The sequence below is a fragment of the Tympanuchus pallidicinctus genome, unplaced genomic scaffold (genome assembly GCF_026119805.1).
Source record: "Tympanuchus pallidicinctus isolate F22 unplaced genomic scaffold, pur_lepc_1.0 scaffold2, whole genome shotgun sequence".
Lineage (NCBI taxonomy): Eukaryota > Metazoa > Chordata > Aves > Galliformes > Phasianidae > Tympanuchus > Tympanuchus pallidicinctus.
Genome location: NW_026294721.1, coordinates 29524263 through 29781512, shown reverse-complemented (window position 1 = coordinate 29781512; position 257250 = coordinate 29524263). Strand labels below are relative to the sequence as shown.

Sequence of the window (257250 nt, the reverse complement as noted above, 5' to 3'; positions counted from 1 at the left end):
CAAATAAATTATGCAAAAACTTGTGTATCCATCTCTACGTATGTGGGACACCTGTATGCACAGGGGTTCACTCTGGCAGTAGCACTGGGAAGTTATCTGTTCATTAAATTTTGCTGACAGTCTCTGGTTTAGGTTTACAGGCCATATGAATGAAGTACTCCATGGTAAGTTTAAGCTAGCTTCTTTTTTATAAGAAAAGCTATATGTCCAGTACTAATAAACAGGTACATTCCTTGTCCATTTCTGCCAGAGAGTTTCCCTGGGCTTCAGAAAGGGTAAAAGATTTCATACAGCATTTGAAAAGGGCTGAATCAAGTAAGAGGATGTATTATATTTGTATGGATGCGAATATCTTAGGCTTAAGTTCTATATACAATAGGACCATGAGCAAACAACAGTGATTAATAAGATCTTGCAGGAATCATGGCCAAATTAAAGTATTTTAGTAATTTACCTCAGTTTTTAATCTGATTTTAGGTATTTCAGAGGAGTAATATTAAGACCAGCAGGAAACAATCCCTTTTCTGTTTGTTGATTTTGATATCATTTGGATGGCACATCACAAGGCAAGCTGTTTTCCATCTAGCCTATCATGCAGTGGACTGACCATGAGATGTCTCTAGAGAAATCTTCCTTCTAATATTCAGTTGTTTGAAATTCACTGCCTCTCCGAAACTTAAGAATTTGTTATATACTTCCTGCACATTTAATATGACAGCTATGGAAGTAATTATTTTCTAGATACATTATTAGATACTCTCTGGACCCAGGTAAAGAGGCTGATGCCAAATATAGGCATTCGTCTACGCATTTAGAAGGAGAGAACACTTTCCACCAGCTCAGCATTCACATTTTTCAGTTATAACAAACCCTGCTCACTCTTTGTCCAGGTGAATTAGCTTCTGCCTTCCATAAAAATAAAATTTCCTTTTTTTAATTGTACATCTCTGCACTTGTTTTCTCTCTAGTATAAATTTCAAGTCTGAACATTCTGTCTCCCTTCTGATTTGAACAACAACAAGGCAAAGGCAGTACAAATGTCCTGTTTGCATTCAATCAACACTTTCTTTGCTGCTTTTTATTTCTTTCAATAAAGAAGCATTTCCAACCTCCCTCAAATGTTCTTCTGAAAAAGTAACCTCAATTTCTTTACCCAGTTCTCTCCCAGAAGACTCAAGTCTGCTTCAGAAATTACTGGTAATAACCTAGGCAACTGCTAGCTTATCTCGTTAGCATCTATCACCAGACAAATAAAAAACAACCACTGCAAAGCTTTATTCATCAGCCTGTGTATCTGCAAACTTCATACACCTGTGGAGTTGATCAGATCTTAGTATTGGTATCATAAGGATCTGAAACACTTTCAGCAAATTCCAAGAGAGAAAAGAAATCCCTCTCACTGATTTCATGGGAGACACTTGGAGACTCTTACCATTTCTTCTGTGCATTAAAAGCTCAGACGGATGAAGCTTTGGAACAGGGATCTCCTCATTATGTGTACTTTAGCAGAAATAAATGGCATGTCTTCTACTTAAAGAGCTAAGTAGACATCTATAAGCACATGCATACATATAATTCTGGCATATAAAATATGTGATAAACAACATGTCAGATGAACAGAAAGTAAGTCTGAAGTGTTTCAGGCTACAAGTATTCCTGTCCTCTAGATCAGTGGCAATTATCTTTGCATTTAGCAAGGATTTTGTAGGCTTTACTCCAGATATCTCAGTTGTTTTAACATCTTATTTACATGTCAAAGGAAATGACTTTTAAAACACTTGGACATGTTTCTGGACAAGTATCACGGTTCTGTAAGGACAGACAGTGGATATGCAGTGTGAAGAGACTATCTCATTTCAGTGACCAGCTCTGCATTGCTCCCCAGCCAAGTTCCTAGGAAGGCAAATCTGTTCTTCCCTGGTATGCAGTCCAGTGGCACTCAAAACAGGTGTGTATCAGTAGGTTCATGGCCTTTTCCCCTCTCCCCTTTAGACTTTTGATTAAGCATCCAAGCATTATTCGCTTTTGATAAGCCACATGTCATAATAAGATATTTTAGGAAAGAAGTTCTATGTTATTTTCTGTCCAAGATCCAAGTCAAGGTATTCACAGATCTAATGAGAGGGAGAGGTTAGGAGCAGCAAGCCTGCACAATGCTTGCCTCCTAAGGCAAGATGCAGCACGTGCTGATGGCAGTGTCAGCCAACCATGGCAAGAAGCTAACGTAGCGTTTCCTTGTGAAATGTCAAAATGACTTTTAATTGTCAGTCCAAAATGTCAAACATAAGTTCTGAAAATAATTATATTTTCAGTTCAGGTAGCTGTGCTTTCGTATTCCTATCACAAGCAGTGTGGGATTTGTTTGCACTTAGATTTCACGCGAGATTTTGCGGGTTCTGGTTTGATAGTGGATGCTGCTCCTGGCAACCGTGACAGCACAGTTACGAAAGATTCTACTTTTAATTTGTAAACCTACCTTACATGTTACATTTTTCTTTGGAGCATATTTGAAACACGATTTTGTAGCTATGTTTCCCAATTCAAAGCTAGTAAGTTAATGTAGAAAAAGAAAATATGCTGAGAAGTCATCATTATTACCCCCCTTCCCTCTCTCCCTCCCCCTCCCCTCCCCCCCCCCCCCCCAAAAAAAAAAAAAAGAATTTGCTATTTCAGTGTATACAACATTAAAATATTAATCAACCTTTAACTTTAAGAGACCTTGTAACCTGGAAGAGTGTGTCACAGAGTAAAGAGGCAAATATCAGGACTTTGTCCTTGAAAGCTCCTTACTTTGCAGAACAGTTTATCATCTGAATACAAAGAAATAATACAAAAACAAAAGTACTCAACTGATAAGCATTGCCTTTAACAGCAGGGGATTTTCCCTCACACTTTCATGTAGAAAGCAATCAATCCCAGCTTGCTTTGCTTTGTGGGGCAAGCCTGAGTCCTTTGGATGGGGCCAGCCTTCTCTGCCACATCCCTTTGCTCTTCAATATGCCCAATTTCAGCTGCTTGGTTCTGACAGAAACTGGATTGAATCCAAATACGTGTGTGCAAGCATTTCCTGAGCAGCCAATTCTGTTTATTGACCAGCAAAGGACAATCTTCAGTGGCAAAACTAAAGCTACTAGAAGGATACCATAGGTATTCTTTTGCAGTATCTATTTATAAATACATTTGTATCACTGCAAAGCAGTTATGAAATTAATAATATATTATCATGTGCTGGGGATTGTTTAATGAAAGGAGGATGATAAGAAGAATTATCGCCCACTGATTGTTTCTTGTTTAAGCTTGGGAGAAGGGTGTCTGATCCTTCACTTTTACATCCTGTTCCTTCACTTAAACGTATAGGCCTAGGTCTTTAGGTCTGTATCATGTTAAGTGTATATATATATATAGCTTGTGAGGTGGCCATCACACTGGGACAGCTTTGAAGTCTACACCTCTTCCTGTTTATAAATAGAGTTCTGAAAGTTAAATGTGACATTGAAGCAGATGGTACCTTCCAAAGGAAGCCATTAAATAGCGTTAATTTTACTGTACCAATTATTGTACAGGCAAATAGAAAATGCATATACATTTACATGGATGAAGATGTAAATCAGGTCTATTTCTCACACCTAAGTGCCTAATGTAGCAAAATCTGTGTACCATAACATAATGTGGCCCTGCACCTACCCTTTGAGCCTCACAGTGAGATGCCCAGGTGCACCTGTGCTGCTGTTGTGGCACAGACAGACCTGGAAGAAAGCTGTTGCCCTGGCCATGAAAGGGCTGGGGAAATATTTTTAACGGGGTACACCAAAGCTCATTCTTAAGTGCAGGAGCCTCTTGGTAGCTGTGAATGGGACACGCAGATAGAAACACGGTATAGGATGGGCTCCCAGCATCACAGACTGTAAAAGGGACAGTCTTTTGAGCCAAGCACCAGCAGGCAGAAATCAACCCACTGAGGGCTGTGGATGGTACTTGATCTCCTTTGAGCAGCTGTAAGCCAAGCTGACTGCTGTGAAGTGTATTCTTAATTAAACAAGGCAGAGAGCAAGAGACAGGTATTTCTAGATTGGCCAGTCTGGATCCTAGGAAGCCACAGATCTGCTTCACTCATGAAGAGACTGGGTAAAATAATGTACCCTAATAAAAGTTTAACACCACATACTGGAACAATCTTGGGCCACTAAATTCCCTTTCTTTTCCTAGGAGAGTCTGTGCTATGATTATTTTATTCTCACCCTGAGTTTGATATATTCCATATTCTCTCTTAGGAAATAACATTTTATTTATGCTTCCCTTTCCGATATATTCAAAAAAATCTGAGTTTATGCACTCAGTTATGTTGAGAATAGTTTCTGGCACCTTTCAAGTTGCAAGAACAACTTGTTCAGTGCTCTCTGCACTGTCCTCAGACATGGGCCACACAGGGATGTTGTGGTACCATCGTCCGTCATGGGTCTGGCTGACAGCCCCAAGCTCGCCCCCGAATTAAACTCTGCTCTACATTTGCTAATGCATTTTGATCAAAGGAATGAATTTTGTTTGGAGCAAGACATGCATTAATCACGTATTTTGTGGTATCCAAGATCCTTGTGGATGTTAATTAAATGCTTGTGAATGTTAGCCTCCCCATAGTTATGGTGGCATAATTACATTCCTGTCTTTCACAGCACAGCTTATTTATGGAGCCCTCATTTAAAAAGTAGCAGTCATCTAATCAGAAAACGTAAAGAATCCCATGAGATTTGAGTGACTAGCTATGATAACAAATAAAAATGCATAGCAAAGGGAGAGATTCAGAAACCCAGTTTATAGTTGGAATATCTGGATAAGCATTACAACTACCAAAGAAAATCAGGACACTGAGAATAGGTCATGAATAACTGTTAAACCAGAATAGAGTCTAGTTAATTATTTGAAAAGAACTGCTTGACCTGTGCAAAGAGTAATTGTTACAGAAATTCTGTAAACTGAAAGGTATTGTGGAGCTACAGTAAATGAAGGATGTGTAAAGATAGAAGCACTTCTACTGGAGGGTGAATGGTCACACAGAGACATGCCAATCAAGAAAATCCTGCATGTAAGAGGTCCTGGTCTAAACATCACGGAAAACCTTCAGCAGAAAACATGGCTCTAGGAAGCTCCACTGCAAGCATTAAGTAATATCATTTGCTTTGAGATGTATAATTTTCAGGGCCAGACTGAGTATGAGGGCGCGTACAAAAAAGCACCAAAAAGGAGCTATTTCCAGTTGTGTTGGGACTGTAAACATAAATGACTTGATGCCCTTCAATTTGCCTTAACAATCGTCATCTAGATCACTAGAAATTGGTACTCTCCATAATAGGAATGTGATCAGGTCAGTCTAGGAGTGTGATCGAGTCAGTCAACAAAGAGCTTGCCATGTGCTTTCAGCTTGGATTTTAAATGCTTTATCAGAATTTCCATTCCCTGGATCACTGCATGTGCTTTGCTTTCCTCTACTGATGTGTGCTCTGCCAACAGAGCATTGCTTTGGACAGCCTATTTCTGGTGTTAAACTGGGAAAAGTCTTCAGTTGTTCTTTTAATTATTAAAGACTTTCTAACTTCAAAATTTTGCCACACTATCTAAAAATATTACTGATCACTGATCTACAGTGCTGCAGGTGTGCAGGCTGCATTTGAGCAACATGATGGAGTAGAACATTCCTTGTAGCGTGCTGAACCAGAGATCATGTTGACTGCAGTCCAAGGCAACACCAGATCAATCCCTCTATCACTTTTGGTAAAACTGGATTAGAACTACTCTTCTAATTACCACAGAAATTCACATAGGCAAGTAATAATGCAGAACTAAATTCCAGCTGCCAGAAGGAATTCCCTCATAAGGAATCTGAACGTTGACAATAACTATTTATCATGATAGAAATCTAGGGGGAAAAAAGTCTAAAATATAATTGTCAATCTGGAAAAAATGATCAAACAAATGACTTGGTGTTCCACATCATAGCAACACAGGGAACATTAAAGTCTTCACTCACATTGCCACAGTGTCCTGAGTTCCTCATTACATACAGAGAGAAATTCAAGTCTCCTCTGAAATTCTGGAGAAAAAAACAAACATTGCCAATGCCATACAGTGTGACCTTCACCTCTGAGCACTCAGAGAAGTTACAACTGTGTTTACAATCAGAATCTCTAAAATATAGAAAGGATTGCACTGTGCTTAATCCCTTGCCTCTGGCCTCAATTCATCTATAGTGTAGAATTACTGACCATGGCATTGATTTTCTTCTATACTTTCTACTAGTGTGTCTTCAGATTCTCAGGCATGACACCAAATGGGATTCCACTCTGTTCTGTTCTATCATTACACTGTTGAAAGCAGTGAAATGTAAGCACGAGCTTGAAGACATTCCATGGTGAAATAAATGCAGTAAATTACTTTGAATACAGTGTGTTTAAGTTAGGCAGAAAAGCATTATAGTCACATCCATTTAACATCTAATGGCCACACAAAACTAATGTAACTAGGCAGATTTAGCATGCGTGGGGATTGTGTTAAACCTTGAAGTCTGGGAGTATTTTTACCTATTAAAGCTCTCCAGAACCGCTTCTGGAGCTCTGAGGACGGTCAACCATGTTTCATATTTAAGCATGCATACTTACCAAAAATCAGATTTCCAGGAAGTAAATACTTAACACATCTTCTGTCCGGCCTGCCTTTTAGTTCATACCATATATTTTCATGGTCAATCAGCATTTAATTTGCTGTGACTCAATCAAGGAGCATGGCACCAAAGCCCTATAGGTGAAAACAAGCTTCTCCTCATTTTTTCTGCCATTGCTATTCCACAAAATAACTGTTGCCAAAAACTACCAAGTGATTCAGTTCATTCTGAATGGGTTCTTTAAGCTGCAAATGAAGCTGTCCTTAGATGTGGGGAAGAAAATTTCACCCACTGCAGTAACGTAGTTGTAGCGCCAGAAAACGTATCCATCACCAGGGTTCACTCAAACTCAAAGACCCTCCTGGACACCCAGGACAAGGAAATGACTTCAGTTTATAGCATAAACTCAAAAAGCCACAGAAGTCTTAAGCTTAAGGCCACTTTAGGTGGTCTTTTGTAATCTGCCTGCTATTAAACATAGCTTTTACTCTATGGGAAGATTTGGTCTAGAACTGCACGTGTCCACTAGTAGCCCAAGGCAAGAACGACTTTGCAGAACACACTATCTTCTCATAACTGTCAGTGCTTAGGTAAGACGAGAACCTGTGAAGTGGACTAAACATGAATCCCATCGGCTGTCAAAAGTCAAGAAAATGCTGAGAAAACAAATAATTTTACAGTTATGAACCATTTATGTTAAGGAAAATCACTAAGTTCAGAAAAAAAAGAGACAAAAACAGCTACAGTCGGTTATAGTGTAAATCCCTCTAGCTCCACTATCTACTCCTTGTAACAGGCCAGTAGCACTCACCTAGTGAAGAAATGCAAGAATTATGAAATTAGCAATTCCTAGAAATACTCTGCCATCTTCCTAGTCAGCTGTTCAAGAAGTTCCTGAGCTGAAGACTGCATCTGAAATAATTCCAGCTAGCCCCTGACTGACCTGTCCCTCATAGGAATGTCTAATTCTTTCTTTGCACTCTCAGTCCTTTGCCTTCACAATACCCTGTTAATGACAGACATCAACGTGCTGCGCACCAGTTGCACAACTATCCCTTCTTGTTTGTTTTGAGATTTCTTGATAGTGTGCGCACAGAGCAAGCCTCACACTGTAAGAAGTGGTGAGTAATCTCTGCCTACCTGCTTTCTTGTTTCACAGCTCTAGAGACCTGTGTCATACCTCTGTTAGTCACCTTCTTTTCATAAGAAAGACAACCATGCTACAACTATTAATGAGATTGGGACTTTCCTTATTTATTTCTTTTATGAGATCAATGTATTTCAAACTGAAGGAAAATTTCTAACAGAATAAAAATAATATAGTTATTATTAAAAACAAAGACAAAAAAACCCCCACATTATTATCCCATCCTCCCCTGCTCCATGCAAGGCGATGCATCTATGCTACTTTCCCAAATCAATCATAACTTGCATAACACTGATTAAATAATCCTTTTTCTTTAGATATGAGAACAATAGCAGTATGTGTCTCTTTTCATCAGGACTTAGAAAAACTGAAGAAGATTGTGCACAGTTCACGACTCAAGTAGTTATGCACAGTCTCATTTTACAGCACAGTAAGAATTACAGAAATGTCTGCAGCCAAGAAATTCCTCATGCAAAGCATCTAAGTGCACCAGTCTGTCTGATGGGCTGCAGGCATCAAAGAGCAAGCAGTCACATTGCATTTGGGAGAGAGGAGACTGCTAATTTTAACACTTAAATTATATAACAAAAGGAACAAATTCTCTGTACTATTTCCATATAGTTTTCTATATTTACTTCAAGAGAGACAGTAAAATACTGCTTCAAAGAGCTTTGCAACCCAGAGTTCCCTGACTTCTAGTAGAACCAGTAAGATCCATGCAGCAAAATTGCCATTACACCATGGGAAGTTGTCCAGCAACAATTTTTTTAACTTTTGTCTTTAGCCCGTTATAATCTCTCAGAAGAGAACTTGATAGCTTTGTCATCTTTTCTTAATAGCTTTCTGCTAATTCATGCATTGACTCCTATTGTCTTGGCATTCCCCTCCTTCCTAATTTGATGCTACTTTGTACTAAAAAGGTCAGCCTTTTACACAGATGGACTAAAATCTCCCCTCCTGCTGTTGGAATCAGGGTATTCCCTGGCCAGCAGGTGTGATGGATGGCCTGCTGACGTGCTACAAGATTCAGGCTCATGCCATCCTGCCAGTCTTTTGCACTCTGAACACGTGAATAGCTATTTTCCTTGTTTTCTGGAAGATGGATGAGTATTAGAAACAATCACATCACAGCAGTGTCATATCAGGTCTCCTGCTTTTTCCTTTCCTGACTTATAAACAGCATTAAACACTTGGGGACAAATTTGTGAGCCATTTCAATCTCAAAGGATATGAATTTTACAATCAGCTGAGAAAAAAAGGTAAGAAAATACACAATTAGGTGCTTTCTCAACAAATGTTTTCATAGTAAAATAACATCTGACTTATTTGAACCTTCTTTCGAATGTAATTACAGTATATTGCACTGATTATATTTATGTACCTCACCAGTATTCCAGAGCATACTGGAATTCCTCTGCTAACATTTCAAACCCTTCAAGAACTCGATCTGAACATCTTGGTGAAAAAATAATTCATAAATCAACCTGATGAGAGCTGCACTTAGGTCCTGCTAATTAAGCCTGCATTTTTTGGTTAGGTATAGTCAAAGCATGACTACTAAAAATATTTTATTTGGGTTTCAAATACTATATGTGCAGATGCTTGGTTATGGATAGGAAGAGCTCAAGAGAGTGCTTAAGGGATCAGAACCCTGCTGCATTTTTTTGCAGTGACTTTGGCATCTGAATATCTGAGTCCATGCCACAGAAAAGAAGCACAAGCTAGAAGTCTGAATGTGACGAGAGACGCTGAAAATTTTATCCCTAGATTTAAGCTAATTGATCGCTTTATTCTGGCAGGGCTTCCTGCTCAGTCAATACAGCACATCGTCAGGCTGGGCTCAGAAAGACCTGGGCATGGTATTGATCCATATGCAGCTGCTCTTCTGAGCTGTTGCAACCACAGGTGTAACAAAGAGAATGCCTGTTCAGTCAGTTCTCTGTTGAATCTAGTCCTGTGTCAGAGTAAATCATGCTAAACTTTTAAATAGCCAGTGTAGTTAATTATGAGGGAAATAATCGTGTCAGGGAAATCAAAATGAAATCCTTTTGATTCTGCTATTGCTAGTTACAGTTATTGTAAGAACTGGAGTGGAAAATGCAGTGCCTGCGCTGCCAGGGGCAAGTGGCTTTCCTAAGGGTTTTGACACTTAGTAGCTCAACAAATGCCTTAAGTTCTTCAGGACACACGAGGCTCTATGGAAATAAAATAGCAGCCATGTAATTGGCAAGCATGGTACAGGCTTCTGCTGAGCACACTAGAAACGTGCTGTGCCCTGAGAGCACTACAACATGCAGCTGTATGACCTGAGAGCACAGGAATTAGTGTACACATTTCATGTGCTTTTACAGGTAATTTACAATTGTGTTCTCATGTATACACATAGAATCATGGAATCATAAAATGGCCTGGACTGAAAAGGACCACAATGATCATCTCGTTTCAACCCCCCTGCTATGTGTGCAGGGTCACCAACCACCAGACCAGGCTGCCCAGAGCCACATCCAGCCTGGCCTTGAATGCCTCCAGGGATGGGGCATCCATAACCTCCTTGGGCAACCTGTTCCATTGTGTCACCACCCTCTGTGTGAAAAGCTTCCTCCTAATATCTAACCTAAACCTCCTGTCTCAGTTTAAAACCATTCCCCCTTGTCCTATCACTATCCACCTCGTAAACAGCCATTGCCCCTCCTATTAATTAATATTAATTGAAGTTAAACTGTTTCACTATGTCTGAACTCTTCCATGCACAGAAGAAATACATCAGAGCCATTTATACTTAAAACGTATTTTTGCAGTGACTGTTACAGAAAGACGCAACAACGTGCAGTATGGCCAGTAAAGCAAAAACATTGTGTGGCTCTTCTTGGGAGATGACAACATAAACAGGCAATACGCAGTAGCAGCATAACTGAGGCAATTTATAGATACACGCTGTATCATACAGGTATGTAGTGATGAAACAGTGATGAAACAATTTCACAGTTCCATTTTTTCTATTTTCAAAGGAAAGATTCCCTCTCTCTTTTTGAGAGCATATTCGTTGGATTAGTATGTATCCATCCAGTTCTTTGAAATTCACAAGAATTAAACAACTGCATTAGATCAGACAGCAATTTCTTCTGGCTAGTGTCTTCTGTTTTTACACCTATTTTTTCCTAGAGAATAGAAATTCTGAAATTCACAAATCTGTGGGAAAGAAAGAATGTTCATTCCACATCCCAGGGCTACTGTGTCCCTAGTTGTATGATTCCATATTTTATTTTATTCTAACATATATCCACAGAGCTGCTCCTCTGATAACCTGTAATTTCACTGAGTCCAGTACTGCTAAATAGGAACATTCAAAACATGAGAAAAGGTGCCCAACATCACAAGGTTAGCTTAAAAAGATGAGTTCTTCAAGCACTTTGGGTTTGTTTGTTTGTTTTTTTATATTCCCTCTTGAACTTACAAACTTTGGGATTTATATTCTTAAGATTTCTCTGCCAATGTTTTATTTTTCTAAATGAAAACATAGACTTCCAGCTAATTATAGAGGGACAGGAATCCAGAGGACTTGCGACAGAAACGTAGGTATGGGGTTTTTTAAAAGACACAATTATAATGATTGGATCATTTCTAAGAGCTGCAAAGCAGGAGGGAAAGAAAAAAAAAAAACACGTCAAAATATGCAATAGGGCATAAAAACTGATGGTGAGAAATGTATGAGATGTCTCTTTGAATATTCTGAGTTGCTGATTCATGTCAGTAATGACAGAGTCATTGATGGAATTTCCAGATTTTTGGCACTGCAGGCAGTGAGAAGTGTTTTCATAAGATTTTGTCATGTTTTCTTCTTGATATTCTTCTTGTTATTCAAGGGAGCGAGTCCAGCCTCTTTTCTATGTAAGCTGGATAAATTATCCACTTGTTTTTTTTTTGTGAATCTCTGTGAGAGGCAGCTGCACTCAGCTACTGGGAGATATTTTCATTTCATACAGGCAAAATGGCACATTAGTTCAGGCAGCGTTGGGTGATCCTCGCTAAGAAAAGTCCCACATGACAAATAAGAATGAAAGCATGAACTTTTTAAAAAGACATGACACCATTCTTCATGTTGTAGAAATAGTTCTCTCGTGGGTTTTTTTTTTTTTTTTTTAGTGTTTGTTTAGTCCTAGATTATTTTTGTGTTAGGAAACTACAGAGGGCTATGTGAAATCTACTGCATTCATGGTGTCTGGTCTAAAAACATTTATCTAAAAATATTACAAGATTATGGGTTACAGTAGGCAAGTTTCAGAGCTACCTAAAGTTAAGTAAACATTTTGCATTTATTTTCTAAAATAACTTAAAAAAACAAACTATACTAATTTGAAGCTATTGCCAATTAAAATCAACCTTTGTCTACATCTGAGACTGCCTGGGCTGTAATTGAGAGAGTGTATACTTTGAATGATGCTGTAACTTGATTACATTCAATTCTATGTTATATTTAGACCTAGACATTGGGCTTCTGCTGGCTCCTTGAGTGGGTACGACACAAGTACCAGGAACAGCATCAGTGGCAGAGCCACAGCCAAAGAGGGCAGCCCTACCCTCCAGAGCCTGTCTTGGGCTGACTTTGAGTTCCTTCAGCAAGCAGTGCTGGTGGGACTTATTCACAAAAGCAGCCAGTCAACTCATTTGCAAAAACCAACAGCTGACTCTAAAAAAATGATGACATTTTCCTGCTATTTGAAGCTGCATAAACACAACACGTATACAATGAAGGTATTTCAGGACTTTGCTTCCCAAGCTTATCTTCCTTCCTGTCACTGGCTGCATATTTGTTTAATAGGGCCTCAGTGCAAATCCAGAAGAATTTCCGTACTGGCAAGAGAGGCCAACAAGCGCTCCATGAACAGAGCAGGGCATGAACACCGGCCCTCCAGGACAGCCCAAACCCAAAGCACACCGATCACCCCAAGCTGCCTGCAGCAGCAGATGTAGCTACTTCGGTCCTTCCCCGCGTTCCTCTTTGCACAGCCATGTCTATAGAGCTCACTGCATGGAACTCCTCCTAAATGCATGCTCAGGCAATTTTTAAAAAGTAAAATTTGAAAAGCCTCTGTTTGCAGTAAGAGCTCCCAAGCGATAGGCAGTAGTTCAGCGATGCTCATTCAGACACAATCAGCACATGCATGCAAGCAAACAGAATGCCAACACCTGTTTTTTGCTATGAATGGGGAAAGGGGCAATAAGATTTATTCTTAACTTTCTGAAAGGACCTAATATCATCAGAATGGCAAATCAGACACACTTGAAGGGTACTTGCTTCACCTGCTTCTTCTGTCTTTCATGTCATTCTTTCTTTCATGTGCTGCAGCCAGCCACCTCCACTGACATTCTGTGGAATATTTCACTTCAAAGACCATCTTTGCAATATTCAAGAGAAAACTGATTATTAAAATCTATTTCTTGGTAAGAATGTCATCATAAGGAAACCAGAAACTTATGGGGTGACCAAGAACTGAAAGGATTAAAGGAAATTTTGAAGTCCATAAAACCATAAGAAAAACAATCTACTCAGGAGCTTTGAGGTTATTTACAGTGATGCTTTCCCAGACTTGCCAATTTCTCTGATAAAGGCTGAGGGATGATTTCTGTATCTTCTTTTCCAAATAGCTTTATTCTAACAATTCTCTTGCCAGTTCACCCTACTCCTTTCTGTCAGAAACAGAAACTTCTGAACTGCTTATACAGCCACAACCTCTCTGAGTAACGATCTATATGTCTTTCTGTTTTTAATTTATTCTCACTTTATTCCTATTTGAATTAATTTCAGCTCCTGAATACTATTCCCTAGGAGACTGACCCTACCTTCTGACATTCATCCCAGCCTTATTCCCTAAACTTAGCATTACCTGTGTTCTTTTTGGAGACGTGATGTTCTCTTACATCTCCATAGGGTTTTCTGACTCCTTTTCTCAGGCCATCAATTCACTCCAGTTTAAGTGCAGGGGAGTACTGCACTTCCTATTTGCACTTTAAGTGCATCAGATTATTTTCATGGTTTCTTCTCAAATAACACAAGTTAGCATTTTCCAATTATTACTAAAACAAGCATGCTTTTACAGAAAGTGATAGAAGTTAAAAATGGACAACGGAATGCATTTAAAACTACAAGCATGCACACACAGATGCACATATATTTCTATCCCTCATCACACACACATGGTACATACACCACAAATTGAGTATTTTGTGGTATTATCCTCAACAGTTTTGTTTGTTACAACGTAGGTGGTATAAATGAGTTTCTACGGCAAAAGGTCTGGAGGGATAAGGGTGAATCAACTAACAAACAAAAATAAACCAGCCAACAGAACCAAAAAATCTACTTCATTCCATTTTTGTTTAGCTTCCCACTGTTTCTTTTCAAGGCACAGGCTCTACTTCAGCTTCATGTGCATTTCCAAAACTACAAACCCAAAAACATCAGCATAATATGAAATGCCCTACTACATGAGCTGCTCCAGGATACAAGCATCCCAACTCCAAGGCTGATTATTGCAGAGTAGCAGCATGCAACAGGGATCCAATATCCTCATTTCTAAATGAGTGAGGCTTATCTGCTAACAGCTGTTGACTTCACATTAGCATTACTGCGAGCCTGTGCATATGAGACACATGGCTAGGAATCTGTTTGACTTACAGTCTCCATATGTCCAGATGGGGCTGCAGGGCAGCCCCAGCCAACCCCACAACGCACCCAATGGCACTGGGCTGGAGGTTGGTGATTGGCCCACCTAACATGGCTAGGCAGGCTTCTTCACTATCTGCTTTCAAGCTCAATCTACTGCACTATAGAACCATTACAGAACAGGCTAAGTAGGAAGAGACCTTAAAGATCGTCTATTTCCAACCCCCAGTTCCAACCTCATTAGGGGAATGCTCCATTTGCTCTCACAATGCATCAAAGCTTCACCAGATCCTTGCTGTCTCATACCTATTTCTTGTCAAACTTCTTTAGGGGAGAAAATAAAGATGAACTGTTAGTCCTTAAAACAACTCTTATTTTAAAACATGCCAGAACCAGGCCCTTCAGCATTTGTCATTTCCATTTGCAAAAGCCTGTGTGACCCTGCCTCACTTCACATTCAGAGAACACAGCACTAAGTAACGTCCATTCTAGCACTGAGAGCTTTCAGTGCCCATGCAAGAGTGATGTCTTCCGGACAGAAACACAAAGCTTCACACAAAGAATTTGTCTGCGGCTTTTAATGTTGTATCCATTTTTGCCAAAGCATTTCATAAAGACTATAAGAATACACATAGCATTGGTATATACAGGACAATCTAGCTTACTAATTAAGCAAAATATTACACTAAAAAAGTGCCCCTGCAAGCATCTGTATTTCAGTATGTATGTCACAGGTAAGACATCATGATTTCAGTGTCTTTTCTGAACAAAGGTCAAAACATCAATGCAGGAGGATAGTAAATGTCCATAGTACAAAAGCACTTTTCCTTTAGACTTTCAGTTTGCACTTTCTCCTCAGGAAGAAACTTAACTTTCTGCACTGTTAGGTAGAATGACCATACTAGCACTCATAAACCTTTTATTATGTCCTAGAAATAGTTAATGACTGATAAAACTATTTTTTGCAGCTTTTAAGTTCATTATTTCTTTATCAAGCCATTTGCTGATAGAAAACTCTAAAATTGAGTCCAATTTAGTAAGGCTGCATCTGAATACGTACTTGAATCCAAATGTACTCCTTGTTTGCGTTAGTGCCATCAATCCATTTTCTAAGAACGTTTGATACTTGAAGATTCAAGAATAGTTCCTCGTGGTCAGAAATGTTGGTGCAAAAAGCTAACACGAATGGGAAGAAGGCCTCCTCTCTCAGCCCCTTTGCCCTCTGTAAGCCTAAGGGAGGGTGCGGCAGGGTACCTGCAAACGATTTAATGGGCCGGTGTGTAGAACATCAACAGCTTTGCCTTATAGTAGTCTTTGAATGCCTTGGCCGTTGTTGTCCTCATTCTGACACTGAGGCACTGAATATTCGAGTCTTCCTTGCTGAAAGCTTTTTGAATTTTTCATGTGTGATGCTATAGCTGTCTTTTTAACAAAAAGAAACCTTTTGATAAATGGCATTAAAGCCCAAAAGAAAGCAGCAGCAAGCACAGGCTTCATTCAAGCACAGGAAGCATCTGGTGCCAGCTTGTGCTGAGAGCTGCCAGGAGGTTGATTGCTGTACCTGGCAGTGAAGGTCCCGTGCCTGACCTTGCCAGGCAGAAAGCTAAGGGGCAAGGGCATTTCCATCAGGATGGGGCTGAAACCCCACTGTAAAATGACAGTCCAACCACACAAAGCCATCCAGGTTTGAGTGCTTTAATTTCAGAGGCAAATTAGAGCCCCGCTGGAGCCCATCTGAACTTCCAAAAAGTTGGAAGGCATTTCAGTACGGTGCTCATTTTCTTTCCAATAGAGATCTAGCTATTCATCTTCTCTATTACCTTACCAACTGTGAAGACTTCCACTCAAAAAAGAAATGATGGAGGATCACGTTACCCCTTATGGCTGCCTGGTACAACTGAATCTGCTGGACACTGCAGGCATTAGAAAGGTCATACTTACTGGAAAGCAAGCTGTAATTAACTATTTTATGTAAGTATTTAGTTTGGAGAGGGATGATTTAAATGCTTCAGGCCTTTTTCTTCCATGCACAATGTACAATTTTCAAGCCATTTTCAATGCATTATCTGTTTTTCTGTATTTCTTGTTCCCTCATATTTCACTCAACAAAAGTTTGACACTTGCCTCAGCTGAATTGAGAACATTGTGAAAATCCAACCAAGCTGCCTTTGGATTTAAAGATTGATTAGTTTTTTAGCTTGGCAAATCAGATCCAATTCTTTCCCTGGCCTAGCCAGAAATCATTCCCAGTGAAGAAAAGAGAGCAAAATGTGGTCATTCTGGTAAGTCTGCCACAATGCTCAGTAGGGTAGGATCTTGCCAACAAACAAGATAGCAAAGATGCTGCAAAGGAAACTTTCCAGAGGCTACTTGAGTTAATTTTACACCACTTCAACCTTTTGCTGGGGACACAGAATATAACAGAATCCTAGCGTGAGAGAATAAGTTACATTCCTTAAAAAGGCCAAATAACTCAGTACAAAATTATCCCTGGGTTTTTACTTGCTCTGTTGTTGACCAAATTCTCCACAGATGCTTCTGTCTGTCTGTATATATATCTTGGTATAAATGACCTTTGCAAAAGGCTCAGATCATGTACATGTGTACATGAATCATCTGAGAGACATGTCATTCTGTACCACTAGGGCCGTGTGGGGCTGCATTGTACACTTACATCACTTGTATTGAATATCATGCTTAATGGAGTGTTGTGCAAGGCTCAGGCACATGCAACAAAACATTCATTTGTGTCACCATGTCAGGTTACACAAGCTCTTCTTTTCAGGCAGAACTAATCCCATATAATATATATTTATAACAAGTTGCACAGATCCCACCAACTACGCAGAAAAAGTTGTATATACAGTCATGAGCAGGAATTTCATAATATCACAGCATGTACTGCCATCTGTTAAGATTTACCCGTGGTTTCTACTGACAGTCAACCTTTATTTTCAGAAATACAACTTTCTAGGCAGAAATTGCTGTTTCTAAGGTCAGGGCTGAGTAAATTTGAACTTGCTGAAATTAAAATTCCTCTGCTAAAGAAATAAAAGCTCAATCAGATGCTGGAAAAAAAAAAAAAAAAAAAAAAAACAGCAATGAAAAAGGCTTTAAGAGTAACAAAACTAGGTTACTTTTATTTAAAGAATAAATCATTCTGTTTATACGAGGAGATGCATGTCAGGTTTTCATTTCTCCAGCAATCTTGTCTCTGCTTGCAAATCAGTAACAACTGCAATTACTGAAACTCCCGTGTCCAAAATCTGCCAATCTTCTCATCTCCAAACAGAATTTCTCATTGGTGGTCCAATTCTGAACCAGACTACAATGCAAAAAAAAAAAAAAAAAAAAAGACCCGCACATTCACTTAAAGTTGAGGAGAATTTAGATTCTTGAAAAGTTAAAAAAAAGTGATGCACACCACAGAAAATAATATATTAGCAGGAAATATATATACAAGAAAATAATTTAAAAAGGGATATCATTTTTCTTCATGATATATAAATAATATTACTCCCCTTCACTCCTTACATTACTTATAAGGCACACTGTCTAGAGTCCTGGAATCAAGACAGAGAAAACAAACCTAAAACCCCAAGACAAACGTATCCAGTTTAGCTCATTAAAACAACCACTGGCTTCTAAGTAAGGATCTATTTCATTTATTTCAGAAGTTTGCTTTCTTCTGGAATTCAGCTCCATGTCCCCTCTTTGAAGCCATCTTCTCCTATTGAAAGGAATGTTTTTCTTCAGTAAATGATCTATGAGAAGAAGTGAACTAAGTATTTCCCCAAACAAAAATATTTTTTTTTCTTAAATCAGGGATCCATATATATGTTTCAGAGAGTCACTTCACCTTCATTAAAAGTCAAAACTACAATAGGATGAAGAGCAATATTAATTTAGCTGTTAGAGATTAACTTCTAATGCTACCAAAATACTTTTTGAAGGAAGATTAATTGAATTGTTTCTTATGATCCTCAGAGTAGTTGTATCTGGAAGAACTGGTCTGGCTATAGAGGTGAATCTAACAAGGAAGACAAATTAATCTAGTTACTAAGGGGTAAAATAGAAGAAAACATTGGAAAATGTTTTGATGTTCTCTCTACTATAGTATCCTTTTCTTGTCAAGGACCAAGGGGCATGGTAAACAACACTAGCCACATGCTTCCTGTTAAAATTTTGGTTAAAATTTATGATAATAACGTATCAACAGTTTATGGGCTGGTTTGGCCCGGTTCCGTGACCAGAAGGGTGGAGGGATCTGCAGATCCGCGCCTCCGGAAAGGGAAACAGGGGACCCCAAAATAATTGAAAACAGCGGCACCGATCTGAGGAGAAACAAACTAACTTACTAAATATATTATCGGAATGCAAGATGGCACACTATAATACAATATAATTAAAATTGAATCTAATAAATCAAATATAATGAGAGAAAGAATGTCCGATAGGTGGAAAGGCCTCACCACAGCGCTGAGGTGAGATGCGCAGTCCAGTTGAGCAGCAGGGAGACGGGAGCAGCGCCCACGACCAAGAGCAGACAAAGAAGAGCATCAGGTGACCTTGCCAGGAGTTAAACCTCCTCTCCCTGACCGCAAAGTCCCCTAGAGAATGTAGTTTTCCTTCTCTTCTGGGCAGGTACCCAGGACTTGAGCATTAACAGTTAAACTCCCAGTGCCCCACATGATGTAATTTGAGTGTGGAATACCAAAAACCAAAAATCACAAAACCATGACATAACGTGATGTGAATTTTTAGAAAAAAACAGATGTGAAACTCCTGGAAGTTTCCTATCATTTGCTTTTGTGAAAGGATTTAGGCTGCTTTCTCTAAGCCTCCTATTTTCCATGCCCAGCGTTGGTCAAACAAACCAGAGAAAAAATCATTTAAGCTGCTTGCATAGCATAGACAGACACTTTAGAAGTAATCAGGAACAATTTGCAAACAATTTGCCTCTCTAAACGGTTCTTTCACTTTTAAGAAGTTAACAACTACCAAGTACAGATCAATTAGCGTTTCCAATTATATCTGCTTTTCAAAGGTCTTAAAAACCACAAAACTTTATTTTCTAAAAAGGAATCATAGGTTAGGGTATCTGCAATCTAAGATAAAATATTAAAATAAGAGCGAAAAATATCCAATTTTGTTTTCCACAGGAAACAGTACTTCCAAGAACAATGACAGCCTCTGAAATAGAAATTCCTTCACAATTTTTTGCCTTATAAATGAGGTAAAACAGTACCAGAGCTGTCGCTGTAATCATTTCAGGGACTAAAAAGTGGAACACTTTGTTTACTGCACCACACTGAGCACATTCAGCATTTCTTGGAGAAATGATGATTTGTGGTGCTTAAACTCTCGTATCAGACACTCTTGCAAAGGAAGGAAAGGTTCAAAGAGCAGCTGCTCAAAGAACAGCTGAAGGAATCTGATAAATACCTTTTGCGCATATAGTGTGGCTCAGAGTTGTGTCTGATTGCATGGATTCAGCATTTGGTACTAAGAGCCTTTGCCGAATATCTCTGCTACAACTGTTCTTTGACCACAAGGAAACAAATCAAATTAGGAAAGGCTTCTGATACTGACTTGGAAAATGTGTTTGTAAACTGGATTGGCTAAAGAAATTTCTGCATGGGAAATCCCAGCTGAGGAGAGGAATGGCTCTTCTGTATAAATGTTGTCTTATATACACTGATGAAAACAGTACCACAGACTCTAATGTGGGAAAATGAATTATTCAGGCTTTGGATCCTCCAGCAGAGGCCAGGTTGAGAAGGATGATAACTCACAAAGTAATGAGAGGATTCCCAGGGTGAGTATATGCCCACTGAGAAGCTGGTTAAAATAATTATATATTTCAAATGTATTTTCAGAAGTTCGCTTCCTCCTTTTTGTTGTTAGAATATTTAATGTTGAATCTATTAAATTTTGTCTATCTGCACCTACAACGTTTATGCAGGCTTCTTGGTTAAAAAGGATAGAAAATAAGCCCCAGAGTGGATGCCCCAGAATTATCTTGCCTTTTCTTTTTTTTCCTAGTGGCCATCAAACCAGAGTAAGAATCAGGAATACTGAAGAGTTATCCCAACTGCTTTACTGATGGAAACATTGCTCGTCTCTGAAAGACTGTTAGATTTTTTGTGTGGTTTTTTTTTTTTTTTTTTTTTACTCTAGACACCATGCAGCAAAGGGAGATTAAATAGGAGCCATTAAGCTGTGTACCAGTTCTACATTATGCTAGCTTGATGCAACAATTCTAAAAAGAATACTCTGCACTGCATGCATATATACTCAAACATACATACTGCACTGTTTCATTTTATGACTGTCTTTGCATAAGGTCTATCTGAAGTAGAATATGAAAATGAAGATCACAAGGACTTTCTTCCATGGAATATGCAGGCAGAAGTACGCAAAACAAGGAAGAAGTAGCTTCCTGCAGCTGGAGTAGGAGAGAAGGCTGCAGCACTGTGGTTTTTATATAAAAGTCCAGAGAGTCACTGACTTAAGAAACAACTGTATCATCTCAACTAACAGAACCATTTTCAGGGGAAGCTCTACCAGATTCGCAATTCAAAGAATATCTCCAACTTTGAGGTACTTACATGAGGAAGATGTCACTACTCTGCTCATATGTAATCTGGGATGGATGTGGGCTGGTTTGTACTAGGGCCTTCTTTTACCAAGAGTCACTTTTTCCAACAGAAGTTGGAATAGCTGCTAGTAGAATCCTTGATGGCTATCAAGGTGATATAACCAGGCTTCAGAAATTTGAAAACTCTTAATTCTTCTGTCAGGCTATGGAAACACACTCTGCAAAGCATGACTGGGAAATATTTTCCTTAAAGAGAAGCAACCAGAATTTTCAAGTACATTTCACTAACCATCTCAGCTGGATTTCCCCATCCCTTGCAGTAAAACTCTCCAGTACTACACCCTGCAGCTCCCCACGTCACACTGTGATCTGGAATGGTCTGCATCTGTGCCTCACCCTGTCACCCCAGCCTCCTGTCCCCAGACTGGTGCAGAGACAAGAAAGGAAGCCAGAGAAAGAACTAGAAAGCAAGAGATACGAGCAGCAGCTGAAGGGAGAAGGCTGAAGAGACACCTCATCATTCCTTACAACTGTCTGAAAGGAGGTCTCAGTGAGAGCATCAGTCTCTTTTCTAAGCTGACAAGTTACATAACAAGAGGAAACAGCCTCAAATCGCACCAGGAAAGGTTTAGATTATTCGAGGAAGGCTTTCTTCAAACATTGAAACAAGATGCCTGGAGAAGTGGTAGAGCTCCCACCCCTGCAGCTAAGAGCCACTTGGATGTGATAGTAAAAGACAAAGCTTAGTGACTGGACTCTGCAGATCAAGTTAATAGTTGGATTTGGTGATCCTGAAGATCTTTTCCAACCTAAGTGATTCTATGAATACAGACAGCACAGAACAGTAGCTCTTACTTCCTACCAGTATGATTCCTGGGGTTTCAGCACTGCACTGGAAACCTTCCACATTCCATAGCAAGTACACCCATTCCACCAGTACTGAACACTCCAACACTGTTGATAGTACTATTACCCCCTTCATGTGCAACACGATGCAGTCAGTAATTCAGCCATTCTCTCTTGTTTAACTGAACTCATTTACCTTTCCTCATTTATGTATTTATTGCTATTTTCTATCTGAATTTCACAACAGAATGCAGAATCAAACTAGCCATAACTGATGCATGAACCTTGTATGCCTTTCAAAATGGCCGACAAAACTCAGTCCATAACAATTCCAAATTGCAGAAGCTACTATTAAGCAATGTGCTAAATGTCTATAGCATGTACAGATGTTAGCAACATCTGAAATTACATGCAAGATTGCAAGATAATTTCTGTTGAACAAAGTAGGTTTGTGATATATTGCCCCTCTAAGCCTACTTGTAAGGAAAGTAAGGGCATCTGAGTAAATTGCACTTATATCTAACCTTTTCTCTACTGCAAGAGAAGTTAAACTTGGATGTTAATATCTCTCAAATGTCAACATGGTCTCTTAAAACAGAAGTAAATTTGAGGTTACATAGATTAGGTTTAGCTTGCAAATCTGTTATTCATTCTTACAACTAGTCGTAGGGTGACATAGTTTTGTTTCCTGATGATGCTTGATCTCTTATTAACATATGCAGCAACTTTATGAGTTGTTGCTTGAAGCTAAAACGTTGCCTTGGTAACAAAAATTGAAGTACAGATGCCCTGTAGATCAGAAAAAAATAAAATTCTTAATAGTGCAGCATCCTGCAGATTTACATTTTGCTCTTACATGTTAACACATACAGTTCAAAGCAAAGAATAATAACCACTGACCTCTCCATCCAGGCATTCATTTTTAACATCTATGTGTCAAAAAGATTCAAACTGCTAGCAGAAACCTTGACATGAAAAACAGAATATGAAGTAAACATGAAAGATGAGATCAAATACAACCAAAAAAAAAAATAGGAGCAACACCCATAATGGTGCTATTTCTCTATTTCAAAGAAGACTAAAACAAACAGCTTCTATACCCATGGCAAAGAATACTTTGTTAGTGACCTCTGCTTTGAACACTACTCAGTTCTGTACCACATGCCTATATGGTGATGCACAGCCATATCCTTGATTTTCGTTGTTGTCTTGATTAATGCACAGTATTCAAAGGCTGTATTTACCATTACTATAAAGCACAAAGCAAAGCAACCAGAGACAATCATGAGGCATAACCAACGCCTGCAGTATGTATCAGCCTGTTCTCCATATAGCCACTTTATTGCTAACTGAAAATAAAACAAGAAAGTAAGCTACTGTGGTCAAGGCTTATTCTACCCTATGATATCTGGGGAGCTCATGTGGGTAGATAGAGAAATACTGGCACTGCTTAACACCAAGTACAGAATTCTTTCAGCATCTGATATTTACACTGCCAAGATCTCTCCCGAGACTGTCTTTGCCATCAGTGGATAGAGGTAATCCTCCACAAGATGAACCTGAGATCTTATTAAAAAATAAAAATGCAGAAAGAATTCTTCATAAGTTGGTTTCACAAAGAGAGGATATACTTAGTAACCTCCAGGAATATCTTGACTTTGATCCTGGATGTAGAAATCTTTTCGAAGTTTTATTCTGAGAGCTAATGAGGTCACTATTCAGCTGGAGAGACTGCAGTGTCTCTGGGATGTTTTTTGCCTTCACTTTTATTAGCACACAAGGTATAACGCAAAGCAGCCCTTGGCATCAGTATGAAATCCAAATCAGCACATGCCTTCTTGTATTTTTATATATTTATTTTTATTTTTATTTATACATATAATATATATATAATATATATAATATATATATTTTAATTTTTATATATTATATATATAAATTAAAAATATGTATAATATATATTATATATATATTATATATATATTATATTTTTTTAATAGTATTTTTATATACTTCTTGCATTTTTGCATGCTACCTCTGCATATTTCCTTGCACCATGTCACAGAGAACCATGCTGTTGTGCATGAGAGCATTTCCTACTGTGTGGCCTTTATACATGACATTGGATGCATTACTGAACTGCACACAATAAAATCGATGCCTTTACACATACGCTACCAAAGCCATCCTGTTTGCACCAGTTATACTTCAACTCTTATTTTCTTTTTATCTCAGTGAATTATATAGTTGTCCTCATGTGAGTGTAGAAGAGTATATTCATTTCTGCTGTTCATCTTTGCATCTTGGCCAAATACGCAGGGACTCAAATACACAAATTTACACCATGACAACATGATGCAAAACCCTAAAAAGCATTCACTCAGTATGTAAGAAAGATTTTCATTTAATCTACATTTGGAGGGGAGGAAAGGAGAGGCAGAGTGTGCCTCTTCCATAAACTAAATTAAATTGCTACTCATTGACTCAAGTTACCTCGGGTACAACTCATCCTAACGCTACATTATTAAATTTGGGGAATGCAGCTACAGTGAAGTTGGGGGCAAAATGAACAGTGTTCAGATGTTATGCTGCAGATACACATTTCAGGTGCTCTCTTTGATGAATGACACATAATGGAAACAGTGCATAGCTTGCTCCAAGTAAGCATCTAAAAACCATTTCTGCTGCCTAATTACAGTAGCTCAAAGACATTCAAACTAGGAAGATCATCAACATTTTAAGCATACATTGCACCACAACTTCTGCTTATTTCCTGACATTCCTGCAAAACCTAATGCTCTTGGAAAAGTGATGGCTCAGGGAGTTATTAATGAGAGAGAGACCCTTCACTTCTTGATTACTGGTCTGAATTCTGTTTAATCTGGAAGCAGCAAAGAACTGTCAGTGGCTGGTGGTGTTTACAAGTTAACAAGAACTAGCCTTCATTTAGACTGCAGCAGGAGCATCTCAGTTTAAAAACATTTTCTTACCTTATTTGCCCCTATATTCACAACAGTTTCTGAAATGCTTTGGTCAGCAGTACATCAAAAACTACAGACTCCACTAAGAGACAACAAAAAACAGTGGTGATTCACATTCATCCTGGCTTGCTGAGTTGACCTTGTAGCTCACTGGGTAGATAAATGATTTACAATAGATCTACTTTCACCAGGTCAGATTAGAAACACTTTTCAGAGATACCACTGCATGCAGAGAATAAACATTCTCCTTTATGAATTTGAAGAAGAACAACTTACAGAATTTGCTTCAAGGACTGTTTTGGTTGTTTCTGGAAAACATGATGGCATTTCCTCCTTGTTACCTCACTTTCTTGTAACAAAGATTTTTCTCAGCTCTCTTCTAAAATGAGTTTTTGATAAAACAGATTACACAATCTCTGTTCTTACAACTCACGTCCTATGGTCTCATCCTAACAGAAAGCTAGGATGTGGCTATGTGGGATATACCAATTATATACACCTCTAGACCCCCAAAAATATATGGCAAGTGATTTTATTAGTCTTTTTCTGTTAACTAGAAAGCATAGAAGAAAGTCTAAGTTGAGACTACGATGAACATCCTATTGACTTAAATAAGGATAGCACATTAATTTAGTAACAGTGCAGCTTAGCTTCTCACTTCTTCTGAAAGTTCTTTTGGTTTGTCTCAGATCTACAATGAGGCCACAGTTTGCACCACCCACAGCTCTGCAGTCCCCTGATCAAAATATTTTGCTTCTGTTTTCTGACATTATCTTACTGTAGTTAAGTCTAGCAGCTGCCTGCTCAGAGAGACAGAATGGGAATAAGTGTGATAGAATGTAAAACATTGCTAAATCTATATGAGAACTTCAGTGATATTTACTGCTTCTCACTTTTTCTTAATTACAGGATCAGTTGAGATGATCATTCCTCACCTAATTTTCCTGGCCCTCCATTTGCCTTATGCAACTGGTTACAAAAATCAACTCAGTAGCTCTCCATGGTTCAATATCAAAACTAATTCCAAAGGGATCTTTTCAGAGATTAGTATTAATGAGCACAGTTCTAATTTATTTGGTTTGGGATGGAGATTGTATTGAACAAACTCAAGATGCTATAAGCTGGGAATGGATACATGCTTTAAGGAGAAGATTAAAGTGCACCCCAGTGAATAAATAGAAGGATCAGACAATCGGTAGGACCAGACAAGGGTGGTAACTCACATCCCAACAGAGGGTGGAGATAGCTGCTTGGTTATACCACTGCCTTGGGTACAGTTCATGAGAAAAAAATAGAAAGTCAGGTGTGTTTATAAGCTTGCTAGTGTTTAAAAATGGTATTTAATTAGCTAGCTGCTATTGTTATGTCTGTATAAGTGTAACGTATGTCTAGACAGGACATAACTCCTACAATAGATCATAATCATATATATATAGTTTAATAGCATGCTGCTTGGCATAAATTTGGTCCATACCAATTAGTCTTCTACCAAAAAAATATCACAGTATAGAGCAGCAGCAACACAGGATCCATTTCCTATAAGTAAGAAGAATGCACTATATCAAGAGACTTCAGTCACACACTTATGAGCTCTCACATGCCTCTGTCAAAGCAAAGACCCTGGCACTAAAATGTTTAGTGGTGTAAAGAAATACAAGGTCATATGTTTACATTGTGGTCTGCAACAGGAAAACAGCACATGAAATAAATCTTCTGTCTTTTTAGAATAAAGTTGATGTTGTGTATTAGAAGGAGGGGTTTATACAGAAATAACATCCAGTAAGTTAACTTGTGTTATTTCAGACTAATTAGAAAATAGGCTCGCTGAACATGTCGTGAGAACTGTAGAAACCAGCTCTACAGAGACTAAATAGTGCATGAAGCAGTGCGGATGTTCACCCAGCCAAGAAACATTATTCCAAACATAGATGTCTTTTCATATTTAATAATTTCTTATAAGTAATTATTTGTAGCTTCAACAGTAATGGAAGAGCCATCACCATTGGATCAAACAGTACATTTCTAAAGTCTCAACCAAAAAGACCAAACAACGGGGATATGCATGTCATCCTCAATCATCACTAGGCAGATGTGAAGTAGCACAGTGAAAAAGGTATGCATGCTCTGATTTAACTACAAGATGGCCAGAATTTGGCACTGTGTTCTCCTTAAGTGAGGAACAAAACTTCCACCTTCCTGCCTCATGTCCATAAAGCCAAGCTGCTAGCTGCTGTTTTTCCTGTCCAAGTTGGTTACCCTCAGGACTTTCTCCAGCCTGAGCTGTTTAGCCTGATCTCTGAAGAAGAAAATATGCCATTTGTTTCGGAATTACAATTTTTTGTGAGAGAGATTCTGAATTTAAGACAGGCATTATATCAGGGACAGAACTACTGTTCTGCACAGTATGTCTAGAGCACTCAATGGGCAGGTTTTTAACGTTTTTTTTTTTTTTTATGCTAGTATATTAAAAAGGTTGTATTTTTCCTGTCAAAATTAGCTGTGCTTTCAAAAGCGCAAACACTCCTTGATTGGACAGTAGGCATACTTATAAGAAACTCCAAATTGTTTCCTTCGCCCACTCCTCTTTTTAGATCATCTTTCTCACGGAACAGCTTCCCTCCTCCTCACTCACCTCCTCCTCCAAAAAAATTCTGACATCTGTTCCTCTACCTCTCTAGCAGCCACTCTCCCTCCATCATTTGCCTTTTATTTTATGGTGCCCACTTGTGCTCTTCAACTCCATGATCCTTGGGATATGACCTGCCAGGTGCTTTGCACTTTTAACCCCTTGTAAAGCATCTTAAACGTTATGGACATTTACAGCACAATAGAAATGATAATGCAGTTAGACTGGAAAGGCAATTCCCTAGTTAACACCTCCCACATGTGGTGATTAAGTACTAGGCTCACAAGCATACAGCAAACCCGGCAAAGATACATTTCTAGAAAGAGACTGCAAATTCCTAATTCCAGATGGTCTGCAGTTGGTGAATAATTACATGGATTGTTTAGTGCTTCACTAATCAATCATGACAGCAACAAGGAGAAAAAGCATGTCTGTGTAAAGGAAAATGTCCTTTGGAGAAACACTAAGTTATCATTTCATGCATTTGATCTGCTCAAACACCATCTTCCCCCCCCCCCCCCCCTTCTTTTTCTGGTCTGATGTTGTAGTTAGTTGCTTAAAAATAAATCCAAGAAGAAGAAAAAAAGTTGTTTGTTTTTCCAGAAAATACACAAGGAGAAGCTGAACAGCAACAGCATGTCTGCAAAGCTGCACTATATTTCAGAGAATACAAAAACTGTAAGTGGGCAGAGAATTAATCTCCAGCATTGGGTCCTGGAGACAATGAAGCCTCTCCAATATCTTCTGTCATATAAGTACAAAACCTTAAAAAAAAAAAAAAGCTTAAAATGTACAAAACAAAGGCTAGAAAAAGAATCACAATCTCCAAATCTTTTCCTTGAGCACGAAAGCACAGCTTTTATTAAAGAAAAATAACTAATCTAAACAATACCATCAGCAATTCATATGGGGCCAGCTTTTCCTAAGTATATAAAAGAAGGTCCAATACTACCTTGATTCCAGCACTGACTAGGTCAACTTGATCTCTCTGTGCTTCAAAAGAAAGGAAATGACATAAGACAGATGTTCAAGACAGAAAAGGTTGCTGGAGATACTGCAGTGACCAGAAGTAAGACAGGTGTTTTGGAGGATTATTTTTGAACAACAATAACAATTATCCTATAGAATCGGTCGTTCTCCATGCAGACATCTTTGTGGTTACTTGCACATATGTAAAATACTTTACAAGTCAATATTCACAAATGGTCCATCAGATAGCCTATGTTTTCTTCTACGCTAATGCCTTGCAGAGAAGTATTCCATGGCAGCAGACTCAAAATGTAATGGACGTGATAAACTGCACGGACGTTGTTCGAAGTTCGGACATTAGAAAAGCAATGTGCTATATTTCAATTTGCCTAGATTTTCCATCAAATAAGCTAAACTTATTTTTCTGTTACTGTAGGTATGACTCAGAAAAAATACAAGTGGGCAATATGGAAGACTATGAAGTCAGTGAGGTAAAAAAAAAAAATACAAAATAATTGGATTTCAGAAATCTAAAAAAAACCCCAGATCTTTCCACAGCAAAGCTAACTACTGTTTGTCTCCCAGTGCTACTTAATCACCCAGCACAGAACAAAACTGATCTTTGAGAGGCCAGTTGCTGAAGGATGGATACTGCACGCTGTTGACATTAATAACTCCTCTTAGTATCAACCTAGGTAATTTGCAATTAGATCTATATAAATGATGCAATGACCTTGCTGGTGGCAGTGCTTCTGCTGATGCTGTGGAAGATACATGTGGAACAGAGGCTAAGCTTAAGTACTGATCCATGTACTTTGGGAGGAAAATTAGGTGAAGAATAAGCTTTCATTTTCCTTTCTTTATTATCTTAGACTTAAAATGTGTTTAAAAAAAAAAAAACAACAACAACAAATTTAGATCACTAAACTGATTGCAAGTTTGGTCTTTTGGAACAATGAGTTGTTTTCCTATATCCATTGGCTTAAAAACACTACACAGTCTGTATTACCAAATGCCTTCCTTGTAGGAGAATCATCTGTAAAAAGCTGCTTCTAAAGGTATCATTTACAGAAGGCAACTGAGAAGCTCACAAAAAAATGCAGGGGAACTTAAGCCTAGGTAAACCTGACAGAACAGCAAAACAACAAAAAAAATGGATCTTGCTGGAAACTGAATTTTTAGCCCTCTTTAGAGACTGCAGTGTACAGCATCTGTACACCCTATCTTTCTATACCATCTAGTTGCTCTCAGCTGGTGCAAAGTACAGCTATTTCTTCCTTCCTAAACCTCTCAGTCTCTTTTCTTTGTCTTAAGCACCAACATAACCTAAGTCACTCATACTGATTTTGTACAAGAGACTGCTCTTAATTTTTAATATTTCCAACAAGCATTTCTATGCTTTTATACCCTCAGTATGCCGGAAGTCTAGTTCTCACATCACAGCATTCTCTGTGATCAGGCTTTGTTTCCCACAGTTCGTTTCAAGAAGCCTGGATATAAAACAATTAATCATTTCACCTGCTGAGTCTCCATATACTTCTAAATATTTCTATGTTTCCTTATGCTTCTCTCCACTGGAAAATGCAGCTGAATTCTGCCTCCGCTTCCTTTAGAACAACCCTGAGGCTGGATGCGATGGTTTCCATATAGCTGAATTTCAATCTTGCTGCTGCAGTTGATCTCTAGTTAATGTTCATTTGCATCTTATCTCTAGTTACTGAATCAGTGTACAGGCATTTCATTCCCACCCACATTAAGGTCGTTTTCACTGTTTCCACCATTTGCTGTCTGTTATCTATGACTACAGCTCTCCTTGTTCTCTCCCCAGCCCATCTCTGCCCAAGTGTGTGGGTAGGAACCTTCCATTCTTCATTAGTCTGCAAATTCTAGAGCCTCTATTTCAGCAGATTCTCTATACATACTGAAAAATTCTGGGCAGGCCATGTTACTGAATCACATGTAGTTTAATGAAGGAAACAACAATTCGTGGTTGCTTGTGCTGTTCACAGGTGTTTGGAGCCCAATACTGACTTACCAGGATATGTTCATCAGTAGCTTGCACTTGGCAGTTTTATTCCAATAGTCTATTTGGGCTCACTGTCTGTCATCCTACACCATACATTTCTGCACAGACATCCCAGATTTGTCTGCTTCTGGTCAAGCAGCAATGGACTACCAAATATCTTTCTTTTGAAGTTCTAAAACCCAACAATTATATTCTGACTCAGAGTGATCTTTACTTGCTGCATGTTAATCCTTCAGGATCGCTTGGATTTTAGCCAAGAAGTCCTGCATATCTGCATGAATATCTAGGACATTCAATTTTGATCTTAAATTAAGAAGGAATGATCATGAAAGAAACAAAGTTCAACCAAATGTCTCTTTCATTCAGTAAGCCAAGATGAGTAGTCAGTTCCCATTACTTCTTTTGGAGAGCTTATGCATCTGACAGCCAAAATTTCGCAGTTGCAAGGTCCCCAGTTGTATGGGTGATAACTTTGCCTCATTTTTAAGGAATATCTCTTCAAACTGCTGATAGAACTCACCAACTGCATCTTTGTCATCTGCTAACGTAGGAGTGTTAATCTGTTTGATCGACATATTGACTGGATTTACTTGAAAAAGAACTGTAATGATTTTATCACTGATTGGATTACATCCAAGTGTATACTTTGATCTCCCCTTGGATATGAGGAACACAATGCAAGCTTCTTTTAATTTTTCAGATCTTAAGCACTCAGAGTAGCTGTTCATCATCCCAAAATGACACCTATTATTCCACTACAACACTGTGTCTATATTTATCTACTTCAAGATTTTTCCAACTTTTGTCACAATAAAGAGATTTTTTCATGCATTTCACATTCCTATACTAATGCTTGGTTTGCAAAGAATTGGTGGTATGATCACTGGGGGTGTTTGGGTCCTGAGGGCTTGGTAGAGCCACAAAAGCTCCACATGATCAGAACGTTTTCTGAGATATGTAGTATCTTGCATTTCATCCCTTTACCTTATCGAGCACCCTCTCCAGTCATCATCTACATAAAGTACCGATCCCACCAGTAACGAGCTTCGCATCTACCAAAAGCTTGGAGACTTAGTGGCTATTTAAACAATGAAAAAGCAATGAAAAATGAACAAAACAGGAAAAAAAAGGGTTGGGAACTGATATAGTGGGTCACAGAGCTGGAGAAACTACACAGTATTTAAAAACCAAAGGGAGAATTTGAGTTTTGAACAAGTTACTCAAGGGAATAGCAAATGCTGCTTACCTGTAAGGAGTTGCAAAAGAACTGTGAGATCTCCCAAGTGTGCAAGCCTTACTGAGGCACCTGTGGTCAATCTTCTCTTGCATCTCAAATTTTTAGATTTTAGAAAGAAGTTTTCAACACATATAACAAATTCATTCAACCATTACTTATAAAATGTAGCTAAGAGAAACTATTATTCCCCTCAACTATTTTTGTAGTTTCTTTTGAGCTTAAACTTCCTCTATTATAACTTGTGCCTGTTACTTTCTTATCTTCCATGGGCATGGGACTAGTTTCCTTTTGCACCAAGTTATTCAGCATTTGAAGAGCATGAGTAAATTTCTTCTCAAGTCTAAGCAGTATGCACAGTTTAGGTGCATAAAGTCATGCTTCAGAAATTACTTAACTGGCTGGTATACACTGCACATATTCCTTTGCCAGAGGGAGCATTCAGACCTATGTAGCCATTGTTAATAAAAGACATTGTGCTTCCAGGAACAGCACTGTTGCAATTGCCAATTTCCACCAACAGTCTTTTCAGCAGTCTTTTCATTAACACTTCCAATCAGAACACAATGTTTTTCTATTTAAAAGTCAGCCAACTCAGCTGTTAACCACCAATATGCAACAAGGACACATGGCCGAGTGCCAGAAGAACTATTTAAATGCGAGATTATGGTTATAAGATTTACCTAAGCAACAAAACTGGAGAAAAAAAAATATCCAGAGATTTCTGAGTACTGGTTGGTGGAAGCCCTTCAGAAATCTGCATAACTAAAGTATTTTAAGAAACACCAGGAGCCTGTGGGAGTAGCAAGTCCACAACAAAGCTTCTCTATATTCAAGTGGGCTGCAGAGTAAGAAAACTGAAACATGGCTACTGCTTTCTAACTACTGACAAAGGAGATTTATTCTAATAAATTTTCCACTGAACAATATCAAAGCTCTTACTCAGACTTCCATTTATTTGTTTCCAAATTTCAAAAAGATCTCTACAGAAGGAATAAGAACTGTCACGTACAAGATGTACCTCCACACATAGAACATGCCTTGTGCCAAGACATTACAAAGCATTAACAGGGGTATAGCCTAATGTAAAGCAGTAAATAGAGGCACTGATAAACTGCAGGCTGTCTTTAACTCGGTGAAGTTGTGCTCCTCCATGCTTTTCATGATCGAGGATCCTTCCTTCCCCTCTCAACCTCTGGAGACAGCCAACTGTTCTTTCAAGAAGTTAATTCTGAATAATAAAAAATGAGTTCAAGTAGAAGTGATGGGAGGAGCACAAGAGGGAAATGATTCATTACAACTTAAGTAGAAGAATAAGCCATTCATAATGCACAAGGTCAACTGTTGTTCTGTGTCACTGTGCTAATGAATCAGCACTTGTTTATAGATGGGGAGTGGCACCTTACACAGGGGGGAACAGAGACTATTTGCAGCGAGGATTATGCAAATAATTTTTGTCAAACCTTCTACCACCAATACACCTGGCAGAAGAAAGGGCTGTATTCATACTGAAACCCTGTGAGATCGCCCAATTCTCAAGCGTCTGAGAGATTTAAATATTTTTCTTTCTGCCAGATCTGTGGCCACCTGATCTGAAGCAGAATCTGACAGCACCGACACTGATATGTTATGAATTGCCAGAAGTATGAACAAGGGAGCACAGCTTTTGTGCTTATCTGTAGCTGGAGTGCTCATTAGTTGTTTAGAAGATATGAAAATGGAAAGGCTTTGCTCAGTGACCAGGAATAAGTTTACTGGCAATACAACTAGTTTATGCTTCAGTTTTCTATCTGGAAGTCTTCAGAAAAAGCTTACCTCAGCTATGAGCCATCTATTGCAATAACTCTTATTTTGGGTATTTGGGCATTTTCAGTGTATTAAAGCATCACCAGAAGAATATTAACAAAGAAATACTCTTTGCTTGAATTCCTGAGACTCTCCTGATTTGATTACACTATTTTGAGGGGAAATTTTCTGAAGATTGTTGTGGGGTTTTTTTGGCTGCTTCGTAGATAAGGAAATCTAAAGGTCATATAAACCCCATAATTTGATTAAAACAAGTGCTGAATCCCAGTTAAATCCTAGGTGACCAAAGGAAAAAAAAAAAAAAGAAAGAAATCAATAAAGTGCAGGAATATTTTTCCAATAAGAATTCCTTTTCCTCCTCAACATTTCTCAAGTTTGTGCTTCTCCCTGCTATTTATTCATCTGATACAAGAATTCCTCTGGCCAAGTTCAAAGGTCTGAATGCCATTTATGAGCTGAGCACAATCTTGAGGATCACTCACAGAATAACACAGAATCACAGAATCACCTGGGTTGGAAGGGACCTCAAGGATCATGTAGTTCCAACCCCCCTGCCTAGCAGGGCCACCAAACGTACACATTCAGATCAGGTTGCCCAGGACCCCGTCCAACCTGGCCTTGAACACGTCCAAGGACGGGGCATCCACAACCTCCCTGGGCAGCCCGTTCCAGGGCCTAACCACTCTCCTTGTGAAGAACTTCCCCCTAACATCCAACCTAAATCTTCCCTCCCTCAACTTGGATCCATACAGGATGTAACCTGTACTGGATGAGCTGGCTGCAGTGCTGAATCCTAATCAAGGGCCAGATTTTGTCATCTTTCCTCAAGTGAGTACTCAACAGAGTTGGAACTATATAGGCAAAGGTGGGAGGATTTCAACTTCTGCTTCAGGAATCCAACTGCAATCACTGACAATATATTTGGGAACCTCTTGTCTAAAATAATAAAACAACATTCTCGTGTTCTCGAAGCATTCAAAGATGTGAAAAATGGATGATTTAAAAACACATTATTGCATTTCGGAATGAAAAGACATCCTTTACAAACTTGATCCAAACTTCCCATCTCCCTACATGAGATACAAAAATGACACATTGGAAAGATCAATAATTACACGTGTACAGGAGAATCACAATCAATGCCAGTGCAAAATGCCCCTTTTTCCCCCCACGCTGCCACAGCCGCTCACTACACAGATGCTTATCCAAACCTTAACTGGAGCACCATAAAGCAAAACTGACAATAATAGGAGAAATAATTCCATCAGGAATTTCCAATGTACGCCTCCTTAGTTTCTGTTTAAATACCACGTGATGGATGGGGAACATGAGCAGAGTGCAACTTGTATTTTTTAATGGTGGTTCTGCAATTTGCTTGCTTCATGAATTTACATGCTTCATGAAGCATGGGCACTGCAAGTATTGCACTCCCTCAAATGCAGAAATAATCTGAGATTCAGCTATACATTCCTTCAGACCTCTACCAGTTTCCTGGGATTTTTCTACCTCTGAAAATGACTGTACAGATTCTCACAGCTTTGTGGATACTGAATAACACAGGTGGCACTTTAATACTTCAGCTTTCCGTGCCAGGTCTATGAGCAAAGGGCAAATAAATATCCTGAGAGGAAAAGAGTAGCAACAGCACGGAGACAAATACTTCGTTTGATACATCACAGAGCCAAGCATTTCTGGAAGTCTGGCACTGACTATTCATCTGTACCTGAAGAAAATATCACAGCTCTCTTGACCTACTATTTACACAAGGGAGCAAGCTTGTGTTATTGCCCAGCCTTCCCATACAAGCTAGAAGCCCTAGATTCGCTTCATTATAAATTCATTTAAATCTCTGAGAAATGAGAACAGAGTCAATTCCAAGGCTACTGGTGATCAAGTACAAGAAAAAGCATGGAGGATACCATGTCCAATTAAACACGTGAAAGAGCCAGTCAACGAAACAAAAGACTTAAGATGATAATAACTCAGCCAAGAGCCAGTCCCAGAGAGAAATTTAGAGGGAATGCCAAATGCAGATATGGACAATGGTACATTGTCTGTGGTACATTGCATATATTCTGTATGCATTTAATAGACATCTTCAGCCTATAGGCTCAAGCAGTCAGAAAAGCATGTAAAAAAAATTAGGGCTTTGGCACAAACGTGGAATGACCATCCCAGCATATATCAGACCACAGACTGCTAAGTAGCAATTATAGACATTAACTTCTCCTGGCCATTCTTGCAGAGCACCATGGATGGATCTAACACCTACTTCAGGCAATCGTGTTCCACTTCTCCTTCACATATGCAGTGTAAGGCAGTTATTAGGGCATGTATGCAAGTTTCATAAAGGACTGTGCCAGAGTTCACTGAACAAAACTCTACCATTAAGTGCCCTAGAGTAACACACATCAGAAAGTCACTGAACTGCAAGATAATAATGCTTACTAGGCCAGTGAAGCATAAATGCACGCAGTGTTAAAATTAGTTTCCTTTAAATGGGACAAATAAACATGCAGTTCTTATAAAGAACTCACCTACAGATTTGGTGAAAAAAATGTGTTCAAATGTAACTTGATTGAAAGGGATTATCTTGAATTTCAGTGTATTACAGAGAAATGCTATTAAAAGAGCTGAGTTCCTCATTTTTTTCCCCTCACTAGGGATTTTAATCAGTTCCTTCATGTGATATTAGCTGCATTTAACGTGAAAGGAGATGGATTCACTCATGCATACATGATTAACTCTGCTAAAACATCAACAATGGAGGAGAAAATCTACCATCTAAATTGTAACTGGACTACACAGCTAACAAGGGCTATTCTTACATATTCAGAGCCATAATGTACCAATATTTGTATTAAGACTACAATTAACAAGAACGAATAAGATGACACTCTTCATGCATGAGAAAGGAAAATATACAACAATAACCATTATTAGACTAAAGTCTGCTATGTAAATATTGTTTGTCTATTCCATCTATAGTCTATTCTAAGCAAATCAGGTTGCATTTAAGCAACTTGAAATGTATAATATCACAGCCCTGCACATTCCACAAATGAACACAATTTTACAATATGTTCTTACTCCTTAGTACAGAATTATATTCTGGAAATAGATTCCTGTCTTGAAAAAGACTTTGACTTGCATTGGCACAAGGAAGAACAAGATGTTGGCTTAATGTGATCTATTAGAGATTCAGACAATACCTCTGATTTCTCCAGTTTATGGATTAGAGCATACAGCACCTGGGGCTAGCAAACTCAATCCTACCATGCCTTTCCAGCCCTGCCTTGATTGCATGGTGCAAAAAATGTTTTCTAAAGGAAGCACAGCAGAGAACATTTCTCATGGAGGTCCAGTATTTCCTGTGTACTTCTGTCCTAACTGAAAAGAGGCTGAGAAATCATCATCTTCAGAGTGCTAAGATATCTAAGAACTTGTCACCACTCATTCTAATAGAGTCTAGGAGAGGAAAAGCCACAAGCCAAAGAGCCAGTTTTATCTGCTACTGCTAAGTCTAAAAAACAAAACAAGAAAACACATTTCACAAAATAAGTAACAGATAGTGCTGTGACACCCAATTTGACACTCAATCACTAGGCTGAGGTTTAAGGATCTATGTTAAAATACCTTTTGCCACATCAGTTGCTTTAGGATATCCATTCTCCCTAGCCTCTAGCTGTTATTCTGCAAGGGCACAGAGCCCCATAGAGTTCACAACATAACTGTATTTCACCTAGATATATAAAGTGACAACGGATGCCTTCATTTAAATGTGTGCACATACAAAACTTACTTAAATTTTGAAGTATTTGAAATGGTTTCCAGTGGTGGCAAACTGGATTTGTTACAATTCACATCAAATGAGGTGTTCCACACAGGGACTCTTCATTTTTTCAGCAATTAACAGGCAGCTGAACCAGAATGTTTTCCATAATAATTATTTTTTCCTCTGTCTTCAGCATAGCTCATTAGCATGAGTAGGTTGTTAGAGAGGCCAAACATCTGCACTGCAGGTAGCCCAGAAAGCCATCATATCTTCTGCAGAAACCACCCCAATATACACAAATCCTGTTTCACTCCATTGGTGAGTTTTGTCCTTTGTCTTGTAATGACTAGAGGCAGTTTGAGACAACCTGGCTGCAGTCAACTTACTTATTAAAAATTAACAGGGAGATTTGAGATTCCATTGTCTGCCAATACACGGGAAACCAGAACCCCAAGTCAGCATGCTTGGCAACCTGCTTGGCAGTAAATAACCAGTTTTCCGCATGTGATGTGAGTTACTAAATTCTAATAGTGTTACCGGTGCAACAGCACAGTCATACAACTAGACAATCTAGCTAAGGAATTTGAATTGTGTTTGAGAAAACTAGCTTAATAGACCGAAGAGGATTTTACTTGCTATTACCAACACTGTGTATTCAAAGTCACAGCCTCTGAAGAAGTGCTCCTCACCCAACTCATCAAGCAACACAACATACCTGTAACTGATGTACAATAGCCTGCCCTCTCTCAATTTACAATGATAGAGTGTGAAGTTTCTTTCATTATAGTTCAACACCTTATCTAGAAATACACTCGGTCTTGAAAGTCAAGGAATCCTGCCTGGGCTGCTGTATGATCAATAAGTATACAGATATTGATCATCCAGTACTTTACAACAAGTACACAGAGAAGTTAGGCTGGTAAGATTATCACATTGGAAAAGATAATTAGAGAGAAATGGAAAGTGCTCACCAGTGTTGTAGGCTCACAAGAAACCCCACAAGGAGCCATCTCCAGAGATCCTTCCTCAGAGGCAGTCAGCCCTTAAATGGGTCTAGAAGAGGTGCAGCCAGGCTCCACCCCTTCTGGTCACACAGGGGAATTGCCTTCACCTGTGCTCCTGCAGCTGACTCAGTGCTCACATCAGGTGATCCATCACAGATTCAGGCCATAATTCAACAGTTCCAATACATGCCATCTCAGTAGCAGCAATGCAATTAGAAGCAGGAAATTTATCTCTTATTTCAATAATCCTCAGTTCTCTATTTAATTAACAGATACTCAATATCTCAGCGTACAATCACATTTGCCCCAAATACTTAACTCAAATATAAACATTTTAGGATTTCTATCTCTTACACTGTAACACAGTGCTACAGGTAAGACAGTTTTCCTTAATTCAAGCAAATCACTAAGGCTGACTGAGAGTGCTACAGGAAAAAACAGTGCATTAGAGCTTTTATTTCCCTCTGACCACAGAGCTCAGTGGGCAATACACTAGGCCCATCTGAGCATTAATGATGGAATTAAATGGAAAATTTGTCCTTCCCAGATCACATACTGGCTCAAGCAGCCTGCTTGCACAAGCCTGAGCTGAGTTGCCATCATTACCCTCATGAGGATTTTGAAAATTACTTCCAGAATCCACACAGCTGCTACCATCAACAGGATTGCCACTGACGAGCACAAGGTAGGTTTCCTACCAGTGATATCATTTGGATACCTACAGCTAAATTCACAAGCAAGAGATCAAGCCAAAATTTCTCTCTGTATTGTTTCTTCCTCTGGAGGAGAAATGCAAATAAACAAATCATAGTCAACTTGCCAAGTTTTTGCACCTCAAGGAAATAGCCTTTTCTTCAAAGGCCATATGTGCTGATATGCCTATGTTCATCACATCCTCACACTTACTTTTGAACATAGACACACAGTCTAATGCTAATTGTCTATGCATTCAGGACAGATAAGCTATGAGGGACTTTTTCAACAGAAAAGCCCTGTGTAAAGTTAGGGAGGAAGTGGGAGCAATAGAAGGAATGACAGATGAAAATGGAAATGGCCTCAGTAAGAAACCTTTTGCAGTCTGACAGCCACTGGCTTATAGGCCTGCTTTTTACTGTTGGTCTCAGCATCTCTGGAGACACTCTCATTTGAGAAACACTAACCTTCTTCTAGCCTTAGCCAGCCTCAATTTCTTTAAATTGCAAAGATTGAAACAGGTCGAGTTCAAGCCTGCAAGAAACTATCACAACTTGGACAGTTTCTCCAATTTCCACGTTTATGCATCTGTAAGGCTGTTTGGCCTGACTGATTCTTTAGCAAGATCATGGTTCTGCCTTGCATCTAACTTCATGAACTTAACTGCAGCTTTTATGAGTCTAATTTTTATCTGCAGAATAAAATTGGGGTATTTATTTAAAATGCCCTCTTGCTCATTAATATTGCATAAGCAGTACTATGTTTATTTACAACTGCTATTGTTACTAGGCTCCTGAAAGCCACAGGGCATTAAAAAGAAAAAATCTTCCTAATACTGCTGGTTTTGGGTAATCTCTGTCAGCAAACAGCCTGACTTCAGAGCAGGATGCATTTATAAACTCATAGAAGTAAATAGGGCCTTTCATTAACTTCCTTGCGAATTCTTGTCCCGGTTTTGCCAACTGTAGTTACTGTTTGGCTTAAGCATATGTGATTTTCTCTTTCAGGCTTAATAACAATGCTTTGTAATCATAAGCACTTGCATTATTATTTTCTGCCCTCCCTGATGTGATGTTTTGGAAATGACTTAGCAAAAAACCACCGCCGCCACCACCAACCAAGAAAAACCACCCAGCACCACCAAAATCTCAGGCCCAAACCAGACATCATCAACAAGAGGCATGCAAGCTGAAAAAATGTGATTTACATACTGGAGCTACCTGCTACTTGTTTTAACTATAAATCATTATGCAGAAAAACCATCAGTTATGCAACATGATATGAAACCCATTTTTCCTTATCTATAAAGCAGGCATGAACGACCAGAATATGACGAATTTGTTAATTAAAGTAGTGGCAGAATTCCAGTAGGACCACTTTATAAAGTTTATTATAATAGCAGTTCTTTTTGGCCTAATAATGAATGGCAAATTACCCTATCTTATTACCAGTTTTGTAGAAAAGATTCTTTTTAATAATACAACATGAAAGAGTTCTCCCTAGCTCAACTTAGTCTTTATTTCTTTTTCTGTTTTCGTAAAGTACTAACAAAGATATTTAAAGCTACATATTTAGAACTATTCCTTTCTGATCCTTCACAGAATAAAACTGTGCACTGTATGCTAGTGTATCTAAAATGATGCAAAAGTACGTAGTAGGATTCTGCAGTGCATGGAAGGGGTCCTGTGAAGGCCCTCCTGGGCTGCATGGTACCAGCTGTCTCTATATGTTTTGTTCAGTGCCTTCGGCTAGTCAGGAATTGCCCAACTGCACTAAGAACAAAGTACATTTACCATGAGTGGAACAAATTAATATCACAAAACTCATAGTGCCAAAGACAGCTGGAAGACAACGATAACAGGGCCTCATTGGGCTGCCATTTTAATTAACTTCATGAATCTGAAAATTTAACTACTAATTCTGACCAAAAAACTACCCAAAATGAATAACCATGACAAATGGAATTACTCTCACATAATTTGGACCCCTCTTGATGTTTCTGTGCCCTGTTTAAACAAGGGATGCTAAACGGGCCTGGGAAGGCATCCTTTTCACAGAAAAGTTTTCTTTTCTCGCTAGTTCATGCTGCTGCATCTTGTCTAAGCTGTGAGCAGTCTTACAAGTTCACACATCAGCCTGAGGAATTGTCAGAATTTTGGTTTTATTTCTTCATAAGAAAATATTTTATGCCACTTCAGAAATTCTATTTTGCCCTTACCTCCTCTTTGTCTTCTGGAGAAAAGTCTCTATGCCCTGTGGGATTATTCCCTCCATAATTTATTTAGCCTCCAGACTGAGCATGCTCCATAGAGCACACCTTGCAGGCAAACACCTTTAGTACTGTGTGTAAAAACTGCACAAAAGCATCATTTCACCTTGCTTTGATTTTCTTCTGATTCAAGGCTTCTCTTAGTGTTTACTTAATCCTTTCAAGCACTCTTGCTAAATTACTTGTGCTAATCAAGTGATCTAATTGCTGACAGAGAACTAAGTGGTCTTCAGGCTAGCTTACCAATGCTGATCTTGCACATGTAGTACGACTTCTACCAGGAAACCAGGACATCTGCTGACAGGTTGTAATTCTCCCTGCAGGATCTGCTCTCCTGTGACCTCCTGAGTTTTTTCTTGGCTTTATTCATTTATTTTCTAAAGAAAGAAACCAGACCCTTCATAACTTCTGCTTGTTAAGCCTGGCTCATGCATTCTCTATTGCTTTGGCCAGAATCATGTGGTTGCAGATTTATATAAAGTGAAAAGGTTGTGATTCTAGTAAGAAATCCACACAACCCATCATACATGATTTACAGGTTCTTGGAATAAAAATTTGGAATAAAAATTTGTTGAATGGTTATATTCTTTCAATCACTGCTTATCATCTAAAAACCACTTTTTTCAGCTGATGCAGAAATGCCTTCACATCAGTGCAGTGGGGTAAAATACCCGATAACGATTATTAATTTCTGTATGAAATGTATTGCCAGGCCATTATGATGAGTCCTACATGACACTTCTGCTCAAAGTTTTAGGCTGTTATTGGCATTATAGCAAGTCCATTGCTTAAAACAACACACTCCTTGGACACTTCATTCAAAAAATTAAACCACATACTGTGTACACATAAATCTCATAATCAGAGAGCTTTTACGTTACATTTCTTTAAGACTGCCTGGATAGTTACTGTCCCTGTTGCCATGTCTAGGTTTAGCAGGAAGTTAGCAATGTCTCTGTCAGGATAGAAGGAAAGGGTAGACATCACAGGAAGCCAAAGGATAAAAGGGTTTATATCCCTAAAGAGATTAGTCATCCAAGGTGCCTATAAACAGAATTTAGGAGCGTGTGGCCAAAACCACAGGCCAGAAACCTAGCTGTCTGTCAACAAACTGCAGAGCCTTTGACCTTTAAGAGTTGTTAGTGCCAAAAGCTCTCCTTTAAGAATATGCCAAAGCCTATCCTCATGGAACGGTACACACCTCTTCAGACTTCTCTCCCACCTTTGTCTCACCACAAGTCAGAAATTTAGTGACTCCCACATTTTTTGATGTAAGTGCTAATGAAAGTTTCTAGAACATTTGTCAGATGCCCCATATCCTGTAAGTATTCTGACCACTGTGCCACTGACTCCTTCTGGCCTTTGTGCTGTTGACTGCTTTCTTGATAGAGCCACATCTCCAAAATACAGAAAGAATACAGAACAAATGCAATCCTGGAGCAAATACAGGCCCAGTCTCTGGTCAGAGGACCAATTCTGCAGCTTTCAATTAAATATCTATGGGATAATACAGAATTTTGGGCAGGGGGGCTAGAGACTACTTGTTCCTTTCTCTGTAATAAACAGTGTTTTACCTAATAACTGACACCTTTCTCTTCCTGTCATGGTGTTCATTCAGGGAAGGATGAAACTCTGGATAGAGCAGAGAGCGAGCAAACAAGCAGCAAAGCACTCCGACAGCAATTATTTTTGGTAAATGATGCACACCTGGAGTATATACACATCAATTCAGTCACCACAGAAATAGCCTCAACCAAAAGCTGCTCAACTAAGCATCTTCCTAGGCCAATCCAGAGACTATGCAGTAATCACAGGTGTTTTTCCATATGCCACCTACAGCTACGTGATGCTGCTCAACTACACCAACTTGGAAAATACTTCTGGACGAGTACAGCATGACATTTATATCTCTTTCTCATCTCTGCTTTTATATTCCCAAAAAGCCCATATTCCTGACTGATCACAGAAGTAGAGACAGAAAAATCATCTTCTGCGATGTATCATAAAACACGATACCTAATGTTCTAATAAAAATATATTAAAATCTACTTTTTCTTGCTCTTCTGTTAATAAAGTCTGCACACAATAAATGTATTTATCTATTTCAGCTCCAGTACAGTTGCTAGACTCATGCAGTAATATGACTCTTCTAGTTCCTCAGTACATAACATGGACTTTTCAAAAGATCAAAGTAATTAAAAAAGAAATTAGTACAAGAAACTAGCTTCCAAACCACCTCACTTCTCCTGCTGTTCCTGATGCTCTTGATGCAGCTTCCCCCACTATCATCTTTCTACATCTCTATTCACAGAGAATGGCCACATACACAAAAGGTTTGTATAAGGTTTAGATAAGAGGAGAGGTTTCCTTCTACATAAACTGTATACAGGTTTTTTAATCTCCACTGACAATTACATTTATATTAGATTATCAAAGGGTAATCATGCCCACTCTACCTGGGTTCTGATTTAAATTTGATTTCTGTTGCAAGAGAAGTAAAATAAGTTACTGCACCTAGCTAGCTGAAACTGATAGCACTCATGTTCATAAACAGTGTAAGTTAGAGAAAATCCTTTGCCGTGATCCCTTCTTATTGTCAGCATGTGGGAGAGAAGTTACAGTCCACTACTGACGCTCACTTCTGATTCGATTAATATTTGTGGACCATATTCAGATTCTAACAGCTTATTGCAGCAAATCAGCTCATTTTCCCATGAGATGAGATTTTGTGGACCTAGGAGCTACAGACCGAAATACAGGCTGTCTGTAACTCAACAGTTTTCCAGAGTCCATATGCTGTTTCTTCAAACCTTTTGAAAAGTAAAGAAAATACATCAGATTTCACTTTTACCCAAAGACTTTTGGAAGTCTGAGTGTCCATTGCTATGAAAATGCAAATCTTATTAAGGAAGTAGAGGACGGTTCCAGTGGGTATAGGAAAATGCTGATGGATGCCAATAATGATCTTTTGCCATAAAAAGCTGTTGCCACTTTTATTTCAAGGAAAGGAGAGCATTAAAAGTTTTTCCTTTATTTTTTGTCATGGCTGGACACACTGGAGAATTATTGGCTTCTTAAAGGCATCTTTTTAATTATTGTCAGGAAACTGACCAGGGACCATTTAGTGTGCTCAGAAACAAACATCTCTCAGCCAGCATACTTCAGGACCTTTATCAATATTCATATCTCTTCCTCATAAACCAAATAATTACTTCCCATTTTAAAATATGAATCAAATTTCTAAAACAGTATAATTCTATTTCTGTCTGTTTAAATCTCCCTTCTTGATTCACAGTAGAGATTAGAATCAAAGCAGAATTCTCATGAAATATATCAATATACATTACAGAAACAGTACAATATGTACATACTCAAGTACTATCTAATATATATTCTAATCAGGTACTTTTCTTGAGATTTCTTTTCAAGAATGCTTCAGAAAACCTCAGGATTTCTCAGTATGGCTTATAATCAGTTCTCACACCAGTCTGATTAACCTCTATCAGGATTCTGGCATCTTTTCACCAACGAGCTCAGAGAAATATCAACTTCACCACAGGAAAACATGCCTCCAGAACACTCGTGTCATATAATGTAACAAATTAAGGGCTGTATACCCTAAACTAGATAACCACAAAAGGAAGAAATTGTCTCTGAATTTCTGTCTGTTTTTCTCCTAGATGGCACATCTAATGTCTCCTTCAATCTTACCTCCTGTCTAAGGTGTACAATGGCCAAACCAACGGGATTATGTGCACAGTCAGTAGAATTTGCTTCCCAAGAAGTGTGCACCATTCCTTGTGCAGCCAAGGACAATTTCTCTACTGTCTGTGAGGTCAGGTTATCTCAAATCCAGAGGTGTAGCAAAATGCCCTCATCTGCCAAATGTATTAATTTGAAAGGGATGCAGAGCAGAAGAAATCTTTCTACCTTAGCGCATCTAAGCCCCGAGTCCCTGATCATCATAAATGATGATCCTGTTGCTGAGTTGTACTTAATCTCCCTGCTTGTCCCCAGCTATCTCTCAGCATGCAGAGGACACACAGGGCTCATTTTCTCCCTCACAAAGGATGATGAGGTGGTGGGTGGCTCCGACTGCTCTCTTTTCAACTGTCTCAGAACAAAGGATGGTATTGCAGCTCATATCAGCTATACACTTGCCAACAACAAGAAAATAAATGGCAAATGGTTAGACCTCCTGTCCTATTTGGCATCTCCTGCTCACAGTCTTTCTGTTAATACAGCCTACTTCTGAAGACATTATAACCTGACTTTGCAAAACACAGTAGCTCTAGAGTATACCGTGAATAACATGGCTCTTGACCTGAAACTGGGATACTACAGAAAGAACATATGGTCAGAACTTCTTCTGCCATCCAGTCCCTTCAGACTTGTCTCCATAGCTTGGTCTTGAGTAGTATTATTCTGGTGAGAGCCTAGTAAACACATCTTTTCTGTGGAAAGGTCTGTTCTGATATGCACTTGGCCAGCTCAGGCCACAGAGAGGTGATTTGATATGTTTTATGTTCTGAATATAAATAAATTATGAGTATCATTTACCTCAAATGAAGAAGATGGCTTTTACTGATTTGAGTTGGCTGTGGATTTGCTTAAAAATTAACAGAAGAAATAGCTTGTAGTTCACATTCAGTCTTTGAACCATGCGGTTAAGACTTACATTGATAAAAATAATAAAATATTGACAAATGTATTGTAAAAACAAGAGCATTTAAGATGCCTCTTAATAAACAAAACCCAATATTCTTATAAGATAAAGAAGCAACACAGCCACACTTGGCTTTGTGAAGTGTGTCTTATCAGTACAACAAACTGAACAACTGACAGGTCACTGTGGTTCCCACTCACACCTCACCTCAAGAAAGAGGAAAAACATTTGTTTGGGGTCCACAAAGCTGCAGTGCAGCAGCAGAAACAAAAGCTCAGGCCTGCTAAGAAGGCTAAATGACAAGAAGCATTGAATATTCCAGTTTTGCAAGACTAAATAGTAAATAGGACATAAATAATAGTAGCTTCTGGAAAGATGGAAACATGAAATGGAGATGAGATGATTCTTTCCTTTTCAGCCCTGATATCAATGCATGATGATAAATAGAACTTGCCCTATCTTGTAGGCTTTGAGAGAAAGAAATAATGCTTTGATTGCAGGTTAATAACTAAGATGCCAAAATATTTTTAAATTACATGGTGGTAGTCTTCACTTTGATGACTGTTAGAATATCACAACAAATTTTGTTTTATCCATTTATATTTATGTATATTTATTAAATTATATGTTGATGTTTATATTAATTTATATCGTCAACGATAAGCCACATAAATAAAAAGCAAAATGTAAGTAGTAGTCTTCCAATTGAACTCCTGCTTCCTATCTCCTTCGTACTGAAAATATTTCTGTGCTTGCCAGCGGCAGCGGACCACCAGAGGGAGCCTGCACGGCTTCAAAAATTGCAGAAGGACTGTAAGATTGACAGAGGAAAAAAATGACTGCCATTTACACAGAAACTAAAGAGGAAAAGTCTTTATCAGATTGCACAGAAACATTTCACAGAGAAACCAGGATTAATGTAACATTAGCTTGATGTTTCAGTAGAGAAAAGATAGGAAGATAATCAAAGAGAAAGACATCATTGGACAATGTAAAAATAAGAGAAAGTGGATGTAAATAACCAGCTACTTAAGTTTCATATAAAACAAGAGTAAAAGAGAAAAACAAAAATTTATAACTTCAATTCCATCATTTTCCCATTTCTGTTTTTTCTGTGGGGTCTAATCTGCCTAGAGCACATCATTTCATTAAAGGAATTCTCTCTTTTTTGCAAAACAATGGATGATATTATTAAAATTAATAAAAAATAAAGCAACAGATCTTCTGAACTTGTACTTCTTCAATTATCTGATAGTACTTCAACAGATGTCTTTATGTATGACAAATAATATACTGCTGATGATTCTAAAAATAAGAGATCTAAACGTGCTTTGAAAGCAAATTTGCAGCTTTCACCAGCCAGTCATTGCATTTGCTTCTCTAAAGTCCACCACTGTGCTTTCTGATACCCTGTATTCGTGGTCATGTTATTCTAAATGCAAATAGCGATTCCTTTTTAAACAAGGCCATAAAATGCCAAGGTGATGCTTAATGAAGTGGTAGGATCTATGGAACACTCCTTCAGAAGAAACTAGATGTTTCCTCTGTTGATTTTATTGAGAAAAAAAAAAAAAATCAACATAACATCTCCTTAATAATATCAATGTTGTTGTGATGCCTAAGCATTTTCCTACAAAACCTGGAAATTAAACAGAAAGTGGGAAAAAGGCACAAGAGACGTGGAAGGGAAGAGGATGTATGGAAAGGGAGGGAAACAGCAGAAGAGTTGAGGAGCTGAATCCATGTACTCTAGATACCAGAAACTAAGTGCAGTGGGGAAAAAGGAAACAAATTGGCCAAAGTGTATGCGAGACATCTGCACCCTGAATTCAACGACTGTACAGCTCCTGCCAGTGAAATAATTATTTGCTTCTGACACCTCATTAGGGAGGCCTGCTGGCTTCTCAGGTTACATCAGTGCCAATACGGTTATGCCTTCTGACTGCAGTAGATGCAATACGAACATGCAGCTACAGACTGCTTCCCTCCTTGCCGGAAAGGGCAATTAAGCTCAGAGGCCAATTGCCAGGCTGATTCCTGCTCAATCCAATAACCATCCTACGTGCAACAGGAATCAAAAGATGTTTATCTGGAATTCAACATTTAGTAGAGATGGAGGTACTGAGACATCCTAAAGTCACCTTGCTTCACTTACACCTTTCACTGCAGCTACTGCTAGGCTACCATAAAATTGTCCTTGCTTGCACTATTTTGCTAAGTGCTCACATCCTTTATATAACTTTCCCAATGTCATTCTATACTATAAACCTCCCATGTAATTGGAAAAATTGCCACAGGTTATAAGAAATTGGAGGTTTTAGTTTCTCATTTCTACACTTTTGAAGAAATAGCCATTATGAATGGGCTAGTTTGCCAGTTGGGAGTTTCAATGTGTTAGGATACTACAATTTCAAGCATCTCTCTTCCTCTTCTCACCACCTACAAAAACATAGATTGGCAAAAGGAGCAGTACAGAGAGCTAAGAAACTTCTATTTAAAAAGAAAAAATACTCTGTATTTCCTTATCCTACCTACAGGATATCCACAGTGGAGAAACTGGAGCAGCCTCTGTTTAATTGTTTCTGCAACTCAGCCAATTTACTGTATTACTGGAAAATCTCATAGTATTTGATGTTTTTTCATATGGTTCAGGTACTGCAGTCAGCATATTGCATGAAAATTTTGGTTTTCATCTTTAAAGAAACTGAACTTTCCAGATAATGTAGTTGTTACTTATGTCTAAGAACGTTGAAGATTAGAAAGTATCCAGAAAAAAAATCAAAGAGTTTATACACCTTACATCTTGTATGATTCTTTGGGGCTACATGTTGCTGTGGTTTTCTCTCTGCATATTTGGTTTCCTGATGATTTTCAGGTTTCATCATCAGGCGGTGATGCAAGGCTGACATAGACAGCTCTGATGGTCTCTTGGACCAAGTTTCATCCAAGGCAGTGCTAGCTTTGGAGTTTCAGACAGGTGACATTATATGAATTAGACTTTCTCCTTCTAACTCTTCTGATGTTTTTTTCAAGTAGGCCAAATGGAGGAAAAGCAATCAAAAACCTTACAGAATGCCAAAGAATGCAGGCAGGGATTTGGCACTGAGCATTTCAGTTGCTACATCCGAAGATCTTACATCATTCAGATGAAACAAAAGACTTGATTCACAGGAATGTGTGGTACTTTCAGCTCTTTCCTAATCCCAGTAATAAGAATGCTCAGAAAGCAGCGATGATGAAAGGAGGTATTTTAAAGGTAAGTCACCTGAGTATGAGCCTATGCATTTGCAATCTGATATTGTGGATGCTTTGCAGTGAGGAGTTTGTATCTCTTCATCTAGATCCTTCATTTTACCTTTACTACACATTACAGGATCTTTCGTACTCTGCGCCATGCTAAACAAGATTCCAAAATGTTGCCTCATAGTATCCCACCTATCATACCATTCAGATGAGGCTCTGTAGCCACCAACCTTAAATAGCAACATTTTTCAAATAGGAAAGAAAAAGAAATTAATTGAAAAACTTATTAATTTGGAGCTTCAATTTAATATTCTTTGGCATCTGCACCGTCTGAATAATCAGATTATCTCCTGAGGCCCACAGAAGTTTCACTTTACCAATTGTATTGGTAGCTCAGGACTCAGCTTGGAGTTTCTAAAGCCACAAATGAGGTAAAACCTTTGCACCACTTGGAACCTAAATGGTTCAGTGAGTTGCTATGTTTTAATATCAAACTGCATTTGCATGTATTTTTGGTGTTTACATAAGAATGTCCAAGTGAGGTGCAACACTTTCTTGACAGGAGCATCTGCTGGGTTCCAGCAGCATACTAACAGAGGGAACAGGCCTGCTGTATTTAAAATATACAGGAGTTTTTTCCCCTATAGTTTAATTGGCATTGAAATTGAATATGGTCTACACTGAATAAGGGCATAACTCAGCAAAGGAGTGCGTGCTTCGTAAAGGTATCACTTTCCAAATATAAAGTGTCAGCTTTGGTTGTGGGAAGGAGTGCTATGTCTATTCACTTAAGAATGTGGGCAATATTTATAGCGTTCCTGCATTTTCATTTTTAGATCTCTACTTAAACTTAAGCGTCTACCATATACGTAATTCTAACTGCTTAACCCAAACCCATTTTCCTCCAATTTGTGGAGAACAAACAGGAAAGAGACAATCAGTACACGTAACAAAATCCTTTATGCAGTACCACACTTACACATACATTTATGTATTTCTACATTTACCAGGACTAAATAAATGCACAGATCTCTTTAGAAGAGGCCAGTTAAACAAATCAACCAAGCCAAATAAAAAAATACTGTAATTATTTCTAACCTGGAGTGCCTTGATTGTAGTTAAAGGCAGGGGAAGAAAACAGTTTGTTACAAGGCTCTACAACACGTTCAAGTTTTTACCTAAATACTCAAGACCTGGATATGAAATATGTAGTACGTGGCGTGACATGGATTTAATTGGCATGAAGTTTACCAAGTTACAAATGAGCAGCACTGCAATTAAAGCATAACAAATAACTGCCGTGACACCCACTAACCAGCAAGTATTACTCATTCTACACAATTGTTTCAGAAATGTTTTAAGGGGGTTTATATTACATATATATGGATATATAGGTATATATGTATAAAAACTTCAAATGCATGTATGTAAATATATTTTATATATATATATTTTTTTACATTCAATTTTACATCCTTCCACATCAAAGGCTAGCTACAAGGACTAAAACACTAATACAATATTCACATATCCAATATGAGGAGAATCTTTCTGCTGCTTTCAATGGACTTGGTTAACTCCATTGGCTTTGAAAGGAGAAAAAAAAACGAACAATAATCATCATCATCCTACAAAATTCCAGAAAGAATAGCTTTCTGGAACACAGTACATCACTGCTTTGGGGTTTACTACTGCTTGTCTCTTTGAAGCTAAGCCTTTCATTTCTTTCTGTTATCATCAAGTTCTAGGAAATAGATGTTTTGCCATAGCTTTTACTCAGGCTATACTTTTACAGTAAGTATTCTTAACTCTTAAAGCAGCTCTACAACAATCAGATACAAAAAATATGAATAAACAGCTTGTGTGTGCTGTAATTTTAATTCTGATGACAAAAAAAAAAATTTGCTCTATTCTTCAGATTTCAAACAGGCACTGTATGCAGTTTCTGCATGTTATGCTTCATCTTCCATATTGCATGCAATGTAATGGGCAAAAAGGCCCAGATGAGTGCTTGTTTTCTGCACCATGGAAGTCACTGTGTCACTCACTGCCTTCAATTTGCAGCTTTTATCACATTACTCATACAGTGTTCAGCAATCCCTGTGAGCCACAATGCTGGAGTTCCACATCTGAGCCACTTTCACACAACCCACGCACCACTCAGCATCCTGCTGCCATAATAGTCATTTCCAAAAGCCAGCTTTGAAACAGTATATGCAAAAGGCAAGCCCCAAAGGACTGCAGCGGACTAACAAAAACCAAGACAATTTATTCCAAGGTGCAGGAATATGATGGAAGAGTCACTACTGCATGAATCCTTTAATTTCACACCTACAGGCTTGTAGCGCACTAAAGTATGCGAGTGAGAAACATGTATCCACTGCACTTATATGCAAGAGTACTTACCTACCTCTCTGTAAACTGGTAAAGGAGAAGAGTTACTTTCTATTCTGCCCTGAAGCACAGAAGCAGGAAAGGAAGGGACTGTAAACTTTGAATGCAACTGTTTCTGCATTCAAGCCAGAGCATTGTCCCTGATTGTTCAAAATAAAGGTGAAGGATACCTGCTACCATCTATACCTGAGATCTCATCCTAAGCTCAATATCACAGTAAATCTCACTGCCAAAGTTATTATTTAAGTACAGGAACTTCAGACATATTTCCAAAAGTCTTCAGACTAGCAAAAAAAAAAAAATTTTTTTTTTTTTTTTAAACTTTAATGCCATTGTGCTCAGCTGGACAATACATGAAAAGTACTTCATGAAAGTCACTTCCTGTGACCAGTGACTCAGTGGAGTATCTCTGACTCACCGTGCCCCAAGCGTTGTGCAAAGGGTAAAAGGAGAACAGCATGTGGTGATGTGGGCTTTCCAGAGCACAGAAATAGAAAAAGAGTTGGTGTTTTTCTTTCCTCTGCAATACCACATGCTTTTTTTTACCTTGGCATACGCAGCCCATGACATGCCCTCTTTCCTAAGCAGTTCATACACTCATGCCTGCAGTCAACCCATCACTCTGGGCTAGTAGGCCATGACAAAGCAGTTCACATGAGAAGTAGGTAGCAGGAAAGGAAACAGAGACCCAAGGGATGGAGACAGCTATCACAGTGAGACAGGCCCTGGAAATATCTTTTTTTTTTTTTTTTTTTTTACCTAGTTGCCAACAGCTGCAAAGTAGCCAATTCTGCAGACACACTGCAGGTCAAAATTAAAGGGCCACTAGTGTAACACGACAGAAGGATTACATCACCTTGTGCTGGCTGCATGGGCAAACACCCTCCAGTCATCAGTAGGAACCCGAGCAGCACCTAGTGCATTTCTCTACAGTAAACAAGGACAGTCAAGCTATAAATCCCAGCAGACCCCCCCACCACAACCTGACAGAGTATTCCCTCCCTTCCCCCCCACTCTTCCATTTATACTTACTCCACAAGGAGATGCAAAGTATTATTCAGCAGAAAACTCATTTAAATATTAACTTTGGGCACATGGACTCCAATTCACATCCAAGATGCTTGCATATAATGAGGAGCTCAAGAAGGAAGCTACTTCCAGGGAAGAGAAAGGGAAGTTACTTGCTTTGTATCATCAGTGCATGGTACCTACTTCACTGTCTCATCTTTAAAAGAAAATAAATGGATTGAACACTCACTTCCTGAGGCCAGGTTTCCCAGGTGAAATCCTTAAGGACATCAAGGCACACTGTGCACATAGAGTCACTGCATTAGAAGAGAATGACTTTTCCTAACACATATTTTTCCCTTTTTTTTTTTTTTTTTTTTTGATTGATTTTTGGAAACCTTCATCCCTAATTTCAGCTGTCACAGACATTGCAGAAAGATTTTTTTTTCCCCCTCAACTTCATAAGTTGAGTGAAAGACTCCTTTGTTATAATATTAAATTCAGATCATTCCAGAGTATCTGAAGTCCCTTACAGAAAATGTTTTTAAAAATGTAAACTTTTCATACACAAGAAATTATGATTAAACCTGCCAGCAGTCACTCCATCTTCTCTCCTCCATTTTTATTTTCATTTATTAGGTGCACACTTCAGAGCATTAAGTCTTGCTGCAATGTTTCTCCTGGAGTCCTCAGAAGTTTTGCTTAAGAAAGCTGTGGTAATATCTGGGGTGTGAAACAGACACCTCCCACCTGTGCAGATTTTGAAGGAATGCCCACTTCTTAAAGAACTTCTTCTCTTTTTTTCCAGTGTAAAAGCTATAGGATATGTGAAGCTCTGTTTTGGGGTTGTTTTTTTTTGTTTGTTGTTTTATTTATTTTATTTATTTATTTTTTTGCAGCTTGCATTTATCTCAATTCGCATTAAGTTTCATTTGCACAAGATTCAAACCTCTCCTGCATAATGGTTCTAGCATGAACAATGCTGCCAGCAAAAAAAAACTGCAAAATCATACAGTGCTGTAGGAGCTATCACTGATTCATACAACATAAACATACAACCATCTGTAGATCTTCATGTAGAACAGGTTTTTTTTTAAATGTTTTTAAGTGTTAAGCAGCATTGGGCAAACATATTGTGGTAACTGCTAAGTTCATGGTTGTAGACAAGTGCTGGATATTTGTACTGAATTTTGCCTCACACAGTGGATGTGAGACTGTATTGACTATTTGTAGCACACAATCTTCAGGTTACAAGCAACCCCACGAACGACAGACATACACTCAGCACATTTTTTAACACTATTCTATAATTGCTAGCCAATATCTCAGCCACCTAGGATAGATATTTCCCATTTTAACATGAAAGGAATTGCCACTGACTGTGGCTTGCTAGGATTCTGTGCCTTGTTATTTATTTCTGATTTAACTTCAGAAGCTCAGCTAGTAAGAATCAACCAATTTTGATTGTCTTCATCATTTACCCTCTAAACTTAGAAGTAAAAAATGAATGCAACAGGCAACTACAGCACCTAACAAACAACATTAAAATCTATCATAAACAGAGAGTGGCAGGAGGGGGAGGGGGGAGAGAGAGAGAGAGAGAGAGAGCAAATACTCCCCTAGAGCACACCGCTATGTGGGAAATTACATAACCTGGACAAAGCATGATAGAAGCATTTCTTCCTTAAAACAAAAAAAAAAAAAAAAGAAAAAGAAAATATATCATCAGCTTCATCTTTATTCACACCTCCTCCTCATAAAGCAAAAATCCTTCTGTCCACTGTAGCAGAACATTCTGGACATTTAACATGCTACCCATAACTGACAAAAAAAAAAAAAAGCTGCATTTTATTGCATTCTGCCTGGGTTACGTAGCCTGCAACACTATAGCGTGTTCCACAGTGGCCTAGATATCAGGGTGTAACTGGGGTGTAGATGAAGATCTTCAGCTTTTAATTAATAATGCGTAGTGCAGCATCTGAAAGGCTATCTATAATTTATGTGTCTCAAAAGCAGTCATTCCTTCATCATATATTCAGACAGAAAATCTCTTGCTTTTTTTCTCCAATAGAAAGTATATTAAGATGTTATTGTATACCCTGCAAAATGGAGCAGTGCTACCCAGATCTTCACAGTTCCCACAAATGCCTGCTTCCACTGTGTTCTATCTGCTATAGGAGGCTGAACATGCAAGAGCATTACTCACTAAGCACCATTCTCTAGCTCTCCCTTCTGACAGGCATTTAAAAATGAGCACATCATTTCTTGGGTATGTGCTAATTTACCCATAATGTGAGGGGGAAAAAAAAAAATGAGAAAAACGATTTAACAATAAGGATTTTTCCAAACCATACTTAAATGAAACCAGATGTGTTAATACAACATAAGATTCTTGTGACATACAGAAAGAAAAAAAGCAATTTTTCAAATTCAGCTTTATGCAAAGCAATCATTTAAAGTGTTTAATATTAACAGAACAACATGATGAGAGTGACTATTTTCAAAGCATCGCCTACATATTGGTGCTTGAAAAAGTAAGAAATAAAAACACATACTGCGTATGCTGAACAAGCAACTCTTAGTTGCATTCAGTTGCTTTCTTCTCTAGCAAGCCACAAAGCCTAGAACAGTAACACCAGGCTACACGGACAACAGAAACCTCAGGCTCCATCACACCACAAAGTGTAAAGCAATGCAGACGAGATGTCAGTGGGATGAAACAAGTCTCCTCACCTGCCCCAGGTGCTGGGAGGTAATTTTAGGGAGTCCCAGCCACCTGCCACAGCCTAAACACACTCACACCTGAGCAGAAGGAAATAAGTCACCTCTTGCACTGTCCTGCAGCCCTACCACACCTGATATGGAACTAAACCTGGCATGTTGTTTCACACATGCACCTCTCCCATGACCTGTACACCTAGGAAAAAAAAAAAAATCACTGTCTTTTAAGTATTGAGGTAACCCAGCTACAAGAGATACAGGAAATATTTTCACACCACAGATAAGCAAGGAGACTGTGAGCCATCTAATATATGTAATGCATCCAGATATACATGATACAATGATTTGTATGCAGTGAGACAGTGAAGTAGATGACACTTCAATTAATTGCTTCATAATCACTTGTGTCTTGCATTAATAAAAATTTAGACTACTCCAGAGCATGATGTAGCAGGTGGTTACCTGAACTCTGAATTACAGCAATCCAAATCTACCTCTGGGTTTTAGAATACTATTCCTTAACCTTGCAAGCCATCCACTCCAGTGAGTGAACAGTTTCCAATTATTTTTTTCTCAGCTACTAAATTTTGTTTCTGTTTCATACATTTGCACCACTAGGTATTTTAAATAAGCTCATACATTTTCTTCATGGAATCCAATGCAGCTGTCTGCAAGATGGTCAATGCTAGAAAGTTGCCCTTCTTTGAAATGAAACAAGTGAAAAAGACACCAGGTGGAGGAACAAAAAGCAGTTTTGTCACATTTACCAGCCATCCTAACAAAAGCTCTGCAAATGCCATAGGCTGAGGCAAATATGAAAAAGGAACATCTTTGCAAGTAGTTACCTGCAGGCAAAATGCAATATGCACCTAAAGGGCTTCAGCAGCAAGAACTGCTAGATTTTCTCACCAGTTGGAAAGTAAAATATTGTCAAAGTATAGTCTAACTTTAGCAAAAAACTCTTAGGTCATGTGGTCTATTTCTTCTGTAGTTACAGGACTGAGTTATTCACTGTTGAAGTGTTTTGTACAGCCAAATTAAAATCACAATTCCAATTAAAAAGTTAATAAGATCACTCCAGCAAGACATTCTTAATAATTTGTTTGCCACCTGCCAAGTTGTCTTTGAAAACTGCACCATGAACTAAGCGCTTAAACTTCACGCTACCAGAAAATACTCCCTAACAGACACATTATTGGTTTCTTCTCACTGCTTGAGTTGCATTATATATGAAAAGTAGTCCTCTTACTTGGAGAATAACGATCACAAACTGTAGCAGAATAATTCTAGAGTCGAAGGTATGCTCATTACTAAATTAACAGGAAAAGGCTGTAATTCAACACTATTTTAACAACCCATTACAGTACAATAATTATGCTCTGAATAATTACGAACTGTACTCAACATCAAATCCCAGAACAGCATCAGGTTAGATGCATGGCTACTGAGAAGGAAATGATATCACAGCCTCCCCAGCGCATTCAAGCAACGAGAAGTGAGTGCTGCCTGTTGATTGCAAACTGTGCACCGCCTTCATGCTAGTTTCATTACATCTCTGGATATCCCTTGTTGCAACATTAAGGTAAACAGCTTCACTAGTTCTAAACCTCCATTCGTTGCTACAGCCCTACAAAGTTGTCTTAAACACACCTTTCCCCGTTTCCAACACACGTCTACTACCTTTCAAGAATGCAAGTCAAGTATCCCCTTCTTTTATCTTTCCAACCATTTTTAATAACCATTTTGTAAAAAGGATCTAACACTACTTCTGTGTATTTCACAAACTTACTACTACTTACTGGCAGATATTTTGATAGTTTGAAAATGACATTCTATAGGATACAAAGAAAGAAGAAGAAAGAGCATTACATTACAAAGTATGTCCATACACACCAGCCAATGTAGGCAGACCAAAAACAGTATGTATGTTTTCAGTGACGATTGGAACGCAGGTAACCAAGCACAGTATTGTGCTATTGGTGGGCCTTGAACAAATGCTTACTGTCTCCAGCCATCACTTTATTTGTGGGTTGCACATGGGGCATACAAACCAGCAGTTCATTATAATCAGGATTTTCTTAAAATCCATGAGCCACTCCTTTGTCTATTTAGTGAGATTTGAGTTGAAATCAATCTTTTTTTTTTTTTAGAATATCCTGTTGGCTGCTGTACCAAATGACTGATTAGCAGTGTAGTTCTTTAGACAGATTTTCAAATAAAGACATAAAACAACCGTGATTGCAGACAAAAAATTCATATTTACCATCAAGTACCAAAAGACAGAAAAACGACATCATGCATTACCTTCATGAGCACGTAAAAGTAGCCTGCTGGATAGCATTACATTGTGGTATCAACTTTCTTACATTATAAACTGTATTTGCACTCATTACTAATCATAATGTGATTAATCCAGTTTGTTACAAATGAAGAGTTGATTGTTATGCAACTCAGATTTTTAAAACAAAGTTTGATGCAACTTGCACACACATTCTAACACCTAAATCACCATAATAAAAATCATATTTCATAGACAGTAAAAAGGACCACTTCAAAAGTTTTTGGCTTTGCTTTCAGTTGAGAAGAGAAAGTTTCCTGAAAGTTTTATCTATATAGGTGTTATAATGACCTGTAAGTTACTTCAAAATTATACAAAATTCTGCTGAGACAATCAAGAAAGCTATGAGAGAAAACAGACTTCCTAAATACAACAAGGAGATTAAAGATCATTACTAATCATACTTATGATACATGGTAGTGCTTTTATGTTTCAGACCACCTACTTTATATTCACTTGTATTTCATCTCTGTCTGTAACCATTTAATCAGAATGGTACTAGCAGAATAAGCTATTCAATTTGTCTCATATGACTTGCTTTTTTCCTTAACTGTTAGTAAACAGCATTTTGTTTTAGACTCACATATTTTCTTTTAGATCTACTTTAATATTTCAGCAGGTGTGAACTTCAGTAACAAAATGATGTTCCCTAACACTATTTTGCTGTTCTCATACAAACTTTCTTAGTTCTTTGATATCTCTTCCAAACACTTAACCATCATTACAAATAAGTCATGCAACTAGTAACTCCTTTTTCTACTAAAACTTTATTTCCTGTAGTAGTATTTAGCACTGAAAATTAGTATTTGTGTGCATAGGTGGATACGCTAACATGACTACAGGAGGAATCAAGAACACTCCACGTGTACATGTACTCCTGCAAAGATATGAAATAAAACCCACGTTATCTGAAACATTATACTCCCAGCTGCTTACGTGAGCAATTTGAGAGAAATACTATCTGTATTGTAGTATACCATAATGATACTATCAGTAGAATTCACAGTGAAAACTACAAGTAAAATGAAGTGTTAACAATGAAGTGTGAATAAATCTTTCTAAAGCACTTCCAACTGTAACAGATAATATATGACAGAAAAGTCATTCAAGCCTTAACGGACTTGTAGGAAACAAACAAGAAATATATGCAGTAAGCTCTTCTGGCAATACACTGAACATTATACTCCACCAAGAAGCCACTACCCCAACAATAGCTGCATAGTCACAAAGAGAAAAAAAAACCAAAACAGTATTAGCAAGAAATTAGCATTAAGATTAATGAGTAACTGAAACTAAAAACATTACAGAAATATAATTGCCCCAAAAATCAGTTCCAACTCCAGTATGCTTTGAGGTAAGCTAATGCTTGATGTAAATTTAACAAAACCAAAATCCAACATCTGTATTAAGGACATACCTGACACAACCTGAGCACAATAATGACATTATTCCAGGGGCATGTTTTCAATATTTTAGCATAGGTGAATTGCTATCCCCCCAAAAATAACTCTGCTTACCCTTAGAAAACCTCAAAGCAGGCAACAATCTCCAACAAGACATTTGTGCCTCTACTGCCAACCTTTAAACCAGATCTGGGGAGGGGTGGATCCTAGCTCCACACCTGTTCACTCAGGCACATTGCATGCACCTGAGCTCCTCTGGATTGGCCCTGCCTTCCCACCAGGTGCTAAATCACTGTTTCAAGCTGTGACTAAACATTTCTGTTACACCCATATTGTTGCAAATGTTGGTACGTGTAGTGTGTGTTCACAGTGCTCCACAATGCCTGCTTGCGGAGCAGGGCCTCATTCTTTGGGACTTGATTAAAAGCATATCCTATAGTTAATAGAATCCTGCCAGTTGTCTTGTCAAAAATCTGAGTAAAGCAAGTCCTCCTGTTTAGGACTTACTTTCCTCTCAATTTACAAACAGTGGTACTATCACAATTCTCTCAGCCTTACATCCAGAAAAAACTGGTTTTGTTTTAATTCAATGTCAGAATCCCAAGTTACATTTCAGTTATTTTTATATTAAATTATATTCACACTTAATAATCTTTATTTTCTTTTATGAAGGTTTCTTTCCACAGTGATCATTACCACAGCTCACATTGCAAAAATATTCCAACCACATCCAATCACATCAACTAACACATCTTTTAGGAGCATCAAGCATTAATGCTTTGGCAAAACAATCATATAAAATAGTCCCAAATGTTTTATCTTTCACATATCACTTCCTTTGTTGTAAGATATTTCCTTCCTGTTCATCCTGGTCCTGCCTCAAGACTACCAACACTCTAGTGCTGGGTCCCACGTCCAAACGTACAGTCCTGGAATGCAGCATCTCTTAGACACTAGCATGTCTTAAGTACATGAAACCTAAGGAGAAAAAATGACCAGAAAATAACAATGGGAGTTTTCCCAGGCTCATCTTACAACACATCTAGACTGACAAGACTGATATCTGGGTTTTCTTCATGCATGTTTATATACTGGTTTCCTCTGTGTGGCAGGCCAGGTCAGGGCAGAGAGCCCACTCATTAGCAAAAACCAAATCAACAACAACAACAAAAAAACACAGCTCAACCAAATAAAATCAAATTCCTACCTGAGTGATGGCAGAAAATGGCATAGCTCATGGTGGTTCAGTTTGGCAGATACTTCTGGTGGATTCTCACAGCAGCACACAAAATCTTTGAAGTAGTTCTTTCACCTAAGTCCAACCTTCTGTAGATCTGTGGTTCATGGTTGATTGCAAACCACAAAGGCTTTGCTATGCTGAGGCATCTATAAAGACTGCCTATGGATGTGAATGTTCCTTTCACTTACATTGCTTGAATTCATTCTGCTGCCTTTCCTTCAGTTCAGGTGATGCAGAGCATTTATCTTCTATATTTTGACCACCCACATTCCTGAATCCAATATTGAGCAACTTCACCTTTGAAGATCCTGCAAACCTTTGCCAAACATCACTGAAATCAGCCATGGGACATTACAGTTCTGGTGGGCCTGGGGAACGCAGGGAGGTTCAGGTGGGTGAGAAACACATATCCACATGTGAAGCGCAGTCAGAGCTTTTGCTTTCTTTGGAAAATGACTATTTCCTTCCAGATGGTACCATCATCTATCTGATAATCCCACTGTACAGGGAACTGCATCTCCGGAGGTGGGCTCAGCCTTTGTTTTGGACTTGAAAGGTGCCATGCTCATCAATGGCTCCTGACTGAGAATAAGGGCAAGCTCTCACACGGGCTGCTTTGTCTCACTTTTTACAGTTTTCATCTTCAAATCCCAAAAAGTTAACACAGGCACAGTTGAAAGGAGATGATAACCATGCTGTGCCAAAGCACCTTCCTGAAGAAGGGACTTCTCCATCCTCGGGGCACTTCCCATGTAGGCTGTGAGGGCTCCTCGGAACAGCAGAACCCCGCACTAAAGCCCCTAGGACACGGGAGGGTTCGGTTCCCGCCTCTTTTCTCCTCGAGCCTAACCAACTTTGAAGGCCGGGGACTCTCCGTGCTTGCCTGAGGGAGAGAGGCTCCACGAGGGAGTAACCATTCGCGGTCCCACTGGTTCCGGCCCGCAGCGCTTCCCCTCACCAAGGGCGGTGTAGGGGCCGGGGCGGTGGAGCACCGCGGCCGGGAGGAGCCGGGGGCGGCCCCACGCTTCCGGGCCGATAGCGGCGACCGCGGCACAGGGGCAGTGCACTGAGGAGAGCAATATAGCCGGCGAGGGAAAGAGGGAGCGGAGAGCACGGCGCGGTGCGATGCGGCCCACAGGTCAGTGCGGGGATGGAGGGGCACGAGGCCGCCCCGCTGCGGCCACCATCTTGTGGCTGGGGGCGAAGGAGTACGTGGGCAAGGAGGAGAGAACTGCTGTTCGGCAAGCGGTGGTGGGTAGGCATAGCGGGAAAGGGCTTGGGTTTGTTTTGCTAAGGAGGGTTTAGCTTCACTGGCTGTGCAAACGTATACGTGAGGGTGCAGGTAGTTGTGTAGTGAGGCGTCTGGCGGGGGATGTGGCTCACCGGAGCGTACGTGGTGCCTTCGTGGTGCGGTCCCAGTGTTGCGCTGGAGAGGGGGAGGTCGGCACTGTTGTTTCTTTTGTTTTTGTTTTTATAAAGCTGTGTGTGTGTTTGGTACATTCTCTGTTAATATGGCTTGTCCCAGCCAATTTTTCCTTTCTTTTTCCTTTGGATATTTCAAGTGACTGTTTTTAGTTTTCCCCAACAAGTTATGCCAACGTTTTTTCTGAGGAAGCTGCCCTTAGCACCTCAACGCAGTTTTAGGTCACTTTTCCTTAAAAAATGCCCTTCGGTTGCAAGTGCTGTGTGTTGTGCCCAGTTTTGCCTTGAATTATTCAATTTCTTTGAAGAGTTGGAAGTCTAGTACCAAGAAATTAGGAAATGATAGACTGATCATCATATGAGCCGTCCTATTCTGTCCTACATGCACAGCTGTTCTGAGTAGAGTTTTAATTGCCTAACAGCATGATGTGTTAATAGTTCAAGTTTGATTGTCCTCTTTCAGTCTCAGCATGGTAGCCGGGCTTATTGTACAGTACAGAAAATCCCTATAAACCTTACACCAAAATATTCATTTCTTTATTTACATTTGCAATGGTTTGTCGCGTTATCTGCGTGCCTCAAAACTGCTAAGACATATTTTGTCACTCCCTTGGTAGATGACAATGTGTTATCTTTCTGTTTACAGATAGAAAAAAATTATGTAGAAAGTAAATGATTGATGAATGTCACATGGGATGTAATGGCAGGCCTGAAACAGAATCAGGAGCTTCTGGCTCCAGGTTCCTCTGTTCATTCTTCCCAGTTGTGTTTCTCCATTCACAGAAGTACTGTGTGTTCTCAGCTCCCATTTTCTTCAGAAGGTTCTGCATTGCTTAAATCAAAACAGTGACTGCAAAGCAGGGCTCTCAAAGGGAAAATGAAAGATAAGTAGCCAGATGCCAGAGGTTTGGCTCATTTGATTTGCTTGCATTGGGGAATTCTGCTTTTTTTTTATTTTTTATTTTTATTTTTTTTTCCAGCTCTTCTACTAGTCAGGATGATATTTCATCCTAATTTTACAAGTGCTGCTCTGAAAGTAATGCCTCCTGTTTTATTATGTCAGCCCTCAATGTCATAGGCAGATGTCGGTGGTATGGCAGTAGTGGTTTGAACCTCCCACCAGTATCTCATTACATTGTGTTGTCTGACACAGTAGCGTGTATGAAGCAAAGGTGTGGAACTGAATTCTTCCATGTTGAAAAAGTTGCATCCATTGACAAATGACATCCACTTGCCAAATGTTTATGGAGACCAATCAGTGCATGTGAGCATAGGGAGGCAGTGCATGGTGCGTTTCAGCAGTGGATCACCTCCACTAGTACAGATTTTTCTGAGCACAGCACGCAGACTCCTACTCATAGAAGGCAAAAGTGCATAGCTAATAGTGGCGATTATGTTGGAAAATAATGTTTTGTAGCTGAGAATTTGCTCTATCAAGTAGTGTTAGTGTGCTATTTGTATTGCTTGTGGTTTGCACAGGAAAAAATAGGAGGTAATACTTTTGGATTAACAGATACGAATGAGAAATTAAGCAATAGAGATATGAAAGCTTGACTGCAGTAGCTCAAGAACTTAGTTTACTGTTTTGTGTCACCATTTTAAAGGAGTGCTTCAAATGTTGTGGCAGTTTTTTTGTTGAGTGTATAATCAAAGGATATTAGGCTGTTATGATCACAAAATAAACAAGAGAGTTAAGCAAAGTAGACTACGATAACAAAAGAGAATAAATGGAAGGCTTACCCATGTGCTGGGCTCACCTACAAAATACCAGCAGAGGTGATCTCCAGACAAGATCCTTCCTCCCTGGCAGCCAGCTCTTAAATAGGTCTAGGAGGGGTGCAGCCAGGCTCCAGCCCTTCCGGCAGCACAGCTGAATTGCCTTCACCTGTGCTCCTGTGCCTGATTCATTACTCGCCTCAGGTGATCAATCAGAGGTTCAGGCCGTGACTCAGCACGGCCCCATACAGTCGAGGTACGTAATATTTTGTTTCATTTCATAATATCAAAGTAACCTATTAGAATGTTAAATATCAAGTGAAATAATCTAGTGATGTTAGCATTGGAAGCTATGCAACTTTGCTTACTATGGAGATGAAAGTGCAAGGAAGAAAGGGAAAGTGACTTACCTAGCTGTTTTGTATTAAGACAGTGGCAGATAAATTAATTGAGGACTGCCTTGATTGATACTCAGAGCTTCTTGTAAAATGAATATACTTATTATAATGTCTTTGGACATTGATAAGAGGATTTTCTATCTGGACTCCATTTGCACTGCCGCAACCTTTTCTTAAGGAAAAAAAGTAGCGTCCATAAGCAAAAATGCACATATGATAGCATTTCTAAATATGCCTGTACTGTTCCAGTATATAACTGTGTATGACCCAGGGACATAGTCTAAATTTTGCTTGTATTGAATAAAGGCAGTCAGATACTAGATATTCACATGAAATAATGCTGAGCAAATCCATCAGAGCACCATAGAAATACGGCAAGTTTCCCAGCTGCTTGCAGCTTGTTCCTCATGTTGGCATTGGCAGGGAAACAAATGGCTGTGGGCTCAGCCAGCAGCAGGCACGGTGGCCTTCTATACTTCTATCATTTATCTCTGTTATTTTTTTTGTGTGCTGATCTACACAATCCTCATCTTCCACCTACAGCCTCTACATGTCAAGTTCTCCCTTGCAGCTTTACCACAGCGCCAAACTTTTCTTACAGCAGTGAAAAGAGATCAGTTATGTCATGATGGACTGACCATGAGCCCTGGGTACAAGTTGCTTTGGGTGGATTGCCTGAGGTCTAGCCAAGCTCGAATCTGAAAATTGTTTTGAGTGAAAGGTAGGGGAGACAGTCTTGCTAGTGTTCAGAAGGAAACTCTAGTCAAGATGAACTTCTTGAAGCAAATACCATTGAACATGCTGTACCTAGTAGAGATAAAACACTGGTAATGCCTGATCCTTGATGACATCTGTCTGCACTTGTAGTGAGAGGTACTGACAGGATAACTTGCTAATGGCCGTGCTACATTTGAGTTATAGCTCGTCCCCACACTTGTGAAGATGAATGTCACCACTGAGCTCTGTTTTGCACTTTTTCTATATTCAGTGTGCATTTCTGTGCCTCCAGCTGTTTCTAAGACAGTATTTACACAACAGGAATTCTGCAAGGGAATCTAGCCAGTGAAAATAAATATTTGAATTTTGTTTTTCTCAAGGACTAGAAATTGCTTCAATTTTTGGTAGCTTTAAAATATTTTAAACACAAACATACAGCAATATTTCAATGTTATTACTGATAAATGCAATGTTAAAGTCAAGAGACAAAAAAAAAAAAAAAAAAAAAAAAGCAAGCAAAATAAAATATGTGATAAATTGTAGAATGTCCCTGGTTGTGTGTTGGCATTTTAGGTAGTCCTCTGCATATAGTAAGCATGATGTGCATATATTTGTGTTTGTACCTAAAAGTATCCTGTTAGGAGAACAGGGATTTTCAAAACTGCTATTGCATCTGTTTAATTTCTAGGGTCAGCTCATCTAAGTCTATGAGGTTGAAATGCAGTATATTTATCGAATTCCTCATTTTGTACTTATGTACCTACTGGGATGCCTACTTCCAGCAAGTTGCTGAATCTTGCAGATTTTTGTAGCTGAAAAAAATAATTGCTCTATATTGTCTTAATAGATGCCCATATTTCTTAGTTCCTTCAGTTTATAAGAAAATATTTGCTTCCTCTGAAGTCCATTGCTCCATTGCTTGTCTTTCCGCTGTCGTGAAACATGCTGCAGCAGTTTCCTGGTTTTGTACGTGAGTTTGCAGTAAGGAATCTGGGAGTAATGAGGAGATGCTTTCTTATGTCTGAGGCTCTTCATCTTATTCTGTTATCTAGCAAAACTTCTTAAAACTCACACTATTCAGCTAAGAGACTTCTGTGGCTATCTTGTCATTCTGCTGAAGTGTTGTATGGGAGCTGCTGAGTCACGGCCTGAACCTCTGATTGATCACCTGAGGCGAGTAATGAATCAGGCACAGGAGCACAGGTGAAGGCAATTCAGCTGTGCTGCCGGAAGGGCTGGAGCCTGGCTGCACCTCTCCTAGACCTATTTAAGAGCTGGCTGCCAGTGGGGAAGGATCTCTTCTGAAGATCTACTCCAATGGGGCTTCCTGCGAGCCCAGGATAGAGTGAGTGTCCTTTTCTGCTCTAGTATAATAATTACATAAGCCAAGCTCTTGAATATACTATATCATCTGTATATTCATTGACTGTGCGAGTGTACTGTAGCTTCTGTCCAGTTCACATCCTCAGCGGTTTTGATTTGTCTGCTCTCTAGTGCGTTCTAGTCTTTGTATGAGAATACCTATACAGTTCAGAGGGAGGAGATTCAGGAGGTTGTGATCAGCAGTGCAGAATCTCATTTTGAGGTCGGGCTCTGTGATCTCTAGGGGTTTCTGATAACCCTTCTGATTCTGTGATCAATTTGTTCCTTGATGTATACTCTGCTGCTCTGTACCTCAGCTTTCTCTGTGTGGGGATGTGTATGTGTTCAGTCTGCTGAACAAAGCAAGCTATTTTCCTATCAAAATGTAATGGAGTAGTGGTATTTTCACTCGATGTTGACCATTATGCTTTCTTCTAAACAATGAAAATGCTGAATGTTACTTCATTCATTTTTGTCCACAGTACAGGTACAATGATAACTAAGAAAAATTACCAACTCTTATTTTTTTTCTTTTACTGTATTCAGTGAAATGTTGTTTTGTTTTTTACATCTCAGACTAGAGATCTGATTGAAATAGAGTTATTTATTTTCTAATGGAAAAAAAGAATTCTGGAAGCCTTTAAAAAAAATATTGAAAAATGAGTTGAATGGTGTTTACAACTTAAACTTTTAAGAAATTGAACAGCATATTTGTTAAAGTTTTTCATATAGTGCACCCATCTATTTATTCATAACTTTCATTTATTCACGAAACATTTACAATTTAAATAGCTGAAGTGAAAAAATACTGTGCCTGGAGTGAATTGAACAAGAATAATTTAAAGCCATTTGAGAATGGAAAATAAAAGTTCCCATCTTAAGTAATGCAAGTGCCTGGGTGGAGTGGGTAGGAAGGGAAGGTCAAATGCAGTACAGGTTTGAAGCAGTTTCATGCTAAATGATAGCACACAGGAAAAGAAAACAAGCAGTACCTGAAGTAGGCATTTCCTTGGATTTTAGGATTTATAATTCAGAAATCAGCATAGTCAGTCTCTCTTCGTTAAGTAACAATTCGCACGAGGGACAAAAATCTACTTTTAATTAGCTAGTTTGTTGTTCATATTGTTTATCTTCTGATATTGATTAGCTTCTTGAAAATATGAAACATAATGGAGAAACTGGTAAACATGCAGTATTCAGTATAAAATCCTTTGTGTAAGTAATTTTTTTCTAAGGTTTTGTTCCTATGTTTCTTTTAAAGTGTTTGCAGTGGCAAACTAAGATCAAATCAGCTATGACGACTAAGCATGTGACAGTAGCTAAGAGCATATGCTTGAGTGCAGGTATGAAAAATCCACAGCTGGTGACAAATGTAAATAACAACATAGAAGCAGGCTTACACCCACCTAAAACATCCTTTAGAAGCTCAGTTTTGCCGAGCTTCTAAAAAGCAGCTGGTTTCTAACGTGTTTACAATTTTGGAGCTGACTTCAAAAATAGTAATGGCAACAATGCAGGAAAAAAGTTGCCTCTGAAAAATAACTGATTGTCATTATTTTTAAAATATTTGGATTTGTTGAAGGAAACTGAAGTAAATGAAATGACTTTGGTTTAAGCTTGTGTTTACATCCAAGCAGGTCAAGCGGGCCTTGGAGAAAACCAAATAAACCACGCAAAGGCTTTATGGGTCCCTTCAGGACATCACTTTTAGCAACTTAATCATATTTTTAATGGTTAAAGATAATTTCCATTTCAAATTTATATGACTTAGTTAAATAGCAATTTTAAAAATTAGGTATATTTGAACAAAAATGTTATAAAGATTGAATCAAGTAATAGAAAAGTCTTGCTTGGAAAGGATGTTAAATATTATCTAAAAAATTGTAAAAATGCATAAAACTCAATAATGCCCCATTCTTCTACCTTCTCACAAGATGTCTGCTAATGGAGCATTTCACTGAATCTCAGTTCCTTATGTAAGTTTCTTCCCCATAGGAACGTAAGGCCAATTCCGCAGCCAGTGTGTGTCAGGGTAGTTCTATTTCAGAAATGAAGCCTTAATCGAAGTCTTTTTTGCCAGTGATTCTTAATCAAAACTTCTTAAGGTTTTCATACTTGTATTCTATTTTATAACTCTGTAATCTCATCAGAAAAACTCCCAGATTTGTTTGTGTCCCTTATCGGTTCTGTTCCCTATTCAAGATTAACCATTTTAGAGGATGACAAATCTAATTTGGACTTGAATGCACGAAACAGAGACTGTAATAATTAAATTGGAGGAAGAATATTTTCTGTGAAGATTTAAGGCAGAATATACATTGATCTGTTTGGAAAGAGAAGTGTTTTCTGCTTATGGGGTACGTTCAGGACAGTTTCATTTTAATTTTCTTACAGCACTCTTGCCAAATTATTGTCATTTGATTTTCTGCAAGAGCTTAGAAATAGTGCTCTTTCACTGGCAAACCCTCAGTGTATATATTTCAACACTGAAGAAGTTTATAGAATTCATTAAAATGGCAATCCATATTCCTGCGTTGTATTTTGCAAGTAGATCATGTGTGCTGTAAATCTTGTACTCCTGCATGCTGTCGCATCCATACTATTCATTATGGATGACATGTATGATATTATCCATAAATTTTTACACAGTCTCTTCTTTAAATGATGCCTTGACATCCTAAAAAAGCAGAACTGTACTCTGTGACAGCGGTCTCATTGAATTTAACATTTCAGAGACTTAAATGGAAAGTTAGTCTTTTCATCCCTAGAAATAGCATTGAATGTGAAGCATATTTAAGATATTATGAAACAGAATTCTACTGTTTTATCTCTCATCACAATTACATCACATATGAAGATTGTAAAATTGAAGTGGTCAAAATGTACGTATTTTCCCCAAAGCAACACTGTTTTGTTTAGTGATAAGCGCAGTGTTTTAACAAACTTATGGCAAAGAAATGTTTGCCTGAAATAATCCAGAACTGGGTAAATGATAGTTACGTAGTTACTAAGGTCTAAGTCCTCGTTGAAGATGAGGTAGGACTGTTTAGATAAATGTCCAAACTTTATTTTTTTAAAAGGCAACTCCTGAATGCATAATTCTATTCTTAGGGTAATTTTGAAGTCTTGTTCACTGAATTTTAATGTCACAATAAGCACTTCATTTTGTTCCACTTTGTTTTAGTCCTAACTAGTCAATTCAGATACTACAGGACTGTGGCCTCTGCAGTCCATAAAATAACTTTTGTGAAACTGCCTGTGTTCCAGAGCCTTACTTGAGTCGCTTGCCATGGCAGAAGAGTGCAAGAGTTAGAACTCAGATGCATGCTCTGCAACCAAATGTTGCTACTATTTAGCCTCACATAACCAACTAGCAAGGACTCTTTGTCCTCTGTTTCACAGATAGAATAATGCTATTTCCACAGTTAAATAGTGCTCCCAACAGAACAGGAGACCAGCAGTGGACATGAAGCAACTGAGAGCCACGCAGCATATATTGAGAGTAGGCTTATTTTGGACTAGCTCTAGCCTTGTCCTCTGGCTGTAGCAGGTGGAACACATTGGGTGTGATCCTGAAGCACCTGTTCTGCTTTAGTTTAATCTGAAAGTTTTGGTGTTCCAGGGACAGCTGGTGAGTTGAAGCAAAGCATGGTACATGGGGATAATGAGATGGTGTGTTCTGAAGGTATGCTTTTATCTTAACTAATTATTAATGTAAAGTTGCTCTAAGGCATAGTTGTTGATTGGCAGTCACTGTAATTGGCAGTCATCCCTTTTATCTTAACTTTAGCAGTTTGGGTTTATCATGTGCTTTGTTTTCTTTGTCAGTAGATGTATTTAGGCAACTGCAAGGCAAAGCAGGCTGTGGATATAATCAGAATGGTACATGTTGCTACAGTGTGTATAAGTAGCTGTATAGTAGACATGTGAAGGGCTGCTGCTTTTGTCAGCTATGAATTTTTTTTTTGTTCTTATATTTGTGTAGTTACAGAAGTATTCTGCAATAAATGGAAAATGGTGGATGGTCAGTATATACTTCAGAGGAGGAAATGTAAGACTATGTTATTTCACATCTGTATCAAATGTGATTAGGTGTAATAAACAAGTGGCATGGGTTGGCTTGTTAAACTCTAGAATATTCAGGAATCTTAAATGTATGTACAAAGAACATGCTAGTAGGCTGTTTTCTTTTTAAGATTTTTGTTCAAAATATTGAAGAGAAATGTAAAAATTTGGTTATAGATTTTGTGAAACAAAGAGGGGCTCGATTGTGTAAAAAGTAGGATGCTTGGTAACTGTTTAGTCTGGTCCTATCTCCTTCAGTGACTACATTTGAACAGTGCAGATTCTCTGACTGTAATGGGATAGGGTTTAATTTGGCTTCAGTAATGGTTCAAGAAGGATTTGTTTTCATTTTCTGTACCTTTCTGATAAGGTATGGAAGGTAGTTTGCTTCCAGTGCTAAAGCTACCAGGGACATTTATTGCTTCTGGTTAACATAACTATAATTATCCTGTTACTATAAAACAATAAGAATGTATGTCAATGACAACGGAGCAGAGTTTATGGGTATGATTTTTAAAATCAATTTGCAAGAAATACAGAACTTGAAAGTGATTTATTCCCAGAAAGTGGCCGATTTGGTCAGAGATAGTTGTAGAGAGGTTAAACATTTTTTTAATGGCTATCCACTAGAGGGGGACTCATTGTTGATACCCGGAGCACTTCTTAATTGGTTCCTATTTCAGGATCAGTAATAAGTTAAGAATTCATGTTCTGTAAGCCAAGAACATAATTGCATATGTTGTGCTAAGGAGATAAGTTTGCTGGAAAAATGTCTTTTTTCAGTATTTGGCCATTGCAGTTGTTTTTGCAGTGTTGTTGATGAAATGTGTAAAGTCAGACTCGCACTCGTACAGCTAGCTTAATTTCTTTCTGTCTAATGAGCAGAAAAAAACCAGTTTGTTTGATAGCTACATCTAGAGTTCTTGTCTGAAGGCAGTAGAGGGGAAGCTGAGGTAGGTTATGGAGAAATCTTTCTTTTGAGGTTGTTGCTGAACATATTAGAAATTGTTCAATTTAGCTTGGTTTCTAACTCACCATTTGGTGAGTTTTGCTCATTTTATGAAGCCATAAGTTTATGTATCTATTTTCTATCTCATTTACTTCTTTATTTCCCTAATGAACTCCTTTTGTTGCTATGAATACTGTTCAAAAGGCTGGTACAAAAATATAAAGGTGTTTGTCCAGAGCTGATTGTAGATTATATAGAGATTGTGTTGTGGATATTTTTTGTTTGTTTATTTGGTGACCATCACTTTTGTCAGAAAAGGACAAAAGAAAAGAACTGGAACTAGAGGGGGTGGTTTATTACAGCCTGGTAGCTTGAAGACATATGGTTAATAGAGACCATTTCTTACTGTCTTTCTAATTTCTGGATGAACTCTTAAGTGAGATGCATAAAAAAAAAAGTAATAAGTCTGAAAAACAGACAAAAATTAAGCTGCTTGATTTTTGGGGTCATAGGAATCCTCATGGGATTCTCTGCTGTCTTTGGGTAAAGGAAAGGTAGTCTTAAAAACCTGAACCAATTTGGCTTTGACTGCTCTAAGAGAGTTCTAGCAGACAGGCTTCCTATGGCAATGATAATCTGCATTTTAGGAGCTGGTGGGATGTCATCTGTGGTTAATTCAATGCTTGTGGTACATTGCAAATGTAAGGAGCACATCAATCTGCTGACAATGTTGCTGCCTGCAAGGTCAAACTTTCTGTTATGTTGAAGTAGTTGTTATGTGCACAATTCTCTGGGGATCCTTTCTCTTGTGATAGGACTAAAGGTACTGGATTTCATACAGCTGTTTCTTTTTAAGCTAATATCTGCAGAGCTTTCCACTCTCAATTTCTTACTTGGAAGAAATTTAAAAAATAGGAATTTGAGAGAAAGTGAAGTGACAGTGGAATCCAGTGTGGCAGAGAAAAAAAAAAACAACACAACAGTAGGCGGAGGAAAAAGCAGAGACATTGAATTCAAATGAGGAGAGTTTAGATGTGACCATAAATCCATAAAACAGTGGAGGAAGTCAAAATAGGCACATCTAGAGAGATCCTGGTAGATGATGGAAGGAACACTGGCAATGATAAAGAATTAAATAATAGGACGGTTCTTGATTGTGGTCATGGTTTGTAGTAGTAATAACATCAGTTGATACAAACTTGGTGCAGCTTGTACAGATTTTCTTGTAGCCTTTAGAAGTTGTTTCTGGGAGAGAAAAAAAAGTAATGTATTGCTGCATAGTTATATTTCTGGCTTCAGTATTTGTTACTGTCTCCAGCCATTCTGAGTTATTTAATTACGTTCTGCTAAAATGTACTAATGGTGTAACTTGCTCTCCAGGAAGTGGCTCTAAGTGCAGTTTTGCCTCAGTTGGGTAACAGAAGGTATTCAGCTGTGAATGAATAAGGCTCTAGCAGACGATAATGCAGCGCTAATACATACTCAGTATTTCATATTCAAAGCACGGATCACATAGAGAGGCCTAAAACAGAAGATGAGGCCAAATCACTCTTCTGAGCACAGTGAGGTCTGCAGAGGGATCCAGAAACAGCTCTTGGGCGTAACGTCAGCCTTGTCAGGTTTGATGGTCAGGCACATCTCTAGTTGAGGTCTAGGTCAGGTCTGTGCTGTGGAACAGACATCAGGACATTATGTGGCTCTGTCTTCCCCTTTGTCATTGCAGGGAAGGTCAGTAGAGTTCTTTGTAGGAAAAGACTGAGTCAAAGTTAATCCCATCTAATTCATAGGAAAATTGCTGTGTTGAACTCCTGACTTCACTGAACTTAAAAAATAAAAAAATAAAAAAGGTGAAGACAAGAGGACTAATTTTATACAGATAGAGCAAGTATTTGTTCTCGCCAACAACTTAGCAATTAGCAGTGGAAGGTGCATAAACGATGAAAATGTTCTTATTACATTCTAGTTAGTAGCCATTTGAGAATACAAGTACAGCCACTCTGCTGGCTGATACAGTGACAGCAGGAATGTCCCATCCTTTAAGCTAATTGCCTTAATTGAAACAGGTGTGCCACAATGCTGCAGCAATTTAGCTACTTCATGATCTCACTCTGAAGTTTACAAGCAGGCTTTTATAATTTTCATTTCCATTAGTGGAAAGTCTCTGAGAAACAGCATGACTTACTTGAAAATGTTTTCCATTATCTGCAAGTATTTCTAAAGTGCTCTGTGCTGTCCTTCCCACGATGAATCCATTTTGGCTTGCTTCAGTGGATTTGCCTTGCAGAATTCCAGCAACCAAGAGGTAGAGATACATTTTTTAGATGCATTTACTGGATGTGTGTCAGGTGAGCTGACTGGGAAAATCAGAGCATTCAGGATGGGTGAGGGGCCCAGTATGCCAAGGCTGCTGATCAGGGCTGAATTAAATGTTCTTATTCTGCTTCCAAATGTTGAATTTCAGGATTTGCTTAGATTGGAAAGTTTTTGTCCCTTATTTTCTTGCTATACGTCATTTTAAGTGATCAGGGCAAACAGTATGAAGAGATGAATGGCTACATCTTTCTGACGAGGTTATGTAGGGACCAAGAGACTGAAAGCTTTTTGTTTATAGCGCGAAGCTGGAGGTACTTGGTGTGTGTGCTCCTCCTTCTCTCTACAACCCAAGTGGAAATGCCTTCCTAAAAAGAAATATTTTGCAAATCACCATGCAAAGATGGAAGTCTGAGCCACTTCTGCTTCTCATGCTGCATTTTTGTCACTGTGTCATGACCACTTACCTATATTTAGCAGTTCTATGTGTTCTAACAATTTTTGGTTGATGAACAATAGTTTATTACATGCTGACAAATTATGCTCTTCTTTCCCAAACATGTTTAAGGCTGCCATTTCTAACAAATGAACAAACCCTACACTATCCTCCCTTCCCCAGCTGAGGGCATCTGCTAGAGGAAGAGATAAAGGGGTGAATATTTTGGGGGGGAGGGGAAGGGGGAAGGAAGGGTTGAGTGTGAGAAGCTGCTTGTGTGGTTATGAATGGTTATGAATTCCTTGGCTGAACAACAGGGAATGACTTTGCTTTGCTCCAGTACTCTAACTGGAAAGCACTGTAGATGACCTGATAAATACAGTGATGCCTCTTTTGGTTAAAACTTGAGTACATGATAGTGATTGTGTGATACTTTCTCTTACCAAAATATCCTTAGGCAATGGAACTGCAGACCCAGGTTTTCAAACCCTGGCTGAATTGAAATCAGCCTCATTTATGTCAGACAAAAGAAGTTAATTGTGTTTTCTGGAAATAAATATTGTTGCTTTTCTGAATGTAGGAATGTTATTATCAAACATAAAAGTACCGAAGTACTTCATGCTCAGTTCTAAGCAAACACTTTACAATATGACAAAACTTTACATTCATTAACTGAGGTGTTTAGTAGTAGCCACTGCCTGCAAAGTTCCGTTTCCTCTCCTTTGCCTTTCTGGTGCGCTTTGCGAACTTCTGGAGACTTCCTTTCACTTTCAAATATGCTTGCTTTTTTTCCCCCTTTCATTATATATCCTTTAATTGTCATAAAGAAGGTGTTCTTCTGCCTTGTGCATGCACCAGTAATTGATTCCCGCTTGGGTTACAATAGACTGCAGAGATGCTCTCATCTCTTCCAGTTCTCATTAGATTGAGCAGGTCTTTTCAAAGAAGGCTTCAGGTAGCATGTTTTGTGAGATGGGCATTTTTATCATCTGCACATCAGTAACTAGCAAATAGTTTTGCTTGTCAGAGGAACCTTTCCGTGCTGTGGCTGACTGCATAAATTCTCTTACTGTTTGTCAGCATTCAAGTGATAATACACTTTATTTCTACCTTTGAGTCAGTTTCCAAGTAGGAGTAGTTGAAGCATGGCTTAATTTTGTCAGGATATGATAGTTTCCATTACATTAACTTCCCAGGGAACAAAATTCATCTCAACTTGCATTATATTCCAAGTGCAGTGACTTCAAAGAAATATTCATTGAGAGGTGAAAATAATGAAGGAGAAAAAGCTCAATTTGAAAAGAAATGTTACTATGTATTCAGTTCTGGGTAGTGTTGCCTTAAAGGTAACTTTCAGCTCCCCTTGTTTCACATGAAAAACAGTGTTTTGAAGATGGAGCTTGGGGGGAGCTGTGGTGTTCAACTGAGTGGTGATCAGGCATTTACACCGGAGTGAGATTTCTAAAGGTGAAGCACTAACAGGAGCATGGAAGGCATATGAAGTAGATTTTAGAAGATTTTGTAACCATTCTTAGGGTAAACTTTGGAAACATTTAAAGTCATGCAAGAATTTTAAAATACTGTTTTTGTGTTGTTTTTTTTTTTTTTTTAACTTTTAATACAGTTTCGAGCAAGTAATATGTTGCATTTAATGTCAAAGCTACTTTTGAAGGATACTTTAACAGATCAATGGCTAGAAAAATATTTGTGCATGTAATTGAGAACATTTGATTTACCACAGGTAACTTAATAGCACTAGTTACCATCTTCAAACCAATAGGTGCTGTGCCAAATGGCAGTGTGAAATAAGCCAATTTCCTCAGCATTGTGACTCTTCCCTCTCTACGGGGGTAGAAAAGACAAATGAAATATGGCAGGTGTATTAAAGTTTTGAGATATCGTAGAGCCTTTCTTCCGTCGTGTCGTATTTGATCCTTTTCACTTCATTTTATACAAATAAAGCATTATTTCTCATTTCTCAGTTAAAAAATCAATATTGTTCAGAAGTACAACTGAGCCTTCAATAAATATCTCAGAAGTTCTTTTTCATTCACACTTAAGGAAGATCAGAGGTATGGGCGTGATTGCAGATACACGGTACAGGGAAAAAAATCACTTCATCTGCTTTTCTCATTTCAGGGCAACTTGATTACTTTTGTCTTTAGAATTTCTTGAATGTTGAAGCCTTTCCATTTGCACCGGGGTGAACTTTATACCCTGTGTATACTTCTTTATGATTATAATTTGGTGGCAACTCTTTAGAAATACTTCTGCCTGAAGAGTTGCATTTCTGTGCACAGCACGTGAGGAGCTCTTCAGCTGTGCCTGAATGGTTGGATCCAGTTGTTCTTTCCTGCTCTGGGACCCAGGAGTGCCTTCTTGGTGCCTCCAGTCTGCAAAGGAGCAGGTGCAGTTGTGCTCCATTCCTCCCAACTACTGTCAGCATGGAGAGGATGCAACCTATTGGCCAGGGGGTGCTGTGGCTGATACCAGCACATCCCACTTGTGCGTGATGAGGGCACAAGATTCTGTGAGGCAAGAAAAAAGGGTTTTTACACTTCAACTTAAATATGCTTTCAGAACCAAACTTTTTATCCCTCCCTGCAGTTCCATTTGGATTTGACCTTACCCAAATTCATTATAATAGAAAAAACACAACTGAGCGTGAACTGAAAATGAGATCTTTCAATTTAGACTGAATGTGAACTTTCTGGACATAGCAGAGATTATCTCAAGTGAGATTAATATTTTATTCTTCCTGTGTACTGTGTTAAGGAACTCCTACTCTGTATATCGCTTTTAGTTCCTCAGAAAGCATTCTGAAAAGCCAAGAGAGTTCACAGAAGCACAGAAAGAGTGGTGGGAGTTCTAAAAGCCTCTTTTAAGGGGAAGTGTAATAAACCTGGTTTGACCTGTAGCCGAAGCAAGGCTGAGTCACTTCATGAGGGACTGAAGACCTTAGGGAGAGATCTTGGAGAGTCATTCAAAATTGCAAGGGAAAAAAAAAAAACAAAAAAACAAAAAAAACAAAAAAAACAAAAAAACAAAAAAAAAAAACAAAAAAACCCACAAATGTTCTGTGGCTGGACGATGAAACTAAGCAAGCTTAAATGCAGTGTAAGTAATGAGTTCTTATATCTTTGTGGGTTAACCATCCTCTTTAAATAAAAAATAATAAAGAATATTTTTTAAATGACTACTACAGTGCTCTTAGAAGTTAAGGACTGAAAATAGAAGTTGATTGGTGATTTTACTTCACGTAGTTATCAAACAGTCAGATCTTACTCAGGGAACTTGAGCTGTGTGTATCGTTTCTTCTTTTGAAACTGAGCAACAAGCTTCATGGCTTTTTGGCTTTACTTTTGTTGTGAGAATTGAAGAAAACCAAATGAGATTCTGAAAAGAAATACCATTGTAGCTAAGTGCTGTGAAACCATTAGATTTCTTATCCTTGTGTTATAGCAACCACATCATTTTTCTCTGGCTTCGATGAGGAGTATGCTACTATTTTTTTTTTTTTTTTAATTATTATTTCTACAGCTACATTTTAGCATTTAAGCAGAAATTGGAACTTTTACTATGGAAAATGTAATTGTCTCCTTTTCGAAAATATTTAGACACACTGCTCTAGTGCATTAATTAGGTTCAGCCATCTGTCAGCCACTACTGTACTGAGACAACCTTTTATAATTTCCTGTGATTATAAAACTTCTTGAGAGGACAAGTATTCACAAGTCTTTAAAAGAGGGCAGCTATACTGCAAGGAGTTGATAGACATATAATGAATACTAGACACTAAGCTATGGCATTCTTGTTCTACAAGTTTGTCTGCCTTCAGCTGGGCTGACTTTGAAGTCTCTCCTAACAGTGACCAAAGTTGTGAAGGAATTTCTTCTAAAAAGAAGGAAAGTCCAATAATTAACAGACTAATCCTGGACTCTGTGTTCAGTTTCTGATTTTTATGCTGTGAACTTCTGTAGGATTCTTTGCAGGTATTGTTTTAATCACCTGAGATACATCTATACTGTGCTTCCATCATCATGTCCCAGTATCCACATATGTCATGCATGCAAAAAACCTTTTAGCTCTGTGTATGTCCGCCATTTCTGTATCTCTTGATACTGACCAAGAAAAAACCTGGATACTCACCTGCAGTGGAGCTCTGGTGCATTGCAAGCAGTAGAAAGTCAGATTACCTGGCCTATCAGGGACCTTGGAGACAATGAAGCTCAATGGAGTTAGAATGCAGCAGCTGTATCTGTTCTTCAGTCTCTTATGGTTGTTCTGTGGATCTTTGATTGTAACCTATACCAGGGGTATTAAAATGTCCTGCATCTTACAGTGCATTGCATTGATTAGCAAGTCACAGCTACTATGGTTTCACAGAGTAGCAGAGTGGCTGAGGTTGCAAGGGACCTTTGGAGATCATTTGCTCAAACAACTAGAGCGGATTGCTCAGGACTGTACAGATGACTTTTGTAGATTTCTGAGGAGAGAGAGAGAGTGAGAGACTCCATGACCCTACTGGGCAAGCTGTGCCAGTGCTTACTGTCCTCAAAATAAAATTGCTTCCTGATATTCAGATGAAACTTTCTGTTTGTTTGAGGCTGTTGTCTCTATTTCTTACCATTACCCTAGCAACATCACAGAAGAGTGTTAGTCTTGTTAGCGTCTTGTTTCATAAAGAGAAAGCACATATCAACTGTAGTTTGGTTTTTTTTGTTTGGTTTTGTTTTGTGATTGTTTTTTTTTTCTTGAATAAGTACAATAAAGAAAGGTCACTATCAACTGTCCTAATACCATGCTGCCAAAATATCTTAAACGTACCAGTCCTGTTTCTAGTGAAGTCAGATCATGTGCAGTGATCAAATTTGCTTTCATTACTGCTGCAGTTAAAAGCTAATTGCTGCATTTTCAGTGGTATTGCCTATTTATCAAAAAGTTGAGCTGGATATGTCATGCACTCGCTTTCAACACCGATTTCAGTGTGTTGTTTTTTTTTCAGTACTATTTGCTTCTATTCTGATTTGCTAGTATTTCAGAGGGTAATCTTTCTGCCTTGTTTTAGAAATATGCAGATGGTTGTAATTTCAGGCTGATGACCTGTTTTGTTTCTTTATCACAAATATTTGGGGACGGGCAGGTGAAAACTAATGTCCTGGCATCCAATATTTATAATGGATTTGAAATTATTTTTCTTTTCTAGAGCGTACAAAGGATATTCTTGTGATATATGAACAAGAAGCAGAAGAGTGGGCTCTGTATTTGAAATCTCTTTTTGGACACATAGTGAATGAAGAAGGAATCTTACTCTACAATCTAGGGACTTTGTCTTTCAAGCATCTGGAGTTATTCTCTTTACGTTGTTACAAATGTAAACTCCTGATACTATCATATGGACTCCTTAAATGCCTGAACCAGGAGAGCTGCTGTTTTCTGGCACACGTTCTTCAACCTCCAGATAATGTGGTGATTCTGCTTTGTGGGGTGGAGAATTCAGAGATGCTTTATGAGCTACTAACCTTAAGTGGAAGGAGCAGAGAGATCTTCGCTGATCAGGAACCTGAGGACTACCTCTCCATTGTTACTGGAATTATTCAAACAGGTAATTTAAAAATGTAAACTTAATATGATTAAGAGTTTTTTAGCTGTATTAATATCATTTGGAAGAGATGAAAGCAATCATTTGAATTTCCTGTAGAAATTGTTTACTTCAGCGTGGCCCAGCAGTTTTGTCTTTTTGCATTTGTCATTGCTGACATTGACTTCTTATTGACATTTAAAGTACTGTCATAATCTTGATCCAGTTTGTTTCACAAGGAGGCAGGTTTGGAAGGTCCAAAAGCTGCCACTGGCACTTGTGAACCTACTGTCATGATTTATGTCTCTAGTGGCAAGAATGGGGGGGCTGGCATTACATTTGTCTCTTTGTTTCTTGAGTCTACAAATCTCAGAAATGGTGCAAAGCTATGTGCTTGTTTCATCTTTGTCGAAAAGCTTTAACATGATGATGGTGTGTGTTTATCTAAAGATCTATACATATGTAAACTTGTCAACAAAAAATAATTACTCGCTAAGACTCCCATTTCATGGATGGCATAATATTCAGTGTGACACACAGGCTGTAAGAGTGGAAGCACACTTTTACTTTTACCAAGTGAAGTAAAAAAAGTCTGTACTGGAAGGACTGGAATTGTGGAGTCTGTATGTGTTTGCATGTTCATGGGAGCAAGTTAGTGCTTGAAACAGTCCTTGTGAAAACAAGCGAAAGTTACCTTGGAAATCCTGGTATGGCAGTTCTGTATTGCTGGATTCAGATTACTGCCTGGGAATCTGTCTCCTGGGCATGGTGTCAGGATGCTACGAGCTTACTGGCTCTTAGTAGCATGAATTCAATATACATGAGAGTGACCTTTGGCATTTAGGATTTCAGCTTCTTCAAGTAACTGCATGTGCTTTTAGATACTCCAGTCATTCCCACTTACCCTGGTTTTGATCACAGTGCAAGCCAGTCTTTGGACATGTGCCTTGGAAACTTCTGAATCACAAAAACACCAAGGTTGGAAAAGACCTACAAGATCATTCAGTCCAACCATCCACCTATCTCACTAAACCGTATCCCTCAACATCAAATCCAAACATTCCTTGAACATCCCCAGACTCAGTGACTCCACCACCTCCCTGGGCAGCCCATTCCAGTGCCTGACCACTCTTTCAGAAAAGTAGTATTTCCTAATGTCCAGCCTAAGTCTCCCCTGGCACAGCTTGAAGCCATTCCCTCTAGTCCTATCCCTTCAACCTCCCTTCAGGTAGGTTGAGGTAAAATTAAACTAGCAAGTGCACTTGAGGAGCCCAATGGTTGCATTTCATCTGCTGACAGGTGTGTGCCTTACAGGTTCAGACTAGAATTAGCTGGAAATAAGTCTTTTTGAAATGTGTGCAATATGAAAGTATTTCCAAGCATTTCTCTATGCTAGACCATCTCCTTTTGGTCTCACCTCAATTCCAGCAGTGGCTCTCTTGACATGGTAGCTGTACTGGTGTGATCTCTAGCAGAAAGCTATTGTGAAGCTGCACTGCTTACCTCTGTAGACCCACTGTCAAAATTTCTAAGGATGCCTTTTTCAGTCCTGTTCTGGACGGTCTGTGGCTCAGTGCACTGAAAAGGTTTGTTGGTATAAAGAAGGCTTTTTGTCATTACTGGATCATCATCCAGTTGCTTAATAAACTGACTTCACTGTTCCTTTGATTAATAATTGGGATGCCCACAAAAATGACAATATAGAAGGAAACAGAAAACAGAACTCTAAGAAAAAAATGTGGAGATGTTTCTTTAATTCCTATTTTAAATCATGAGGCGTCTTTGTATGAATCTTCTTCTGCTTTTAAATAGAAACTTGAAGGGAAGCTTTGAGTCCAAGTTTTCCATCAACTTGGTGATCAATGTTGCAATAAAATAAATTGAAGAAAAAAAATCAAAAAATTTCACTTGAAATTTTCTTCTGGAATTGTCCGGACTGCAGTTCTCAGTCAGCTGTTGACAGCTATCTTGATAATGCTGACTTCAGAGGGGAAGGCACCCCAGAAAGAGACATTATTGCAGTTTCTAAAGTTCAGCATGTCAGTCTTTTCAAAGCAAGAAACATATGATGGCAACTGCAAATGAAGCAGTGTTAGTGCCATGTAAAAAGTATGTGAACTTTCAGAGGCAGGATTTGACTTTTGATGAATTGTAAAAAACATATCCTGTGACTGCTTCTCTCTAATAAGAAAGTATGTAGTGCTAAGTTGTATACATGGAGCAAAACAGAAGTGGCAGTATCAATAGAGAAATTATAAATCAAGGCACTATTTTTTTTCTGGAACCCTGCAATAGCATTTTACCTAAGATCTTCAGTGGAGTTTGGCTTGTGGAAAGCTGCAGTGTGTTTCTAGTGTACATGTATGCAAAAGTAGAGACTAGCTGAAAAAAGATGGAATTCAGAGTTGTTTCAGAATTAAAGTTGAGCAGATTAGAAGTATGATGCTTAAACCGGAAATTTAGAGCAGCAAAGGTGGAAAGAGCAGTGAGTGGTTGATAAGACATTAAAAAATATATATATATATATTCAATAAAACAAAGATAGATGAGGAATCAGAAAGCACTAACAATCTGTAGGAACTGATTGACTGAAGTAAATTGTGCAAGGCCTTGAGGGGGAAAAGGTCAGAGAATATACTGGAAAATGGGAAAACAATATGGTCACTGAGATCCTTTGGGGGAAATATGAGCTACAAGCAGGTATGAAAAGAGTTTATTTGCTAGTATCTGTGAATGCTGGAAAAGATCCAGTTATGGAATGCTAATCACCATGATATGAATTTGTGAGGGCTCATTCCTTGTAGGCTGTAGCTGAACAAGTTCTCTTGCCACACACAGATATTACACATGTATTTCTGGTTTTGTATTTAAAAAAAAAAAGTTAACATTTTTATTACTAGGCAGCTGTATTTTGAGCAATTCCTTTGTGGTTCCTTAAGAAATCTTCTGCTCTTCAAATAATCATTATTTGCAACTTGTACTGAAGTTGGAGAAGTGAAGCAATCTTACTAGAATCTGAGTTAGTCTTGTAACTATATAGCTTAAAAATACAAATGTCTTATTGTTGAATTAAATTCATAATTTTACCTGCAGAGTAAGACTGGACTTGAATTTAAATACTTGTTAGTTGATACATTCAGACAAAGGATGTTACCTTTCTGTTAAACAACTTTTTCTTTATTGCAGTTTGCCTTTAAGGTTTGTGTCCTGGTGCTTATTAACTGAATGATTAGAGGTGGACAAACTGAGCACAGAAATGTTATTAATATGCAGCAGTTGTCCACTCATCAGGTTTAGCAGCAGACAGTTTTTGGCCCTTCTTTCATCCCTTCTCAGAGGTGTTCTTAAAGCTAATATAAGCTTACTGTTACCTGTATCCTTAACCATTATAAACTGGAGGAAGCCCAGCACTTCATGACAAAATAGATGGCATCTCTTTAAGAAATAAAGAGTTATCAGCATACTTTTGCTCTGCTGCTCTTTCTTACAGTGTGATCAGAAATCCTGTTTTAGTAAAATGTGTGGGTTCTGACATTGAGGTGTAGGATTAAAGGATAGTATCTTAAAGGATAAAGACTTCAGACTTGCTTTCATATTCATAACCCTAACAAAAGAAAAATAAGCGAGAGTTAGAAACAAAATGTGGTTTTCAGATGTCTGAAATACTGTTCTTTATCACGTTTGTAAGGAAAAAGTGTGTTGTTTAGTCTACCTTATGGGTCAGTAAATTTGATCTGTTTTATACCAAATATGTGAGTAAATTGAAAAGTAACTTATCCCATAGTGAGTTGGTCTTGCTGACTAATCACACTTTTTCTTTAATACCAAACGTGTCTGGTGAGAGTCTTTCTGCTGACAGCAACTGTGGTAACATAACATGAGGAGACACATGGTCTCTTTATATATGCAAGTCCTATGTAATTTTCAGGTAAAAAATAGCATCATCAAGTTATGCTATTTGATAAATGAGCTGCTGCAGTCAAAGTAGTTTCTGCTACCAGATTGATTTAAGAGATGCTGTAGCGTGGGGCGCCTTGTCATGTGTCAGTAAGTGTTTGGATACTATTAGTTATACTACGTATCTTATACTTTGAATCGGTTGAAGGCTGAGGATATCAGCTGCTCTGTGTCTCTCTCCCCTCCACCTCTTCCTATGTGGCTGTTACAAGACTATTAGTTTCATTACATTTCAGCCAAATTCTTACTTGAATTTTGATGTTTGTAAAGGATTATTCTTCATCAAGAGAACAGCTTCAAACATGGTCAGAAGGGTGAAGTTTGGCTGTTCACTTGTAGTTCCCTGAGGCTGGTGTTTGCAAATTCTTAAAGCCTGAAATCTGAGGTTTTGACCTGCCTGCTAGTTGTGTTTCCCTGAACCGTGTCTTAATTTGAGAAAGCTCCCCTTTATCTGTGTTCTTTTATATCAGTGTAATTCAAAATGTAGCTGTATGCCACTTCCAGATCCAAGGTTATTGTGCTCTTCGGACCAGGCCAAATGTATGAGGCTTGGAGTTTAGAAATAATAGGGCCAGCAAGCAGCTGAAATTGCAGTGCCATCTTAAGAGACAAACAAGTTTTAGAAGTCTGCTCCCAACATTGGAGGCCTCTATCAATCCTTGTATCTTCAGTGTTAACTTGGGTCAGCAGCTCATCTCTGTCATTTTTGTTGTAGCTTCGCATCTTGGATTTTGGGCAGCACTTGGTGCTGTATAATCCATCAATGAAAAAGAAATGAGATATGTGTGCTGAACCACAGAGAAAAGGAACAAAAGTCCCATGTTCTTATAGTAGTAGAACTCCAGTAAATCTGAAGTGGATAGATGGGCCCTTTAATAAAACATTTGTCTTTAATATCTGAGAACTGTTGGTGCATGCAGAGAGGCAGACTTCAGACTTTGATTTGGCTTTCCCAGGAGAGGACACAGGATGAAAGCATGTGGAATGTAGAAACTGGGAATAACAGGCTTGGGCTCCATCAGCAGTTCTGTTCAGTACCTAAACGACCTCAGGCAAGTAGTTATTATTTCCAAATTAATTGGTGTGCCTAATAGCTTAGACACTTGTGGAAAATCTTACTGTGTGCCAGCAGAGCAGCCATATTCTTTGTGTGCTGCTGCAGCAAATGAGTACCATAGGTCTGATTGCACTAAAAAGAAACACACGCACAAAAAAAAAAGAGAGGCTTAGTCCTAAAAAGCCTTTAATCTAAATGTATGCATCCAAACTGAAAATCCTGATTACTGAGTTTGTCAGACCTTTTTTTGCTAAGCCACAGACCAACTGGGAGCTAGTCACAGTCCTATGTTGCATCTGAATATACACTAAAATCGTATGAAAGTTAAATATACAAACACCTTCAATTTCATACAAATTAGGAAAAGATGACTGGGAAATCCATAGTAAATTGGCTTTTTGCTATTTTAGTAGATTATTTATTTATTTATTTATTTATTTTACAGCAGGTTTTTTTTTTTTAGTTTGTTTGTACTTCACTTGCAGTTTGGGTACACCAAAGACAATTTCTGTGTTGTTTAGATGCTTTTATAAAAAGCCTCCATCAGGCTACAGCTATATTGGGATGATAAATTATGTACAAAACCATACCTGATTAATACAAAAAAGATGGGTATGTATCTTTGCAATCAAATAAATCTTTGCCTATGTGAACATAATGAAGAAGAAAGCAATCCAGGGATTACTCTGCTGTGGAATAGAAATAGACATGAATGTATATTGCAGCACCATAAACTGCTAACATGACACAAACACATTTGCAAGAAAAAAATTTCACTATAAATAAAGTAGCAACCTTTTAAGAGTCACAGGCAAAATAGGCCAACTCACGTAAAGCTGCTGGTTTTGACAGGACAACCCAAACATGGAAGCAGAAACTGGAACTGAGAATGATTTTGAGAAAAACAAAGGTAACTGTCAAAGTATTTGTAAAAGAGAGATGATTTAGCAAAGAGAGAAATGTTATTTAACATTCATTCAATAATGAATACATTTACCTTGGTCTGGAATTTATACAGAAGAGAAAACAAACAAAGGAAATAAAGTCATGTGCTTATATGTTTGGGTGTGTTTAATCATTTTCTGAGATTTTAGAAAGGCCTCTCTCACAATCAGTAAACGAAATCTTTTCAGCAGAGGAGAAAAGGGAATTTGCTTTGAAATTGCATCTTAGAAAGGATTTCTAGTAAAGATGAATAAATCTCAAGTTCACACAGCGTAAAACAGGCTCACTGAATGATGCCCAGCATGATGGATATTTGCTGCTGCCATGTTTCTCACAGCCTTTCTCGGATTGTCCGTAGAGCATTTAGAAATGGCTTTGAATTCCTTCTCTGCTCAGTTCTCTGCTGAGGTCTAGCAGTGTTTAGAAACAGCCGTAGTTTAAGAAGATTAATTATTGTCTATAATAAATTTAGGGTGAATTGCAGGGAAATATGCAGTGCCTAAGTAATTTTTCTCTTAGAGGATGACTTGTTTGGGGTGTTCTTTTGTTGTTAGGGTGTAGTTGTTTTGTTTTGTTTTTCTTTAAGTCTTACCTTTCAGTTCTCATTTTTGCTGAGTGCTCGCGTGTGAATTCAAGCTTTGAAACTGAAAGGAAACCAATTTTAAATGAATCTCTTTTCAATTAACCCTCGTAGAATACCATGGGACCGTCTCTGCCCATAACTAACTTTGTGCTGGGGTGTGATCCCAGAGGATGACTTGTTTACTTGCTGAATCTAGCTCCCTTCCAAAATCTTCAGTTTAATCTTTTGACACTGTAGCTCCCTGTCTTTTTTTCATCTGGCCACATATCCTTAATCACCTTTTCATTCTTTCTCATCTGCCAGACCTGACTTGCTCTTATTTCTCCTCTTCTTGTTTGTTGTGTGAGCACCTCGCTCAAGGCAGTTTCATTTTTTCAGCTGGCACTGCTTTAGCAAGAATTTAGAAAGAACTGTAATTCATAAAGCTAGCAGGTGTTCTGCTTTTGTAAAACAAACAAAATTCTAGCTGTAAAAATAATTCCACAGGTAACTCTTAGAAAATATGTAAGTCTTTTATGTTTGTTTTCTGCTATTTTTAATATCCCAGATCTGTCACATGCACAGTTAATTTGAAACACATAGCAAGTAATCAGAGACAGAAACAACGTACAGTCCTTGTATAGACTGCAATAGGGAAAGCTAAGGACTGTATTTGTAAAGTTAGAATTTTTTGGGGGAGGAGTAAGATGTGATGTGGATGTTATTTAGAAGCCTTGGTGAGGCATTAGTTGTTGAATTGCACAAGAGAATAGAAGGGCTTCATGAAAATTTCAGTGCATGAGAAGGAATGCAATTTCAAAGTAGTTGAATGAATTTAGTTTGAAATGTGGAGTTGAAAGCAAAAATGCTTTCCAAAAGATTTTGTGTAAAATATACCAAACTGATGTATTGAAGTTAAGCAAGTGAAGTAGAATCGAAAACATCAGTACTGTCCCCAGTTAAATAACTTGTAATAAATTTAGTAGTATAATATTCTTTTATTATATTTGTCACATTTACTTAAATATGAACTTCAAATTAAGAGCAATCCTTTCAGTGAGGTGATCAATGGTAGGTGTTTGTCAAAAGCAATCCTGCAAAACAGCCTGAAGAGGATGGAGCACTGTCTTATGTATCAGATGCTAATTCCCCCCAGCACTGTCCTGAATAGAAGAGTATCATAGATTTTCTCATTTCTAGTTTCTATCTCACAGTGCTGCCTAAACATCGCCAGTTATTGTTAATAATTTCTTATACTTCGATCTTACATGAAAGGGTCCAATATTAGTCATCCATTATTTCAGTCATTGCTGCTACATTTTAAGAACCTTGCAGATAAGTCACTAATATAAAAAGTTAAAAGAACACATTTACCAAGCTTCACCTATCCTTTAGTATAGCTTTGCTCTTAGATATCTTGGGATTGTAATGATTTTCCTTTTATGTTTCTTTTAAGATGATCTTCACATGCAGTTGTAACTTTTTGTGCAACTGTTGTTATTTTTTTTAAAGCCTTCGCAATTGATGAAGCTCCCCAGCCATCACTTTCTGGTTAAATTCAAAGAGTATTCCCAGTGAAGATGTCCAAAATTCAGGTGTTCAAAAGGCCTGTATATTGAACACCACCTTCTTCCCACAATAAACAAAAAAGATGTCTTTGTGTATGCTCCATCTGTATTAATAGACTCTTTTTACTGTGATTTTAAACTCTTACAAATGACATTGTTTCATTTAATGTTACTAACCCATGCCTTGTTTGATTCCTAGTTTATTGGTTTTGGTCAGCATCCACAAGTAGCATTTTACTTGGCTGTTCTGTGTTTCTCAGCATTTTGGGATAGATGCAACCACTGGATGAAATCTGAATACTGGAAATCATAGTTCTAGAATTTGGTCATTATACAGTAGTTGATGATATAGATCCCCTTTATTCTTAGGCTGCTGCACACCATTTTTGTTGATACATATATAATGTAGGCCTGATATTTTCTCAAAGATTGATTGCTTATTATTATTTTTTTTTTAGCTAATAAATTGCTAACCACTTTCACAGTCATCAGGAGAATCCCTCATTCTATTAAATATCAAAGTTTGTGATACTAAAAAAAAAAATCCACGATGTTTCTTAATGATTTCGGCGAACTCTAGAGTAATGCAGTCCCAATTTTGACTGGACTGGAGTTGTGGTAGTGTAGTTAAATGTCACTATACATAAAAAAAATATAAAGAACAATTACTGTGGGAGGAAAATGTTATCCTAATTTGAATCAAATTGTTAGCGCTAGTGTTGACATCACTGGATGAATTATTGAGGATGTTTTAAGGTAGAATTAAATGCTGTCATTGTTGATCAGTGGAGTGTAGGCTGTAGAAATGCAGTTATCATAAACTTAACATAGATCAGAAGGTGTCCACGCAATCCTTGAAGAATGATAAATGACAGAAGACTGGCATCTTCAAATCCACTGCCTACCAGGTTTATTATTTGGTTCTTTCATTTTATCTGTCTGATAATGGAACGCTTCTTGTTTTGCAATATTCCTTTGCATGAAGTGGCAGCAAAGTTTTCAGAAGCATGCATCTCATATGAGTTGTCGTCTGAAGCAATTTCTACATGCTTTGGTATAACATTTGAGTGAACACAGAATATTTCTGGAGTACGTGTTAAGGGTGTGCAGGATCCTAGATACACAAAGCAAAAAACCGTCTTCCCTTCTGAGAGAGCAGCTCTTTCTTTTCTGGAAAGGCAGTGCTGAATAAAGTCTGATCTTGATAATCAGGTAAATTAACATACTCCAAAGTATTTGGAGCCAGATTAAACTGCACCAAACTGTGTAGATTCAGGATCAAAATAGTCTTTGCTCAGTTTAGTTTATTTCACTTTCAAAATAAGCAAAGGGAATTAGAAGTGCTTTAGTTCTGCAAATGTCTGCACATGGGCTCAGTGTACTTTTACCAATCTGAATTCAGTACTTTTCTGTACAGAGTGTATAATTCTGTACTTCTACACTGAATTCATAGCTTGTATACAGAATTAGTTTATCTTAAAAGCATCATGATTGCAGGCTGGGGTAATTTTCATATCTGGTGATGAACACTGAACCACTCACCATAGGTGTTCACAGAACCTTTAGCTTTCTCACCAAAACATGGACAGATGATTCGTTTTTCTTCTGCAATCTCTAACAACCAAAACATATATCTAAAAACATTCTACAGAAGACACTGCTTACCAAAGTTTCTGTGCTACATTCCACAGCATAACTTTCTTTAACTGTTGCATTTCTTATAGATGAAATTTATTAAAATTTATGTTTTTAGAAGCAAAGCAACACAGGTAAAGAGAGGGACCATTCTGTATCAGAGAAACTGATGTATTTGGGAAAATAAATACAAGTGAGAAGAGGGGAAGCTAACAGTAAGTTGCCAGAACTCATGCTGAATGCTAAGAGATTTGTGCTGCTTGAGTGTGCCATGTGCTTTGTGTACCTCAGTGACATGGGCTCTTTTGGAAAGAAGTCAAAATGGCTTTGCTTTAACAGAGCCAAATTGCAACTGTTCTGTATTCTGCCCATTGCTAATTTATGTTAATATTCTACATCCATTTAAGAGGAAAAGATGTGCCCAAAAAGATGTGTCCTTGAATGTAATTGACTGTGAGCATTCTGTAATTTAGAATAGTACAAGCTACTGTTGATATCTCTCAGGATGTTCTCTAACCAGCCAGTCAGTATTTTTTAACTCTGGACTGTTTGGGATGTTATCATGAATCTAGCTGGGTGACTGCAGTATGCTGGGTAATCCTAAGTGATTAAGAACTGCTGCAAGTCCTTTGAGATGGGTGGCAAAAGTGTTCTGTATGGACTAACAGAGTGTCTGGAAAGGGGTAGTAATGATGCAGCTGAGCAATAGGAAGTGTGAAGAGTAGCTTTTCTAAAATATATGCTTAGTTAGAGCTCTGCAGATGCAGCTGCCAATTCTTTTATATTTCCTCATTAAAACTCTGTGATTTGGTAAGGACTTGCTGTGGTTCTTGGGCATTTCCTGGTATAAGAAATATCTATAAGAATTTGGTCATAAACTGCCTGTATGGTTGGAGTAGCATGCCCAAACCCAGTCTATCCTGCACAAAAATATGTATGCCTTCAGATCTATCTTTTTGTTCATAAAGATAAAGACAATGGAGTCTTTGTGTCAAGGAAATGTCTGCCTGCTGTCATAGTTAGATGGACACATGCATTGCTGTTTTCATATAACCTTTCCTGGAGAAAGATGGGTTGAAATTTAAAGAGTGTAGCATGACCCTCCTGAAATACAGGCAAAGCAGATAAGGTAAAGATCTCAGTTTATCCCAGTGTATGCTACCAGCAAGAGTTTTACTCTACTGAAACAACAAAACTAATTGATCAACCTCATTGGTGACAGTAACCAGACTAAAGACCATGTCTGCTTTGTCTTTATAATGTGAAGCATATAAGTAGAAGCTATTCACATAAAGATTACAGCATAAGAATACAGAAACAAATCCTTTCTCTAAGGGGAACCTTCCCTTATTTAACTTAAAGGAAATTTGGCCAGGCTTTGATGTGGTGCCATTAATGTGGCTCCAATGCTCTGTGAGTTCTTGGATACAATGTAAACTGCATCATTGCCATGTTTCATTCATGTGGAATGGTTAACAATATCCTCATTTCACCTTGTTTATTTCAGATTGCCAGGCTACCTGTGGTGTTAACTTATCAGATGCCGGAGGAGCATCAGAAAAAGCAGACCTTGGTTTTGAAACAGAGGTACTTACTGAGACATTAGAAACTAACCAGGACTCAGTATTGGTGATTCCAGCAAGAATATCGTGTGAGGTAAGGTATTTGAATGCTGAAGTCTATGGGATGAAGGTCAATGTTCTTCTTTTTCTCATTTGTACTGTGTCAGTTTTGAAAACAAACCTCAGATAAATGTCCAAAATGAGAGTGCTTTGAGAATGCAGTCAGATTTTTTTGTTTTGTCTCACATCCATACTGGACCACCAGGTTTGCAAACTCAAATAGTTTTTAGCCTCAGAGAGATTTTATTTCTATAAGACTTGTTTGGTAGTTTGGGTAGAGGTGTAATTGCCACAAGGACCTTGTAGTTGAAGAGGGGAGCATGTGACTGATGACTTTTGGAGGGATACAGAGTGTCTCTTTAGAGGAATACATAGTGAATACATACATAGGTACTGATACCACGTGAGTTACACAATGAGCGGTTCTGTGAGCAAACACTTTGCCTAATTCTAAACTGAAATAAGAAATATTTTTATATACATATCTAATAGGCAGAAATGTTCCTGTATGTTCTTTTCTTTTATCAAGGTTGCTGTGGGAGTATATGTGGGAATGTAAAAAAAATGTACTTTATCCAGCACTGCATTCGTTTATGTAAGTGAATGGCCATGGTCAGGTGGAGATTGCAGTGTACTTGAAATGTCACATATTTTGATTATTGTCTTTCAGAAGGCAGTTCTGTATGTCAGCTCTCTGGGACAGGTTATAGCTGAATATCAGTAACGACTTGTTTTGCTCTTTTTTTTTTTTTTTCCTCTGCTTCAGTCTTGTTAGGACTATGTAATTTGCAGCATTAAAACTGATTTTATGCATCTTCTTTCTATGCATCAAATGTGATTTACAGACATTATTTCATTGATGAAATCAGTTAAGTTATAGGAGAGTAGCATTCCCCCTGCTTCAGGAGGCAGTAGAAAACTACTGGCTCAGGTTGCTTCCATCTTACTTCCCTGTCAGCTTGCTTGAAGAATTTAAGTGAGTTGTAAGTATTTTAGGTTCTCAGCTGAATGTCATTTTTCTAGGCTGTACAGTAGGATTGTCATAGAAAAAGTAAGATACTTGCATCTGCATTTAAAATACAGTTTAAGAATGTTGTTAGGTAAGCTGAATTTAAAACACGAGATTAATGTTGTCATTTATTGTATATAAAATATTAAAGGATAACACTAAGATGGCAGAATATTTTTGGTATTATGATATTTTTGCATGAAGGTACTGGTTTAAAAAAAAAACAAAAAACTTCCAACTTAAGTTTCAATTTGCATTTTACAATTTCAGTATAATTTTGTGAGGACTAATGGAAACACATTTTAATTTTCTAGAACCCTGGTGAAATATTCATTTTGTTGAAAGATGAAATAGATGATGAAACCTTAGAAATTGAATTCATAGCAGATAATCAACGAATTAGGACACAGCCAGCCTCTTGGAATAAGAAGGTCAAGTACATGAAAGCATTAGGTAAGAAAAAAAAATCTTTACTTTTAAGTACTCAAATTTTTTACTTCCTTCATTTTTTATAAGTAGTTTCACTTCCCACTGCTTTGTAGGTGTTTCCTGTACATGCGTTTTGCATACAGAACGTTTATTAATAATGCAGGGAGGCAAAGTCTTGTGATTTATGGGAAACTCGGTTCTATTAGATTGTTTTTGTGTAGTTAAATGACAGGTGGCAGTCCTAAAATGTCGTTGATTAGTCAGAGATTAAAATTCTCCAAAAACACTGCCATAAAATGGAAAGCTAATATTCTTTTCTTATTACTCTATTACTGAAATGTTTCATTTTATATCTAATTCAGTAACTTTGGTTATAGTCACTCTATAATTCTTACTGGCATAGGAGTTATTTGTTCTTTGTTCCTTTTTCATATTCGTGTCATTTCTCTGTGTCAGTTGGATCTGCAGATTTCTAACAATTCTTTTCGACTGTTCCATCTGTAATTTTAGTTGCCATTCTTCCCTGTTTTGCCAGGGAAATGATAAGCAAAGGGGAAAAAAAAGAACAACTTTTATCCCAGGAGATAGACAGTGCCAATGGAAGGCTCACACCTATACACTCATCCATTTGATGAGAGTTATGAATTAAAACATTTATGACCTGAGTAATCACAGTGTAGCTTGCCAACCTATTGCATGCTGTGAATTCCTGGACGAATTTGCGTAATATATTATAACCATTGCAGTACAGTGTTAGACAGGAAGAAAAAAATTATAAAGGCTTCAGGCTTCTTGGCACTGCTTTTGAGTAACTCTGTGGCCTGATTTTTCACTTAGACACCATGCATGCGCCCTGGGAATTCTTTAGTACTGTGACAGTGAAAAGTCTGTTTTCGGAGATCTGAATGGGAATTACATCACCAACAGTAAATTTTCATTAGTAACTGGATTTCAGAGAAGAAAAGCTCAAATCCTCATTCATAAGTCTTACAGAATTCTTCTGTAAGAACATTATTGATCATGGTAAGGCTTCAATAGTGGCTGAAGTACTAAAATATGGACAGTGAATGAAATATTATGAAAAGCATGGCAGAGAGCTGCAGCCCACACTTTATTTCACTTCTTATATGTTTTTAACACTTTTCTATGTAGTCTTTGCTGTAAAATCTGGAAATATTTTGGAATAACTTCTTATACTGAGGGTCTAGCTAACCTAATGTTAAAAGAAAAACATTTTAAAAAAAAAAGTTTAGGCACTTTCCATTTAAGTGATTTAAGTTAACATTCTATTCATTCAGTTTCTTTGGCTTTATTACTCTTCTCTGTTTGCAGGGTTGTCTTTTTTAGTGGGCAGAGTTAGAATTCTAAGAGAACTGTGCTAGTGCTGGTATGGTACAGCAGGATGCCTTGCACAATGAATTCTAATGAATTATAAAATGTATTAATAAAGAGACCTCATGCTGCATAGACAGAGCAAGTCATACTTAAGTAACACACTGTACAAATGTCTTTCTATTGCTTCTTTCTTCGGCTTCTTTCTTTTGCTTTTGCCAGGTAAATAACTGGAATGGAAGTAATCAGTAATACTGCAACTTTTTGCAGTTTACTACCAGTTCAATTTTGAGAACCTTGCCTGCAATTAGAAAAATGTTTCAAAAGATGAATTGCAATTTGTAATTAATGAGCTTTTCATTATTTTGTAGACATAAGGAAGGAGATTATAGGTCATCAGTTCAACAAAGGGAAGATGGAAATTGGAAGTGTACCATTTTCATCTACTTTCTAACATGAAGCAATACAATAAGTCTATCTCACACAGATCTGCAGATATGTTTTTCTTTTGCCAGCTTTTTAATGTTAGATTGAAAGACAACAAAAATAAAACTGCTCACGCTAAATCATCAGTGAAATGCAAATCTATACATTTTCTGTGATATTTTCTTCTGCTCTTTTATTCATTCTCTTAGATTTCTGGTCTGGGATTGTAAAATATTTTCAGCTACTGTTCTGATTTGTGTTTTATAAGATCTTCCTGCTGGCCCTGTATATATAAATGTCTACTGTGAGGGTGTCATTAAGACCACTGCACAGATTGAATATTATACTGCAGCAGAAGAGATTGAGCGCATCTTTCAGAAAGTAGCTGACCCTATAGCTTTTATTTGTCAGGTAAGTTGACCTTTGCATTAACTTAATGAAAAAAGTAGAATGTAAGTGCCATTATGAACTAAGAAAACATACACCATGATGTAAAGACTTTTAATTGCATAGTAATTAATAATGATTCAGTAATAGCTTCAGGGTTAGAGGGGCCTGTCTCTGAGATGTCTAGCTCTAAACAAAGCAGGCAAGAGAAAACAAACTTTCCTGTTTTGTTTTTCTTTAGAATAATACAAACATCTTTGGTACTGTATGTTCCCAATGAACAACATCCTGCATTACAGAGGATGAGAAGAGTAATGTAGCAATGTCTCTCTCCCTTCAGTGTTCTTTTGAGAATGTTCTTAAACCAGTAGAAACAAGTAATCTTAAGACATATTGCATTTGGACTGTTATTATTCATTCACTAGTAAATGGGATTTTTCTGGCATAGCTTGCACAGATAGCATCAAGTTGCTATTCATGTAGAGTTCATGTACAGCTGCTGAATTATCATTCATGTGGTTTGCTGGTTGTTGTGCAGATTCTTCACATATGTTTAGAAGAATTCAGGTTTTGAGCTGGATTTTAGATCAGCACAGCAGACTGCAGTGCTCTGCAGCATCCTTTGCCAATAGCACATAAAAAATAATAAGAAAACACTTATTTAAAAAGGGCAGAACCAGACGTATCATTTGTTGCATAGTGTGTAGCCAGAGCAGACTTGTGATGTCTGTATTTAATTGCAAAGCCAAAATAAAAAGAATAGTCCCTGTTTCCAATGCAGACAGTCTCATTTTCCTGTGACAAATCTACCTTATATGCCACCTAAAGCATTATACACATTAAAAAAAAAAAAAGGATTAATAAAAAATGATGTATTGCATAATCTGTATTCTTTTCAGGATGAGTGTTGATTGTTTCTAAATACAATTCTCTTGGCTCTAAGCAAACAGGCCGTTGCACAGGAGGATAGTGTAACTCTAAATACAAGGACATTCTTATGATCTTTATAATATCAATCCTTGATGGGACATTGAAGTAAGCTTCTAACAAGTTTATTTAAAATTTTATGTATAAGAAGCGTGTCCTAATGATTAAAAAATATAACTAGCGTGGAAACTTAGCAGGTGTGCTGTAGGTATCTATTTCTAGTGGAGATTAATTTGTCTTGTTCAGGAATCTGGCCCTTCATTTAACTGCATGCCTAATATTTAGTAAGACATATGCAATTCAAATTCTATACAAATGCAAACATAATTATGTGCAGAGCTATAGCATCAGAAAATACAACTGTAGTGTAATCACTATCAGGTGTGTTTAAAAATCTGCATGCCTTTACTCATCTGAATAATAAGAAAGGATTTAAATGAGGAGGCATTGTATACCTCAGTCTTAATTTAATTATATTGGCAACTGGAAAACCAGGTAAAATTTTCATACACAAGTGGGTTTTTACATCCCAGACAGTATGATGGCTGCTTTGCAGGAAAGTACTCTAATGGTAATTCTTCTGTGAGTTTGCTGGAAGATTTGTCATTGTATTTAATGGTACCCACCGGGCCATGCAGTGAGGTATATTAACTGGCTGGGTAGCTGAACTATTTCCACAGACTTTTTAAATACTTTAAGCCTCCACGTAAACCTGATTTAATGGCACTAAGATACATTGTAAAGATGCAATTTACAGAACATGATTTAACTTAATCTTAAAAAATGTGTTCACACAAGGAAAAACAAAACCTTGGTACTAATTAGAATTCTCATCAAGTAGCAGGAGTAGTAGTAACTTTTATTTAACTAGAATAATTAAAACCTTTGAGACTATCAGCTTATTTGCAAAAGTATCCGGGGGAATCAGTGGTTTATCTATGCAAAGTAACAATCAAACACAATAGAAAACAAAATTAAAATAAAATAGAAAAGCTTACAGCAATTGTTGATCAAAGCAGTATCATTCTGTGGTTCAAATGAAAGTTTGATTTTCACAAATGCTTGTAATCCTTATTAAAATTCTGCGATACAAGGAAATTGCTACAGTAGCGCATACCAAAGATACAATGGTTTGGTAAAATGCTTTCATTGTATTGCTGACATCTGCAGCAGTTTTGAGGTGATATCAACTCTCAGACTGTTGTTCTCTTCTCCACTTTGGCCATCAGTAAAACCCACGTAAGTAAACTGAATAGGCTTACAGTTATCTGTTCCTTTCACCGATGGTCAGATCAATTCATATGCCTCAGTGGGAGACCAGGAAGATACAGTAATGCTGTTCCTCTTAGTTGTTCTTTATCTTTAGGTAGGAATTAAAGATTAGTAGTAGTTATAGTTAAGAGAAAATGTTCTATGATTTTGCAAGTCATTTTTTGGGTGACATTCTTTGCTTTATCTGATAGATTGTTATTTTCTGTGTTCCTTATTCGTAAGAACCTATAAAAGTACTTAACTTTGGCAAGACATTTTAAGCAGCCAAACAAATGTTGACAGTGTATGAAAATAGTAAAAATGAATCGTTTCTTTCAAAAAGTTTTGGAAGAAAGCAAACTGAAAATTTATATTAATGTATGAGGAGTTGAGATTGTTATAACTGAATCATAATTCTGAACACACTTGTATCAGAACACATGGGGCTAGATATAGGCAGAAGGCCTCTTGCTTTTTTGTTCTCTCACGTTGACATTAGTTCTCCCAAGGAATTTATGTTCTTATAGTAACCTGTGGAACAGACTGTTCTTAAGTTTTTATAATTCATAAATACACTTTTTTTTTTTTTTTTTTTTTTTAAAACTTGCAACTCTTCATTGGAACATTCTGCTGGATTTGCATGTTGTATTGATTTTTCTCTCAGACTTTCTACCAAGTGCAAGTGTTGATTAAATTATTAGTGTTGGGAGTTTCTTGGTACGTTCGTTAGGCTTTCAATAAAGGGAAATTCAGGTCGTATCCTTATTACTGAATGTGATAGGTTCCTTTTAGCTTGAGTGACTTAGAATATCCAGAGAGATTCAGAAGATCTTTGAGAAACACTGGCTGGATAATAATACAATTATGAGGGCCTATGATTTAAAAAAACAAACAAACAAACAAAAAAACCCCACAGCTCAAAAACTTCTTGATTTTTTTTTTCTGCTAGTCATCAAATAAGATTCCAGTTACAATGTTTATTGATAAAAAGAAAAATGAAAATAAACTGCCTCCTTTTCTATGAAAACTTAAGAGAATTAGCTGTATGACTCATGTGGAGATATTACATATGTACCTTTACCTGATCCCCTAAGATACTTCCTTCCAAACTGTTTTAGTGTTGCTATCTTCTAAGCCACATCAGTAGCTGTTATTTTAAAATGTTTATTTCCTTTCCTCTAAATATGAAATCTCTCCATGTTCCATCTCTGGCTGAAGATGTAAGAAGTGACCTGCCTAATTTGAACCCTAACCCTTGCTCTCTGGTAGGAGAAATATATTGAAGTGCACATAAAGCAGTATCCGATACATAAGAACTACTGAAGTAGCTCATCTTTATGTAAATGTAACCTTGTCAGTACTGCTAAAGCCAGTGAAAAATATGTTAATTTACTGTCTGTAAGCTATTTCAGTGGCACACATTTTCAGGACTTTGTTAGCAGTTATTACAGGATGTAGGTCATCTCATTCATAAAAGTAGCAAAATCTATGCTTGCTCTTTTCCTTTTTTAAGAAAGTTTTTGATGTGATGCCCCAGGTGTGATGGACAGCACTCAGGGCTGCTCTGTTCTTCACAGTATATCCTATTGCTCTGAGAAGGGGGCAGGGGACTGAAGATAACATCTGCACCTGGGGAAGAGGTACTAGATAAGGACTGACTGCTGGTGAGAGCCCTGGGGCATGCAGGAGGACTAACATTGAAGGGGAGGCTTCTCTAGGCTTTAAGGCTTTGCCTTAGAGAGCATGGGAAGAACTGTCTAGAAACTTACTGGCTTAAATCTGAGTGGCTCCTGGAAAGAAGAATGTTCCCAAGGGTACACAGTCAGAAAAACAGCACTTCTTTTCTGCCATAATTTAAATCTATTTTCAGATTAAAATTTGGGCTTTCTCAAATTTCTGTCTGGCTTGATGCTAACCCTTGCAGTATGCTTAACTTAACATGCTGTCCCACTCCTGATGGCTTTTCAGCATGGATTTGTGTAGTGTTGTTGGAATTTCTCAGGAAGACTGAGGTCTTTAGACCTGTAGAGAATTGTAGAGGGCATATCAAAATACATAAATGCAGCTGTGGAGCAGAAATGAGTAAGACCTTTAAACTAAATTCCTTCCTGGTAGAGGTAGGTGATGACACTTTCGATCATGGACCTTTCTCCTTTTAGCTGGGTAGGGCAGACTGGTCCTATTGCTAGTTCTGTGTCACTGTTACTTCTGCTAAGTTACTGTTACTTCACATAACTAATGAGACTGCTTTCCCAGGTGTGATATGCAAGGTATTAGCATACATATTTTTTTTGTAACAGTTAAACTAGATTTTCCTATCATGTCTTTTTTGGAGCATAGAAGAGCAAATCTAGTCATTATGATTCAATTTACAAGATAGCTTTTTAAATCATGTGCTTGAGCCTTTAGATTTCAGATCCCTGGAGGTAGAGAAAAAAATTGAGAGAAAACTTGAAGCAAATTGCACTATGATAACCATGCATAAGAAGGATGTGCCTGCCTTTAAATTCCTAGGAATGGATAGCCTGGTCATTGTAAGGCAGGATTGTTAAAGCATTAGAAATATATTTCTTATCCAATTTAGGCCCTTTTTGGAGGTCAAACATACTGGTTTCAGAATCTTGTAGAAATTGAGCTCACTAGATCTGGGTAAGCCAAGTAACCATTTATGACCTTGAAAGTTTTGCTATGAGTTTCTGAAATTGTATGCTCTTCTCATTTCAAGAACTTGCTCCATCTCATGTAAATTTGATTATCAAAGTTCAGAGTCAGTGCTGTATGTTTCCAAGGTACTCCTCCCGCGGATTTCTGCCTGAATAAAAAGGGGAAGGAGAGGTTCCTTATCTGATCATATTTAAAGCAGTGAACCTTGGAAAGGATAACCTTGAGTGCTTTCTGAAAGGAGATGACTTTTGATATGCAAGACAGTCTGAAACATGCTCTGTTTGAAACTGCTCCTCAGGCATTTCAGGAAAGGTAGTTGTTGTTGATCGATTTATTTTGTTCTTTTTTATTTGGAACAGGAAAATTAAAACTAATATTACAGATCTAGCTCATCTTGAAGCCAGCCTATATATTTATTCACTGAATGCTGGATTTTCTGCTATCCAGTTGCTTTAGTGAGTACCAGTGATTTTGAGCCTCCTTTGTTGTGACAAAGCCTTTTCCTATACACTCATTTCATCTCTTTCCTATATTATCACTTGTTGTAAAATCTCAGAATGGTTTGAGTTGGAAGATATTTAATTCCAACTCTCTGCCTTAGGCAGGGACATGATCCACTTGATCAGGTTGCCTGAAGCCCTATCCAACCTGACTTTAAACACTTCCAGGATTACCTTTGTCCTAATCTGGTTTGAAAGCTATTAAAATAGTACCAGTGTTGATACTATGTCTAAAATATCTTCTTGGGATAAGAGAGAGTAGTGTGGTTTCCTGAGTTATAGTATTATTGTTCTTCATAATTTTTAAATATGATGAGACTATTTATGTTAATAGGCTTTTTGGGGGGAGGATGTAGATATTTAGTAGACATTTATGAGGTTTGCAATTCCCTCTGTAAACGGAATGCTCAGGTTAGGTCTTTATTCTAGAATATGCTTTTGGGAATTTCTCTTCTAGGAGGTGTTGTTTGTGTTTTTTTTTTTCTTGTACAATTATTATTATTTTTTTTTTTTAGCAAGTCTGTATGGTAACAATTATAGAAAATATGCAGTGTTACAGTACAGAAAGTGTGAATATAGAAATAAATAGATCACAAGTAACTATATGCAATGTTTTTTATATATCAAAATTAACACTTTATAGGAAAAATGAACAATCATATTTTATTGATCTTAACTCCATTTCCTGCACAAACTCGTCACTAAATTCTGGGTCATTCATGTAGAACTCAGGCTATTATCCATATTATCCTTCCAATGTACTCAACGTTTTCTGATCACGTAGAAATTTTTCTTATTTACTCTTAACAACATTAGGAATTAAACTGCATGTTCCATCAGTAGACATCTTTTCCCTTTTCCTCAAATTGTCAGCCATTGAATTTCTTTTTAAGTTTATATATACTAAGCATGTCTGCTGATACCTCTGCTAGCAATCCAGAGTTTTCTTGTCCAGAAACACTTCAGATATATGAAGCAAAACATTGTAATGCAGGGTTACTGAGCAGTGTAAGCCAATTCCTTCGGAGTGCCTCTCTGCTGTTCCTGAGCTTCTTTTGATGCCCAGTGCAGCTTAAACTGTGCTAGCTCTCTAAGGCTTAATTCTTCCAGTTTGAATCCCTGTAATCACACTTCTCATCACACCAGGAAAAGTAGCATTTAATTATGACTACCTTGAGAGTAATTAGGAATGGATCTTGGCCTTTTGTCTAGACAGAATTAGGCAATCAAAAAATGTTCTCATAGCAGTCAGGATTTTGCTTGTCTAAAGACAAAGTGCTTAGTTGGAAGATCATCTAACTGATTGCTTGCTATCAGTTTCTTAATCTGTCAGCAATGTTAGGCCATGGCTGATGGAACTGATGCTGTTTGCTACCTGGCAAAGCACGCAATCTTAGTGTAGCAATTTCCAGTAACGGAGTGCTACTGTATTCCTTAAACCCATCCTGAATTACTGCTATAATGACACCTTGGATTAATTGGTAACTGGCATCTTTCAGAACAGCTCCTGGGTTATTGGACCATGTTGTCATACAAATCTTCCTGTCTCTACCCTTCACAGAATCACAGAATTGTAGGGATTAGAAGGGACTTCTAGAGATCATGTAGTCCAACCCCCCTGCAAAGAAGGCTCCCTAGACCAGGCTGAACAGGTGGCTGTCTGGGTGAGTCTTGAACATCTCCAGAGAAGGAGACTCCACAACCACTCTGGGCAGCCTGTTCCAGTGCTCCGTCACCCTCACTGTGAAGAAGTTCTTATGCGCAGTGGTGCAGAACTTCCTATGCTTCAGCTTATGGTCATTTCCCCTTGTCCTATCTCCACACACTGCTGCAAAGAGTCTGGACTCATCATTTTGCCTCCCACACCATAGATATTTATAGACATTGATCAGATCTCCTCTCTATCTTCTTTTCTCAATGCTGAACAGACCCAGGTTGCTCAGCCTTTCCTTTGAATAATCTGATTCACAAGCAACCTGAGGATAAAGTTAGAATTGCATGTGCAACGAATGCAGCTTTTATTTATTTGTCTTTTAAACAGACTTCTAAGTTTTCATCTATGGAGAAGCTGGATAATGTTCTGACTTTGTTACTGGAAAACAAGATAGTTAGTTGTGAATTCAGCGCATACCAAGGTGAAGAGCAGCACCATCAACAACCTCGTGAGTCCCTTCCTTTTCACATTGATTTTTGTTACTGCTGCAATGGTTATTACTTATAAATGTTAATAAGGCAATCTTTAAATATTTAAGACTGGTGGTGAAGTGCGAAAATCCACAAAAAAGACAACATAACCAAGGCAGAAATGGGAAAAAAAAAGAATTTTGTAAACCCTTACTTCTTGAGTCAGTACTTATGTAATTAGGCTTGTCTGGTTGTTTGATCAGCTTTGAATTAAATTCACATTAACAGCTTTTCAGATTAGTAAACTTATACTCACAGAGAAAATAGGCAACAAGAGACATGATGAGGTGGCTATACATTGTGTATGTATTTTTCTTCTTAATTTCTCTTTTGCAGTACTCAAACTTGGCACTCTTATTTCAAACTAACAGAGAAAATCAATTTTTTTTATTATTATTATTATTTGAAGAGAATAGGTTGCTTTTGAACTTAAAAGACCGTTAGGAGTCGTCACTGATTTTAGTAACTGCGTAGCTTTAGTAACTTATTGGTTACCAGTACTTTATTCTGGCCAAAAGCTAATTATATTGTTGAAGTATATGTATAGTGAATTAAAGTTGGATTTGTCGCTGAAGTAAATGCATTGTACGTACAATTCAGTAGTGTACCAACAGGAACTGCTACTTGTTGGAGGGCTTGGTTGAATTAATTAACCTCTTATTAAGGATTCAAATTCTATTAGAGTAAACCAAGAAGGTGATTTATTTAGTTTGTGTTTTGAAAAGCATCATTATGATGTTATTTTTTTTTAAGAAACTGCAAGTTTCCTTTCTGAAATAGTTAAGAAGTATTAGAGTTGTTGACTGACTTGTGTTTTGTGTAACCAGACTATGAGTTTGAGAGGAAAAAATAAACTCAGTGTATTGAATGTAGAGCGTAATAATTTTCATAACCAAATATAACAAATTTTTGTGGTAATCTCTGCTGTGACCACTGTTGTGCTTTCTCTCATTTTTAAGTTTTTTCTGATGATGAATGTCACCCCTCTGTAGTAGATAAACATGATTTTTCTCCTTTTGCATTCTAAAAATGAGCTTAAATGTCAATCTGAACTGGAAGAAGCAAACAATTAGGGTGTGAAATGAAGTATTTACCCTTGCTGCAATTCTGTGCATAACTGCAGGACAAAGGTATATAGGACGTATTACAGCATAATTCTAAATGTGAGATGTTCATTCTGTTGGGAATAAAAAAAGTTTCTGCTTCTTTGAGAACTCTTTAGATCTAGGAATACTTATGAATATTGAAAAATAATATTTATCAACCTGTAATCCTTTGCCTAAAAGTCAATGCATTTCAAGAACAAGCTTGTGAGCTTGGCTAGATTCTGACCAGTGATCTGTGAAAGACTGAACAAGGTAAAAATGGGGAGTCATACTGTTCTTGGGTTTTTTTGTTTGTTTGTTTTTTTTTTTTTTTACAAACCAGTATTTCAGATGATTGTCACTGGTATATTTTTCCATGGATAAAATCAGTTTCAGTTACTTGTTTTAGATGAAACATCCTATTATAATAGTTGCTGTAGTTATCAAAAAGTAAACCAGGTACCAGCAAAATATTGTTGGAACTGCTCTATCTGTAAAAGCTTGTCAGAGATAGAATGCGCATTTCAGATTTATACTGTTCCCTTTTTAGTTTTTTTGTTTTTTCTTATTACTAGCATTCCTTTATTTAAGATAAAGACTTTTTTTTTCAGTTCATCAAGGAGAAGAATGTTTAAATAAGTGATATTTGAAGGCATGATCTCTGAAGGAGAATATTGGAACCTGGTCAGCTGAGAAAGCTGATAGATTGAGCAGAAGCCTGTGGAAAAACATTGTGGTTAACATTACAATATTAGCCAAAAAGAGATCTAAGATCATGTCTGGCTTTTTTGTGATGGTAATGAGATGCCTTCTCCTCCATCTTTTATGGAAGCATGTAACTAAAGCTGGAGATACTGTCCTGAAAGTTGTATAATCTGTACAAATCTGCTTTCAGTATACCTCATGTGTGTATTATTCCTCTGTAGTCTGGTAAAAGACTCCAGTCAGAACACGGTAACTAATCCAAACTGGTATTTCAGAACTCTTTTTGAGTTGGGTAAGTTCTAAATCTAATCTTCAATTTTCAGACTTATGAATTCTTGATGTGTTCATTTCTGAGGTCAAAGAAAAAACAGCTTACCTGAGGAAAACCTATCTTTTTTTCCTCTCTCAGTGAACTGTTATCTGTTAACGTCACTCTAGTTAAACTCATATGTTAAGGCCTCTTTAAAATTGTGATTTACTTATTTTATGGAAAATACTGCTTTTTGTCACCTAACGCTACAGGCAACATACATTTTATCCTGATTTTTCTGATTCTTTCTTTCAAGCTGAATGACCAGTCTCAAAAGAATGAATTTAGGTTTCTAGCTGATAATGAAACAAGATGAAAAGACAGGCAGGTGAGAGGAAACAAAGTGCTCTGAGTGTTTCCTTGATCTAATTGACATTGACACTATAGAAATCATTTTAAATGTGTATTTAAATTGCTAGTAGAAGTAACTTCCTGTATCAGTAACTTCAGAAATAAAAGTATGTCTTAAAAGTCTGCAGAAGTATAACTGTAGGCTGTTCTGTTTGCTTACTGCAATGTTACGAAAATTCCCACAGGCTAAGACAGTGCTACAATAAAGTAATATTAGATTTTGTGCTCTGTTTTATAGCTGAGGTGTTCCAGAATGCTCTATAGAGAAGAGGAGAGAAGGGATTATGACAGAACAAAACTGCAACCCCCATTTAACCTTGTGTGTGCCAGCTAAAGCATTTAAGAGCAAGCACTTATGAAAGCAAAACTTTCAGTTAGGTGGGGAAGTTACCTTAATGAACTTTAAAAAAAAAAAAAAAAAAAAAAAAAGAAAAAAAGCCACGTGGTCACTGTCTCTGTTCCTGCTGATGGAATCATTAAGGTTGGAAAAGATCACTAAGATCTTCTTGTTCAGCTGTTGGTGCATCACCACCATCATCAGCTTTTGAGTTCTCAGTGTAGCTGCCTGCCGATCACAGCTTTTCTTCATTAATATTCTTCTGTAAAATAAGCTAAAAGCGGTGAACTTCTGTTTATCCCCAGTGACTACTTCTTTTGTTCTGTTGTGTATTTTTTTTAACTTAAATATATTGGTTGTTCAATTTCACAACTGATAGACGTTCCAGTAATTTTCCCAAATTCACTGTGACAAAGTTGCAAGCTCATGAATGCTTTCCTGCCTTAAGCATGTGTGCATTTAATGAATTCTGGTATTGCTACTATGCATAATGCACCATTTCAGTTACAAGAGTTAAACCCAACAAGATAGAAATTTCTATGCAGTACAACATCTGATTTGTCATAGAAGCACATTTAAGCTCTGAATTGGCAATTTAGAAAACAATTATTATTTTAAAAATGAATTAGATCATTCAGTGTGTTGTTCTTAATTGTTTGTTTTTATAATGGTAGCTGTAGTTGTCAGTGACTTTGCTATAATTTGTGAAAAAGAGATCCCTTCTTCACCTTTATCTGGTGACTTAGGAGGCATTTAAAAGCCATTTTTGACACTTTTCAAAATAAGAGCAAAAAGAAAGACCAGTAGGTTTCAATAATTTCTTTTGAGGTCATTAACTTTACTATTTTTAAGTTAAATGTGTTGTTAAGGGAGGAATTTCTGAGAGATCATGTCCAAAAATATCTCTGACCCACAGCAAGAATGTCAAAGGCATTAACTTATACAGAATGACTACTGGTACTGCAGCTGCACGCAGAAATGGGTGTTAAAGTATTATGGAGGTGAGTGAAGGGAACAGCAGACTGGGCTACCATATGTATAACATTTATCAGCAAAGCAACCATATTCAGATGGTCTCAAATACTCAACAGTTCGAAGGCATCTATCGCTTAGACTTGGAAAACTTTGGCCCATGCCAAACTTTGGCATCCTTCTTAAAATGCCGGAGACTGCTAGGTGAGCTGCTTAAAATGGCTCAGCACAGCAGAGTGTTAAAAACTGTTTTAAATGGGTAAACTCATTAACATCATGTGGTGGTTGTCACAATAACTTGTGACAAGTCAGGGGCTTCTTAATCCCAGCTGGTGATCTATTTATCTTAAATAAATAAAATAAAAAATAAAAATCACTCTAGTCTTCAAAAAGGGCAAGGAGGACCCAGGGAACTATAAGCCAGCCAGCTCTATACATGAAAATGTGCTGTATAATGTAAAATGTGATGTATAATGTGAAATGCGCTGTATAATCTGCATGTCTCATAAGGACTGGGATATAAGGGAAAACTCGAGAAAAATAACTGAAAGAGAAACTAAATAAATTATTTGTATCAGTGTTTGCTCTAAAAGAAATTGTGTAGATTTCGGAATTATAGTGCTGACTGAGAGACAAGAAGAAAGGGGCTGCAGTTAAAAGAATCATAAATCAATAGCAAAAATCGGCAGGACTAGAAATTAGCAGGACTAACTTGTATTCAGTCAGTGTTCTGAGGGAACTGAAGAATGAAATAGCAGGATTTCTAACAGCAGCATGCAGTTTTTCAGTTTTGATGTACTAAAAGTGTAAATGTGCTGCCAAAACCTAGTTTCGCTAGGAACTTGACTAGGCAATTAATATAAACTGTAATAAAATAGAAATTCTGTGGCACTTGAATTGCATAATTTTTCATGTTTATAATATTGATAATTAAAATTTCCTGCTATTCTTTTTGATTCTGCAAACATGTTCAATTTGGTCATTGGTTGAGTATGGCTGAATAATTGTCCAAAAACCCAGAGGCAGATGACATGAAAAAAACTTAACCTAATAATGCCAATTATTCAGAGTAGTAAGGATTAGGACTGCTTGGGGAGTAGTGAGGAAAGGCCTTGTGAGATTTAATAACTGTGCCGTAAGATGACAGGTGGTATTCAGCATAGGTAAAAACAAAGTGATGCAAGAATCCTATGTTGTCATAGAAAATGAGAGGCTATGAGCAAGCTAGTAGCACTCAGGAGAGAGACATGCAATTCCATGATAAAGTCAACTGGTTGCTAGGTAGCAGATCAAAAAGCAAATGAAATTAGGAATTATTAGAAAGGGAATAGAGAACAAAATATGATTATGACAGTGCCTAAATTCATAGTTCACCCATAAGTTGAGTATCATGTGCATTTCTTCTCCTGTCATCTCGAAATAGTTATATTAAAGCTGGAAAAGGTTCAGAAAAGAGTAGTGAGGGTGATGAAATTGATTCTCTGTAGGGCACAGCTAAGTACACTGGATCTCTTCAAGAAAGAAGTTCAGGGAATAAGTCATGGAAAGTGGAGAGAGGACAGAGAGAAGGAGTATAAAATGAATTAGGGACTAGCAATAGAATCTAGCAGCGATCCTATTGAAAACAGAATATGAACTTCACACCGTCAAACCACAGCGGGACAAGCAGCAGGTGATTAGAAAGTATAGTATGAAGGTAGAGGGAAATACTATTTATGCTTAGTCTCTCATTTGTAACTTGTGGCTTCTCTTAGTTTTAATACATGACCAAGTGTTGAAATTATAAACTTAGTTCTGTTTTGCTTTGTCCTGGTTTTCAAAGATGAAACGGAACGTGATGAAAATGAATATCATGCTATTTCAGATACATTCTGAAAACTTTTGTCTGATGCATCCATCTTTTAATACTATGACTTTTTCATTGTTGTTGAGCAAATTTTTTCAAGTCTCTGCTAGTCATGACAATTTTCAGAAGTGAATTGTAATATGAAAACATAGGGACATTTTTGTAGGTTTACAGCGCTTTCAGATTTCTCAGATGGAAAAATGTTTCTAAAGCATTAGATAATACACAACTTTGTAAAACTATGTCATGGCTATAGGATTTTTTTCCCCTTGCAAGGAAATTTGTTTCTTAGTAGACTGAACTCCCTCTTTTTTTTTTTTTTTTAAAGTGAGAGGGATCTCTTAATTATGCTTAATTATCCTTTATTAAGATATGCATGTGATTTGTATGTCTGTTTAGGCTGAATAGGTGGGCTGAAGCCAATTGTATGAGCTTGAACAAGACCAAATGCCAAGTCCTGCATTTCAGTTACAAAAACCCCACGCATCACTGCAGGCTTGGGTTGGAGTGGCTGGCAAGCTGCAGGGAGGAAAAGGATCTAGGGGAGATTAGGGTTGGATATTTGCAAAAACTTCTTCTCAGTGGTGAGTTATTAGAACAGGCTGCCCAGGGAGGGAACAAAGCCACTATCACTGGAGGGTCTCAAGAAAAAGGTAGATGATGCACTGAGTGACTTGAGCAATCACAGCCATGGTTTGAGATTGGACTAGATGATCTTAGTGGTCTTTCCAACCTTTATTTTTTTTTTTTTACAAATCATAGAAGCATGAGGTAAATACAATATAATATACGCAAGGTAAATACAATAAATATATAAATAAATATATGATATATGTATATTTATATTTATATATATTATATGTATGATATATTAATTTTTTATATATATATATAAATTTCATTTTTAGTAATTGTTCTTTTGGTGCTTGTTCTGTGCTGGCAGTTTGAGAAACTTATTCAGTAGCACTAATATTCTAAAGACTTTCTGTAATGGAAGCTGATAGGTGTTTTATAAGAGCAAAACTGTTTTTATTAAAGATTTGTTTTTTTATACAGATAGCCATTTGGAAAAATTTCCCACTCTCCTTCACTGTGCAGCCAGATTTGGATTAAAGAACCTCACAGCAATTCTGCTCAAGCATCCTGAGGCCACAAGGGCTTGTAAAATAACCAATATAGATGGAGATGTTCCAGCAAGTATAGCTGAGAAACATGGACACAAGAAAATAAGAGAATTAATCAAAGAATTGTCGGTAGGTTCATGTGCTTTTTCTTTTGCTATCCATAGCCAGATAACAATGAAGTTTCCATTACTGAAATTGCCTAATATTTCTTTTGTAAAGCCTTGCACATTGTTGTCCTCCTACTGTAAAATACTATATTCTTTCTATCTCAGGAAGAGGGATCAAGATTGGGTACAGCCACTTTTTCTGCACTGTTGTAATGAAGAGTTTCTATGCTGCTTGAATTTTAGGCGCTAAATGGAAGGAGAACAGTAGATCAGCAGATCAGAAGTACCTGATGTGGCCTGAAAACATAGTTAGGTCTTTGTTTCCAGCACCATGTGATTGTTATATTGTGAATAGCCTAGCCCAATCATGTAGATTAGTAAAATACAGATATCTACTTCAAAATCACTTTCTACTTTCAGAATCTCCTCTTCAAAGTCTGTTGCGACCATTTGCCTTTGAACATGGAGTGATTAAGCCAGAAGTTTTAGTTGTCCATTAGCCAGTCATCTTGGATAGACATAGAACTAAAGATGAATTTGAAGAAATATACAGTAATAGCTGTGTAGATTATATAGGGGAGAATTTCTAACTCACCTGGTGAGGAAAGTGCAAGAAACCTTTAAGTGAGTTAAGCTAGAAAAAGATGTAGTAAAGAATGGAAACACTGGCTGACTGAGATTAACTATTATATCTGTAGAACAAGGACATGGGAATTGATCAAGTTTTGTTTGTTTGTTTTTAACTTGATGCAGTTGTTATCTAATGTAAAGTAAAAGAGAAACACTGCAGAAAAGTTTTCTGTAGTCAGTGTTGAACTGTGAAGGTGACTTTAGCAGTGTATTATGATCTGATCCTCTTAAAATTGATTCAAGGGGAAGAAAATTGCAGCCTGTAGTGCCTGAGAGTAAGACATTTGGCAATGGCCAAGGTGCTGAATGAGAATGTGCTGTTTCCCCTTTTGTTGTTATTAAACATCTGTTGATACAGACTTTTAAATAAAAGTGGGGGAGGGAAAATATCTTCTAAGCAGGAAGTTCATACCTGATGGAGAATGTGATGTGGCCTCTTCTCTGAGGTGATGGGGTGTATTTCATTACATTTAGTGATACAGAGGTGATGCCTTTATCTCAGGTTTTGATGCAGTATTTAAGATCAAAATTAACTGAAGAATATTGGTCCTCATTACCATCTGGCATAAAGCTGTCCATGAAGCCATACAAAGGTTGTTTTCCTGGATTAAAGTGTTAGTGAAATTCTACTGCTGTTATAAGAATGTGTAGTCTGGGTAGGATATGTGGTATACTTCACATTTTTATCTGATTTGAATACCATGGCTCGCTAATGCAACCAAGTAAAAACTGGAGCATGCTTCAAATCTGCTAAATGTGTAATATGGCATTTTAGAAATGTTAGCTCCAACCTCAGAAGAAAAGTGGGTTATTTGTGTCCTCTGTAATAGTGCACTTAAGAACAAAAACACTTACTGTACTTCTGTAATTGATGGGAATGTGGAGAAGAAATACGTGCACGGCTCTGAGCCAAGCAAAATTTAGTTTAATCATAATCTAGGGTCTTCCTGTTACAATTGCAGTATAGAAATTGCTCATTATTACAACAGAAGTACCTTTGTACTTTGCATACCTCTCACTGTTTTAAAATTGTTACCTGTGTTATGCCATTCCTTTTAAGAATAGTTGCAAGACATTCACAATAATTCATTACTTCTATCTCAAAGAGCAATAGGGTTCCAGAAAAATGAATGTATTAAATATATGTTCAGTTTGTCTAAAAACCTGAGAAGTGCCTTTCATTTGCCTTTGTACCGGGGAGTCCTTTGGAGGAGTCAGAATTTCTTGAGATGCATGGTTAAAGAGAGAAGGCAGCAAAAGGGGAAGGGGCTCCTGTAGCTACTATTTATACCTTCAAATCCAGAGCTTTATCAGGCTGGCCTCTTTGGTGTATGCTCAACACACCTGTGTTTGGAGCTTTCTGGTGATGGAGCTTTGCTTGTTACACCCTTCATGCCCAGCAGGCGTATTGCAAAGGTGCTGATGGTTCTGTTGGCCGAGGAGACTTGTAGGACCTAACTTGCATGCTTGTTTGTCCGTGGTACAAGTTCCCCGTGTTTGTTTAAAAATCTATTTTCTGGAGATGGATGCTGACAATGCTGTGGGGAGTATTACAATCACAGCAAGCAGATCTGGCATGATCAGCTGACATGCCAAAAGCTGATCTTCTGGTGTAAGCACAAAGCACAAGGGAGGGATCACATAGTGCATGTAGCATGCTTCTGTTGATATAGCTGCATGAGAGAGTCCGGAAGAGATTTTTCTCTTCTAGAAAAGTGTTAGATTCAGGAACGTTTGATGCTGAAACATCACACCATTTAATAGCTTGTATAAATGGTGCTCCCCAAAGCAGTAGTGTCTGCCTTGTCTCTCAGAATTCTGCTTTTCAAAAGCTGCTTGAAAATGTCTCCCATGCATCAAGGGAACATTGCATGAATCAGTCCAATTGTGTTAAAGGTACTAAGTTGATAGAGCAGTCTCTACAAGAGAATCTGCTTCATGGGGATTGTGATAAGGCTCTGTCTCAAATATATAAGTAATTTGTTAAACAAACCATATTTTTCTTGTATTTTAGCGCAAAACTACTTAAATGGGTACTCATTTCCAATTCTAACACGTGTTTCATTTGAGCTTCAATTAAGTTCAGTTACTTCTTCTGTGGCATAAAACAGGAATACTGCTTAACGTTCTGTGATAATGTTCTGAATTGTCACTTTGTCTTGTGATATCATTCCTCTGTAGAATCAAGGACTTGAATGTTTTCTATTATTGCTTTTAGCTTGAATTGTTTGAATCAAGTGTGTGAATTTAAAACTAGTAAGAGGAGTAAGTAACTAGAAATACTGACAAGAGTCCCTGTCTCAGAATCTGAAGAGGAGAAAAGATGAACCTTTTAAGCCATTGCTTCAGCTAACAGCTCAAGTTTCTCTAAAAATGGCTTGGTCATTATGATGCTTGCTTGCCTACATAAAAGTTCTGTTTACAGAAAATAAAGAAAAGAAATTCTTATCCAGAACACAAAGGAAAACTTCAAAGAGTACATGAGAGCAAATTTTTGAGCATTAGGTGACTAATAAGGGAAGTATATACAATCTGTGACCTGACCATTTAGAACTGGAGGTTGTACTGATAGCCACTCTAGGCATGTAAGGTTTGGAATGGACATCATTCTTTATTCTGGCACTTTGGGATGCTAATTTCTCCTTTCCTTTATTGTGCTACTGACTGGGTCATTCAGGAAGATTACTGTGTGCCACTTGTAGCATGTCACCATTTCTAAGAAAAACACAATTCAGAAAGTGGTTTATTGGATGCTAATGCAGATAATTTCTGTTGTTGGCTATGGCCTTTAAAGAAGTTTCCTAGTGATAAAATAAATGTTACTTAATATAAAAATTGTAATAATTGTTTCATGTTGCACTATGCAGTCAAGACAGCACAACTTGAATTTGATTTTTAATATATCTTCAGACATTTCTGAAATTGGCTGTTTAAAATTTGAGGCAGAAAATAGAGGTTTGCTTTTTTAATCAAGACCTATGGCCAACCCTGTGACAATGCATATCAGAACAGTGGGTGGGTGGAAACATTCCCTCTGCTACCAACAAAACCTTGTCTGGATTTCCTAATATTTTTCTGTCTGCCTGCTTCAGGTGTCTCTCTTAGGCATCTACTGAAAAAATAATAAATATTTAATCCTGCACATTTTAATGAAATTTCTGTGGATTCGGGTGGACTGTTCCAGTCCCCTCAAGTTAGGCCTTTTGGTGAGAAGTCTGTTTTCTTTTCCAGAAGAGAGAGTCGCATTAAATCTTTTTTAGCTGTTTTCTGCAAAGTCTACCTTCGTAGTTATTGGGTTTTCTGTTTTCAGCAGTTCTCTCTGTAAGACAGAAGAGGATAATCGTACAAGGAGCATAATTTTCATTCAGAGCTTATTTAGAGAAAGACATGTTAGATAAATGTTGGGGAGGAAATTGTTCCTGCAATAGCAAGCTGTATTTTTATAAATATTTGGGATCTTAAAGGATGGGTAACTCTGTAGGCTGACATAATTCATCATTGTATGCTTCTCTCCTCATATCCATGTCTTTTTTTGAAGTCATTGTTGAATCAGCATCCAGAATTTCTTCAATTTTTTTTTTAAATAGGAAATAATCTACAAAAAAAACAATGTACCATGGAATTTGAGGGCTTTTTCTTTTTATGCAAAATGAATATATCCTGGCTTTTTAGCTACCATCTTCAAAGGCCAGTGAATCTTTAGATGGTGGGAATCCATTTAGCAAGAGTTCACATGGTTTGATAGAGAGTTCTAGAAGCTCATGAAATATAATTTTTTTCAAATACAAATTGTGTTGTGTGGTGTGTGTTGTGTTATATATGTAGTATTCTTACAGCAGTGTTTGGCTTTCTGTTTTTTATAAAAGGCTGTATGAAAAGGTAGAGCTCCCTACCATGAAAATATTAAGTGTTCAAATCTGATTGCAGTCTTCTCCTAAGCTATTAATTTTCTGCTGGGTAAGGACCACGTGTAACAAAATGATGTTGTATACATATTAAAAAAACTTAAATGAAATTAACTTGATTGCTCTCAATATTTGCTTAATTCCTTTAAATACTACTGTAGTGTTGCACTTGTCCCATTGCTTGTTGCTCTCAGGTAGCTGGGAGAATTTTTTGAGAGAGAAGATTAATCTGGTTTTTAAAATTTGAGCTAATCCACTAGTGATTCCTCCAGAAGGGCTGCTGGGATAATATTCTTTCAGCAGTATTTTAGTGCTTAGAAATGTTGGTTGAATGCATCCTTTAGTATGCTGGAAGTTACTTAACTGAAATGAAGAGCTGAACACCGTTGTCTTTTTTGTACTTATTAGTGAGTAGAATTCACAAACCCTTGGCAATGAAATCAAATTCCTAGGCTTCTTGAGGAATCTGAGCAGAAAAACCTGTGAACTTTGGCCAACTGACAGGCTTACATCATCGAATAATTTCATTTAGATGTTTGTTCATAGACACCTTTTTATTTTTTTCTAAAATTCTTTGTAGAGAGGCTTTGCATTGTCAGTGCTTGGATTCTTGTAGGATTTGGTTGGGGGTGGTGTTTATTTTTATTTTACTGTCCATCAATACTTCCTCCTCTCCTCTTTACGTGTTCTCAGGGGTCTTGCTCTCTGTTGTAGTAAAAACTTGCTGAAACTCACTGCCTTCTAGGATGACAGTCAACAACTTATGTTTAATGAAGAGCTGAAGGTTCTGACTGAGCACAGAGTTTTGCTTTGAGGAGAAAAGACTAGATTTCTCTTTTTTTAAAAAATATTAGACATTAAACACATTTTTTAAGTTTTTGACTTTTATTCAAACTAGAAACTTGTGCCTTAAAAATAGTTAAATGTTCTGTCATAACAACAAAAAAAATGCTGTGTACTTGGAAACCTTTTGTATGAGATGTATGAGAAGAGATTGAAATTTTTAATTTAAAATGGACAAGGATAGTTTTCTTAAAGAATTGTTTGGTATTTTGTCTAGTCTTCTGATATTCTCCTGCTATTGTAATTCTGTGATTCAAAAAGCTTTTACAGTTTTTAAGGAAACTTGAATGCTAATGGAAACACAGGCAAAATGGTTGTGAATTGGATTGCTGGAGTCCTGCCGACTGATTTGTGGCAAAGCAGCATCAGCAAAGATGTTTAGAAAGGGAACTTTGTGGGTTTTGGTGTGGGTTTTTTTTTTTCTGCTTGTTGGTTTTGGTTTCTCAGAAAACAGTCATCCCAGTCAGTCATCTGCATTATTATGCTCTTTGTCTGAACACGTGAAAAAGTTTTGGATAAACTGTTTATGTTAATGAAAAATGCAAATGCAGTGCTTTACAGAAAAATGAGAAAACGAAACTGACCATGTTGTCATAAAAATCAGTGCCATGTTATGCCAAATCTGTCCTATCTGTAAAGAAGCAAGGAAATAAATATGTTTAGGCAGATATAGACTGTGCACTAGCCTGAGGAGTTGTTAGAAAATATATGGCAAAGATAAACAGAATAATAACTGTTTTCAAAGTAAATTAGCTGCTTTTGTTTAACCTCTGTCATTAGAGTACAAGCAATTTTGACATGAAATCCAATTAGCTGCAAGATGTGATTTCTCTATTCAGTTAAGTTACTACTGATGCCAAAAACATAAGAAAGATTCAACTGGCTACCCATTTTTGTGGATGTTGGAAACTGTACGTCACTATATGTAATGTTTTATTTTCATCAGATGAGTATGAATCCTCCAGACAAGCTGCAAACCAGTTGCAGGAGGCTAAAGCAGCTACTTCCTGGGAAGAAGCTACTCCACAGTTGTCCGTTAGAACAACTGCTCCTGGTTCCTTTCTATCAATTTCCCTAATCTGTGCCGTTCTAATAACTGTTAGTAGGTGAGCAGGTTGCTTTTCTATTTCTTCCTTGGGTACAGATATCTCAGACGCACTGATAACACAAAGGAAAAATTTAAATGATTCAAAAACTCATCTGCTAATTCTAGGTTTACTGCACAAGGGAGGAGTACTGATGCATTCCATTGTAAAGACAGAAGTTAGTTTTGGGTATTTCCTCTGTTGGATGAAACGTTTGGCAGGTATATGTATAGCTGTCAAAAAGCAGATGTACTTCAAAACAGTATCTGATCTCAGTGAGACTATCTGGAATATGCCCTTTGGCTGCCACCCAGTGATCTGCAAAGGAATCAGATATCTGTCTCATCTTAAAAGTTGGTGAGTACAAAGAAAGGTAGCACCATATCAAAATCAACTTTCGCCAGCCCCTCAGAAGGGAAGGAGCGGTAACAAAAAACACACAACAAAACTATTTAAAGAAGGATTTTAGCTTAATGAGGGAAAATGAAGGAAAATGAGAAGAGGAAGGGAGCTGTTTGTTACTGTGGTAAGGCAGTCTCTTATCCAGAGACACCTAATTTTTGAATGACTTTAAAAGGTCTGAAAGGAGAGGTTTGATCTCAAAACCCAAAGGAAAACTAGGGGGAAATGCAAGAATTAATGAATAAGATTAGGTAAGACTTGCTATATCTTCAGCAGTCTGAAGCTTCAGAGCTCTGCACAGCTCTAACAGTGACTTACTAGACTTCCCTACAGCTGTAATTTATTGCTTAATTAGAAAAATTGTCTTTAGGCTCTACATCAATAGAATGACCACTGGGGAAAGGCATTTCTCAAAGTTACCAAACCCATTATATGAAACTGCTTTAAAAAATCCATTTGTACACTGCATACCATTAGTTCTGCTTAATACAGCTGTGAACAGTCTCCATCTGTAATTCTGAGAATCCAGCACAGAAGGCACAATCTTTGTTTTGCCGCCTTCTCTTCCCACCCACATATATTATTCTACAAGAAATGATTCAGTATTTCATGCCCAAGACACTAGGGTACCTGGCAGTATCATTTTGCTTTTCTTGTATTTGGTGCAAAACTTAAAAATGGCTCCCATACACTGTCTAACTCAGAAAGGAATATGTGTCTCTTGCTATATATGTTCACTTTCATGAAGAAAGCCAATATGCTAATAGATTGCTTTATAATACATCGATTTGCAGTCTGTAATTTGTATTATAATGCTGTCTGTAACAGGCATAGGCAGCCATCCTCAACCTCACAAGCTGTATGCCAAAGTCCTTGTGAGTATAGTAGCAGCAGTGTATGTATGTCAGAAGTTTGGGAGTTTTGCTTAGGCAGCAGAAGTTAATGGTTCCCTCTTCCGATGAGTGTGAGGCATGGAGCAGGATCTCAGTGTGCTCTGATGAGTCACACTGACTTGATTTTACTTGGCTCTGAGATTTCGTATTATTTAGCTGTTCCTCTGTGGTCATAAGGGTGATCTGGGAGCTATTCTTCAAATATTAGCGAACAGCTTAAGAATTGTGGTTGGCCACCTGTGGCCTTCAGGATTCCAACTGAGTACATCTGCTGTTAATAAATAACACTTTCAGAGAGCTGAAAGAATGGAAGTAGGCAGGAAAGTCTCCTTCCGTGTAGAAGATGCTAGCAATTTCCTAGGTTACCTAAGAAAAAATACAGAAATCACTATCATGAACGTAACTGAAGTGTAATTCCTAACATGATCGCTTAATAAAAGATCTTTTTTAATGAGATATATAAGGACTGCAGTAAATTGTGACAAGTTTGCCCAAGGGATACCTATCATCAGTGACAACATAATCAGTAAACTGTATAGCTATATTTTAATGGATGTATTTGCTCCTCTTTTCACAAAAATAGGCAGATGTAGATGGAGGCCTGTGCTAGCCATGCAGGCAGAGAACAAGAAAAACCTCCTAGACAGTCAAAAACAATCATTTCAGGACTCTGAAAGCAAAAGTGATAGAGCTTATCAGTGAGAACTGCTCACCTCACTTATTTTTCCAGATTATTAAATAGAGAATAGCTTGTTATTTTGTTTTTTCTTGCTTTCTGGTGCAGCTATTAAGTGCACCCATGTAATGTAAAATGAAAGATATTTCTTACCTTTTTTTTTTTCTTTTGGTAAATTAAATGACTGAGAAGCAAAAAATGATGAGCAAACTTAAACTGTTCATTGAACTGCATTGTTTTGCTGTGGTGGCTCATGAAATATGATGTGTTTAGTTAGAACTTTCAGCATTCTGAAAAACAGGCTTTGTTCAGCTTTTTTTGGCTGTGAATCATTACTGAAGAACAAATAATGCACAGTGCTGGGAGCAAAATGCAGGACATTTTTCAGGCAATACCTAGCTATGAGGAGTAGTTAGACTTGTGAGAGGTGAAATTTTTCAGAAAAGTGATAAACAACTGAATGGAGTTTTAACTCTGTATCTGCAAGTAGTGGAAGCCAACAAAAAGAGCAGATGGTGGAAGTGCATGATTTAAAGGCTTAAGCAACCTTGAGAAAATGCAGAACCTCTGAGCTACTTCTGAACAAAGACATCCATTCCACAGAGCAGAAATAGCATATCCATGATGCAAATGAACAAAACCAAATCTTCATCAGAGCTGAAGTTTTAACCCACCTTCCAGAACAGAGTAGAAAAAAGGTAAAGCAGAGAACAGAAGACTATACAAGGATTTGGAATAGAGATTTTTTTTTTTTTTTTTGTCGAATAATTTCTGATCTAACTATTTAAACTAGTAACTGGGGATCACCAGGAGTGAAAAATACGCATTGCACAAAGTATGCTGATCTTAGTAGAGATGAGATTATGATGTTCTGAGGTACTGTGAATGTGAGCATCAAATTAAGTTATATTTAGAGTATGGCACCCTACTCACATAAGCATATAGTCAACTTTTGGTGTTTCTGGCTGAAGAAGCAACACGGCCACGAGTAGAAAATATATGCCATTGTACCAAGTAAATGAAGATTTAATGGGATTTCAAACAGTTTAAAAGATTAACATGCTTTTAAAAAGGCACGTATTAAATGAAGTGGATCATAAAATACTTTTCTCTTGTTGTCTGAAAAGGTCTGTTATGACTCGAGACAAGGCTAGCTACAGATGACTACTGGTTATAAAGAGCTAATTCAAAATACATATGTACTGATTTTGGTTAAAGTGAACTTTGTGCACTGCTGCAAAAAATGGTTTCAAAGATTCTGAGGGAAGTAATAATGCTTTCTAGCAATAATGCTATAGTAATAATACTATAATACTAGTAGCAATAGTACAAAACATCAGAGGTTGCATATTCTCAGTTATTACTACTATGAGAAGATTATCTGCTATAAAGATGGGATTTCTTCTAGTGTTATATTTAACAGGACGAGGCTGGAAACTTCTAAACTATTTTGGGTGAATAAATTACGAAATATGTAAAAAGATAGGAATGCATTTAAAAACAGAAAAATCTATGGTGGGGGAGGTGGGAATATTTATGCGTGCAAGAGTGAAATGCCTTGCAGTTAGATACAGATTTAAGAAATTGAATGCTGCTATTCATAATTTTAATTCTTAAAAAGTCAGTGAAAAAATTGTTTAAAAGCAGCTATAGACTAACACAGCTGTAGACTTGTATTAAATCCTGTAAATTAGCAGAATAATGCAAATCATAGAATGTCACATCTATAACAAAAAAAAAAGTAAATGTAAGGACTAGAGCAATAGGGAGTGGATAAAACTCAATGTGAATTTGGGATCTTTTAACTATATAAATGTTTTTGCAGAGTTTAGTGGACTATTTTGCATTCTAACAGGAAATTACCATGAAAAGCTGAGGTATCTACTGCAGGATCTACACCATCCGGTAGAAAAGGAGTATTGATACCTGACAGCAATGACTTTGGCATACTTTACAAGACTTGAATATTTTATGGCATATACAGAGAATGACATGGAATGGGTGAATGCTACTAGTTTGTTAACAAAGTGATTATAAGAAGTTTAACTGCTAAGAATTTGTGAGTCATTTATGATACTCAGAATTGTAATTTGACCTTTCTTTTGGATTTCTCTAGTTAACAGAGATTTCCATTTCAAATACTTAATAGTTAGGAAATCTTATTATGTTAATTATAATTTGGTTAGCTGTGAAATGCTAATTGAGTACTGCTAAGTTTGTTTAGATAATAGCTGTAGGTTAATTTGCAGATAGCTTCTGATTGGAGGAAGTTATGCCTTACACTCGTATACAAATTATTATAATGCTGCTTTAGCTGCTGTTGATTCTATCAGCACTACATCAAGCTTATAGCATGTTAGTATATAGGACAGGCACATGGTTGAGAATTGTTGAGTGGTTTGTGGAGTAAATCCTTCCGTGGTTACTGAATTCTTTACTTTTTGGTCCCACCATAGAGAGGAAAATTATATGAACATCCTTATCTCTGAATAAGTGTCAGTAGTGAGACTTGGCAAAACAGTTTTAGTGTTTGGCTTATAAAATATGCAGTTCTGTGTTCCTAGCAAATATTTCGTAATTTAAAGCTGATTTTGATTATATGCTTTAAGCATTGCTTTAGATGTAGTATGTGTGTATCAGAGTACATGGTGACCTTTGCTAGAGCCTAGACAAAACATCATGTTTTAACATGTGTTGTTATAAATAAAAACTAGAATTCTATGAAATTGCAGAAAAACTGTCAATATTTGACCTATATATATAAACAGTTAATTACTGAATTGTATTCTTAATTTTTGCTCCAGCCTGAAGATGTCTTAAACATTTTATGTAGAGTACGCTTGCTATTTTTCAAAAGCAAAGATTGAAGTTTACTTAGTGAATGCATGTATTACAGGATTAGACTCCTTCTGTCTCCATCACACTGGATGAGCTGCAAAAATGACTAGAAGTCTAAATTGAGTGATGTTACAATCATTGCCTCTGACCTTTAGCCTTGCTTTATGCATCTGAGTAGGGGCAAGGGATGAAGGCAAACTATTTGAGTTAAGAATTTTACGTGTTACATATAATTCCATGTCTTTGTTGAGAATACCTAACAAGAGGAATGATATCAGAGCATCGTTTATTTATTTAAAAAAAAATCACAAACATTTATAAACAAACCATTTATAAGAAATGGACCTAAAGAATCTCAGTCCTTTTGGTACTTGTAAACTTCTGAGGCTAGATCTAGCTTTTGCTATGCTCATCGCTGCTAGAAGCAGACCACAGCCATGTGTAGGCAACATGCCTGACCCAGCATTATATTAGATTTAGTTTGTGATTTTGATCCATTTGTAATTATAATCCCATTTTTCTGATGTGGCCCTGATTAGGGATGAGATGCAATTTCATTATGTTTTTCTTCTATTGCCACCAGAGTTGTGATTGCTTTAATGTCATAAATAAGGAGCCTAGTTCTACTCAAAGAACAATCCCAAAAATCATAACAGTGACATGCAGCTACCAATAGCTACCAGTACTGTTTGCAGGAACGTAGGATTGTGTCTCTTGTGTAATAGTGAATTCTTTTTCTCTTATTCATATGTGATATGTGATTAGGAGATGTTGCTGAGTATGTTCAATGACGTGGCAGATGGCCTGTGTTTGGTTTCTAGAATAGCTTTGAGTTCTGGGAGAAAACTTTTGTTGTCTCTCTGTTCTGCTCAAATTTACTTTTAGTAGTGTGGGAATGTGATATTTGAGATCCTGGTATATATCCATGAGAAAAAGCTACATACTTTCCAAAAACTAGCTCTGGAAAATGTTCATTTTGTCTTTGTCAACCCTGTTCTTTTTAGTCTTTTTAGTATTATTTCATTTCCATGCACAGGAAGATGGCCAAACACAAACAAATTGTAAATGTGTCAATTGTCTTTAAACTAGCCTCCCTCTCGGCTCAGTCTTGTACTTTGCTTTGCACTCTGGTTCTTACAGAACTTAATCAGGATTCAGCAGCAGAGGTATGGAGCCCCCAAAGCCCTGTAGATTTCATGAACGTCACTAGGCCCTCAGAAAGGAAAAGAATGAATTAGAAAAATCCTTCAATCTTTCTTTTCCCAACCTTTTCATACAAAAAGTTCTGGAGTGATGAGCGAGAGTGCTAACAGAAAGCCAACTCTATCCTGGAGTGCTTGGGGAGGGGTGGCTGGAAAGCTGCCTAACAGAAAGGGACCTTTGGTGTTCTGATGGACAGTCGGCTGAATATGAGCCAGCAGTGCCCAGGTGGCCCAGAAGGCCAATGGCATCCTGTCTTGTAACAGGACTAGGGAAGTAATCCTGCCCCTGTATTTGCCATTGGTGAGGCCTCTCCTTGAGTACTGTGTTCAGTCTTGGGCACCTCAATACAAAAAGGACACTGAGGTGCTGGAGCAGGTCCAAAAAAGGACAACAAAGCTTGTGAAGGGCTTGGAGAATATTGCCTACAAGGAGCAACTGAAGGAGCTGGGACTGTTTGGTCAGGAGGAGAGGAGACTGAAGGGAGACCTTATTGAAGGGAGACTCTCTTCAAATACCTGAAAGGTGATTGCAGTGAGAGCTGGATTAGTTTCTTCTCACTGGGGAAATGGCCTCTAGTTGTGCCAGGGGAGATTTAGGTTGGCTATCAGGGCTAGGCAGAAATCAACAGAAAGAGTAGAAATCCGTGCAGAAATCTAATACTTTTTATTAATAATTTCTAAGATATCTACTAGTCTTTCTTCACAGAAATTACGTTGTATTTGTAAAACAGGGTTGGTAATTTCACCATTTTGGTTTTTTGTGTTCCTCATGCTAATGTTTCTAATGCTTTAGAATAAATTTGCTAATGAAATTGAGATGAATTTGTGGGTACATTCCCAATTCTTTACAGATCTGACAAGTGACAGTGTGGCAAATAGCTCTTGACATAAGTTTACATCCTCTGACCTGAATAGGCGCTTCTGACCCAAGGAATCCAGTAGGTAAAAAAAAAAACCAACTCCTTAGGTGAATGCAAATTTATAAAAGATAATTCTGGATTTTGTAAGTTATTTGTTTCTTTTCCTGTTTGTATCTTGGGGAATTTGATTCCAGTCTCTGTATGCATTTGAGTGTGTCAGTGCCCCAAAGAACCTAGGGAGATGAAAAGTGTGCTAAGGTTGGAAAAAAGCAAGTAATTAGCAAAAGCACTAAGTAATATAGTGCTTTATAGTAATATATATAAACTCTAAATTATATTATTAATTATAGAAAACTTCATTAGATCTAATCTGGCATAATTTTTCCTTTAAAAGAATTTTTTTGTGTGCTTTATTCTTGATTTCTTATGTAAGCAAAGATATCTGACTAGTGCTTACTCAGATATTGCAACTTGATCAGATCTGAATTGCACTCCAGTTTCTACAGGGGCAGTGCTTTGAAAATTTGCCATCTTTGATTTGAGTGGTTTTCTGTAAACGCTTTTTGTTAGAGGTATTTTAAACTTTGGAACAACGCTGTTGCTGAATGCATGTAATACCTTTCAGCACATGTAGCTTTAACAGCTGTTGAATTTGGCTTTCATAGCCTGTTCATTTTTCATCTTTACAGATAAGGTCTTTGTGTGATAGCACGAAATCAGAATTTCTGAGATGTGCAAGAGGACATCAGTTCTAAATGGGCAATTTTGAAAGCCAGAGAGCTTGCAAGTACCAGAAATAAATTGACCTGTAGTCATTATTTTAATTTAGGGGACTGTTTCGAAGGGTCTGGGTATTACTCTGGAGAAAGTCACATGCCTCCAAACAAGGCAGACAATATGTGACATTTTATACCTGTCTTCCATTAGCTATAAAGCCTTAAGTGGCTGATGATCCACTTAGTTCCTTCACTTACAGAATAAGTTAATGATGACTCATCTAAAATGATATGTTTTCAGACCAATTAGCAGTTGTGATTTATACAGTATTTCTCAACCGTTAAAATCTAAATTTGCAAATGTTATTAGAAGCTATTTCAAGACAAAGCAACGCAGAGTTGTTATATTAGTATAAGTGAATCGTGTTTTTGCTAGAAGTGGTTGGTTTTTATATTGTAAGGCATTGTAAAAACGTTCATTTTTAATTTTTTTTTTTTGTATCTGTTCAGTTTATAAACTTGTTTACAGTGATTACTCTTTTGGTTATGACTTTTCTGTAGTTGTATCCCTCTATAAACATGTCACAGTTCAAGTGCTTTCACTGCTGTTTCACTCCTTACCTTGGTTAAAATTGTTTTTGCATTGATTGGGGAAGTACAACGCTCATTGAGAAGAATGCCTTTTTTCACACAGTAGTAAGAGGAAGGGTTAGAGAAGAGAGAGCTCGGGAAATTCTGTTGTATGTGTGTGTGAGGATTTTGTTTTATATATACATGGATATTTTGTCTAGTGCTACCTGAATTATTCTACTTGTATAATATGCATGTGTATTAATTATTTGTGAGGTGGATATGTCAAGGAGGTCTATGTAATGTTCTCTCCGCCTTGTGTTAATTTTCTCTTAGCTAATAGTTTACTGACCAGTGATAGTAACCTCTGTCAAGGATACAGGAGTCATGTAACCTGTAATAAAAGAAGAAACATTTGGAGCACAAAGGATTGTGCATAACTTTGAGTGGCATTTTCAGTGACAGCAGGCAAAAAAACAGTGATGTTTTTGTCACACTTGGAGGATTGTAAAGCAGTTGAGTTTTTGAATTCTAAATCAGAAACATAGGAATTTTGAACATCTTGATCCAGGCTGTAATGTAATTAGAAAGTATTGCAGGTTAAGGTGTTATTTCCGAAGAGAAAAGTAATTTCTTACTCATGCCAAGTTGACAAGATAAACCAATTTCATAAAAAAAAAAAAGCCACCAAGAGAATTACAGACAAGACTACCAAATCCAAGATTTAAACAGTAGCTTGTTTTCCTGTGTATTCACAACAAAAAAAAAATCACCTTATTTCCAAAGATTTTTATTCCCTATATATATATACAGACTTGTGTTTCTTTTATCATGCTGGTCTTCTGAGTGAAATTGATTTTTTTTCTGAATGATAATTAGCTGTTATACATACAGACTTTGCCTTTTTGGTCCTGTGTCTTCACAACCTGAATCAGTCAATAAATACAGTATTCTCAGTCAAGTCATCACCTCCATTGCAGGTGAAAGTGCAAGATATACCTGTGTGTGTATTTCCTTTAAAAAGCTTAAGTGTTCACATGACAAAGGAGAAAACAAGTTCTCTAAGTGCTTTAGATAAATCTGCCATATTAGAAGTCTTCAAGCAGGAAGAGATTATTTGGCAAGGTGTACCTGTATGTGCTTCCTGATCTTAGTCTTGTCAGTCTTATTGTCTTAGTCAGTCAGTAGACTGGAGTGAACAGAGATGAATAGAGGCAAAATGTTTCTGTAAACGTGTTTGCAGATCAAATGTATTTTGAAAGAGACATGTGCAGATGGGTTCAGAGAGAAGAAAAGCTGCAATCTTTGAGTGGGAAGGACTGAAGGAGTAAAATCTATTTTGATGGAAGTAAAATTCACTTTGGACTTCAGAAAAAGTCCAGGTAGACTTTTGTGTTTGCTTAGTGTGCTGGGCCCAGGGCAATTCCTTTTCTTGCTTTTCCGTAATACAACCCTTTTAAGTGGTTTAAGGACCAATAGGAGGAGGTAGATACAGCTGTGTGTTACAGTAATATTTCAGAAACAGTTTTAGTTAAGGGCTCAGTAAGAAAGTTGACAGCCATATTAAACCCAGTGACAACTAGGGTATGTTATCCATTTATTTGTGTTTAGATGATTCATCATATATTCTGTAATTGCAAAGTTGTTCTCTAGTAACAATGAATAACTAGATTTAGATGATGAGAAACAGCAGAAATTTATTTAAATAGACCGAAAAAAAAATAGCATGACAAAATATGAGAAGGAAACTCTTCAGAAAAGTCTTTGTCCTGGAAGCTCTATATGTCATCCCATGGAATCAACCTGACATGGCTCCTGCTTAATTATTGTGCTACCGTGGCCAATAAAATGTAGTCAGTAAATGAAGTAGTGAAAGACTTGTGGTTTTTTTGGCCTTTGAGTCATGTAAAAAAAAATTGTGTGTGTTATCTCACCTCTTGTTTTCGTAAGGAACTGTAGCTTGTTATTCAAAAACTGGAGGAAGTGAGCAGTGTGCTGTGCCATCTATGCACTGAGATGGCAAAGGATTTGGGGAAGCCAGACTGCACTGAGGAGAGGTTATGAATCTGCTCTCTCTTCAGTCTCCATGGTACAAAAGAATTGTAAATGGGGAAATGGAAGGCAAAGGAAGGGAAGTGTTTTCCGTGTCACATTATTTATCTGTCTTCTCTCCTATCTTCCTTTTCTGGATAATTTTGAAAGATCTAAAAAGGAACAGATTGTTAAATTCAGTATATTCTAGACATTTGTGTGCTTACAGTTCCCAAAACTTGACCAAGTTGTTTTGATTGAGACTTTCTAAATGATGTTTACTGCAGCTAATGATTCATCTACAGCTGTTACACTGAGTGCTACTGTATCCATTTATACATTTCATACAAAACAGACAAATTAAATTTGGCAGGGACTCCTTCTGTAGGAGCTCAGGATTTGTGAAGGATGAAAGAATCTTCTCTTTTTGGTGAAACAAAGATAAGGCCATTTGACTTCTAGGAGTGTCTGTTTTTAATTTCTAATATTGTGGATTTGCTGTATCTACAATGAATGAAGGAATAAAAGAAGTCTCTCTGTTCCTTTCCCCTCTGAGGCTGAGTAGAGGAATGGTTTCCAGTTGGCCTATGTGAAGGTGCCTTACCAAGCTCCCATTATGCTACAGTGCACACTGAGAGCCTCCTGCTGGTGGGATCACAGCAAGCAGCCCGTGTGTGTAACCATCACAAGAAATTTAAGGGGGCCTGCAAGCAGGCCAGTGGGATTTTTACCACCTTGTTTTGACACTGATAAATTGCGGGACTCAAATTGTAATTCCATACTACAACATTTTGGAAAAACACAGATGTGTTTGCTGGGCATTTTGGAATAATGGCATGGAGCTTGTTAGTGTCAGAGTTGTTGGAGTTTGTGCAGAAGGCTTTTTCCGTCCCCATTTTTGCTTGTCAGTATGTGTGTTTTTAATCCTATTTTGAGACCAATGCCAGTCTCAATTTACTCATCTGGATTTGATATTTAGAATTCCACACTGTGTTCTGGGTTACCCATTTGTCCAACAGAGACAAGTCACTCTCTGCTTGTGAGTCTATTGAGACACTTTTAGGATTGGCTCTGAATCATACAGGAGGTTCTGCAGTCCCATGATACAAAGTGTGCACGTTGGTTGTTGTACCTAGTTCAATTGTTTGGGAAAAAATCCACAGCACTTAATGGTTTGAAACTGAAGAGACTGAAAGGAAAAGTAACCTTGACAAATGTGATTTTTAAATGCAAACTATTATTTTTTGCCTAATAGTAAGAATTACTGAATTTTAGTTCTTAACCCACAATAATTGTAGTGAGCATAGCACTATATTATTCCCAGTCATTGATAATATGCCCTAACATTAGTGACGAAGCTAATGTATTATCCTTCTGATTCATTACCCATCAAATTAATCTTTTATTTCTTCTAATTTCATTTGCCTTCCTCTAGTAGGTGGTCTGTCTTTAGCGCATTGTATGCAGGAGTTATGCATAGAGAGAGATAGGCACGTTATAGATTTCTCAGTAAAGAATTATTTTGCTTTTCTAGGAATCATAGAATTATAGAATGGCTTGGGTTGAAAAAGACTGCTGTCATGGTTCTATGTTTTTTGTTTTTGTTTTTTGTTTTTGGGTTTCAGTATTCCACATCAAAACATCATGTAGTGCACGGGGCATTAAAGTGTCACTGCCCCAATCCCAGCTACCTATCCCTGTACATTACAGCAGTCACAGGATCTGGCCCTTCCGGGTGGGGGGGGCGCTCTCTTGCTGCCTTGCAGTGGGTGCTGGAGGGTGCTTTCCTAGCCGTTCCAAGCTTTTCAGGTTCGAATCGGTCCCGGGAACTCTCTCTCTCTCTCTCTCATCTTGTCTGATTTATTAATCTCAATTTCAATTAAATTGTACATATTGTGTTATCTTGTATTCCAATATTATAGTAAAATAAGTTTTCCTCCATAGATTGTTGCCGCTGCTCTTTTCCTCCCTTCCTTCCTTCCCATTTTTGTGGGACTGGGGTGGGGGGGGGAGGGCAGAGGCCTGCCGCCCCTGTCACGGACATAGATTGATCTGATCAACTCCGTGACAACCACAATGATCATCTTGTTTCAACTCCCCTGCTATGTGTGCAGGGTCACCAATGACCAGACCAGGCTGCTCAGAGCCACATCCAGCCTGGCCTTGCATTCTTCCAGGGATGCGGCATCCACAACCTCCTTGGGCAACCTGTTCCAGTGTGTCACCATCCTCTGCGTGAAAAACTTCCTCCAAAACTTACTAGGAAGGCCCATTTTTTTTAGCAGAGGACTTGTAGTTAGATGCTTTTTGAGAGAGCCAGAACATTAGACACATCGCTCTGATTCAGCCATATTTTCAGAAACGTACAAAACTGAAATCACTACTCATCAAAGGTTTTTGTTGTGGCTCTTTGTTTTGTGTTTCCTCCTTTTTTTCATTTTTCTTTTCCGTAAGTATTTCAGAAAAAAAAGCGTAGTGGTCAGAAATAACAGGAATGTGATTCGAGGATAAGTTACGTTCACAGTTACAGGATTGCATTTGGTAGAGGCCTTCATGAGAGACCCTCATTTAGATCTGTATGAGACATTACAGCCAATGTAAATATGAGTACAAGAGTATGTTCTGTGCAGAGCCCTCTTCTCACTGTTTAATGTGCATTCTTAGCAGAATAGCCTTTCTCTGGAGACTTTAGTAATTGCCATCAGTAGTTGAGAAACAGCACTCCCTGGTCTTGCATGGTTGTTTATTTTAATGCTTGCATATTTATTTCTCTCAAGCTTTGCGCAAAATGTTGTAGAGCTACAAGAAAACAGAAGCACAGATACAGGCAAACTTGTGAGGAATAGTCAAGCCAGCAGGGAACTTAAAATATTCAAACTGTAATGCTATCTGGCAGTTTTGAAATATTCTTAATGACTTGAACATAGTTTCTTATTTACAGTTATGTGCATTTTTGCACATGCCTCAAATGCTGTTAGCTGTGATTTTGAAGACTTCAGCTAAAAATATTTGATGCTGATTGTCAAAATACTTCTGAAGGACGAAGCCTGATTTTGCAGGACTTTGTTTTCTAAACAGATGTTTCCAGTTTTTGCAGTATTATTGATCTTTGTCCTAGCACTGCAGTTTGAACTGATGTAAATATGTTCAGATGACATATGTACGTGGGAAGCAGTTTTGTCAGGATGTCTCAAACATAATTGTTCTAGAGATGTGTATGACAGCAGGTCACTATTTAGCCATCAGTATTCATGGCTGAAGTGTATTTTAGAGCACAGATTTAATTTGACTTGACATGTGGCAGAAGACATCTGTTATCAGTTGTTTTTGTCACTTTCCCCTACTTATGTATTTTTAAAATAATAGAAAAATTGGGGCAAATGTATATTAAAATTTGTATTGTTATGCTGATTTCACAGAAATTTAATATAAGGTCTGTTTTTTTGTTTTTCTTTTTAAGAAATAGTAAAAATGAGTCTCTTTTTAGATAGTTGATTAGTTTGATCTTAATTCATGTGACCAATGCTGATAATTCTGTTGTTTTCATTCTATCAGGTAAGCTTAAAGGTTGCCGTTTTCTGCATGGTTTTTTATTGCTTTAGTAGAGCAGTGCCCTTATTACTTTTCTCCTATTTTTAGAGATAAGAGAACTGCTTAGAAACTTTCAACCTTAACTGGAGATATTTTTCATTTGGAGATGAGGAAGTTCCTGACCTGTGTCAGAATTTATCTGAGTAACAAGATAGTTTCCTCTAACCTCTGCACAAGTTGCATTATGAAAAAAAATAATCAGAATTATAATACATACATAATACAGTATTGGAATGCAGATAGAATCTCATCTTCTTCAAGTCTCATCTGATTAAATTGGTTCCTGTTCATAGACATATACCTCTGGATTTATCATAAATATTCTGTGTACATAGCTGAGGAAGTAGACATGCATCATTCTTGCTCTGTATATGTTACAGTACTTCTGTTCATAGCATTGTGTACAGTTGGAGAGTGCCAAGTTGCACACCAGTTTGTATCTTCTTTCTGCTACAAGAATGCAAAAAAAAAAAAAAAGTCTACAGATGGTTTGTTTCCAGACCAGAAAAAAAAAAAAAAAACTTCCTTAGTGATGTTAGACCAAGGAGTAAAAGATCTCTAGATAATAATATATTAAATTGGGATTAGGTACCCTTCAGTTTGTGAAATGGTGCTATTCAGGTTCAGACCCGTGCATCCATTGCACTATAGATTCATTCTCTTGAGCATCTGTGTTAACGCTATGGCAGAGGTGTGCAAATATTTTGGGATTTCTTCAGCCTGATCCATGATATTAGATCTTCAGGAGGGTGTAGGTGACATTCTGTCTTACAGATGTCAGTACTCTCCAGAAAATATTAATTTATGCATAGAGGAACCCATGCAGAGCAATTTGAGGTGGCTTTTTTTTTCCCTGCAGTGGGTCCAATACAGTATCCTATTAAAGCATTAATTAATTTCATGGTTTAAGTTGTAGAGGATTTTGTTGATATGGCCGTGCAGTCTGAGTTTACGTCTGATGATCGGTGTAGGAGATACCTCATTGTATAAGTATCCCAGGTTGTTTATATTTCTTGCATTAGTGCTGCTCTGCTGACCTTTTAGTTCTGGAACTGATACAGCCCCCAGGGTTTAAGGCAATGTACATTCTCTGAATTCAATTGAGTTTAAAAACATATTTGTTCTAAGACATGATTTCCCATGAAGCCTGTGAGTAGAAAAGAAGATCAAGGTTTTATGAGATTGTGTTTATTCCCTTTCCTCCTCAGTGAGTCCCATAGCTGAATAATTCCCAGCTGTGATGGAAGGGAAGTCCTCTAAAAAGAATGAGAATGGGGCACGAAGAAGCATCATAGCCACTTTGGACACTTTTGGATTTCTTTTTCTGAAATCTGAAAATAGATGCTGGCAGGAGGTTTCACTTTATCCTTCACTTTGGAGTTTGTAGGAGGAAAGGAACAAATGATGGACGGCAGCAGCTCAGATCTCCATACTAGCTAGCTGTACAGCACAGTGCTGGGCACTTGTCATCAGTGTTGACAGCAGCAGAGATGGGGGTGGACAACTGATTACTAGAATAGCACGTACATCATCAGGAGGACGTAGTCCACCAAATGTGGGAACTATTCCTACTTTCTGAACTCCTTACTTTTAATAGAAATTGGCTGTACATTACCCGTGGGGTTAAGCTGCTCTGTGTTCAAACCATCCCTTTACCCTCCTTGAAGGAGAATGTCTGCGTTGCGAGGCATTTAATTTTCTTGCCTAATTAAACCAGAAGGAAAACTAATACTATTGGACAAACAAGAAGTTCTTCAGCAATTTACTGTATGTTAAGTAAACGTGTAGAAATTCATCTTTGTTTTATGGAACTGAATTTGTCCCTATCAGCAGTGATGTCTTGCTAGGTTACCATTCAAATCTAGCCCATATCAGCAGAGACTGGAAAGTAGCAGCTAGAAATTGAATTTAGTTTTCGCCCTTTGCTTTACTTTTACAGAACACTGTCATCACTAAAGTAACTTGACACCTTTGTTGAAGTCTCAGTGGAAAGCCAAACCACATTCTCTTGCATGATAGACTTCAAAGGCAGAGTTTATAGGCTAAGTAGGGTGGGAAATCTATACTGCTTTGTTCTCCTAGCTAAAGGAACAAACAAATAGGCTTTGATATGATAACTTGCCATCTTTATGAGAAATCCACTGGATACATGTAAAATCCGTGGATTACACGTAAAAAAAGAGCCTACAACTCTTTAATCTGATAGTTAATTTTGATTCCCGGCACAGTGCACAAGTAGACTATGAGCAAAGCTACACTGGAATGCTATAATTAATTATTTTTTCCCACAGAATGTATAGAGCATATTTCCTAGATTATTAACTGCCAAGTAATGTGACTCAAGGAAAAATTGCAGCCATATTACAGAAATGTTGGGAAAGTTGAGAAGCAGCACTCAGCTGAAGAAATAATGCTACGTGGACTCGTGGATCTGACAGCACGTGGGATGCTGAAATTCTTGTCCACAGCAAGGGCTAACAATTTAGTTTTCTTTTTTTGCTAGATTTCTTGAAATTCTGGCTGTTCAGTTCCTCATACATGACTGAAAAGATCTTTTCTCCCATTTCGATTTTCTTCACTGGAAATACCTGCACTGGTTTGGAGGCTTTTGTTTTCATAAAAGTGACCCGCAATTGCATGTACTCTTCTGCTTATAAGTAGTTTTACAGTATATGCTGAAGTAATAGTAATAAATAAGTGCCTATAACTTTGTCTCAATGTGGATTTGTGCTTACTAAACAAAAACAAAATGCAAGTTTCATACAGTTGATGGTGGGGTAAGAAGAGGGAGACTCTGTGTTCAAACAGATCATTGTCATTAATTAGGCAATCATATAAAAGGAGAAATCAACAAAGTCTACATTTGGGCTGACTGCTGTGCTCAGAAGACTGCACTACTTTAAAGACCATAATTATATGACTTTAGTACAGAGTATGATATCATATGGGCAGATGCTCCCCATGAATTATACCAGTAAGGATTTGGTATAAAACTTCCGTAGAAAAGTTCCTCCAAAGCACAGAAGAGCCCCATGGGTGCTGACTGATGCAGCTGCACCTGAAAGGCTCTTCTGTGCTTGTCTCTTCTCATTCATCTCCAGATGGAGGTGATTAGATTAACCAGTTCTAGCTGACAATGATGTGGTAAGACATGTTCAGAGTTTGCTTAGTGTTGCAGAGCAATCTAATGAAGACTCACTTTGACACCATCTACTGGGTTAAAAAAAGAGCACATTGAACTCCAGCCTGTCAAAGAAACAGCAGACTTAGAAGAATTTAAAGCATCAGCTGACAAATGGGAAAAGGGAACAAAACTTGAGACTAAGTTTGTTTAAAAGCTGCTGCTTTTGCCCATGAGAATGCATGCAGCTTTCTAGAATTATCTTTTCCAAACTACTGCTGCTTGACAGAATGATATGACGATTCCAGCATTTCAGTGTGTCTGGCAAACTTTGTATTAATTATATTTGTTTGATTTAACATATTGTAAGTAACATTCTTCAAATGAGAAGGACATGAGTCAGATTTTAGGATGATACATTTTACTTAGATACCATTGGGATTTAAATGTCAGGCTTGTCTTTAATTTTCTCTTCTGTATATTTGGAAGGCTTTTGGCTGTTGATTTTCATACGCTAGCGCTGAACAATAAGTTGACCACTGAAAAACTTGCTGTTGTTCAGTGACAAAAAACTCTCAGTATGTCATAGTTCTACACACAGGGATGAGTTTGATTACATTGATTTAATACTTTCTTTTTTCTGTTCTGCCTTTAGTTTTTATTGCTTACATCAGATAAGCTGGCAAATTGCTAACAGTAAAAAATATGAAGTTGACTATATGTGTAAACAAAACTCTCTAGTAATCTCAGTGTATCTCAGTAAAAAGCCAGTACTGTCGTCTCAAAAATAACATGGGAAAAGAAATACTGAAAATAGTGAAGAGAAAGCTCTGATAATAAAAATACATTTGAACAACAGTATTTATGCTGTACAGTATAGACTTGGCTTTTGAAATTCTGAAATTGGCTTTTTGAAATTTTGAAATCTTCTGTCAGCATGTTCTAACATAAAGTGAAGCACTTTTAATCATAGTTAAATGAGTTAGCCCTGAATTTAAAATTTTGTTGTTTACAGAACTCATACTGTCTTTTCTTGTAATCTGTGTCAAGGGTTTATTCAAGAACATCCTAAAGACCGCAGGTCCTTTTGGCTTGGTCGTCTTACTGTTTATACGTGATTCCTTTGGCATATGTAATGTAGCTTGAATTAAGGGATCTGTGAGGATAATGAGGACAGTTCCTCCTAGATTTTTGTTTTGAACACCATGTTGTTGGTTTATTTTTTGTGTTGTGTTTAATCCTTTGAAAAGTGTATTTGTTCAGTGATATAGAGGCAGATGATGATATTTGATAAGCATAATCTGTCTCTCCTACACATTTCTTTTAGGGCAAGAAAAGGTAACTTTGAGATGTTTGTCCATTGCTAAAATTACATTCTTTAGATTTTAGCCTTTTCATTTTATTGTTGGGTGATTGTTGAAGATTTGAAGTCTGTAGAATGTAGTTCAAAGCTGTATGGAGAGCAACCCAGGGTAAGAAGCACACGTATATCTTAGACTACATGGCCTTCAGAGGTCCCTTCCAACTCTAAGGGTTCTATGTCATTTACATGATTTTCTTTTTGCTTCTCTTATCATGAAATATTAATATATCTGCTACTGTTAGTTTAATTGCATTGCTGTAGGACCTTGACCTGCATTTTAGTTGAGAAGATGAAAGAAAGATTTGGGTATTCGACTTCATCCTAGGTTCAAACAAGTGTTTTTAATGGCATGTTCCAAAGAATTAGTATTATACAAAATAACAAGCTTGGTGATTACAAGGTAAGTACTCTCTATAGATGGATTTTCTCAGATGTGTTTCTTGTGGTTGTTACGTAGTAAGACAAATCCTTAAGGTGTTATATTTGTTTAAGAAGCAGTTCTCTGCTTCTCTGATGTTACGTAATCTTAGGAAAGCTAGACTTCACAACAGAATTACCACTTAGAAGTTTGATATTTATTTTTGCAATCTATTCCATTGTGCAATTTTTAGAAAAAAAAAGCTTGAGTTGACATGCTGACATCACAAGAGCAAATTTAAGATGATAGACCATCTTGAGAACTTGTGTAATGAAGCTACAAACTTAAACCAGTCACAAGGTGGTAATGTTAGAAATGCAGCTTCTTTTTTGATATATCTGAAATGTCAGCATTGTGAATTAATTTCTGACAGTGTGCAGAGTGGTAGTTTTCCACATCAGAATAAATCCCAAAAGCCTCATCTGCAGAAGGAATCCCTGTTTTGACATGCTTCTTTGTGTCTAGCTGCTTGGGAAGAGTGAGGCAGTGCACATAACCAATTGTGACAGAGGAAAACTAATGTAGCATGCATTATTAGCCTTGATAGTGTGATAAGTGTTTTCCTAAGAAAGGCAAAGCTGAAAAAGTGTGGAAAACGTCCTGCTACTAAAACCACTTCTATGTGCAGAGACTTGCTTGTCACATTGTTATTGTGTAATACCACCATATTTAAGGCACCAGTGTAGAGAAAATAATTCAAGCAACTGAGATATACAACAGCTCGTGTAGTTGGGAAGATTGGTCAGCAGCAGTTTGGTCTAAGATGTTGTTTTGAGTCATGTCATAATGCAGTACTAGGGAGTATTTCAAGATTCTTACTGCAGTTAAATACTAGTACATAATGTATTGCATCCATTTCCATATTATGTATATTTACTAGGAGCATTCAGCTTGTTCAGTATACAAAGTCTTTTTTTGATTGTTCACAGTAGTTTCCTTAGTTTTCTTAATTCCCAGTAAATAAGTAAGCGTGATCTTATGAGTTTTGCAGTAGCTGTAAAACCAAAGTGGACTTTTTGTTTGTAAATCCATTTGCAGTTCATTAATCTGAAAGGCTTAGTATTGATATAAAGGAATTTAAGTGTTGTTGCCTTTAAAAGATACTTGCTTTCTGAAAATTTTGTAAGAGGAGATGACAGAGGTGGAGCAGATTGCCTTGGGACTGAGCTCAGAGAGAAAAGTAGCCCATTGAGCTCATGCCCTGTTATTCAGCATTCTCACAAGTATTTATGTGCAAATGCTGAAAAAGCATTGCTTGATGTTTGACCATGCTAGAAAGTTCACTCCTCATTCCTTCTTTCTCTGTTTCCTGTGATGTGTGGATCATTCTGTTGCAGGCTCGGTACTGATGTAAGAAGCAATACCTTCAAGAGCAGAGACCATCCCACAATCCAAATTTGAGCAAAATTTACTCTTGAAAGTAAAAGAAAGCAAAGATTGGGACAGGTTAGTGATGATTAATATAGAAGTTAGGGTTGATAATTAGATCTGACTTGGCCAAAACGAATGCAGCAATAGGGCACCACAACTAGCACTGATTTTTTATTTAGCATGTGCATGCAGAGTATCATAGGTGGAGAACTGAACGTAAGCTCTAAACTCTGAATGGAATGAATGATGCAAACATGAAGTTTGGTCACAAGCATTGAGGGCACAAAAGTGCAGTTTGTCTCCCCTTTTCCTTCCTTTCCCTAAATGTTAAGTCAGCCCAAAATTGCTCAGCTCACACTTATTTTTCACTCAATTGCTGTCATTATTTATAGCAATACTGAATTTAGCCCAGTTATTTTCACAAAAATTTCTTTCACTGGACCTTTTCTTTCTGCAAAGTGGCTCAAATACAGTGCATCTTCAAATCTAGGTAGTGAAATTACCGTGTTTAAAAGCTAGCATTATGTCAGAACAAGTTTGCAATTGTATTGCATCTGATATAGTCTCCCATATGGCCCAGGCAAGTGAAATAAAAATTTAAAGTCAAGCATTGACATCTCCAGGCAAGATATGAATTCTGATGGCCAAACCTATCAGATGTTGAGGTTACAGTGTCTGTCTATGCTGTCAGCCCAAAATGATATTTTTGCCCTTAGACTGTTAAATCTATCAAAAAAATTGTGAAATAAATGGAAAAGCTTTGTATAGTTTGCTCCCAGTTCTGATGTAGCTTATGGAATAGCTTATGGATTTAATTTCCTGAGAAATAATGCAGTGGGAAAGGTTGATAGGCCACGATGCATAATAATTTGGAATTAACATTCAGAATCATAACCACTTTCATGCTCTGCAGTTAAAAGATACCTTCACTACACTTTTCCCACAATTACACTCCAGTCTGAAAAGACACAGTCATTTTTCTTGTTTCAGAACCAAAGATAGAGGTCAAATACTTTTTATAACAATCTACTTTGAATGGGTTCTGGCTCTAAAAGACTCTTCAGTTTTCCTACTCCTCACAATGCTTGCCCTCACCTCCCTTCTTGTATTGGTTTCTGAGCTCATTGTGCATTTGTTTCAGTGCTGAACTTCATTGAAAAATGGCAAAACCTCAGGGTGCTGCTTGTTTGAATTCAGGGAACTCCTAGCCATGAAATCCATTTGCTGGTTGATCTGCTCTCCTGTGCCAAAACATAGGAAATTTATTTTCACTGGATGTGATTTTGCAACAAAATGCTAAATGAATGCAGTGCTCTATTCTACTGGAATGATACTTAATACTATTTTCTGTACTTCCGGAGAAAAATAAATTGGAAACATGCTAGCAGCAAAACGCAGCTGCATTGCCCACAGTGTTCATTAATAGTAGAGCTCACTTGCATTGTCTAGGGGTCACAGCAGGCCTTGATGTGGCAGGTATTTGATGAGACTGATATCGGAAGTTTAGACAGCACTGTGAGAAAATGAAAACATGATTGCCAACTTTCACTGAGCTCATTTACAACCTGTCAGGCATGTTTTAATTTCTTGTGTTCAAAAACCTTGATTTGATGCAGAAGGCTGTTGGTCAAATGAATGTTGCTGTGTTCTGTGATGCTTGGAACAAGACAAATAGTATCCATTTAAATGAGGTTATAGTACCTAGTTTATTGGTAGCTGTAAACATGCTTGCTCCTGCAGAATGATGAGCCTCGATTCAGCGGAGATTCTCTGTCCCAAGTTCATTGCAGTACTGCAGTACAGACTACTGAAATGTAACAACTCATGTAAAATGCATAAACTCGTGTCTAGCTGAATGCAGTGGGTTTGCAGAAGCATCTGTAACTCTGAACATGCTAAGCTGTTTTGATGGCACTTGAATATAAAAGCTTTTTGGATGATAGTGTTATTGAAAAGCTTTCCCCAGTTACGTCACGTTTGCTAATCTGTAACCATCTTAGTCTTTTCACAGATAGACAGCTGATAAGAACAAAACAAAACCTGATTTGAGTGTTTTACCTCAAAGATAACTTGAAAATTAAGAACAAAGCTTAGAGTATTAATCCATTGATTCTTATAAACGATGACATTGGAAGTGATATTTCTGCTTTATTCATTTTTAATTAGTGGAGAAAACCAGGCCTGAGGAGTTTTAATGTTTTCTAGACTTTAAAAGGTGAAGAAGCAGAAACCACTATCTTATGACAGCACAGTGCTGGGAGTACTGGTAGTAGTAGTACTGGTAGTAGTTGTAGTGTTTTTGATTGCGTTATGACTTCTTGATCTACAGTGGAATCGTTTATGACTTATCCTGTGGATAAATAGCTGAGAATCAGACAGAAAGAACTTAGGTTTAAGCCATGAGTTCTTTTCTGATTAATATGAGCAAGTGAAGTCTGTAACACAAGATTTGTAGAGGAACATTGAAATGATGATTTGAGACCTCTGAGTAATGCCAGGAGCAGTACAGAGACTTTTCTTGTTTGAAACCCTGATTTCACAAACTGCCATCAATATGCTAAGATAGAGATTCAAGGTAAGGAATGAGAGGGCAAAACAATTAAAGTAGTTGTGTTTTGTTTGTATTTCCCTATGTCACTATACTAAAATAAGAAGTGAATAAGAAGTGAAGTTTTGTGGGAGCATGTGGCATAAAGTGATGGGCTTAGTACTGCATATGACACAGTTTGCAGTATGGTGAATTTTAGTGACTGAAAACTGCCATGTTGACTAAAGTTACTCTATGGTTTTCCAACTCCTAAAAGGTTACTTTGTAATCCCAGTCCCAGTATAGTTTCTTCTGAAGAAGAATTTGTCATGTGGATAGAACTGAAAAGTGCTGTTTGCATTTTTATATTTTATTATTCAGAAACAGACAGAAGGATTCTCTGAACTTTTTTGAAGTTCAGAAGAATAAAATAGAAATTTGGTCAAGAATTTGACAGTTCTGTCAAGAAGAGATTGTAGGGGAGCTGTATTATTATTTACAGATTGATAGTTGCTAGATGCAATTTACTTACAAAAGGAACAACTTTCAGGTCAGAATATTTGTATCAGCTAGAAGGGTGATAACTTTTCTTGGAAAAGGAGATGGACACTGAAACATCTTTTAAATAATTTTTAGTCATGATAAAAACAACAAGTATAGGTAAAGTTAGATAAAGCTTCTTTATCAGTCTTGGGCCAAGACTGATGCAAACCTATCAGAGGTTTAAAGTGAATCCCTATGGTCGAAGAGAGGAGGGATTAGGATTAGGGAAGGAAAAAAGTGGAGGTTAGTAAGTAGAGGGAAACTGTATTTGGCTCAGGAAATCTCTTCATGCAGAGAAAATAAAAGGTATGTTACCATATGTCGACTGTTGGAACATTGGATGGATCACTGATTTGACCCGGTATGCTCATTATAGTTTTCTAATGGAATCAAAAGGTTTAAGGCAGTTTTTTGCCCTGGGATTCCAGATGAGTTACTAAGTAGCATTAGTGTCTAATGTGTGTGGTAGTATCTTTCTAACAGAACAGTGCATGGGGATCCCATCAGGCTGCATGGGAGCTGCAGCTGGAATTGGTATCAAACCCTATTCAGCACTGGCCATCAACTTTCTTGCTTTAGTGGAAAAGTGAGGTCAGACTCAGTGATATGCCACATTTCATGTGCTCTACTGGCAGAATTTGCTTGCGTTGTTTTAGCTTTGTAAAAGTGATCACTCTTCAAACTAGAAAGAAGAGAAAATGAGAGACAGCTGTAGATTCACAACCTCTATGTTTACAGTTTCCCATGGTTACTGTTTCTGGCTGTGTTCTTCAGGTGCTGAATCAGTTCTCTAACGGGGCTGGTTTACTGTCTTTTTTAAAATCTGTGGCTTTTCTCATTTGCATCCATACCAGAACAAGAAGTGAAAGATAACATTATAAGCAGTCAGCCTTTTGCTCAAGAAATGTTGGTACAAAGTTCCACTCACAGCATTATCTTCCTTTGAAAGACATTGTTTGTTATATTACAGCTATTGTGATTATACTTTACCATTATTTCTTCTTGTCTGCTATTTTTATTAAACTGTCAGACACAGATTAGTAGAGCCTTCTTTGGATGGAATCTTTCTATTCTTCATCTCCTTTTGCTACTTATTTTATTGTTTGTTAATTTATCATGAAACTCATTGTTTGAGATCAGAAAACTCAATTTAAGCTCACATCTTTTAGTATATTTCTTTCTTGTTGAGCTTATTTTAAAAATTATTTCCTCCTTAAGGAAATGTGCGCATATAAATCATAAGGGTGAAAGCAATTAGAATAATTGCAGAAGTTGTTGTTATCAGTAGATGATAGAAGCTCTGTGAATTTCCATTACTTCTGCAGAATTCCGTTTTGAGTCTCATTATATCAAGGTAGCAATTTGCATTTTAATGGAGAAAGCATGAAACAGGGTCCAGTAACTCTTGAATTGCTATTTAACAGAAGGACGTTGTTCAGATTGTGGAGTACTTTATTTTAAAGAGTTGGTGGCAAAGCAATATGGATGCAAGTGTACGCTTCCTGCCACCGCAGAACATTAAGGATATATGTGTGCTTGACACATGCATGTGCCTCTAAAGCTTTACTATCTTTTCAACAGTTGTTTATTTGGGTTTTTTTGCAAACCTGGAGTAGACCACTCTGTAGTGTACAAAATACCTCAGCCCATGACAGAGGTGGAAAACAGCTTCCACTTCATGTCAAAGCGGCCATAGAGGCAGCTGGAGCATTCTGGAGAATGGTACCCTGGGAGCTACAATTTCCTCTCTCCTAAGCTCAAAATGAGGGAAGAGCTTATAATTCCCATTTCTTCTTTTAACAGCCCCCAAATTCTTCCCTGTAGGTTTCAGGCGTTGATGTTTTTCTGCCCTTGTTTGGATTTTACTCTTCTTCAGATTGTAATCTTTTTTAGAGGAATGAGGCAGTTTCATTTTAGGGAAATGAGACAAACCTCATCATACACTGGCTTCAGGAGTACCGTGTTAGTGTTCCACTATTGGGCCATAGCTGGGACTGTGCTGTATAGGAGCCTCAGTTGAGCTGATTTAGATGTTTCTAAGCAGGAGGGATGCTCCTGCATATCTGCAGTATGCATATCTGTAGTTACTTTGCATTGGTTTTGAAGTTCTGGATGTTAAACAGGAGTGCAGTAATGTCTGCTTTATGTCATACTGGAGATAGTATTTGCAGTTTCTTTGAATGTTGAGAGGAAAAGTTATTTCTACTCTTGCTTCAGCTAGAATGCTGCTTTTCTTCCCGGTACATGATGTTTTCTAAAAGGGAATTCTGTGTATGTAATATAGCTTGATGTATAGACTGAATACAGTGAAAATCTGAGATCAGAAAAGAAAGTGTACAGAGCACTGAAGTGAGTTTTCTTGTTAAAATCTGTAAAAGAAGCTTCTGGAAACTAAATGTAAGACATGCACATCGACAGGGAGATTGAGTGCACCTGCTGCAAGTTTGCAGGTGACACCAAGCTGTGTCATGCAGTGGACATGTCTGAGGTGTGGAATGCCTTTGAGAAGGACTTAGTCAAGCTTGAGCGGTGGGCCCAGGAGCTATGTGCAAGGTCTGCACCTGGGTCGTGGCAAAACCCCGCTACTAACACAAGCTGGTGGATGAGAGGATGGCCCTGCTGAGATGGACAGCCCTGCTGAAATAGTCTTAGGGTGGATGGTTGATGGGAAGCTGGACATGAGCCAGCAGTGTGTCCTCCCAGCCCAGAAAGCTAACCGTATCTGGGCTGCATCAAAAGATTTGTGGCCAGCAGGGTGAGGGAGGTGATCCTGCCCCTCGACTGCGCTGGTGAGGCCTCACCTGGAGTACTGCTTCCAGATGTGGAGTCCTCAGCACAGAAGAGAGAGACCTGTTGGAGTGCACCCAGAGGAGAGCCACACAAATGATCCAAGGATGGAATACCTTCCCTGCAAGGACAAGCTGAGAGAGCTGGAGCTTTTCAGCCTGGAGAAGAGAAGGCTGTGAGGTGAACAGATAGCAGTCTTTCAGTATCTAAAAGGGAGCCGCAAGAGAGAAGCAGACAAACTCTTTTAGCAGGGTCTGTGGTGATAGGACAAAGGGAAATGACTTCAAACTAAAAGGGGAGCTTTAGGTTGGATATAAGAAAAAATATTTTACAGTGAGAGTGATGTGGAGCAACAGGTTGCCCAGAGATGTGGTGGAAGCCCTGTCCCTGGAGACCTTCAAGGCCAAGCTGGATCAGCATTAGTATTCTCAATTTAATACAAGTTTTAGACTCTCATGAGGCAGTTATCATCTTGAAATAAATTTCAAGGTACAAAATCATTATTTGAATATCTGCCCCGCAGTATGCAATACATGTTAGGAGATCTGTCACAAATATTCCACATTTCTAAGCTTTAATTATTGCTTAGAGAGCTTTCTTTTTTAGGCTTATATATTACCACTCCTTACGTTCCTGCTTTTAGGGTAAAAACTAATAACAATTGTAAGGTCCATTGCAGAACCACTGTTTTTTATTTCTTGATTTTTTTTTTTTAATGTTTTATTGAAATTTCATTATTGCTTCACAGTACTAAGTGAGGTGATTTTGGAAGTGTGGAAACACAGCTACAACAGATATAATGCAAGCAAGTGAAGTGCCCTAATATAAAAGCAATGTAAATTCAAAAAGGAATTTGTGCAATTGGTTTTGGAAAGAGAGTGGTCTTTGTTCTCAATGTAAGCTAGGTTTCATTATTTATGTCATCCTATTGCCCTTTTTCATCTGATCACCATGATGATGTCTGAGTATCTTGACTACATTTGGTAGGGAAACACATCCTGGCCTTGTGCTGAGTTCCAGTCTGGCACACAGCTCCTGCTTACGTCAGTTACAGGTGTGCAGAGCACAGTGCCTTGTGGCCCCTCCATTGTGGGCAATAGATCAGTTTGTGGGCCTGATTCTTTTCCCAGCGTAAAGACATCAGTGTCAAATATGGGACCTTTAACATGAGATTCTCTAACGGGGCAGATGCAGAAACAAACATACAGGCTGTATTTACAGAACAGGATAGACATGTTGCAGATGTCTCTTGGTCTGTGTTCCCAGGTAGGGTGTCTGGAAGGCTATGTGGTGAGAAACATGGGAAGGAAGCAGTTGTGCTTTCTGTCGATCCATTCTGTGGTCATTGGCAACAGTTTAATCAGATGATAAAAACTTTTTTCCAGCACAAAAGCTGCCTCTACAACAGCAATCTCAGAACAATTTCCTGGCTAAGCTTATTCTGTGTGCTTCCATCTATCTAACTATTTTAATTTGCTTTTGTGAATTTCTATCAGCTAGATTATTTTTTTTACTGTCTTGAAGCCAGAGTTTCCATGCTTTTGTTCTATGTCAGTAGACCCTTATCCTACAAGCATTTGTACTGTAAAATACAGAAATATAATGCTATCTAATGAAAATACGGCTGTGGGGGATGATTCACTCTTGCATTGAATGTATTCCCATTATTAAACCTTGCAAAACTACTGTGGCCCAGCTGCTTGCTAAATTCATTTGATTTTTCTGATATAAATTGACATTTGTATTTAAGGTCCTGACGTTATTTCCTCCTAAATTGTCTCCAAAATTGAGCTACCAGTGCTACAGAAGTGCCATCAAATTTCTTCTGAAGGAGTGGAAGTCTTTCCCTTAACTTATTTGGAAGCTGGGGCCAGAAGCAAGATTTATGGCAAAATCTTTATTGTACGTCTCCTACAAGTACCCTCTGTCTTTGTTTCATGAGTTATTCCATGTGCGTAGTTGGAGAAAAGGTAGCAATTTTGTGAGGAATGTGTGTTGTGAGGGTGGTATATCTGCAACATAAACTATCTTAGTGTTAATGGCCAACACTGTTCTGACTGGAAAGTAGTTGGGGAATGCAAAAACAAAGCAAGGTGGTATTTTGTATGGCATGTGTGAAATTCATGGCTGGCTGGTAGGGACATATGGAGGATTTTGAGAAGCATTATATCACATTTTATGACCACTAACAACCTGCCCAAGAACACAGACTGAGGCTGGAGCCTAGCGCTGATCAGATCTTGTACTGCAGACAGTTGTTTGTCCACAGGAATTGAGAAAGGGGGAAAGTTTTTTTCATTTTTTCTGTTTCTTGATTCTCCATTTGTGGATGCTTAGGGAGCCTAGAGTAATTCAGCTGAAGCTGGGGGAATTAGTGCGGCTTAAGACTAACAATTGAAATATATGAATTAAGCCTATAACTTCAGGTTTTGGGGGAGGTGGAAAGAGGTCAGATCTGAGGAAACTTGAGAGGTTCTGTGTAAAATTATAATGGATTTGAGTTCTGATGGAAACAATGGAACACGTTCATACGTCACTCATTCCTGGTGGACGAAAGGTTGGCCATGAGCCAGCAGTGTGCCCTTGTGGTCAAGAGGGCCAATGGCATCCTGGGATGCATTAAAAAGAGAGTGGCCAGCAGGTCGAGGGAGGTGATCCTCCCCCTCTACTCTGCCCTGGTGAGGCCTCACCTGGAGTACTGCGTCCAGTTCTGGGCTCCCTGGTACAAAAAAAAAAACAGGGATCTCTTGGAAAGAGTCCAGCGGAGGGCCACAAAGATGGTGAAGGGCCTGGAGCATCTCTGCTATGAGGAAAGGCTGAGTGAACTGGGTCTGTTTAGCCTTGAGAAAAGAAGACTGAGAGGGGACCTGATCCAGGTCTATAAATATCTACGGTGTGGGGGGCAGAATGGCGAGGCCGGACTCTTTTCAGTGGTGAGTGGAGACAGGACAAGGGGAAACGGCCGGAAACTGCAGCATAGGAAGTTCTGCACAAATGTGCGCAAGAACTTCTTTACAGTGAGGTGACGGAGCACTGGAACAGGCTGCCCAGGGAGGTGGTGGAGTCTCCTTCTCTGGAGATGTTCAAGACCTGCCTGGATGCCTACCTGTGCGACCTGCTATAGGGAACCTGCTTTGGCAGGGGGGTTGGACTCGATGATCTCTGGAGGTCCCTTCCAACCCCTACAGTTCTGTGATTCTGTGATCACCTAGCAGCACAGTGTTAGTATGTTCCAGGTAGATTTCTGTACTTCACTGCAGCAAAGAGCTGCCATATTAGCACCATGTAAAACAAAACCTAATATTTCAAACGTATTCTCCGTCTTTGTCAGGCGCTATTAGAATGCTTTTTCTTCAGGTTTTATGCATTATGGGACTTCTCATGTGTACTGGGAACTAAGTTTGCATCAAGCCACGCACCCCACTGGAAAGTGGTTCGTGGTTTATTTCTTTGCAGCCTCTATGCCTGTATTATTATAGAATGACCTGGAGAGAAGAGGGAGAGTTTTTGCAGTGCCAGAAAGTGAAAATGAGAGGTCACTTAGTACAATTAAATGTATTTATTTAAATAGTGAGATATTTTTACAGAAAGTTGGCTATTGCCCCGGACAGATCATTTTTGAGTCTGAAACACACAGCAATAGTAACTAGGCAACGGATCAGCTGGTGGCACTTGAATCACTTCAGGGTGATGGAACAGTCCCCCAGGTGAAGGGGTTAGCACTCATGGGAAGTTGTAGTAACCAGTCTCTACCCAGCTAGAGCACTAGAGAAAGGAACAGAGATCTGAGAAAAGTGAAACCAAGCAGTATAAGTGTTGTAGAACACCAAAGCAGAGATGAGGTTATTCAGCAAGCAGGATGTAATCCAGGCCATATAGCACCTTGTGGAAATAGTGTCTGACTTGTATACTTCTCTTAGTGGGAAGTTACCCCCTTGCCTGTGCACCGCTGTGCATTTCCCTTGATCTTTTCATTCCTGTTGTTTCCAGGTGTTTTACAAGAGTCATTGTTTCCCAGATACTCTCAATTGCTTTTTCTTTGTGAACCTCACAGAAGAGATGAAAGACTTGTCCTCAGATGGGTCTGCTAAGTGTTGCAGAGTGGAGGCAAATTGTGCTGCTCCACTGATTTTTAAGAAATTGCTGCATTTGTGAAGAACTGCTTGTATTCTAACAACTATTCACCTTCAGCCACAAATCGTAAGTGATTTCATAAATTGTGCGTACATACAAAACCCTCTTTCATGTGAAGAACATTAACTTATTTTCTGGATTTGTGTTAGGAGAGTCATCTCTTTTGCCTAAAGAGGAGTCAAAGATGACAATACTTCATGCTTTAATAATTTTACATCTGGAAAGTCTTTCCATGTAGGCCAACTGTTCTGTTCAAGTGGCAGTGTTGTGTGAATAAAGGTACAGTGATCAAGTATAAAACCATCATTTCAAATCTCTCTCTGCTTAACTTCCTTGATGGATGTAAGCACACTGCTTTTCAGCAAGAATGAAGATTTGTTTCCATTTCTGTTCAAACACTTCCGTATCTTTCTACAACAGTTATTCTGATCTCAAAGTGATAGCATTTTGCATTCAAGAAATTGTAGTTAAAAAGAAAATGGCATGGGATTTCAAAATGCGAGGTTTTCCCTGTTTCTTTACAAATGCAAAGTTAAAAGCAATCTTGACAAGGTGTTTTTTTGTTTGGTTGGTTTTGTTTTGTTTTTGTTTTTGCTTTTAAGTGCATATGTATGGATTACCTGTACTTAAATTTTGTGGTATGTTCACTTTTTTGAAAATGCTTTTGAAGTATTGAGTTCTGCACTGAAACACTGAATGGTTCATAACTATGACATGTGTACTACTGTAAATAGAAGACAATTAGGCTGCTAGATTCATTTGTCTTGCAATTCTGTGAAAGCCTGTTTGTATATATAGTATGGGAAGATTTGGGGGTGACTCGGGTTTTCCACTAGATGTACTGATTTAGATGAACTGCTGCAATTACATTGTTTTAGAACACACAGCATGTTATTTCAGAGTATGTCTTAAAAAGAACAGTTTTATAAACTATGATACTTGTGCTCATGTGGATTAATTTGACAGAAAGCCACAATGGAAAACATAATGCATTCCTGCACTGTTTTTAGCTGCTTTGTGAAACAAAAGGTGTATAAATGTAATTTCTTTGACCAGTTTTTCTGTACTGGCTGCCAAGGACACTGTCTGAAAATCTAGTCTGGTGACTGATCTTCTGGTAAATTGTTTAGATGGGAGACCTGCAAAGTATTAAACATGAGAAGAGAGAGCTTGTTCCATAGATTTTCTCTTTGTTGATCTTAATAAGTTTCTCTTCGTTACTTGTTTGAGTTTTAATCTGCTGCATGCAAAGTTTGGGCTTGAAGTTCGCATGGCAAAGAACCTGGCTGGTAGCTTGGGTTGCATGCTCCTGCATCGAGGATTCAAGGTCAAGTTCTGTAAGCTGGCTGGAGGTGCAGGATTCTCTGAAGGAGCTCTTTCTGTGCTTGTACTTCAGGATTTTTCAAAGCTCTATTTTGCATGGATTTAGATTTGTTTTTCTTTCGTAGTAAAACCTATGTGAAGGCTGAACATTTTTTTTCTCTAAACTGGAGTAGTTGCAGTCTTTTGTTATATGTGGCAATCAGATGTTTAAACCGCCAACAGAAAAAGAAATCTAGATGTCTTGAGTGGTTAAACAGACAAACGTACTGCGAAACAGAAGTGAAATACAAAAATGTGTGTGGAAGCTGTTCCTGAACCTAAATTGGGATGAACAGTAGTGGTCACTGTTTCACCATGTGGACATGGGCTGCAATGAAAAACATAACATTTCTTTGAAAGATTCTCTTCAAGTAGCCTTTCTTTCCCCTAAAAAAAATAAAAATCTGTTGTGTCAACTTTATAACTCCTTTGATCTGCTATGATATAAAAGCATCTGTAAGTACTTTAGTACTTTAGGTTGGTACTTCAAGTACTAAGCCTGCCTTCCCTTAGAAACAGCAATGGTTTGTCACAGAAATAAGGTTATCATTCATCTTTTAAGATTTTGAGTCAATAAATACACTGAGTTTCTACACTGGAAGACTGCTGAAGTATGAAACCTCAGTTCAGTCTCTTGTGTTTGATCAGTTGATATTACAGGGGAAGTTTGGTAGTCTGTGTTCATCTGTTCTTACTGTCTTCCCTTAAGCTTTTTATTGCCTCTTCTCTGCTCACTCACTTGAAAGACAAATCTAGGGCACAGAGGACCCCATAGTTTTCAGAACCGCGTAGTTGAACTTCATGGGAAAGAGGTATGGTTCTTTCATTACTTCTTTCTACTTTATCCTTGTATGGAGAAGGAAAATGATGTGAGGTCTGCATCCTCTCAGCTAAGACTCCAGTTTCATGATTTGCTTTCTGGCAGCACGTCGGGTTATCAGTCTCAGACAGATCTTAGGAAGAAGATCAAAAGCAAGAAAAAATGCTTGTGTTTCAGTTATTTTATCCTTCCTTCCTGATGTGCCAAACCACCATCATCATTAGTGAAATGTTTTTAGTGAAGTGTCAAAAATTTACTCATCTGCTTTTTTGCTGGAAAATGTAGGTACTGCTCATATTCCATCAGTATTTTCATCATGTCAGTTACACAAGGCGCTTCCATGACTGCAGAATCTGCTGTGTTCAAGGGAAGCCATCCCATCTGAATCACAGGTGAAGAAATAATGAAATCAGTTGGAGTCGTCTTAGTACTCGTGAACTGTTCTTCATTTATTAAACTTGAGCTCCTAAATATGAACACAGTAGTCTGTAACCACATGGGTAGGAGACACTGACAACAAGTAACCCACAGGACACTGAACTGCAGGCACAGCCAAGTGGTGAAGCTGTATGTGTATCTGCCATACTCAGTAAGACCCATGATCAGATGGTATCTCTTCCTGTGCAAGTTTTTAGTGATTTAGCTATAGTGTTCCACAATGTAGTAAGTTGATGAATTCATGTCTTGAACCCCAATATCCTTGTTGGTCTTCCAAATCTTTAGCTCTTTTATCAGTCTACCCTATCTACCTAGATTCTGAGGCTAGAAATTGTGCAGAATGCTAAGAGTTGGAGTGTTTGAATATTTTTAATATTGGTCATGTATCTCTCTTGCCCCAGGTATGCTTAGGACGTTTTTTGGTATTTTGGGGTTCTACAGCACTCAACAGCACAATGGTTTGTCTGGTAGTTATGGGGAGATTAACTCTTCAAGTACAGTAGGCAGGAATGGAAGTACCCATTTGTAATACAATTAGGTTATGTTCTTCATCATCTTCACACCACAATTTCTCTGCAATAGCATTGTCTTTTCTTAATGATGTCTTCTAAAGCTTTTGAGTTTAAAAATGTATTTAATTTTAAGGTTTCCTTTTTCATCCATTCCTGTTTCATCAGCAGAGTTCTATCTTTCAATGATCCACAGTTGCCTGATGTGACAATAAATTTCCTCTCTTCAGTATTAGTGATTATTTGAAAATAGCTTCCAACCTCCACTTCTAAACTTTTTCAGCATGTGCTGCTATGTGAAGTTGCATATATTTTGATTTTCTTCAGTGAAACATGAATAGCAAGAGCAGCCCATCAAAGAAATTGTGCCAGAGCTTATACGCTTATTAGGTTTTCATAAAAGGGGAACTCGCACTGTGACAGAGAAACAAGAAGACTAGGCAAAGACATTCAGCAGTCCAATGAAAAACGATACCAGAGTACTGTGGGGAAAGTCAATACAGTACCATCTCTACCTTGCTTAGTTATTGTTGCCTGCCAGGATTGCCACGTCTAATAGGAGGCCTCTTCTGATGACTGACCTTGGTGGCTGTGGTAGAGTCCATTTGCCAGGAACTTGTAGAGCAGTTTTTATAGGTGCATTTTATAGACCTCTGGGTTCAAAAATTCTTCCTGCCTTTCTAGATGTGTTTTCACACGCACACACGCTTTAGAGTTTCATGTAAAGTATTAATACCCAAGAGTGTTATCCTGCAGGCACGTGGTGCAGCTGCTACAAGATGACTGGAGGAGGCTTCGGGGAAAAAAATAACACAGGATTCCTGATCAACTGTTGCTATTTCTCTCCTCTTTCTTCTCTGCTGCTGAGGACCTTCCAGCTCCTCAGCTCTTGTAAAGATACCGAGCCTTTACACTCTGGTGTTCAGAAGGAAGAGAAAAAATGGAAAGGAGGTGGGAAATATTTAATTTTAAAAAACAAATGAACAAACTCACAACTGTATCTGCTGTTAGGAAAAAACAAAATTCCCTTAAAAAAAACAACTAATGTGATAAGGTAGAACCCACTTGCTCTTAGCTGCAATATCCTTATTTGCTCATACTGCTCTTCTGTCATATACTGTTGTATTATTGATGGTAGTGGCTGCAAGGTGTCTGGGAAAGAGATGGGAGTGGAAAAAACAATCCACTAATGTACTGCATCCCAGGTTCATTAGCATGTTTTACTCTAATGCAGCAGGTATATCTGCCAAATGAAAAATTTGGCCCACTGCTCTGAATTAAAAGCTGAGTAACTTAGCTTCTGCATCCTGACTGTGAATTAGAAAAATGTAAGTGACAGCAAAGTTAATTGCAGCAGTCTTAACACTACTGCTATTAAGTAAGAACACGGTGCTGTAGAAAGCCATGTGCTGAGCAACAGATACAAGCTGCTTTCTCTTTTTTCTCTCACTTCCTAGGCTCCGTCCTCCTCTGCTTTTATTTTGTTCTTTACTCCTTTCTGGTCTTAAGAACTGAAAGTGCTCATTGAAAATGTTATGTTTGAAATCCATATTCATATCAAGTTCTAATTTAGTAACAGCTGCCTTTAAAATGACTGTCAAAAACATCTTTTGTGAGCTGTGCTTGCTAAGCATTTTCTAGTACTGATGTCATTAGCATAAAAGAAGGCTGATTATCCATTTGATTGGTTCCCTGCCAAATGAAAAAGTAGTATTAGATTTTTTTATAGAAATTATATGTATCTGTATCTTAGTTATAATTTGTCTTTACTTCTCAAAGCAGAACAGGCCTCAATGCACATCATGCCATAAAAGGTAAATTTTATAACTTTTAGCAGGTAGCCAATTGCTCCCTTCTAGGAGCATTTGATTTATTTCAGCCATCAGTCAGAGGCTGCGTTTATTTCACAATCATGTGGAACAGTCCTGTGTGTTTAACCTTTCTTCAGCAATGGCAGATCTTATGGTATATAGCAGATAATTCAACATTAGGCTGTTCAACCCTTATTTGCTCATACAAAATTCAGAGGGCAAGCAATAATGCATGTAACAGGTGTATTTAAATACTAATGGATTTTATATGAAAAGTAGCATTACAGTTGTTGGCAGTCAGGAACAAGAGAAACAGCGCATCACTTCATATATTCCAAGAGGTCATGAGAGTCTAACTACAACTGGCCCCTGGTCACATCGCTCAGCTCTGTGAGGAGGATCAAAGTGGCTGCACACTGGTTTGTGGCTGTTCATACAGCAGAGACAACTAGATGCATTCCTTAAGATATGGGAGCAGAGGGAAACAACCACAAGACCAGGACAAACTGACCTACTTCTTTCAGTCCTGTTGTTGGTGAACTCATGTATTGTATTGTGTAACTTTTGTTCTAACATCAGGAGTTTCTCTCTCTAGAAGCGTTTAAGTGAAGCAGTGTTACTCCTGCTTCTCACTGCAAATCAGTGAAATTTGTTTTGTTGTCAGTGTCATCTTTAAGAAAAAAAAAAAAAAGCCATGAAGATGAACTTCATATTGCTTGCATACTTGTGCAAAACTGACCTGAGATAGACTGGATTTTTTGCCTCTTTTGGCTTAAAACTTGCTTATAGAGTTCATAATTATGATCTGTGTTTTACAAAAAGAGGAGATAAAGTGTGCAGCAGAGCCTGTTTCTTGTTTAGCTCTTAATTGCTTTGACTACAGTCATTGTCCTTCAGTTTATATGTGATGTACCTGAGCTAAAACAATTAACCAGAGTCACCAGCAACAATTTTCTAATATTTGAATCTGAAAGCCAAAACGTGCACCAAGTTGTAATCTATACTGAGTTAAGCAAACTAAGAGAGGACCTTGGTTGGCCTTTGAAAACAAAGTTCTCCTGAGGCTAATAATATACCTGATTGACTAGAGGTCTAATTTGCATGATATGTGTTTTGAAGGGAGAACTGTGTTTTACTTTATTTCCTGTCTTTGTTTCCCATGAAGTGTCTAATTTTAGCACATGCTGTACCCGTATTTTTGCCATGGAAGAAATGCTTTGGTAGATAATTTTTGCTGGTGTGTATACACAACCTAAAGACAGCAGCCTTTTAATTGATGCAGTTGAGTGCAGTCCAGATAATAACTGCTATTTCAACTAGTCTTCTCATCCTCTTTTAGCTACTGTTTGGGAATGTAAAGGTGATTTTTTTTATAACCTGAATATAAATGCCTGTATCTGAAAACTATTGATAGCACATGTCTCTGGAACTTATTCTAGAAATACCATGGCATTTCACAGATGTAGGCTCTTTATCCCACTCCTCTTAAATTCAGTTCTAAAAATAATGTTGGCTAGACAGAGCAAAACTCCTGCTGGTTTCTATGAAAGAAGAAAGATTTCCAGGAACACAGCAGGATCAAGAGGAAAGAGCTAAATCTCAGAAGCCATCAGAGAGCTTAGAATATCCTGTTACTTGAATGCAGAACACAAGCTGTACTGTGACTTTATCAGCCTCCAAAATGTAATTCTTTTGATATAAAGTACATAATCTGCTTAACATTGTAGAGCAACACTGTGTCTATATTTAGAATACAAAACAGGGTATGGGGAATAATTTACTGTTGCTGTAGAGCTAGATAAATCATAGATGTTCTGATAGTAGCATAGGCACGACTGCATTTGACTCCAGTGAATAAGATGCTTTTAAAAAATCTTGAGCACAGGGTTTTGAAATGCAACATCTTGAAGTACTGTATGCTCTTCTCCATCAAACTGTGTTCATCCTCATTGTATTGGAAGGGGGTTGGAAGACTCACGGGCTGTATGCTTGTTTATTTGCACAAAGCCTTCCCTGTCCTTGTCCTTGCCTTCCAAATAGTCACTGGTCCAAAAACTTACAAAACGTAAGATATTTCCTCTTCCTTTTTAAGCATAAGCTCTTCAGTTGTGCCAACATTAACTTTTCTGCAAGTCTTCTCTTTCACTGTCTGGTTTCCATCTCAGATACCATTGTTTAGCTACTGTACCCCTGAAGAATTTTGCAGCCCTTATTGATATTACAGTCATGTAAAAAATAATTATGCTTTACAAAGCCAACATTCTCATATTTTCATATTATAGTTGAATAAGAGAATCAAAGAGCTCTTCGGAGCTAAAGACCATTTTCTTCCTTTGCAGATAAAATTTTTGTGCGTGTGCAAACTAGATGAATGCAGGAATAAATAGGTATAAGTTCTAAAACTCTTCTGTTACTCTGTGTTAGTCAGGCACTGCAGCTGACTCTTTTTAGCTGAGCAAATAGAGCATTTTTTTGTTCCATCACAGGTGTGAGTTGGGGAGGTGTGAGAGGCCCAGATGAAGCCATGCCAGGGTTGCGTTCAGCTGGACAGCAGCTTCTGGAGAACTGTCACGAGCTGACAGAAGGAAGTATTCGTTGCGTGGTGGTTGCTACTGATACTGACATAGCCTGAAAAGCTTTAGAAATAAAGGTTATGCCACATATGTCCCTTTTTAGAGGGTTATACTTGTCTGATATGGTGGGTTGACTGTAGTCAGCAGCTAAGTGCCCACACAGCCACTCACTCACACACCTCTGCCCTGCCTGTAGTGGGATGAGAGAGAGCAGGAGGAGCAAATGCGAGAAAACTCATAGATCAAAATTCATACAGCTTAGTAGGTAAAGGAAAGAGGGGAAAAAAAATACAAGCAAAGCAAAGGAAGTCGTTCACCACCTCCCACAGGCAGTCTGAAGCCCAGCCTGTCTCCAAACAGCATCCACCTTGTAAGCTAGAAAGCCCACCCTCTTCTTCCTCCCCCCATTTTTATTGGTGAGCATAGCATTAACTAAATCAAATCTAAAACGCAGCACCATACTATGAAAAGAGTTAACTCCATCCTAGCCAGGTCCAATGCATTCATACTTACACAAAATATTCACATTCCTGGGGGGAATCCTTATAGAAAGGGTTCTTTTTCTCACAGCCTACACAATCCATTGTACTTAATGAGCCTTCCACCTACTCTCTGCTACCCCATAGTCTGTTAAGGGAGCAGTAATTTAGTAACTACTCTAAAAGTTCAAACAGAATAATTGTCATCAAGTGAAAGAGAAGCTCTCTGGAGAATGGTTATTATTTTTCCCAGAAAAATAATTAAGAAAAGCAGGAAAAAAATGTATTCTGCTAGATTGAAAAATTAACTTGTTGGTGAGATGGGAGTGCTTTTGTGGAGCTTGCATTGATTACACAGCCTGTCAAATGGTAGTGGATATTTTGTTCAGTAGAATCAGTACTCTATGAGATTTGAAAGTCTTTCAGAGAGTCGTGTGGGTGTGTGAAAAGTGAAGGAACAAGAATTGTTGTTAAAGGAGAAATGAGCTAAAATGAGTCTGAGGAGAAATTTTATTTTTGAATGCTCAGAAGAAAAATCCCTTGGTATTCAGTAGTTTGAGAACAACAGAATGCTTAGGAAAGAGAAAGTGGGCACAAGTTCTTCCAGTGGAGAATGCAGTGATCTGGTTGAAAAAAAGCATTTTTGTATAAAGCAGTAAATGAAGTTTAGTGATTAAAATTCCCCCCCTCCTCCCCCCCCCCCCGCACACTTTTTCCTTTCTGCAGTAATGTTTTTCTTTCAAATCTGTGCTCTTTTGAAGGCTCTGTAAAAATAAATGGACATTTGAAACACAGAAAGATATGCAGTTACTGACACACACACTGCACTTTTACTTAGCCTGGTGGTGTTGTTTATTGGCTGCTCCTCCATGGTGATGAAATGGTTCAAAGGCAGATTTTTTTTTGTTTTGTTTTGTTTTTTATTTTTTATTTTTCCTCCAGAAATTCAGTTTCAGAAGTTTCAGAAAGATTGATAGACAGGCATACGGGTAAAGTGTGAAGTTAGATGAAATAAAGATGCAAATAAGGATCAACTCAGGAATGTTAGCTGGCTGGTACATGGTGCATGGTACATGGTAAATCTGCTTGTGATAAACTTATAGGCAGACATGCAAATGAAATTGTTTAGTACAAGAGTCCAAAAGACTATTACACAAGATTGCGATAGATTACTTCAAATGATGCAGTTCTTTTGCTCGTGTTAAAACAGCTGAACCAAAAGTTGGGTATCCATTGATGTTTCAGTTTTGTTTTCCTAATAGGCTGCAGATCGTCTGAGTCATACATGTACTTCAAATTGATCCCAAAATCATTACATTTTGGCAGTGGAGTGTTTCATATCTCATTTCTTTTATTCCGTATAATTGTGCATCTTTGATAGTTATGTGCCTTAATATGCCTCGAGCACATTGGCACGAGGTTCTAACACTTCATTATCTTCTAGTATTGGAGAAGATAAGGCAGCTGTTGGAACTTCTGGCAAAGTGTATGCAGAAGGAATTTTACTAATTGCTGTAAATATAACAATATTATTTTTACTGTCATTCTGTTGTCATAATTTCTTACCTACTTAATTTAGTATAGGGTTGGGTTTTTTTCATTTTTTAAGAAGAGTTTTGTCAGCAGTTAAGTATGGTGGTCTGTAAGATTGTGGTAATCTTGATGTGAACTGAGTAAAGCAGGAAACTGGCCAGTGAAACTGAAATCCATAGGCATAAATAAATTATACACATGCATGTCTTAAAAAGAGAAATCTGTGCTCAGGGAAAGATGGTTCTGCAGTCTTAAGCAACAGGAAAATGCCTTCAAAAGAAAATTGTACTGCTGAGGATAAGGGTCATATTTAAGAGGTGTCAACACTGCTGCATTCTCTGTGTTGTCCTGAGCACAGCCTCAGATGTGCCTCTGCACCGTGCTGCTCTTACACACCAGGGCCTGCCTGCTCCTGCATCCCTGGTGAAATGGAGAAGGGAGCCCAGGGCCTCCCTGTGCACAGCAACCCCGAGTGCATCAGGGATGGCTCAGCCTCACTCCTTGGGTTCATCGCTGCTGAGCAGCTTGTTCCAGCAGTTGGAGAGCTAGCAGGAGAAAGCAACCTTCTTGGCTGCCAGGATAATGTGTGCTGTTCTTTCTCTAAGACGAATCTTGCTGAGGTCAGAAGGTTGAGTTCAAGTGTTTCAAGGGCTGGATCCAGCCCCAGCCTTCTCAGCCCACGCTGCTGTAAAACCACGTTCTGTTTCAGAATTTCATGGCAGAACATGTGCAGCAGAATTGCTCTCCACCCCCTCTCTTCCCACCTGCCCAGCAGAACTAGTGCTTTGAAACCAGATTATTCCCAAGTGGATTTTTTCTTTTTTATCTTTGTGACTGTACTGAATTAGTTTCACCAAGCTTATGCTTTAGAGAAATCTGCATTTTCTCATCATCTGGATTTTTTTGCAAGCTTGAGTTATCAAGCAAGGCAATAGAGTAGTGCAAGTGTTTAACATTAATGAAGATAATGAACAGCAGCGTTGGTTCTGTCCTGATGCATGCAATCATTTATGAAGCTGGCTTCTTCAGTCTTTTCTCCAGGTGCTCATACAGGGCCCTGAGAGAAAGAAGCAATAAATACTTAAAACACTCCCAGTGCTTTGATGAATATTTAACATTGTAGAATGTGTAGATAATATGCAAACTTGAGAGTCAGAAAATTTTGATAATCAGAGTGTTGGTCACTAGGTTGTAGCTCAGGGGTATAGATAGAAATGAATGAAAGTGTTTTCCCAACTGTCTGCCTATGTTTCAGAAAGTACTGAGGGTGCAAATGAAAAAGATCTGCTAGAGCATATCTGGTTCTCTTCTCTCTCTTTGCATTCCGGAAAGCTGTGACAGACCCAGTGATAGAGGGCATTGTCTTGGCTGGACTATGCTGAGAGTGAGACAGCAGGAAGAATAGCTGTGAAGATGGCTGCCCAATGGCAATGTGGTTATGGTACTTTCTACTTCACTTGCTGCTGGGGACTACGCTGGTGGGTCTGAGGTGTGCTATGAGAACATCGCCCAGGCCTGGGGAAATGTCCAGCTGCTGTGTTTCTTTCCAGCTTTTCCATCCTAAAAGCAAGAATATGGCTCTGAAAACAAGTCTGTTAAGTCCATGACAGAGAAATGGAGGAAATACCCAACTGAAGAAAGCGATTTCTTCTCTCTTGAGGTTCTGAGAGGAGTTAGCCAATTTCCATCCTTTTTACTCCTCTTTCACTTCCAGTCAGAGAATGCAGTAGCCATGATGGTGGTTTGCTAAAAGATGCACACAATTCCCACCTCTGCAGTTTCTGACTGAGAGATCTGTATCTGCGTCATCTGGAAATGCATTGAAGTCCTCTATTTAATAGCCTTCAGAGCACAGGTGATGCCTCCTATGGAAATAAATAACCTCTCAAGTATGTCACCTAATACCTGATAGCAGAGGAAAGCAATGTTTTTATTGTTGCTGCTGAATTTTGCAGCAGCTGGCACAGAATTGGCCATGTTATGCACATAGGCCAGAAGGACAGCCCTGTCTCCAAGAAGGGCTCTCCATGCTGATCTTGGTGTTGTGCTCTTTCTGGAAGATAAATTTGTTGTCTTTATCAACAGTACTTGTCCATCAGAAACTACTGTGAAATGCTCCGAAAAGTTAGCCTTAAAATTATAATTCCACTAGGACTTAGTTGGAACCCAATCCTCCTTCTGCAGATTTTAGTCCTTTCTAAACGAAATGTGATGTGTCACCCATCCAAAAACAGCTAACATTAAAATGCAGAGTTGGCTGTGTAGAAGACACTTGGAAGCAACGTAGGGGTGAGAAATATATTATGACTGTGCTTTAACATTAGATAAAAAAGTAAACTGAGTTTTCAAATAAACCCCTTACAGTCAAAACCAACAAATGATTCAGTAACGAAACAAAACTGATAGGATCATTTACGAAAATATAGTTGTGCTCCTGATATCAGAAAAACCAACATAGGACACAGAATGTGAGCACTCATGAAAGTTAACTTTGTGGGAAGACCTGCTGGGCTTTTCCTATGATCCTAGTTTTCTGTGGATACCATTTTTGAAGAGATCAATGAGGTTTCCATTCAGGTCAGAAAGTCACTGGAAAAGGTGGTGAAATTATTTAACAGCTCTCTTAATTAGGAAAATAGATTCTCTGCAACTTATTTATATAAGATATTCCACCTCGCAGCATAGAGGCGTAGAGTAGATGAAAATCATTCCTTTCTATGGGAGTAGAGAACTTCACATGATCATACTAGAATTTGTTTTTCTCAAAAATAGAGACTTAGGTTGCTTATGCTATCTTCCTTTTCCAGAATTGCAAATACTCATCAGTAGTGATTGGTATGCGTTAACAAACTGGAAAGGCACAAGTTTATCTGCAATTTCATTTAGAGAAACAAAGCCAAAGGGAAATGGGAAAAAATGCTTCTTGTTTACCAGCAGTGCATAGTCTTGCTCAGAGGTCCAGGTCACAGAGAGGTTCTGATACACTTGCTGAGCATCCCTGGGGACAAGCAAAGTGGAAAAGCAGACTGTTAGTGTCTCAGACTGTATGCTGCAGAGACTGTCAGACCAGAGGACTAAGTGAGCAGCTAACTTGTGGGGCTACCAAGAAACAGGATTTAGCTGTAGTGAGGACTTTTTAAAATACTAACTTGGAAATGAATACAGCAGGAGGCATTATCCAGCATATTTTTAAATGCTTTAAGATTTTGATAATTTAAGGGAGAGAAATAGTTACAGGATTCTTTTCTCTAAATCCAAGCAGAAAATACTCATTGAGGATGTCCAGGCAGAAGATAAAATTCATGAGAATGGTCTAGGATATGTTTGTATATACAAAGTTCTTAAGATGAGAATGTGAAATAATAGCAGTAGATTTTGAAGGAGTGCGAATTTGCTTTTTCATGTAGGAAAGATTTGTAGGAAAGAAGTGTAGCAAGAGATCAATTCAAATAGGAGAATGAAGTCTGAAGAAAGTAAAAACTATCAGGTAACAGAGGGCAAACTCAGAAGTGTAGCAGAGACACTAAAAGGTCATTACAAGAAAACTTAGGTGCAAGATGAAATGCAGCTAGCAAGAATCACAAATAATATGAAATGTTTGCATAAGGCTATTTTTTAACAATTCATTGTCAAAATGGAAAGGCATATTGATTAGAGTTGCATAAGGGATTGTCCTTTTTTCCTCTACTGTTCAGTATTCCATTAGCAATTTAGATAATGGGAAGATTTTTCAAATTCCTCCCAACTCCACAGTCCAAAGAGGTGATTTATGGCTGGCCATACTCTTATCCAATTCCGTGAAGATTTGAAGTGTTCCAAGCTCACATTTACTTCCAGGTTTACTCGAGTCAGTAGTGAAGAATAAAAATGCAACTGCAAACAGGCCCACATCCCCTTGGTTTTCATTAATAGTGATGTTTAGAGAAAATAGAGACTGCTACTTTAGGATGCCTGAAAGGCATTCATGTACCCACATGTATAGCAGCAGGTCATTTTAAAAGCACTGCTCTACTTGCATCTGTGCTTTGCGTTCCCTTACAACCTCTCCAGCAAGCTCATATGGATTGTGACAGTTGCTACCACTGTCTGGCAACTTATGATAATGGCTTTCCAAAAGAAATAACTGAAGTAAATCCGTTCAGGCTTTGCATAAGAGGGACAGCTTTCGAGCTGTTCAAAAACTTGGCCTTTGTTCTGATGGTCTTTACCTCAACACAAGACTTAATCAAGACAGTTAAAATATGTAACTGAAAGAAAGCTAAATACTTTTTAATTTTAATCTCAGGACTTAAAATATCATTGGTCTGTCAGAGCACTTTTAATATTCCTGTTGCATCTTGAAGTAAATTTTACTTTCCTGACTCTCACTTTTGTGCTTTTTAGTGGTCCTTCATTAGCGGATCCGTACTTTTCCATAATACTGGTTTCTTTTAAAGCAAGCTCTTCCTCCTGATGTTTGCTTGACACTCTTAAGAAATCCTAGTGTACACCAAAGAGCTATTTTCAGTAGGACAGTCTCAAAAAGCTTCAAAATTCAAGTCTGTATGCATATTGTATACCACACCCTAAATTCTACGGTAGGAACATCATGCTGGCTGAGCTATTACATTCAAAGTCTGTGACAAAGCATATATAACACTCCAGTCCTGAAAGAAATGTGGTCATCTAGGGTCCTGTGGAAGCATTTGCAAGTTCAGCTGTGGCATTACTCTGATTCAGCTGTGTAACTTCCTGTCCTGAAACAAGGAAGGACAGAAGGACACTCACTGCCTTTGGTCTTGCTGCCCCATTTGCAGTTGCACAGCGTTTCTGGGCACTGTGTTGCAGGAGGTTTCTGATTAATTCATACCTTATACATAATCATTATACATTAAGTCTTGTGAGTCTAGTTAAAGAATCTCCATTTATTCGTCTTCTCTGTATCTCCTTTAGGAAGTGTGATAAGTGTCTAAACTTCTGATTGTCATCCTGAATTCTCTAAGATTCAGCATAATCAGAGAAGCCACTAAGCTGGCCTTCAATCCTCCAAAACATTCAGATTTAAAATACACATATTAAGTATATCTATTCTGTTGGTTTTCTGTGAGTTACTGGGTTCCTTTCAGAGAAATATGTATGCTGAATAAGAAAACAAGGAAGTAGCAATTGTTTTCTCTACTTACCAGAGGTGGTTACCAAAATTAACAAGGTTTATTTTTATGGCTCCATTCTCTGTTTCCCTTTTGACCTCGTTCTACTATATATATATATATGTATATATATAGTACATGATATATATATATATCACGTTAACAAAGATGAACACCTTGAAAGAATTTGTCTGAAACAGTCCTCTACTGTAATAGTGGGAGAGATTACATCTAGAGCTCTGCTTGCTTGATTTCTCCTGCAAGGATCATCTGTGTCACAGAAGAAGTACAGCAGAAGACCTGTTTTCTTCCCAGTTGAACAGTTACATTTAAGCACATACAGCTAACTTCAGGACACTTCGACATATCCTGTTTCTGTGAAAGATAGGGGAACCAGCTAAATAACGGGGAAGCTCAAGTAGAATGGAGCTCTCTATTTGGGCACAAAAGACAAAGATGAGTTTTGTATTGCTGGGAGCAGACATAACTTAGTGAAGACCTAGGCAATATTCTCAGACGAGAGGAAAAAAAAAAGCAAGCAAAGGGAGGCACCTGATGCATTGTCTAATGGATGCATTTCTGCAGGACTGGCATTCATGAGATGTCTTTGTAACAGAGCAGCAGGGAAGAAGGCATTCTCGCTTCTCCAGAAATAATAGTTTCTTCATTTTTTTCCCCTTTCACCCTTTGGTATGAATAATGGAATCGCAGAATGGTTTGGGTTGGAAGGAACCTTGAAAGATCATTTAGTTCCATACCCCCTGTTCTGGGCAGGGTTGCCAGCTACTAGATTGAGCTACCCAAGACCGCATCCAGCCTGGCCTTGAACATCTCTAGGTTATTCATACTGATGGTATTAATTTCATAATAAACTTAAAACCATGCTATCCCAATGGCTGTGGCTGCCAGGCTAACAGAATACTGGGAACAAACTTCTTGAGAATCTGGTACAAGATTATGAGAATCAGTGTCTGCAGCATGTGGAAAGATATCACCAGTTATCTTTCTTGACTTCTCTGTCTCTTCATCTACTTGAAATTAATTTTGCAGACTGAGTAATGTATGGAGCTTACTGTCTCCATATACTCTTCTGGATTAATGTGTTCAAACCCACAGAGTTAGTATTTTGTGCATCAAAATTCCTGAATAATTACTGAGGTCTCGACTGTGCCTGCACAGGATAGGTTTGTATTTTATTCTCACAGGAACTGGGGTCCCACTCAGTTCTTTGAAAAGAAAAGTCATCTTTCAAGATTCCATTTTTTTCTGAAAATCAGCACTTAACAGGTGTGTTTTGTAAGTTTTGTAACAGAAATGTCTGTGGTTGCCTTGTTAGTCTGCTCTTAGTGGCTATGGATGAGCCCAAGTTTCTACCTCTTCTACCTGAAGAACTACAGTGATAACATTTTAGAGAACCAATTGTTCCGACCTCTTGATCCGAATTTTGAATATAATAGCTTTCTAGAGGAAAAAGAAACAGTGCTCTGCCTCATTTGGGCATTGAGGTGAAAATGCTAACATGCTTTACAGTTCTGTTTCTGGTTTTTTAGTGCATATGTGGCTTTTGGTGCCAACCATTAGGATTCAGAAGCCTTTTGTAATGAGCTCTCCAGAGGTTTCTTGTACTTTGTGCACCCTCTAGCTATATAGTAAAGTCCTATAGACTTTCTGTTTTTCTGCTACTGATTTTTCTCATTACCGATGAGTGCTCTGGAGTTTGGAATAAAGTAGGGAAATGTCTGGATAGCCCTGTGCAGTGCTGAGCAAAGATGATTTAGCTTGAATCTCTCCTTGGATATCGCTTCATGGCAGTAGCTTGTGTCCTTTACACACATTCCTTCTGTCTGTACTACTGCATTAGTTGTGAATGTATTATGTTTCGGTCTCCTATTTACAGTTAGTAAAACGTTGAAGATTTTTTGACAGAACCAAAGGAAAAAAATGTGGCTGTTCCTCTCAGAATAGTTGTTTCTTTGTTGACCTTATGTGGCTTTATTTAGGAATGATATCACCAAAAACAAAACAAAACAAAAAGCAAAACACAACAAAAAACTCTACTCTGTTTTGATTTGTAGATTAAAACAACAGATGATTTCTCCAGCCACGAGGAGGAAGAGGAATATGAGGATGCTTACATGCTTATGGGAGGTATGGAAGCTGAACCAGCCATAAGTAAGTCATAATGAGGCATCTTTCTTAGTAGCAAATCATGTGCTGCATTGGGTGAGATTATTGACAAACACAGGGACCAAATTATTTTAAGACTTATAACTTCCATGTTATTTGTACTTCCGGAGAGGACAGATGTCCTAGGAGATGGGGAAATGCAAGCAAGGGATGACAAAATCATCCCTCTGTGAGAGAATTGCAGTGCAAACAGTGTTCCTGGTAATGTCTGCAAATTTCTGGTCTCTGCTTCACATCTAGAAAACAGCTGAATTCTCCAGGTTCTCAGAGAACCGTTATGTAAGAGAAGACACTGCTTACAGGTGTGGGCAACTCCTGTGTGGAGGCACAGGTAGTAGGCATTTTGCATCTTGATCTTCATGAACCTAAACACAGATTGATCATGAGTTTGTTGCTAATCTGTGTGATCATATATTTCCCTTGAAAAGTGCAGAGTTATTTATTTGCATTTACTGATGACAGTCTCTTGTAGTTAGATATATTTTTGCATTGTCATGGATTTATGAAACTAAACTTTATCTTGTTTTTGTCTTATCGGTTTGTTGGCAGTTGTATTTTTCCAACTGTCTCATATTCTATGTATAAATGCAATTTCTTATTTGCTTTGTTTAAGCCTGCTGTTTTGGCATGTCTAGGTAATATAATTGACACTAAAAATGTAGCTTAGAAATCTGTTAGCCCTGATATGTATCTACTGTCTCTATCATGTTTCCTCCGTATATAGGAGCATCTCAGGGTAGATGCAAGGAAAAAGAATGTAAATTGTAACAGCTGGCCATGTTAGTCAGTCAACTATGTGCCCTAATGTCCCACTTTAACCAGTGGTGAAATAAAGGCCTTTCCAAGGGGTAACTCAGAATTTAAAGGGCTCTGTATTACCAGCTCTGTATTGACTGTAATTCTGCTGACAGACCTGTATAGTTCACTTTATGTCACTTAGATGGACTACCCAAATCTTGGTGCTGTACGTAGTGTTGAAAGTTCATCCTTTCACTGGATGAACCTGTGGTCCACAGCCCCTTGAAAACCTAGAAGCCCCACAGAATTTCCTCAGAAGTACAGCTGTGTCTCCAAGGGCAGTGCTATTTTCATTTTACAGAGATATAAATAAGCATCCAAAATCCATTGTAGAAAAACAAAGCCATAGCTCCCAGAACTGTGTAACTTGTTTTCCTAAGTAGTGCACTGTGCTGCACTGAAAATCCAGTAATAAAAATTATGGAGGCATGGTAAGTGTATGTGATCTCATTCTGACAGTAACTCCAAAATAGTTTAGCATACTGTGTGCACAAAGATATTGTATACCAGAGTAGCAAGATATAATAAAAACTTTCCACTGTTGATTTGGTAAATATTTAAAAGCTGATCACTGGCAATATGTATTTGACAGCCTTTCTGCTGCCTTAGTTCATAAAAGTTTGATTAGCCATTGTGTTGCTTCTGTGGGAATCCTTGAAATGAGAAATGTTTCAAGATAGCAAATGTTTAATGAAATAAAGCATTCTTTAACATTGTAAGTTGAGCAGAACCCAGGAGATCAGCATGGAATTGGATCAAAATGTCAACAAGAAGCTGAGGTGGATAAGAAAGAAAAAGGTGGTGTAGAACACAGTGCAGAGGAAACTGAGGAGGAAGATTCCTACACCTTTGTCAACAGTCCTGACAATTTGTATGCCAGCATACCTGACTGTGATTATGAAGCAAACAGCAGAGAATGCTTTTTGTCCAAGAAACCGCCCCCTCCTCCTCCTCGAAATCTGCCTGGCACCCTGAGACAGGATGAGCCGCACCAATTGTCGCAAGGTATGAGCTTGGGAGGAAAGAAGCCACAGATACAAACGTGAGTGCAAACACATTAAGTGCTGCAGTAGAAATTGCATACGATCACTTCCAATAGTAGTAGTTAGGCAGTATGGCCCTAATTCTGCAACACAAACATACCTGTGAAATTTGCTGCAACAAGGTCTTCATGACCAGGTAGGTCAGCTGGTACTGTGGTGTGGGCTGCTGGGTTCAGGTTTCAGCTTTTCCTCACTCTGCACATCTCAGAAAGGTGCCTAATAACATGAAATACTGGATTTACACAATAAAGTTCCGAGATAAAACACTGGACTTGTATTTTTTCTCAATTTTTAAAAAATATTTACATTAAAAATATTGAATGCTATCTTGACTGAATGAATTTCAAGGAAAGAATACAGAAATGAGAGAATGAAGTAATGCAGTACTTTACTTCATTTTAGCCAATGTTGTGATTAGAAACAAAACACTATATTGTGTTACAAACCAAAAGGAGAAGGAGAAATTGTGACTTTTAATGAAATGCCTTGATTCTCTTTCCTTTTTTTTTTTTTTTAATATTTCAGCTCGATAGTAAAAATCTAACATGTTCAGCTGTGGGTTGATTCAAGTATGAGAAGCAGAAAATACTATTTGCATCAGAAGGAGTGATTATCTTTTTTCTCTCATTGGGAAAAAATAAGCATGCAAAACAATTCAAGCTTAAATAGAGTCTTTTAAAAATCACGTAGGAAAAAAACCTTGTCACAGACTCCACGTGTAAGTGTGAGCACAAACTCTGTTTTTAAATGTGGCTTAATCTAATAGAATCCTGAATTACCATAATGAAGGACTTTGATGCTCACGTAAGTACCCAGAGATAGCTTTTTAGCTTTATAGCCTGCTTGAGGTTGGTTTTTCTCCTGTTTTCTGCCATGAAGGAAAAAGCTGGTTTTATGCTGGAAGTTGCAGATTTCAAAACAAAGAGAAAGAGAATAAAATTGCAACTGCAGATGCATTCTGCTTGCTGTGCAATACTCAACTGTAGCTATATATGTGCACAAATGAGGGGGCAAGTTTGACACACAGGATTTTTTTAGAGCAAGCTTGATATAAATGCCTATCTTGGGATAGCTCTCATGTGGCTACACCATTAAGTAGTGATGCATTGCTCTCTGCCAGATGCCAGTTTCTGTCTGTATATCTGTATGGATACTGGCAGAGAAAGCTTCTCTGCTGTGTAGTGTCCTATGCTGAGTCCTGTGCTGCTGATAAGGCCAGTGCAGCTAGAAACACATCTGCGTGACTCCTTCAGTTAAGACATGCTGTTAAGACATGCTGTGAATTTTCCTGAAATGTTAGGCTTGGTTTCATTTCATTTCATTTTGGGATGTGACGATGGGGCTATCAGGATCCTGCTAAACTGGGATAATACTTTCTTTTAAAGAAGAGCTCCAATGAGTCACTGCTGTGTATTTTTAGTCAGCTACTGCTGTGGAAGACCTAAAAGTTAAGTTCCTTCTTTTGAAGACTTTTTTTTGGCAGTGGCATGAGAGTGCCCGCTGTGAGGGTTAAAGGAGAAAATCCTGCAGAGAAAGAAATAGAACTTTCATAATGGTGTGCAAACAAGACATTTTTCACATTAAATGTGGTATATGTTTTTTTTAATTTATCAGAACCAAAATACAATATGTATTAATAGTACAAGCTGTTTTTAAGGGATACATCTCATTTGTAAATGTGTCACACTTGTAGGCACTGTTAAGCTTCTCTGAAACCATAAACAGATAGAACAAATATTAAATAGAAGCCCAAGGATTTGAAATTATGGTAGTGAGCATAGCCCAGTTTAGCAGATACGTGTGTGTACAGTTTACTACGACAGTAGGAAAATATGGCTCACTGCACTAAGTTTGGTGTTTGCACAGAAAGAGTAGGTCAGCACAAGGAAAGGTGAAAACAACCATGGAATTGGCAGTTTCTATAACAGCTTCCTAATTCTTAACAGTCTGTGGGAGTTTTAAATACAAATAAATCCAAACAAACCCAGGTATGAGAAAACCTATCAATTCCTTTTAAAGCTGTAAAATGCCAAAGCTAAAGGGCAGCAAGTTCTGTTTAGATATACTCTTAAATGTAGGGAGAGACCCAGGGAGATCACTTGGGTGTGAAGTGTTGAACAGTCTTAGCATAAATTATAAGAGATCACATATTGCATTTATCCTTTAGAGAGCTTTTTAATTTTTCTTTTAACCTTTCCCTATAGTACCACTCCAGAAAATCCTCAAAAATAAATGGGACAGTGAAAATGTTGGGAAGACAAAACCCAGTGTTTTTCAGAAATGTTTCCATTCTTAAGGTACTGTTGCAGCAGCAAACAGTGATTTCCCCAAATGCCAAAGATCCACAGGGACTCCTTTCTTAGCTTCATCAGTAAGTAAGGTATTCCTATGACTCTTGTGGGAGCGACTGGGGCATGCAGCATTGCTCTTAAGTAAGATTTATTTTGGAGCTAATGAATTAGCATCTAATTTCGATATTCTGATGTGAAATCATGAGAAGGCCCTGGAGCTGATATTATTCCTTTCAGATATCCTTTCTACTGACTTAGACGATGAAGCCGGCGAAAATTGGAATACCTTAGTTTAAAAGTGAAATTAGGACTATAAGTTACATTAGGAAAATCTTAAGTCTTAATATCCTTTCTTTATTATCAATGTAACATAATTTTTCACTTTTTCAGAGAGGAATTCTGTGGAGGAGAGAAGTGAAACAGAACATGGACTGAACACAGCATGCTACAGAGAAGACCAAGATACCAGTGAGGAAGATGATGAAGAGGACCACCCATATACTTTTGTAGAATATGATGAATATCTGTATGATTTGATACTGGATGAGGAAGATGAGGAGAGAAGGAAAGAACGCAAATCATTTATCATGAACAGGCCGCCCGTTCCTGCCCCTCGTCCCGAGCATTCAGGAGTCCGAAATGAGAACACTCCGTACATAGTGCAAGGTTTGTGCTTGCTTCTGTGTGTTTGCTGATAGAATGTGGACATCTGCTCTATTTTATGAATACTATATTTTTTAAAAGACTAAGATCTTTGTTCGGCTATTTCCAAACCAGCAAATCATTTGCTTCAGTCTACCTATTCACACCTTTCAAATGAGCTGAGAACATGTCTGACTAATGATACTTTCCAATCTGCATCCAAGATAACATCACTTTTTTGGTTTAATTTTACAAAAAAATATGACAAAATGATGGAAGATTAAGAATCACTGGGCTAGATGTGAGTGTGTCTGTTTTAACGGTATAATACAGAATGTACTATTTGAGTAGCTTTTCCTTTCAGTTTCTTTATCAAATTGTTTTGCCTTGATTCTGAGAGTTGTCAACTGCATTCTGTTTTCCTGATGTGAATAGTAGAGAGAAATGCCAATGTGAGGACTCCTTTGAAATTCCCTTCTTGCAGTGCTAGAAATTACCATGTGAGGAAGGATTGTGCCCTTTTACCATCTCTGAGAAAAATGGTGGAACTTCTTGGAAACACAATGCTATCTTTTAGCCCAATTCAGATTGAAGCCAAATTTCAAAGTAACAGAAGTTCATGTGAACTTTCAGGGATCTCAGTATAAGCCCCAAGATACATGAATCTTCTCTCTAAAGGAATCTTCCAGTTGTGTAAGAACATGCATAAGAATAAATGATAGCAAAAAACAGGTTTGAGAAGGAAACCAGAAGCTTCTTTACTCTATCCTGTGCATTAAGGCAGGACTACTACTACCCAAAATCTTCCTATCACAGACAGAAGCACCTCCTTTGTCATTCCTGTTTCAGTCAAAGATCTGTTTTATTCTTCCTGGCTAGCTTCAGGCTGTATAACTTCAGGAGAGGGCTGGAATGTGTGGGCATGTCTTCATCATTTAGTAGTTCTTTCTACAGCAGGTTTGGGAGGCAGAAAGATGAATCATTACAGTACCTTGCAAGAATGCAAGATGTGTACAGGGAGTCTGTTAAATTACAAAAATCTTGAAATACCTGCCTTTACTGGGATGGTTAGAGCAGTGTTTCAGATCCTGGTCTTCCATCATAAGCATTCCAGTGACTTGAAAACCCTTACTGTGAAGGTGCCTTATTTGGAAGGTTGCTTTTACTGTCTTCTATTGCACTGAAGGGTTTCTGCTTTGTCTACCCAAACTGTTCACTAAGGAGGAGACTTTCAGCACAACTGCTTTGATGGGCCTATGGTGCATATATACCACATATGTGAACCTGGCTTTTATAAGCAAGTAGTGGGAGACAAATTATTGTTCTATTGTTCTGTGAAATCAGCTTCTGTTTCAAGTTCATTTATCTGTACCATAAATGAGAAAATTAAAAGCACTTCACTTGGCCACTTAGGCCTCTGCTTCCCTTGGCAGTCACACTGCATCCAGCTTGGGGGTTTCTCACTCTTCTATTTTGTGCAGGCATTTCTGAGACAGTGAAATGTTAGGCAGAAGTGACAGAAATTCAGCTGGAAGATTTCTCTTGCTATTTGTTTGTCCTTTCCAGTAACTGTTAAAGTTATTCATCCAGTCTAGCAGTATCCCTGTCTCTAGTTTAATATATTAAAAATGCTATAATCAGAACTGAAAAGACTGTTTCAGCAGTAAGAACCAGAACATTTTATTCAAATCCATCCCTAAAATCTGCATGTGTTTGCATCCGTTGCTTTATAATTTAATCTAACTGATGTAAAATAAAGCTGCTGTGGCTAGTACGTTTTTCATCTCTCAGACAAACTGATGATGGTTTCAGGTTTTGTTTCCATATATTATGTTAAAAAGAGCGTTACCGAAGATGCAAAGTCAAATAATGAAAAAGTTATAAGTTAAGGTCATTTAGTAGTTTTACTTCTTTCTCCCTGCCACAAACATTAGGATACAATCCTTAAATATGTAATATTTATATGCATGCTGCTGTTTGTCCCGGGCGTTTTGTTTCATCGGGTATTTAAAGTGGACAAGCATAAGATGCAAAACTCTTCCATTCTCATTTTTGATTAAAATGCGATTCCTGCCTGCCCTAGCTGCAGTGTTATTCCATATCCACTGAGCTTTTGGACACCCAGTACGAAGCAACTAGAATGCCATGGATAAACACTGTCCTGCAGCACTTTACTCATTCAGAGCAGAGATCCCATTGTTTTCAGTGGCTGCTGTGAGTGGTCAGAACTTCACATTCATTAGTATATCTAATCCTGAGTCAGCAGCCTGATATCAGAGACTTGTGAGCCTGTGCCAATTTCAGTGACTTATATGAGTTATGCTGGGGCCTTGGTGGAGAGAGAAGTTCCACAGAGCAGCTTTTAGTTACCCAGGCATCCTTCCCCATGTATTCCATGCCCATTCACTAAATACCTTTTAAATTCTAAAACAGATAATATTTCTGTAAGAAACAGGTCTTCACTACACAGTTTTGGTTGATCTTCAGAACTGCCTTCTGATATTCAGTAAGATGCAGGTTCTCTGGGAAAAACAGGGATAGAGAGTGTTCACAGAAGGGCTCTACTAAGGCTGTACAGTCACCTGTAGTTTGATCCTCACGTGCTCTGAGAGTTTGCAGAACAAACAGGCTTTGAGCTCTGACTGAACTCTGGACTGTTGTGCTAATAGTCTGCAGAGCTGCAAGGGAAGGATTTCTTTCTGTCTTTGTTGCATCCACAGAGGGGATGGAAAACTATGAGGTTGTTTATTGACAAAAAAAGTAGTGTAAGCATTGCATAACAAAAATGAATTGTGTTTTGGGGCTTCTGTTTTAATTTAGTTTTTCTGTCAGTCAGAACAAAGCAAGTGGCTGAATTCCCTTGACAGCTTTCAGAACACGCTGAAGTCCATGAAGTTATGAAAGAGCATCTTCTGCTTTAAGCAAAAGCGGCACTGTTTCTATGAGAATAGCAACAAAGAGAGCTAGCAAATAGCCCTCTTTATAATTAGAAGTAGCTTTCAAATACATGGGTGTCACAAGCTTGCGCTAGGCAAAAACCATGCTGTGCGTAGATTACCACTTGGTGCTGTTGATTAATGGAGAGCAGAGCTTCGCAAGCCTTTTTCAATAGTCACTTTCAAAGTAGGATCTACACTTTAAAACCTAGGCAGTATATACAAGTAGGCTAACTGAGCTACTGGAATTTTACTTTTCCTTTGGGAAAATGGGAGTTTATCAGCCTTGACTCACTGATGATGCTGTGCAAGGCAGAGGCTGACAACAGCCCATGCAGTTGTGGTGAGAGGCTGATGCTGGAACTGTAACTCAGACCACGTGCATTGGCCTGCAAGTACTGGGGCAATGTGACAGTGTGGTGTTCCCATGAGTGCCCTTGACACTGCTTAGTCTTTATCCTGATGAAATGACTGTTGTGTACTGTCAGAAGTGTCCTAAGAGTGTCTGACGGTGTGTTTAGAACACATCAGTTTCTGTACCAGGGCAGATGTAGTCACAGGTTTTCCCACACTGGCACAGGTAGGCTTTCCCCTTCTGATGGTCTGAGGTCATTCAGACACCACTGCCACTGTGATGGGGCAACTTCTGGTCTTGAGCCACCTCTGCCTCCTTGCACAGCACACTCCTTCTACACAGTGCCTGGACGAGGCTAGGTCAGACTGACAGGGCTGCTGCACTTCTGTTCAGTGCTCAGCTGCATTCCTTGGAAAAATAAAAAAGGCCACACTGCTTACAGCATCTCATTTCCTTAGCTGATTTGATGTTATGAATCACCAGAATTTTTGTCTTAATCTTGAAAACGAAATATTCTGTATAGCTTTAGGAACGGCCCTTAATCATCTCTGAGCACTGCATCTCCAGGGCTCACCCTGAGCAATGCTCTGTGTGTAAGCAAACAGAACTGGCTAAAGGAAAATGAGATCTAAAAAGGTGTGAACAAACATCTGCATAGTTCTCATCTCCTGAATAAAAAGCATCATCCTACTTTATTCTTTCCGTGCTATTCCCTATGTATTTGTCATCCCTCACTGTGCTACATTTAATTTACAATCTAATCCACTCCAACAAAAGAATTTGTGAGCTTTATTTGCCTTGGTATATGCACGCTCAGTTGAACTGTTTAAATATTGTGTCAGGGAGGATGGAGTAGGCAACGACAGGAGTCTCCCACTGCAGCACATCCCAGCTAGCCTGCTAACTGACTCCAGTTTGCAGCCGAGTTGAGATGTGTTAATAAGTGCAACCCTAGTGTATTAATTAATTTGCCTTGCGTTTCTATAAAGATTTGCTTTCCCCTGGATTTTAATTTTGAATGTCTCCTAAACAAAACAGGGCAGTAGATAATTTTGTTTGGAACACCAGCTCAACTAAACTGATGAATAACTGCATCATTAATTTCCCTAAGCAAACTGAATTCAAATTAATGGTGGTTAGTGGTTGTTTTGCTGTCTCTTCTTTGCGTTTGCTCTGCCAAAAGTGTTGAGTAAGTAGCATCAGGGTGATGATATGATTAGCTCGCACATTCTGGAGGATCAGTTAATCAGTCAAACTTTAATTGAATCAGCAGTATAAGGTGCAAAACTGCTGTGTGTTTTTTCAGAATTAATGTGGCTTCGCAGTGTAGACAGGTAAAGTAAAATCTAAATGACAAACCATATCCGTGCCTCTTACCAATACGAGCTGTCTGCTTTCATAATGTAACTTCTTCCGCATTTTGATTATTATATCACTTCTTATTGGCCCATCATCAAGCAATTTGTGAAATGTCATTGTGCAACTATAATTCCTTACCATCCCAGCTTTGTCTCAGAATCTCAGCTCATTCTGAAAATCAAATTCATGTTCTCTTTGTCAACCTATGGGTATAGTAAAAAACCTGCATCCTCTCTTTCTAGGCACTTTCTACTCATCACAGTTCTTGTTAAGTTCTCTATCGTTCTGTAGCAAGCAGAGTATTTTATGAAACAACAGACTTAGATTTGAAATATTTCAGTTTTCTACTTAGGGCATACAAAGAACTTCATCTGTGTTGTGTAGCAACCAAAGGGAGGGATATTTAGTTCATAGTATTTGACCTGTTCAGGTACTTCAGCCAGGCACAATGTGATTATGAATTGAAAAGGACTGTCTTTATGATCTTACAGATATTGTTGAAGATTCATGTTATATAGAGGCACTGCTGTTTTTCAGTTGGATTTTCTATGGCAGAGAGGATCTGAAAATATTTTTCAGTTGAACAACCGTAGCATTCTGACACCTAAAAAATGCTATATTGATAATATTGTTTTACTGTAGGAATATTCACCGTATTTTCCACAAGAACAGAACGAATCTCTGTACAAAGTAACCTGTTTATTTCATTCTGCTGAGTTTCAGCAGTAATTAAAATGTGAGAATGAAAAAGTGAATCACTTGAGTCTTCCCTAACCCTGTGGCAGTCATGCAGCAGTGTGTGTTCATCTTTCCAGGCATTCCAGAAGCAGGAATAATTTGTTTTCATTTACTTCACCCACACTGAGTACTTGCTGCCAACTAAAATAATTTCAACAAGATGCAGCAAGTAAAGTGGTTTTAACAGTTTTAGTTGGAAAAACTAGAAGAGTAATTCCATTTCTGATTACTCCAAGACTGCAAAACTCAGCAGAAATTTCATAGCCTATCAATTAAAGTACTTTCCAATCAGGGACATTGTGGAGTGCATCCCTCCTCCTCCTTACACAGTGAAATCCTGGCTGCCTGCATTACCTCAGCGTTGAGGTACTTCCACTTCCTCTCTTCAAAGAAGTCACTATTTTAAGTAACGCCGCGGCCACCTTTAGGATGATTCTTTGGGAATCACAGAGAGGAGTACTACAAATGTTAGAATATATCAGTATTAGGCTGAGGTTAGATATGCAACGTCGACAGATTGCACTGCCTGGGTAGTTCTTTTACCCTATCCATTTAACCTGTCCGATAACATTTTCAGGAACACCAAGTCCCCAGCTGTTTTCATTCATCATCTCCTCCCGTACTGGCATACTCAGGAGTACTGCTGTGTAGAAAACACCCTCTCAGGAGCTGTTTCTTCTTCACCTCTCCATATGGCATATGCAGAGTTTAAAAGTCACCGTGCCCTTGATGCTCCATTTCACAAGTTTCCTAAGAGAAACTGCTGCATCATATGCGGCTGCCTGAGCAGGCAGGCAAGGAGCAAACTGAGGATGCTGGGTTTCCCTGGTCTGTGTGAGCAAGGAGCCCAGCCCACAGGGTGCCATGCACAGCATGCTGCTTGTGCACAGCTCTGTTGTACCTGGCCTTGGTTCCAAAGCAAAGATTTGTTTCACTGAAATGGCCACGTGCTGCTTTGTAGCAATGTCAGTAAGACGACTTCTCTGCAAAGTACTGTTTTAGATTAGCAAGGGGATTTCGCTAAAATCAGAACTGAGAACTAATGGGAATTAAGAGGGAAATGCATCTCCGACAGTAGTTAAGTTAGAAGCCATCTGGAGTTTACATCTGCTGCCTGCAAAAGTTCACAGTGTTTCAGGGCACACCCAGGCTGGCTGTACTCTAGGCGCCTCACAACAATGAGCAATGGGCAAGAATTAGGGAAAAAGCAGTCAAGATTTGCTGTTCTTGGAGCTTGTATTAGCTAGAGAAAAATATGCCTATATTCTGACTTAAGTATTGTCGTTATTCTTAGCTGTCGTTATTCTTACTATTGGTTTTCCTGCCTTAGCTTTCCCCCAAAGTAAGATACAGGCTATAGCTATAGTTGGTACCATGTGAAGAACTCTGAGACTGAGGTGTATTAGTGGTTTTTCTAAACAAATAATGTCAATATAATAAGTCTTATTTTATTCAAAGCTCTTTTCATGATATCTATAGTATCAGTAATCCTACCATTCTGTGCAACAGAGCAATTTTTCAAGTAATTAGTATTAGACTGACAAGTGGGTTGAGAAATACTTTTAGCCTTGAATAAGATGTATGTCAGCCTACTTCTGTGAGCCTCTGTCCTTCTTCCAGAATTCATGTCTTTTATTATCACTTTTGACTAACTTCCTTATGTTCTTAACTTTGCAGTGTTTCAGCAAAAAGCCACTCAAATGCCCAGCGACTATGACAAGACGTACTGCGATGCCAGGAAGCACGGTACAGAATTCAATTTAGCTCTTTAACTTCTTTGGTGTTTTTCAGCAGAACTAGTGGAGAATTGCTGTGACTTGATTTTGACTGACTTAGCATCTATTTTCCTGCATGTGATTTATATCCTTAATGCTATCGCAGCATGAAGAGATCAGATTAAAGAAAGAAAAATAAAAGTTACAGTCCTTTGGGAAAGATTTGTAGAGCCAGAGTTACTTTATGTCTTTCTGTTTGCTTTCTCCATTGTGATTAAAACCAAGTAAAGGAAAGACTGGAGGGCTCAGCTGTGCTCACTTAATTCCAGCCATGGAAAGGCAGCAGTGAGTGGAGCCTAAGTTCTCTCCTGGGTGCCCCAAGATCCGTGTAAAATGAATTACTGGTGGCATTCCAGTTGTTATTTGAGTTGTAGCACATCAAAATGTTGCCACCAAATTCCTTTAATGGTACCCTAAATTAACTAACAATGTTACATACAAAATGAATCAATGCTGAGTGAATATTTTTCCTGTCTGTTCTTCTAACAAATAGATCAGGATTAAAGCATGTAGAGCAGCATGCAACAGCCTGTTTTGTTCTGTGACAGGGAGACTGGAGTCCCCAGTGCTACTGGCGTGAACACTAAACCTCTGAGGAAAAGAACACTGTACCTTCTACATCTTACTGTGTGTGTGGTCTGATCTCTGAATGTTCATTTCAGATGCAAGTCATTAGGGTTATTATTCTGTCAAAAGAGAAACAGCAGAGATGAAAAATAAAAAATAGAGATTCCTGCCAAATTAGTATGGCAAGTGATCAAAAGGTGAGAAAACAGTAGCTGTTTTCTTCACTTTCTGACCATGGTCCTTCCTCACCTAAAGATATAAGTGCATATCACAGTAGAAAAACTGACCTAATTAATAATAATGGTTTAAATTCTTAATGTGACTGTATTCTCTGTGCAGTTTGAAACAGGTGCTTCATGGTCCCTTAGCAACATCCTCATACAGAGATAGACTCCACCCACCTCAGTATCAATATCCTGGATATAGCCATGCTGCTACACCTCCTTGGACCAAGTCGTGAATTTGATAGCATACATCTCCCTGACATTTCCCTTCTGTTGTGCACCTGCACTGTAATCTGTTGGAGGATTAGAGATTCTGACATCTTCTCATCACTCAGTGTATCTGATAATTACAACTGGGGAGAAAAAGAATCATGTAAAATTTCATGATGCTTTCTGACCACATTTCAACCCCAGCTTTTGAGAAACGCAATGTTTGAAGTTGGAGAAGGAGTAGGGGGGGAAATATTGTGGAAATGTTGTGTCTTAACATGTCAATAATTTCCTTTAAAATGTCTGTATTATAGCTTTAGCACTAGAAGGAAATTACTGTGTGAGCTGTCACTAATGGTGAGTCTTTGAATACAGGCTATAGTAATGATTGAAATGCTTAAGAAAGATCTTGCTCTGCTGCCGAAGACTAATGGTAGATACTTCATTGATTCATTGTATTTCTCTCATTTGGAAAAAACAAAAAAGAAAAAAGAAAAAAAAAAAGGGAATGAGAGAAAGAAAGAAATGAAGGAGTGGAGAAAGGGAAAGCCATCCTAAGGATTGTGAGTTTAACTAATGGCAAGTGGCAAAATCACATTACATGCCTTTGCAAAAAGTACTCAGATCATAGAAGAATTAAATGAGGTACTAATGTTTATCTCTACGTTTTGCAGCAGCATGCAGAAAACACACTGACATGGCAGCTGTGAAACACAACATCCCTGCTGAATGTGGAGATCTTATCCGTGTCCAGAAACAACTGAAAAAGGGGGCAGTTTATGTGGACGAATCCCTTGACAGATGTAAACAGTGGCAGAATGAAAAACAGAGACTGCAGCCCACTCCACAGGTACGAGTCTGAATATTTATGTTTCTTGATGGAATCTTGGTCAGAAGTTTGGAAAACAAACTCTTGTGCTTTGGCTCCTATATATGAGATCAAAAATTAGAGCTGTGATTTATCTTGTCATGATTTATATGCCCATCAGCTCCCAAGGAACTTGCTGCTTGTAGATACCTGTTTCCACTGGTGCTTATTGGAGATGCTTCCTGAATTTATTGTGGTTGAATTTAGGTGCTGCTGCATTTGGTTAAAATCCCAAGTTAAATATGTTGATCTCCTAAGATTTTATTTTACATTGTTAAGTGAGGCATAGGTACATGCATCTTTTATGAAACCACCATCTTTCTGTAGCTGAACAAAATAAATGTGCTTTTGAGCACTGTCAGCTAAGAAAAATATGACTACTTCGAACATACATTGTTAATATATATTGACTGCATCAGGCTTTACGCCTGTCTGAAAGTGTTGATTCTACCTAGGAATTCACAATTCTCAGAAAAGCTCTTCAGCTCCTTTATATTCAATGAATGGAGTAAAATGAAATGCACAAAAACAAGATTTACAAAAGCCCACACAGTGAGTCACTGAAAAAATTGCATCAGAGCAAGATGATAGGCTGAGGAGAAAGGCACAGTGAAGAAGTTTGTTAATTACTTCCAACAAGATAGCTGGAAGAAGAGGTTATGCCCTCGTTTTATATGAGGTCATACATTAACAAAAATAGTTTATTGTTGCCTTTTGAATAAATCTAGTAGAAAGAGGATTACTAAGGCTGCTGCTCTACAGAGTGGGAGAGCTATCAGATACTGCTAACAAGGAGAGATTAAATGCCCTTTTGTTTGTATTTACTGAAAAAAATCAGAGGAGCTTTTGTCATCACAACGGAACACTTATTAACAAAAGCATGAGGCCTTAGAACAGTTTAGGTGTACAGCACCCAGACTACACCCCAGCAGCTCAGTATGAGCTGTTCTCAGCAGTGCTGGGGGGTCCCTCCCTGAATGTCACTGCAGCAAAGCAGCCAGATGGGAACAGCAGAGCTGCTCCATCAGCTGGGGAGTTACACAGGGAGGAGGTGGACTCGAATGTGTGCAGAAGATAACAGCATACAGCATAGGTCTTTTTTGTTGTTGTTAATGTGAAGGTGCTTGTTTCTGAGGGAGGATTTACTTGACCTGATTTCACTGCTTAAGGAAAAGGGTTGCTTATACCCTTCATCGTGTATATGAATTTTGTTTTGTGCCATAGAAGTCTTTCACTGTTAACCTGCAAACAGAACGAATTAGCTTCATGCTATCACTGAACTTGAGTGGTCTTCCCCGGGATTTTGAGGAGGGGGAAAAAACAAACAAACAAAAAAAACAATCAGTTGTCTAATGTTAAAAATTAAAGCTCAAGACTCTGTAATTTAACTCCAGAATCTTGCTGATGGAAAACAAACACCACAGGACTCAGGGCAGTGTTCAGAATGCTAGAGTACAACTTTATAGAGTTATTTATTATTTCTAAAGCAAACTTCTATTATTGATTCTTAACTCGTGGCTTTTTTTTTATTTAAAGGATAAAGTGTGCCACCTTAGGGCCACCAGTACAGGGAAGAGATTAGAAAAGGAAAATCCGAATGGTAAGTTACACTTTCTTTTGGCTTTCAAAACACCAAAGACTTGTAATGTTAATAAGTACACTGCTAAGGTTGGATGCAAAGCATTGGCTTCATAATGAGCATAGTCTGCATCTTTTTACATCTAAGTAGGTGTAGCGTAGCCAGGACTTACATGGGGTTGAGATTGCAACCCAAGAATAAGCTCAGTGAGAGTTAATGAGGGAGAAAATTGAGGAGGTCATCGCAGCTCAGCTTTTCTGTTGTCATTATTTCCTACTGCTTTGTCAGATTAGATTAGATGATTCCTTTATGACAATTTACTTGATGACTTGGGTATTTTACTTGTAAATCAGCTACCAGTTTGCACTTGCAAATTCTTGATGAGCTTTCTATTGCCACAGTAGTTCAGAATTGTGATTCAATAATCAAAAGCTATACCATTAGTCATTTAAAATGCTTTTTACCTTTGTGATTCAATGGTCTTTGCAGCCGAATAAATCACCTGTACTTCCTGCAAATTATTTTGTTGTTATGAAAAGATTGTTTTGGGTGTTACTGGCTTTAGGTCTATGATTTCTCTAAACTTCAGTATATACAAGTTCTTGGAGAAAAGATTCTTTTTACGCTGGATTTAGTAGTACAATCTTTGCATTTAAATTAATCACAAAAGCTATTTCTTTTTAGTACAAGAGAGGAAAAATAATCCACAGTACTGCTTTGATGTATTCTATTACACAGTGTTATTTCTACATAGACTGGATAGCTGAGATGCTGTAAATAACAAAATTTTTTACTGGCCCTGTGGCAGAGTTGCAGTTCAGACTATTTCAGCTTGGTAGGGGTGCAGCAGCCTGCAAATGAGTGGGCTGGGTCCTTTCAGCCTTCATATGGTGCTCAGAGCTAAAATCTATTCTCTGTAGACAAGGCAAAGCTCACTGTGACATGAGATCGAATGTTGGAAGGCACATGGCTGTAGGCTTTTCTTTTAAGGCCGCATCAGTCGGGTTGGTGTTGCTGTCCTCTCTCCAGCATTCAGCTAGTTAGTAAAACATGCAGGCAGAAATGTAGTAGCAACACCAGAATTTAAAATTTACTGTAACAATGAGGCTTGTATTACCCGGTAACTCTGCTAATGATCACTATGTCCCCTCCTGCTCTTAACCTCCTTGCCATCTGTTATGCTATTTTATATTCTGTGATGAATATAAAGCAGAAATACAATGGGAAGAATCATTATGTAGGCCCTGGTTCTGTCCAGCAGTACACTATCACAGATTTAAATCCTTGAAAGTAAGAATTTTTACCAGATGAAACTCCATCTACAGCTGGAGCGTATTAACGATGAGTAAAGAAAGGTGTCAGAAAAAGTATCATCTAAATCCAGATATGAATTGCCTGAATCAAAGATAATTACATTCTTTTCTCTTTAATAGTTCTAAGGAAAGTGGAACAGAGAACATTCACTTGTGAAACTTTTTGTACCATATGCTACTGAATAAGACAGTGCTATGATGTTAGCAGTTTTCAGCTTTGTTTAACCGACTCTGGTTTTCACACCTGCATGTAGACTCTCCAGCTGTACCTTGAAAATCATGGGCTTTTGCTGCCATGTTTGAAATCAGGATTTGGATATCCATTTTCATAGGCTGTTTTTGAAGACTTGATTTGGAATTTAAACAGAGCATATCAAGAACCTGTTAGAAAGGGAATTTGATTTTTAATGAGAAGGAAATATACGCTATAAATAAGTGAGGAACATGATTTTTAGTTTCTTGATAAGTTTGATCTTATTCCACTGTAATGAAAGTTATTAATGAGAACAGCAGTAAGTTCAATCTTCCATTATAGCATTTGATGATATCTTGAAGTCCATGTCTCAGTTTGCAACAGTTTAATATAGGATCTAATAACATGTACATTTTAAAAAAATGCATTTGAAACAAAAAGGAAGTTCTGTCATACTTCGAGGGCTTTTTCTACAAACAAAAAAAACCAACAAAAAAAACTATTTTAAGGACAACAAAATAAGCACTAAGCATGTAGAATGTTCATTTCTGGAAAAGTACAGACACTAATTAATCTCATTACCATATACTACATATACGGTGTTGCCACAGGCATTTAATATCTTTTTTTTTTTCAATAAGGGATGTAAGTCAGCTATCAGCTCTGCAATAATAAAGCTTTATTAAAATTTAATGAAAATACATCCTTGATCTGGGGACCAAAGCTCCATTTTCAAATGTGAGCAGCCAAGAAAATGGGGGGAGGTATTTAGGATTTTCCTTGGCAGTTTTCCTGAAGTGCTGCAGCGCTGAACCAGAAGTAGCCTGTTGCCTATGGGAAAATTCATCCCTAAATTAGGCTTAGATCTGATTTGGAAAGCCAGCAGAGAAGTGAGGCTTCTACAGGCATTCGGCATCCCTGTTTTGTAGCACACACCCATTTTTTAAAATCCTATGCAGTGCTTATCTGCACCTTTTGGGCATTTGAACTACCTCTATGAGCATTGCTTAGCTGTTTCTGAAAACATGATTTAAAAATCTGCCTTCTAGTTCAGTTACATTATGGCACCTTACATGCCACATCCCACAGATTTTAGTCATCCAGCATCTAAAAATAAGTCCAAGACTGCAAAAACTACATAAGATTCTTTAAGAATTGCCTATAGTTAGATAAAATCTTCATTGCTGACCTCTGTGGTACCTGTAACTTGGTCTTGTGTTAGGGATACAGAGTTTGCACAGTATTACTGAATCTCACTATTGCATAAGATTACTCATCCAAATATGGAATAACTGATACTCTGCTCCTCATTTATCGCAACAAGAACTGAGTAGTAGGTGTTACTGCTGGTAAGAAGCAGGACAGAGGCTGCAGAAGATGAACTCAGACGGACTTGAGAAGACTAATACTACATTATGCAAATATTAACCATGAAAAAAAAAGCAGTAACTTACATAATAGTTTTAAATGAAGGTAAGTCTCAGGAAGCACATCAGATGCTTAGTCCTCCGGTGACACCTACGGGGCAAACATGCAATTCATCCAGCTCCTTGTCAAGACTGATACAGAAGGTGGTCTGCTGAGGAAGGCAAAGGGCTTTTTCCACAGAAATTTCACAGGGAGCTGGACTGAAAAATATTTAATAGCTGAGCTGTTAATCAGTAGGTACTTAGACAACTGGTCATTAATAGCATCTCGCTGTCACTGAAAATGGCATTCGTATCCAAGAAATAACTTCATCATCCATTGCTATGCAGAGACCCACTCCTCTAAGGTGCTGCATCCAGCCAGTTATCACTTCAGAAAAAGCAACCTCCAGCAAAATTTCTTCCAGATTGTGATTTCCAGCTTTTTAGACACCTATTACAGTAAAGCAGGCAGTAGAGTTCAATTAAGTTTGCTTAACCAGCTGCCAAAGACCAAATCTCTTCCTCAGCTTTATCCAAAAGGCACACACAGAAGAGCACTGCTCGACTTTCACAAACTGTCAGCTCATTGATTAAGTTTGCTATCCCCAACACTTGGCTTTGATCCACAGCCCTCATCAGCACCTTGCTTTCAGTCCAAGCTGCTAGCAGTCTGCTTATTCAACAGTTGACTCCACTCCAGCGTGCAGGTGGTGTCTAAGCAGACCTTTCCTGAACCAGCAGCTCAGTTGGAGCCTGTTAACCAATAGGAAGACAAACAAAGCCTCTCATTTTGACATGTGGATCGCTGAGAACTCAGACTACCTTACCTAATCCTGTTAGCCCAGTTGAAATACTCAGCACTTTTTCAAGAACCTATAAACACTTGTACATGCCTACACTACACTAGAGGGTGTGGAAGTCATTACAAAGAAAACAAGTTTTGTGGTTTGTTTTTTTTTACCTAAACAGTACACATTGCAATCAGGGCTGCCAGTATTGCAAACGTATTTGTTGAAAATGTACAGTGGTAGCTGTTGGATTTGTGAAGCTACAGCTTTAGCCTGGTTTATTTCCAGTTTAAGTATTTTGTAGCTTCACTTAATGCTTACAGTATTAAACATGTAAGCACATAAGTAATAACGACAAAGCAAACATAAATAACAAAAATCACTTTCCTGTCCACCCGTCACCAAATCAGGCCTTTGTGAGGCAAGCCCACATTTAAACTGTTGACTAAAGATTTCAGAGAGACAAGTGACTTTTCTGTGTACCCTTCACAAGTGCACTCCTTTAACCACCCAAAGAGGCTATCCTTGCTCTTACAAGTACAAAAGTATAAAACCCACCTCATGTCATTCTCCCACACAACACTTCACCTATTTTTGTGGATGCTCTATTACTCCTCTGCTCCCAGGGACACGTGCTTATATTTGAAGGAAAACACACAAAAGTGATTCGTGTACATATTTTGTGAAATATTAACTTTGAAAGACATTCTGCACTGGCCTAATTTATCTCTGATACATACATGACTAGTCATTAATTGCATCTATTTCTTTTTAGTGTCCAATTAGGACTCCAGCAGAGAAGGAAGAGATGCCTAATTAACAGAGGTAAGAGCATGTATACAAAAAAATACACAAGACATTATTTGTCATGGAAACTAATGCTTGTGGAAGTACTTTTCATCAGAGTTCATTCGCATAACAATAGAACGGAAGAGCATCTCGATCCGAGGTCTGATTTCACACACAAAAAAAGAAAACATAACCATCAGACATCCTGGTTTATATTAGAAATTATTCTGTCGGGCTTTAACTTGTTCTGACAGCAAGGCAAACATGCAAGCAGTTAGTTCTCTAAAAGGCTAAAAGCTATGATAGAGTGTAGCCCTACATAGAGAATGTGCATGCATGTCGAACATACTCAATATTTAGTAAGTTGTATAGGTGGAAAAATGTTGTGTAGAGTTGTACAGAAATGCTGATTAATCTGAAGACTAAAGGTCATTTTAGTGCTAGAAAACTTCCCCGTGGTGAGATGTTCTCCCTGAACAGCAGGATTTCCTGATGATTCTGTTACCGATTTTGGCTGTCTTACTTTTTGGCATCTAATAAGATCTGGAATAGTTTGTTTTGTTATTATTTTCTACCTATGTCTTTCTATGTATAATCACATAGCAGTTTAAAACTGCATGTATACCTTTCAATGAAATTCATCATTAGGCTTGCTGCTAAGAAATAAGAGTAAATAAATGTTTTAGAGTAATCATCATTTTTGCTTGTTTACTGTATAATTTTAATCAGTTCTGTTTTCAGACTCTGTTCTGAGAACAGTTACCAGAAACTGAAGTCAGCTTAGCAGCTGAGGCTGTAGGCAGACTTCAAGAATTATCTTGTATTTATTCTGAGCATGGGAACATAGTGAAATAATCACCTGGTAAATTTACTTTGATAATCCCTCATTTATTGACAATGATGAATGGATGTTGTTATAAGTTTAAGGCCAAGAGCAAGAATGCCTGCATCTTTTTAGCATGTCTACAAGTCTTGTTCTTGAGATCTTTATAAATTCAAGGTACCTTGATTTTCACAGGCTCTGGATTTCTTTGGTTTGTTGGTCTCCACAAGAACAGTCTGGGCAGAGCAGCTCCAAGAGTTGTATTTTCTTCTTCAGCTTCCTTGCTTTATTTCAGATAAGTTTAGAACTTGGTAGGAATACTGAAAATTTCAAAATAAGTTTCAGTTATGAGCAGTATTTTGCACTGTTTGAGTTATAAAAGGGACAAAGTGTGATTTGTTCACAACAACAAAATGATACAACTTATCCCTGAGGAGAAATGTAATAAAGGTTATGAATCAAATTAACTAATTATTTGCTTTTCCAACTTTTCCAAGTCTGGAGAATGATACGTTTTATCAGTTGTAGCATTGGGGATTTTTGGTAGCACTGAAAATGGATACCCTTCAGTGAGGTCTTTCCTGCCACTCTTCCACACACAAAGGAGGGGCCGTCTCTCCCAGTGAGAACTGTATTCCTCTCTCTCATTACTGGAGTACAGTGCCACTGTAAAACAGGTACCTCCTTTCCTGCTGCTTATCCTCTAACAGTTATTTGTTCAAGTTTCTCTATAATTCTCATAAAACTAAAAATACCAGTCCTCTGACCTGAAAATGAAAGAAATTGTCGATGCCTCTTCAAGAGGCAGCTCAACTCCAAACGTGGTTTTTCGTTATGGCTGTTCCTTTGACTAGAGCTACACCAAATGGCTAAAAAAAAGTTCTGAAGCTGGACAAAATTGTTAACAACTTAGTAACAGCAGAGGTGCTTGTAAGCTGCAGATTGCTGATGTGAGATGAATTGTTCATAGAAGCATGTGGAATTATCCCTGAAATTAGAATAGGTGGTCGCTGTCAATTTTAGAAGGTGAATTGCATGTGGGAAAACCTGGAAAATACAGTTTATTTCTCACATTCTGTACATTGTTCTTGTGAATTCTCCAAATTCAGAGGATCTCTGCTTCTACAAATAGGCCTCTGTAGCTTTCTTCTGTCTTCTGTCTTCACACTGGTACAGGGACACGATAGTACAACAGCACTGAGGATGCTGCTGGTTGAAACGCGAAACATTTACATAGGGGCTCACACACCATAGCTGTAAAGAAGCAGAATAGCCCTGGTACATTGGGTTTGAGGATTTTTCCTTCCTCCTTTACCTCACTCACAGAAAGATGGCCTTAAGAGAAAAACAACAAGATTTAAGAGGGAGTGTTCATTTACCTGTATAGACCAGAAAACTTGTGTGTTTATGGTGAAGTTCAGAAGTCCTCTGAGAAACCATGTTTGATGTTTATAGTATCAGTGTCCTCCCTCAAAGTAATGAGAGCATTCAGTGTGTACAGTGCCTGGGAGGACTGGACCATTCCTGAAAGAAATAAATCAGTTAAAAGTTAAAATCCGGGGAAAAAAAAAAAGTTGTCTGTTAGCAGTCTAATGCCAATTCCTACTGATGTATTTTCTTATGAGAAGTTGTAGGGGAATCTGAGTGTTTCATTACTGCAAACTGTCAACTACTGCACTTCTATTGCTAACATCCTGATTTTCCAAACAAACAACAACGCAGAAGCTCTTGGTTATTTAACCACTCAGCCCATCATACCTTTTGATCCAGCAGGTGGACTGCAAGGTTGAGTTTCTCATGCTCATTTCAACCACTACAATGTTCCATCTTATTCAAAAAGAAAAAAAGAAACAAGTCCATTCAGTCATGAACGTTATTCATTACTTCTTACAGCGCAGCTCTTCAGCCAGCTGTGCATCACTTTCCCCACTCTGGCACGCCGTGTGGCTGCACCTCAAGAGGCTCTGGTGCTGGCACACAGCACAGCAACGCAGCCTCTGCACCATCAGCACTGTGGGATCCCTCACCTGGGCCAGCTCTGGAAGAAGTTCTCTATCACTTAAAGCAAATGAGTACGATTTCTTATGAAGTCAGCACTGAATTTCAGTCTGTCTTTGCCAACTTTTTTGTCCACATGACAGCTGAAGAAATATATGTATTTATATATATGTTGCATGCTTTGATTGCTTTCACACTGCTCAATTTTTCCATTGTTAAGTAGATTTTATACATAAAAGAGGAAGAGAATGAAAAGTTAAAGATTATGATTATATAGAGATTATATGCAAAATTTAGCTTTTACTTTCTATTAGAATGTTTTTGTATAAACTTTATGGAAACTTTATTTCCATAGGAATAAAAATTGTGAGTTTTAACACATATAGACAAAAATGAAACTAATTTTCTAAAGTAAAACTGTACAAATTTAAAATGTAAATCAGTACTAATTATGTACTACTGCATTAAAGTAATTAAAATAATTGTATTTAAAGGAAAGTGTTTTGTCTAATAAATTAAGATCAAGCCATACCCAGAATAAACCAAAAAGAATTCTCAAAGTGAAGACACAAAATAGAGATCATGAGTAGAATAGTCTGCATTTTTGCAGTGAAATACTCCATTATTTAAGTGAGCGTGTGATGATACAGGAGCATGTGAAAAGGTTTGCTGATACACACAAGAGAAGAAAATGAACACACATCCAACTTGGAGAGGGTATAAAAGAATATTTGATCTTTTAACTAGTAGCTTACAGAGACTTCTCCAACCCTTGTTATCTGAGCTTTCTGGAAACAATATTAAAAAGCAGCCAAATATACTACTGTCCCAGAAAGCCTCACAGAGATCATCATCTTTCCCCTCCTCTCAGTTGCTTGTTATTCACTTGTTATTCACTGACATCTTTAGGAACCCAAGGTTTTCAAAGCAAGCTCCACATCAGGCATACTATAAAAGACTTAAGAGTTTTGATAGGAAAAAACTTTATAATCAGAAACCTTCAAATTATGCACAACTTCTGATCCCTGGCTACACGTTAAAGTGACCAAAATTTGGAAGGTGGGGGGGGATGAGTGGTGGTAGATTTGATGTTCAGACTTACGAGCCTTGAGGGTCGTATTTCCTCCATTTCAATCACTAACTTACTGTGCCAAGAACCATTACAAATAAAAGCAAGCCAAAAAGACATTATTGGGATTTTATAATAATGAGAGAATCTTGCAGAGGAGCATTAGTGTCCACATATGGTTTTAGGCTAATTAAAATTCTATTTTAAATGGACTGATTAAACATTTTGAGGAAATTATCTGTTCTCTGGGGAAACCTCCCATTTCTGTGAGGAGCACTCCCACAAACTCTGCAGATGTACTGTTATGAAGTTATAAATATTCAGTGACTGCTGTATCAACACAGCAGCACAGCTTTGTATTCTGTACGAAGACTTCTCTTGAGCCACAGCAAAAGCCTTGAAATGTAGAACGCCTTCCAGATCTGGAATTACAGCCAGTGCCTATGACCTGAGGAACCTGGCCATGTGGACATGGAGTGGGAGATATTACTTGAAAAACTTAAATGCATATAATCTGCTTTTTTTTTTTTTTTCCCTCTTAAGCAGTATCTCTTAAAAAAAAACAAAAGTGTTCACATTCTTATAAAGCTAGCTAGTCAGAGCATCCTCCAGCAATAACTTCCAAAGAGGCCAAACATAAATTGAAGAAAAGAATACAAACCATGAAACGTGTTGGTTTACTTCTGATGCTTGTTTGCTTCCATAGCAAAGGAGATGAAGGGACAGTGCTGGGGTCAGTCTTCTTGGTCCTCCAGGCAGGATCTGGGTCCACTCCATACTACCATGTGAGAGGCAACAGCTTCTTTGTCCCAGTAAGAAGGCAGCTGGGAATCATTGAGATCTGGGGTCAGTGTTAAGAAACTAGAAAACTTTATACATCAAGGAAACTTTAGAGGTTTCCTGGCAGACAAACTGGGAACCATCAAAACCCCAAAGCTGTAATTCCCAATCAGGGAAAGCAAACAAAGTGTGCTCTGTCTTTTGTACATAGAAAAATTTGGATATATGATGTGTGGTACGTGATATTCCACAACTTTCCACGCGGGGTGATTGAGGACTGCCCATAACAAAGCACCTCATTTTCTGCTTTTGCTGCTTCATAGAAGTTTTGATCTGAGTGTACCACGTACAGCAGTGCCAGTGTTACAGGCAGCTTCCTGTTCCAAGTCCAGCAGCTGGAAACACAACCAGGGAATTCCTTGTTCCTATAAATTTAAGCACAGAAGAAGCTATTGTTACTTGGTAATAACAATCAAGTTTTTAGAAATTTAAAGGCCAAATTCAACCCTCAAGAAGCACGCTAAAGCCTCAATACCATAGATGAGATGTAAAGAACAAAAAAGCTCCAGTAATCCTTCAACAGGAAGGGCAGAAGGCACAGGCACCTCGCATTTTTCATCAGTGAAGCATTTGTTTGTAGGGAATTTTCACAAGCGAGCTCCAGCTCCCAAAGACACTGACAAATGGCAGGGAGCCCTCCCAGCCAGCACAAACACTTCTCTTTTTTAATCTCCCCATAATTTCCTAAGGCAACGTCATTTTCAGGCAGCAAGTGCAGGGAGCATCTGACGGACACCATGTCTCACTGTTGCACGACAGAAGTATAATAGCAGTAATATTTAAAAAAGCCAAAGCTGTCACTGAGATGACTTTAATCTTGAGCCCTGATGTGCAAAAAGCAATAGCATTTCCAACTGCTGCAGCTGGGACTGCTACTTGTGCCTCTGCTGCAGAAGTACAGCCACGCCACAGAATGCAGGTAGGTCACAAAAGATCCAAAAAAACAACGAGGAAGATACACAGTGTCATTTTAGGGAAGAAATACTTTTTTGCCAAGGCTCATCACTAAGACATTCTGACAGAAAGGACGTTCTGAAGTTCTGATAACCAAATGTGCATTACTAACAGGAAACAGCAGAGTCTCATCTTAGCAGCGCATGAGCAGTGAACTAAATCACAGGAACCTAAAAGCCCAGCTGACATAAGATTCCTGTTGCAGGTGCTCTGCAACGTTATCTTCATTGTAAGCTAAAAGATTCAGTAACTGACCAATCAGCAATGCAAGGCCAGTCTTCCCTTCCAGCTGTCAGTGTATATTCCGTAAGCTCAACCAGTGATCTATATTCAACTGAAGTGTTTTAAGCATGATAACATGCAATGAAGAAAACAATACAAGCAGGTTCTCAGTGACTGCTGACCTCACAGGGACACAGATGGCTCCGCTGGGATGCACCTTGCTGCAGGAGAGGTTGTACCAAACCATCGCTGCTCCTTTGCCACTGCCTGGGAAGTAACCTATGGCTCAGACACAGCTTGCCATCCACAAGGGTGCAGTGTGACCTTGCTGGATGCTTACCCTACGAGCAGTGCAGCAACAATAGTGGGAAACAGCAGAACAAGGTGTCCTGCTTTTGTTTTATCAAAGAACTTATAACGCTTGCAGGAATTTATGAATCTCCTGCATCATATTTCAGTCTTTGTTGGAGGTCTCTACCACGAGAAGAGCAGGAGCAAATTATAAGAGCTGCCCTGGCAGTCCTGGAGGGGCTGTTAATGCAGGAGCACGGAGCCTCGCAGGCCTGTCCTCTTTGTGTGCCCAGCCAACGTTCAGCCCCACCAACTTCAGCCTTCCCACAGCACTACTCAGAGGTCAGTCACTCCAGAAACAGTCTCACAATGAGCCGTCCCCAGTGAGGTTTTAGGATGCATTCTGCTTCACTTCAGTGTTGATACATTAGGATCAAAAACAGAGCTACATGAAGAGAGAAGGAAAGTTTAGCGGAGACAGAAAATAGTCCTGTGAAGCGATGGCCACCTGGTCTTCCGAGTACCAGAAAGCAGACAACAGCCTATTTCAACACGACCACCAGCACTCAACAACTGTTAGAAAAGCTTGGATGAGCCGCTTCTTACAGACAGCACAGCCCAGGAGTGGAGCGCTCAGATCTCAGCACTCCCCTTCACAGTGCCCCACACACAGACAGCAGAGGTTCCACGTGGGCAACAAACCACGGGAAGAGAGCACCCGGCACGGACACCTCTGTTTGGTATGGTCAGCTGTGCCAAGCAGAATTCCAAAGCGAAAAATACACGTGTTTAGCTGCGCTTGTTTGCAGACACAAGTGGAACAAGATGTGCTCGCACAGGATATCTAAGCCACATCATTGCCTGAACGAATAAAATCATGTGAGGAGAACCTCTACCAGCAAGAATTAAGCTTACCACTGCCACCTATGTAGAGCATGCATCTACCTGCTGAAAGGATGGGGAGGAAGAATCATAAGTGCATGATCCATCTCTTGTGGGAAAAATGACTGAAGATCTTCTACTTTTCAGCATGAGATGGAAGTAAGAGCAGAGCAAAAGGAAAGAAAGAGAAGGCAGCATTCCATTCTGATCATTTCACTACCACATCATTCCTTATTTTCTCCCGCGCACCTAAAGTGGAAGTTTACAAGGCATGAACATACTGTGAGAGGAGTCTTGTAGGAAAGATGCACCAAAAAACACTCAGCAAGACTATCTATCCTCAGGTACCTTCTGTTGGTATGTCCTGCTGAGTGAGGGTGAGCAACAAGCTCCCTTCCTGTCACACAGTATGTGGTACCTCAATTTTTATACATATTTAGCAGAAGTTGCATTAACAACATCCTGCGTTCCAACTGTTGATCTGAATTCAGTCCCATTTCTTTTGCCCATTTTACATATGAATGTCACGTTTGCATCTCATCATATGCCTTGCAAGAATACGTGCTATAAACAAAACTGCACACTAGAGGAATGAAGTAAAAACATATATACCATTTTCAGAATTAAGGTGAAAGCAGGATTCTAACAAAAGGAGCTCTCTAGAGCTCAAGCTGGTCTCCCAGTTTAGCCTTAGAGAAAGTTGCACTTCTGCCATCCCCACCCCACCAGGCAACAGCTCCATCAAAACAGCAAGAAACACCTCCTGCAGCCGATGCTGCACAACCCAACTGCTTGGCCTTGCCCTGCAGCAGCATGGTGTAAAGCAAGGTAAATGCATAGTTAGCGGATGCAAAACAGGCTTCCTTCCCCCCTGAAACAAGATGGCTTAACCCCTGCATGGGACCCAGGGCCTACATACCCCTTGTGCTTAGAAGATCTCTTCACATTTCCTTTCCACAGCAGCGACTGCATGACCATCAGTCTCCCTTCAGGATCACAGTTAATTGGATGAAGGCTGAAACAGCGACAGATTCCTGATGTTTCAATGGTAGGGAAAACATGGCTTCTCATCTGCAGCACTAAAGTTTTCAGACTGGAGATGTGCTAAGTTACCCAGGCCCAGTGGTCACTGTCACCCTGCCATCACTCATTTTGTAGAATGACTGGTTATAATTCATCTTTGAAGATGTCTAACTCACACCAAGTAACACAGATTAACAGTTCTAATTGCACAAACTCATAACTTAAAGTGAGGAAAAGCAGCAACATGACCTGCACGGCTCATCTAGTTCCCATCCAGCTGGAGCTGAGCAAAGCCCCACCAAGTTATGCACAGCTACGGCAGGCTCATTTCAGCAGCCCCCTTAAACTTCAGCAAAATAGCAGTACGAAATGTAACTGCATTCCTGAAAAGTCACATGGACTGAATTATGTCCAGGAGAGCATGTGCCTATTGCTTTGGTACCAATGCAGATTGAGAGGAAGCTGCCATGCCCCTGGGAGAGCACAGCTCACTGCCTCGGTGCAGCCCAAGGGCTACAAATGAACTGGCCACCAAGAGCGCGTGTTGGGTATTTGGTTTGTTGTGTTGTTGTGTTTTGTGTTGCTGTTTTCCCCACTGCACACACAGCAGGCAGTAGGCATTTGACATATCATATTGTTTCCCAATTAGCATAAATTAAAATCAAACCTCACGAGAGCATATTGTGCTACTTCAAGCTATCTTCTCAGCTATGGGAAAGAATGCAAACCCTCAGCCCCAGAGATCTGCACCATGGATGCCTCTCTCCTGCTCTGCCCTGATCCAGTGCTGCACATCTGTGTAAAGCACCACTCAGCCCCTCCTCCCTCCCATCTAATCTCAGTACATGTCTGGAGGAAGAGAAGCCAATATCACCCCCACACGCTTCTCCTCCTGCCCAGCTGCCCTCCCAGCTGGTATGAAGGATGCATCCATCTCCATGGCGAGGCAGCTAACACTGAGGGCTGAGGGTTTTAGTTTTAATCTCTTCCTTTAACCTTTCTGCATGTCCAGCTGCAACACAAAACCATCTCAGGGATGGAAAGCTCCCTTTTAACAGGAACAGGCCCCAGATACTGACTGCCAAACTGAACAAAGTGACTGTGTATCTGTTGTGCCTTGCTGATCAAACTCTTTGCTAAACGCTTCTGGCTTCAGGGTACTGGGGCACCTGAGTCAGTCATTCAGCTGCTCTCACACTGCTGAGCACTCCTTACTCAGAGGGTGGTGAGGCACTGGAACAGGCTGCTCAGAGAGGTAGTGGATGTTACATGCCAGGCGGTGTTCGAGGCCAGGCCGGATGGGGGCCCTGGGCAGCCTGCTCTAGTGGGTAGCAAACATGCCCACTGCAGGGAGGTTTGAACTAGATGATACCTGAGGTCCCTTCCAGCTCAAACCATTCTGCAATTCTATGAGTACCCAGCGGGGAGTTCAGCGAGATGTGCTGTGCCATGGGAGCTGCAGCACATTTGCTTAGGAAATGTGCTGCAGCTTGTTTTTTTTTTTTAGGAAAAAAAGGAAAAACTACCCCTGAGGTCATAGAAACAAAGACATGCACAAGACAAAACCAACCTGAATTCCCCTGGCTGGAGGAGTGAAAACTCCTCACTGTTCTTTGTGCTTGTGTATATCATTATAAGGAATGCATTACAGTAGTGGGCAAGCCAGCTTCAAGCCTCCTCCTTCCACCCACAGCTTCTGCTGCATTTACCTCTGTTCCATCACTCATTCACGCTCCCTCAGCCACTCACCCACATACACTCCTTGCTGACAGCACAGCTGCACGCATGCATTCAGAGCTACAGGAACTGCTTTTGTAATTCTGGTATTGAGAGAACAAGCAGCAGGCTCTGAGGGGCTGTGCAGGACAGACCGCTGCAGGTGTGCACCGCACACTCATGCAGCGTGCACTCATTCCAGCTAACTGATGCAAAACCTGACTGAAACTGAAACAGCCCCTAGGGGCTCTTTGCAAGAGCAAGTTCTGGCTAATTTTAGATCTGAGGCAGGATCAGTAACCATCAAATATGGGAAGTGGGGTTTTCAAAGAAGCTGAAGGCAGCTGAAATCAGTGAGAATGAGCTGTTTCTTTCATGTCCTCTTGAAGAGCTCAGCCCTGGCAGCCATGGCAAAGGCAGATCCCCACTGCAGTCTGCAGTGAGAGGCAATCCTGCTCCCCCAGCAGATCCCAGGTAGCCTGGAAACACCAGGGCAGATCACACCCTTCTTCCCAGGGGCAAACATAGCCTGCGTGCCCAGATGCACACTGACCTGGGGTTCAGGACAGGCTTCAGGACAACACTTCTGCCTCACAAAGTGATGAACATTGACCCAGCAGCGAGCTGTACTAACAGCCCTGCAAGTGCTATTCCAGGCTCCCAGAAATCCACATTATGAACCGGGGCGTCACCAGCATGACATGATATATGTAATAGCAAAGGGAAGACGCAATGTGTCACAAACACAGAGCACAACAGCAGGTGCAGCACAGTTCCTGTACTTTGTCTTCATTATTTGACAGTTTGCCATCTCTCCAGGATGAAGCCCGCAATCCCTTATCAGCAATGTGCTCGGCTGATCGCAGCAGCACAGACCACACTAGATTCTTCAGTAGCCAGAGTGTAACAACCCCCACTGTAGCTGCAGATTGGAAGTGCCACATTAATCGATTTGGGTCTCAGGATAGGGGTGGGCTGCTTATGAATCACTGCACCTCAGTGCAGCAGAGGGACTGGATAACAACTCAGCCATATAATCAGCAGCACACACCATACAGCAACACGATAAACAAAGCATGGACAAAAAGGCATTATCAGAAGAAGGCTTTCAACCCCACATACATGAAACAAAGCTTCTAAATTTCACAGGCCATTAAATAAACACACCAATCTCAAACATGGTGATTACCTGCTAGGGATACACTTCAAAATTTGCACTCATTTTAAATGAAACAAGGAGGAAAGTGAGGGATGGTCTCACTGTTACTGTGCAGCTGAGGGTCAGGCAGCAGGGCCTGCCATCACAGTGCAGCAATTGCCACACACAGCTTGATCCCACGTTGTTATTATGAGCCATTGTGCTTCTCCAGGGGTGTCACAGCGCTGTTGCCATCCCCCCACATGTTCCTGGAAGACCTGGTCCCTGCAGCTTGAATACTAGCAGGATATGAAGGTATTAAGCTCTGAGATTCATCCCAAATCTAAGCACCATCCTCAGAGCCCAAAGGACATAGTTGTCCATTGCCTCACTCGAGCATCTTGGCTTCATCCTAAGGCACCAAAATCTGCACACACTGTAGGAAGCATCAGAATAGCCATTTGTAAGGAAATAAGGGTGCAGCACACACAAAGCCAGTTCTGAGAGGCACAACACAAAACCTGTGCTCATTTAGTAACACAGGCCTCCCCAGGCCTTCTCAGGCAATTAGCAGTTTCCATTTAACTTAAAAAAGCATAAAGCTGCTGAAACAAGAAGCAAGGCTAAGACAACAGCAGTACAGCACATGCTGGTGTACCATCAGGACAGAGCGCACAAGAGGGTTTGAGCAAGTTCCCATTTTGGCTATTTTGGTGCTGAAATGTGTGGCACTTTCTCAGCTTTCCAGCTGGCTGCATTCCCACCATCCACAACCATTGCAAGCCTCCTGGAGTCAAACTCTGTCAAACAAAAAAGTCAAACTGTGAAACACATTCAACAAACGTAAGATATTTATTAGCAGCGGCAGGGGAAGTAAATAATGGGATGGAGGAACACCCTTCCTATGCTTTCAGATATTTAAATAAATGAGGCTTAAAAGCCGTTTATTTCAGAATCGCTGTTGCCAATGATTAACACGTTTTAACTACTCAGCCTTGCATTAATCTCTCTGGGCAGACAAGGAAACATTGCATTAACCTACACTGTTTGTTCAGTTTCCAAACTGAATCTTTGTTATGTTGCCCTGGGGCCCAGAGGTCCAATGCAGATGGAAGTGCTTTTTCAGATGCCCATGGCTCAAGACTGGCAGGTTTTGACTTAGCACCTTGTGCTAAATGGCACAGCTTCCCATTGTGCTCACTACAGAATGGGAATTACAGGAAGGACTTCCAGTCCTTGCAGTCCTAACATTTCTAAAGAATAACCCAGAAAGTACTTGAATTATAAAGAAACAGAGAAGGCTCAGCTCAGCAGACCCAACGGTGCTTGTCCATCCCTGCACTGGACATGAAAGTGTGATTGTTATTAACATTTCATCTGATAAACTCTTTGTTAGTCTTAGTATTCATCCAGAATCCAGCTTTGGTTCTAATATATACATGCCTAAATTCTTTTTAAATTTTGACAAATTGCTTTTCCATCGATAGTATTCCTGCAAATAGCCAACTCCCTACTTGGCATCACAGCACACCTTCAGCTTCTCTTCAGATTTGTCTCGCAATGGAAAGCTCCTTTACTTACAACTCTTTTTCAAAGTGCTTGCAACACAGAACAGTGTACCACAGATCAGTGGTACAGAGGTTCCAACCTACATTAGGTGGGTAGGGTTAACTGAAACTGCTCAGGGGAACCTGCAAACACCGACTCCAGAGCTCCAACAATCAGCTCAGATAACTTCAGAGCAGCACTGAGGTGTGATGTAGCGATAGAGCAAATCTCTCAGCAAGGCTAGAGAGAAGGAAAAAAAAAAAAAAAAGCATTAAAAGCTTCAGGAGAAGTGAAGTCATAAGAAGATGAGATGCCAGGCTGAATTCACATTGTCAAATCAGGCACATACTTTCCTCTCCTGTTCGAGTAAAATATACACTCTGCAGGAGCCTGGATGAGAAACTTGGAAGAAGCATCCAGCCATCGCTGTGATTTGTTCATCGAGAAATTCTGCTGAATCTGCAGTTGTTGCTAAAGCAACAGAAAGCTTATACTGAAGCAAAAAAACTGATGAAGAATTAAAGTTGACAACACACTGCTATTTCTGAAAATTAGATAACACACATCACCTCCACACATCCAATCTTGAAATCTGTTGTCTTCCATGCTTTGCACTATGGGATAATTGTGCAAGAACAGTGAGGTTGAGATTAGAAAGTCCAATACGAAAAGGAAATGCTGGAATGTGTTTAAAGATATAGAAAGAGTAATCTTGACATGGCTATTAATTGTACTTCTAAAACATGAAAGAGTAAACACAAAAGGCAAGGTTAAGAAGCAACAGAAAGAAAATACCTGTAAGTTAGCCAACGAACCTCTTGCTGAAAATATAGCTAAGACCAACAGCACCAACATAAAAGTACATTTGACATGCAAGGCATAGCTAATCAGATTCACACCTTTATAAGCATACCTCAGGACATGAGCTAGCCACTGGATGTTTTTTTTCCTACTAGGGAATGGGCAGGGAGGGCGAAGAGGGTATTTATCTTATTACCACTGCTGTACTCTGCTCATTTTACTCTGGAACCAGATATATTAGCGAAAACATACATAAGGAATCCCAAATATTGTTTGAATTCATCCACAGGATTATTTGTGATATGCTTAATATAGAGGCTCAATTTCTTAAAGATTAAGGAAACACAACATTTGTAGATAATAATAATTTTAAAAAAAGCGTTACAAGCCATGGTAATGAACACATGCACTCTATGTCCTTTTGAAATCCCCTGGAAAGTGAGAAGAAACATGGCTTTGTTACCGAGAATCAGTGCTCTATTTTGAAAGTGGAAGTTGAGGCCATCTCCCTCACAGCACAGCCCTACCATGAGCAGCAAGCTATCCCTGCAGAACAGCAGGAAGCAGCAACGTTGGGGTGGCATTATGCCATAGAGTGCTGCACAGAACCTGCCTCTGTGCTTCTGAAGCGATGCAGGGGCTACCAAACCCCCCAGCAACATCAAACCAGCAGGAAGCCAGAGAAAAGGCTCAGCAGAACTGTAGAAGCAGATCTCATTCAAAGCAAATCCTGATCTGGGGAAGCTTTACTGATCGGAACACATCTACGTTAGGATTTCTTTGCCGTCTGATACTTGGCATAATGCCCCCAGAAGCAAACAAGTAACAAATCATTGCATGAGGCAAATCTGTGAAGAGTTACGAGGAGTACCACTAATTGTTAAGGCTTCGGTTTCTTCAGAATTTACTTCAAGTATCTGGAAAGTGATGCACTGTTACTCATCCCTCCCTACAGTTCTGCAGTAGTATGCAACCTCAGGATCTGTACTCATGCCTCACCTCCCTAAGAGCTAAATGAGTCTGGAAAAGGAATATTTACTATGGGTTAAAATGTAACTGTGGTTGATACATTCTTTCCGATTTGATATGCTTCACCCAGATCCCTCTTCCTCCGCTAGAACAAAAGGAAATATTTTATTGTTTTCATTGCAAGAATGGTAAACAACTCCAAATTAACTGTCATTTCCTTCCTTTTCAACTCATCAGATTTTTATTAAGCTTTTGTTTGTTTGTTTTGTTGTCATTGTTTTGGGTTGTTGTTGTTTTGTTGTTTTAATATCATGGTTAAAGGCGCACATACACAGCAACTTGACTGATCTTCCAAATAACCCATTACACATAGAATAAGCCATCGAATTAGAGCAATTTATTGCGGTTGGAAGGCAATACAGACATTCACCATTTCATTCTATACCTCCAGATCATGCCTTCCATATCAAGAAGCCAACAAAATCTTTGGTAGGAATTTAGGTCAGGTTAGTAGCCTTATCTTCTTTACAACACAGAATCTAGTTGTTTTGTTCATTTGTTCTTTAATATAAAAGAATGACATCCTAATTGCATAAACATGAATTCAGTGGAACCTTATGTAATACACACTAATTTTAGCATCCTTGACAAAAGGTGGGGTTTTTTCCTTCATATACATGTGAAAATGTGTTCACCTGCTTTTATAGTGAAGTTCTGTTTGCATTATTTTTACATCACAAAAATATTTAACTTTCCCATCCCCCATTTTATTTTCATTTTATTCCTTCCATAGAGCTACTGTAACCAGATTAGTCCTAGCTATCTGCAAGCCTTGCCCTTTGAATTACCCTGATGTTACATGTATTATTTATAATCTTTTGACAAAAAATATCCTCCTAGAAGATGCATTGCAAAGGTGTTTTCCATATAAAAAAGGCTAAAAGCACCAGCTAGTACATACATGAATGCATCTAAGTGGAGCCTTATTACTAAACCTCTCTCTCTTGCACTTTGGGCAGTGATTCACAATTGTGCAGTACTGCAGTATTTTTCCTTAATTTTACTGTTGTATATGATGTATATGTTGTTCACAGACTGAGAGAGCTGGGCTTGTTCAGCCTGGAAAAGAGAAGGCTGCAAGGAGATCTTATTGCAGCCTCGCAGCATTCAAAAGGGGATTATAAACAAGAGGGGAATCAACTTTTCACAAGAGTAGACAGTTACAGGACAGCGGGGAATGGTTTTAAGTTCAAGGAGGAAAGGTTTACACTGGCTATCAGAGGGAAGTTCTTTACAGGGAGAGTGGTGAGGTGCTGGAATAGCTGTCCAGACAATCTGTCAGTCAGGGTGACAAGGCCAGGTTAGATGGGGCCCTGAGCAGCATGGCCTAGTACCAGATCTGGAGGTTGGTGGCCCTGACAGTGGCATGGGAGTTGGAACTTGATGATCCTTGGGGGCCCCTCCAACCCAAGCCATTCTATGATTCTATGAGCAATGAGGCAGTGGCATTGTTTGCTAGTTTTATATACAGATGTGACAAATCAAAGGAATTAACCTAATTTCAGTGGGTATCATGGATCTCAGTACTAAGTTTGTAAAGGCATGAAAGATTTTACTTTGACAACAAGAAAATTCAGAAGAGTTTCTAGGATTACCAGAGAGCTGTTCTGCACTACCTAAGGCTACGTGTTAGAAATGAAACTTACAGCAGCTGACTGCTGTACTTCCAAGCACATTCACCTTTCCTAGCTGCTGCACAAGTTGATGAGGAAGCAGGTCTCACTAAGTGCATACACTACTACATCCTTCCTGTTTCTCCCAGCCCTCCTTTCCAAGACTAAATTTCTTCTTCCCGTTCCTTCACCTTTCGAATTCAAAACATCGTGCATTTTTATATGCATGTTTTTCAAACCTGTTTGTGGAGAGGTGGGAGAAAATCCACCCCACCATTTACCACTGTTAGCATGAAACCTTGCTTGGGTAAGAGGCTTCCACTCAAAAAAAAAACAGAGGAACATTCTATTACTCTACCTCAGGGTTGCTTTGAAAATAGAATGCAACTAGTTTAGCCACTTTCACTGAAAGCAGTTGTGCTATTGCTATTGTAAGTTACTGCCTCCAGAGAACAGTGATTTAGTGTTCCCTACAAACAGAGAATAGCACATGATAGGGATAGAAGATGAGAAATATTTACTATAATTTAGAGACACAAGAAGATGGAGAAAAAAAGTCTTAGAGACACAGTTTACAATGATATAGGACAGGGGTTAGTTCATTTACCGACATTGCTACTCCTGTCCTTCCTAGCCTTTTTTTTCCCCCCCCTCAGATGAGAAAGAACACATTTGGTTTCCTTACTTTCCTTTTCTCTTCCCCTCCTCCTCCCACACCCTGAAAACCAGCTCAGTGAGTTGCCAAGGATGATGAAAAGGCAGTTAAGCTAGCTGCAAGAAAAGCTACAGCCTGTATTTTGCAAAACCTGGGATGCATTTCTGCAGGAAGAATGTACCTGCTACAGATTCACATACCCCAAGAAGCCATCCTATGCAGTCATTTCACCAATTTAATAAAGAAATCATATTTTTCAATACATTCCACTGTGAAAAGTCACAGAACAAACATTCCTTAAGATATCCTATCTTTACCCTCAGAAGATGAAAAATACATTGAGCTTTCCTTTAAAAAGGAAAACATGTAACAAGAGCAAAACCACTCTGTTGAAATGACCTCAGGTCTATTTCAAAAGTCTAGCCCCAAGCCCATTCTGCTACTTGTCAACAACGGCTCTCTGTTACTGAAGGGTTCTTGTGGGTTAGCCCACCAAAAAGACAGATCTCTTTTCAGCTCCTATTTAGAGGTTGTTTTATGACCTAAGCAAGCGACTAAAGTCTCAGCAGCATTCTGTAACTGATGTATATGATATAAAAATATTTATACTACAGTAGGGTCTGAATTACTATCAGACTACAGTGAGCAGAGTTGTGCTTTCAGACCATGATTATCTGTGCCCAAAGCAGTTTGCAAGGGGGAAAGGAAGTGCATGCTCTGTGTTCAAAAGCTACAATCACAAAAAAAGATGAGCAACATGTGACAGAGAGCACATTGTTTACTTGCACAGTAACACAAAAACAGACTATTGCAGCAAAAGTAGATGTGAGCTCCCACATTACATCCTATGTTTCTTTGGTTAGAGGCATAACTTCATTTTCAGTATGTATTTAATTTTGCAGCAAGTTTGCCCCTTCTTCCACACAATATTATTTCTCACAGTAAGAAGCAAGGTAGTTAGGATAATCATCAATTTCTGTGTAGGAAACATAACTGATAGCAAATTTTATTTAGTACAACAGTCTGTCTGGAAACACAGGATACTGCCTATAGCACATGAATGCATCGCACTTGTCTGACAGCATAGTGTGATACGAAAGCAATGTGTTTGAACAGGAAGAAAGGATTTCAAGACTCAAATACATAGGTGAGGCAACTCTCTGAAATGAGCTTTAGTATTTCTAAGGCATCTGCAAACAGCAACACAGAAATAGGCGGAGCACTGCTCGGAGCTATGCAGCCCAGGGTACAGCCATCTCCCATTTAGAACCACAGACCTTTAGCCAAAGCCACGGTACTGCTGTGTGCCAGCTCTTAGCCAGCAGTAACTGAGAAACAAGTGATCTTTCATTTGCCAAGCAGTAAAGCCCACGTAGAATGATCATCAAGTAACAGTCAATACGTTACAAATCTGAACTTGTTGCACAGTCATTCTCTCAGAGGCATGAGATGTGCTGGATGCATTTAAGAGATCTGGACTAGCCTGGGTATGCAGGAGGCCACACTATGGAACAAGCACAGGTCTCAAAGAATGGGATTTCTCCCTGCTGCTAGGCACCTCCAGCCAAAAAAGGAGTTGAAATGAATTATTTTTAATCATTGAAATCTCTCTGCTCCTTGTGGCTCCCATGTGTCTAAAGAACAATGCTGTTCTGCAGCAAACAAATCTTCCTTCTTCCCTACTGGTCTTCCAAGCCTGACCACACTAGCAGTGATAGAAAACACTGAAAAGGAAAGAAGTGGTTGGTCAGAATAACAGCAGGCAAAATGAGAAGAGGATGCCACAAGAAAAGTAGAAAATTCACAGTTTGGCAGTTCCAAGACAAGTTCACTTGGCTGATATCTTCACCTCTTTGGGAGCAAATTGCACCAAGACCCTCAAAAGCAGCACAGCCACTCTCGGTTGCAGTCAAAGACTGGATTATTCACATAGCTCTGCTCAAAAACAAAGGTATCCAACTCTGATAAGGTCAGTAAGAAATAAATCTTGCTTTGCAATGTGTTCCAAGCAACATGAGCCACAGTATTTTGTACCCCTTCAAACTGTAAGGACAGTAGAAGACAATGCTTTGAAAAGCTCTCCGATCTCACATGGATAAGAATGAAAGCCCAGATGGTGTAAGAAAATAACCCATTCCCCAGCAGCATAGCTTTTGGGATGCCTGCAGCAGGTTTGCTTGTTGCTGCCAAATTTTTCTGGGAAACAGAATGGACCTTCCTGGGGTGATGCTCAAACTAGCCTTCCTCACACTCAAAGCAGAGTACAAGATGGAGAAATAAAGGTACAGGATGCACCAGCTGGCTTTTAAAAAGAACTTCACTGAAGACAGATTCCCCCATGCCACACATTCTTATAAGAAAGGTGCTATGCTTGATCAATGATTACGTTCAGAACACACAGAACGCGGAGAGGAGAATTTCACTCTTCCTAATTATGATTTTAAATGGTCTTACCACAGGGTCATGCCAGTCAGGGATGGGAATGTGGCTACTGAATCTTTTGCTATTAGGATCAGCAGGTCTAAATACCTCTGAACATAGGTCACAGCTTCCCTAAAAGTCAAGTCAGCTCATTCATGAGCAGATTGCTGCCTTTTGTACAGATATAAAGGCCAGAAAACCATTGCCTACCAGCAACCTTCCACTACCTCTTTCATAACATACTTACTCTCATCCACATGTGGACTTCTCAGTCTAAATAGCTGTTAATGAAGTACAGCCATAACTGATACCAAACTTAAAGTCTTCAACATCTTCACTTGTATTTTTATATGGAATGGTTCATTTCATTGTTTAAGTTCTCTGTGACAGGAACTGCTGCTATTGCCAGAGGAATTATTGCTTTTTGGAGCCAAATTAACTTTTTATCTAATGAAACTGAACACAATGACAACACTCTTTGGTGAGACAAATTACTCAAAAGATCTGTCTGTAAGAAGTGCTAACTAATTCTCTGCGAATACAAAATACAGTCTAAGTTTGGCAGATATGACTATAAACTTGATTTCAATTGAAGCCAGCACAGACTAGAAAGTTCAGATCAACGTGTGGGGTTGCACAGGCGATATGCTCAGCCCCTTCTACAGTTGCAGCTCAGTACAATTAGTACATGCACACTCACACACTTGGGCTTAGGACGGACTAGAAAAATAGATTAAACTTATGCATTTGTCCTGGCAGAAAGCGTTAATCTCTTGAGATTCAAGTTTGTACTACTTTAGTACTAACTGCTTTTCAAACAAATTCTCACTTTTCAGCATGGTAAGCAGGTAGGCAACAGAATTAACCTCAAAGCCAGCAAGCTGAAGTCATAAGTAGTGCTAGGTTCACTTAAGCCTCAGGTTGAAAAGGATGGACATGAATAAGAATTTTGGCACATACACAATTAAGACAAATATCAAGTCTTAAAGTTCATGACTCAGCAACTCTAAATACTCTGCTGTTTATTCAGCATGATCTCTCAAGAACAGCTTTTGGCTAAAGCAGGCCTTAGCATGCACTTGAAGTCAGTAGGAAGCTTCCACTCACCTCCACGTAAGCAAAATGAATTTTCAATAAGCCTTCTTGTTTATCATACAGATACATTCTGTTTATTTATTTAGAAGTCTGCTCTCTCTCCTCACGCCTAGGTAGGTACTCAGCAATTGCTGCACTCCACTGTGTTGGAATATTTGAAGCATGAACCAGAAGATAATATTGCACTCACTGTTTTGTTAGGTGTTTTATGATAGATTATACTCATTAAACCTGTGATTACTGTTTGCATTTATTGTGTTCCAAGAAAGGATTACAAAACAATTACCAATCCCACAGACCTGCTAGAAGGCTTAATTGCAGATTTGCTGTATTCACATCACAAATTAAAGCAGCAGCAAGTTACATTCTTTCGGCAAAATTAAGGTTTGCCCACACACACATATTTTTTTTTTTCTACTAGTTGCTCTGTCTTACTGTATTTTATTATGCACTCCAAGTATGCAAAAGCCTCTATATCTACACACTACGCTTCAGGGATCAGAAGAGAAGAAATAAATATAGTTGTACAAGAATATTAAATTATTCACTGTAGTAATAGTGATGGGCAGTGGTATCTCCACTTACTTGTGCAGTCTTGATCTTAAGCTCGACTTAAGATCAAAGTCCATCCTGGTAATTCTGCTAAATTTTCTAAGGGTTGCACAGAGTGAATTGGTTACATGGCATCCAATTAAATAAGTCAAAGTGTTTGTAATCATATTAAAAAACTGTAGGTTATGGCAGGCTGGAAGTCTGCATAAAGGGATGAGAGTAGAAATTAAAAACAAAGCAACACACCGCTTCTGCAGTAGCTAACAAATTGCTTTTTACATCTCAGTAAAACGCAGTCATTGTCAGTTTTCTTCCTTCTGAAGGCTGGTGCTATTTATTCAGCACTTCAAAGGGATTGTACTTCATTTCAGTCTAAAGCTCTGATCTCCTCCCACCTAACTGGAGTAAAACTGTTTCAGATTTTCAAGAGTTATCAAGTGTTGTTTTGTTTTGTTTTGTTTTTGTCCCTAGTATAGAGATCTTTCTGAAACACTCATGACATGTGAAAAATAGAGACATGATCAGGCTAGCCAGGCAGGAACTCATGCGACTCATCTGAAAGGAGCTGTTCAGCAAAGCCATTGCAGCACTGCCATTTTTTCACATCAACCAGTCCAGGTCAAAAGGGGTGCTTCAAAGGAATCACACTAAGTCATTTCAAGAGAGCACATCTGCAACCCAAAATACAGTTCTCCACTAGAACCTCTGTGTATAAAGTAGGTATGTGACAGAGGAAATTGTGGCAGGTTAATGTTGTACACACACATTTTCAAAGCAGCACATGCAGAAAGGCCATAGGAGACCAGACTGCAAGGACTTCTTGTTTGGAGGTTCTGTTCTGCCTGTAGCACAGGCAGAACAAATGCTGAAAGTGGAGATGCAAGGACTACAAGTCAGGTTTGACGAGAGAGCCTGAATAATCAAGTGTTCACACGTCATAGATGACAATATATTTGCAGGTGCTGAGTGACACCTAACAGAAAGGAATTAAAAATAATGTTTATATCCAAACAGGGCACAGACATCCTGCTCGATTTTGGAGAAGACTTACTAGAAGTACTAAGTGCATCCATAACACAGATGACTACAGCGAAGAGGACTCTCTGCACCTTAGCATTCCCTCCAAGTTTTTCCATCATCGTCCACTGCAGTTAGTTTCTTTCAGCGTCTCAAAGGTCTGCCCTGGACTATGAGATCTTTTTCACCCACTTAAGAAAGCAGTTAGCCAATACTGATTGATTCATTTCCTCACTACTTAAAGCCATTCTAATGTGCGATTATACAAGCCATAAATAAGCATGGGTTTTATGCAGCAAAAACCTAATTACAGCAGCACAGCTATGCTGTGACAGGAAGTGATGCAATTAACAACTACTAAGTATCTGACCAGTGATTGGTTTGGTTTTGCCTTCAAGTAACCTGAAATACTTTGCAGGTCCTGCAGTTAGTGTCCATCTCTTGCTGTTAGTTCTCTTCCTATAGAGGGGGAAGATTGTTTCCAAACTTGAGGAGCAGTCAGTGTGTATGCATGCCAAACACCTGCAGTTAATCAAATGAAAAACTATTTTTTTTGTCATCTCTACCCATTGTATCACTCAATGTATCAATCAGCAAATTCACTGCTCAAATCTTGCAAGGTAGTACAAATTGATTTTTAAAAAATTCTATTTTCAGTTATTTCCATAGGGTATTTTTCAACAGAAAAAGGAGGGTCTTTACAGAAACTCCTTATACCTGTGAAGATAAGGAATTTCTCTTTTAGTATGTGATTTCCTTTTGAGGTAAGGGAGACAGTCACAGTGGATGGAATTTACCAAGGGAAGAACGTGAGCAGCCCTTATATTACAGCCCCATGGAGACAGCAGTCTGACAGGAATAAAGAATACTTGTTTAATCTACAAAATTCCTCATCTCAATTTACACACCACATGCTTGTGACTAAGAATTGGGGTGATGCAGTTGACAGAACAGTGTTAGTCATCTTCTTTCTCCAACACAGACAATATTTATAGGATGGACACAGCAGAACTTCACAACAGCTTTGAGACTGAGGCAGATTGAAGACAACTAAGGAGCCCTCGTCCCCTCAGTCTACATATTATGCACTGTTGTATAATAGTTGCATAATAATTACTTTCTGCAAAGTATCTCATACAGAAATCCAAAATAAGCAGACATTCCAGACACTAACACAAATTTTCAGTGGCAATTCACCCATAAAATTTGCCAGCAGCATTAAGGGCAATGAAAACACAGGGGAAATTGCAAAAAGCAGCAGCTGATCTGTAATACAGACAAAGCATTATTCTTTGTTAGTAAGAAAGATGAGAAAATTGCAAAGAAGTTGTTCAAGACTAAGAAACAAGTTTATCCAGCTGCTTTATCAACCAGGCAAAATGAAAAAAAGACTTCAATTTTATAACATCTCCTTGTCTTTGACTTCTCCTGGAAACAACAACTAAGTGGCCAAAAGCAGAAGAAAAAAAAAATTCCCCAGTATGCACTATATTACCTATATTACTGAGATAGGAAGTACTTGTGAACAGACAATTTTAACCTTATGCTTACCAAACGAATACCAAGAGCTATGTTAATTAGTTTGCCAACTGTAGGCAAACTTCTTTTCCTTCTTGTTACTGGGTTAAAGGGAACACCTAACACTGGACATGTCATTCAAAGATACACCTTGGTTTTTGAGAAGAGCATGTGGATGCTCCTATTTAGGAAGGGCTTTAAGACAGGTGTCAGATTGAAAAAATCCCTAAGATATTCCATCATTCCTCTCAACTAAGATTAGTGCTCTATAGACTCTATCCATCAAGCAACCATGCCACAGATAAGAACTTCATGAGCTCCAACTGTCACCAAGAAGTTACAGTACAGAGTACTGTTACCTGACATAAGAATTAATTCCCATGGTGGAGGCATTTTATAAATCTTAATCTCAAGTAAAAAGTACATTCGAATTTAAGAATAAACCATTAACTCCACTAAATCTTTTTATACAAACACTGAGGTCAAGCAGTACCCATAAAGATAGCAAACTAACAAATAGCAACAAAAATTTACCAAGGGGAGAAGTCAGCAGCTCAAGGGCACCAAAATGCAAAGTTACAGTACATCTGCCTTCTGCAAGAGATTGTCTGTTTTGGTTTTCTCTGCTCCAATTTATTTTGGAAAGGTACAGTACAGCTGAGGAAGCTTTTTTAATAGGGAGAAGAAGGGCAGTTGCAGTATTTTATTTTATTAGGCTTAGAGACAAAATAGATATAATATGGCTAAGCTAGATCATATCCTCAATTCATTCTATAGTAAAACACTGTTGCATCCAATTGCATGAAAAGAAGTGTTGTCACCTCTTCCACAAACAAACAAACAAAAAAACAACAACAAAAAACAGCCTAAATATCTATCAGCATACCACATGCAAAACAACAGCCAAATCACTCTCTGCTTTGAGCCCCCAGTGTCTACTACACCAAGCCATGACTCCAACTAGCTGTTCCTAAAAATCACTTGGTGCAGACATTAAGAGCCTGAGCTCTCAGCTGGGAGCACTACAGTCTAACACTGTCTGCTCTATTTCAGTCCAGACTACATTTTCAGCCCCTATTAAAAATGTCCCATTGCAAAGATATTTGCTGGAATCTGAGCTTTCTGGTTTATCCCATAGCTCCTCCTCTACCCTCAACTTCTGTGAACCCAACACTGTGAAATTCAGCAAACATTTCTCCCACACCTGCATTTCCACTAGTATTTAGTACGTTAGCTCAGTACTCAGAAACTGCTCTGATCTGCAGCCCACACAAAAACCAGACCAGGCTCTGTTGCCAAAGGCCTGGCTACCCTGTTGTCCCCGTCAGTCTGCAAAGGCCAACAGCCATGCACAAAGACTAGGCCTTCAACTTTCTTTTACCTAGAAGAAGCATGACAAAAGTCTGGTCTACTCTATGAATAGGCATGTTCAAAGAAGCCAATAGAAACTGCTGAAGAAGATACACCATATACATTCTTACAGGTACTATGGGAGTTACCTTAATCCCATCCTTCAGAGAAAGCCTGTGTATTTGTGGTGAATGTGGATTATTAACATGACTGGATTTAGCTATATGGCCCTACTAGCAGCTATGTTATCAGGACTACTTCACCTGACCGTGATATGGATACGGATCTAGATGGACTGGACATCCTTCCAATTTTGCTCAGCCAGTTAGGATTCTTGTATTTGTCTATTCAGATTGAGACAGCTTCTATATTCTTTTTATCTTACTTGAAATAATTGAGAGCTTAAAAATTCAGTCTAAGCTAAGCATTTAATTTACACAACTAGATTGTTGCCACCTTGTCGACTCAGATCTTAGCATTTGGAACTAGGAAAGACAATGCTAGTTAGTTTGCCAGACAAATTAGTGTTAATAGCAGCAGTCACCCATACTAAATCCTACCCTTTTGGGAAGACAAGAGGATTGGGACTTCTCAATGAACATCAAGTTCTGACTTGCAGAACTGTGTCATATTTGTAGAAAGGAATATCCTGTCCAAAGGTAGTTCAGAAGAGCTGTAGAAAGGCAGATTTATAAACTTTGATAGAAATATCTTGATACACACTAATTGAAATACAGAAAGACAGGACCATGACAGTACTCAGAATCCTTTATAGGAACTTTTCTGACTACCACCCACACATCTCCCTACTGGATTCCAGTATATTACATATTTCTTTTGCCATTCCCAAGTTTATTCACAAAGTGATTAATATTTTATTTTCTTCTTATTTTATCCTGACAAACGCCCCTGCAACCTGCCTGACAAGAAATAATACAGACGTAGAGCAGTGTTATACTTTCAAGATTTGAAAAAATTATCCTCGCTTTGTGGATTTTTGAAGAATAAACAGCAAATAGCACAAGTCATGAATTGCCTTCCCAGACACTGGCCACAGCATTGTCAGGCATGGGGTCTCAAGTTGATCCAAGGCAAATAGACACTGATGCGCTTTCATTTCCATGGTGAGAAAAAGTGACAATTTAATCTCACCCAAAATGGCTATTCATTTTTGAAGTGGTTTAAAAACATTCACAGTTTGCAATTAGCACTGCTCTGAACTGACAGACAAGATGGACCATTACTGCCATTTGGAAGAGGCAAGGGAAATGAAAGGAAAACTGAAGGGAAAAGTGAACCATAACACAAAACCACAGCAACAACTAAGGAAAAAGGTTGACTTTTCAGATCCAATTTGAAAACCTCATTCTGCCTTTGTCTAAAAGCCCACATATCTGCAAATTACATCATAAACCACACAGATGCACCAGCATCATTTCAGGAGTAGCACATCCATATGTACTCATATCTCATTTAACTAGATACCAACAGTATTATTATCTATCAGCCTCATTCTGGACACATGCTGTTGCAGACCCCAAGGACATCAGCATCTCTGTACTGTATTCTGCAATGCCTCCACTCAGGAATTACTACAAGCAGCATGTCACCTGGTCTTACTCCTCCTTCACCACTTATGTTCTAGAGGAGAACGCAGGCAACATTTAAATTTTAGCAACTTCAAATGCTATGTCTGATCCTCTGCAAAGCTTTCACCATACCACGTATGTATTCAGGAATTTTGCTTATGCTACTTCTGACAGGAGATTTTTGCCTTACAGGTCAAAAAGCACAAAACAGAGGGCTCTCAACATCCCTTGCTACCCCCACCTTAAACAAAGTATCTTCCTTACTATTCATTTTCTTTTTCAATTAATTTTGAGTGATTTGTTTTCCCCATTCCACCTCCCTTAACAGAGAGCAGGGACAGAAGCTTCCACACCTCCCCTTCCAACAAGATCCATACACATCCATTAAAATTGAGCAAAAATGATAATATTTAAGGTGCCTGGCACCTTGAATATCCAAACCCTTTAGTGCCTTAGCTCACACTGAAAATCTCAACGGTTTAAAGGGTATCACCCCCATTACAAGAGCTTAATTATAAACAAACAAAAAAGCAACAACAACAACAAAAAAATAATCAGCACATAAACCAAAATCAACAAACCAAAAGAACAACAATAAAACAAGTGAACACCACACATTTCCTTTTTTCTGCCCTTTGCTCTCTACCTCCTACAGTCTCCAAGAAACTCTTAAAAACTTATTCTCAGGTACACAGCATATTGTTGTATTGAGGTACAGCTGAAAATGTGAACTGGTCAAATACTAATGAGCTAGAGCTACTTCTCCTTTCATCATTTTCTACGGTGCCCACAAGTTATACCCTACAGCCATTATATACCCACCATCTCTTCCTGCAATAAGTCAAAACAAAATTTTGTTACAGAACAAAAGATTTTGATACAGAATTCCTTTAGAAACACCATACTGCAGCTACCACCACAATGTACTTATTACTCCTGGAGAAATCTGCCACTATAGTCCTTTTGCTCTCGGGATTTCCATAGTTCTCGGACTGACAGACACCGGACTTCAGAAACAATAGCATCACCCAATGCAATAGCAAGTGCAGGTTCAGAAAAGTAGGAAAACAGAACATGGTTTCATACTACCCACCATATTACATTGCTCCTCAGCTTCCCTAGCTCATCATTCACCCTTCCCAGTAAAAACACCTCTCTTACCTGTTCCTCAGCTCAGCTATAGGCAAGAAAACCAAAGAAGTTCAATCTTATGCCCGTAGTTTCCTAGTATGATGCACAATCCAGTCACTCTCTTTGTAGATCCAGGCATCTCATTTCTTCAAAAGCTTTTAATCAGCAAAGTCTCTCCTTTAGCCCCCTGAAAGTATGAGGGGCAGTAAGATGCTGGTAATAAACAGCTGATCTCTTATAAACACCCCTAGGGTGATTCTTTAATCTATATCTTCATCAGTTACATACACTGAAAAAATTCTTAAAGCAGGCTCAGTCAGTCCTTTTAGCTTCCTGAATCCAGCTGGCAGAAGCTGTGAAGGTAATTTGGACAGCTAATAGCTTCATGCACACCACCTGGGCTGGGGCAACTGCTCACAGGTGTATGTTCACAGCCCACACCAACATGTGCTTCTTTCATCGAGGTATATTTTACGTTTTCTACAGCATATATGTTAATTACCTCGCCCCACAGATGAATTGCTAACTCTATCAAGTCCATCTTTCCCACACTGTAGGAAATTTAATGTTACTTTCTTCCAGCTCTTTATAGCATGCACTCCAAATCCATGTGGGCTTACAAAAAATCAGAGCGTAGGCATGACAGGCTGTAGTCACTTTCTACTTGCCCTTTGCCAGTTCACATGGTGCTTTTTTCTTCTTCCAAGACATAAACCACTCAAAAACGTTACCCTGCTTTCTCAGTATACCTGCCCCCAAACCCTCCAGTTGGCACCTCTGTAAGTACTTCCATCCTCCTAGCATGAACATTGCCAGCCTCAGGGCCTGGTTTCGCTTCATTAGTTTCTCACCAGTTGTTCCAGTTCTCAACAGGAATTGCAATTCCTCCTAAATTCCCTGCACAACAGGAGATGTATGTGCTGTGCCATTCCCTTCTCACATAGAAATTCTCTCTTCTTCCCTTCTTTGTACCTATTGCTGAGGATTCTACCTTGCACTCCAACCTAATCTGTTAGACCTGAGTGCTACATTATGTGGAGAATCTTGTTTACATAATGATTAGTGAGACTACAATGATTAGTTGAGCAGACCTCTCTTTTCTCTGCTATAAGTGAACAGGGCCCAGAGGTGCTATGTGCACCCATCTTTGATGACTTTCTTAAAGAAATTAATTGCTGTTATTTAAAGTAAGGAGTACAATATATCTTAGTCTCCAAAAGGAAGTTACTATTCACAGTACATGGGGAAACATCTACCCGAGTCATCTTTGACTTCATAAGTCACAGATCATAATGTGTCCACAATACTAATTACAGCCATAAGCTGTAGAATTAAATTTACGTAAATAAAAGCAATTATAATCATTATTGTTACTGTGGTGAAATTTTATTGCTAACTGTGCCCTCCCTAATCACGATCACCCCAACTTTAACTTCTGGTATTGGCTAGTCTTTAAATTTCCTTCTCAGAGAGATAAACAATTGGAAAGTCCATTTAGTGTAGTCTGAAGCATCACTCCTCACACCAGCATATCATCACCTATCAGGAACTCAAAAGAACTATCCTATCCTGACCTGTTAGTACAGAGTTACTAATCTCGTTTGATTTGTTGTTGAAGACACAAATAGAGCAAGTATAGATGGGGGAAAAGAAGGATTGTAGTTCATGCAGTTTTCTTTCTGTCATGTATTAAGTTTCTGACCAACATCAGGGTTTTCAAGTTTCTAATTAACTCAAATAGGTGTGCAGTTTCAAGACCCAAAACGACAATGTTTCTGAAACAGAGCATATCCTCTGAACTCTCCAGGCTAGGAACTTGGCAAGTATTTCACATACACACAGGACAAGTAATTCCCAGTCAAATGTGTTTAGAGCTACATGTATTGCTCTATGGAACCTATGTTTTTGGCTAAGCCCCGAGACAAGAATGTCCTGGTGAGGAAGTTACAGTTCCAGGTACCCTAGTCACTTAAAGCTAGCAATTACAGATCCACGTTTGCTGACAAGCTACTTTCCTTCCAGTAGAAATTAGAGTGAGCACAAAAGATAAGAGGGTGAAGGATGGTTGTTATTTCCTAGGTCTAATCCCAGTATGAGTCAAGGTGTATCCAGACACTCACTGTTTTCAGCTAAGAAATGCTTGTAACTGGCACTGTTGAGATTTGCCTCATTGACACTTCTCTGTTGTCTTTTATTCTATGAGCATTCTCCTCAGTATGGCTATGTATGCTAGTAAGTAGGTCATTAACTTGTATGTTTCTCTGCTGAGTCTCACATTTGATGCATGACAACCTAAGACAGAATGCTGCAATCCAGGAAGCAATTAAAAAGACTTATGACTGAAGCCTTATAAGGTGTTGTAGTTTGTGCAGTGCTGGGGTGCCAAAAGTTATCACTTTTCAGATATGATACAAAATGTAGGTGTACATTTGATGTACATTTGATGTAGGTGTATAAGTGATGGCTTGCTGTGACCATCACTGGCATTTCGAAAGTTGGGAGGTTTACACTCAGTGAACAAGCAAAACCTTCCTCATGTCATCCTTTTCCACCGTTCTATAGAACCATTTCACATTACCTTGCAGGTACACATTCTACTCTGAGAGAAAATAAAAAGATGAATGTGCTAAGTTGAATTAAAGAGTGAAGATGTTGTTCTACAGGCAGCTGTTATCTCACAGATGTGTTAGATAACTGTTATGACAGAACAAGTGTTTAGTGCACTAACTCCAGTACTACAGACATTTAAGACTGCATAATCTATGCCTGATACTTACTGTGAAAATATATAATGCTATCATTTCATGAAGATAGCACTTTGTCACAAAGAGATACCATCTGTTCATGACTTTCATTAGGGTTGACTACCTTTCCATTATGCTTATCCTTTTTCCTGCATATACTATTAAAGAATATATACTGCTCTGCTTACCTGAGTTAGTACAGATCTCTCCACACCACTCTTCATTTTGTGGCACCTTTTGAACAAGTCAAACAAGTAATGCACACTTTGCAAGACTGACAGTGCCACAATGATTTCTAAATCCACTAATCAATGTTGTGGTAGACATCTGCAAAGACACGTACTTTCAAGCACAGAGTATGGTATATTAATATTCTGAAATCAGACTATGTCCTTTGCATATCTAAAGTTCCCCTGAAGTACAGAAGCAGTTTAAGTACTTCAAGTAAAGTTGAACATTCAACAAGGCACTGTATTGTTACCAATGGCAGTAACTCCTTTCATCTACCAAGACAAGGGACCATAGATTTAGCTAAGATTGGAAGAGCAATTAAAATGCAAAAAGGGAGAAGTAACTTGTGTGGACTGATCTTTTTCAAAAGCAAAAAAGGGACAGGTAACATAATGCATTTCACCTAATCACTTACCAATTTAGCAGAACTTGTAGCTTTGATTTCACTGATATACCAGTGAAGTGAGAAACTGCAAAATCTCTAGTGAGTGGAGAAGAATTTCTTTGTTGGCAGAGAGAACCATGTTCTTTTAAATACAAGATCATTAATCAAGATAAAATCATTTTTTGCACTTAAGGTTGTGTTTGCAACAGGAAATTTCAAGCAAATCACACCATAACGTACTCCTAATTAACACTTAACTATTGCAAATCACTACCAACATTTTCACAACCAAAAGGGGATCTGCATTATCTTACTAATAACTTATTAAAATGGTCAAGATCTTCCTGTAGACTGTAAGAGAACCTAGAAAGTTCAACAAAAAGAGACAGTACAAATTCTGTGATGACCTCTTCTGGATGTAGTTACTTTTAGCGTATGAAAACCCGAGAAACAATTGCAACATCTCAGCATCACACACAAGTGTGTGTTACCACATCTACAAAAGGGACACTCTTAAATGGTTCGCGTTACAATTCTCAGCTTAGTGAAATCCATTGCCAGGACAAAAATATACAAGCCATAGATACAGCAGTCAATTTTTTGACTTACAGAAACAACCTGGAAATGACTGAATGTTCTCTAGACCGTATTTTGTCGTTGTATTTACTGGGAGACAAAAACAGCTAGGTTTCACTGATGAATTGGAAGAGTGGATTTTAGTGCAGCTTCTCAATCTTTTAGGTCAAAGACATCAAAACTATTTGGTATTTTCTTACTAAATACATATTGGCTCATCTCAGCTCATTTCACATTTCTTTTAATCAGACTGGTTTTCTCATACTTCAGCAGAAGGGAGATGCCATTATGCACTTTTTCTTCTCAAGAACCAGTTTATTCTGAAAAGATTGCTGCTCTTTCTCCAAATTTCTAGGGCTAGCTGGATAAAACCAACATTCTTTTCCACAGTTGTCTATACCACTACTGTTCAAAATAATTAAATATCTGGAATAGAAATGAAATGATTTTACTGAAAAAGATTACTAGCTATTATTTTCTTTCTATTAATTCAGCCTTGCCAAGACCAACTCCACAAAACAGAACATTGCTAATTTCAGCAGTTTTGTAGGTCCAACTATAAATTCTCAGCAAATAGAATCATGATGGACTCCTCAGCACTTGCTTAGATGATAAAACAGTAATTTGGAATAGGATAAATGTAGTTACCATCAGGAGATAGCGGCTGTCAATAGTGAGGTAAATCCAAGACAAAACAGGCTGTATTGAGATGATCAGATTTTGGAGTTTCTAAGAAGCATTATGGTTTTTATCTCAGGCAAGAGTCATTCATAGATGGCTTTTTTGTTTGTTTGTTTTTTGCTTTTTGTTCTTTTCCCCCACCAACACAAGGCATGGATTTTGCTGATGGAGAATAGCAGCGATTTCTCCTCTAAACTGAACCAAACTGATACATGTATCACTCCCAGCATCATTAACAACAACTGTATACTCAATAAACCTACAGAAGGCAATGGATGGACAGACTGTAACCAATATATATTTTTAAACAGGTAGATAAAGAAGCAAGGAAAATTACCGATGATACTGGCTTTTGGGGCACCCTTAAGCTTTCCAGCTTCTTCAGGATAACTATTCATGATTTTGACTTACTTTCCCCAGCTGTAACATATGTTACAATGACAACTTTTTCCTGTAATACAAACCAAGATAGGGCAAAACCTCTAGGAATTGAAAATGAGCAACTATCTATACAGGTGGTCAAAATAAGGAAAACAGTATTCTAGCGTTGGACTAGAATTAAATGATTTTTCTTACAAACCAATTATAATTTGCGCTTTCCCTGAATGTTCTGTATAGACGATTATTTCTTGGAACATCTTTACAAAGAACATTGTTCCTGCTGTGGTTTTAGGTACATTCTCTTCCAAAGTTTACTGAACCGCCAGTATACTTAATTTCTAGAGGAAGAGCAAACAGGAGAATTGGACTACTGAGCAGTATGGAGCCTGGTATGTCATTACTACAGATCTTGCTACTTCCCTGTCTCAATACTATTTTTTTCATCAGAAGAAAAAAAAAATACAGGAAAAGAAGGAGAAGACTGAAAAAGTTACAATAGCGCTGAGTGCTGTACTCAGGTCCCTCTACAGGTATTGTAAGTTGCCTGTACTCTACTTTTTTTTTTTTTTAATTCAATGTTCTATCTCAAAAAATGTAACAATCCTTACTTGCAGTTGTTTGTTCTTAAGAGTCAGGAACTCTTATCTTTCTAAAAGAAGTCACTTTGGGCCCTGTGACTCTTTCACAACACTATCACTGAGATCAACAGTTAACAGCTACATTATAGAGAATCACATTACCTCCTCAATTCACACGCTATCCATAAATTCAAGCCATATCTTGCCTGTACTTCATGTCCTATGTCACTTAATATGTCCTATTTTTACCCCAAATATTAAATGCTGTTGCACTTTTCTATACTATCTTCAAAACTATCAAGAAAAAGACAATATATTAGATATGAAAGAAATCTACTGGATATTCAAACGTAAAAAGACATTGTAACCTTGTCCTTGACAGATGTATTGCACCAATCACTAGAAGATATGGCTGTCTACTTTTCTTTTTACTGACTTATCATACCACTACATTTTGAGTTGAACTGCCAGATAGGAAAAGGAGAGTTTCTTCTAAAATCTTAGAGAAATAACTTGTGCATCAAGTATTGTAAGAGCTGATAAGTAAGCTACAGAGTTCCTGGAAACATTCTGATATTGAATAGAATAAAAGTAAAAGCCTAAAATAAAAGTTACATGCCTATGCATATATGAAATAGTTTGCTGGTATCTGCTGATGCAGATAGATCAATCATTAGAAGAGTCAGTGCCCTTTACTCTTGTGTAGTTCTGAACAATTTTGACCTCTTTGAAAATGAATCACAGCATCTTGCACCTATCACTTAGTCTGAAATCTCAAACACCTGAAGTGCAACATTCTTAGGGGATTAGTCAGTACAGCTGAGTAATTCCCACAGCTGTAGAGGGGAGAGTGGAAGCATCTCTCTTGTTTCATGTTATTGTTCTTAAGATAAAGGCTTTATCTAAGCAACTTTCACTTGACTTCTTATGGGTTTTTGTGGTTTTCTTTTTCTTTAAGGGATCTGAAAGACTTCTCAAAAGATTTCTTCCTTAGCATTAGTGTCCAGAGTTAAAGGAAAAATATTCTCAATTCATATATTCTAAATTTAGCAATGGGTTACACTTTCATGAGAGTTAAACTTGGCTCAACACTCTGTCAGTGTGAGTGGTTTAATTTGAATTACACGGAATAGGAAAAAGTCAGCTACATCTTCTGTCCCAAGATGTAGCATTCTTCAAATTCAAATACAGAAAACTCTAAAATAAAATGCAAACCAGCAAGCAAATATGTAAACCTGTTCACCTAGCTACAGGTAAATCAGTGGTTTATTCAAGAAGAGATTTTAAAAGGACATTCCCAAAAGAAAATACAGAAATTATCACACAATTATCAGACGCATCAATTAGGAAAGATGTTTATGTTGCTATCATTAATATAATTGAATGTTTTTATGTATATTCAAGTCATCTGTAAACTATACAGATCTGATTTTACAGATCTTGTAACTAAGATAACACAAAGCTTCAGGCAAACTGCAAAATTTCCAGAGTAGTTCCAGACCACTCTTAGATTAGAGCTGATATTTAATTTAGCTTAAAATTTGATACCGTATTTTCAGTTTAAAAAATGCTCTAAATCTTTATTCACTAAAGATCTCATTGAAGTGTCAAAAACAATAACACTGAACTTTAAGTACCGATTTAATTTTTCAATTCATTTTTCCTTAAACCAGACAGTTATCACATATCACATTTTTGACAGGTTGCCCCACATACAAATTCACTTTTCTGTATGTTCCTTCTTCAAGCAACCAGAATCTCTCCAAAGTTTATCTGTCATTCACATTATTGTTCTTTATATACTTTTTGCTCCAAAAGCCACTGTTATTCTCTCTTTAGATTCTGCTATAGGTATGTTTTTCCCCCACCTACTTTAATGCAATTTAATGAAGTTAGTCTTGGGTCATAAACCACACCGTGTAAAAGAGAAAACTTTATGTCAGTGAGCTATGTAGTGCTAACACAGATTATTTTCTCAAGTGTGCATTAGTCAGATAATTTGACTTATGGTGACAACAAATACCAAAGCAGAGAGCCCTCTGAAGTTACGTAATATATGGAATTTGCACCATGGTTGAAAAGGACAAAGGGATGACAAAAGATGAGCAGTGTTACTGATAATATTAATGTGAAAAAGAATATGAAATACCTTTCTCAACTGATTTTCAAACTTTTAGGGAGTAACTTACTGCAGTCTTATCTGCAACAAAACAGCCATTTTTGCTCATGTTTCTTCCTCATTTTGTGTATCAGCAAAACCTAGCAAATTGCTGGCAGGCCTAGAATTGGAATAGATTCATTTTTTATGTACTGGGTAAACATAATGCCAAGGTTCATACAGACAGATCTCAGAGAAATCAAAAAGCTTTCTTACCTATGAAATATTCCACAAGCAGAAAAGGCAATTTCATTTGTGACTAAAGCACTAGACTGAATATTAGGGTTTAATCATCTCAATTCTTCTCTGTGCTCTAAACGTAGGTTACTTCAATGATATATTTGTCTCAATTCTTTCTCCTTAGTGAGATGATAAAAATCAAATCTCCTTTGCAAACTTTTGGATGTAAGGGTGAAAAGTACCATGCCACTATATTATTTTAATAATCAGATGAAATAGGAATAGTCAATTTTTAAACGTCAATGAACATTCAACATTATAATAAAACATTCTTGAGACACATTTGCAAGCAACTTATATGCAAGGAATCAACAAGCATTAGAGGAGAGTATGCAGCAGGTTGACTCTTCTTCAAAGAAACTTAGAGAGCATAAAGTGACTCAAACATGTGTTCAATACAGCAAAAATCACAAACTACTACAATTACACTTTAAACTTGATAGCAAATTTTAAACTAAGTATCATTTACTATTCCTGCATTGTTTGCCTGTATAAAATGGTTGGGTTTTGTTGGTGGTGGGTTCTGTTCATTTATTTTTAATCAAACAAGGATCTAGAAAATCATTTTTCTAATATAAATACAGATAAGATTCAAATAAAACATTAAATCACTTACTTCACAGAAAATGTATTTTATAGTGAATGAAAAATAAAGGATTTGTCCCTTCCTACTGGAAGCAAAGAAGCCAAGAAGCTGTATTTTCCTCAAAGCTGTAATACTTGCCTAAAAATCAATGTAAAGGAAGGTAATTAAGTACATGATAGTAATACTTCCTTCAAAACTTAGCCATGACTGAAATGGCAGATATTTGTATGAATTTCTTTGCACACATTTTACAACATCAGTGTAGCTAAACTGTTTATTTCAGAAGAACTCATACATACAAACATGATTTTAGAAAGTTCACATGCAACAAACTGTAATAAATGTTTGTATATTTTAGTAACACAACCTTCACAAAACTGCACACAAGAAAACTATTCAAATTACAAAAGAACACCCTGGAATGTTGATTTTAACAAGTTTTTTTTCTAAGTTCTACTTTGTACAACTAACAATATGTCCTTTCAACATTTTAACTGAAAATACAATTTTTTTTAAAAGGAATATCTATGCAAATTAAATATAAAACAAGGCTATTTTCACAAAATACAAAATGCTTGACTTACTTTTTTTAAATACTCAATGTTTCTAAAATGTTGTGGAGTTGATAAATTGTCATAAATTTAACACACACTCCCTCCAATTAAAAAAAAAAAAAAAAAAAGTGGTTCTGAAAATAAATCAACAATTCCCTAGTGCACACATAAAGAGAAAAGATCAAAAGCAGTAACTGGTATCTTTCCTTCCAGTGTTAATTAGTAATTACAAATCTTAGCTTCATTAGTATCTACTTTGAAATAGTTTTTTTTGTTTGTTTTAGTTTTGTTTTGGCGGTGGAAGGGGATCTTACATAGACAAATCCTGCAGCAGAACTCATGAAATTAAGCAGTTTTGAAACTGCTTGTTTTCATCACAGTTGCAAAAAGATGGGAATGCATTATTTTCTTCCTTGAAGAGCTCAGCTTTCATTTGGTCTCAGTTGCATACACTGCATAATTCTACTGGCCAAGTAACCTCCTTTTTCTCTGTAACAACTCAAGTATGTCTGATAATTTTAGGTAGAAACACAAGTACTAGAATCAGTTCCTTAGCAGAGTACAGAAGTTGACAGCTCCTACTATTTGGATCAATGGCAAGTCCTATAAAAGGATTTCCTGCATTTGGAAAGGGGGAAACGGAATCTGTCAATGTTTCAAAACCAAGAAGAGTAAACAAATGTCCCTATATGGATTTCAAATGTCTTCCATTCATAATTTACTTGACGTCTTCAACACCGATTCCATTTTCACTTGCATTATCACAGCTGAATATTTCCTTCATACAAGGTAATCAACAGTATAGCAGCAAACCCCGTTAGTAAACCAGCATTCTGAATAAGGAAGAATGTGAGATCCATCTTTCTTCCTGTCACTTTCTCTCTCAGCATATCATTCATCTCTGGGAACTGAAAAAGCGGATAATTTTAGGTAAGTATTGCCATCTTGTGGTAGCATGTGTAACTCAAGGCCATTTCAGAACTGGAACACATTGCTGTTTTGGATTGAGCACTAGAACAAATAGAGGGTGAAGGCAGTCAGAGAATAAGCCACTCTAGTTACGCTAAAAACTGCTTCATCAAGGATGGAAAACTGAAATGGAGTTTTGGTTTTCTTCTGCTGTGGTCTTGCCTGGTTGGCTCTCATGCAAATTTCCTATTTTTTATTTGGGTCCAATTATTGTTCCATGTATTGCTAGGAGCAGCTGCCCTTGTACTGTTAAGTGTTGTGTTTCTTCCTTCACAAAAATGGACAGAAGTCTTGGTTCAGGAAATAAAGACTAGGATCCTTCTACTTTATCTATAAGCAAATAAGTGAAGCTGAAAACATGGACAGCCTCTCAGAAATGAGAAACCTGTTACAAGTAGAAGGTCTGATGGGCTAAGAAGACAGTGATAAAGCAAAGAAGAAAGAAGAAGAATGATGCGAAACTGGTGGTAACATATAAAATGTTACCTTACAGTGTAATGAAGGAATTATTTTTTTCATAACATGCATCACAATGGTATAATGATAGCAAAGGGTGGCTGCTAACAGAATAAAAGATATTTCCTGAGAGCAAATGGAGGTGATGGCAGATGAGCACTGGTGATAAAGGTTTGCAACAATAGCAGGGGGGCAATTCAGGTTTCCTGTTTGTTGCAAATAAGGTCAATTGTGTTTTTGACTACTCAACGCTTGTCAAAGTTTAAAATCTCTTCCTGCTGTGCTGATAGTACAGCTGGAATGCAAAACGACTCTGAAGTTTAGTTTCAGAAGCCTTCTGTTGGGATGACTCAGATGTCTTATCTTTCCTTCATCTCATAAGGCAAAAAGAACTATTGAAGGCACAGTGCAATTCTTGAAGAACAGATTAAGGTAAGGGGGAAGTGGCTAAACCTTCCCAGAAATCAATCAAGAGCTCTGTGTTGTGTTCCTCTTGCACAAGAGGCAAGAAACCAGATTAGCTTCATGCCATACAGCAAGGCTCATTTGTACTCACACACCTCAGTGAACACATTGTCACATGCCCTCAGCTTCATCATGTGATGATTTTACTAACGTGGAAGCTAGACTGTGCCTCTGTTCAAGATGGAAAAGAACAAGAAAAAGAAAAGAAAGTAGATAAGACATTTTTGTTAATCCTACCTGCTTCTACAAGCAGAACAGAAGTGTGTGAAAATCGTAACAGAAAGTGGAAAGCCAGATCCCGTGCAAAGCACCCTAATTCAGACTTGTCAGAGGGGAGAAAAGTCAGACAGGTGATACAATCCATAAACCTAGAAAATGAAAGAGAAGCAGGAAAGAAGATGTTGGAGGAGAAGGTAAAGAAAGAAAGCATGCAGAGCAATACATATAAAGAAAAGAATGTTACCTACTTCAACAGATTTAATAATAATAATTTTAAATTGAGCCACACTATATTTATGCCATGAGTTCTGAATATCATACTTGAGTACACTACGATTCATGATAGCTGAGTGAAGCTAAATAAAAAGCATTAGTAGTTAAGGTACTGCAAATTTAATCAAGGAACTATTTATATTGTTTATTTAACTCCAAGAAATACTTATAAAACCCTCTGTTATTAACTCAACTCTAAACAAAATATTTAGTTTAATTTTGTTAACCTATTTTTTTTCCTTTTCTCTTAGAAGATGCCTTCCAAAGAGGCAAGTGATTAATTTAATAATCAAAACTCTTTAAAATGCTGAATATATATATATATATATATGTATATATTTTTCATTCTTTTACAAAAACTACCCAAGCTCATGAAAAGCTTTCCCTTATTTAAAATTCCTTTTCAGTAACAATTTGGCCAGCCCTAGTTGTGAAATCAAAGACTTTCGCATTTAATGAATAAGCATAATTATTTGTGCACCTCCACTTAAGGTCATAATTGATTATTTAACATCTAATAACAAGAAGTCGATGATTCTGGCATGAAAGAGACAGAATACTAATTTCCTTCAGAGAGATTGCTTTTGAAGTCTTTGTTTTCTTGAAGAAAATTAAATAACTGAAAAAATGAAATTCTTTCTTACCATATCTGCCAGAGAGATGTACAGGAACATTCCACCAGCTACAGCAAAAATGATAGTAGGAGCGAAGTTGTTGCCTACTAATATCCCAAGAGCCATCCCAATGTAACAGGAACACGCAGACAGAAAGTTGAAAAACAGAGCCTGTCGAATGCTCATCCCGGCATTAAGCAAGATGACAAAATCCCCTACAAGAGAAAAAAGAAATGAAAAAAGAGAAAACCATCTTCAGCAAACAAAACTGTTTTCTGATTTCAAAGGAATTAAGAAAAAAACATTTGTATACAACTTATCATCCACTGCTGTTTTTCTTTCATTCAATTTTCTTCAATACTAAGATAACCAAAACAGTCTAAAGCAATTAGGTGATGCAGAACTTAGCTAAGATTCTGAGAATAGGGGACCAGCCATAAAGAAAAAAGAAGAAAAAAAAAACATGCACAGGATGGCATGTGTGAACAATATTCCTCTCTGCAGCAGGTGGCTTGGAACTAGATGACCTTTGGGGTCCCTTCCAACTCCAGCCTTTCTGTGATTCATCATTCTAATATTCATTCCCAGCTTCCATCCAGCTGCATTCAAGAACTTCCTGCAATAGATATGTATTTTGGTACTTGGGAAGATACTTTGATAAGCATGTTTTCCATTAAACTGTCTAAATTTCTGTTCAATCTATGCCAAGTTTTGGCAAGCGTAACTTTCCCACGCTGGTGGTTACCACAGAAATCAATATGTTTCTTACCCAGTTCATGAGGAAACTCTTCACACAAGATGGCTATGGAGGTACTAAGTCCTTGAAACAGAGACAAAGTGAAAGAAGCACCGATTGCCAAACCATCTAAGAAATTATGTACGGCATCACTCAGTGTTACCATCCAAGCAATGGTTCCAATCTTTGACAGCGGGCGCCCACCAAGACATTTACACAAACTGTCCTGGATTGCTTCTTCCTGGAAAATCAGCACAACAAACTAATTACATAAAACAGTGAATAAAGAAGCCAATGAGACACACTTCTGGCTTTAAATGAATGCTGAGCATAAAATAAAGCACTAGTATATAAGGATACCAGAATTCTTGGTCTAAGAAGAAGGCAGCATAGGTAACAGCAGCAAACATTTTCTGTTTCAACAGTTTAGTGAAAGGCCTGATCACCCAACTCTACAGCTTTATCTGAATACCCTCGTCTGAGACAGAAAAAAATCCAGATCACAGTGTCTGAATGCGTCTCTGGAAACTGTGCTCAAAATAAGAGATTGCCAAGGATTGATAAAGATCTTCACAGCTTCCTCAGCCACCTCTATTAAGTGCATACAACAGGAAGGATCTGACCACTGCGATTGAGAGTATCTGTATTTCCTACCTAAAACAAAACTGGACCAACTACATGCTGCTGCCAGCATATCATGTTCTCAGAGACAGATGCATCCATCACCAGTCAGTATCAGCCAGCTAGCTAAGCGGGAACCTTGACACGTATCCAGATAGCCTGCTAATTTTATTTCTAACTTTGATTGATGATAGTCAAGTCCAGCTATCAAAATCAGTTTTTACAAGTTTCATGTTTAATAAGAACATCAGTGCCTACTTCTGATTGTGCAAGTTGAAGTCTCATAACATGAAAACAACTGGCTGACATAAAACTGCAATGCATATACACCCCAGGGCTCTCAATCATTCCTCCCAGAAGTGGAAGCAATTTATATATCTGACATCATGAAGTAATGAAACACTTGATGAAGATAAAGGAAATGTCATTTCAGTTGGGAGCACAAATAAATAATCTTTGCTAAAAAAAATTCTAATTATCCATTTCAATAAACTTCTGTACACACATATATTGCAGTTACATTATATGTGCAAACATAGTATTCAGGGGAAAAAAAAGGACTTGCAAATATGGAAATTGTTTTATCTTTGTCAAATCAAATAATAATGCTACCACACAACTGAAGTTTGAACTTAATGGAAATATAACAATTAATGAATGCTTTCAATATCTTTAATGACAGAGCAATGAGGTCTGTCTCATACTTTGCCCACTCTGTTCTTATGCATCCTTCTATGTAGCCTTGGGACAGGATGAAAGTTCAGATCAGGATTTCCAAGTTGCATGTGTATTGCACTACTTGGAATTTGTAGCTAATAAAGCCTCGGTTAAGAAATGGAACAAGTACCATAAAGCACAGTTATAACTTCAATTCGGTGCATAACAAGTCCCAGATTTATATTTTATGATTTGAAATGAAAAATGGCTTAAAAAAACATGGAGCTTCCCTGCAAATTGAAACACAGTAGAAACGATGCGTACATCTACATTTCTCTTTGGGCTGTAGAGGCATAAACAAGCTTAGCCAAGAATTACATAAAGAACTCATTTTCTTCTGCCAGTTGCACAGGTGAGAATTCCAATTAAACTCCAAGTCCTTGCATACATATTTATGACGAATATAAAAAATCTGATCTCAAGGACTTTTCTGTTAAAATAAATACTTTGTGAATATACACACTGAACTTTTTATGCCTCTATGAAGAAAATGAACATTGGGTAAGAAGATGATGTTAAGAGTTAGCTGTAGAACTCATCAAGAACTGAAATGACTTCAGACATGAGCTGATATTTGGGTTATCTATGGAGTTTCTTTTACTTTTTTTTACAATAACTGCAATTAAATTAAGATAGAAGCCTTGATTTAATTCTAAAACTACTTTTTTGCTCCAATCTTTTAAACTTTAGAGACAACGGTAGCTTAAAAACCATGACTCAGATTTGGAGGGACTTCTGTTAAATGCATATGTGTCTGTCTGCTATTTACTGTGAAGCTCTGAAGTACAATTCTTGCCTGTAATCTATTTCAGATAACGACAGGATTTCTTTTGTAAATCATATAAAGTACAAGGACATTGCTCACCTGGGTTTACGTTCTGAACTTCACTAGATTATATGTCCAATAGAAATAGACAAATGACTAATACATATTCTAAAAGCTCAAGGCAGACTACTGATAAATTTACCATACAAATATGAGGGCATTAAAGGCAAAAATGAACAGTGTCTGTCTCTGCAGTAATGTTCCTTCTTTGTCATGGTAGCTCAGAAGATGCCACAGAAGAAATGCCAGCTAAGGAGCTCAGGAACACCCAACAGATCTATCAGGTCTGACTTTTATTAATTATTAGCACAGTTCTGTATTGTTTGGATTACCACAATTTATGGTAAACCAAAGCTGACTTTGATATGTTTTGCCTTTTTTTAAAAAAAAAAAAAACTTTCGAAGCAATGGTCTCTTCTTTGTTTCTAAACTTAAGAAACGATATAGAGACTCTCTTATTTTATCTTCTGTTATTTCAACAGGTTACAATTGCTATTTCTAAAGAATCTGTGACTCCCCCAGACATAAGTCAGAATCTCGATTTGTTAAAATCTTGTAGAACAAGAGTAACATTCTGCACGTTAGCAGAAGATCCAATAGCAGTTAGGACAGAGCAATACCTCTCTGCTTAAAATATCTTCCATAGATATCCCTTAGCATCCTCTGGGACTGCCAGCAGGATCAAGAAACCCTGAAATTGCCCAGAGGACATAAATAAAAGTCACCATAAAGTTTTATTATACACGTCTAATGTTACATGCTTGGGACTACAGGCATTTTCAGCAACCAGTCTGTGAAGCACGTTAAGAAAAGTTACTGTTGTAAAAGTTACCATATATTGTGTTTGCCCCCTTTCTTGAGCTTCGGATTAAGAGGACAGTCAAATTCTATTATGAATATAATTTATATATCCCAAGTGGATCCCTATGTATCAAAAGCATGTAAAATTTGATGCTGACCTATCCTACTGTGCTACCTTGTGAAGAGCACAGGCAGTAAACCAGAAATCTTTGCTGTGAAAAATCTGTCTCAGCCATCTTACTGTTGTTGCTATAATTTTCCATTTTGTTTTTGTTTGTTTGCTGCTTTTTTAAATAAGGGGCAGTACTGCTCCTCTGTGCACAAGGAAAAGAATAATGAAGTTCACCAACATTTCCTTCCTGCTATCATTTTCTTCTCAGACAGAAGGAGGTTATAGTTGTAGTATAGAAACAAACACAGAAGTATAGAACAACAAATCTGAAAAAAAATAATATTTAAATCAGGAGGAACAGCTACTGTCTCAACCTACGATACTTCCGTAATCCCTACGGTACCTAAATATACTGGATTAAGCACAACCAGCACGACAGTTATTGTACCAGTTTTCCTCATAAATCATTGATTCAGAGAAACCAAGTTCTCAAACTTAACGTTATATGCTGTCAGAAACATAATATGGGTCATGTAGCAATAAAACACACTTTAAACAAATCAGTAACAACAAAACCAAAATCAACAGAATTAACTGATTAAACATTTATCTCTGTCCTATCTGCCCTCACACTGATATCTACCACCTTTTTGAGTTGGTTACTAATTGAATGCACTGTTCAGCTTTCCTAAGTTTGCCCCCAGAAAACCCATGCGTTTTTATAGGGCTCAAGCAAGATATAATCTAAAAATGTAGAAAAAATTCACATAAGTAATAAAAATTCATACTCCCTCTCTTCCTCATATATGCTTATATAATAGGTAGGAATAAAACAGATAATTTTCATACCTGTGCTGAGACAACACTAATGCTGTCAAAACCAAAATTTCCATTGCTCTCTACGATGGCTGAATTTGCGTAACAAGTCACTCCATTGCTGGATGATGGTGGTTTGGAGTGACTAGTCTTTTCCTTAGATTGATTCTGTTCACCATTTTCTAAGTCGTTATGGCCAGGCTGGATGACAAATAAATAAATAGGTAGCTTATTAAATAAAAAGTGAAATAACAAAGAAATATAGACCTTAAAAGAAAATGCACTGGGCATTTCATATTTGTGTTACTTTGCTTTCAAATACCAAGTAAATGTTTAAATGAGCAGCAATACATCATTTAATATTTAAAATTTTAGATGAACTCCAAATTTATTTAGGTTCCCAATATATTTCTTACTTTCAGCTAGCCAGAAAACTCCTCAAACACCTGTGAAATTTTTTCATTGATATACCTTTATGTAGAGCCTTTCAAAACCAAATGCCTTCACCATTAGTATCAACATTTGCTAGTTATTCACAACTGCTTACAAAGTAGAGCTGTTACCAAAAATAAAGTGCAAATTATTTTTTCCCATTTTCCGTATAGCCATTGCAAACAAGGTACAACTGGGTCCCTGTTATTTTCAATATATGATCAGTTTGAGAGCAAAGACCCAGACCGATGTAAGAGTAGCTACAGAAGACAGTTTTCTTGGCAAGACATGATTAGAGAGTCCAAAAAGTTTGAGAAGCCTTTCTCTGATACAAATTCAGCCTCATCCATGTGTGCACACAAAAATAAAGTACTCTGACATATTGAAATAAATATAATAAAAATAATAAATAGATAATAAAATAAATATAATAAAAAATAATATAAATAAAGTACTCTGACATATGGGTAGAAAGCAGATGTTGTGTAGTACTTAGATAACTGCAGTGCCACTAAAGCAGGTTTGTGTACCAGAGCACAGGGTTACACAGAGCTAGTCACTGCAGGTGAGATTCACAAACTGTCAGCACAAACAAATTGAACTTTACAGATGAATAAGATATATATGTTACAGTGATTTGTCCTGCCCAGACAGGAGCTCCAGAGGGATACTCCACTCTCTTCAATTTTTACATATTTCCACTTTTTTTCTTCTGATGTTTAGCTAGCATACTGCAGATTTGGCCTTTGAAGGCAGCTAGAGCATATACCACTGACATCAGACCACACACACACACACATACACACACACACCTGGATTCTATTTCCAGCTCTGCTTGTAACTTCCTCAAAAAAGTGAGATTGCTTTACATCTCCATATGGATTTAAAACAGATGCATCAGAACACTCAGTAATGCTGAAATCCTCAGGAAAAAAAAAAAAATCCCACATCTTATCAAGCTATCGAGAAGCTCATAAAAAATAACATTTACTTTAAGGTAAAGCTTGCACAGTTAGCTTTTTGTTACCTGATTATAGATTTTTAGTATCACTTTAAGAATCCTTTCCACAAAGAAGAGAATATAGAATCCTCCAAATACAGCAACTGCTTTCTCAATGTAGTTATCTACATGGGAATCAAATCCAAATGCCTAACAGAAGATAAAAGCAATGCAAATTAGACTGGAATCTTAGTACATTTCCATAACAATTTCCCTCACAATACACAAATACTCTACAAAAATACAGACAGTATTTCTACCAGCCACAAGTTTCAATGAGGCAGAAATTATGAAAAATCCTGATCCTTCTAGATTTTTTTTTCAACATGGATTAAATACCAGCAGAGTTTTAATACAGCAGAATTTTACATGCAGGATGTAGTAGTTAACTGCAAAATTAGGAGGTCTAATTTGGAACAAATTTAAGACCATTAGAACTTTATCCAATCCATTCCTCTTTCTGTCTAGAGGCAAAATAACCCTTGGTCTTCCCCAGGTCACAGGAACACATGGATCGGATCTTGATGGCTCTGCCCACCCAGAGAGGGAAGCTAGTGTCACTGATGGCCAACCACAACCCTCTGGAGACTTCAACCTACACTCTCAGAAGACCACTGCAGCGTGCTTTTAGAATTAATACACTTTGGAAACTATCATACAAAAAAGTAAAGATTTTCCTTGCTTACCTCTGGAATGAGCTGGAAAATTGCATTAGAAAAGAGAGTACCGACGGCCAAGCCCACAAAGTAGGTTAAAATCTTAGGGAAATAAGACTTCTTTAAGAGAGGAGTTAAAATAAATCCCAGAAGTGATGCCAAGTTAATGATAGTCACAGCTAGGAACCCAAATCCCCAAACTGTGGATAGAAAACAAACACAGAAGTATTTAAAAAGTTAGTATAAAATTCACTTCGGGCTGCTTGTGATTTTATATAACATCTGAATTGATGTTGAATTGGGAAAAGGTAATTGTTTGCTACTTGCAATTATACTTTATAAAGATAAAAATTATAAAAGCACAGATATTTAAGGCATATACCCACAGAAGGGAAATACGTGGACATACTGTCTGGGACTACCATATTAAAAACTGAAATTGGGCTAATATCTGGGATACACAATATCTGCTGGAGTAAATCAGATCTCTTTACAGTCAGTGAAGATTAAAAGAAGGTTAAAAACTTGGGCTTAAGTCAACAGTCAAAGTAACATTGTCTTAAGATGCAAAATCTTGCTAGTCCCAGGATTAGATCCAACTGTCATTTCCATTAAAAACTTCTAGATAGAAAATCTGCTGTCTTGGCTGTACAAGACCCAAAAGTCCTTCCTGATAAAGAATGATTCCTTCAGATCACCCTGAGGTGGTAATGTGTTGTTCCTGACATTCCTCCTTTTCCCATCATTCAAAAGGGGGGAGCTTCTGCCTTGCTGAAAACAAAGTCCATCACTACTTACTAGACATGCAAGATGATAAATACCTAATAACAGAGATTATTACAATAGAGAAATGAAAGCATATAAAGAAGTTGTTCTATGTTCAAAAAGATGGACACCAGGAGAAAAATCTTTAAGAAGTAGCAAATGCACCTGGTTTGGCCAACATTTAGCTTCCTTCACCATATGCATAGTTTCAGATTTTCAGAGTTCAGACACTAGGGCTTGTAATTATTTTAGTGTCTGACCTGTAGGTTGCAGGAGTTTTGCTGTTGTTTTTTTTTAATAGCATCAAAACATTTTGTTTCTGTGTAGCTACAGTTTTACCCAGTTCTATCTAAAGTCTCTGTGAGTACAAAAAAGCCTTAAGGGTAGCACTGAGAAAGTCTACAATGCTGCCTCAAGTGAAACCACAGAAATACAAAGATATGCACATGGACAAAGAGTTTGTTTTTAAAAATCAACCACAAATTACAATCAAAGCCAACACAATGGTGGACATACAAGAACAGTTTGGTACAATCCAAAAAGCTGCATCAATATAATAGCCTCATTATAAATTTTGCCATATGTACGTAGAAAAGTAACCATAAATTCCTTTCTACATAGCAGAAACAAACAGATCAGATTGACATCTGCAGCCCAACTTTCCTGTAACACTAGATTAGCAAACACACTAGACCAGGTTCATCACCTGCAACTGGGATTGCTACACATCGTTTGCGCAGAGATACAATTTCTGTATGTGATGAATTTCATATTGTGTAAAGAACAGGAACGACAGCACTAGAAGCATTCAAAGCATTTGCAAGAGGTACGTCAGTGCCAAGTAAAATATTCACTTGCCACGTTTTAGAGAGAAGGAGATAGAGAGGGATAAATAGACCATTAGATGCAGTCAGATTCACTAAGCTGCACAGGAGCTTCACTCCCATTGCAATACAGGACAGTCAAGCTTGTAAATGTCTTTTAGAAATCAAATCTATAATAAATAAGTGTCATTATGAATCACACACAGCCATTTGGGATTACTATAGAAGAGCAAGTCTCTCATTTTAAGACAATAACAATTCCTACATATTTTTCCTGAGAAAAATACACATTTTAAACTGAGTTAACAAAACTAAAAACAAATAAAATCTTTTTTGGATATAAAGAATTTAGGTTACATGCCCAAATTACTTTACTAGACACAGGACATAAGAACAAGTTTCACAAATTATGATTTAAAAATCCTGTCATTACAAATCACTTTCTACAACTAAAGAGGATAAGTTCACAAATAGTGTGTGTAAAACAGAGGATGCCAAAACAGCAGAAGAATGGAGCTTAAAAGCAAGCACAGAAAAACTGGGTATTGCCAAATTCTGAAAATTCCCACAATATCACATGCTTTTCCAATGTATGGTCTAACACTCATGCTGGCATTGCTTGTTCAGAACAGCCACATGTACTGAGACACTTAACATGAAGTATATGCAGTAAATGAAATACCTGTCATCATACTGTATGCTTAATGCTGCAGGAGATGTCTCAAGGTACAAAAAGAATCTGTGTTCGCAAGTAGAGATATAGTCTAATCCACTGGTATGAATTATTCCCTTTTGTCACCACAGAGAAAAGTAAAGAAAAGGCTTTTTACTTCCTAATTCACCAGAGATTAGTGCGACCAGAAAGCAGAAGGAGTTTTGTTTTTAAAATTCTGTTCTAGATCTGCATGGCTCATATGCTTTGGAATTTAACATATTGATTTATTACTATTACTATATTACCCCATGATTATACTATTATGGGAATTGTTACTTTAAAGAAAATATACTGCAAACTGGTGGGGGGGGGGAGCAGGGAGAGAGTGATAAGATTCCAAGATAACCAATGCTGCCAAAATTGCTTTATTGCTGTATTATAACACCATACCATGTATGCACCATTCTCTTAAAATGGTTTTTATTCACTAGGACTCTATCCACACTAAGCCTTCCAAGAGTGAATACTCCCTGGAAAACAGGTTTGTCTGAGATCATGTAACAGAGCAGAGCACTGAAGCACAGTCCACCCTGATACTGTGACATGGACAGTTTTTGCCATCAACCACTCAATGTCTCTAGAACTCCAACCCCAACAAAGAGAGTACTCAGATGCCAAACCAAGAGAAATCAAAAAAATAGGCAGCAGGAGAGTAAGTTCCCCTCAAAACTCCAGTGCTCAGTATTATTCCTTACAAGAAGCGGGGACCCTTACTCTAGGCCTTCCTGAGGCAGGCTCAGGCTCCTCATGAGCAATTTCCTAAAAAGAAGAGGAAATAAGGGTGTGAAAGTCTTTTTAAAAAGCCAAGAGGATTGCACAGAATAGCAATTAGCCTTGGACATTTATAGCTATTTCATGCTGTTCCATACCACTCCCTATCACACTTCAGAGGGGTGAGAAAGGGTAGGAGGAAACAAGTGTTTCAGCTAGGTTAGATATTAGATACACAAAGCCCAAGGAAAAAAGATACACTATACACTGTCTTTTAACTTCTAGTTTGCTTATGCAACACCTCTTTAATGCAAGTAGCTGCCCCATGAAGTTTACTGAATTCATTTCTTCTGTATGCCTTATCTGTTCATACTTTGGACATTCTTAAAATGCGTGAGAGTCCCTAAGCAGAAAACTCAGAAGCACAACTGGAAATATGCCTTGTGAATTTTGCATGATGGACAGTAATAGAAATCAACTGCTTTCAATATTGCCACAATACAGATTCATTTTTTCCTGGGGGCGGGGATGGGGGGCAACACATAAGTCTACAGAGGATATACATGCATTAAAGCCTACTTTTGGCTCTGGATCTTTCTGTGAATTTCCCTGTCACAGTCTCACATACTTGTGGTTTTTAAAAACTCTAAGCATGGGCCTTGCAGATTTCTTGAGCTGCAGGCAAGGGAGGGGCAGAGAAAACACTGCCTTGCTTATCTGTCTACTGGACACTGCTTCTGAGCCATCCGGATAAAAGAAAAATAGGAGTGGTGGTCTACATGCCTTACATGATCAACTAGATATCAAGCCTTCTGCACACAACCTATCCAAACAGTGCCTCCCAACAATAAATAAATAAACAAACAAACAGTACCAAAAAAAACCAACCAACCAAACAAACAAAAAAACCAGATCCCACTACGCTATGGTGCAGATACTAAAAGCTTCCTGAAAATGTGCCCTCATAAGATATAAATAATCTAAAACAATCATGATAAATCAATGCCACAATGCTAGTGATTAATCAAATGTAGTTCTTATTATTCACAGAAACAGGTAAGTTTTAGGAATGATCGGTAATTCTTAAAAAACATTATATTATTTATAATTATTTATACCAATTGAAATGTTACTAATGCTGGTATTTTGAAAGTTATGAAAAACGTTGCAGTACCTCTGCTAATAAATATTCTCATTTGGCACATGCTCATTCGACATCTCATCTTTTACATCTAGTCCCCAAGAACAGTGAATTTGGATATCACACATTTGGTCCTTACCAATGGAATGAGAGATTTTGTCAACTAACTGGTTCTTCTCTATTATGTTTTTGTTTTTTTTTTCACCATGCCATAGGTTCCATGCAATCTAATCAGAGTATCAATGAAATAACTAACCTTGTAAAGAATGTGGTCTAGATGCATCCACAGAATTTTCCTGATGATCACATGGGTGAAAAATTAACTGTTGCAAAACAGCAGGACATACTGTAGAGAAGTCTGAATTTGATATGTGACTGTTGTTTGGTATTCCATGCAAAGAAAAAATTTCCTCTCCAGTCAGGCACTGCAACAAAAAGGATTTTTGGCAATATAAATAATAAAAATAAAGAAAGCCATCCACAGAGAAACCCAAGAATTATGATGTAAAAACACTCCAACATATTTTCAAAGTAGTGTACACACTCTTTGCACACTACTCATGAAAACATGGCAACTGCTTAATGTGAAGCAGAAGGAAATTTAGGTATTTTAAGATAACTTAAAATAAGTGAAACAAGTTTTACATTTATGTTTGCAATTATTACGTGCCGTGAATCAGGGCAGACAAACGTTACGATTTATTTGTTAGTATAGCCTCAACATAATTTAAATCCCATGTAATTACAAAATAATTAAATTTAAGAACAGACCAGACACAGTTAAAAATCTTAGCGATGGAATAGCATCAGAAAAGGATTGGTAATTCAGTGACTGCTTACTCATATAAATGACTGCTTCTACCTCACAGAAATGTCTCATATTATTTCCTCAAATTAACCGTTCTAGAATAGCCCAAACGTTAGCAGCATTAAAGACTTTTCATTAATTTTATAGGCAACAATTATTAACAACAACCAGTTTTGTAAAACCATCCCATACTCCAGGGAAATCCACTGCTACTTTGGATCTTCACTTTGCCTTCGGCTCAGGACACCACAGTACCTAACGGCCAAAGATAAATGTGCATAGTTGTGCTAAACTAGGCCTAGTCCTTCTCTTGGTTATTTTCAACCAAAAAGATAAAATACTTAAATAACAATAAAATACTTAAAACACATATTTATGGGGAAAAAAAGAGCACTTTTACATTAAATGTTCCATACCACTAAAGACTTTCATCTAATGATTTCCACTTATTCATATTCACATTCTCTGGCAATGATCAATAAACACACAGATTTATTTTTTTGGCTGCAAACTAAAGTAATTTAACATGCTAATGTACAACATACACATATTAAGGATGAGTCTCAAGACAAAAAGTGCTTTCTTTCAATATGAGACATCAATTCAGCACACAGCATGCTCTGTAGTGTATCTCAGTGTCACTGCAAGTGTAGAGAGTATCAGAAGCCTTAACAAATTACCAGTGGTCATCACTCCCTACTCTATACAGACTCCCTTGCACTTCTCCAGTAATTCAGGATTATTCATAAAGCAAATTTATTCTGGAGACTAGCCAAAGTAACTACAACTCACTTATTTCAACAGAGCTGCCTCCATTTCCATTAAAAAATGTTTTCCTAACATTGTCCAAAAGGTGAAAGGTATGCACATATCATTTTCATGTGATTATTTCTTGTTTAGCTGAGAGGAGAACCTTCAGGCCAATTCAAGCGACTTCAGGCAAATTATATCCAGAATGTTTCTGCCCTTCTTTTGAATGACCCCGTCTAATTTTTTTGTTTGTTTGTTTGTTTTAAAGCATGTTGACCCATTTAGTCTCAGAGGAACTGCTGCACAGAGAAATCATCACTGAAGACAAGTTTTTTTTACAGCTCAGTAGCTGAACTTCTGAGGCTTTCTATACTGCATTTAATCATTTTACCCTTAAATCTGCATTATGAAATAATGTGGAATATATGACTAATATTCCCAGTACGATACAAAGAGAGGATAGTTGTGGTCTATAGGAATAGTTACTATACTGTGCTTCTAGTATTATCAGCTAGTTGAAGAGCCATTTGTGGAAGGCTGCAGTGAATGGCTGTTAGAAAAACAAGCCAGTGTGCACTGAGGTTCATGATGTAGCTACCTCAAAAATAGTTAAATATCTCTTTCCTAGAAATGTAGAATGGATGACTAGTAAATACTAGTATGTTAATATTAGTTTACAAAGGAAAACAAACAAATATTTTTGTTGGAGCAAAAAAATATCAATTTGACAAGCATGAATTAGTAAACTTGTGGCTTACAAAGAAATGAGAAATTTCATTGGACAAGAGCGCTTTTATGCAAGGGCAAGAAACAGCATTTTATTTAATTACTATTATTATTTTGATCAGGGACAAACCCAGATGATAACAACTCCTGCAAACGATTCATTGTTATGAGTCACCTCATCTTCTCAGCAACTCCTACATTCATCCAAGGGCTGAAACGCAAGCTTGTGTGAGTTCACAGACACAATTAAGAGACTAATTAAAAGATTCAATCACTTGGAAGTCTTGAATTGGAGCAACTTGTGTTTGCACACTGCAAAACTGTATTTATCTTTGGAGGATAAATACATTAAGACAATCACATTACTGTAAAAACTCAAGCTATTTATTTTGTAAGACTGACAGGTAATCACAGCAGAATATGATTTATCCTCATGGAATAGAGGACTGAGGATGACGTCCTGGCTCAATAAGTCTACCATCATGCCTGTCCCTGGCTATTCAGTAAGCCTTGTCATGGTGCTAAAAGTGAGATGACTGGCTGTAATGTGACTGTTACCTAGTCTTTAACTCACAGCTTCAAAGAGGATACAGCATAACTGACCATGTCTCTGAACTGACCAATACAGGATTTTTTTTTAAGACTGTAAATGAAATAAAGTGACGTTCAATTTCCTACAGTCTTTTCACACCAGCATAGCACATATCTATAATAAAAAAAGCAGACACCAGATCACCACATTATTTACAGGAAAGAATGAGATAATTGCTCAGACAAAAATAATGCAAAGTGCCTTTTAACAGGAGAATGAATAAAAGAATGCTATAATGCCAACCATCTTGTAAACATTTCATTCCCCTTTCTGATTTTCTGATGTGTTCTTATCTTTGCTTTACCTTCATCTGTAGCATTCCACATGTGAAGCGCTGAGATATCCAACAGCAACCAGTCACTGCAGTTTCTAGATGTTAACAGGTTAAATATAGGCTAGATTTTTTTGTCACACATCATAGGTGAGAACTGGATACTAGGAGAAGATCATGCATTCACTAAGCAGCTCTCAGTAAGAAAGTCCAACCATATGAAGCTACCTGAATACATTTGTGTGCTTTGGGGATTTCATACACACATTCAAGGTAGCTGTTTATGTGGGGAGCTGAAAAATGTCCATGAACGCTGAAATTCACTGGAAATGTTCTAGTAAGTAAGACATGTATAGAGTAGAACAAAAAAGCCTATTTATCTTCTCACTGGCCAGGCAACATCAGATCGTGGTGATGAATCAAGACCATAAGCCACACGCACAGTCAGGACATTCATTCTTCTTTCAACAAGTACTAGCAAACTAGCAAACATTACCAAAATAAATGAAATAATAGCAGATACCAGCCTTGTTCTACTTTATCCAAAACATCAAACTTACTGTTCTGATTCATTTTCAGGCAAAAATACACAATATCAGAACACTAATGTCAATAATGATTTATACTTTATTTTGTCCAAAGTTTTGTTTTAAAGATAAAATAAATTGCATTAAGACAATATTCAGGTGCAACATAAAAGCTGCATAAATACAATTTTAGAACAGTCCAACTATGATTTTAGCACCTACTGACTACCCCAAAAAATAGAATAAAGAATAAATAGAATATAGAATAAAGGGGGGTTGGAAGGAGAGGAGGGTAGTCTGGCATGATGCAATTACACAAAAAAAGTGTCATATTGGACATCACCCAGTGTAAATTACTATACATGCCTACAAAGTTTTACATAAGTTTATGTTCAAAACCCCATCATTAACAAATTAAAAACATTTTTTCCTCTTGTCTTCTCAAATCAACCTGGAATAAAAGGACAATACTAACAGAGGCTGTTCCTTCCTGTCAGTTTTTGAAGGGTTCTGTCACTGTCCCTTACTGATCTGCTCTCCACTATAAATGACCTCAGGTTTGGATGAGGGGCTATTGATAGCACAGGGGTGTGTTATCTTCACTGAAAGAAAGGACCTGGAGTCATCCCACTAACTCTGGACACTGAAGTTAGGAACTGAAAGTCTAAGATAATCCTCGTTTCCTCCTACAGTGAGATATCTTTCCAACCTCAGTAGATGACCCAGCCTGCCTGAAAAATACACGATTCACTCTCCAGAAGTACTTATTTTTCTCCATTGAAATTCAGTAGAGTTTGGGCCTCTGGTGCCTTACAACACACAAACCTCGATTAGGCCACTTTCTGGTTTTGGTGTTGTTTTTTTTTTTCCCAAAATCAGTGGGTACTCAAAATAATAAGCTTGAAATCACAAAGTTTGAGTCACAGTGTCAAAAATGGTCACACGAGTTACTGAAATAACTGAAATAACAGCACTGAACAAAGCCACTGATGTACTTAACACCCTTGAAGGATCAAGAACCAAGACGTTAAACGCACTTGCTTAAATGGCTGAAAAGTCAATTTTAAGAAGGAATACAAGTAACTTATCAAAAAAAGGATACACATTTCAGTACGGCACCCTAGATATTTTTCAAAAAGGACACAATTAAAACAGGTCTGTTTAAAAGAAAACGACTGTTTCAGTTAAGCTTCAAATGATTTATGAGTGTTGGCAGTAATAAGTATTTTTTTTTCTCTGTAGTCTGTGTACGAGGGCTACGTGCTTTTGCAGAGGGAAAACCTGAAGGAACCACTAAGGAATCTACTCATTTTTAAGCCCTTCTAAAGAAAGATCCTTTTCACGACTGTATTTAACACTGCAAACTCATATTTAGCGTGTGTGGCAGGAAATGATTATACACATTTTTTAATATACCGTGTTGGAACGGTGTTTATTTATTAAATTTGAAATAGAAGCAGTGACTCTGAGAAATATTACCACACTTATACTGAATACTATGTTGATTTCAGTGGCATTAACTTCAAATTAAATCCCTGGTCAAAGAAAAGACATCAGAATCACACTGCTTCTAAAACAAATTGAGTTTATCCAAGGTTTGTCTCCATTGCTGAGCAAGCAAAGGAGCTTCTGCTCCAAGCACAAAAAAGAGTCTCACGGTCCTCAGAAAAGTACCTCCTCTGTTTCTTGCTGGGTTGAACCAAACCAGAGCAAACAGCCACCCCTGCTTTGCTTTCGTAAGGACATCTGCAGTAGCCTAAGGATTCCCCTTCAGGGAAACTCAGGTATTCTCAGACAGTACACAGATAGGAAATTAAAAGTAACAACACTGCCTGAATTTTGTATGGAGGCACTACATAGAATGAATAATATTCTGTCAATACATTAAACACGGTTTTACAGTGATTTCAGTAGATGAACTGATGAATGCATGCTCTGCACTCCCTTTAGACAAAAGATGTGGAAGTTTCTGAAAGTTTCTTACGCAAGTGGCGACCAAGTCTTTGCTTTCACACTACAGCTTCACGTTAACACGTCTCGAAGTTGTGCTTACATAAGACCCGGAGGAATACTCTAGCAGATTCTCACGAGCCGTTTGCCCACGCCAAACGCCAGGTGGAGCCGACCTCGAGGGCAGCGCGCAGCAGCCCCCGACGGACGGCAGCGGCTGTCCCGCCGCGGACCTTTGCTCCCTCCTCCCGTCCCTTCCTTCCTCCCCACGAGGAACCACGAAGGCTCCGAGCCGGAACCCTGGCCGCGCTGCAGCCCGGCCCTCGCGGCGGTACCCGTACCTGGTTGTGGTGCAGGTGGGGCAGCGGCAGCACGGCGCTCAACGCGGGCGCGGCTCCCAGCCGGCTCAGTAACGCCGAGAGCTGCCCGGCCGACAGGCTCCGGTTGCTCCCGAAGACGCGCAGCACGTCCTCGGCGAAGGTCGCCGCCGGGCTGCCCCGCACCGCTGCCCCCGCGAGCATCTCCGCGCCACGGCGAGTGTGGCCGGAGCGCGGCCCTTCGGCGGCCCAGCGGGGCGTGGGAGGCGGCGGCCCCTCCCCGTGGGGCGTAGTGGGGAAACGGGGCGGCCCCGGCGCGGCGCTTCTCCGCGACACCGCCGGCTGCGGCGCGGAGCCGTCGGGCACGAGCTCCGGGGCAGAGCGGCCTCGCCGAAGCGCCCTACGTGCAGTCTGTAGGCTAGCCAGGCGCTCCCCAGCGCGCACCTGCCGGCAGGGAGCGGGGCCGTCACTGCTGCCAGGGTCCCGCGGACAGCCGCGAGGAGCCCGCAGGCCAAGGTCCAAGCTCCACGTCTGGCCCCGCCGCACGGTCCCGGCCGCGCTGTCCCGGCGGCCGAGGCACCCGGACCTTGGAACGCGGCGCGGCGGCGCCCGGCGGCTCGGCTCCGTCAGCGCGGCGCGCCTCTATAGCGGAGCTTCATCCGCGGTTCCACGAGGCCTTCCGAGCGAATAAACGAGGGAAGCAGGGATATTCCCAAGTCCGTCACCCAAGATATGAGTCCTCGTGCGGCAGGACAGCGGCCGAGCAGCTGCAGCTGAACAAATCGTGCAGGTTGCTCTGTAACTCCCTGCTACAGAATTTCATGTGCTCTCTTTGAATTGGCACTGCTCACTGCAGGGATATGTGTTTTAAAGTTACCTTTTTAAAGCAGATTCTCATTAAGACCTCTGTAGAGACATGCTGAACTGGATGTGCTGACACTATCCCTGATTCCAAATTTTCCAAGCCCAGTATTCACACAGTGCGCCAAGCAGGCAGAGAACCAGCAGGGAACCAGCCCTGTGATGCAAGCATGGTTAAGATATTTCACCAGCACTTACACTAATTTGGATGAATGATTCACAAACAAATTTCATATCACAACGCACAAACAATCAACTGAGGAAAAAATAAATAAGTATAATCAACTACCAGAAAGATCCAGAGTGCAACAACCACAGAAATTCTGCTATTGGAAAACTTAAATTCTTTCTGAATTACAGAGCCTGAGCAGATGAGGCACTTTCATGCCTCCCTGGGGGTTGGCAGGTGGATGTTTACACAGCCTCTACTCCAGCCCAGCTGCCCATTGTTCCAAATTACAGTCCCCATGTGCCTCAGTGGAACCAACAGGAGTGGCTGGAGATACTCCACCCTATCCATGGCCCTGCTTTCACATACGTGCATTTTTGATAACTTCAAGAAAAATCAACACAAGTTTTCTTCTGCTATGAAAGGAATCACAACATAGTGTGGCCAGCAGGAGCAGGGAGGTGATCATCCCCCTGTACTCAGCAGTGGTGATGCCACACCTTGAGTATTGTGTTCAGTTTTGGACCCCTCACTACAAGAAAGACATTGAGGCCCTGGAACGTGTCCAGAGAAGGGCAACGAAACTGGTGAGGGGTCTGGAGCACAAACCTTATGAAGAGCGGCTGAGGGATCTGGGATTGTTCAATCCAGAGAAGAGGAAGCTCAGAGGAGACTTTATTATACTCTATAACTTCCTGAAGGGAGGTTGTGATGAGGAGGGGTTTGGCCTCTTCTCGCAGGCAACAAACAGGGCCCGAGGAAACTGCCACAAGTTGTGCCAGATTCAGATTAGATATTAGGAAAAACTTTTTCTCTCAGAGAGTGGTCAGGCGCTGTAGAATGGCCTGCCCAGGGAGGTGGTAGAGTCGCCATCCCTGGCAGTGTTCAAGAGGGGTCTGGATGAGGAGCTTCGACATATGGTTTAGGAGCTTGTGGTAGCAATGGTAATGGGAGGACGGTTGGAGTAGATGATCTAGTAGGTCCTTTCCAACCTTGTGATTCTATGACTCTCTGATTCTTCTTTCATTACGTGAAGTGGGTCCTTCTAAACCATAATCGAGTGTGTCTATTTCTAGGCACAGCCCTAATCATAGTTAATTATTGAAGACATTCTGAAATTTGAAAGCCTCTATATCAAAGTGTTCCCTATGAACAGTAGATAAACTGGAAACGAGCACATTGGCTAAAGCAGCTACATCAAAACAGGGTGCTGGTGCCTGATTTGTCAGTGCCCTGTAGTGCAGGGCCAAAGAGTTAATTTCAAAATTGATTTAATTTTCAAGGACTTCCTTTTAAATCAGAAATATAAAGGATTATTTAAATTAGTGTAATTAAGCAAATTCAGATTTGCATTCATTCTTACTCATATTTGCATAATGCTGAAAAGTTCAAGGAATTGCTGGATAATTCCATTCAGAATTATTCTCTGTTGCTGATCCTCTACAGAATGAAGATCCTACCCTATTTTTGAGAGACAGCCAACACTTTTCCTCAAGGAATGATGCATTCGTACTGCTTTACTTGAAAAGAAAAAAAGGGTTCCTAAACTGGTCATTACTGAAAAAGATTGCAAGAATAATTGAATCATTAAGGCTCGAAAAGACCTCTAAGGTCACCAAGTCCAACCATCAACCTATCACCACCATGCCTACTGAACCATGGCCCTAAGTGCCATCTTACAAGACCTGAGGTCATGTACTTTCCCAATTGTTTATATAGCATTTGAAGGATTACTTCAGACTTTTTATGTAGTCCTGTGACGTACAGAATCAATCAGGAAGTCTGATCTTTGCTCATCTCGAGCCTGATAAGACCTAGCCAAATTGTCACAGAGCCAAACTCTCTCAAACAGCTAGAACAATTTTTTTTGTACAGTGTAAAACAAATATTTCCCAACAGTACTCCACGGTCCTGATTCCCCATTGTTTTGCTTCCCACTCTGTTCACACCTGTGTAACGTTACTATCAAATGTAAACCAGCACCAGGTGCCAGTGCAGCAGATGGTGACTGGCAGTGCTCAAGATGTCAGTCAGCTTCCCTGATCTCCTGAAGGGCCAAATCCTCTTTGAATTGGCTTTGTTTTCAGAAATTCAGTAAAGCTGTAGCTTCACATCAAAGCTAGCGTGATTTGTGATCTTCTTACTTTCTTTTCTCAAAGTGAGAAGAATCTTCTGTGTCCATTTTCATTCAAACCAATTGAAATAATCTACTTGAAAATAGCAGTCATAATCCCATAGTTTGGCAGGTAAGACTAACACACTCATTCCTTGCATTACTGTTTGCACTCCTTTTCTCTCTTTGTTGGATTAGCTACTTAAGTAGGACTAAAAATGATATCCTGTAACTGCACTTTCTCAAATGAGATGATGTATGGCCATAGATATTTCAAAGTATCTAGATAGATACTTAAAAATATTAGACTGACACCTCCAACACATTTTTTTCCCCAAAAATATTTTTCTTTATGTGATCTCTCAGCAGTTCTATTTGTTCATATTCAGCATGGCCAAGATGACTCCAATAATCACAGCAATTATACGTAACATCCCATGCCTCATAGACAAATCAGAGATTATTAGCATAAGGTCATGACTGTTTTATGGAATTGAGATATAGCAATAAAATAACATGTAATACTTCTAGTGTCAACCCAAATTTTTTTGTTTTGACATGGCCAAGTGCCATCTCCACTTTTTAGTAAGTATAGACCTGTAACTTACAAATTCAGTAGCTATCGAACTACTCCTTAAATATAAGTCTGAAAGTTAGGTAGAAGTTTGCCTGTAGGCAAGCTCACCAAGTATGTGCCAAGGTGAAGCCTCTAATACACCAAGGCCAAACTGAGGCAGTTTCTTTTAATCTTTAGATTATGGAAACCTGAAGCACCATGTATATGAATTACTATGTATTTAGTCCACACAACTGTAGATATAAATGGAAATGTATTCCAATTAAATACAAGTGTGCATAAACACAAGAGAGGTATTTAGAATATTCTACAATGAGATAATTTATAGGAAAACCTTGTGTACTTCCATTGTTTTAGAATACTAGTCAACTACAAAGCAAATAAACACAGCTCAGTGAAACAGAGAGCTCTTACTGTTTCCAACATTCTGTTCACTTTCACTTAGGGCATGAATGCATCTGACTTCAGGGATTTAACTGAGCTGGTGAACATGTGCTAGAAAATCACTGGAGAGGAGTGAGCACTGTCAAAAGATAATGCTGATGCTGGGTCTTCCTTCAGCAATTTGAACAGAAGTGCAGAACAAATACCTCATTCACAGTCACACACAAAAATCAATAAATAGATTTTAATTCTGTACCAGCTTGTTCTAGACTCCATGAGAATTCATTAAGGGAAAAAAACAACAGCAAAGCAAACAACTCCCTCTGTTAGAGTTTCTCAGGAAGGCAACTAAACTTCCAGTTACAAGTAGTTGTTTGGCTATCTTAATACACTAGTTTCTCCTTTCCTTTTCTAATTAAAGAGTGTTTTAGTGTTCACCTTTCCCCCAATCGTTTATTTTGCAAGTCATTTCCCTCAGTTGAGCAAAGTATGAGAGGAAAGAAAATTTACATATTCGCTTAGCATTCTATCACCAGAGGAAAGTTGTGCATGTGTACAGTGGCATAAACAGCATACTGTTTATGTTAGAATTTCTAATGTAACTTTGTCATGGCACACTCATTTTTATAAGTTTTATTTAGTGCTAGAGTTGGATGTTGTAGCATGTGTGTCTGCATGGAACCACTGGTTTTGTTTATCACATCTCAAACATGGAATTGAGTGTCTCAATCCTTAAAAAAAGGCATTACAATCAAACGAAAAACCCACCACAACCCTTTAAGGTATACTCACAATCAGTCATGGAACAGAGTATTGAAAGAGCTACAGGATAACACTATGCAAACATCTAGTAGGAGCACATTTCCTAAGCAAGTTAAAGATTTAGAAGAAAAAAGACTTAGGAATTTACAACTTAAGGTCAGATGAAAAAAAAAAAAAAAAAAAATCACAAAAGAAATCAAAGAACTATATCAATAGCAATACTACTGGTAGCAAAGATGGCTGAAGAAGTATGTGATAATCGACGATTTTACAATTCGATTCTCACATTGGTTCCTTATCCTAAACCTAAAATCCTGTGGAGGATTTAACAGTTAACAGTTAACTAACACAACAATTTAAGTCAATTAACAATTTCAAAGGTTTCAGAAGATCAAACACTATGTTTATCCTTTGGGTCCATTTATGCTCTTCTGGTAGAAAACAGAAGAGACTCTGGCAAAGCACAGAGGATGTATTAGAAACGTAATTTGTACGTGGAGAATTAAGAAAACTCCACAGCCTATTTGCTTCATAGCATATAAAAGGTTTCCTCTCAAGCATGTCCAGCAAGGAGTAAGGAAATATAAGAGTTCAGGTCACTTTATTCCCTGTGTTTATGAGCTTGTGAGGTACACCAGTGGATAAAAAATGTTTATAGGCCTTAAGCTTCAGAAGCAGATGACTGCTATAGATAAGGAAATGGACCCTCTAAATCCACCTGTGCAGCTGTCAAACCATACAGGCATGAACTGATCTTAAGACTTAAAGGGTGGTAAAGATATTTTTTAGCACACATGCAGGAAGAACTACAAAACTTTCTGAGCAAGTACCACTAAGTGTAAAAAAGCAAGTTAAAAAAAAATGGTCTTAGGCAACTGTCCTAGCAATGATTCACTTTGGAGGGTGAGTGTAAACCACCATGCGATAGAAGAGCACAGCATAAGCAGTGAGAAAGCTTCATAAGTAAATAATTCGCAGTTTACTGCTTGACAGAGTTGTTGAAATTCCTAACATAGTTGCTGGCTGTTGCTTATGGTTCTTTAGGAAAGAAAGATTCACCATCTAATCTCTGTAGGTTAGCACAGTTTCAGATGTCACAAAAGTGCAACTGAAGTAATAGTTTAGCAGCAGAAGGCACCTCAAAAATGACCTCCATCTGAGGATCTCAGGACAATGGAGTTGAATGTGAAGGTCTGCCCAAAAAAACTCTGTTAGTACAGGCAATACTACATTTATTTTTAAAGATTGGGAAAGCGCTGCTCAGAAATAGTTAAGAACAATGATTTAAATATAAACAAGTGCACAGAATCCTGTGTTAACTCATACTTCACACCAGCCCCTACAGAAAAGCTTTGTGTAATCACTGTTCAAGAAGGCAGTGAAGTCTATTGGATTAAATTTCTAAATGAGAGAAGCATGAAAGATGAGACCAAATTTGAGATCTATATTAAGCACCATACTAAGATTGCATTTTTAAAATAATTCACTTCAGGATGTAAAAAGACCTATTACTTAAGGACATGCTGTAGTTTTGTTGTGTGGAGGTAAGAAACCAGGTTAAACATTGGCTGACAATAGAATCAACAGTAATGTGGGAGAAGCACAAGCACCTCCTATTTCTAGCAACAATCACTAAACACAGGTAAGAAACGATGCTCCCTAACTGACTTAGACTTTTAAATGACGTCATTTGTACGGTTGCATTCATCACTGACAACTGTGAGATGAACAGTAGGCATACGATTTGATGTGTGGCAAAACTGACACACAACAGAAATAGCTGTTATCAGGTCAAGCAGCAACTGCAGAGAGGCCAGACAAGTTTTCTTCCAAAGACCAGCTAACGCAGAGCATTAGAACATGATCTTTGGATTTCACAGCACGGAAGGAATAGGAAGGGAAGGATTTGGAAAGCGTGAGATAATTATTTCTGTTTGGGAGTGGGAAGGCACAGGGAAGAGGAATTTCTGCACTGCAAGAAGAATTTAAAAATGGATCTCTGCTGTGGTCCTACATCCTGATGTTTTTGTGCTTTTATCATCTCCACCAGAGCACAATAAGAAATATGATACCAAGTTCCAGCATAGCCACCCAGATGCTGTTTGACAAATCTAAAATAATCTCACACAAACCAGTAACATCAGGGGCTCTCAGAAACAGAAATGTTTAAGAGAGCAAAAACAGCCAGTTTTTTTTTCCTATGGTGCCCATTACAGCTGGGCTAACATGGTGTATTTTGTTAAGATGTAGAGAGAGCATTATTAAGAGCAGATAAATTTCCTTGTACTGGCATATCTTGCAGCACTTTCAAGTTCTAAACTTAGACTTTGAACAACATTATTGAAGTATCTCACATTATGTTATTAAAAAAACAACGAAATGCACAGGTTTTGCATTGTGTAATTGCCAATTTTGTGATATTTTAGGAATTTTCTGAACCCTTATATTACCAAGCAATGTCATACATGCTTCATTCTGCAAGAGTACCTTACTGACATGTTATCATCATATTTTTTCTTCACTAAAGTGTTGAAAATATTTGTTGCAATGAAAAAATAAAAAATGAAATAATGAAAAATGGAAAATAATGGCGCAGTTCAAGATGAGTGACAAATGTACAACACAAATTCAAAATGGATTCACTTATATCTAGCTAGGTTTAATAACTATAATAAATAATGTAATAATGTAATAAATAAATAATGTAATAAATAACGAACGCAATGCAGATCATCTAATGGTGAGAATACTTACCTTTGCTTATGGAGAAGAGATTCCATCACAGCATCAACTACATAAACATTGTGACTCTGTACTTAGATACTTGCATCTCAGTACTTTCATTTTCTCAGGCATGTTATTTTCTTTTCTGCTTATAATGAAGAACAGAGAGGAAAGTTTTCACTTGACTCATTAGTAACATGAGAGTGTTTAAAATTCAAACAAAACCTCCTTGTCCTGAGAGTAAGAGGGGCGGAGGAAGATGCAGCTGGAGAAATAAGTTATTCTTAGTGCTTTATGCCACCGCCTTTTGACAAGAGAGAGGACACTAAGGAGGCCATTCAAGGGCAATATTTCCTGGGTCCCTTGCATCTAGCTTCCTCTCCATACTTTTTATTATGGAGTATTTTCTGGTGAGTGAATTGAAAGCTGAAAGTTATGTCATTATTTATATTATTAAAAAAAAAAAAAAAACTACAACAAAGACAAAAGCAAAACAAAACAAAAATGCCTATTCTGAGACATTTTGATAGCTATTAGAAACACGGGGAAGAAATGTTATCTTTATGATGCAAAATTGCTATGACTAACACCTGCTCTAACACAACTGATTTGCAAAGTTTACTAATGTTGCCAGGCAAAGGTTCTTGTATTCACTTGCACATACCCACAATTTTCCTTTTGGCCTTTTTAATGAAATAAAAGGAGTTGCTTGACTCTTGATTATGAAGCACTTGGCAAACATATAATCTTTTTACATAAATCAGAAACACACGGGTTTTGATTTTAATGTTGTCTTAATCTTCTGCTACCAGATTCGAGGAATAGAATAACTGTAATATTAACTAATTGTGGAGTTATTTCTATGCTTGCAAACAACTGCTAACACTCAAGAAAGATTGTTAAACAACTGAAATGCTTCCAAATAATTTATCCAAAATAAGTTTCCATTAGGAAACTGTCATTAACACTTACGTTCTTAAAAATGAGCAATTGCTCTGATTTTAAAGCCATTTCAAATTCCTGATTTAAAATGCAGATTTTACATTATTTTCATTTGATGTCACTAACTACATTTGTCTGAAACCCTTCCAAATGGATAACAGTGAACAATTCTAATTGCTCCTTCTTTAGAAAAAAACTATCATAGCAGATCAAAGTTACTGATTGTCAGATCAACAAAGTTAAACAACTGAAGCAAAGCAGCCAAATGGAAGTTGAATGAAAGGGATGGCAGGAAACAAACTTTGGTAGAAAGAGATCCTTATTCTTGATCAGCACTGCAAAGCCACAGACTCCATTACTGCTTTTCTGGATTTCGACAGCTTTTTAGCGCAGTATCTGAGCCTGGATCGTACTTCAAAACAGAAGCAATAAATCCAGTTCTTGCTGGTTTTAGTTGCTTTTAACACAAATACATGTCATTGTATCCATGGCCGCCATTAGAGAGGAATTATACAGCAGCGTAGCATGAAGTTTTAAAGATATGGATAACAACATTTTTGTAAGACCTAGCTTGCATTATTATGCCATGTGAGGAATATAGTAATGAAAAGGCACAGCTCTCTCTGCCAATTCTTCTTTAAAATGGAGTGGGAAAGAGTATTTATGTTTTAAATCACAAAAGATACGTACAGCAACAAGGTATCTGGAAACTAATATAGCAGCCTAATCGCAGAGCACATTAGTGTATGACCAGGCCTGGGAACAACTACAATATAACCAGATCAATTGCCTTTAACAAGCTATATCCCCGTGTTTGCTTACAATAATCAATATTCTTCTCACAATATTTTTGTAGATGTTAATAACACTAAGCGAACTAAGCTTTCACCTGACTAAAAACAAAGAAAAACTCCTTGTCTCCTATCAAAAACAAGATTTGTAGCTCTTGTAGGGAAGGGACTGGAAAATGAGAACCTAAATCAGTTTCACCATTTCTAAAAGATGTGCAGAGACAGCAGATAGGCATGGCTACCAGACGCACTGCAGTCATAGTTACCTGTTAGAAGAAGGAAGACAGAGAGGAAGGTCAGGAACTTAAATCAATGGAAGATCTAGTAAACAAGTGTGTTGCTGAGCAGGGAACTGGAATCACCCTGAGACAAATCAATGTGGTGTTACTTTAAATAGCATTGTCATTTCTTCCCTAGCAAACTGTATGAAATCAAACATTTCATTTTTCCCTTAATCTCTAAGTTACGTATTTATTTTGTTAGGGCATTGACTTTTAGTCTAGTTATAGCAAACCCACAGCATCATCAGGAAATACATGGCACATCTTCTACCAAGAGGAGATTCACAGCTGTCCTCTTGGCCTGTCCCCATCCTTGAATCCCAGTGACCAACAGCATGCGTTGTGCCCATGCAGTTTTGCTCTGGCAGGTGCTGGCATTTGGCAGCATTCCCAGCAAGCAGACAGTTGCAGGGAGATGAAAACTTGGCTGCAAGTCAGAAAGCCAGCTCACAGAAAGCATGGAAGGATCTGGATGATGCAAAGGTGTTAAACCCCTTTGGTGTTTTCAAAGTCTTGAAACTGCCACAGGCTGCTCTAAACTGCACTGTCTGCCAGTAGTTGCAGGCTCTTTTACAGAAGCTAGAACATCATCGACATTTAAAAATCCATTTGAAATTAAGAATAGCCAAATATTTACCAGAAAACTCAGAAGATGTCCCTTCATTATCTTCCAGCTCATGACAGATTAAATTACATGAACTACCCAAATCATGCTGTGCAGATTACTTGCAGCTCCAAATCTGACTTGAGGCAAGAGATCTATAGTTTTTCCCCTAAATGAAGTCCAGCAAGGGCTTTTTCTTCTGTTGTTTAACAACTGCAATTCTACAGATCCTACACTAACAGATAAGATCCCTTTGAAGTTGCTATTTAAAGCTAAAGACAATCCATCACAAAATCAAGTTTTTTTCTAACTTGTATTTTAATGTTGAGGATCCCACATCTAAGTAGTGCATAAAGCAGCAAGGCAAATTCTTCCTCTTTCTCCCCTGCTCTCTCTGTTCACACGCTTTCAGAACACTTGCATAAGAACAGCCCTCAGCTGTTGACTTCGGGCTAAACTTAAGCAAGAAAGGGTAGTTATCCATTTAAATCCCTTTGTACTACAACTTACTAAACTAATTGTCTTAATGACATATAGATAGCAATGTGCAAAGGATGGTTATCATCATCAGGAAGAGATGAGCTGTAACATCATGAGAAGTTATTTCAAGCCTTCTCAGCCAACTTTATCTACTTTGAACATATCAATTTCCACTGGACTGATGCTAATCCCTGCTCATTCAACTTACACTAAACAAGAGTTACATTATCAGGAGACCTCTGCATGTAGACCACCAAGTCATATAGATAGTGTTTCTCAACATTAACCATAAAAATCCTGATGCTGTCATCCCACCTGGAATTGATATTTTGTCTCTTTGGACAGAGCATAGTTGTTGAAAACAGGCATTTTAAGGAACTGGCACACTGATGTCAGCAACTACAATGTATGCTTCTTAGGTCACAACCACACTGGACTATTTGCAGCTATGTGAAAATTCCAAGATTCAAAGCAGAAAGATTTTTGCCTTTATAAGATATGTAGATAACAGATACTTATATTCTAGAATTGTACATGTACTTTGCACAACCAAGAAACTATGGCAAGGTCTATGATAGCATAAATGGGACATGCACCCTGCAACGACCTGAGACTCCATATGGCAGATTAAAGTTACTTTAGAACCATAGAACTGCAAAATGGGGCAGAACTGTAAAAGAAATCACAGTAAATACAGACAGATTCGTAATACGTAATTTCTTTTAATAGTATAGGTACCAAATGCTAGGGTGCTTTTTTTTTTTTTCATTTTGATTTTAATCTAAGCACGCAAACAACAACAGTTATTCTAGCCTTGTTGGAGCAAGAGCTAATACATCTCATTTATACTGTGGTTAGACACTGCACAGTTACTACTCCACAGAAAACTATCCCTAATTAGTGAGTAACCATGCTGTAAAGTTAGAAACCAGGATATGAATACCTTCAAAGGGGAGCACTGGTTTTATTTTCAGAGCTAATGTTAAGAATGCTCTCAAAAGCACACGGGCAGCATATATATATTCAGACCAATTTGTGTACAGAGAAAATCTGATTTTCCAAAACACCTTGAATAGGGGCAGAAAAAGCCTTTGCATTACCATTGTACACTTATGCTAGACACAGTTAAGTATGCACACGGATAAGAGCACTAGAGAGGTGTGGGGAAACTACATTTTTTGAGGAACTAAAGGCGTAACGAAATAAATTAGCCATGAATTCAGATCTGAGTTTCTATAACACAAGCAATGACTTTCAGTTACTTACGGGGAACACCCAGTCTGTCAGCCTTTCAACAAATACTTATTAAGGAGACATTAATTACCACCTATCCAAGTGCTGGACTATCCAAGTTCCCTCAGCTCTCATATTGTTGTTCTTGATACACCAGCACTGTAACTAGTCCTCTGGCCTTATGACTGACTGCATATTTGTTTTTAGTGATATAATCAGACTGTGCTGAATGTTTTATAAGAAACATGCTGTTAAAAGGACCATTTGAAACTCTTTGACTTGTTTGGACAACTGAAAACTTGGCTGTCCCTATTACGGCCTTTCCTCTGTACAAACACAGCAACTCAGAGGGAGAGGAAGGTGATTTCAACCTTTGTTGAAACAGGAATTTGGGGTTTGTTGTGAAGATTTCCTCAAGAAATTTGGCAGTGCTCTGGGCTTACTCCACAGAATCCTTTCTGTCAGACCACTACCTCTCTTTTTCTAATACCTTTTCCACAGCTTTAGCTGAACCAAACAGGGTTTCTACTGTCTCCTCTGCTTCACCCTACTTCCTCTCCTGTTGTTTCATTCCTCCAGCTATAATAGCGTGGGTGCTGGAATCAAATTGACAACATAAGCAGACTCAGTTTGTGGCTTTTCAGATGCCCCCATCTGTCCTCCTAGTTTCAGTAACCAATAAAGGTATGCCAGGATGTGTACATGTGGACTGCAAGCTATGACTGCCTCACTAGTGACATGATTGTGACTCATCATCATTGGGAAATATCTTACAGCTTGCATAAACAAAACTTCCAGATGCATTTTGTAGATGCCTTGGTTTAGAAAACATTCCTGTCATGTAAATGAACCTGGCATTTTGCTTCTAGATTTTTAAAGTAGAAATGCTTAGTGTAAGATGCTGTGCATGGAACAGGACAATCCCAGATTTGTATAGAGACTGAAAGAAAAACGCAACGAGAGCAGCCCTGCAGAGAAGGACTTGGGGGCTCTTTTGGACAAGAAGCTTGACATAAGCCAGCAGGGTGCACTTGCAGTCTGGAAGACCAACAGTATCCTGCGCTGCAGCAAAAGAGGGGTGGTCAGCAGGGTGAGGGAGGCGATTGTCACCCTCTATTCTGCCCTTGTGAGGTCCCATCTGAAGTACTGTGTCCAGGCCTCAGGCTTCCAACACAAGAAAGACATGGAGCAGGTTAGAATAGGTTCAAAAGAGGGCTAAAAGGATGATCAGAAAACTGGAGCAGTTTTCCTAATAAGAGAACTTAAGGGAGCTGGGCTCATTTAGTTTGAAGGAAAAAAGGCTCTGGGAAGACCTCACTGCATCCTTCCCAGTACTTAAAGAAAGCTTTCAAGCAGGAGGTAGACTGACTTTTTACATGGTCTGATTGAGATAAAAGAAGCAGGAATGGTTTTATATAGAAGAGGAATGATTTAGATTACATATTAGGAGGATATTTTTTACTCAGAGGGTGGTGAGATCCTGGAACAAGTTGTCCAAAGAATGTGTGGATGCCCCAACCCTGGAGTCACTAAAGGCCAGGCTGAATGTGTCCTGGGCAGCCTGATTTATGCTATCCACAGCAGGTGGGTTGGAACTAGATCTTCAAGGGCCCTTCCAACCCAAGCCATTCTATAATTTTACACAAGGTCACAACGGACTTCTTCACAAACACAATACAGCTTTATTACTCTCCCTCTTTTATATATAGTCATTGCAAAGAACATTGTCCTGAACTGCAGAACAGCTCCTTGAAACCAGAAACAATCAGATCAACTGCTAGATACAAGGAACCACATAATGGCACAGGCTGTACCAGTTCGTTTGTGCAGTCAACAGAGCAGCTGTAGTTTCTGGTTACTTGTTTTCAAAAAAAATTTCAGCACTTAGTTAAGAGATTTTCCATTCCCAGTCAGCTTGAAGACTGAGCTTCTCTGTTTGACATATCTCTATGAGCCCAGGAACTGAGACTTAGTCTTCATCCTGCTAAAGCTACTGCCCCAGACTCAGTTACTGAATCCCAATTTTTTATTTTATTCTGTCGTGTCAAAAATAATCAGTTATCCAGCTCTATATTGTCTCTTCCCTGACAAAAGTAAGATGTGTATATGCCCAACAAACCTAGAAAGCAGCAGCAATGAAGCAGCAGGAGAGAGGTCTTGACATGTTTATCTCTTCTGCTACCACCATTACCCTTCATCAAAATATCTACCTCTTCACATTTCAGAACAGACACATCTACCTACTTGAGTTTTGGAAAAAGAACTGAGCTTTTGGTGGTGAAACCACACAATGTCCTGTGAGGCACATAGCTGGTTCATATAACAGCTTGAATACAAAACAGCAGTCTTCTCAAGAGGAAATGAACTAACCCTTTGTATGTTTCCAGATTGGAAATACTGTGTGCTAGCAAACACAGTTAATATTGAGAACCTCTACATATTCAGTGTTTGTTGTTTAGCAAACAAACATCAAAAACAATTTTAGGATATGACTCCCAACAGAACCTTCACAACCCAACCAAAGGGAAAACACTAGAACACTAGTGATATGGTCTAGTCATGAAGTCATGGGGAAATGAAAACATCTTGTGCTACTGCATCATAGTATTTTTGTATGGAGATACATTTAAATATCAACATCTCGTTTCTTTTTCTTCCATAATGCCCCAAACTAGTGCTAATTTATGCACATTAGTGAGACTAACAGTATGCCAAGAAGATGTCACAAAAGAGCTTTCTGCATTGGAACTCCTTGATCTGTTCAAACAGCACTTTGCTAAATTATTGAAGTAGTTACCTTGTACCTTCAGCAGGACATATGATCAAAGGTTTTCTGATCTATGAACTGGGGAGATACTTCCTGGCAAGAGAAAGCGTGTGTTGTTTGTCAAGTTGTAGGACTACCTTGACTACCTTAAACTTAAAATAATTATCATAATCAGATGCACAAATTAAGTAATACAAAAATTATATCAGTTAATTTATAAGATTGTTAGGGTATGTTTGTCACTTCAGCACAGCAAAGCATGCATTTTATAAGAAATGCTGAAAACTGGACTACAACATTTTTGTTCCTAAAAACAGGTACAAGAAAACTTCTGTTTAGGAGTTCGTGAAGTTTCATCAATGTTTACAAATAAATTTTGGAACAAATCCAAGTCTATGCAATAAATTTGGAAAGTGTGCTTTGGTTTTAGCAACTGCTGTTCTGTTACGTCTTATTCATCATGCCTTTTTCACCCTCTCTGAGAATTATCATAAGATTCCAACAGAGTACACAGCTTTACTCCATATATATATATTTAATATATATACTGCTAGTGTTACTTTCTGCTACATAGGAAGCACACTATACTTTATGAACTTTTTTTCCCCCCATAAATGAAATGGTTCAATTTCTGCTCACAAAACAGTTTTCACAAATTGTTATATCAAAGCACCAAGGAGCTTCACTTCAGCTAAACCAGTCCCCCATGCTAGCACATAAAGTATTCAAGCCTCCTGTCTTTAAAAATAAGCAGGGACAGCTACTTAACATATGCTCCATGTAAGTATACATTTTGACTCTTTGATTTAGCCAATTACACCAAAAACAACCTTCAGTGCTGTGGTTCAAAACATATTCAAGATTCTTGAGTAGATTTTGTAGTGAAAACTTATGCTGAAAATTCCATATCAAAGGTGTTGATTATTCTTACAGTCAGATCTAGTAGTTTAAAACCAACATTAAAGAATATTTTAATCTTTGCAGCATGATCTGTCCTGAGATGCATCAGGTGTTAGACCACTCAGAAACATGCTTATGACTGGTACCATTCCTGTTCTTCACACCTCCTAATACATCCTCAAATGGTCTTATTGAGTTTGGGATCTGAAACTTCAGGAGAAAGATATTTCTGAATATTTTCTAGAGGAAAGGAAATTAACTGAAATATCTATAACTTTGTAGGTAGTTATTCTTGCTGCTTAGGGAGCTCTTAGCTCATCTTTGTTCTACCATTGTTTCAGTGATTTGAAGTGCTTTACCGCCCTACCATCACATGGCAACATTCATCACATTTTATTCTTCTTATCAACTCTTACCAACAAAATTATATCATTCCAAATGATACTATACAACTGCAAAGGACATACAAGCATAGCACATGCATTTTAGTACTGCCACCTACTTTTGCTAAGCAGTTTTGCTTATACGTTAACCAATGCAGGTGCTTAATATGAGTCTTGAAGCGCTGTCTGTGGCTAAATAACTACATAATACATAGCTTTCAGCTGGTGAAACAGGATTTGGAAATGCATAATGCTCAGTAAGCCTTTTTCATAAAGCAAAGAGGAAGCAAAAGGGGTACATTTTGTCATGAAATGAAAGTTCAGTTTCCAGTTGTGTCTCCGAAACCTTTGTTTTTAAAAAATAAAGCATTGTCTGAAGATAAATGTAAGTTGTTCATGTGCCTTGCACACGAAGTCAGATGAAGATACTTGTTACAGTATCTTATAGTAAATATTCCCAGTCAGAAGAAAAACAAAAACCATTCTTACAAACAATAATTTTAATAGAGGTCAAACTGTGGCTTGTCTGCCCAACTACCAAAATTAAATATTGAAGAGTGCAGCAACTTATGTTAGCAGTTTCTCACAAATCATATCTGTGCCCCTCATTATTAGTTACAGAAATATTTGACAAGTTTCACCAAGAGGTGCAAGCAAAGTACTGTGCTTTTCTTCACACACTGTTTAGTTAATATTTGAAAAATCTGGTATGATTTTACACTTATTTTGTCCAGATTTGTTTTGTTTCTTTTTTCTTCTCATTCCTAGACAGTACATTTGAATGCTGAGCCTTTTTTTTCCTGAAGGTACCATGAATTGCTTATTCACAGTACTGAGCAACAAAATCCAAAGGCCTGAAATTGTTTGCCTTTGAGTTCGAATAATACGAGTTCAAAATCATTCCCAGTTTGTTCTCTACAGATCATTTACTGTTTGATGCTGGGGAACTTAAGATACGTAAGACCACCAGAAGCTACCATAGGTTTGAGTTGGGAGCCCTTCGCTTTCTGCGAAAAGCATCTTAATCTAGTTTCCCATCCACTCTCTGTTAGTGAAAAAATACGTCTCTAGCACAGAACAGAAAGCCTGTATCTTAACACTCTTCTGTGGCTGGGTGTGGCGATTTTCACTACTTCTATAGATTATCATATCTTGCTGCCCATTTTGACTAGGATACTGCTGCTCACTCCACATACTGGTGAAAAACAGCCCTTAACGAAGAGCTTCAACAAACTAGAAATGCAAAGCTGCAGCATGGGAAAGAAATGCCAACCTCAAAAAAGAAAAAAAGAAAATAAAAGATTAAGGGACAAATCTGCAATAAAACTCAAGTACCTAGCAGCCACTTAACTCCAGTAAGAGATATGTGTCTAAGTCCTTCTACTGGCCTTGGCTTGTGTACTGCATGCAACACAGACTGCCACAGAGGTAGGAGCTGTATTCATGCTGTCCAAGCACATTAATCTCATGGAATCACCCTTGTTTTTATATACATATGTAATCTCAACAATTATTTCATTACCAAAAGAAGAGATAGGAAGTGAGTTGAATCCTGAAGTATCCTGAATTTCCAATTAATATTGACTTACTTGATGATACAACTTACTATCAAAATCAGAGCAATAAGAAGACACTTCAGTGCCACAGATACCTCACCCATCAATGCCAGAATTGCTCACAGCTTGATTTTTCTCCATCAACAAGCTTACAGCATCTGTGACAAGGGCAATGGCAGAAGGAGAATGGACATATTGTCCTGTAGGCTTATCTTCAATTTCTTAATTGTGTGCTCTCATTATGGAAAAGGATTTCATCATTTTGCAAAACATATAGCTATACAAGTGATCATTATTTAAGCCAGTGAAAAATTTAACCCTACTTGACTAGTTAGGACTATCTGAGTTGATTCTCATTATTTATAAATACCTGAAAAGAAGGCTATAGTCTGGAAAACTTTTAAAACAGTTGAAGCTTGAGCTAATATAGTTAACAGAATTAAACTAGCCCATGCTTTCTGTATTTATATCGCCATCAAGTGGAGCTGAACATACTATTACAGTAGCCTAAAGCCTAAAACAAGAAAAAAAAAAAACAACCCAAAAAAACCAAACAGGCTGTGAAATAACATCTTTAATAAAGAGGCTTCACAAAAACGTATGTGCCTGCATTACTTCTGGAACAAATGTAATGATATAAGTGCCACCACTTGAATATCTTCAGCATATTGGATGGTCAAAGGGGTGGGAGCAGTTTTGAGTATTTTCTTATCCCTCGAGGCAGATGACTATTTCCCTAAGTACTTGCTGTCTCTTCACTTCCTAAGACTAAATCTTTCAAGTACTGGCTGACATTCACCAGGGAAAAAAAAAAAAAAAAGAAGGGAAGGGGCAGGGAAGAAGAAAAAAAAAGTGGTTTTTACTGGCAGTAACAAGGAACTTGCCAAAGACTAAAGTTTTAAATTCCCACTTTCTGTAGTTTTTCTGTGCATTATTTATTGGGACTCTGCTTCTGGATCACTTCTTTCTTCAACTTATTGCATTCCCAGTGACAGAGATATCAGAGACAGATACTGTGGGGGCATTATCTCTTCTCAACCAAGCCTTCTAAAAGCTTCTTCCCACTTCCCAAGACATGCCTCATATCAGCAGTTCATATCAGCAGTAACTCATTCATGTTAACATCTAGTGTCTATAAAAATGGTTTGCTGCAACAAATTAAGAAATCAAGAAATTAAGAAAATTTTAGGATGCGATTTGTTAGCATTTACAAGAAAACTCAACTATTATATAATGCAAGCTAGAAAAATAAGTGATGCCTTCACAAAGGCATTTCAGGAGGTAGGTGAATCTCGAACGTACCTGAAATCATCAGCCTTGTATTGTACTACTTCCTGATGGAACAACTGAGACTCAATTACGTCCTCTGCTCTCTTCCTAAAGCTGGCATTTTTACAGCCAGACTGCAGGTGGCAGTAGTTCGACAGTTATTTATTCTCTTGGTTTGTGAAATCCCTTTGCGGGAGGACAGAATCAAAGGGATTCCGAGGAAGCCTTTTCTCTCTGGCTGTCAAGATGCTAAGATGCTCTTTTCTTGAGGCGTTTTTGTTTGTTTGTTTGTTTGTTGTTGTTTTTTTTTGTTTTGTTTTGTTGTTTTGTTTTGTTTCTGTGGATTTTTATTTTTTACCTTCTGCTCCCTCAAATAATATTGTGCTCTGTGCCTGAGAAAGTAGAGTTAACTTTCTTTGGAAGTGCTGAAGTATTCATCATTCTCATAGGAAGGAGATGTACTATAATGTTTTCATA

General features: G+C 38.2%; 2 protein-coding genes and 1 long non-coding RNA gene across 7 annotated transcripts; 1 reads left to right on the top strand and 2 right to left on the bottom strand.

The window, feature by feature from the left end:
• The first annotated feature begins 61321 nt into the window (after positions 1-61321).
• Positions 61322-184560, top strand: BANK1 (B cell scaffold protein with ankyrin repeats 1). 4 transcript variants are annotated; one of them, XM_052681553.1, is made up of 15 exons: positions 61322-61444; positions 78888-79286; positions 90494-90642; positions 91932-92070; positions 94073-94215; positions 101575-101695; positions 108380-108576; positions 161790-161886; positions 163420-163704; positions 166424-166699; positions 173741-173809; positions 175514-175689; positions 177244-177307; positions 181765-181814; positions 182797-183068. In XM_052681553.1, exons 1-14 carry the CDS (start codon positions 61432-61434, stop codon positions 181773-181775), a joined length of 2139 nt encoding a protein of 712 aa, XP_052537513.1. In that variant the 5' UTR covers positions 61322-61431; the 3' UTR covers positions 181776-181814; positions 182797-183068. The 4 variants fall into 4 exon arrangements, with proteins under 4 accessions (XP_052537513.1, XP_052537511.1, XP_052537512.1 ...); XM_052681551.1 differs by lacking the exons at positions 61322-61444; positions 182797-183068 and adding exons at positions 69550-69606; positions 184495-184560; XM_052681552.1 differs by lacking the exon at positions 61322-61444 and adding an exon at positions 69550-69606 and having other exon boundaries at positions 175517-175689.
• On the bottom strand, positions 149967-209360 carry LOC128079892 (uncharacterized). 2 transcript variants are annotated; one of them, XR_008206358.1, is made up of 6 exons: positions 209084-209360; positions 186799-186873; positions 186330-186492; positions 180247-184125; positions 157517-157583; positions 149967-156145 (listed from the first exon to the last, which is right to left on the bottom strand). It is a non-coding gene; the product is annotated as an uncharacterized LOC128079892 (long non-coding RNA). The 2 variants fall into 2 exon arrangements; XR_008206357.1 differs by lacking the exons at positions 149967-156145; positions 157517-157583 and adding an exon at positions 164979-165266.
• An 8513-nt stretch (positions 209361-217873) lies between these two features.
• SLC39A8 (solute carrier family 39 member 8) lies at positions 217874-238651 on the bottom strand. Its single transcript, XM_052681554.1, is given in 10 exon segments — positions 217874-219075; positions 221194-221378; positions 221933-222140; positions 225826-225993; positions 227252-227374; positions 227911-228080; positions 232293-232461; positions 238002-238499; positions 238501-238612; positions 238614-238651. Coding segments are annotated over 10 exon segments (1803 nt in total). The 5' UTR covers positions 238637-238651; the 3' UTR covers positions 217874-218928.
• Positions 238652-257250: the final 18599 nt, after the last annotated feature.

Coding starts and splice junctions, on each gene's coding strand:
- BANK1 (XM_052681551.1), top strand. CDS start 69,570: ATGGTACATGGGGATAATGAGATGGTGTGTTCTGAAG. Junction 79,287..90,493: donor TACTGGAATTATTCAAACAG/GTAATTTAAAAA, acceptor TGTTTATTTCAG/ATTGCCAGGCTACCTGTGGT. Junction 90,643..91,931: donor CAGCAAGAATATCGTGTGAG/GTAAGGTATTTG, acceptor TTAATTTTCTAG/AACCCTGGTGAAATATTCAT.